We start from the raw sequence: 288,358 nt of genomic DNA, 5'->3' as shown, positions 1-288,358 counted from the left end.
GTCTCCATCCAATCCTATAGGTGTTGCAACTTTAACTCGCCTTGAAGAATAGGAGTCAAGACATAGCAGACACAAAGGTCTTGAAAGAAATAACTTTCATTTGGTTGGAATATGGCAGGTTTGAAAAGAATGTTTTTTAAAGAACTGGAGTTCTGTTTCATTGCTTTGGTTAAAAGAAATTACAGGAATAAGGTATTGCATTAAATCCTCTCAATTTTGTGGCCTCCAAATTGTAACCAAGCTAGGCAAAGTGAAAAGCTCAGATTAAAGCTGAATGCAGAGTGCTCTTTATCTGTATCTTCCACCATAGCTGCTATCCAGAGCACATCTCTATTTTGTTTCCTTTTTGACATTGAATGTAATATGGCTTATGCTCCCTAATAGAGCTGGCACAATTTCAGGCTGATATGGCTGTCCTGGCAGTGTCAAGTCTATCTTGAGCCATCAAGGCACAGTCGCTCGTTACATACTCATTTTTATCATCTCCTGCTTGATTCTATTGGAAGCTTACAGCAGAGGTTAAAAACATCATCTGCACTGGGGCTCCTCTCCAGCTGCTGAGGGCTCGTTTTATCCCTGACCCTTTAAGACACTAAAGCCAGCCTGCTTCATCTGTCACTGGCATGAAAGGAAGCCTGATCCCTAGACATGCTACACCATTTATTCCTGTTTTCCGATCCTGTGGACTTGAAATCCATTCGATCTGCCATTAAAAAAGGTTCCACCAGATGCACAGAAAGAGCAGAGACCTGTTGACACCAGCAAAACATCTGACCTCTGCTGGGCTATCAGATTTTTTTTCCCCCCACATTATGACACTGGTGATTTGAAAATAATCTGCAGCTTTGTAAAGAAGAAATGTACTGTTAACCATTTTCAACAACTAAGTTGGTTGGTTATTAGCTCTGCTGGGTTGGCTTTTTAAAGGGCTGTACTGTGAGCATTTTGTATTTAGGGCTGTTCACAGCTAGCAGTATTCTGTGTGTACTTTTTTTGGCCAAAGCCGTACTTATTTCTGTAATAAATTCCCTGTTTGAAGTTGATACGAAGAGAGCCCTGAGGCTCAGGCAATAGAGCAAGCTTAGACATTACAATAAGAATGGCAATAAAAGTAGCCATAAAAGGGATTTTAAATCAGCAGTCACTTTTTTTTTTTTTTTCCTGCCCTGGAAACATTTTAAGTGTTTCCTCAGTCTTCTGCCAGTACTGCTGTTCAGGTGCAGTTAAGGACTTCACCTCTTCCGCAGCTTGTCCGTTTAAAATCTTAAATTTTGTCTGAGAGGTCTGTTGGAGCTCGTTGCTTCACCATAAGGACTTCTATTTGCAAGAGCAGTTAGAGTTCTCTTGAGGATCACAAGAAGCTTTTTTAAAATAGGAAAATTAGCCCAAATCATTTGAGGTTGCTTCAGAAACTGCACCTGGTTTTCTGTGTTAGCTTAAGTATCTTCTCTCATTGTCCATCACATAATCTAGTTTCACATGAGGTGAAGCTGAGCGCAACTTCCTGAATTTCATGTGCGTTGTACTCACTGGAGCCAACAGCATACAGCTGTGCATCAGTTTTAGAAACGCAAGTATGTTTTGAAGTATTATTTATTGTCAAGAATAGAGTTTTTATCTGAAGCTAAATAAGATACAAATTTCCACAGAAAGACAATCGGATTAAACTTCCTTAATGGATAACCTTGGCGAAAAGCTGGTCTGCTTCCAAACTCTTACTCTCCAGAAGGTGACCCCCAGCAGAGGATGGGCTCCCCCTTGTGTCCCGTGGTCTGGACCACACTCCTGCCGAGTGGTTTTTATTTGAGTGTAGAGTGAAGTTGAGGAAAAATGGAGCTCTCTGCAGAAGCCATTAGCCCTTCCATGTGTGAAACTGATCCCCCAGAAGACTGCAAAATGGAGCTTTTCAACCAGTTTGCTGAAGTCTGGCAACCTGGCAACGTCGCCTGTGCCTGGCTCTTCCCTCATGGACTTGCAATTGCTTCACTGCTCAAAAGGCTCCACCTTCGGCAGCTGCAGAAGTGCTTTCTGAATTTTTCCAAAATAATATTTCTCCGAATGTGTGTAGAAAGCATGCATCCCTTAAGCAATAGGTGTTAAAAGTCCAAAAGAGAAAGCTATTGTATTGGCTTCTGGTGCTTGGACTCCTTCCCCAAGCATCCAGGAGGAATCCATAATCACTTGGCTATAAATACTGAAGCTCGTGTTATAAATGTATGGAGCCTGTTCAGAAGGTGATATGCCAGCTTTGCTGGGGGACAAATACAGACTGGGGATGGGTTAAGTTGTGTTGGCAGCCTGTTCCAGGCTGGAGACGTTTGCTTGTTGGCAGAACTGTAGCCCTGCACCGTAGGAATACTATTTACGTGCATCAGCTGCCATCTTGCCTGCTGCTTTTCTGTTTTGTATAAATGCCGTTTGATGTTTGGACACTTAAGGAAGAGTTTGTTGTGTTGCCTGACGGATGGAACTTTCCCAGCATAATGTGAGGGGGGGAAAAAAAAGGCACGCCTTTCAAGGGTATGCTTCTTACCTACGTTTAGTCATAGGTACTCCACAGAGGTGGAGTCAAAGTGAGTTAGCTGTAGGGAATGGCAGCTGGAAGGCAGTTTCAGGTCAGATCAAGGTGTGACGTACAATGGGACATGGTTCATCCTCAAAGCAAAAAACAGCACCTCATAAACCCCTGCTCACATCAGGCAAAGAAGAGAGAGAGCCCAGAAACTCAGCATGATTGATACTAGATTGGCTCTTTGAACGACTTGCAAATGAGAGAGGTCAGAGGCAAGGCTGACTCTACTGACTGACCTGCAAGAGCATTTGTGTAGGCAAATATGACCACGGGCTGGGTACCTTACTGCAGTAAGCTGTGACATCTCTAGCATGCCAAAACAGTTATGCTTAGGTCAAGTATTTTTTGTAGCTCAGGATGCTTTTGTCTGCGTAAATGCAATTACATAAGACTTAAATTCCTTGCCCCTGTTCACTAGTAAGGAAGATGGTCATAAAAAGTGTCCAGGCAAACAGGGTCTAGTGTCCTCATTAACCCCTGAACCGCATTTCTTCTTCATCCTACCCAACAAAAAATGTCTTCAGAGCATTTTCAACACTGAAATCTTAAAATTAGGAAACAGGATATCACAAACAGTCTCAGTTTAAATAATATTGTACTGTAGCAACTTTATGAATTAAGTAAGAAAGAATAATAGAATGTTAGTTTGTATAATACTGATGAGAATACGGGCTTTGCTTTTTGGTAATGTGTTGCTTATGTTTTCAATTTTCTAAGACTTTAAAACTCTCCTTACTGCAAGAAAGGTCTTTAAGCATTTCCTAGTGTTATACTATATGTTATCTATTTCACTTCCTTTCCGTGCTAGAGGATAATGACTTCGATCTTTGATTCCATAAATTGCAGGGAGGATCCTCAGGTACACAGAGCTGAAATGTTATACTGGCTACTGATATGAGTACAATTTTTTTTTTTAATCAGTCTTTATAATTCTAAAACTGAAGACAGTTGTGTTCTGTGAAATACTACTTATGTCTGTCTGGACAGCTCAACCAAATCTCAGACTCCAGAAAGTGCCTTTATATGTTTTGTTACAGCTTTAGGTCTTTAGGTTGTGGCCTAGCTCTGTCTAGGTATTGGGCTACCTCTTGAGACGTTTCCCTGCCTCAGCATAAACTGCAGCCAGAACTTGAGTCCAGAGGAGGATTTTTTTAGTTGTTTTAGCTTTGTGTAAAAATCCAAATGTCTCATGATTTAAAATAAAAGTAAGTTTATGGGCTGATTGGACAGCCTGATTAGGTTTTTACTGTGGTTTTGTTCTCAGAATAAAATATTTTCCAGTGCATCAGGTTATATTGTCCTGAGGATGTCAATCCGTGTAGATATATCTTGGAAGTGAGCTGTTATGATTGTGGCATATCCGTGAATCCTAGGAAAGCATGGTTTTCTTGAGTGTTATCTAGCATATGGTAAATGGAGATGCTGTGATTATCTTACAGTCTGAATGCTGGATACACGAAACTGTCTGTCAAAGTTGCCCTGTGACTATCAGTGGAAGTAAATGGGAGCTGGGTTGTTTTGTTTCTAGACTTTGCTGTAATATTGTAAATTCAGAGCAATCTTGTTGGTTTCTAAGAGGAAAAACTAACTCTTCAAGGTAATATTTCAACAACTGTGACTGAAAACTTTAATATTACTGAATATTAATATATATTTCTAAGTCACAACTTCTTCCTCCAGCAATTCAGAATTTAGTTATGCTGGGATGATGAAACTAAGTGCTCTGCATTATTGTAACACTGTCAAATAACACACGTGGAGTGTAGGTGATGTTTTAGAGATTAATGGCATAATGTGTACAGAAAGATATGGAAGAGGAATGGAAGGTCAGACTTGATATCACGGAGAGAATTCATTTACAGCGAATGAAGCCTTCAGTGCAGCTCTCATGAAATATGAAAAATTGCAAAGTTTCAGCAGATTCTGTTTTAAAATCTGAGTAATGTTATTTGACAATTACATTGTTGTAGGCAATTTAGTACCGGTCACCTCTGCCATGCTGGTGCAGGTCCAACACTTTTCTATATGTGTGCGTATCAGTCAGGGTTACACATCTTCATAATATTTCCTCCTGTCACCAATGACCTTACTTGAAGCAGTGCTTGATTTAGGATTTGAACCTTTTGCAGTAATTCCTTCTAGTACCAGCATATACCACAATTTGAACAAAATTAATATGACTTTAGCCTGCAGTCATAAAATAAATCCATGTGGTTTTTTCTTGGCTAAGGAATCAGCCTTCTTGTAATTTCTTTCTTTCTTTCATTTCTTCTTTTTTTTTTCCCCTTCCTTTTAACAAATGTGGTTAAATCAGATCATGCCAAGACTGAAGGATATATTTAGATAGCTTTACCTATTCCCGTACTACCTGGAGGAACCATCTCAGTGGTATTAAAAGAATTATTGTTTTATTTAAAGGGTCAAGGTTGAAGCAGCAAATGTCAAATAATCTCCAACAGCTATACATCAGCTGCTAAACTGATGGGCTCTCCTAGCGAAAGGGATTTAAAATGACAACCAGTGACAATGACTATTATGTGGGATCCCCACTGCAGTAAAATGGATATTGATGCTTCTGGTCAGAAGCAATAAATTTTAATGCTGCTTTTTTTCTTGGTTTGGATCTTTTTAGAACTGTTTATTTCAAAATAATAGTTAGAGAAAGTATACAACTGAAGTGATACAACTTCTAACTAAGATCAGATCAGAGAAGATCATCTAGTCGAGGCACTGGGCTGGGTAGACTCAAACTTGCTCGTTTTTTTTTCAATGACCTTGAACATGTCATTTAAACTAGTGGTACATTACCTGGTCTTCTGCAAGATGGGGATAGCACTTTCTCTTCCTGAAGAAATGAGTGTTACGTTATATCTGTCAGTACCTAGGAAACACTATTGCTATTTTTACACTGATAGCGGGTAGCAAGCTCAGGACTTGGTGCAATAACTCAACTTTAAAAAAAGGCAGCAGGCAGTCACAGAAATGAACTTAACTGAACAGAGGGGAAGGAGTCTGGGACTGCATTGCTTTACCTTCCTCGGCAGTTAAGCTGATTGCAGTGGTGAGAGTCTAGCAGCGCTTGCTGTTTTTACTAAAATCCAAGCTCCTGGAACCATGGGAATCTCAGTTTTAAATAAAAGAGGAAGAAAAGTAATCTAATCTTCCTGGCTTTGCTCATGGTTTATAAATGTGTGGAGTTGGCTGTATTGAATTTGGTGTAGCAATGTGTTCTGCTCTTGTGAAAATGTATTAAACAAAATTTGCTTATGTCTTGCTAACTCTTCTATGTTGTCATAGCATTAGGATTTTTTTTTTCAGTGTGCATGGGATTAAAGTTATTTTGGGACCCTAAACTGTGAATTCCTTCTTAAAAACTGTCAGAAAAATGTAGGCGGCCTTTCTTTCTGTGCTGATAGCTGAGAAGAACTATTTTTTTGGACAGTTTTGATATTTTCATGGAAAGCAGCCTCTTCCTGTCTTGATGGTATTGGCTGGCTTCTCTCAGGGGTGTGGTGGTGGCAGAGCAAGGATTTCAAATACCATCAATTTGATCAGTCAAACTGTATTTTTCCCCAGTGGTGGATGTGTGCTGGGAGCAGAGGTTGTTTCCTTTGCATATCCCATAAATTAAAGAGTAGTAACTCTTTCCTTATTAGCACAGATTTCCTAAGGACTTTTGCACACACAGTTAGCTCTACCTCTCCCACTCCTAACCCTCAGCCACATGGAAAAGAAGGAAGGAAAATAGCTCAGGAGCTTGGACACCTGTGATGGTGGAGAATGAGCCTGCTGGAGGAGTACTCTAGGTCTGTTCTCCTTCAGACACTTGATTGGTACAAAGCCGGGACAGGCTGGTTGATCAGCATGACGGGATGCTTGCAGGTTGGAAAATGCTGCTGAACTAGACTAGCTCGTAATGCTCTTTATTGTTTTGTCAAGATACAAGTCAAACTTTGTGGGGTTTGAGTGCTCCTGAGTTTTAGAGAAAACTCAGAAATAACAAGTGTTGTGTGTTTGAAAAAAAACCAAAACTAAACACGGAACAGCATTAGACTGCACAGCTCTCCCCCATCCTGAAGATAACATTTTAGGTGTTTGTGTCTTTATACAGGAAATATTTGTTCTCTCTCTCCAAATAGAAAATTATATCGTAAGAAACAAAATGGTCGGCTACCTTTTTAGATTTAAAGGTGGCTGAGTTTATCGGTCTGGCATTCTCTCACTGACACTACTTATTTTTTTTTTTTGAGGGTGTTTTTATAGAAGGCACATCAAACTTCCTGAATGTTTCCATTACGAGAGTGGCTTCGCAAAGCCAAAGTAGAGCTTGCAGTGTAAACAGGTGGTATCGCTCCAGAAGGGTCATGGTATTTCTACTCTAGCTGCTTCTTGATCAAGATCAGAATGGTGTCATTATATAATGGGAGAAGTTACTGTTTTCATATCAGGCTTTCGTTTGCCAATTTAACAATAGTCTCTAAGCTAAACCGGTACAGGAGGTTTTTTATGCTTTTATTTTTTTATGTACCTATCACAGTGCAATCTCGCATTCAGAGGTTTGTGCATTTGCGTTCATAATCTGTGACTCTTCTGAAGAAGCTTATAAAATTTAGAAGCATGTTGATTCAGGTGGTTTGATTTAAAACAAAGAAATAGAATTTGCTTGATTGAAAAAGTGTGCGTCGTGCAAGGCTTTCTCAAAGTTGACTGAAATTCAGTTGTGCACCAGAAGCACCAGAACTCTGCCAAAACAAGACACATGAGGTATGTTTTCAGCTGGGGAATTACACACAAATCCTGTGATGGGGACCTGTGACTAATTTCTGTTGCTCTGCACCAAAAATATACCACTTCATTGCTGAGATCAGGCAAGTCACCACTATGAAGCCTGTCAGTGTCTAGGTGACTTTAGAGCTCTAAAAGCCTGAACCTGTGAGGTCAGATTCCTAACGGACATCAGTAATGACACTAAATGCTGAGGACTGTGATGCCATTAGACACCTAATCATATACTTTGCATTTCCTCTGAGTGCCTTAATTACGGTTTACCCCATTGTAGTAAGGGTTATCAACCCTATTATACAAGTAAGCGAGGCCCAAAGTGGTTAAGAGATTTGACCAGTGGTGCACAGCAAATCCACTGAGCCATGAAAAGGACTCTTCGGTTCTTGATCCCATTTCTGTCTTCTAATCGAAAGACCACATTTGACATTGGGCTGCAAAAATAACTCCAGAAACTTGAAAGCACAGAGATATGCAGCTCTTTATACTTGTTTGTGTTGCTGCTCAGTTCTGCAGATAAATGTGGTTAGAAAAATATTTTTCTTAACTCCAATAAAGGTGCATTTTATTGATGAAATTAATGTGGCTTTTTATTGTGACCATCTGTTAAAAAAAGTTAAAGGGAGAATGGTGCATGAAATCCGAATCTGGTAAGCTTTTAACTGAGGATGGGGGTAACTTTCTGTGAATTAACACATATGCTGGGAGAAGCAGTGAAACTCTCTTCTCTCGCCATATCTCAGAATCTTTCTCAGTGTAGGTCTGTTTGTTCTCCTTAATGAATTGTGGATGAGGCAGGTCAGATAATTTCTATGTGAGCAAGTTCTTCTGCAGGAGATGCTTCTGATGAGCTTTAGAAGCATAGTTCCCCATCTTCCTTTCTGTATGCTGTGGCATCCCTGATTCTCCTTGCATTTCTTCCCCCTTCACCCCTTTTTTTTTTAACCAAACGGATTACCCAAAGCCACACTATTTTTATTTTCATAGATATATATGTATGTATTTATTTTTTTAATATATATATGTGACCTGTAACCAATTTCTTGAAGCAGTTAGGGACTATTAGTAGTGGTGGTCTCAGCTTTTTTCTGGTTTTGTGTGCTGTGCTGCTAATGTCCCCTGAGCACAACAAGTATCAATATGAAAAATGAAAACTATCCAGCTGAGAATCATCTGCATGACTTCACTCATGAGAGGAATTTATCCTTCACAGTTTGGAAGCATCTTAATGTGTCCAATTCTGTCAGTGCTGGGCTAACCATAAAGAAAAACTCGATAATAGCTGAACCTTTTCTGTTTGTAATTAATTTACTTAATTGATGGGGTTTGATGAATATGGCAATAATTATAAACCTTTTTGCTAGACGTAGATTTGAGCTTCTCCTAAGGGGTTGTTTTAGCAGCTACTGTTGTTTTGCTAAGCTTTTATAAAAGTATCTTCACATAATAATAACTGAGCATTTCATAAGCTTTTATAATAGTGGGAAGTGAGTTGGCTGGATTTTCACCTAATGGTTTTTCATTGGAAGTCTGGAATAGAAACACAAAACTATTTCAAGGATTCATATACATTGGTAAGCTCTTGGACTACTTGAGCATTAAGATTACCTAATGCTATGGCCGCTGGGAACCTACTCTTAATTAAGTGGTTTTCTTGCTTTCCTAAACGAGCTTTCCGGGGTGGGGGTGGCTGAGGGAGCTGCTTGGCAGGGCTGTGGGACAGCAAGCTGCGCAAGTTCCCTCTGTGTTCCACAAACTCCAAGTCTTCAGGAGGTGGAGGAAATGGTGTCCCTTTGAATTAGAGGAGGTAACTGGTAATGAAGCTATGCATATCCCGAAACACAGGGTTTTTTTCTGTTCAAAATTTATAGGCGCTGATGCAAAATCCATTCATTTTACATTTCCAAGTACTTAATTTTTTGCTATAACATGAGTACACAAGAACATGAGGAAACAGCACAGGTGTAGCTGAGCTCTAGGCAATCCCCTCTATTAACAAGGCAGAAATATGGATGTTGTAACACACACATTGTGCTGTCCTAACCTTCATGACAGAGTTCTGAAGTGTACACCCAGGGCTCACAAATAAAAATCATTGACATCTGTCTCCGCCATGGAGAAGATATATGACACTTTGAATAGCCTTTTTTTTTTTTTTTCTGTCTGATCAGCCCCTTACATCTACTCCATACTGCTCTGTGGAGTTGTCTGCACCCCAGGGGTGGTGTTTTTCATCATCTCCCATTTGAAATCGCAACCCCTTTGACTCTTTTTTTTTTTCTTTTTTTTTTTTAGTCATCCTACTCACAAGCTTTTGTTTAACAATTCTTGGTATTAAGAAGATACTTTGAATTTATCTATCTTGTTGCCCTCTGCACCCCTCCTCTTATGGTTAGTATCAACAGCCTAGACACATCTGATCTTCTGTGAACTCTGCTTCTTGCGTGATTTTTTTTTTTTAAACTTAAATTCTTTCAATTCTCATCACACTGTTTTGCACTAGACGTTACTGTGTATTGACATGTGATATGCTTTAATATAGAGAGTTGATTCATAGGAGGGTAAATGTTTTTGGTTTGTTTTGCTAGTCATTGGTTTTTGATCAAAAGTTTCATCTAAAGTGAAAGCAGAAAGGGCTTTTATACTCAAATTGAAAGGCAGGAAATAAAGGATGCTTAAATGAGAATACAGCTCTGGAAATGTGTGCAAAGAACTTGTCTTCTGCATTCATAACCTGCAGTGGCCCTGAAGGGATTTATTAAAATTCAAAGCAAGCTGATCTCAGACTGTTTGATTTCAAACATGAAATTGGGGACTGACTTTGATTTTATTTATAGAAAAAAAATATATTAATATATATGTGTATGTATATATACAGATACAAAACCTAGGCATCAAAATGCAGATTGGTCCATAAAGATGCATTGATTTACACTGCACCCAGTAGAATAACAGACTTGCATTGATACAAAATCATAAATCTGGAGAACAAAAAAGGACCAACCACTACTTTAATTTTGCTTGTCTTTGTAGTTTTAGAGTTTATGAAAAATAAGCAATTTATTTTCAGTAGATGTAATTGATTATGATTTAGTGGAGCCCTCTTCCTCCTGATAGTTGCAAATGTGCCATGAATTGATGGAGTATAAATATTTATCCCATTTCAGGTAAAAACAGGCTCAGGAGATATGTTGGCTAGAAATCCAGACTTCCAGAATTCAACAGTTGTCAGTGGTGCTGATAAAGTAATGTTACCACCCATCTGTAAATCCAAGAGCTAGACTAACTTCAAACCTTGAACATAGTCTTCTGTTACTTTTCTATACAAAATTCTTTCAAATGTGTTCAGACATGTCACAGGAAGATATTTAATCTGAATCTGTTTCTACTATTAAATGCTGTGTTGAAAAAAAAAGGTGTTTTAAAGACCCCATGTATTCACCAAATTGGCGAATATTAAATAACATTGGCAATATCCATTCTATTTCTTGCTGCTGCAAAAGTTACCATGCTTGTTTAATAAATCCCAATCATGTACTAAACACATTCTAAAAATTGTGGTTCCCATCTCAGTGAAAATGGGGTTGAAGAGAGCTGAGAGTTAATTTCATTCATTTACATTTGGGTCTTAATGCATTTCAGTCTCACTCTTTTCATTTTCCATTTGAAACTTACTGTGTTCAAGGATAGCAGGAAAAAAGCTTTAATGGAATTATGCATTTAAAGAGGTGCTGCTAATAAAAAGTAAGGAAGACAAACAAGTCTTCTTTCATAAATTCATGAGGGCTTAACTAGCAAAGTTCTGTTCACTTTTATTACATATTTCTTCCTGAGTGGGTTGGCCAGAACTGGAGAATCTGTGGTATTTAAACTTTTCAGTGCACGGGAGAAGTTCATGCCACATCTCTTGTGGCAGAGGTACGTAAAACTCAACCAGAGTGAGTCAAGAACTTCTTTATGCTCAGGATAATGGCATTTTGTGCTATAACTTTTTTTTTTTTTTTTTACCTGATGTTAAAATATAGCTGACTCTTAAGTCTTGACTCTGAACAAGAAACTGTGAAATGGACTACAGTTTTTTCGCTATAGATTAAAAGGTATCTATAGTCGGGAAAACGGAAGGGCAAAAATTTAGGTCACCTGGTTTGCGTGCGTGTATTTACGGATATGTTATTTACCCCCCCTTAAACATGACTATTTCCAAAAAGTCTTGGAAGGCATCCAGTTCTTCTGGTCCTAATCTAGCATCTGGTTTTGTTTTCTGCTCTTTTTAAATTAAACTCGCGAAGAATCTTTTTGAGATGGGGTCATACAGACCCCTTTTATGATAATTGCAAAATATTAGTGAAAAGTACTTTGCGCCAGAGGGATCTGCTCTTTGCAATAGGCTGTACAGATCAAACAAGTTGTTATTAAAAACAGATTCCTGACTGATAATATCCACCATCTGGGAGCAGTGATTGCAGATACAAAATTGGATTCACCAGGGGAGGTGGTTGTGCTGCTTGATGTTGAAATAGCCTTTGATAGAATAGGAAGAAGAGCTGTTTACTGCGGATAGAATTCCACGAATTTCTTGCATGAATCCATTAAAACTCTCCATTATATCTTGGGGGCAGTGGGTGATAACTGAGTATTTTCCAATATCTTTTCACATGGCAAATGGGGGAGGGAATTTAGATAAACATGTATTTCCCTTTCTTATCACATTTCTTTGTTTATTATTGTCAAGTCCTGGCAGAGTAGACTAAAACAACCACAGATTAATGACATTTGAACGGATCTTTCTTTATAGATAGAATCTGCTATTTTCTTTTTTTTCTTTTAAGTGCTGAGTACTTAGAGGTATCAGCAGATGCTGAGCAAATCTTTGTGTGACTTATCCTTGTTTACTAAGGCTGCAGAAAGATTTTTGTAAAAGAGGATGAGAACTGAGGATTTTAGCATTCCTGTGCTCACACTGCTAGCCCTGAAACCATTATATTTTTCCACTGGGGGCTATGTTGAACTGTCCTTATGTGTTTTCTTTGTGTTTGAATCACAAACCCCATGGCTGGAAAGACTGAATACTTGGTTTGTGTTCCTTAAACTGTATTTTTATAACTTGCGTAGTTTTGGTGAAGTCAAGCTTTTACAGAGACAAAAGGTTAATGAAGGTTCCCCTGGGAGAGCTGGAATAGAGCCACTGAGCACAAGCATGTTCTCTGGATTAAATCCCTTTGCATGTAGAACTTTATTTGGTGAAAGTGTTCAGCAGGCTCTTCTTCACACACCCTGATGGAAAATAAACTTTTTGGAATTTTTGTAGAAATTGAGCACATCATCATTCCCTAGTCCGCATCATGATCATATTATGGTGGCAGGTCACCTCCTCAAAGGCAAAAGGACAGAGCAGCACTCCCAGTAAAAGACTCATGGATTTGTTCCAGCCTTGCCCAGCTCCTGTTGAAGAGCAAGAGGATGAATAGCTGAAGACCTGAGTAACGTGTACTGTTAAACTGTAGTCTCAGCATTTGGCACACAGGACATAAAATATGGTGCAAACAAATGTAGACAAAACGAATTTGTCAAAACCTATGCTGTGGCAGCATTAGTACCGCAGATAATTTTGCCAAATTCTGCTGGAAATAGCTATACAGGATGATAATCCTATAACTGCCTATATGATACGGGTAGAAAATACATCCTATACTAGATGTTAGCATTTCTACTGAAAAGCGCTCAGCTATAACTATGATAAATGCTTTGTCAAAAACAAAACTTCATAAAATAGCTTCTGGTGGAATGGTCTTATAAGTGAACAGTCAAAATGAAGTTAGAGAAGCCAATATGAAACTGTTTTGTCTGGATGATCATACTAAAACCAGCAGCACCCATGTTGGGAATTCCGAGAAGTGCTGTGTGACACAATACAGTGTACATCTGTATGCTGGGTTTTGCAACACTTCTGTCAGGTCCACCTCCCTGAGGTGGCAAGACTTGCTGTAAGTATCACAAATATTTTTAAAAAAAAAAAAAAAAAAAAAGTTTGTGAAAGAATACCAGTGCCTAACTTGATCACTGTCTCGCGTTTATCTGTTGATACTATAGTGTTTGTATAAACTCACATGTTACCAAAACATCTCTTGACTCAGAATATGATGATTTTGAGTGAACTGTTAGAAATCTGAAGCTGTTCAGGACGGAAGAAGAAAGTGGGGGTGTGCACAAAAACAAGGAGATACTGTTTAAAGACGATTCAGCTTTCTTAAGAGTTCAGAACTCCTATATAGGACTTCTGCAGGAGAGATGTAATGCAGAAATATCAAAGTATGCACTACATGTCAATGGAAAAAAAGAATTTATAATCACTATTTCATCTGCAGATTGGATGATAGCTGTCACCTCACATAGAATAGCTGTCTTCTCACAATTCAGGCCTGTTCAAGAATGAAGTTTTCTTTATTAAGAGATTTATAAAGAAATTGCTATTTCCAGTGGGGGATTTTTGTTTTCATTTTATTCCTTTCTTTCATAACTATAACTACATATATATGTATATTGCTTTTTCTTCATAACTGTTATAGTATTAAAGGAAAGGAAAGAGCCCACTGTCTGAGGCACACTAACCTGGGAGTTGAAATACCTGGATTTGACTGTTGGGCCGCAGATCTCTTGAGTCTCCTTAAGGAAATCAGCAGGATCAGATCACAGAGGAAGTGAAATGGATGTTCCACAGTAAAATCCAACATCTAGGCATCCTTCTCCCTCTGCCTGGGGTCTGCCTCCTGACTGGGGTGTCCTGGCTCTTTTGTGCAATGCATGGGAGTGTTAACTACTTTAGGATGAGATGCCATCCTCTACTGCTTTGCTTTTCATAATAGCAGGCTTGGATGGTGTACATAAAAGAAAGTGGGGACAATGCCCTTTTTGAGGATTGGAGTGAAATGGAGGTTTAACATCAAAACTGGTAGGTAGAGACACTTCCTATTAAAAGCACAATAGTTTAAGAAGGATGTTTTTGTTAACTGCACAATTAGTAGCATATCTGCAGTGTACCAGATTTCCTGTTCCATGTTAGTTTGAGAAATCACTGTGTAGTTCTTCACCCCATTAAAAGCAGTCTTTGCTGAGCTCGTATCATGATGATGATTTGAAGCTATGTGGGGAAAACAAATCAATCACAGTTTACTATTCATGAGTTGCAACTTGTGAAGTCCCAAACTATCATATAATGTTCTAGAGCAAAATGTGTTGCAATAATAATTCATGTTTTATTGCTTCTTCATGCTAGCAAGGTGCCTACGTCTCCCTTCAACATATAAACCTTTGATCTTGTGAAAATGGAGTTCATTTGTTTTGCCTCCCACTGCAGAAGCAATCTGCCAAATGCTCCTTGCCCAAATTCTGATTAACTGTCAGCTCAGCTGTGCACAGTAAGTCTGGGAGGAAGGCAGATTTAAGAGAAAATGCTAGGACTAGGTTCTCTCCAGTCTAGGTCCAGCAGCCTTCTATGGTCACTGCAATTTTAGATGTCATTTATGTCATTTACAGATGACTCTGGAGACCGAGCATGCAAAAATGCAAAAAGACAGTGATGTGAAATGCATGCTTTTTTTTTCTTTCTTTTTTTTTTTGCTAGTCGTGGTATATCAGGCCATGCAACTTCTTGCTTCCTTGCCTAGCAGCATTTATACTTTTTTTTCCCTACTCCCAGTTACTCTTTTGAATAATAATACATGTTTAGTATGTCACATTGACTTTTTTCTTTTAAAGACTTCTAGCATGTAGAATATCTAGATAGATTAGCCTTGTACATGCTTTTAATGAGTAGATCACATAGTGTTGTTGAGTTGTATGAGTTATGTAAAGCTGGATTTGAAGCGTATAACTATGATAAATATTTGCAATAATAACAGGTGATGTAACAAACACTAGAGGACTGAAGTGAAGGGGGAGTATCCTTGAACTTCCCCTCCTTTACTCTGATCCTAGCTAAAACTCTTGTAGGAATGTTGTATGTTCTAAAGATCTGAGTATTCTGCATGCAGGACCAGCGTTTAGTTTGAAAAGAATGTGGCAGAGGAGCTACGCATTCCTTGAACATACACTATTTCAAAATCATCACATAGGTGCAAAGTCAAAAGCAGTTTCATGTTTTGCTTTTTGCCATAATGCTATGCAAGAGCATAACCCTTTTTAAAAAAAAAACTTGTTAAAAATTTAAACAATTACTGAAAATGAAAGACTAGTTTATAAAATGTGAAAAATTAAACTTGTACACACAAAAAACCCCTCCCAACAGTTACTAAGGCTAACACTCTGTAGATATTCACCTGAGAAGGCCCCTGTTAAAAGACTGGAATTTATATGCCTTTATAGGGAGCTGTAACTATGCAGTGATGACAAGGACCTCAGCAGACAGCTTCGCTAACAGTAACTATATTCAGACAGGAAAATAAATGCTGATAACTAAGTAAAACTGTGTCCTATCTTCTGTTGAAATACTTTGAAGGATTTGCAAAGGAAGAACAGGCTTGTAACTGAAATGGAGTTATCCATTATTTCATTAAACCTGTGGGAAGTTATTATCTTCGTGACTGCTACCCTTTTGCTGACTTTATTAAGGCTAGCCAATAGGTTAAGTCATTATTACAAGGACTGATAGACACGCAGGTACAGTAATTGCTTAAGCCTCATTTCGTTAGTAAATTAGGCCAAAAATAGAATGGAGAAACCTCTGACTGGTAAGACTTGCAGAGCCCGTAGTTTTAATTTTCCACAACAAGGCCCATTAGAAACAAATTGCATGCATCAGTGACTGTCCTTTCCTCAGCACATAATGGTAAAATGCACATGTTTCTAACCCTATTATCTTTGTACTTCCTAGCTCCAATAAATATACAGAATTTATGAGCAAAAAAGGATGTAATATTCAGAGCTTGAGCTGTTCTGCTCTTTCCTATTAAAAGCAATATAGAAGCAGGTACGCTGGAACTTCCCACGGATGTTCAGACCTTCACTGTATCTGCTCCTTTGTGGGAAGGTTTCACATAGTAATGTGATAAATCTCTAGAGGGGAAAAATATTTAGCATCTGCATGCAATTAGTTATTTTCACAGATCAGCATCTGCAGTCTGCTTTTCATCCCTCACCTCTGTTATCATTAAAAATGGTAATAGTCAAGGACTGTGCTTGTCAAAACATTCATATAAACAAAGGTGAAGTTATAGAAATACAGATGTATGGTTTTAGAGCATTTCTTATCCAAACATTATGTATGACTGAAGGTAAAAAAAAAAAAAAAAAAAATCTTGTGATTGCTTTCTATCTTTGCTCTCTTTTGGAATGACTTGTCAAGGCCATAAAGCTCCACTTAAAATGAAGTTATTTGCTTAAAATTCTAGGGTGGGTATAAATGAAGCAACTGAAATTAGCAGCGTGCTTCTATACAGACTGAACTATTTGTTGTTGCACTGGAAAAGTAGTTGATGGTATTCTAATCAACATTATTACGTAAATACTGGAAACGGCAGCTAAGTCGGAATAACGCTTTGTTTTAAAGAAAGTTGGGCAGGTTTAGAAACCCTCTTATTTAAAGTTTCAACTTTCTGTGGCTGTTTTATCAAAATCTGTCCTTTTCTAAATCATATGGGGGGTGGAGTGACAGGGAACGGTTTTTAGTCGGAATTTTGATTCTGAACCAGCTATAATAAATAAGCTGAAAGATTTGCAGCCCACCTTTCTGGAATTTCTAGTAATCCTTCCTATTGAGTGAGCTGGAAACACTGCTTGTGGTTTGCTTGAGGCTAAAGCGGTCTAGATCTGTCTAAACATGGTGAGAGAGAGGTGAATTTCTTTAATGGCAGCAGTATCAATTTACAGATTTATGTTTTGTGTACAGGCTGTTTCTTTGTTTATGGTCTCCTATTGCACGAAAATAACTGATTAAATTGGTACAATAAAGTAAGGCCTTTGATTTAAAAAAATTAAAATAAAATAAAATTCTTAGCTTTCAACAAGATGACCAGTAATAAAAAAAAGCATCAGACAGGGGCTGTCAAATTGTGGTACAGGTATATCTTAACTCTCATTAGACTCTTAATATTCCCTCATTGTCCCTGAGTAACAGTAAAATCCCATATCAGTTCTTTACCAATACCAATGTCTGGAGACTGTAGTAACTTTTGGTTTCAGATATTTTTCTCCCTCTGGTTCCCTGTGTACTCTTATTTCTCTTAGTAGGTAAATGAGGAAAAATATCTGACACCAAAACAATATGAGGCAAGAAAAACATGTCATTAAACGTCACATTTGAAAGTATTTGTAGATAGAATAGAACAACAATTTAAAAATAACTGGGGTGTAGCAGGTATAAAATATTTGGAGGCTTCCTGAAGATGTGATTTTTAAGAGAAAAATAAAATTATATTTATGCGAATGCTGCCAGCAAAGCACAAGTTCATATCCTGTCCCGTGCTAGATATATAATAGCAGTGACTTTTAGGCTGATTCACGTGGATGTTTGGGATGCTTAATTACAAAACCCCGTGTTGTTTTCTGAGCAAACCCCTCTCTGCCCCAGGCTGTGGGGTTTGCCCCCAGTTACCTTGACGCCATGAGGAAGCTCCATCCATCCCGCCCAGCCATGGCACCGGCGTGAGCCCTGAGCACTGTCTCTAAAATGGGTTCCTCATGTCCAAGCCTGTCTGTCGTGTTGCGGCCTGTTGTAGCAGAAAACACCAAGAAGAAAGGTGGGAGATTTCTTCTGGCTTTTTTATTTTTCTTCTCTGCAGGTCACACAAACATGGCTGCTTGTTTCAAACATAAAATACAGAAATGGTTTGGGGACTTACATTCTGCTGGGCTTGTCCATAGCAGAAATGTGCAGGTGTTACACACATTTATTTTTTAGATGTTCATTGCAGTGCCATCCCCTTCCTTGTTATGAGAAAACTATGTGAAATTATGTGACTTCAGTGTAGGCCTATAACCTCTCCCTGTCACTGCAAGAACTGTGTTTACTCGCTTGTGTTTAACTCAAAAGCTAAATTGTGATTAACTCCAGATGAATATGGCCCTACAGTCCAATTTTCATGATGTATTTATAAAACCTACTCCCCTGTGGCGTGTGGGTGAAATTGTCCCACACCAGCTCAGACTGGCTGGGGAAGGAGGGAGAGGGGCCGTTAGCGGCCTGCCTCTCTCTGTTTAGCTTTGAAATGGAGAAGCTTAAACCTCAAGTGCTTTACGGTAGGAAGTTTGAAGGTTTTGGGGGGATTTTTTTGGTGTTTTTGTTAGTTTGTTTGGTTTTTTTTTTTAATGCTTTCTGACGCTTCCCACATAGTTCATTTGAATAAGTCTCTTATAGGGGCATGGGGCCGAATTTCTTTGCCGCCACAAAGCGCCCGTGGCAGTGCCCACACCGCGACCTGTCAGCCTCAGTGCTCCCTGGGGAAGGGTTTGTCCCCTCATGGCAGAACAAAACCTGCCCTCAGCCTCTCCTCCAAAACATCGTTTAGAAGGAGGGGAGGCCTCTTAGGATGGCGTGGCTGTTTTTCACCAAAAATGGTTTTAAGGAGAGAGGCTTCCACGGTTTTACCCGGGGAGCGGGGCAAGGCAGACACTGTGGGCTCCTCTTGCCCCATCTGGCCCAGCTGCCCGCTTCTCTGTGGTGGGAAGTCATGTTGTGCATATCTATTTAGATATACACATAGCTACACTTTTTTTGTTGTTGTTTTCTTTTTGTTTTAATATATGGGCAAAAAACCCATGTGGCGGTTGCCTGGCAACTGGCGAAGCTCCGGTGGAGGCTGTGAGGAGCCTGTGTGGGGGGTATTGCCTAGCAATGGCAGTCCCCTCATGCCGGACCTGCTGCAGCCATTGGGGCCTCCGGGAGCATGGCTCTCTGGAGAGCCTGCGGATGAGGCTTTTAAAGATGTAAATTAAAGATCTTTGTACGTATTCTGGCCTCCACTATCCTGCAGAAAGTGCTTATTATTCCCTTCCTCCAAAGGAAGCAAAATACTGCTTTGCAAGCTCCCTTCCTTTTATGCAAAAACACGTCTCAATGGAGGGCAGCTCCTTCTGTCGGGTGCCCATTGACATGCGGAGGTCTGGCTTTACAGATTGTATTGATATTTTGCACCAGCCTCTGCAGCTGGGCTTGCTAAAAATATCTTTGGAGACAATTCAGTGAGGAAAAACATCCAACTGTATAGAAGGATTTTATTTATTTTTAAGGTCTGAATTGCTGGTAAATTTCATTCTTCTCTCTCAATAATATGCACTATTGAATGCTCTGTGTAGTGCTGTCAGGCATCTGGGTGCTATCGGCTAATGAGTCCTATCCAACCGTGTGTCAGTCTCTTCAGACTAGGTGGGATGGTGTATTTATTGAAGTGGAAGAGAAAAAATCCAAGAAAATATATAAAATTGCCATGACAAGGATCATCGCTGTCTCATTAAGAGTTGTACAGTTAGACCTTTCCACACTTGAGATTTCCTTTGTCTCCCAGGCAGCTACTTTCACTGGTCTCCTGATCCTGCTCTGCTGTACTGGTGTGAGCTCCGCTCCTGGGCGTGTAATTACTAGTAATACCGTTCTTGTCAGGAACCACCCCTCCTCAGTGCGCTCTCATTTCCAGCTGTTAAATGTAGGATTTTTCTACTTCATAAGAAACCTGTGCAGAAATGCAGTATCCACTGTGGGAACAGTTAAAGTGGGGGGCAAGAGGAAGCTTTGACTGAAATGTCCCAGTTCATCTGGGACCAACTGTGACAGATCGTTAGAGAAGGCAATGATGGAAATAGGAGCTCATGGTGGAGAATGCCCTTTCGCTGGCTGAGTGGTATAGTGATAACTTTAGCGACCTCTCTGTTTTTCTTAAACGAGAACCACCTGGAAGATGAGTAGATTGGATCTAAACTATTCAAAAAATTTTTCTTTTTGTTGCTTGACAGCTTTTCCTCAACTGTTGATGGTGGGATTCAGGTATTTTCAAAGTCTAATAAATTACTTTATTTGGTAAGTGTGAGATACAACAGTAACTCCATGCCCAAGATCTGGGTACTCGCAACTTCTTCCAATGTGATGTATCACCACATACCAAGACATACTGCCTGTAATTTGGAGGGAAAGGGTTTTTCCACTCCACAATATCTGTGGTATTTCTAAGTGTGCCAATCCTACTGCTTTCTGTATATGGGAGATCCACATTCCAGTCCTAATTCTATGTAAAACAAGCTGTGGACACAGCTCAAACTCCTTAATTCCAAGGAAATGCCCAAGTATCAGACTACAAACAACACATGACTGGGTCTTTCACGCTAAATCCTCTCTTGGTCTGTTGCATTGATTTAATGAAACAGTAAGTCTGCCTGTTCAGTACAATATCTATTTGATTATGTGTTTTGATGTTGCAGTTGTAGCAAATATTCAAACATTTCATCAAAAGACAACGTCTGTCCTCATCTGCTGTTTGCTACAAATTACTGAAGTAGGTGAATTATAATTGGATAAAAGCTTCAGTATGATTGCTTTACCTCAAGATGCATCATAAGTCATGAGTAGCCAGTTACTTATTTCCTTTTGTGTTTTGATGAAATACCCAAATAAACAAATTGCTATCTGAGGGATTGATTTAGAAGTAGCAAGCAAACAAGAGAACATATATTTACCTCCTGACTTTTAAGCAGGGTTGGTGGTAAATGAATAAGTCGGGGAGGTCTCTCAGGGTATATTGCACTGGTGGAATGCAAACACACAGTGTACTGTGCATTGAGCAGAAGGAAGGCTGTATGTTCATTATATGAGAAATGCATTACAGTACAAAGCACAAATTTTGGCTATAATGTGGTTCTTGCTCTTGATTACGTTGCACGGATATTGTGGCCAACAGGACTCTTGATTTCAGTGGGAGCAGAACTTGACACATGAATCGCTTTTTCAGCTTTAAGGAACTAATTCTTCAGAGTTTAAAAACTGAGGTGAGAGCAGACATTCATTACAAAGGTCTGTTTTTGTGGAGTCCATTAACACAGTTGGAAGACAATGATAATGCTATTAAATGAGTACACTTGACAAATGCTTAGGAAAATTGTCTTGTTAACCGGAACCAATGAGCTGGTAACCTGAAATTAGACCAGTGGGACTTACTACACGTTACAGATATTTGGAGCTAGAGGCAGAAGGATCAAGATTTTTAGCTCAGAAGAATACACGTTTTTAAATTCCAGGTTAGATTGAGAAAATATGATTACATATGTCTTTTAGTGTTTTAACTTGCAAAAATTATCCCTAGTTCTGGAAGAGCTTTCACTATGCCATAATGAAGATAACAGTCTTGACATCAAACATTTTGCAGCCAAGTGTGGAGCTTTGACACTGGGTGGAGTTTATGAGAGTATTGCAGGAACAGGCTGATTTTTGTTTGTCCTTTTAACTGTTGAACAAAGGCTTTGCAGAAATGGTACCTCTATAGATGCTATTTCAAGGAAAGGTCTGCCAGTAGAACATTCTGAAAGTTTGTTTGTTTAAAAAATAAAATAAAATCACAAGCATATGGGATCTAAAAGTTGTCACTAAAACTGCACTTTAGGGCAATTTAGTGCTTTACCAATGCACAGAAATACTGAGATGTACTGATTTTATACCAGTAATAAATAAATTATCATTATACCGTTTGCAGGGTTAGTGGTGTTTCAGCATTGGTTTTGTGAGAAAAATAAACAATTCTTTTAATTACAGAAAGTTTTGATCTTAAATAAGAATTTCAAAGACGCAGAGCCTGGATAATCTTTATGGTTACGTTGGTATGACTTGTTTGAATAATGAAGTTGTGATGCAAAATGCTAGCAGCTAATTAATATTCTTATTGGTTTAATGAGACTTGCTCTTAAATAGATAAAACCTCAACATAATTTAAATTATAGATTTTATTTAGATTTAAATTATTATGGGGGAAGAGAAGTTATAAATTGTGATATTTTAGGAATGACAAAAAGTAGACAAGAAGTGAGGTTGGGTGGATTAACTCTGATTCATTAAACTCTGAATGCCCGGCTGCTCACGTGAACCACAAAAGCGATTCTGACTACCTGACAAACCCCCTTGGTTTTCCTTCCTCTCCATGCTGAAGACAAAACCCACATAGCGAGCTCACTAGTACAACCAATGTCTTTTGTAGCAGCTTGGCACAATATTGCGCTTACTGGGACTTTGGGAAAATGAACATTATTTTTGGACTTGGGGAAAGGAGTTACCCCTTGAAAGGAGACATGAATGTCATTTCTTCTCATGTGGTTGTCTCATGCCCTACTGTTTTAGGAATTATGCTGTATTTTTCCTTAATCTCTTCAGGTAAAGCTGTAGCTCAGTTCCAAGCACAACTCCAGCCTTCTGTTTAATAACACACACAGCAAATCATAATTTAATTTATATACCTGTGAAGGCTGTTAAGCAAAATAAACCCCCCACATATTAAAGTCATAATAGAATTTATGCAAATCCTATTTCCCACATGAAATACTGGGCACTGTTTGTCAAAACTCTTTTTTTTTTTTTTTTCTTAATATGAGCTCTGTGCTGCTTCTGTTTTTCATTTTGTTCTCTTAAACTAAAGTGGGAATCAAAAATAACTTCAAACTAATTTGATGCTGAATTTTTCATTTAAATAAAAAAAAAAACCACAAACCCAACCAACAAAAAACCCCTGAAGGTATGAATACAGCAGATTGAGCCCCTGCCTGAATTTTCGAACTTGAAATCTTGTCTGCGTGCTCTGGTCAAGTTCTAGTTTTAAATTTTGTGTCTGCATTATAGTAAGTAGAGGAACAATGATGTTTTGGCTGGGGAAATGCTATGTGGCCTATCAGACTTTGCATCTTTCCCCTTCTATTTTATTATGTATGTTTTAAAACCTTTTTTTTCTTCCTTTTTTTGAGGGGGGTGTGTGTGGAATCTTTCTCTGAAGTTGTTTCCTTGGATATTTTAGTAAGAATGACTTCTAAATGACCTTCTTTCCACGCCAAAGGGAAAATTCAGATAGTGAGCTCAATGGTGTGGCTCAAGGCCTTTTCAGCGCCACGTTGTGCTAAGATACCATAACGTTCATTCTCCTGAGGTCCCAGACCCCAGTAGTTTTTGACACATGGGAAGAAATAGCTGGTGGAAAGGGGCTTTTGTTGACCCTTTGTGTAACTGGGGATGCATGGAAGTACTTTATTTTCTGTTTACTTGTTATTACTTCAGCTGTGCTCTGTTAGTTACGCTGCGTGGTGGTTAGCAGTCATAGCTTGCATGAAAGCAATTTTTCACATTTGATTCTCGAGCTGATGTCTCCTTAATCTTGGCTAATGTCAAATGTTTCCTCTTTTGTAGCATGATCTATAAAGCTAAAACATTCCTATTGTTTTAGAGATTATCTAATTAATTGCAAATTAATTCTTTTCTCTGTGGCCAGTATGTTGTGGGAGCTTGCTTTGAGCAGTATCCTTCAACAGTTCTGCACTAAATTGGCTGAGGCGCAAAGCTATGATATGCGATTGTGCCCTCTAAGCTGTTTACCTCTTCCTTCAGATTTGGAAGAACTGAGACTCTGATGGAGTCGTATCTTGGTTTAAAAAGGCACACTTACCCACTTCAGTTCTTTCTCAGCAGACGCTCTCAATGTTAAAGTGAAAACTTCCTTGTGATTCTTTGTGTGTTCTGTCACTGCATCTACTTTACAGTCTCTTGTGCGTGGCCATGAGCTTATTTTTTTTCCCCTGCGTTTATAACTTGCAGTCTTTGACAACTGTTCAGTTAGATTTACCAAACTTTGGAGGACTCAGTTTTGTGTGTGAAGGTAGAGGGATGAGTTAAGCTAATCTTTGATGTATGTAAAGCAGTTTAAAACTGAGAAGTGCCCTCTGGAGTGCTGTTCTGCCTGCTTTGTTCTTGGAAAAAGTGTCTTGGAAAAATCTTTAGGGATTCTGTGAGCTTCTGATTTTATTCCTGAATTTTCATTGTAAGTGAGGGATGACCAAAACAAAAAATAGGTTAAACTTTGGGAAAATTCAAACCTAGATTTGCAAAAGAAAATTCTGCTTTGTTATGTACATAATTCCTGCTGATCCGGCACAGGATGTATGCCCATGTGAAGAGTGGGGCAGAACTGAAGCTCTGAAGCTTTTGAGGTTTCCCTTTACTTCAATAACCATTTCTGGTGCTCAGCCCACCTTAGTCAGGCCTTAAATGTCAGATTTTTTTGATCACATTTAAAAAAAGGTGACTCACTGTGAAGGCTTTATTGTATGTTGGCCTAGGAAGGACAGATAATGGAGTTTTGATAACAAAATATCAGAAAGTAGAAGAGATCTCATTATTGCAAGAGTCAGAAAGTTAACGTATTTATCAAAGTTCTGACAATTGTGACAGTCATCCTTGCCTGTAAATGTCAGTGCATTATAAACTTCCATAGCTTGCTGCTTGTTTCTCACTCTTGTCAATCACTGCAATTATCTCATAAATCAAAAGTCAGAACATAAACTTTCTTTACTTGGCTGTTGCATCCTTTTTAAGCTTAACATGGGATGGAAGCTGTGATTTGTTTTTCAGAAATATTTGACGACCACTTGCTATTCAGTAGGATGCTAGTGAAAGTACTGACTATAAACCCTACACGCTCGTCTAAATGCCCAGCCACAGTAGGTTAACACTTTGCCTAGCTTTATGGCTTTTATTACACATGGATTTTAATAAAATATTGCAAACAGGAGAGTACACAATCTTACATAACTGACCAAAAAATCAAGATGTAAAAGGGAAAAACTATGCATGAAAGGTAGCAGTTATATGATGAAAGTTAAAAAATGGGAGAGGGGGAGGAAGCAAGGGAGAAAAGTTTAATGATCGCATTTTTCTAATCCATATGCAAAGTGCCTGACCACAACTCTGTTTTAATTAGCCACTTCTGCAGCAGCGTGTTCCAAAATAAATCCTTTTGCCAGCTGAGTTGAGACGCTAAGGACAAAATATACTGGGGCTTCCCCAGCAGCTTACAGCTGTGAAAACAGATAGGGGCCTTAAGTTCTTCAATGAAATATGTTCCCACTGAACAGATTACTAGTTTGATTTTTTTTTTTCTTGCTTCTAAACTGTCTTTAATGTCTGTGCTGAATAGTGCATCTAGAAATCTAAAATGAAGAAGTTGAAATAGTTTAGTTTCTGAATCCCTGGTGCTGCACAATTGAAATCGGTGAGGACGTAGCTATTTACTTCAATGAATGTTAAAATCAAACCCTAAAGGAGGCTGTTCTATTGCTGTTGAAACAATTCGGTATGTCATATCTATCTTTCAAAAGTACATAGATATATATATATATGTAGACAACAGCTGCTCAACTGTGTTTTTCATGGTTTCTCTGTTTAACACAATCTATGATGTGTTTGCACCAATAGCTCTCGGATTAATTCTTTTCAGTTCTTTGTTTGTTTATGATTTCTAAGCTTCAAAACAGAAATAAACCTTCAGGACAATAATTATCAAGTCATTAAGTTACAATTTCATTTTAATATTTGTTTAGAATATGAAAGGTTTTATGCTTTTCATAAATCAGCTTCTCAGGAAATCAGTCCTTTAGTATTTCTGGCAAAATCCAGCTGGCAAGGATTTCTTGAATTGGCACTGTATCCTTCTGTTCGGAGCTCTAGCTATATTTATAGCCAAAAGGGCAATATTAGACAGTCTTGTTATAAATTACTTGACTAAAGTCTTAACAGACAAATCCTGTCCACTGCTTAGGTGTCTTGTGATCTTAGTTGTGTGGAGTTTCTTGGAGCAGTTTCCTTCTTTGTCTTCATGGAATGTTTGTTTCAGTCTGGCTGCATGAAGTAAAGAAGTGGTGGGGTTTTGTGTGTGTGTGTGTTTGTTTTTTGTTTTTTTTTTTTCATTTCAAACTTCTGTAGTTTATAATCTTCCAAATTTAACTGTGTGTAACACAGACTAATTTTCATGTTAACAGTCTTCTAAAGTAATTAATCATTTGATTAGATGTACAACTTGATTAAGGAAAGTTTTTTTTTTTATCAAGAACATTAATTATAAAATACTTTGTCCAAAGTAATGGAATGCATTTTCCTAAAAAAAAAAAAAAAATATATATATATAGGTAGCATGAATAGCTGATACATCATTCTGCTGGCTCTCTCCTTTCTAAGAAGGGCAATCTCCTGGAAGATGGTCTTTTCTTATTAGCAGGAAAATCTGACTATCCCTGCTTCCTCATTGTTCAGGTGTTCAACATCTTGTTCTGGATGGGATGGATGCTTCCCATTGCTTCTCTACAATATGGTAGCCTTTCAATTTCTGATTTGATTGTTTTGAATTTTCCCATTTCAGAAAATGGGCTAAGGAAGTTTTAGAGGAGAACATCCTACTTTACCAACTGTGAAGTCATGCTTTTACTGAAGCCAGTAGCAAAGATTTCTTGGTTGTATGCAGGGTAAGAATTTCACCCTTGAGTGTTAATCCTGAGGAGCTGTTTTCTTAGCAGACCGTAGTGTGATGAGAAATAATCAGATAATTCATTCCTGAAGACAACTTCAAGTTCTCCTTGTGTTCTTAGGATTCAGCCGTACATTAATGTGTAAATATAGGGTATCTTTGCATACTTTTACAGAGAATGACTGTATATACTTAGGTACTTATGAGAGAAGAATTATGTTAATTATTGTATCTCTATCTGAATTGCTCACTGGCAGCTCATGGTTGGGATGGATGTGTGAGACACAGGCACCAGACCCTCTAGCGCGTCTTTAGGTAATAGTGGAAGTAGGGTTTGGAGCTCTGTGTGTTCCCTGTCTCTTCATGCCTGAGAAGTCACAGTACTGAGCTGCGTTGTAGAGGTACCTAGGTGTACGCCAGAACTACATCTAGAAAGGCAAGCATTTTTTAATAGTTAATGCTATACTGTAAATATCTCATTCCCAATATGCTCTACTTCATTCCCCAGGCACCCATCCTGAGTGGGTCAGAGCAATGACACTGAGAGTGTCGCATTCCACTAGCAATGAGTGTATATTTATTCATTCTTTGGTATAAGGCTGCTCAATCTTGGAGTAGGCAAATCCAGACGCCAATTAGCTAAATTATCTCTGCAGTGAAATATATGCCCCAACAACAAGACATGCTTTTCATGCATGATTAGGTAATTGAGTCTGTTCTATTCCTGTAAATTAAAAGGAGACCATATTTAAGTTAGCTTGAGAGAAAGTGAGATATAAGGTGGGATATCTGTTGTTTAAAAATCCTTTTTTTGCTATTTGTCTTGCTACAGTTTCTAAAGATAAATGTTTTGTCTTGAGAAGGTTCTCGTTCAGTGTCACTGGTCACAGTTTCCAAAGGCAACAAAGAAAAGTTGTCCTAGCCCCACAAGTTTGTGTGCAGGATAAATATTTATCAAAATGCAGATCACTAAAACGTTAAGTATATTCTGTGTCATGTTGTGTAACTAAAATAAACAATACAGTTTAACAGTGAATTATTATTTTGCCAACAACTTGTGCTTTTTAAAGTGCAACTGCATTTTATTTGTCTGTCTCAATGCAACAAGCAGCCAGATTCATTGCTCTGTCGTTCACCTGTAAAATAAAAAGGATGAAGACTGACAGCTTTTCATGTCCAGTAAATGATAATTAACTTAAATCCTTTGTTGATGACTTTGCAGTCAAAGTCACTCTTATAATACAATTTAATCTTGTACAAATCAAGAAAATACTGGGTGAAGACTTTGACTTACTAATGACAAAATTAGGCAATTAATGTATTCTGTGAAAAGGTCTGAATTGTACAGGTATTACAGGTAGTATGTGACAGACATCACAGCAGCACTGATACATCGTGGTCAGGATGTCACCATGGTGAAACATGGTATGACTACAATATACTGTGGCTGATAAGGCTATAATTAATGCCACCTGAATACCGATACAGTGTCACAATAAATCTGCCAATGAGTAGGTTCCTCCAAAAGGGTGTCTGCCTTACTCTTCATGCCAAGCTTCACTAATCATCTTTACTGGTTCCCCAGTGTATTGTTTTCTTGCACATGGTAATTTCCTGTATTAAAGTAGCACATCTGAGGGCTGCTATAGTCTAGGCTGCGCTGGCATTTTCATTACAGAGCCCATTTCTCACAGGCTTGTAACTCTTCTGTAAAAAGGAAAATGCCGTAGGCAGACACCTGGCCACTGACGCCTTCAGTCTGTCTGTTCTCAGCCCGGTCCCGCACATGGTTAGAGCCTTTGACTGTCTGTGTACCAGTGAAGGTTTGCAGTACCTTTAAAGAATTGGCCCCTGTGTCTGTCTGGTGGGTTTCTGTGATTTTTAGAAAAAAACTAGAATCAAGAGTAACTTCAGACATAATGCCTTTCCTTTAGGTACATACCTGTTTATATTTTTCTGGCTGTGTGGAGAAATAACATGGAGTGAATCAAAGTCACCTACCAGTTACAGAAAGTTGTATTTTCACAGTGTAGCCATGCACATCCTCACAGGTGGTTCTTTTCTCACATGGGCAAATGTATAGTTGATGGAAATAAATAGTAAGTGCCATCCAAAGAAATTATCATCTTTGCTTGGTGAACAGTTATGGACACAAGTGGCAGCAGTGTGCAAAACTGACTTGGTTAACTTTGTGTTGTAAAATGTGGTTGGAGATTTCTGGGTTTTGCTTGAAATTCTGAAACATTGGAGTAATAATATCAGTGACTGTTGAAAGATCTAGGTTTGCTTTATCAAATTCTGCTTGCGCTCCCCTGCTTTGCTCGCTGTTCTTCTAGTCTGTCCTCAAGCCTGAGTAGATCTGTGACGTCTGTGTCCTTGATGAACCATCTGGAAACTGCAAAACTTTGAGAATCGGGAAGCGTTGGAAGAATTCATTGTCAGTAATCGATCATTCTGCCAAGCTTTATGCCATGGTGCAACTGATTAATAATTCTTTGAATCAGGTTGTTACTATGTAATTCTGGATTATTTATACCTAAAATAACAAAATGATGTTTTGTGAGGCTGAGGTTGATTCTCAGGAAGTGGCATCGCCCAACTCATGGTGGCTGACTCACCAGAAACGTATATCCTACTGATGCACCAAACAGGCTAAGGGGACACAGATATTCTGAAATGCTGCTGAAATGAGGACTTAAATATGTCTTTCATGTTTTCTTTCATGTACTCTTATGGATAGAATTTTTAATTCTTTGGTTTCTGTATTCAGCTCTATGAATTGAAGTCAGATTTCTTAATTAGAGAGTATCAAGCAGTTCTGTTCACAGTCAGTCTCTTCTAAGCCAATACAAAACATATTTTTTTTTCTCTCCCTGGGTTATTTTTTTTTTCTTCTGTAAATTAAATAAAATGTTAAGGGCTTTGCGAGGATGATTAAACAGTCTGTTTTGGTAAATGATTCTGACCTCATCATTTACTTTAAAAACAGGCTGTACATCCAGACCACGCTCTTGTTCCATTTCACTGAGGATGTTCTCAATCTGCAGGCTGTGCATACGTTTGTTTTAAGATTTTTCCAGAAAACTGAAAGCTGTATGTAAATAGCTGCCTGTGGAGGAAAAAGATTTAAAAAGAGTAAGAAAAAAAGGTGGCAATGAGTACTTTTGTGCTCGTGAGTGCCACAGATGCTTATAGGAACAGCAGTAGCTTTTTTCCTGACTTACTGGTACTTGCAAATGGTGTATTAAATGGTTCTGTTGTAAAATTGCATAAATATATATACATACCTTCTCATAGTCTATATACACACGTGTGCAGTGATTTGCAGCTTCAGTGCTGAATTTAGAGCAAGACAAGTCTTCCTGAAAGTTGATTTCTCAATCTTGAATGTAACTGGTCAAACAACCCCCCTAACCAACCCCCGCCAAACCACAAAGCCCCCACAATGCACCACCACCCAATAACACGTTCCACTACAAAAACAGTTCTGTGCTTATGTCGTCCTGTCTTCCCTCACAATTTCTTTTTTTTTTTTAATTCCCAAACCAGAATTGTTTCTGTAGAGATAAAGAAATGTGCTCATCACATACTTCTTGCAAACTATTCATAATCTGAATGTTAAACTCATTTTCTTTAAAAACAGCTACAACATAACTTTAAATTTACTAATTGTATTTTGGCTATATGCCTTGAAGTAAAATGACACACTTCCAAAATACATGGTTTCCATAACTGCACAAACAAGTTGTTTTTATAGTCCATTTCCAATGTGATTTACCATCCAATACATCAATGTCAATGTGGCAGTGACAGCATTTAATGAAGAATGTCAAAGGGGTAAAATTTTGGGCATTCCAGACTTTCCCAGAGTTACCTTTTTTTAATTTTTATTTTTTCCTTTTTATTTTCTTCTTGAACTTACCAAAAAATAATAGATAATTTTGTGCTGAAGGGTTTGCTTGGTTCTCTGTGCTCTAGTCTTTCTCGTTATCATCATGTTGACCTCAGCACATTTTATTTATTTTCTTCAGACTTGGTGAACTACTATATGTGCTATTCGATAGCTGTCAAATACAATAAGATCTGATTGATGAAGAACTGCCTGTGAGATCCTAGTCCTAAAGAGTGTCTTCAGTGATTTAAAGGGCACTTAAAACTAGAAACGAGTCTTAAATATGTGTTCTGGGGCCTTAAGCAATTGATAAGAACAAGCCGTTGTGCTTGGTAAAGAGGTAACATCATATTAAGCTTCGTCATTTATGATTTTCTTTCAGACTACACCTGCCCTCATCTCTGCATCCCAAAACTTGGATTTCAAGGCAAAACAGATTGCCAGCCTAACCAAAAGAATGTGATATAGCTGTTCTTTTGAGTGCGGTTTTTTTCCTTTTTTTCTGTAATTCCTACTACTGCTCTACGAAAAGACTTGGTTCTATCTGTAAACCGAGTGGAGCTGGAATGGGAGTAGTTCACTTTGTCTGCAACCATTGCAATATTCCAATAATAAGAATAATAAATAAATAAATATATATTAAAAAAAACCTACTTTGACCCTGTAACGCTTTTGATACCTAAAACATTTGAAATCACGTGGAGGTCACTGTGTGTAGACAAATCTAAGAGGAAGGCTTTAAAATAATGTGAAAAGGAGTACTGTATCTTCATCAAGACTTTTCTTTTTCTGAAATTTATATGTTCAAAATGTGCTTTCTGAGATACATTGTTGTTGTTAATGTAGTCTTTATTAGGCTGGCAGTGTATTTTACCTTAAAACTAATCTACAGTGCAGGTAGATTTTGTATGTACAGCAAGTGTAAAGATAATTATCTGTTGGTGTATGCATATAGGCTAAGCAGAAGTCTGGGGGAATTACCATGTTCAGAATAGTTAGCAGAGCCTGTAAGAAGCCAAAGGGTGATTCGACAAATATTAACTTGTACCTGTTCTCAATTAATCAGTGCAGGGTCAGAAGGGGTTGAGAGGTACTATTTAAGAGTGCTTCTTTTAAAGATGTCTACAATGCTGTCTTTATCTCCTCTTATTGGGAAGATTGTCAGTTTTGAGTAAAATTTATACTACTTAAGAAGCTTTTTTGTTAAGGAGCTTAAAGCACATGTTTTATGACTCTTCAGCAGTGTGTAAGAATACTAGTATTGCTACCACTTGCAAGTAAAATGACAAATATCTTAAAGTTAGTTTTGTTTGGGTGTTGCAATAATTGTCCTTTGTCCTGTCTATATTTTTATTCACAGTTGTAAAACTGACTAGAATGTTAGATAGGAGTCCTCCTCATCTGAATGAACAAATGTTGATTTTAATTCATTTCTCTGTTTGGAAAGTATTAATTGTGATTAAGGCCATTCCAAACAACTTTGAATTGAGTTTCCTGGCTAGAAATTTGGAGGCAATTGGCACCAGTATTCATTATTTTTCAAGCTTCCTTTTTCAATTTCTGAAGAAGTAATTAAATCTGTCTTTTTTTTTTTTTTTTTGGCGGTGGTGGTGTCAGATTTCTTCAATAAGTAAACATATTATGAATTTTGAGAGCCTTATGAATAGAGATAGCTTAAGATTTTAAACTCTGCGGCTGTTTTTCGTGTTGCTTGCTGACCAGAACCTCAGTTAAAATGAGGGAGAATTTCTTCCCAAGTCTAGAAATTTATAGTGTCTTTCTGTATGCAGTTTTTGGTAACATTTTGTTCTACAGCTAAATTATAATTTAAGTCCCTATTATAATTAGTGTAATTTGATTTTAAGAATGTTGAACCATTAGAAATGCTCTAACAGCTCAGAAGATTATGTAGTGTATAAGCCAGCTGGCAAAAACTAAAAATGGAATATCTGTTTTGATGGTCTTGGAAACAGCCAAGTTCCTCTCTTGTATTTGGGTCATTTCTTAGGATTCTAATTCCTTCACAACAAAGTACACAAACCATTTTAATTGAAACGCTTTTACATTGGGAAATGTTTTTATTTTCCATCTTGACATTTTGAATATTTGAGATGAGGAAAACTTTCAAGAAGTGGGCTGCATTCCCCTTGTATTTTTTTTTTCTCTTTTTCTGAAGATGCCTTTGCATGTACTACACTGAGTTGTTTGGTGTGCTGTTATCTATTCAGTTTTTTTTCTGTTGGACAGACCTGGCAGAACCAGCATGAATGAGACTCACTTAAATTTGTGAATGAAAGAAAATCGTATATCACAAAAATGAAGCCAAGCTGGGTAGTCATATTCAGCTCAGTGGAGGCATTTGGCAAGTAGACTTTGTTCAGTAGTTCAGATTGTTGAGGTTTTATTCATGGCCCCGGCTCCTTATTCATAGAAGCAATTCCTCTGAAGTCAGGAATGTTACTAGTGTGTATTTCCTTATTTTGTGAAGAGGTAAATTCTCAGTTCATTCCAGTGCAAGAATAAAACCTTTGCTTATTTGTTTGAATATGTGGGAGGGCTGGTATTGTTGCTGCTGTGCATTTATTTTATCCACTTGAATTCCTCTGTAAATTATATGTGTGAGTCTGGTTATTTGTCAGTTGTAATCCAGGCAGGTCACGAGTTGCTTTTGTATTATGGTCATGCACGATCAATAATAGAGCGAGCGACTCCTGACAATTATTAAATGAATTTTGGCATCTTTCTGTTGGCAAATTGCTTGTGAACAGATGGCAAAGCTTTAAGATTTAGTCAAACATCAAAGTTTTTCCTATTCTGCCACCTGAAACAATCGGATCTGAAGCCAGAGTAAGTGTAAATTTACTGCCAATGTGTGGTGGAATAATTTATACTCTTCAGTCTTCTAGATGACTTGAATGCCTAAATAATACCATCTTTTCAGCAAAGGAAGATTTTATGAGAGTTGGAGTTTTCTAGCAGTTAACTTTGTGGCTGTGTGTTGGTTAGTTCAATCTGTATTTCATGAACTTTGATTCCCGTGATTTTCAGTTATAGTCTGATCTAACTCCCTCTGAATTGAAAGTCAAACTTTAATGATAAATGCATTTATTCAAGTTCTTTACTGTATATACCATTTTGTGATGGCATTGAGTCTCTAAGGGGCACCTCACAGATTGAGTGTCACAGACAGCAAGAGAAGGGTAAAGCACCCTGTGGCCTAGAAGTCCTGTCGTGAGCTGAGATATACTTTAATTAAAAAAAAAATAAAATTATTGAAGTGAAATATACATTAAAGTAATTAAGAAACACTTCATGAACAGGATTAACTCTACAAATATCTTAAAATAAAACTAAATAAATATTTTACCTTAGTTCTTCTGGAAATCATTGCATGTTAACCCTATTCTTTTTCAGTGTGTTTATAGGGCATTGTTTCAGACATTCATTTCTTCGTACGCAAAGTCTCGTTCTTAGGGATACAAATGATGCAGAGAGAGGTCCTCTGCTATGTGCTATTTGAAATGAGAAGAGGAAGAGTTCAGGTTGAGAAGCAAACCAAGCACTGGCAGAGGTGGGGGTGTTGCGTAGCAGCGTTGCAAGGTGTTGTGGGTAAACTGACAGCAGGACCTGAGTTTACCCCAGCTCTTTCACTTGCAGCTTTGCCCAAGACAATACTCAGCAAAATCCTTCAGTGAGATAATTTTAATTGCTAAGTGTCTTTGTGTGTTTTTTGGTGGGTGGGGTTTTTTGTTTATTTGGGTGGTTTTTTTTTTTTAATTAGTGAAGAGAGTAGAAAACTTCTGAGAAAAAAAAGTGCTGCTGTATAGTCATGGGAGAAATCAAATTTAAAAACCAAACTGCTTTTTGTATGTTGTGTAGACTCTTGCATTTACATGGAATTTTATCAAAGACCATTGTCTCCATTGCTGATTTATCACTGAGTATGGAGCCATCTATAATATAATGACAAATTATGTGTAATCATTAAGGCAAAAGTAATATGTGTGACAGGTGGATTTAGATGAGACTGGACTTGAACCTAGAGGCTGGTTCAAGCCAACTAGGTACCATGGTACCTAGGTAAACCAACTAGGACAATGTTTCAGTGCTGAAGGGAAAACCAACATGGACATGTCAAGTGAGAATTACACAAAGAAACTAATGATGTATCTTTTCATTCTCTCTTGTTCTTCTTTGGACTTGAAGAATCTTAGCCTTTTAAAATTCGAAGATACATCTCTGACTGCATGATAAATTTGTGATTATCTAATCCAATTTATATGGTAAAAGGGTAATTTCTTTATCCTCTGCATTAGAATTCTTGTCTGTAATTTGGTAATTCCCTGTGGAGGACATCTTCTTTTATAGGGTGCTTAAATCTGATTCTAATCTAATGTGAAATCTAAACGAACTAGGAAGCTTATAAGATAATGCTTGAACACTAGCAATAGCCATATGGATTATTTTAAAGCAAACTGTAAACAAATTGTTTTCTGCAACAACATAATATAATAAACCTAGCACTAATGATTTTGATAAATTGCAATTTATCAAGCCTTCATCGTTGTATTTCAGATGATCTGCACTGTGCAAAGGAACATTGTGAGAGAGTGGATTAGCTGACTGCATGGTCCGCAACAGCCAGAAAAACAGTCCCGGGATCTGATTTTTCTAAGTAAAACTATGAAATAAGGACAGAGAATTGGGAGGCTGAGGAAATGGAGACGTGACCTGGCCTCATGGATCATCCAAGGCTGGCGGATCTGCGTTTGGGGAGAGAGAGAGGCAATATGGAGGAGTAAGACAGCACGAATGAGAGGCCCATGTTGAAAAGATCAAGTGCTTCCAGGGAAGGTTGTGGAAGTGGTCTTGCAGAACTGAAGCTGGGCGTTTTGGGGAGCTTGAGATGGGTTGATTTTTTCTTTTTTTTCTTTTTTTTTTTTTTTTTTTTTGAATTAACTGTTTTCAGGATAATTCGGAACCCTGTGTTCAAGTCTTGCTTGGAGCGCTACCCTCTTTCGTAGGTCACGAGTACAGTCATAAGCCAGTGTGCTTCCAGAGTGGTATTTAAGAACCTCTAGCGATGACACCAGTACAGCTTCTCTGCCTAGCAGTGCTCATTTTCCTTATGAGCGCATAGATGTTTTCAGCGACGAGCTCCAACTTACTTCCTCCCCTGTCTCTCTTCTAATTGCCACTTGTAGATCATACAGCATTTACCTACTGGTTCTATACTGTAGGACAAAGGCACCTTCAGCTCTGCTGCTGATAACGCTGAGGCAGCTGACAAAATTTCTGTCAATTTCATTCTGCCATGAAAATACATGTGTGTATCCTTGGAGGGGGAGGGAGAGAGAAAATGATAGGGAATAAAGTGATAAAATTAATCTATTTTTCTGTGAGCTCTAGATGGTGACAGACACGGTCATAGGGAACTACATATACCTGATATATCTTGTGTGCAAGGAGTTTTATAAGGTTCTGATTATGTGCACGTTAAATATAATTACATAAAATAATTTATATATTTTATATATAATAATAGAACACACTATTCAATTCTCAACAGAAATTCAATGTTTGTGTTGAAAATGGCAATCATTTTTTGAAACTCCCCATCTAGCTCACTGCTGTGATTATAACATATGATGGAAGAAAGAGCCATTCTAGCATTTAATATTTTAGACAAGGTCATGCTTTCAAGTGTTTAGAAATGCTTCTGCAAGAATAGTGGGGCAGGAAGGCAACTAGATTCTAATAATGTTGTAGATCTTTCTGCGCCTACAACTAACGCTTTTTCTGCCCTGCTGTAACTCCTCATGCCTTTCTATTCCTCAGTTGTGCATCCAGTATACGCATACCTATCTCTTAAAGCAGGCTGAATATAGTGGCAAAGTAAGCTTGCTAGTCTGTAACCTAAACGTGTTCCGCACATACATCTCTGTTGTCATTCTATTACTAGGCGTATGCTGTAGGCGAGTGAAACAGTGGAAAAAGAGCTTAAATACAAAGCTATTTAAATTTCAAAACGAAATTTGTAATTTCAGGGAAAGACCTTTAACTGCACAGCAGGGACTAAACTTTTGCTGGAAAAGATGTGGCTCTGTCTTAGGCACTGCTTTGAAATGCTACAAAAGGTCATGACTTCTTGTAGTAAAGTCAAGAAAAAACAGGTGCCTTTCTGTCTGTGACTTAGCACTTACGTGAAGTCTTTGATTTGAGAAGCTTAAAGCCCCTGACAGATATTAATAAAATCTTATGACCCTACTGTGATACAGCTCTATGGCAGTCTCCTCATCTAAAAGATGAATGTTCCCCACTGTAACAAACCTCAGTACTTGATGCAGTGGCCTTCTGAGGACAACAGTATAGAGAAACTTCCAAAATGGGAAATTCTTCAGAAGTTTTGACATTTTCCAAGAAGTATCTTGATATTTTTTTTTCTTTTTATCTATTTTTACCTTGCACCCCCCACCCTCCCCCAATATGTTTTAGATGTAATCTAGTTTGCCTTTGACTTGCCTTTGGCCAAGTCTTTGGTTAGCAGGGAAAGGGGTCGGGGAAGAATCACGTAATGTTTAAAATATGATATCACTTCAGTTTGTTTCAGCTCTGATACCAGGGTGCCAAGAAGCACTAAATTGCCCCTGAAATGGCACTTGAAGGGTCTTTAGGATTTGCTGAAGGAAACGTAATGACGCTCTGAAGAATGTAATAGATCAGGACTTAACAGATTTTTTTTTTTTTTCCCCCCCTTTTCCTAGTGTTTTTTGATCTAAAGGATTCAATCATTGGGGATTCCTTAGAGGTCTTAAGTATCTTATATTTTATTTAAGTCACATTGCTCAGCCTTTATTATGTCCGTTTATGTCAATGCAAATGCTGCTGTTATTTCAGTCCGAATACTTGAGGAAGAACTAAATTCTTAGCAGCAGTCCAAAATGAGTACTCTGTTCCATTTAACCCCATAACACAGCCATCACAATTGAACAAACGAGGGTATGTATTGTTTCTCTCAAATTGCTAAAGCTATAGTTTCACTAATGGTTTATGGTACTGAAGGTGGGACTTCTGCTATTTGCTTCTGTGCTCATTTTGCCCCATCCTTGGCGCCAGCAGAGGCATTTACTGAGGGAGCCAGGTTAAAACTAAATACATATTTTTGTTGGACGTATTTTAATTAGGGTCCTCAGTCTTACTCGCGTATCTCACAACTGCCTCTTCAGATACAAGGTTCTGGGGCAAGACTGAACAGTTTGGGGAGGAGGTAACTGGAAAAAGGCTGTGATCAAAGTTAAAAGCTGCTTTTAACTTCAGTGTTGGCTTATGCAGTTTAAGGTGTTTCCAAAATCATTGCCTTGAAAACAGAGGAGCTCAAATGGGCCAGGTCTGTCCTGTAGCTACAGTGATACTTGCATATAGAAACAGAGTGAAAATGGTTTAAGTGAATAAAAAGGGAGAAGAGGAAAAAAAAGTCAAAGGTCCTCTATGCATAGAGCTACAAAGTGCTCTAAAAGGATACCATGATGTCTGACACTAGAGCATGATCAGTTCCTCCTTCCTCAAAGATTTTTTGCTGTGGTAAGAAAGCATAAGTAAGAAAGCATTTTTGAACTACCAAATCAATGCTTATGTATATTGACTTGAAACCTAATCTGAATGTTCTTTGTAAAACAAAACCTCTGAAAATTCTTACTGTATACAATAGAAAACTAGACTTTGAATTATTCCTAAACATTTAAATTTCTCTTGCATCAGTATATCTTTACTTCCCTTGTTGTATAAGCTCCTTTATAAATTAATTGCCTTATTAAAGTATGCAGATTTATGTAAGTTTATTGTCTTGTTGTACCTGGTTTTGCTCATAAACAACACTAAGCACGCTGATTTAGAAAGGCTGTAGATAACTTATCAAGTATGAACGCAGCTCTGTGTTTTTGTGGGACCTGTTTGAGTTGTAGCAGTGCAGCAGTTCATTTGAATACGCTGTTATAGTGCTGTCAAATTCATACAGTGTTTGTGGGGTTTTCTTGCAGCTCACGCCTTCCCCCCCCCCCATATGTGCTAAATGTAACCTCTGGCTGTTTAGGATGAACTGAAAACAAGACTGGAAATGTGTAAGCATATGTTCCTTAAATGATGATTACAGACAATAGTTTGGCAATGAATTTTCAGTACCAATGCAACTGTTTCGAAGCCAGATGGCTATCAAAAATTCTAGGAAACAACACTTACTGGTTTGCAGGATTTATTTTCTAGAAAATGATCATGCTGCATATTTAAAAACAGAAAGATGTTGTAGAAAATATCTACATTTGTTCAGTTGGAGACATGTCATCTATTTCTGTGTGAAGAGTCTAATGTGGCAGTATTGAGACAGATGTAGGTGCAGCCACGCCATCCACCTGGGTATGGTGATTTATGCAGACTGTGTTGCACTGCTTGGTGTTCTCTGCTCATTTAAGGTGCACTGTGGGCTCCAGTATCACACACTGGTTTTGCTTTGCTGAAAGGAGCTTTTGTCGATCTTAGGACACCTAAGTTTTCATTCTTCTATTCTCCCGTGATTCTAGATACAATCACATTTGTATAAATAACTATGTATAAAAGAGATGGTACAATAAGTTAGTAAAAAAGGTACTTCATTAGCTTTTGGAACAGCTGAATGTCAGATTGGTATGTGCTAAGCTGTTATTGCCTTACAGCAAACTAGAGAAAACTTGATATAGTCAATTGCTCTAGCTACTGCATGGGGCTTTCTGTTTAGTTAAAAAAACATGTTGATATTTTCACCTGCATTTTGTAAATGCTAAAGCAATGTAATCTACTCTTAGAAAAGAATATATCTTAAGGATGTTGCAGAGTGAGACTTAATTCACCAATATTTTGGTGTTTGAGAACCCTGTACAACACATTTTATGAGCGTCGAGTGAAAGAGGATTACAATGTTGAAATAAAGCAGGGTTCAAAAGTAAAATTTATTGTGGTAGTGTCTAGATGTGTCTGTGAAATTTAAGAGCTGTTTGCCTTTTTGTTTAGGGACCAGAAGTTTTCCATTCTTGTTAAGTAGCAGTTTCTTGCTATGAAGAATTCCGTTCTGAAGTAACCGATGAAGTAATATCGCATAGTAGGAATCACAGTTTATCTCCTACAATTACTTATTTTGAATACTAGATACATATATTTTCTACTTAGGATGTCTTGGGTTTGACCTTGTTGGCCAGTATGAGTTCTATAAAATCAGTGTGATGTAAAGTGATGCCCCATGTCAAATTTAAATTTCTGAGAACGCTTGCTCAGTGGCTCATTTTTTCTTTGTATACAAATATAGCCAAATACTATGATGATAGGAAGAGTGATGATATATGCACTGGGCACATTAATTCAAGGGCATAGTTCGATGTTTTCAATAAAAAAAAGGGGTTTCTTAAGCCCCTGCCATACTGAACATAATTATGGTTACTATTGACTCATACAAAATTCAGAATTGTTAAAGCTGTCACCAAGTAATAGTCAGTTTTGACTGCGGTAGGAAAAATATTTATACTTATTGCTTACACAGTAAGCATTGTTTATATGGATTCCAAAACAACAGCCACCTTCTGTCTCTCTCAGGTCACCACGCACCTACGCATTATGTGAAAGTAGTGGGGTTTTTTCCTAGAGTTGTAAGTACTTGAAAGAACTGCTGTGTATTTTTCCCCCTGCATTCTCCTTTAGTAACTGATAAACACTTACATTTTAGTTACAACAAAGTGAAGATTTTATCTTTAGTGGAAGCTTTGAGACCTTCCCTATTTTAATTCAAAGGAATTAGGATTGCAGGTTCTTGGTATAGCATAGGCTCCATGCCCTTAAAAAAATAAAAGGAGGCTATTTCTACGCTCATGGAAGAAATCTGATGTTTTATGCTGGGGAGAGTAAAGGTGCTTAGCTCTAATCTGAGAGAGAAGAGAGTAAGCACTAGGGAAGCTCTGGGTAGCACTGTGTGCAGCAGAATGCTTGATGGTTTAATGTCATCCAGGTGCGTGCCTGTGTGCATGCAGAGGGGCATAAAGTAGCTGCTGGGGGGCAGGGGCGGCTTGGTACTTCCAGCTTTACTGTGGGTTTCCTGGCTAATATAAATGAAGTGATAAACCATGTTGAGCAAGTGATTTACAGCAGGTTGGAGTCCAGCAAGGTGATTATATCTAGCACTTGAGGGAAGCAGAGAGTATGGAAATAAATGTGTCAGAAATATAATTAAATGTTTTGTGCTGCTGCTGATAGATGTGTAATTACAAACACCACCAACATCACATACCTACAGGGAGGGAACAATGAACAAGGCTACATTTGTGAACTTACTTCTTGCTCTATGGGAATTCCCCAGCTTTTCTTTTACCTCACAATCCTGCTGTTTTTCTTTTTAATTGAAAGGGAATAATAAAAGGTTTTTCTCTGCTACAAATTCAAAGTAGATTCATTCAAGCCTATAGGATTTTTTTCATAAAAGAGTAAACAATAAATGAACACACCACCAACCTGAAGACAAGCTGTCAGCTGTGGTGAAGATGTAACCTAGCGTCTGTTATTTGCTTTGGGATTATTTGCCTTGGCTTTAAACTGAGCAGTGAATTTGGATACTAAACTTGAAAACCTATCCTTGCTGAATGCAAATAAGAAGTGATACTGCCCTTTTGAATACTGAATTAGATGACAAGCTGAACAGTGACTTGAAAGTAACGTGTACCTGGAAGTCCAGTTCTTCAGCTCACAAATACTTGAATGATCTTATTCCAAGGTCTTTGCTGTGAATACAAATTTTCTTTAGTAGTTTAGTGGTTCAGGCAGAGGCAGCCACAGTTGATATTCTAAGTGAAGACAAGATTTAGGCTTTTGGGAATGTCTTTCTCTTCACTGTTCATCATCTATGCTTGTTTCAGCAATTCTCTTTTGCAGATTTTTTTTCTGTTCTTGTGAGTTTCTAGACGTGCTGGAATGAATGATACTCATCTGGAATTCTGGCCAATGAAAATGTAGCTCAAGCCTTTGTGTAACCTAAGCCCATCCATACCCAGGATCCATCAGACTTTTTTTTTTTTAATTTTTTGGGGGGTGACAGTTGATGAGCATAAACACCAGGGTTTGGGAGTAGCCTTTTGATTAATCAGAGTTGGGATCTTGATAAACTAGCCATAGCCACCCACGCCTCTGGTATTCCAAATATCTGTCTGAATCTTCTGTGAATCTGACTCTTCCACTGTCCTTGAAACAAATAGCTGTGATTATATATTGCAAATATGCTTGATCAAAATATATGTTTTACACTTCTTTCTATTTAGCTGAATGAGGACTTCAGTAAAATTGGGATCTCGTCAATGCTTGTGAAGTTTTAGAAAGCAGTGTTATTTTTACTGTTCATGATTGCTGAAGCAGCTACTACTTTAGGGAAAGCGGGAAAAATCTTTCAAGTATTGTTAAATCCAAAGTGAAACAAAAATGCAGCACACAAACCCTTGCTATTGGAATAGCAATTTATGCTTCCCACTGGCATGGTACCTTGAGTTCTGCATGAACAATGATTGATTATATTTTAGATTATGGTTAGTTACCCTAAAGTTAAGGAGGTGTGTGTGTGTATAGATTCTATGTTAAGTGTTTTAATGCCATATAAGTAGAGGATTTAAACTGAAGATTGAAAGTGAACAGGTCATGAATCCTGTGCTTAAATTCCTCAGTGCTTTGAGATACAACAGGAGGGTTCGTGTGTTTCTCTAGCATGGGCATTTTTTTTGAAAACTGTTTGCCATGTTCTGTTTTGAACGAGAGGATGGGTGGAATAATAATGTATTTTAGCTAGCAGTACGTTGGTCACGATACTTATGGTTCATCTGCTGGCTTGCCTTTTAGGACACATCATTATTTTACTTCTTAGAGGGAGTCTAAAAGGGTGCATAGACACGCTAAACTCTTCTCTTTCATCATCTTCCCTTTGAAAAGAAGAACTAGATCCTTGCAAACTGTGTTTTATTTTCTCCAGTAATCATTTGTAGTAATACTTAGCGCTTTCAAAATATGCTTTTAAGGTGTCACTTCTCCTACAGAACCTTTTGATTCACTTTGCAGCTGTATTTACTGGCTCTTTCAGCGACCAAGAAATGCGTTGGCTTCAGTATTAATTGTGTTATTGAGGATTATGCTGTGTACTTACTGGTATCTTAAGCATAACTTCAGTATATCATACAGTTGGATAGACATATTGTACTATTAAAAAAATACATTGAAGTTATGGCATGCTTCAGATCCTTTAATCACAAGAGACATTGCATTCAGAATGTGAAAATTAATATCCAGTCATCATGCTTTATTTATAACCTATGTTGTTCAGGTATTAATACTTAATCATGAGTTTTTGCTAATGTAAACACCAGTAGAATTGATTTGGTAGGACACAACATTCCCATTGCCTTCCCTATAATGAAAATATTTCTACAACGTGTAAAATACCCTACAGATGTAGGCTAGGTGGCTAAATGTGCCATCTGTACTCAGCGGATCTGCTTGATGAATAGGAATGTGGAATCTGTAATGTTTGGGTTTCGTCCTTTCTTAATGAAATATCAAAACTGGCTGGATTAAATCACTCCTTTTTGACATTCATTAAAATGAGTCTGTGACAGGAATTGTGTAGCTGCTGAATTAAGGCAACACAATTAGCTGCTGCTTAATGCCTAAGAACTTAACCCTCCATTAGAAAAACAAGTGCGAAACGTGTGTCCCACAGCACGTTTCTGTGTTTAAAAGAGGTAATATAAATCGTCTTCTACAGCAATTCCCCCCCTGCCCCATTTTCTCCCGAAGTGTCTTTATACTTTTGTGGTGGTTATATTTGGTCCTATAATGAAAGAGTGATTGTAGCTCAGTAATATGAAATTAATTGATAAACTCTGCTTCTCAGAAAAATTATATGACCCGCTCTTTAAAAACAAACAAAACTGAGTAAATATTTACCTCGAAACAAATTGAGGAATGCTATTCTTGATCCTCCAGACTTTTTTTCCAGGGAATCAAGGTTGCATCCCATGGGGCTCAGATGTTAACACGAAAAGGTTACGGGCATCAAATCTGGGGGGGAAATTTGAGGACATGAACTATTCTGAAAGGGAATATATACAGAATCACAAGGAGGAAAAGGAGATAAGTGCAGAAAGCAAAGAAGATTGAAGGTCGGACTGACCGGGCTTTCAGAATATGTAAAGAAAAAGATATTAGTGGCAGAGATTTGAACTTTTCTGGAGACATAAGAATTAAAAGCCTTAATTGGAACATCAGTTCTTTCCTCTACACTGAGAGCATGGAAATCCTTCTCATAGATATGCGTCATGTCATCAAGAAAGGAGAGATTTAGACAACAACAGCTGTAACTTTAAAGGAACCTTTTAACTTACTTTTAAAAGACACGTTGGGGTTAGTTTAGACTACAGGGATTTTTAATCAAAAAGACGAGATTCAGGCAGATGTTGATCCTAGCAAAGTGCCCAGCCTGGACCCTGTTCCCTCCCATAAGGGGATCAATCGCTGCTACTTTACCTTAAGGCAACCCACAACATGCTCCTATGTATGTCACAGCTGGCTCGAGATGGAGGCCTTTAGGATGTTTTGTTGTTGTTGCTTGAGGATAAATTTCTTGGCTTTAAACAACGCGTTCATCATCTTTTGATTAAAATGCATGCTTGCTATAATTTGGGGACCTCTAGCCATTTTAGGCCTTGTACATCCTGTTTAGCTTAAGCTGTCTAGGTTATTAATAGTAATGTAATCAACCTGAAGTGGTTTTTCCGGTAACGCTAACAAGAAACACATTTTCCAAGCTGAAAAATAAGGCCTTTAGGGGTGTTCAGAGGTGACATTTCAATGTTGGGCTTGGGACAGTGTGTGGATGGAATCATTCCCATTAAATTTAATGTGTTTAATCTAAAGGAACCTGCAAGAAGGTGTCCGCTGTCATTTCTTCTAAAAAGAAAAAAAACAACAAACCATGTTCACCATAGGGGTATGATGGATTGGAAGTTTCTTCATAAATATCAGCAGCTGTTTATTACAAACATAGCCATCTGTGGTAGAATCTGCCTTGCCTATGTGTACAAGGCTACAGTGGTTGCTTGTTAAATGGTCAGAAATGATCCACAGTAACACTCAGATTTTCCTTTTCACAGGGAACAATGGTGACTACTGAAGCCACCAATAAGTGGTAAATGTTCTCTAGAGCTGGCATTTTTTAACGTGGTCACTGAAAATAAAAATCAAATTTCAAGAAGCATTTCTTCTAGTAGGTTTATTCTCAGGTTGAGAAAAGCCTATTCCATGGAAATTACTTTCACGTCTGAACAAATTCTACGCCGCTCCTTTGTACATAAATGAAAGGCAAATGGGAAGATTTGATTACGTGAGAAGAGATCAAGTGAGATTGATCTCAAGTGAGATTTTTAATATTGCTAAATAATCAATTTTATTAGATGCTTAGATTATTAACAAATTATGAGTGTTTTGTGGTTGTGACGACCAGTTCGGTCTCAACTAAAAAGCTATTTTGTTATCAAGCTATTGCTGTTTTTCTTGAGGACTAGCCTGCCTCCCTCCCAACTGACCATCTTACTCTATCACCTCCTTCTGCTACCTGAGCATCCTACTGAGATATGTTTTCCAGCTCTTAAATCTGATATTTAGACTCTGGTTACATGTTGCAGTGATTCTTAGTCTGAAGAATTGTCTGGGGGAAATATCACATAAATTTCTGTTTATTGACTGTTGAAGGAGGAATGAATATTTCTTTTATCTAGAAATTGACCCATAGTATTTTTCATTTTGGTGGTATCTATGATGGAGAGTAGAAAACTAAGAGTGCTAAGATACGGTATTTATAATACAGAATTTTGCTATAGCATGGAACTGCATAGAATGTTATCTAATAAAATCATCCATTGAGTTCTTTTCTTCCTAAGTCCTGGACTTAGTTGATAGCTGGATATTAGTTGAATGCCAATGGGTCATATAAAAATAAAGTTTCAATGGAAAGGAACAGCTAATTGTACTGTAACAGAAATAAATCTAAATGCGTTGTCTCCATTGAATTTATTTACACCTTAAAGGATAAATCATCTTTCTCACAATTTGAAAAGTGTTGAATTAACTGAGGGAGAGAAAATAAATGCACAAAAGGCAACTTCTTGACAGTCTTGTCAATACACATTTGGAACTGACAACATGAGAAATTATGGCATCAACCTAAAAAATGAAAATCCTCAGGGCTCTGAAAACATGAGACAAAGATAGTAGCATCTGTATGCCAGAGTTGTTTCATATGAACGCCCATAACCATTATAGAATAATTGGTGACTGCCACATGTATGGCACTTCTTGTGTGCGTATAAAAATACATATAAATAAAAGTTACAATGTTTTGAGCAGTAGGGGAGAGAAGAATTGGTATCTTTTTATTAACACTGGTTCCTTAGCAAACGAGCACACAGGTGGATACAACAGTGTCTCACAGGTTTAAGGGAAAGCTGTAGTCAATTTTAACTTGCCATAATACTGTAAAGCACAAGGTAGTAATTTAATGAGCCTTTTACAAACATGTTCATCTTGTACTTTAGAATGGTATGCAAAATCGTGCAAAGGAACTTTAGTTTGATGGAATTAAGAAACAAAATGGAATATACAAGGAGAAGAAAATTTGCTATTAAAGAAATGAATAAATGTAACTGCCTACAGTGCCCGGCTGAACTTCAAATGTGCTGGCTAAAGGGATTTTAAGTGAGGACACAATACCGATCAGACTCTGTTTGTTTTAAAAATTGAACTGTTGTTGGGTTTATGTACTATAGTATCGGCATACTGTGTGGGTTTATATGGGAACATTCTGTTGCACCAAGGTTCTAAGCCTTCACACAGATTCTGCAAAGTTTGTAGGTGCCTGGGGTTTGCCATCCAGGAGAGTTTCTTTAAACAAGTTTTGGCTGACTCAATGAAGGTGGATAAAAAAGGTTCTTCTCAAGCGTGGGTGATGTAACTTCATCTCAGGCTGTGTTTCTGTTTTGGTTGCTGCCTTTAGGTCTTGAACTTCTACTCATCTGCTCCGCATGACAAAGTTTCAGAAAATGGAAGAGATTCTGCTGTGTGTCCAGGCAGTACGGAGTTGAGGACATAATGCTGATTCGTCAGATTTCAACTCCCTGCAGGTAACGATGCTTCTTTCAGCAGTTTTAAAATTGGGATTCATGAGACTCTGTGGTCAAATCAGGACTGCTGCTGTACCCTTTTGGTAGGAACAGGAGAGTGCTCTGTGAGGGGTAATGATTAGGTTACGATGTCTTTGCTCTTTGGCCTCTTCTAAAGGAAAGGCCAGGCCCAGGATTTGACTGTCTTACAGGAGCGGGACCACAGATATCCCATGAAAATGAGGGAAGAAAGCAACATCAGGTTTGAGGCATTCTTGTCTGTAACTGTGAACACTGGGCAGTCCTAGCTCGACACACTTTTTATAATTTCCTCCTAGACTAGGCAAGCTCCTTCATTAATCTGTTCATCCATGATACTTTATAAATAAATACAAGCAGTGTGCTGGCTCTGGCTCCAGTTTCCAATGTCAAATGAATGAACTTGAATGAAGGTCTTATTGAGTCCTCTTCCTTGTGTTTGATATCAGTAGAGAAGATGAGTACAGTGCTTCTGTGTCCCTTTCCAGGGCAGTGAATGTACTGGGGTATGTGAGGGAAGGGATGGGGCAGGGCAATGCCCCAGGTATCAGCTGGCAAGGTTTCAGTGATACCGGCTACGTCAGTATCAGTGATAAGGTTCTGGGTTATTTTTTGTTTATTAACAAGAGTGATAGTGGTGTATGTGATGATGCATTAATTTTAGCTTGTTGTTTCTCGTGCATTTGTGTGCAGTATCTGGGGTCTTAGTGCCAGTTTTTCCCATTACCGTATCCAGGTGGGCTGGGAGTCTCCTCTCGTAGCCTCTACATCTTGTACTTCTGTATCACCTTCCGTTCTTAAGAAACACAAAATGGTTTACCAATTAGAGGATTTTTCCCAGTGTAATCAAATGCAAATACTTCTGGAGTGCTGAAACGCATCTGGGAGAAAGGAGTACTTCATCTACTGCCACGAGAAGAAGGGGAAGCAAAATGCTAGGATGTGAATTTCAGCCTTGAACTGCAGTAGTCATCGTGCAGCTGCTGACAGAAAATAAAAACAAAAGCAATTATGACAGTTCATGAGAGAAGGCCGCCTCAGTCATCTTCTACCTACCTCTTCTCAGTAGGTAAAGGATACAGTTAATGAAGAAAATAAAAATAATGCTTAGAGATTTGGGAGGGTGTTTCTAGATACAGTAGGATAGTTCAGTTTTAGAATTACATCATGCACATGCTGTGGAGTGGTAACTAAGCAATTGTTCACAGTGAGGCATTTTAATGAGTGCGGTACTTCATACTTTTCATTCTTCAGTAGGTATTGTTCTGTAATTTGTATGTCATTGCACTTGCACATTGTGTTGTCTCTGTAAAGTCACCATCAAAAATCGATCATTGCTGAACTTGGGCCTTCAAATACATGAAAAAAAAATTTGGCAACGTTTGTCTCATGGCAACGGCTCTTCAGCACAGTGAAAGATGATACAGAGGTCTGAAGAAGAGATTTCTTTGTTTCACAAAACAGGACATTCTTGTGTATGTGTTTTTGTATTCTAGTTCCCCTCAAGAAAGCATCCCCCACCTCTAAAAATTGTGTAGACATTAATATTTCTTAAAAGTGTTGCTAATTAAGTTGAATCGTATCACTTATACTGGTCTTCTCGTTAAGCACTGAATTTATGTACTTTTTCTATTTGCTGTCAGACATTGTTAGTTCTTCTGTCCTCCCTGTATTTTGCCGGTATTAAACAGCATCCTGAAAGGACAGTGTTCAATATTAGTAGAAGCTTCTCTTACTATCTTACTTGAGTTATTCTGAGCGACATGACGCAAGAATAGTTGCTACTGGTTTTGTTTTACGTTTGTTTCATTTTACTATCCTCTTTTTTTAGCCTTAACCTTACGTTTCTGCTTTTAAAGTAACATTTTCCTTTTCTCGTAATATTTAGTTTATCTTGCTGTTTGTGGATTTTATGAAAGCCTGTTCTAAGCTTTGATGAAACAGACTTTAGTATACTTTGATTTTATTTATTTATTTTTTAACACTATCTGATCTTGCTCAGCAAGCTTTTCAGTATGCTTATCTTCATGCTCGCTATGGGGAGGGAGAAGATGCAGAGAAAAAATACACAAGCAGTGAAATGGACTGGAAATGGAAAATGACTATTTGAAATTGCAGTCTGGGCACAGAACTTGGCATTTGGGTGGATTTACTTTTTTTTTTTAGGAGCCCTGAACTAGCTACTGAAGTCTACTTTGGTTACCTCGTCTAGAAAGGGTGGTATGTCATTCTCAAGGCATCTGGAAAATTAACATCGTTATCTAAATGCTAAATATAGTTATCTAAACATTGCTGGCTGTAGTTTGACGGCTCTATTCTTGCTGGTCAGGCAGATCTAAGAATTCTTCGTGGCATTGGATGGGGATTAGGTTTCTCTCTCTGTGTCCCTGGAGGTTTCATTAAAAAAAAAAAAGTGATGGGAAATATTGCACGGTTCTGGCTGTGTCTGCGCTGTGAATATATCCAAAACTTTATAAGGGCTTCCATTACTGCAGTATCTGAATTGTTTATGTGGCTGTTCTTATATCAATCCTTCCCTATTGTGCTAAGGTTTTACTGCATTTTTTTAGGTGCGAACAGAGACATAAGAGGGGGCAGTGATTCGTCACAGATTGCAAGTACAGCCTCTGGTGGAACAAACATCTCGCAGGCCCCAGGCTGCGGGGAAGTCCCAGAAAGCTGATTACTTCTTCTCTTGAATGACCATATTTCCTATTGCAGCGCTTGTCAGCTTCTCATTCTGCTCAGTTCACGTTATAAATAACATTACAAATGTGGAATATTTTAAAAGATGGCTTCTCTTGCTGAGCTCTATTCCCATGAATAATACTGATGGCTATTGAGACAAGTCAGTCCTTTCAGTTCATTTTTTTGCATGGTATATACCCTGGCTGCTTTTTTTTTTTTCCCCTGGATTTTTCTTTCATCAATGCTTCTTTTTAAAAAATATTAACCACGCTTGGTCTTTCCATAGCTTGTAGGTTACCTAAAAGTTAAGAGGAAAATTGTCAGTATTTTCATGAGTGAATGTCTCGAATTAATGTTCTCCTCACCATTAAAAAGGGTAAGAGAAGTTTATGTTAGTGTGTTTATCTGTGTTTAGTATAACTCCAACACTTATTTTGTCTGTCAGTGTTTCTAAATATCAATTAGAAAATACATTCAAAATGAGCTTGATTTCCAGTGACTGTGCATAATAAATGGCCATATGCTAAAGCTAATTACATATTTTAATGCATTAAAATGCAAGAATGATTTGGGATATTTAAGCAAAGCTCAGTGAAGAACTATGGTAACTATCTACACTAATTGCTCCAGATTTAATTGTACCATTAAAGGCATGGGTGTTTATATTGTTACAACATAATCTGTTTTAGGAAGAACTTGCAAAAAGATGGCAAGTAATTGTAAGCTTTCTATAATCAGTATTATTTCTGTATGTATTTGTGCAGCAGCATGGTGATATTCCTATTCTTGTGGCAAGCAGAGAAGTTCCAATAAGATATCATTTATAGGCATAAAGAACTCATTTTGTGGAGACATAACGTGTTTGACGTAGAATGGGTCAGAGTTTTAGATCTTCACATAAGTAAAATACCCTTGGAGCTTCTGTTAAAATCATGTGGGGGAAGCTGTTCACAGAAGAAAAGCTCTATCTAAGTATCGCCAGATAATCCTTGTGTGAAGTTAGTGCTTTCAAAAGGAAAAAATACGGAGGAAAAGGGTTTCTTTTCTTTCCTGAATTAGCCAGTTGTAGGGCCTAAATAATAGCCCTAGAACGAGACTCTTTTTCTGTTCTTTGTGTTGATTGAGGTGGAAAGACTTATGTTCAGAAATGATACAAAGCAGGCAGCTGCAGTGAGGAAAACCTGGTCAGTGTGAGCCTCTTGCACATCTGGGTTATGAGGCTATCACAACGTAAAGAGAAATTTGAGCTTCAGGCTGCGTAGGATACAGAGAGCTTCAATGTTAACCTTCTGAATAGAGATACTTTAAACCAAATCCAGCCAATGGCTAGTTAATGTGTGCCAAAATGCTCTTTTCTATGTACATGCTGCATTTAATGTGCAAACAGACTTAGGAAATAGATGTCGCCACCACTACTTTATTAAAAAATAAGCTTCCATAAGTTTCTTAAATTTAGAAAACAACAGAAAGAAAAATAAACAAAAAGCCAGTTTGACATAACTCTGAATTTCAGTAGTATGCCACTAAGCCATAAAATAAGCAAAAGGAGCTTTGTTTCTGTGTTCTTTCTTCTTTTAAAAGCCTATTCAAGGTCATGGTTTGAATAGAAAAGTAATTGGATTTGAGACACCATATGTTGTGGGATGATTATGACATCCCTAATGAATGTTACAGGGTACTACTTCTTCCAAAAAAATGTTGACATTAGCATTGAAATGACTGTTAACGTGAAAAATTTCCTTAAGAGAAAAATCTTGAATCAATCTTGTCTGATTTTTTTTTTCCCCCTTTCTTCTCCCCTGTCATGATAAGATGCCCACTCCTGAAACGCAAAGGGGTTGCTTACCTTGCTGAGCTCCAGCCTGTCACAATCACTCACCAAACTTTACTACCCTTTCACAATACCTTCTGATTCACAGTGACAAATCCTAGACTATAAAAGCAACTAGATTCCGTTGCTGAGTGCCTCTTGTTAGTCATTTCACAATATTTATGGAGCTGCTTGCAGAAAAACATTATTTCTGTGCTCTGTTTTGTAAATCAAATAAGGGTAAATTCTATTAAAAGAAAATATATTTTAAGGCTGTAAAGTTTGGGGAAGTTTTTGTTTTGTGTTTGTCTCTTTCGATGTTTTTTGACTTTGGGAAGCATGAAGGTGATATCAAATATGTCACCTTCTTCCTGTACAGTCTAACTTTGAAGAATCCTTTACGTAAGGAACCTTAACATCATTTTCATAGGTCATATTCTCCCCCTAAATGCCCCAAACAAGCAACTTTCTCATTACCTTGATAAAATTTATTATAAAACTGCAAATAAATAAATATGAGGAAAAAGAACTTGATACTATTATTCTGAGATATTAAAATTGAAGAGGTAATAAAACATTAAAAAGAATAATCACAGTAGCCATGCGAACAAATATCATAAAAAAGCAAGCTGTTACAGCCTAAAAAATCTAACCTCATTCCTGCCTTTAAGATTGCGGTTCCCTTTCTCATCCATTTGATGTGGGTAGCAAGCTCACAGTCCTTTCCAAATCAGTGCAGCATCAAGTAGATGTAAACAGAGTACAAACAGTTTTGTTATTCCTTGGTACAGTTTCTTGAAGCTTGAACTAGGCCCACATTTCCCATGTCTCTTGTTTACCCAGTTGCGTGCACTGCTTCTGAATGAAAAGGTGTATCATAATAGAATATGTGGTCTGTAGTTTTGTGGAAACACTTCTGTGTTGGAAACCAAAACTGATACGTGTATATAAAGACTATGATAGAGATAAGGAATGCCAAACTAATTTGCTTGCTCCTAATGCCTACTTTGCTTGTCCCCAGCACCTATTTATGTGTGGGCATCATAACAAGCGAGTAGTAACTACCTTATGTACTTTGCTCTCTGATCTACCTGATACTGAAACTTGTGTGATTAAAAACTAGCGTGGACGTATCAAGGCTGGGAAGCAAAAGGCATGGCATGTATTCCTAGCATTGTGCCCTCATAAATAGTGGTCGATGTGATGTCTGTTGTTTTGTTTGATTTGTAGTGTAGCAACATGGTGAATCACAACGGCATAGCCGTATATCAGCTTTTTGATGTGTTTCTGTGGGCCGTGCAGTGGGGCTGCTGGAGACTTGCTTGCTTTCAGGCTTGCAGCCTCGGGCACTGGTGTGTGCAGATGAGCCTCCTGTGAAATGTAACTCATACAAAAGCATAACAATCCTGAGTGCCAGTCACAAGAGTCGCCTGGTAGCTTGCCATGTAATGATATGAATCCTTGCTCAGGGAATTGAGCTTTCAATTTGCCCTTAGCTTGTAGGTAGCCACTGTTCGCATGTGCAGTGAAAATCTAGGCAGTGCTGTAACTGCTTTATGAGCCAACCTCTTTTATCTAGTTTGGAATTTTTATTTTTAAAAGATAGGGCTAATTACTCTTTAAACAGAGGGTGAGAAAACAGGGCTCTAAATGATTTGTGGGAAAATATATCCCTGCCCTGTGAATAATTATCTTGCTGTGCATGGGAAGTTCATGGGAATAGGAGAATCTGAGAGACACTAATACACTGAAGAGCTGGCTGAGCTGCCAGAGCAAGAATGACGTGGGGGGAGGAAGGAGGCAGGTGGGCTCTGAGCTGAAAGCCAGCACCAGGGCTGTACGTCCACAGTGAAGCTGTACCCCAAGTGCCGTTGAAACGTCATACGTTGCCTCCCTGGAACAGTGTGGTGACAAAACAGAGTTGAATGGCAGATGTTCAGTAGAAATAATGTTGTTGTTAGAAGACTAGGTGAATGTCACCTGCTTTATTTTTTTTTCCTTGGCTGTATCAGCCCACCAAAAAGCCGAGCTGTATTAATGTTTCAGTTCAGATCATTTAGAGTCCCTACAGAAATCTCACCTAGGGTAACAACTATGTCCGCTGGCATTTCTTGTGCTTACAGGAAAGTATGTTCCCTATGAAGATGTTCTCTCTATTTGCACGTAAGGCAAGTGACGTATAAGGAGGTGGGGGAAGAGACAATTCCCAAAACTTGAAGGCTGGAATTATTTTGTACCCGCTTCATAATTTGTTATTTTGAATTATGCTGGGATTCATCAAGACTTTTCAGAGCCAAAGTCCTGTTGTCCTGTAATTTGGGCTAGATGATTTCAGATCTCAAAAAGGGATACTTACATTAGTTAGTTCATGTGCTTTAAGGAGAGGCCACATAGAACGGTCTGTTCTCTTGCCACTGCTTATGGTATGGCAGAGTTTCAGTGATTTAGTTTTTAACGCAAGCATTTCAGCTGGCCATCTGTGTTGAAGGAATGCAGGCAGCATTTGGGTGAAATGTTTGTCAATGGAGTTCCATTTCGGTAAATCTGTAGCTCATAGACCACAGATATAAATAAATGTTTAATGAACGAAGCCTCCAGCGTGGCAAAACTTTGGCATGAATGTCTGAAAATGTCACTATTATTTGTATTGCTGTCAAATTTTAAATTATGCCTGAAAGAAGGCAGAAAGCTGAAATCATCTTGCTGCTGTATGATTGTATCATCAAGGGAAAAATGCAGGACAGAGGGAAAAGATCAATCTTTTGCCCTTGTGATTTCCCTGAATTCTGTTTTCTGCTCTTATGCTTGTGACTTTCTATGTTGTCTTAACATAACCTTCATAAGATTTTTATCACATATTTGAATGTTAACATGGTGTTTCCTCATCATGTTGACATATTCCCACCTCTTTACCATGTGTAGTTTACAATCACCTACTCATCTTGCAAGTTAAATCTGGCAGTTATCTAAGAGTTTCTTAGGCTACAAGTCTGAAGTGCTAATGTTAAGGACGAGTTATCTTTCCCTGTCAAATGGTCAACTGCATTACAAAAAAAAAAAATATTAAAAAATTGAAAAGTGTCATGTGTAGATATATACAATAAACATCACCCCCTTGCTCTTTTAGTTTTGGTCTTTTTATCAACTTGAATTTACTAGTGCTGTTGGTAGGACTTCATGCTTGTTCCTTGCCATTATTTATACTTTGGGGAGGAAAAAACCCAACTTTTTTTTTTTTTATAGTTTTTCCAGTGTTATCTTTGTCTCTTCCCAGGGACCTAATCATTGTATAACCAGGTATCGCAGATTTCCCGTGTGGGTTGTTTGTGGTTGTGGGTGGAGGGTTTTTTTGGTTGTGTTCCCCCCGCCCCCCGTCAGTCAGTTAATCTTTTCATCCAGTTCCTGGCTCCACCCTCTGCTCTCCTTTTCCTTCTCTTTCCACCATCTCATAGTTTAGCATATCAGCAGCTTTCCATGTAAAGGATTTTGTTCAACTTATACCGTGTGACTGCTACCAAAGGACCCTTAGCCAAAGCAACAAAAACCAGTGTAAACAAATCTTTGTGTTTGACTCAAAACTTGCGTACAGAGCTGAATTTTTCAGGTGATCTTTACTTTCCCCTTCTCACTCCCCCTTCCCCAGGGAGAAACACTACTAAGGCGTAACAAAAATAGGAGGAATAAACCTTGAACCATCTAAAAAAAAGTGGAGTGTTCTGAATCCTGGCACTTGGGAGAAGTTTGGAGATGAGGTGCTGCCCTTGTAAGACATAACCCTGACGCAGGTGAGTCAGGGTGCAACAATCATATTTACAGTGGCTCATAATTAAATCCTTCTTTGTGTTTTGATTGCGCTCTCTTTTCCTCAGCTAATCCTACCGTCATTGTTACAAAAGAGTGAGTTCTGCTTTGCTCTTTGGACATTAGCTTTGCGTATATTAAGTTCCAAGTAGTCTCAACTAAAGCATAGGTGTGCAGCAGGACAGCAGGCGAAGCAAAGCATGAGGTGTTTCTGGCAGACGGTGATTTCTTTGTGCAGCCCTAGAGATAGGTTCACAACATCACCCAATACAGCATTGAGGAGGCACATCCAGAATGGAGACAAGGAATCAGGAAATGCATTCTAAATGTGACTCAGCATTGCTTTTCCCTTGATCAGTTTCTGCATTTGAACATATGCCCTGGATGCAAATACCTGAATGTCTCAGGGATCTCTTTGCTAGATGTTGACTGTCTCCTCGTGCTGCGAATAGCTACCCAAGGCTGAAGTTCATTGCCTTAACCTTCGTTCTGGGGCGACTGTAGTCTTTTGCAGCTGTAACTTTGTTCCGCTTGGATTTACTTTTGACTCTCTAGATCTTTCTTCCCCTACAGGGTGAGAGCATATGCCTAAATTCATAAACTGTGTTGATTTTTTTTTTCTTTCTATTTTTCTAATACGTCTTCTAAGGATTTTTTTTCCTCTACTTAAATACTAAGGGTTATTTTCCCATCCTTAGAAGATTTATTATCCTGTTTTTCATTTTCTGCTCTGAGTATGTGTTTGACACATCTTTACTTATTAGACTGGAAGCCTGACACTTTAGGAAACAGAAAATGTTTGCCTGCATTTCGTTTTGTATTATAAATGGTTCTTGTTCTTTACTGTGCAAACAGGCTCCTTGAATAATTTTACGGTATGCTGTTGAGAACTGTGGTAAGCCATTTGCTAGTAAATCAGCATTTCTTACAGCAAACTCTCTATGCTTTGTCAGCCATTACATCTAGGGAATAAAATCTAATAAAAAAAAAAAAATCAAAACATGGAGCAGTTATGGCTGATCTCCCTGAAAAATTTATACTGTTTTGAGTATAGGAACTAAACACCTGGGATTTTTTGGGTAGTGTCAAGTACTAAAGTGTGGAGGTGTACAGCAGAACATGCAAAACATCTGCCTCTTGGTTGCATTTCTGGTATTTGCAATGAAATATACTGACCTGTTAGTTTTCCCTTCAGTTCTTGACTTTTGGGGAAGGTTCAGCTCCTGAAAGCAGCGGCCTAGGAAAGTTTCGGCTTTATTTTCAGATCGAGATGGAATTTCAGTATTGTTAACCCTGCTTACTTTAAAAAATAAAAAAAACCCCAAGCCACCCCTCCTCCTTAATATTAAAGATCATAAGGAATACCTTAAATGTTGGAGGGGTTTTATTTGCTTTCAGGTCTTGGCCTTTTGAGTGCAATCATATCCAGCTTTCCAACTCCTCTTCATCAATCAATAGATGTAGCAGCTCTTTTTATATTAAGTTTTTTAATGGCAGCTGAAATATATTGATTCCAGAAACAGTTAATATCAAGAGACTTCCAACTCTTGTATTTTTGTGGCAGTATTGTGATTCTGTGGGGTAAACCTTTATTGCGTTGCTCAGATCTGCTTATAACATTGAAAGGGAACGCTAGTTTTGGAAGTAGGAAGGTGTGAACCTCCCTGAAAACCAAAATGGGGAGAATAAAGGCAGGGTCAGTACGAAGCAGGAAGGATTCTGAAGTATTATCCTAAGGGTTTTTTCTCCTTTGTTCTATAACAAATGTTTTGAAAAGTCTTACGAATTGAAACACCATTGCATGCGAAGTACTTACAACGATGTTGGCTGCTGGCACCCCATTCCCACCAGGCCCCCAGTGTCTCAGGTGCCTGACAAACTAATACCACATGAGCAGCAGTTATTGTTGACATTTCTTAAGGTCAAGATGTGGAACAGTGTAGGGACCCTCGGAGCAAGCAACGCTATTCATAAAAACATGAATTCGGATGATTTTTAAGTTCTTTCTTTTTTGCTGGCCGATTTACCTTTTTGATTGAGTGGCTTGTCGCAGTTGGAGTTTGTGGATCCGTGTAGGGGAGTGCAGCCCTGCGCTGCTTCGCGTGTAACCGTTCCCAGCCCTGCTGGAGGCTGCCAGTGCCTTGATCTCAGGTTTCTCAGCACCATTTGCCTCACCCCCTCTTCTCTCAGAGTATATATTTTATAGAGAAGCAAAAGGTTTAAATGGTGAGAAAGGATATTTTCTGATTCATAGAAGTTTGTTTTATTATAAAATCTCCAAGCTTCCAGGCAGATCCTTGAGATGTTTGCTTGCTGGTTCAGTTTTCAGGGCCGGAATAGTGTAAGGACAAATGTACGCCGTCTATAGGTACAATTATGCTGAAGGTCTTTGTTTTCAACCCACAGATTCTATTTAGTTCTTATTTTTTTGTATGGAAGTCGCTTTTCCTTTTGATTAAAGGAAACATGGAGCTTATAAAATTTGGCTAAGTATTACACTTTTTTGAATACTACTTGAAACAGAGGCTTTTACAGTACTGTAAACTTGAATTTTCTCATGCTTTTTGCCATGAAATTAGCTTGATAAGTTTGGTACCTGGTTTGATACCACATTCTTAACTGTGATAGCAGAAGATCAAATCTGAGTGTTTCCTCCCAGGATTAGGTTGTTAATGTCTGTTATCATCATGGCATGGCGACCTGGTCCTGCCTGTGGTGTTGACTGTTCCTCGAGGACCGCTGCCAGGTTTATGTTCCCTGCAAGGTACCTCATGCCTGTACTGAGCCTTATCACAAGCAAAGAATCTCACTCGTAATCTGAATCATGTCAGCAGGGATGGTATCGAGGCCACAAATTCAGCACTTACTACAAAGTACTGAGCTCTGTGTGCAGCCAGGCTTCTGGTGAGCATCGTGGACAGAAAGCACTCAAGTTGGAGGGATTACTGTATGCACATGTTGCCATGCTGTGTAGACTCCAAACACTGGAAGATTGTCTTTGTGCCAGCTGTTTGATACTGAAATTTTATCTTTTTGCTTAAAGGCTTCATGATAAGGTGTGGCTTTCTTTGGATGCTCAGTGTCTCTTGACACAGAGGAATGTGCCTGATCTGAAAATCCTGGAGCTAGATGTCTAGATTTGAGTACTTCTGAAATGTGAGAAATACACAAGATATTTAATTCTAAGCTTTGGTTTGGTCTATTTCTACTGCAATCTATGATTAAAACAAAAACCTATACAAATCATGGCAAGATGGAGTTCATTAGCTCACAAAATGGAGCTGGAAATGTTGACAAATATATTTTTGGTGTCCCAGTATGATTGCTCCGTTTCTCTATTTGCAGGGCTTCTATATCGCAGTCTCACCTAATCCAAAGCACAGCATGACTCCTTCCTAGGACTAGTCCCTTCTATCATATCTCTTCCTCCTCTTAAATCCCTTCAATCAGCTTTCAGTAAAATAGAAAATAGGTTTTATTACTTATTAAAAGTTTTATAATGGAGGCCTGGCTTATCTTCCCTACCTTCTGTCACTGACAAACCTGGATCCACAACTGCTAGATATTTGTCCAAAAGTATAGATGGAAGCATTGTATAGCTTGTGCTCTCAGTAACTCTATTCTACAACCTTAGCAATCCTAGGAGAAGCTTCAAAAAACCCAAACCACCCAAAAAAGTAGTGGAAACAATCCCAACACCACAAGTTTAAAAGTTACAGATCACTATGGCAACTCAAAAATATTAAATGGTGCTTTTTATTTTTTATTAGCTAGGTAAATCTGAGGTGAAAATTTTTGTTTTATTTCAGTTGCAAAAGTTGACAATATTAATCTACAGTGTAATAGTCACTGTGTGACGTTTCTGTAGCTGTGTTGTGGATTTTTCAGATCACTGCACAGCGTTAAACTGGCATATGGAAGTAATTTGAAATGCTTGAAATGAAATAACTCAAGGATCAGGTACTATATATGTGCTAATAGCACCCTGGGTCGGGGTCATTGGCCCAGACCCCTCCTACAAATACAGCATCACTGTGCCACAGCCTATCTAGGCCAACCTCTTCTCTTTCACTAGTGACTTCTTTGCACCTTTCGATGAGAAACTGAATTGTTGACGACTTTGGGTTCCTTACAGGTTTCCATCTACATCCATGTACCTGCTTTAAGGGTCCCCCGAAGGCCAGCCCATGCATGTTTTCACCTCCTGATAACCTTGCCTTTCATGTCATAAATGAAGTCACACAAAAGTTGCAATCATTCCAAACCACTGTCTGCAACACAGACTCAGGAGCTTCCTATCTGATGCTACCTGCACTGTTCTCTTCAGCCAAATTGAAATAATGTGGTTGTCATGTTAAAGCTAGTTGGCCTGCAATATTTACAACTTCTTTATAGTGGTTCAGTTCCCTCATGCTTCTTGTAGTGCCTGTTTTTCCATTTGGTATAAATAATTCATTGATCAGGCATGGTACTTTTTAGCTTCATTTTATTTTTTGTGAACTTCAACATGTTATAAAGTGAGTGTTAGGAATGGAATAGCATGAGGTCTGTCCTCTCTCCAGATTTAAAGAAAAAAGAAATTTAAAAAAATCCCTTAGTGTGCAAGAAGGTCAAACGTGTGCTACGTGAACTTGTTAAACACATTTATTGAGTTCTTGACAGTAACCAAACACAGTGAATGACCATTATAAACAAGAAAAAAGGCATTCGCTTTTACTTGGTCAGCTCCTGCTTTATCTGTAAAGAAAAGATATCCCTTTCCATTACCAATTTACAGGATCTGAATTTGTTTGTCCAATAATGGATTCAGCAGAGAAAATGGCAATTTTGTTTTTTTTCAACTGCTGTGTGCTTCTGAGCGCAGCTCCTATTAATGATGGACCATAAAGTGGAGTTAGTTATACTAGTTTTAAGTGCGTTCCCAATTGCCATTAACTCACTTAAAGTGGCTGCAAACAAAGAAATGTAGTAAAAAAAAAAAGGGAAAAAAAGGAAAAAAGAAAAACACAAATAATGCAGCCACAAGTAGTAGAGGCTTCCTATTTCAGAAAGGAAAAAATAAATCAAAGCAAGTTTGCTAAATTAATTTGTTAAACACATTTATTGAGTTGTTAATAGTAACCAACACAACATATGACCTGTTGTAAAACAAGAAACAGAAAATGGATCAATTCTGATTTTGGCAATTCCTACTACAGATATGTGACAAAGAGGGAAATATTTCAATTTCCTTTATATTCTGCAGTGATATATTTACAATACTTATCTCTCAAAGTCTGTCCCTTTTTTAATTAAATGAACAGAAAGATCATAACCTAGAAATAAGTTTCCTCTACAGTCGTCTTGTTCTGTCTTGTCAGTATCCATTAATGATAGTGAAATAATGAGAGCTTTCCAAGGATTACTTGGCACACAGAACACAACTCCACTTTGATGCTGTACCGAGCCACCTTTTTTCTTTTTTTTTTTTTTTTTTTTTTAAATTTGAGGGAGGGGGTAAAAGAGGAAGAATTTCATATGTACAAAGGCTGAAAAGTCTTTCTCTGTGAAGCTAAATTAGTTCAGGAAAACTGTATCAAAATTGTAATCACATTTACTGTAATACTGTCTTTTTACTTTTTTTTTTTGATTACCACCGATCATATGAATGAATTTTTAGTTGAGTTTCCAACATGGCAGCTCTTTTCCTACAGCACGTTTGCACGTGCTACGGCGAACCCAAAGAGAGTGAGGTTGGGTGCATTCTAGATTATGTCAATTCACAGTAGTAGCATTCCACTGAGGTTATGGGTTCTGCCTGCTCTGTCTTACTTACTTGAGGAGCCATTCATTTACTGAAAGGAAAGAGAAACAAAACAAAAACAATTATGCTTTAATAAACTCCAAATATGAAACTGCCTGGATTTAACACTGTATTAGGCACTCAAACTGTCTTTTAAAAGCCAGGAGGCTCAATTTCCTCCTCTTTCTGGAAAAGCATTAAATTGGAATGACTGTTTCTTTGAAGTATTGCAACTCAAGTAATCAGCCTTGTTCCTGAAAACATGCTTTCTTTTCCACCCTTCAATAGTACTCCTTCATAACCATAATATTATTGGTAAGAAGGCACTTTTATGCTATTATTGCAGCTAATATAACCGTGTGTGTATAAGATACATAAGATGTATAAGACACATTACAGCTCAGTTGTAAGCCCCCAGCTTTGGCAGCCTTAGACTCCACCAGCAGGAGACTGGGTTGGTTCGTTTGTTTAATATCCATTGCGTAATACAAAACTTTCCGATTTGGGTGTTTGTTATGGTGGTGCACCTCCAAGTGAAATTTATTCTTTTGTTTGAGATCAGCTGTCATCAAGGCAGCTCATCCCCCTTTTTCTTTCCAAGGTGGGTAAAAAAAGAGCAAAATGCACTTTGTAAGGTGAGAAGACTTTAAAATGAGGCTAGAAAACTTGAAGGCCTGTCCTATCTGCTTTAAAAAAAAAATATATATTGGATGTCCCAGACTGGTGGGTTTTTTGTCATGCTTTTCCTGCATGTTTCTGGGCAAGTTTTCTCATCCATTTCCAATATGTAATGTTTGACTCGTACCATTAGTTCCCCCAAACCTGGAGTTTCATCTGTTTTTATTTGTATGCTTTATTATGCACTTGGATTTCTCAAAGAAAAGAGCTCAGTGTAAGCATAGAAAGGATTATTCTGGAGGTAGAACGTACCTCTATACTGTAGTTTCTGTGCTCTATTGTTTGGACAATCTTTTCCCTGTAAACTAAAGTTGATATTAGTTCGGATACATCGATTGTTGAGAGGCTGGACTGGTCTGAAATTGTCGCTCATGCTCAGAAATATCTGTGATGGCTGATTCTGGCTTAGCAGTCGTAAAGAATGCATCTATACAAAATACAAAACAAAGGGTTTTAGTACTGGTCTTTCCTGTAAGCAAACAACATACAACCCTATTAAACAGACTACTTAATAAATGAAAGTTACACAGAATTTCAGTGATTTTTAGTCAGAGGTGGGTTGAAAGAGTTAATGCGAGGTAAAACCGTTCCTTCCGTGGTCCTCTGTTTCTGAGCCCCATTTTAAACGAAAGTAACTAGTTTTGTGTGGAGTAAGTGAAAATGGTGTTGAGGTGTCCTTGGCTGCTCAGGAAACAAATGGAATCCAGAGTACCAGCTAGCAGCAGCTGGTGCAGAGAAAATGAACCTGATGAATGACATGAGCTAATTTCCTAAGTTTTGTAGCTATTAGTGTAGCTTCCAGTTGAGAAGACGCAGTTTTGGATGATGGTACTCAAGAACCAGGTATGGCCAGTCAGGACGGAAAGGATAACTGACAGTCATGCTGCTGAAGTCATGAGACTAATGATGTTAAAAAGTGAAATCCTTTCTCCATTGTCAGGTCTGTCTTGATATTGTCTGTGCTGCGTCTAAAGTGTTCTTATGGTAGACTCTTGTCTGCTTTTGAGCTGTTTTTACGGATCAGCAGAGGGAATTACTGTTTCATCCAGGATTTTCAGTGTGCCCAGCAGTGGTTGGATGCAAACTACAAGCAGACAGGAATGGTTCTTATAATGACTGTGCAACTGTGCTAAAAGCATGTTAATTGGTTCAAGTCAACCAAAACCTTTCAAACTTTGTGTAGGAAACTGGTGAGAGAGGAAAGGAACCCTGCAATTTGTAAATCAGAAGCCTTTAAAATATTTTGGTTTAAAATCATGAAAAAAATGTTTTCCGTGTCAGAGTACAATTTAAGAGGTTTGGTTGTGACTTTTAATGTTTAAATGGGGAAATTCAGTAGCTGGTTTTACGTAGTAAAAATCTTTAACAGCTTTCAGGGAAAACTTGAGCCGTGCATTCCTTTATCAGTCTGAGTACACAATGTCATTAGTAAGTATTCCATGAAATCAATTTGCAGCACTAATAATGGAGGATGTAACTAACCAGTAAAGCATAACGAGGAGTAAGTATCGTGAAATTATAACCCATAGGTACTAGCATAGACTCAAGGAATATTCTAATCTTTGTTTTGTACGTTAACGTTGTAAGTAAAAACATTGCTTGTAGGAAAACGTTTGGGTCCCCTGCTTGGAAAGTTCAGAATGTACAGCATGCTCGCCTGTGCTCAGCTGTGTCGTTCTCCCAAATTACCCATTTAGAAAAGAAACAAAGTGCTTTGGCTGCATCTAGATAAAATTGGACAGAAGGAATATCACAAAGATAAAACATCTCTCAGGCTTTTTAAAGTCATCTTATTTACAATGTTAATATGATTTTAAATCCCAAAGTAATATTTAGGGTTGTTTTATCATTCCTCGTTTCATTTCTCAGGCCAGATTGCGTCTGCTGCGTGCTTGGGACAGGCAGATGGTGGTTCAAGTATTCCTTTGGGATTCTAGTACGCGAGAGAATAGGTTTTAGTTCAGCTCACAGCTCTGTAGGCAACTTGCTGATGGAAGCTCTGGAGAAGGCTGCAATTGGTGTTAAATTTGTTGTTTTCTGATGTTAGGCCTTGGATTGTGAGTGAGTCATACAGAAATGTAGTCTTTTCGATTTTTTCCACTGGAGTCTTTCCTCAACAGCATAATTTTACTATGAAATTAATTTAATTGTGTTTTCTTTTGCATAATTTATCATACTTCTTTCTAATAGGGGCTTCAGTTTGCCAATCTGATTTTTCTGAAGATACTTGCAATATCTATCCTGTCATCTTATTCTATATCAGAAGGCACTTGCTGCTCTATTTTCAAGAAGGCCCAGTATATTGGATCTCTGTCACACTAACGTGCTATCCAGATGTATTTAAATGGCCACAAGTGTCGCTCACGATTTGTCCGTTTCTTTCTGACCCAAGAATGGCCTATGTTATACTATGTTATATCTCAGTTATTTTTGTACAACACTGCTATACTTGTTTTAGAATCCCCATATATCTATTCACAGAATCATAGAATAATTTAGTTTGGAAGAGACCACTGGAAACCGTTTGGTTCAAACCCTCACTGCAAGCAGGGCCCACCTCAAAGTATGTGTGTGTCCGTATAGATAATTAGGGAGCTCTAAATAGTTAATATTTTTAATTTAGCAAAAAACTCTTAAATGCTTTTGCAAATGGTATAAATTGCAGGCAGAGATCCCTACAGCAAAAGGTTGAATCTAATTTTGTATGTAAAGCTACAAATACATATGTTTAAAATATTCTTTTGTACAGATACTAGATCGAGTAATTTTTTAATTATTTTTACCTGCATCCTTGTTATGTAGACAGGTTTGTTCATTATTATCCAGCTTGCTGTTTCATAGCAGGGTGGAATTGTCATTGACCCATCATACGTAATGAAACTAGACGTCTCTGGATAAAGTTCCTCAATATTAAGCCCCTGTAGTAAGTATGCATCATCTAGAGAATAAAGAAGGAAAACAATTAAGATAAAACAATAGCTTCACAAAAAAACCCATGTAAAAATATCCCACCCTTTGTATGTACAATCCTTATTCCAGAACATCATCAGTTTTACTGAAATACGAAGTATAATGAACATACATCTCTCAATGCTCCAGCAGTTTGGACAAGAACAAGTAACATGAATTCACTAAACCTTCTTGGATTGAGTTCTGCTCTTAGATGCCCGTGCACGCCTTCTGTGAGTTTAGCACAAGCATTCACAGTGAAACCCCGAATCACGTTTAATAACGGGAGGTAAAAGATTTTTGAAGTTGCAGTTATTGATTTAGATGCAGCAGTCTTTGGAAAATGTTGACTTACCGTATTTTGGAGTGATTAACAATTTTTGCTCAACAAAGCCTTGGGAACGCCAAGAGTGTTAAAACTTAACTGCCCTTCTACCACAGGAGGAAGTTAAGGTTAATGCATGATAATGAAGCTGCTCAATGAAGCCTGCTGGCCTTTCGTGTGCACAGTGGGGGTGGATGCAGTGCAAGCTCACTCAGAATGCTAAAATCGGGGTGGAAAAGTACGTCCGGAAAGCAGCTTACTAGGGTCCCTGCTTTTATTGTAAGCCTCCCTGGGAATTAATGAGGTATCCCTCTGCAACAGAATTCAGTCTCTGCATATGTACCAAAATATAATGAGAGATGGTTATATCTTTCAAAATTCATCAAAGTTCCTCAGCCTTTTCTGTACTACGTGCACTATTTCCCTTGTGTAATGCTGGCCCTACAATATTTTTGGCAGTGCTGTCAAAACTGGAGCTCAGATTTTCCTGCCAAATCTTAGGCTGTAGGAGTTCCTTAATAGAAAATACTCAGGGATATACACACTTCACTTGTTATACACTACTGACACTGTGTATCTAGGAGAAAGCCGGGCTGGTTACGAGCCATAATGTTGTGAAATTTCTTTGCATGCTTTCACTTGCATGTAGTGTGTTCAATATGGTTCATTTACAGAGTGGGTGCTGAAACACTGGCACTGAAACCTGCATATTTAAGCGTGTTTCCACTTTCAATATACAAGATGAACTGGCAAAGAAGATAGCATAAATAAAATAGAAGATACTGCTCAGACTAAAGAAAAATGCTGAAAGTGCGTCTTTTAGGTCAATGTCAATAATTTAGGCATTTCTGTTGGATTCTCTGATGTGTTTCATGTACCATTCACTGTAAGTTTAAATGGGTTTTGGGTTTGTGTATGGCTTTTTTTTGTGTGTTTTTCTTTTTTTAAAGCTGATAAACAGTTCCTTGCCATTGGGAAAAGATTTTTAAATGGAACCAAGGACAGAAATATAAGCGATCAAGGAAGCATATAAGAACTAAAAAAAAGAGGAGAGTAATTTAACTTGAATTTAACATCTTATAGCTGAAGGACAAAACTTAGATGAGCAAAATGCTTGTCTCATACTATCTAATGGAAAAAACAAGGACTGCAGACTACTGTCTTGGGCAACAGAAAATCAAACAACACAGGCAAAGCAAATCTGACTTTTTTTTATTATTTTTGATATAGTGCAGTCAACACGCTACAGGCTTCTGGGGTAGCAATATTAGTGGCTACAGCATCAGTTAAAGTGTTGAGGTGAGAGTGTAACACTTATACCATGTTGACCAGTGCCCTACAGTTATTTCATATTTTAAATGTGTTTGTTATAATCTTGGCAGGCCCTTTCAGGTTTGTCAGAAATATGTCTTTCTGCCATGCTCTTGCAGCTCGAGCCAGGGTAGTTGCCATACCGTGTAGCTAGATCCTCAAGTAGAGGGGAAAATACTGGTTGCGTCTTGTAGGTGTCTGACTGTCACCTTTTTTAACATGCTCAGCCTTCACTGGCCCATGGCCTGGGATACGCAGTCTTTTTAAATCCAAAATTTTCCAGACAAAAGTGCAAAACTGTTGCTATATTCTTAGAGTCAAAACACTGTCAAACTTTAACAGCTAGAGATGACTGACTACACCTGTGTCCTATTCATTAAAACATTATTTGCAGCGCAGCGGTAATTTTGCCAGAATTACACGAGAAGAGAATGAATGCATCTTTTCAAGCCCAGTGCCTGTTTTCAATGAGTCATCGCATATTTCTCCCTTTCCCGCATGAACATCCTGTTCATTATTTATGAACCATGGGGAGCGGTGTGTTAGCTCCGAATGGCATGGAGTCAGTCAAACTCTAAGGACCAAATCTGCTTTGTCTCATCCATACTGACTTTGGCTGGGCTAAAATGATTTAAACAAGGTAGAATATGCTGAAATATTTGCTACGAGATGGAAAGCTAACTAAAGATTAATACAGATGAGGGATATTGATGATACGTATATATGTATTTTGTGTGTGCCACGTTCTAGTTGACTAATTTGTATTCGGAGCAGTGCACAGATTATTAGCAATAGGACTACCTGTCAAATGGAAGATACAGAAACAGATTTACTGCTGGTATTAGTTCAGGTAATCATGGGGGTTTTGGAGTTGCCTCACACTGCTTTAATAGAGAAAGTAATTCATTACTTTGATATGGGCTTTTAACTTTTGTCTGTGGATTTACAGTGTTTAGTCATTCTCAGAATATAATAATGCTCCGGTGGTGGAATGTGGCATGTAAGAGTGGGAGAGCAGTGTGGGGCATGGTTCTCCTACTCATTCAGGTAAGCCCGACGTATGCCAGTGCTCTCAAAATCAGGAGAGATGTTCTCCTTAGCCTTTCTGAGCTTCGATCAACTGCTTAGGTTATCTTGTTTGCATACTGAGGACCTACAAAATATGTGGCCATCTCCCGCACCAGCACCCAGCAGTGAAGTGGCTCCAAACCTAGTTCATTGCCTCTGTCTTCACTTGGGATATGTTTAAGGAGAGACAGTGAATTATGCTAAGTGTCAAAATCCATCAGTTGTGATTAATGGGAAAGTGGAGGAAAATATCATTGAGGAAAAGGGGAAGATAGGGGTGAATGAAAAAAATAAATAAAAGAGTTTGGCCAAGTAAAAGCAGTATTTATTCCTGCCTGTATATGGGTTCTATTCCCATGGGAAGTCAGATGACTCCACGAGAATGCCCTGAGAAAAGATTACAGAATAAGCATTTGGTTATCAACATTTTTCCCATGAACAGCTCTGCTGTTTCCCTTTCTCCACATCTTGATAAAAGTTTCCCATTCTGGAACTGAAACAGAACTGGTGGGTTTGCACTAGTACTCGATGTAACACTTTAATGTCTTGTCTGATGTTTATTGTAAGTATGTAGTTCAAAATAGGTAGTTCAGTGTAGGTCAAAGTCACCACGTGTGATCTCTTGCCAGTAATAAACTTCCTTTAATAAACCCATCAGCCTTTACTAGATTCTCAGCATCGTTCCTATCTACAGCACATGTTCTGTTTATCTTGATCTGCTTGTGCCTTAGGGTGGTTTCTGAACTCATGAACTTTTCTCTATACGGATTAGATTTCATATTCATTTACATAAAGGCATTGACTCTGACAATTTTCTTAGCAAATAATGGAAATCCTCTTTTATCCCCAGGTTTGTAACGGGCGTGTAAGGTCTGCTTTCACAGCAAATTCTATGTATGTTCTCTTCAAAACAATACTACTTACAAGGAATATATTATTTACTGAACGAAGGAAGGTCCATTTGATTTTGAAGTTCATATCATGATAATTTGAAAAGGGCAGGTGCAGCTCTAACTAGATTAGATTTACAGGGTCAGGAATGTAGACATCCTCAGTTTTTTAATCCTGAAACAGAGTTTCTCCATTTACCAGCCTTCACAAGTCCCTTTGACCCAGGCTGACAGAGGCCCATTTTGAGCACCTGCGGTCAGTCCCTGCGGCCTGGTTGGAGACTGCTGAGCTTTTACTGCTTGGGACAGGAGCTGCAAGAGCTCAGTCCTTCAGAGAGCAAACCGAAACATGAACCTTGAGAAACTAAGTCTCTTATTTCCAGAAATCTTTAAGATTGAGCATTTTCAGGATAATCTCTTAATAATCGGAACATTTTATTCACTTGCACCCTATCTATAAAGTTAAAGATTCCATTTGAGGAAATTCAGAATTTTACAGCTCTTCTGCCCTGCTGAAAATGGGGCAGTATCTTGGTGAGGAATGGCAAGCCTAAATTTTCATATGGAATTTTGGGGATCTAAAATGTTACTACTTTCCAATGTTAAGCAAACACTGAGTAAAAGCTAATGTAGCATAACTGTTCTGAAAGAAAGCTAACTTATCCCCTGAAATGTCGTACTTAAAGAGCAATATGAAAGCAGTTTTTCTTTAGAGGTATTCACATAGCTTCTGACTAAAGCCTGTTTGAAAGAACATTTGTTTCAACTAGTTCACAGTAGATTCTTTGGGCTGTGATAACGGAATAAAATAAGCATTTAAAATCTGCTTAAAAATTCCATGGGGTCCACTTTACTTCACTGTAGCCGTTAATATCTAAGAGTAGAAATTCTCCTTTTAACGCGTTTTGCTCATGGAAATTTCATGCAGCAGCATAGATAGCTCTTAATTTTGTTGCTGTTCTTTAAAAAAAAAAAAAAGAAAAAAGTACTTTAGTTATTTTACTAACTGTCCTGACTCGGAACCTATGCTCCACTTCTCATTCGCTCCAGACTCCTATGGAGCACACTGGGACTGGTCATTTTGTCAGCAGCCTGCTGAGTATTGACTTCAGGAGTGGACCCCTAAAGCACAAGCTAAAAAACTCCAGCGGCTAAAGGCAGAATAGAAATCCTCGTAACGTAAGAGGTAAAATTAGTTTTCAGCAATGATGCTATAATCCATCACACAAGACAACTGCAAAATTACTTTCAATAACACTTTCACATTCCCAATTTACACTAAAAAATTCCCAGTCAATACTTGTTACTACAGTAAGTAACCCAGTGCCCTGCAGAATATTATATGCATTGTATCTGCCAAGGATTTCATTTTAACACATGAACTTGTTAGTGATAACGGTGGTTAACAATTAAAGCAGGTCTGTTAATCATGATTCTGCAGCCTATGTTATGTGTTCATCTTCATGCGAAATTTCATTTAGTAAACGCAAATTATGTGTGATTGGAATTGCATTTTCCTTCTAAAGAGGCAAAACAACCGATGAAAGGTTGTAGGCTGCTGCCAGCTCCAGAGAAGAGGGGTGCCCACTTATACCTGCGGTGCACAAAGGAAGTATTTTGTATTGGGAGGGTATGCTTGCTTCCTGGTGGGGGCGATGGTTGCATGCCGAAAGATGCAACAAGGGAGAGATGCTGCAGGTGCCTTCCTGCCCCTGTGGACCCGCATATGCTTAGTCATGGCCTCTCCTCTGCTCTCAGCCACCACAAGTTGTCCAGTCTTTGCTCTGCTGGCCAGCCATTGTAGCATGTGGGGCCAAGGAGCGCAAAAAAGGCTGTGACACTCATGTAAATGCATGAGATAGAGCTGCTGTGATGGGAAAAATGAGGCAGGAGTCTTCTCTCATTCAGTGTGCGAGACCTGACAGGTCTGTGTGTGTGTACGTGGGGAAAAGCAGCTTCCTCAGTGGTGCAGCCAGAGATCTTCTGGCTGGTCCCCAGACAGCAGCCAGGAATATGTAATTTGGGAGTGAAAGAGCCTGAAAAAGCACGTACAGCCTTAATGATAATGGCCGATCTCCAGGATGCTGCAGCAGCACTGGTAGGCAGGAAGCTCTTACAGAACGGTGTTGCTGTTTTTGCAAGGAATCAAGACAGGCAGTTTACAAACTGGGCTGATCTCCTGCTTTCATACTGATGTTTCGTACTGATAGAACAATCTGGAAAAAATGTTCTGAGGGGAATCCTCTGTCACTTTCCTTTCTACAGGTATCATGGAGAATAGAGTTTTATCATAATAGAGGCCTCTTATTTGGACCAAAGATGTAAGAAAATTTGTTAACTGTAAGGTAAAATTAGAGAAACATCAGTGGGAAGAAAGGTGCGTGTTCTAGGAGAGGACAAGGAACTATCTATTTCAGAATGGGGTTGGATTGGCTCCATTCTTCAAATTCTGTATGGGGTGGCAAGACTTGAAGTCTTTCTAGTGCTCTCTTGTTCAGGAATTAGTGGTTAAATTCTGTGTTTTCGTTTCATACTGATCGCAAATCTACACTTTTTCTTTTTACGATCCTGGCTTTGCAGGGAGGGCGAGAAGATGGATTCCATGGAAAGAAATGAGACTGTAGTTTAGTGACGTGTAGAGAAACCTCTCCAAGCCTTTCCATCATAAACCTCAAGTTCAGTGATTTCTGTTGAAGTTAAATGGGTATTTGAGATCTCTGGAGCTTCAGATGCAAAGTTGTTGTAGAGTATATAGTACAATATATTTAATTTACAGAAAGGTAAACTGAGACAAATGCTATCAGAATTGTGAACCAAATCCTGGAGTCCTGAAAACCAGTCTCATTCCCGTTAGTGTGAACAACTCTCTCCCAGCTTTCATAATCAAAAGAAAAATTGATGAAGTTTATAAAAAAATTGTAAGTCGTTGTTTACAGAATAACAAATGGAGGCTGAGTTTTACAATACTTTTCCTATTTTTTCAGTTTGATGTGTACTTTCTGGAATTTAAACTCTGGTATCGTTTAATTTGTTTTATTAACTCAATGGTTGCTTGGAATTCAAGTGAATATTTGACAAAGAGAATAAGGTTTTCAGGAGAAGAGGTTTAATTTGTTCCATTGAGATATATGTATTTTTCATGACTTTCTCTAAAGTAGCCTAATTTTCACTGACATTTAAGCTCCAGTTTTCCACAAGTTCAATACGCTAACGTGGAATTATTGAGCATTATCAATTAAAGGCTTTCCAAATTTGAATACAGCAAATACACATGCTATGTTAATGACCTCTTTTTACATCCATTAAGTACAGCAATAGTTGAATAGAAATGGCATAACTTTTCTGTACAAAAATAAGGTATTAATGAATACTAAATCCACAGTTAATGATGCAGATCTTGACATAACTTGATCTGATACAATCCAGGCTGCTGTGCACGTTACTTTTATTGCTAACAGTAGGCAGTTTCTCCTGAGTATTCTGTGTGAACACAGCACATGTATTTAAGTATAATTTCATTAATTTATTGCTTGTTCAAACATAAAATAGACTTTGAAGTTCAAAATTCATTTGAAGAAGTGATGACCTTACTAGATTTCTCAGGTTCCCAAGTTTATCATGCAGAGTTGCTGGCAATGCAAACTTCGTAATTTTTGCCCATAATGAAGTGCTTTTTTTTTTTCAGTGGATTGCTAAATACATTATTTGATACTAAAATCATACAACTGTTAGCCATAGTAAATAAAAAAAAAAACCAACTTACTTTTATATGTTATTCTTGTTATGGTGTCTCTGTTAAGCATACGATTTAGAAACGGATTTGATGATTCAGATACCTACAGAAGAGAAAGTGTACAACGTCAAAATCTTCTCACAAATGTTTCCTTTCTGGAAATGTAGCTGTTCCACGTAGGTGTGCGCCCACACACACACTCTCTGTCTCTCCCTCTCTCTCTCCTTCTCTCTCCCTCCTTCTCTTTCTCCTGCCACTCCTCCAAATTGTTTCTGCCTTTTTTTCATTGTTGTGGGAAAAGGAAATAATTACTTGGATATTTTTCTAATAGAACTTGTTAGAAAGTTGGTATCTAAAAAGAAATTTAAAAAAACCCAGGGATGGGATAACAGGATGAATAGAAATTAGTGCCCGAATAAAAGCGTGAGTACGAGTTTCTTCTCCAACAGCTTTGATGGGGTTTGCAGGTGGTTAATGTAATTAGGCAGGATTTTCATACAGTATTCCATTATTTTTCTATTTATTGAAAAGTACACTTTTGTTGCAGCAGACTATTTAGATTGTAAATAAAATCTGTCTTCCCTTTGTTTTACATACAGGTATGAAATGCTTACATTTCACCCCCATGAACTCACAATTATGTATACATATATACATACACGTCTATGTACACAGAAAACATTCAGTCTGCATTAACATAAGCATCCCGAAGAGGACTTATAGGAAAAATGATAGAGGGCATAGAGGCATTGTTGCTTTGTTGTGTTTTTTCTTTGGGGTGGAAATTTTCTGTTTGGTGGAAATTCAGATGGTTACTTCTCCACTTAGAAGTTTTTCTAAGTGCTTTGGACATTTAAAATGGAACACATCTTTTCATGCCAGTGAGAGAGGCCTAGAGAAAAATATGGTGAGGCAGATACTAAATTTTGTTGCTCGTTATAACAAGTGTGCAACTCAGCGAGTACGAGTGATGCGTTACTTAGACAAAATTGGAATGCTGGGCAGTTGGAAGGCTTGCTTCAATTTTATCCTTTTGCGCTAATTCAAGTAAGATCGTTGGTCGTAATACAATACATTTTGGATGAAAAAAGGTAACCCAAATATCTTTCTTAATTATTAGACCTGTATAAAAGGGCAATTTTCATATCTAATTATTCAACATACTCTGTGAAAAGCATATTTTTAACTCTAAGGTTAATGCTTTGTCAGGAACTTCGCCTTATGAAATGGGATTAGAGAGTACTAAAGGGAATTAATAGATATCCAATACGTAAGGTCTGATGATGAAAGCTATATATTTTGGTGTGAAGCACTTATTCAAATATATATGCTCTTTTAGACTGATGAAACAGAGATTAAAAAATGGCAGAATATGAACAACATTTTTTTTGGGAAATGCATTCTTCACATAAAATGAGTGAAAGGTTTCTTCAATGTAATTAGGGAGGTTTGAGTAAACTATTAAGTCTTGAGTTCAGTGCTAGATCACTGTAATGTATAGACCTAACTATGCATCAGGATGGAGACCGAAAGATGACAAAATACTCATGTCTTTCTAGCTCTGTGAAATGGAATATATTAAGAGTTACACTTCCAATGTTCTTTTGGTTTTAATAGTTTAAGATGTTTTAAATTATATTGTGAGAAAAACTTATTGTGCTGACTTTGAAACATCAGCATGTCTCCAAAGAGCAAACATGCCCTCTTTCCCAGGGCCTCAACCTACTGGGAGAGATTTACTTTTAATTGAATGAATAACATTTCATGAAGAATTATCAAATCTGCAAGATTAGCAACTTTTGTCACAGTCACTAAAGTCTTATGAGTGATGTTTATGATGCAAGGATTCCTCTCCCCCCTCCTCCCCATACCTTTTCATTTTCCTTACATTACATTGTAAGTGCTTTGGAGTAGAGATTGTGTGTTCGGTTCCTGGGATGATGCTGTCTCTGGATTCCAGATCAGAGCCTCCAGGCATTGCTATAGTATAATGATATAGTCTAATTCCTAGATTTATAGCTCATGGGAAAAGAAGTCCATTGTCTATATATTAGGTATTGATAATAGTGAATACTTACTTTCATAAATATGGAAACTACCACCAAACCATTAGGACTCTTTGCAGCTTCTGTGACGTTTGTGTACAGCTCATGGTTATAATGGATTAGTTGAACCTAGAAAAGAGGGAAGGGAAATGTTACAATTAAACAGTAGCAAATCGTACAATACACTGTTTGCAAATACTCTCTATGCACCAATTGGTTTGTATTAGGATCCCATCTACGCTTAGGATATTTTATAACAGTGCATTTTTTTCAGACGTTTGTGGCATGCATGATTTTAATAATTTCAGTCACCATCTGGCTCCCACTGGCACAGCACCAGCATGTTTTCTTTTAAATTGCCAGTAAGTGAATTTACCCACATCAAGTTATGAATTGCATTGCAGGGGTTGACATCATTTCCCTGTTGCAACAGCATTTGCCATGGGCATCAAGTAATCTGTACTTTTCAGCCGCGAGCCAAACACAGAGGAGTCAGGGGTTGAAATATTTGAAGAAACATATGGGATATGGGTTTGGAACTGTTTAAACTGGCACTCACAGAATTCAAAATACTAATATTCATTGGCCCCAGATTTTACAAACTCTGTTACAGAAGCTCCTACAGTTAGGCACTTACCGTATTATTGTTAACCAGGTTCTCCTTAGCTCCTACAGCTTTCCTTCTGCTTTTTAGTTTTATGATTTGATGGAACTTTTAAATTGTGAAGGCGCAGTTCATCTCTTTCCCTGCACATGTAAATGTCTTACCCAGAACAATGGCATTTGATTTGTCTGGGATCACTGGACACTGTTACCATTTATATTGCAATTTTTAGCCTCACTTTTTAAAAAAAGATGAACAACCCCAATGAACTTGTGAGGCGGTTAAGTACTTTTAAGAATTTCAAAGGCTAGTTAACTTTATTTAGCCTAAAGATATCTATCTTAATTTTCAGATGTCAACTAAAAAAGTAAGGTCGTTGTTCTGGCCTTTTCAGAATTGCAGCAGCCTGATGTTTGTATTTAAAAATCTGGTGTGCCTTCCATGTGTTAGCATAAATCTAAAGGCTGTCCCCTGACATTTCTGGACTTGCATACTGTGAACAAGACCAGTACTAAGTTGATCTATGCCTGGCAGTCTTTTTAACTGTACAAATGGCCAAAGACTAATAGTGCCAGTAAAGCAATTTCATCATAGTGTGCTTTCTGTGTTTATAATGAGGAAAAAAAAACCCACCCACCTCAAAACCACTGAAATGGGGTTTAGTGCCTGCATTGGTGACTCTGTCTTCTGGATGCATGCAATGTCTGGGGCTTCGTCAGTGACACACAATTGCAAGGATTTCTCTGCAAGAATGGCCTCCCTACGGAATCTGCTGTGCACAATCAAGTTACAAAGACAAAGCGCTGCTTTGCCGTCCAGAAATGTATGTCCACCAACACGGGTACTGGTAGTGATCTGAATTATAACAGCATCCCAATATATGTGTAACCCATACCATTATTATCTCAGTCTATGATAAATTGAGAAATAAACGATGCCTCCCAACTCTGCAAGTGTTCAGACAGTTGCATTTCCTACACTCTGCCCTCACTGCACAAATGTATTCAAATAATTCAGAATCAGATCTTATGAGCTTTCCTAATATAAAAATTCACCAAGCATTGTCCTCCATTCCTGTCCCCGCGCCCCCCCACCCCCCAAATCCCTTAGTGATGCTGTTTCAGTGCTTGGACATTGATGTAAAAAGGAGTAGTGGAAATTCTGAAAGAGAATATTTGCATTAGTAACATTAGAAGATCTTTGGCACGTAGCTTTACTAGTTACAGCTAACGGTTCACAGACCAAAAAAAATTAGGTAAGGGTCAAAATTACTGCTACAATGTGTTAATTTCAGTTACTTTTTTCCTGTCTGGATTGGGAAGTATTGGTTGACCTTTTTGCAATTTGCAGGGTAGGTATTTTTTAAGGCAAACAAACAAACCAAACTTGAACTAAAAAGTAAAAATGTCAAAGTAGCCAATGAAGTCATCTACTAAATTCTGACAGCTAGGTAGCGGGATGAATGCAGTATGTTTTCTAAAGGTCTTGTAAAGAATTAATGAGAGCATTTACTCTACAGCACATAGAGGTTCTAGGCTTATTAGTCATCACTTTGGGTACTACTGAACTTTGATAACATCAAGGTTCTGGCGACTGTGCAGTCACTGAAATTTTTAGGCTTAGTAACATATTTTTATGTACAATTATTCACTCTGTCAGCCAAACTAACTTTTGAGTTATCAAGGAAATAAGTGATGAAATCCGCTTTAGACTAGAATTCCTTCTGTACAAAATCCCAGAAAAACAATGAATTATATAAACTAAATTAATCTAACAAACCAAAATGTCTAGTGCAGGAATGGGTAAAAGTAAGGACCAAATTCTCCATGGAGGCTCTGAGTCAATGTTGAACTCTCATTTCTACTGATGGGACTTATGGTAATAAAACTCCTGATGTTATCTATGACCACGTGTAGAATATTTGTCCCAGACTCACTGGAAGGACCCTACTGTCCAGTGCAGTTCTAGCCTTGTGTAACACTTTGTAGTGCGATGAGCGATGTGGGCCTCAGCACATCACAGTGTCCCGTCTCTGCTGGAGACCTCTCTTGATGTCAGAAAGAGACACAATTCACTCGGTGAAAAACTTACACCCAGACTGCAGGCAGTCAAAAGGTTATCTGTGGGAATGAGTTAATGTACTTGAATTCATTAGAAATTAGAATAGTTATTTCCTTTGCTGATCTGTAAATGATCTGTGCCCCATATTGTGCTGTCTTTACATGTCTAAAAACTTTGGCATTCTTTACCAGCGCTTCTAGCGGTTTTCATTTCAAGTTTCCCATTCCTGCAGGTTTGTATGCCTCTGCCCCATGCTGCTTCTCCTTATCATATCTCAGTTTGGTAATGAACCTTTCTGGAGAGCGTGCTTGAGAAATCTCGCTTTGCTATAGTTTAAAAAGATCCCCCTGCCTTGCTATGTGTTATTGTTTCTCAAAGATCCCACTGCTGAATGAAGACAGACTTTTTTTTCTTATGAAACCTGTCACTTTCTCTGTGTTAGAGTTGTATCCTTCCTCCCTGCACCCAATTTAATTTTAAAGTTGTTTCCATGGCACCATGGTTAAATTCATTAGGTTTTTCTTTTTTTTTAAAAAAGATTGACCATGTAAGGAGACATATTTTTCAAAGTTTCTCATAGGGAACAGACTAATTTAGAAAGGTACAAATGAATAAAGATGTCTTAGATAAAGAATATTACATGCAGGATAAAAAAATAAAGTCCCTATTAAATTCCTTCTTTCGAGAATAATTTCTTTAAAGTTCCCTGAAATACCTGTAATCTTAAAGTCTGTATTAAATATTAGTAGAGTCTTCCATGAAGGTGAAGCCATACATAACTAAAATTGCTTCTATGTGAAAATCTCACTTTTTCAAATGATGACATTATATTAACAACAAAGCACAACAAGAGCAAACCTGAAATGCTGAAAGTACCTTTTGCTTCTAGTTTGCGTTTCAGGGCTCAAACACAATACAGAATCTTGTTATAAGCTATTGATTTTCTTTGGAAGATTCCCCCTTTAAGATTAATTTGCCACAGAACAACTGATCGCTCTTTGTTTTCCTCAAGCTATAGAAGTTCTATTTTTCAGGGAGAAGAAAGGAATTAAGATTAATTACTCTCTTTTAGCCCATGAAAATCCAGAACGTGCCCCTGTTCCATCACCCCAGAATGTGCGTTGGACGAGGAGCAGACATAGCACTTTTTAGACACCTGAGGCTGTTGGGAATGTCAGCGGGAGCTGACAACAGCACGTTCGGGGTAATCTACTCAGAGCACGCTCTCTTCAGCCTGGTAGCATGTGCTTTGGGGCAAAATAATATAGATAGGCTGATATTATGGCTCATGTTTTGGCCACTACGGGGAAAACATCTAATTCCCTTTCCCAACACATTTGCGTGTGTGTTTATAATGGTAATAACCCATGCTTTGATGAAGTTCAGCATTGTAGTCGTATTGTTTGTACTGTTTTTCCTCTGCAATGTGTTTTGCTGCTTTTCTTGATCCTTCACCCAGGTGAAATGTGCATCTTTGGTCAGAGCAAACAGCAGGATATTTTCTGTGTGGCATTTGACCAAGGCTCTTTGGCCAAGCAAAAGGAGGCAGTTTGCTGCGTTGATGGTTGTGGGTGCCAAATATTCCAGGGACTCTTTTCAGCAATCTTTTAGCAATTTTTTAACTTGGACAAAGACCTTCTGTGACAGAGGTCTGATCTGGTGTCTGTGTGTAACCCTTTTATAACTGTTAGACCAATGTGAAATACTCTGCTGCAGTGAGACATGGAGAAATACGAAACTGGTTATCGCAGTATTTTACCCACAAATGTTTCCGTAGTCCTCCTGGGGAGTAATGGAATACCCATTATTCTGACTTGGAAGTGTTACAGTTGAGTGCATAAGCATTTTGATTTGTAAATGGCAAGGGATCTAAACCTTGAAGTGAATGGCAGCAAGGAACAGCTAATCTGTAACTATAATATTTGTATTATGCTGTGCTACCTGATAAACTGTTGGGATACCTGATTGAGAGCAAGCACAAAGCATGTTTCTAGCACAGCAGGGAACAAAAGCAAACGAAATTGCTCCAGAAGACAAGTTAAATGTTTGTTTTGATTCAGAGTCCTTGTAAAAAGTGGATAAGATCTCATTAAGGTAAAAAAATCATACATTTTTGTTTATCCAGAGTTTAATAAAAACAGCGAAAGAAATGTAATTTCTGCGTGGCAGGTGTCCAGTGAGGAAAATCATTTTAATGAGTTAAAACCTATTAATAACAACAGTTGATATTCCAGTGTTAAAATATAGTTGCTCTTACAGGTCTTGTAAAACCCTTTGGAAAGAGCAGTAATGTCATATCATCTAAGAGTTACTTACAGTATTAATTTTGTGGATCTGAACAGGTTTTAGATCTGAGGTTCTCACCTTGTGAAAGAAATGATTTTTTTTTTAAATGTCCCCTGGTTCTAGGATGTGCAATTTGTGTGGCTGACAAAAATATTTTTAGATTTCTTTTAAATTAAATTAAACGTATCTCCTGCTTCATGGAAAGGTATAGCATCACCTGTGAGAAGATGCCTCGGGCTCCTCAGAACCCGTGGTCCTGATTTGTCTTGTTTTGTTGGACTGACACCTGGCAGCGATACAGTGGAAATTTTCCTATCTTTGGCAAGTGATGAAGGATTTTTATGGTGTGTCACTTAATAATAGGCCTAAATATCACATGGACTATTCAAGGAAGAAAAAAAAGTTAACTGCAGTTTTTTCATAATTGGTTGGGATTTGGAGCTGGATGTTAATGTTGTCTTTTCCTGAATTCTTATAACGATGAAAACCTGTTTGTCCACACACACAGTCACCCATATGTGAGAAGAATGCACTAAGATTGTACGTATTTAGTTGTCACATCTTGGTGGATACTCCTGGCCTGCTCAAGGCACAAGTCATTACAATTCAAGTGGGGTAAGAACTTTAACTCTCTGGTCCAGGTCTCAGTCCTTTTTTTGCTTTCAGTGAGCCGATTCAAACTAGCAGCTGGAGAACTGGGCTGTTAGCAGGCTCAGAAGAATGCTGTTTAAGAAAATAGAAATTGTGATTCACAGTAATTGTCTTTGAAAACCAAACCCATCTTTTTGTCATGCACAGGGTACTCTACCATGCAATGTTAGGATCTGCCAAGGTGGTATTACCCACATACTTATTAATTAATCCATAGATCTACTTGGCAGTTATTTTTTATGTATAAGTCCCCAGCAGGGAGGTAGTCTTATGTTGTTGGTAAATTGGTAAAATAAATTTTATGCGACCACCTATACTTCCAGCCGTTTACTAAGCATTTTAGCAACTACTGTGGTTTTAAGATTAAAATTAGTTATAAAGATTAACTTAGTTTAATATAAAGAAGGAGAAATGCAAAAACCATTTGTTTGAAATAATTGTATATCCCTAACTCTATTTGAGAGATTCTCTCTACTAAAACTGAGGTTCCTTAGGCTGTTGCTGACAAATGTCGTTTGTGTTGGTTTGGGGTTTTTTTTACTGCTTTTGTCAGTTATTTTGTGATTTAAAATAAATGCCTATACAATACTGATTTAATAGAAAGGCTTGTCATCCACATCTATAGCAATATGCCAGCAGTTGTATCCTTGATAAATAAAAAATATTATAATTCTTTTTTACTTAAAAGACTAAGAATGCAAGGAAGGAACTCAGTTTTCTCCTGCTTCTGAGCAGCCAGCTGTATAAAAGCACGTGCAGAGAAATGCACAAATGCATCATGCAGTAAAGTGGAAACACAGTCAAGGGTTAACTATACTTGGCTGCAAAATCTTCTGTACTAGAAATAATGATATGCTAGGAATTAGCACTTCAACTGCAAATGGTCTCTAACAGTTAATTAGACCAGTTGGTAACGAGAACTAACTCGCAATAGCTCTATTCAACAAATGGTGTTCAAGAGTGAGTTTTATCCAGGCTTCCCCAGTAAGCAGTTAACACTCTGTGTTATTTTCAGCATATATTATGACTAAAAAAGTATCGTCGCCCACTTTAGGTTTAAAGTAGTTATCTCTAGATGCTGACATATGAATGAAAGGTGCGAGAGAGTCTTCAGCTTTCTGGGGCATCTGTTCTAAGATACTCTAGCTGGGTGTTTAGCAGTGCTTTGAGAAGAGATCGGTGAGAATCGGATCTGAAGCAGGAGAGCCATTTTGGCTGCTGACCTTCTATCTTACACTGATGAGGCTATTAACGAAGCAAAACATTTATCCTTGGTTATGTGCAACCATTGCAGCTAGAAAATATGAAAAATATGACCTGGATGAAGTGTAGAAGATTTTAAACTATTTCTCTCTAATATTTTGTAAGTCTTACTTTAATTCATTTGCTAGTAGGAAAAAAGGGTATTTTAGACAGTATTTAAAACTCTATGTTTCTTTTAAGCATCCACAGGACTACAGTAAAAAGTACAAATTACTAGCTTAAGAGGTTAGATTGGCTGTGCATGTCTCAGAATTTGTTATTGGGACGTTTCACCTTTGTGCTAACACCAAAAAATTAAGTAAGTGATAGCCTGAATAAATAAATCCGAAAGGTGATGGATTCCTGCCATCCAAATGCTGCCAAAACTGTTGCCAGTGTCACAATTGCTTGTACTCTCTTCCAGATAGCAGGAAACACAATGAAGGAAAAATCCAAATTGAGCCCCAGAGGTACATAGATGTGTCTGTGATGCTGGTTGCTGTGTGACTTGAGGAGCATTTTTGACAGGGCAGTCATTGCTGAAGCCTTGCGCTGCCGATTACTCTAAACGCGGGGTATTTCTGGCTGACCTGCCCGTCAACTGCTCTTGTCATTCGTTGTTAGCAGATGAGCAAGAGCTGGATAAACATAAATAAATGACACTGTTCTGCAATTCACTTTGTGTGAGGATCAAAATGAAGTCTTAGACTCAAATGTTTAATGTTGATTATGTCTTGGCTGATGCAAAATTTTACTGCAAGCTGTAATTTGGCACTGACCCAATCCATCATCTACGAAAGTTACATCTTAAGAGAGAATAGGGGTAATGTAGGAAAACGGGCTATTAGATGAGCCTATCATCATTTCTGGATTCGTGCAGGATTTTCTGACTAAACACTACATTTAAATTGTTTTCTCATTTTAAATACAACAGATGCTCAGACACCATGATGATGAATTCAGTATAAACGCTCCATTTGGGAGATTCAGTTATATAATGGTGCTCTGAATTTCTGGGAGAATTTTCTATTTCTTTAGCAACTAGTCCAGAAAGCAGCAGAAAATGGTTCCTGCAAGTCAAAAGTGTGGTGAAGTAGTGATGGACGCTATTTTTGTTGTTCACTGTGTTACCCTGAGACGTTGAATCAAAAGGACACGTGCAAGGTCACCCAGCGGTGTGGCAGGGATGCATTAACAGTTGAAGCCTTCTCTAACAACACGTGACGCCACTACAGCTCTCGCTCCACCTTGCCAAAGTACCATCTGTAGCTACGCTTCTGTTCAAAGGGTGGGCATGATGGGTAAGAGCAGACAGAGAAATATCACAGACTGATGAATAAAAGAATGAGCAAAAAAGTTAATAGAATTTGGGCTAGTGAAAATCTAGTGGTTGATCTGGGCCTTATCCCTTTTGTCCTCATTTTATAATCTAGTAGGGAAAAAACAGTCAAGCTTAACATACCCAAAGTTAACTGGCAAGCAAAGAAAAGGTTAATGTCAGTGTTTCAAACCAGAAGTAGAAAAAAGGCAATTATCAGTTTTACCTGCTCTCTTGAGTATAGAAATATATTGTTAAATTAAGAATATAATTTTCCCGTGGCAAAAAAGACACATGGGATTTCATATTCTTAAAATTACAATAAGGCGTGTATATGAGGAAAGCATGGGATAACGTCGAGGATGTATTTTAAGAAGCTATTGGTGTGGTCCGTCTGGGGCTCGTGGGAGCCCTTGACCAGCCCGTTTGGGCAGCAGCTCCTGCCTGCCTTCCCGGGTGCTCTGGTCTTCTGTTGCCTGAGCTCAGCCTGGCACAGGCATCCACATCCAGTCTGTCGTTATGGCTCCTGCCATGGTGCATGGCTTGGTGACCTCTCCTTCCCCACTCCCTGCTGGCAGGTGTAGGATGGGAGAAGAACTCAGCACAGGATCTGTGAAACTTGGCTGCTCTTGCAGGGAGGAGGGGAAGAAAGGGAGATGGCTGCTTGCCCTTTGGGGAAGGAAAGTGGCACGTAAGTATGGAGGATGGACATGCGCACTTGGTGAGATGAGACTTTCTGTTTTAAACTAATGGAATTGCAAAATATTAGTAGTATATCCGTTAAAAGTTAAATGTGAAAACACACAGGGTCTCATGTGATCTTGCTGAATGTTTTATTGATGCATTTTTTACTCTGGAGTCTCCTTCCCCTTTAGTGATTGGGTTGCTCATCTATGACTTAAGAAAATTATGTTCAGCTCCTTCTCTGTTCTTAAGCAAATCTTCCTGCTGTTTCCGCCCAGCTCGCCATCTCTGCCGTGGGAAGAGCTGTACTTCTCCAGTAACAATGTTGTGAGATGCTCAGATATAACATTAATGGTGTTGTGGAAAGCACCTAGATAATGGATGTCACGTTACGAAGTTCAATTTGGGTTATCGATCCACGCCAATTTGTGACACATCACCCATAAAAGGTGCAAAAAGAAGCTCAGAACACAAATAGTTTTGTCAGGAGACTGTGGGACACTTGGATTTTCCAGCACCTTAAAGAGTGATAACAGGGAAACATTTAAACCCTGATAAAAGAGGAAAGGAATTTAAAATGGGTAAACTTGCTAGTGATCGTAGCAATAAATATTTGAATGTAAGTTGAGGGCTCAAACGCAGCAAAGTTTGAGGAAACCCAGCTGGACTCAAAATAGCCAAAAGCATTTCTGGAATGAATGTTTTATTGAATTATTGAAGATCCTTTAGGATATTAATGCTGTGATAGATGAGATGATATATTACAGTCAAATTTTTAGAAATTATTTGAAGAAAATTCACACCAGGATTTCCTGTTTAAGGTGCAGAGTCAGAGATTGAGAGGAAAGAAGGCACAGATCTACCCTGACAGGAGAAAATAAGGGGTTTTTTGTTTTGTTTTGGGTTTTTTTGTTGTTTAAGATTATCCTGGGAGCTTTTTTTAAAGCTAAGGGATGTACAACTGTCTCTTGTTGTTTATGTAAATTGCATGAGAGACAGTTTCACGTTTGTAGTTTAAAAGGTAAGTTTGAAGTTGAGAAATAATGAGCACAGACAAAACAAGAGGACATGAATTATCTAAGACTATGAGATAGTACAGCTTAAGGCAGACAACTGTAAAATTATCTTGTTTCTAAGTGAAGTGAGTGACATTATACTCAGTAGGAAAGATAACTGACACTTAGAAGTCATAACTAAGCCCGTTATCTTTTATAAAGTAAGCCTTTAAGCTCTATCTGCAGATTTTGTGAAAGAAAGTAGGATATTGGCAAACATTACTCAACAAATGCAGTACAGCATAAATTAAAAGGGCATGAAAGTACACACACCAGCATTTGTTTATCATAAGAACACATTCTTCTGGGTACCTTGTAAAGGGCACTGAAAATTGCCACATGTTAAGAGCAGTTCAACTGCAGATTAGGGCCATTTACAAACAAACAGAAGATGATGATCACAGAAGCCTTTCCAGTAGCCTTAATTATACCGTGGTTGGTTGAACTTCAAGAATCTAATAGTGGTTTTCTTTGTTAAAGGTATTTTCTGCCATTTCCTGTCTTACATCATCCCTCAAAGCTGCTTCCCTACATTCACAACAAATAAATGTCTCAGCTTCATGTAGGCAGAAAAGAATCGCTCCTCTTTCATTTGTTTTGGAAACTTTCTAGTTGTATATTTCAGGACAGTAGCAACCTTTTCCTAACTCATTGGTAATTGTTGCCCAGAATAGCAAAACACCAATGACCTCTACTTCATGGTTTGTCTTCGCTGTGTAACACGAAGGCTTAGAAACAACAAACCATCTGAAAATAACACCTAAATATTAAGAAGTAAAGCTGAGAGTCACCTTTGTGAATATGCCCCAAAATTGCACTTATTCACGAGTTTTTAAAGGTAATAAGTGAAGGTCAGTGAAATGGAAACCAATTGCAGCTCCCAACAGAAACATGGTAGCTGCCATGTCTCTGTGGGCTGTTTGAGGTGTGAATATTAAATGGACAAAAGGGCGAAGAAAATCAGTTATGCAGACAGCCTTGTTGTACAAAAGTGAACAGCACTTCAGTTAGGAATTGGACCGAGGGATGAATGAAGAGAAGGTGAAGCCATAGTGCATCGTCTCTAACCTTAAAAGCAGATCTGCCTAATGGGATCTGAGGTCTGTGGAATGGAGGTTTCTGTGCAGAGAGTGCTTTGGGATCCTGTGTGTGACTGTTCATGGTATAATCTGGCTTGTTATGAATCTGGAATCTTTTAACTGGTACTTCAGCTCTTGACTGGAAAGGGTGGCGAGTGTAGCAGCAGCAGTTCAGATCAGCAACACAAGTGTTTCATGGGTTTGTCTTTAAAACACAGATGAGGCCAGAGGCCCTTTGTACTCAAAGTTTGCCTCTTGGACGTGGTGGTGGTGAAATAGGCAGCAGTAAAGTTGCACTTGCAATTCGTATCAGCAGGCTTTCTACATTGCACAAGAGAGGTCAAAGCTTTTTTTCTCATTAGAAAACACAGTCTGTATTCATTTGTAGGTTAATTTACGTAGCTAAAATGCTGAAAATACTGGCATGGAAATACCTGAAATGCCAAACGGGTAATTTTCCCTTAATGAAAGAAAACCAGGGAGTGCTCCAAAATGCTGAACTCCTGAAGAAATCTGTAGTCTGTTGGACTTTCTGCACTTAGAAGAGGTGAATTTGGGTAATGATCCAATTAAAAGTCTTTGAAATCCATTTTGTCCGTGTAGTAAACTTTTCTGCTGGCAGAAAGCCTGGCCTCAGTCAGGCTGTGAATGCAGCTCCTTATTCTCGCTGACAAAGGGCCTGGCCTTCCAAAACGTTTGTGACTGCCATGCAAATACCACACACTATTTATTTCTTGCTGCTTCCAGTTCCCACTGGAAGAGCTATAGACCCCTGAAATACCAACTGAATGAGGATCTGTAGTGTCACTTCCATGAGGGACTAACGTCTGAACGAAGTGAGGGATTGTGAAAGGTACAGCTGCAGCTCTGCAACACCCGGCTTTCAACTTGCCTCATCGCAGCACTATTTCCTTGAGCGGCGGTGCTGATCAGAAGTCAGGAGGGGAAGCAAAGGGCGGCGGGTGGTGCGTGCGCCTCTCCCATCCCTGACAGCAGCCACCTCCACCTGCCGGAACACCCCTGGGAAGGTGGTTCTTCTAAAGAGCGAATGGGGGGTCCTGCTTTCCCCATGTAGTTAGGGAGCTGCGTGCTCAACAGTGTGACTGGCCTGCTGGGCAGTGGCAAATACTGTGGCTAGCTCTGTATTCATGCCAATCTCATAAAATCATGCAAATATTTATGAATGTTGGTGCACAGTGACTGGAATGGTATTGCTCTTTGTTAGATGTGCAAGAAGAGATCATTAAATACAAGCAGTGTCTCTTGTGGGTTTTTAATTCTTTTTCTCCCATGAAATTACTATTCACAAATTCGACCAGCTGTAGTTTCTTCAGTTAGTCCTAATGTTGTGCCTGCCACCTCTTCCTTTATTTAATTTCTTTGTTATGTACATTATCCTGTGGTATGGCTCTTGCGCAGTGAAAGAGAACCTTTCTCCTAGTGCACAGATGAAATGGAGCTGAAAATTACAGCAGATAAAAATCCAACTCTCTGAACTGTAACGTTCAGCACTCTTCAACCCAAGTAGACATCTAATTGAATATGATGTTGACTCTCTATATTACTATATTACTTGGTCAAGCTTACATCATTAAGCACGTATTTGATACACTGCAGTAAACAATTTGTTGCTGTGGTAAGACAGGCTGGTTTGTACTGTCTGGAGGCAAAGTTGCATTATACTTTAAATGCAGGTAGTGCTGTCTTTAGTTTTGAGTTATGGAGCAACACTGTAATCATCCTATTACCTTGCTAAAACATCTAATTATTTGTCAATGATGCGAAAACCTGAGAACTTAAATGTGAGAAATTATAATACAAATGTACCTATTGTTTATTTCATTGACACTTTAACAATACCAATTTGCTAGGCTCTTGTGAGGAAAGGATCCCATATAAAATTTCAGCAATGGGGACTGCATATCACTAAAATGATATCTAATAGAAGACTGATTTCTGATTTTAATAAGAGTAGTATATATGCAAAGTATGTGTTTAGCTTTATAATTCATTTGAATATGTATAATTACATTTTACCACATAACAAATAGTGTGCTACTATTACTCTAGCCTTTGCAAAGCCCATTATTGCAAGTTTAAAGGGAGACACGTAGATAGAAAAAAGGTAAAAACCTTGTTCTTCCTACTTTTCAAAAAAATGTCATTGAACTGTGAGCCCCAGTTTAAAGCCAGAATTCTGTCTCCAGTGTTCTCTGCTCTCCTCAAGAAAAGAAGTTCCTGAATTCTATTAAAAATTGCTAGTTTCTTAGCAAACAGCATGAAGAGTTTTTCCTGGGAGAAAGGTTTTAATAATTAAAATTAGTCAATACTGAAGCGCAGGAGATTATTTGATCTTGTTCAGAAACTGACACTTTCCAGAAGGGAAAAAAAATGCAATCTCTCTAATAAATGACTTTGTGCAGAACTGGGAGTCAAGGAGAAGAAATTTACTGCAGAAGAAAAGAGGGCAACTCACCAGGGAAATAGGTTTGCTCAAAATAATTGTGAGTTTGAACATCAAGGTTGAGATTTTTAGGACATTTCCAGAAAAAAATCTGTAAGACTCAGGATGAGATGTAAAATTGCATTTGTTAGTACTTCAGGGCATTACATCTCTCAAACACATTATATAAAGTTGCTCTTGGCTCTTGTGCTCCAGTCCGAATTTCAATTTGTCTACTTTTCCCCCTGTAATTTCAACTAAACTCAGCTGTTTTATCAAGTCAGTCCATATTTTTGCGAAAAACTGGGGATACCCACTTTCATTTAATAGACTTGAATTTTGCTCCAATAGCCCGAGTCAACTTTGGTTACTGCCAGCAGATGAAAAGATGAAACCAAAAACATGCGAGTGGATGGATGTGCCCAGCATGGACTGGATTCTTTTTGAGCCATGCTCTTTTTCAGACTTTTCTCTAATGATGCCTGTGTCACCTAAGTCCATGACGTTTTCCTTGCCCATACTCAGACCCATATATTCCCCTGCTTTTATGAACACCAAACCTCTCCCCTGCCCTTTTCTCTCCTGTTTCTTCCTGTCACTTAAAATCTGTCATCCTTCTAATGTTAGCACTGCTTTCCAGCTGTGCCGTTCCTCACTGTGCATTTCCTAGAGAAGCAAAATGGTCCTTAAATATACTCTAGTTTCCTTTCGCAGTGGTGTTCAGAGGTTAGTGAACATATGTCTGAAACCAGACTGCTGCTTTTTCAAGGGGCTATCGCAGTGGGAAAGGGCAGCGCTGCTGCTCTGCTGTCTACACCGTTCTGAGGACGTCACGGGTTGCTCTTGCAAGTATTTCTGAAAGCACAGAAAAATAAGTTCAGATGCTCTGGCAGGTTACAGTATTGCACCTTTCCTTTGTACTGCAACCTGTGTCTTTGTTTTTTAGCTTTGATGCTGCATGATTAGAATCGCTAAATTTCAGAAATGCAGAAGATCCAAAATGTCACATTAACTTAACTGTGTTTAAAAATATTATTCTATAGCTTTTTACCATACAAGGATGGCAACGTTAATGTACAACCTAAATGTACAGAGTGATGCTGCAATCCAGCAGAATTGATGTTGTGGCTGAAAAACCCCAACCTTCTGAATTTTGACTTGTTTGATTCACCCCGTTTGATCTCTTTTTGTGGCAGATCAGACGAGAAAGTGGAGGAGGCAAGAAAAGACTGTATGGGCAAGCAAACTAACGGCAGCACAACCAGCTTTTCTGTTCCCATTTCCCAACTTTGGAGCAATGAACTTTTACATTTTGTAATTTTTTAGCAAAGTTTATTCTGTGTTATCTGAAGCACTACAAAGTGCATGTGCTGTTTTTATAAAAAAGACAGCAGAAGAATTGCCTTTAACATAGAACGTAGCTGGGAGAACAGATATAGGCTAAATCTGTCGTGTTCTGGGTAGTGATGTGTAAGTACTGTATTTATACTTCTGATTGATGATTTGATGTCCTTATTATCTTTGCTAGAACTTCTAAGTTTTTAGTAAGGAACAATAGAACAGAACTTTTTTTAGCATCTTTCCTGTTCCTGCTATCCTTTTCAAGGGAAGTATTCAATACTCAGTAGTAGAGGAACACCTTGGAGCTAGGGCCTGGCATTTGGCAACCATCACAAATCCTCCTGACATCAAGGGAAGCTTCATGGGTGGACCAGTGACAAGGCGTTATGCAGGCCTAGCAGATCAGCAGTAGGTTGCTCACGCTCTGTGCAGTTTTATTCACTCACCATGCTTACACCATTCTCAGCTAACTGCAAGTCTGGTGTATAAACAATTTCATAATGCATAAAAATAGATCTACTTTGACAAGGTAATTTCTACTACTTAAAAAGATCTGCATAAAACACTATGGTCCCTTTGGCTGAGGTTAAATTACAGGCCACTGTTGCAGAGTAGAGGAGACAATGTTATGTCAGTGATGCTATTGAATTACTCAATGGCCAATGACTTCTGCAGTATCTGCTTGTATTTTCCAGGAACCCTCTTTCAGCAAAGTATGTTTGAGCATACAGATCCATCTATATTACAAAAGCAAGCTCTAATCTCAGTACAGAGAAAACTTTAAGAGCAAACAAAAGTAAGAATGAGGATGCTGCTGCCGTGACAAACATCTGCCGTCCATAAGCCAAACAGGTCCAAGATGGTGCACCAGCAGCTGGGCTTCTGGCAGCTCCTCAGACACTTGTTTCCTTCTGGTTCCTCCACTGCTAATAACAAAAGTGGAGAAGGGTTAAACTACTAGCAGTGCTAAAAGCAAAAAGACCTTAGCAATTCCACAGTACAACCCACCTAAAGCAGGAGCTGAGCTGCTCACATTGCTTCAGAATAGGAGGAGGAGGAGAATTTTCCGTGAATCAAAATGCCAAAGATGGCTTCTTAAGCAACAAAGGAAAATATTTTCACCTAGTCAACTATTAATAGTGGATCATCCATTGAAAACAGCTCAGCGTGCAATTGCTGCTGTTTTTATCTTATACACACACACACACATACATATAGGTATGCGTGTATATATATAGTTTGTCACTCTCACTGGGCTGACCGCTCTGGAAAAGTTGGCCAAAAAACTTGAGAGCTGATGCATTGCAGCAGGTCACAGACTTCAAAGTACAAAGGCTATGCCGTTCTCTCTCAAGTTATGGGCAATAGTTTTACTGTCTGCAGCTGGAGTTGTTCCCACAGTCATACATGGCTTTTTTATTTTTGCAGATAGTGCCACTGCTGCAAATTAGATTTCCAATATGAATTAAAATCACGAGGGAAGCCTATTGTCATTTTGCTGTTGTTACCATAGTGCAGTTTGTTTTGTAGAAACTGGTAAGGCTCCACTTTCCACACAAATGAGTGGTGTAAGTAATGTATACAAATGAATGTTGTGTGCATGTTAAGGATAAATTGTTTTATTTGCTTCATTAACAGCAATTTGATAAACAGTATTCAGTTACAGATCTACTGATTAGAATCAATCAACACCTCAAAGTTTGAAGACTGTCAAAATAATTAAATGGTTCAATAAATCTAAGACTACACACCCAAAGAAAAATTACTATATATTTAGAGACATTTTTTAAGATATTTACTATATCAGCATTCCACAAACTTTGAGGATACATCTTGTAAATTATTTTCACTGCTTCATTGACTTTTAATATTGTCAATGCTTACAGCCCTACTGCAATTCAGAAGAAAGTATTTTGATATTTACTTAGCTGGGCATATTGATTGTACTACAGTCTTCTCTATTGGGTATTGTTTTTATCTACCTCTTTTGCTATGTTTACAAGTTTGGAACTTTAAAAAGTAGCTGGTAAGATACAGGTTCAGGTAGATGATAAAAGATTCTCTGGATGTCAGAATATCATGCATATCCGATGGGAAATTCATGACTGTCCTTTAATATCGTTGGATGTTGTAGTCTGCACAGTGCAGTGTGTACTGCAGTGATTAACTTTCGCTATAGAAATAACAATGACAAGACCTGCCTATTTAAGATATCCGTCTACCACCATGAATGAATCTTGAGAAATCAGGTGGACAAAATTTCTAGGACTTTGAAAACACCGTGAAATCTCGTGTTCTGGTTTTCACTGCGCCATGGTCTGTTGTCACGACCGCGGTGGACTCAGCCTCTCTGTCTCAGTCTACCCATTTGTAAAATTGGCAAAATAATTACACTGCAAGGTAATTGATAGTTAATGGGGAACGTGTTAATGACTGTAAAGCATTTGACAAAAAAGCATTACAAGGGCTACCATTAGTGTCTGTTGTGAGCAGCTATCAGCAGTTCTGAATATCCGAGGGGACCACGATGTAACCGCTTCCAAACGCCGGACACGTCTGAATTAGGTTTTTGGTTCAGGCCCAACTCTAAACAAGACAACAAACTAAAAGGAGACAGATGGTCTCTTCCAGCTCTTCACTGCACTTTTATTTTCCTCTTTACAAACATGAAAGGACAGATTTTTCAGCTGATACAATATGATACGGCTCAGTAAGTCTGTTGGTTTTCTAGAATTCCCCATATTTTTTTTTTATTTTAAACGATGTACGTCTTTAGATTTAATAATGGTCATTCACTTTGAGTTATAAGCTGCCACTTACAGAGCACAAAATAAGGAATACCATCGAGCACTAAACAGGTAAAATCGATCTACTTCAAGCTGTCCAAAGACTGTTTGATGATCACAACCAAAATATTGATGAGTTTACAAGATAATTTGAAAGACCAATGGCATCACAAAACTGATGTGTTCTTCTGTGCTAGTAAAGAAGTCTGTGTCTTTTTAAAAATTCTATTTTCACTCTAATCACTTGGTAATTTCTACAGCATTAGCAATTTCTAGATACTTTATTATTTGGTAATACCTTATGTATATCAAATAAGAAAAAAATCAACGTGAAGTTCATATATAAGATCACCATGGACCCAAAAAATTTTAAATTAAGATGGATTTAAATATCTTAAATCCTTGGGATTGCATCCTGCTTTCCTTGTATCGTGACCCACTGTATTGTGCTCCCAACGGTAACAGCTGCATTGTAAACACACATCCTACCTTACTTTACATTTGCTGCCCGTGGTTTCACCTGTGCCAATGGGTTGTTAATCTATGTGAAGATTTGTGGGGACACACCCCAAACGTGCTGCCTGACAGCTCAGAATGCTAACAAAAGATTTCCAGCTTTCTTTGAAGTATTAATCTCCAGTACTGAGTATATATAAAAAGTAGGTATGTATTTTCAAATAGGCCACAGGAAAAAGGCTTTTGGAACTTCAGATACGGATTTTTTTTTTTAATTTTTTTTTTACCTTGTCATTTTTCCTTTCATCATTTTCCTGGATTTCTAAAAGAAAGTCCTATGAGAATGAAACAGACATTCATTAGAATCTGGAAGAATAAGGGTGATTTTTTTTTTTTCCTAATTAACTGCCCCAGGGAATAGCTCTACCAGTTACGAGGAAGAACAGTTCCTCTATTGTGCCTTTTGTGACTTAGGAACAGTAGATAGGGACGCTCTAAGCTACAAATCAAACAGTTGAAAATCCTCTTAACTGAACACACCCTTGGGCTTCACACAGAATAAGGCCTTACACTGATCATAGGCAGAACTAGTTTGGATTTTTTTTTGCTGAAACAGGGTTTTGCTGGAAAATGCTTACATGTCAAAACCAACGTACCTTGCTGAGGGAACTTGATTTCAAAGAAATTTTGCTGAAACATAAGCAGAGGCGATCAGAAGTCTCCCTGATTTCCTGCCGTTTGTCTCGTGATTTAGCCAAGAGGCTGGAGACCCGATGCCTTCATCACTGTAGCTTACTTTACAGTATTTGTTGGTTTTCTTGTGATATCCCTCCCCTCAGCAGGGCTGTAAGTGTGTAGGAAGTTTTGTTTGTGGGTAGAGGCAGATTGTCAAAGGGACAATCTGGGTACATAGAGCACGGGAGCTTTAAGACTCCTATAGAGGACTCTGTCTTAACCCACATCTCCTAGGGTTAGGCTGTAACTTGCAGCCTTGGATGTGCACGGAAATATTCCTGTCTGGTGCTTCTTTTATGGTGCTAATCACTCCTAAAGGAGGAATGGTCAGGGATGGCTCATACTGTTCAAAACCACAGCAGCACGACTCTCCAGAGCTTGTCTATTAGCCACCTCACTGGAAATTTCTCACTGTGACCACTGCTCTGAAGGTAAACATGTGCCAAAATCTAGCTTAACTAGAGCAATCCTGGTGGAGTAATTTGTATTTCGGGTAAAACTGGCTATGCAGGTCAATGCCACAACAGTCTTTGGAAACAAACCACAAACCGCAAAGCCACAAAGTAATTTTACAATATACAGAATTGGTACCAGAACTCCGACTGTCTCTTTTCTTTATTAGTTTCTGTCTTTGAAGCATAGGCGTGTCCTGCTAAAGGAACGTGTGGTAAAGAGGGCTTTAGGTTCACCCATGATGGATTGTTCTGCAAATACTTTATGTATTTTTAATTACGCTTTCATTGGTAGCATATTTTTATGATATTTTATTGACCCTGTTTTTTTATGTGAAGAGAGCAAGTAATGAACACTAACCTGTCCTTTCTCAAAGCATTTGACAGTAGTACACTTAGTACTAAGAAGTCTTTTACCCTTTTCTGAATCAGAATTCCTTATTTCAGACATGTATGCTAGTTCATCATTTATGCATATTACCATAAGCTTTTTTTGTTCTCTCATAAAAAGAAAAAAAAAAAAAAGGATAAAAGTTTGTTTCTTGCTTCTGAAGAATCTTAGCAGAACCACAGTTTGAAAACCATGCCCCTCTATTGTTTTACGTAATGGATTTTAGTGCAGTGAAAGGTACTGCGGGGATAGTTTGGTGGATTGGAGCAGGAGGAAGAAACTTCTGTCTCCACAACCTCACCAGGGTATTTCAAACTTACGTGGTATGAAGGAAAAGAGCAGCAGGTAACAAGAATTGGGTGCTGAGCTCCCGCAGCCATGGAGGCTGGAAGATCAAGTCCTGTATGAGCATGACAAATGATGGGCCTGTCGGCACCATACCTACATGCTCTGCTTTGGACGTAGACTTCGAAGTATCAGACTGGGTTGGAGATAACAGTATAGGATTGATACGTCAGTCCTTGATCACTTTGTGCTTAGATTGTCTGAGGAAATGGGAAAAAAATTGCTAAAGACGAAAAGAGCAACAGTTCACATAACAAAATATGCTAAATGTATACTGTTCATGATGAACGCACCTTGAAAAATGAAAAAATACCTATTTTTTATTCACAGGAATTATGTATTTGAGAGAATGTGACAGCTGTTTCTGACCAGTCCTATACTGAAGGTTAAGCAGATTAAGACTGTGTTACCAGCTGATTCTGTTATTCGCAGAATTTCTAGGGACTAGATGGCAGTAGCATGTTTATGTTTTGATAAGAAAGAGTAAATAAAATTGGAGATGATGGGAAGAGATGGATAGTAATGGACTTGCCCTTTCTAGCTAAAATCCAGAACTGTCTTTGCCTTTGACAGAACTTGCAGAGTAATAACTTGTATATGGTGCGTTTCTAATGTGCCTCCGGCAAATCGTCAGTTAGAAAAAGTTTTCGTGGCAGTTAGATTAAAAAAACAACCAAACTACTGAAAAGTAACTGAATAGAATGAATTAATTTTTACTGAGTTTTAATCCAGCAAATCTTGGCAGGTGTGTGCAGTAATGTCCAGTTAGTTTATACGGAGATAAGAGTGCAGACAGATAAAGGTGAGACGTTAAAAGATAAACAGAAAGAAAATGGACTTTGAAGAAATGGGTTTAAGCTTGTCAATTCTAATTCTCCACAGTGTTAACGCTGATGCTATATCAGTTTCTGATGCCTGAGAAACTGATCGAATTGTAATAATTTTCGAATGACACACTTATCAAATGATAACAATAACTTGCTTCCCTTTATTGTTTGTAAAATGTCCTAATCCATTATCTATCACAATTTTGACTAAAGAAAGCATAATTTAGAAGTATTTACTTCTCAGTCTTTATTGAAAGTATCAATTACCTAGATGGTTAAATTAAAATACCTCAAATTTAAAGTATTTTGACTTTCTGGGAGGCAGTGTATGCCTGTGTGCTTTTAATTAAGGACAGGGCTACGGTGATGGTAGAAGGTGAAGTCAATATGTTAAATGAAAACTGTAACTCTGCCACCCCACAGTGTCCCCTGAAAATGTAACAAAGAGGCAGCTGGTATTGACATGATTTTGTTGGCTTTTTACTAAGACACTAAAATGCCTTGTAAGAAACTATTAAACATAAGGTAAGGGACAAAGACCTAACAAAGGAGTAGCTGAAGCTACAGAAATAAACTGAAGGTTAGAGAGCTAATGGTAAGGGTTCACAGCTGCCACTGTATATTAGAAAGCAGTCATTATTATCAGGGAGGAGAGAGACTTCTGCGCTGGAGCTCCTCCTGGGCTAAGTCGTCCTAGGAGGATGTGGTCCCCCCCCACCATTCAGGTCACGAGTCACAGAGACTAGAGCATCCCCATAGGATACAGAAGACCTTTCGTGCCATCTTGGCTGCCTCCTTTGCCCGATTTGGACATGGGTTTTTATGGGCCAGGAACTCCCACCTCCCACAAAAGAGCCTTACCAACAAGTTTAGACTGTTCAAAATCAGGGTCACATTCGCTGTCTGAAGCTCTTCCATTTTGTACAGAGTAACATGAAAATTACTGAATAAAACAGCTTCCAAAGTGAATCCCCACTCTCTGGGCTGTACAGGCCATGCTTGGTCACAGAACTATTGGGTTTTGACCCCACTTAGGCATTAAAGAAGTTGTTACAATCAAGACACATGTGGCTATGTGAGTGCTCAGCACCAAACATCCAAGTGCCTGAGGAACTTCACTGTGTTTGATGGTGATGGATGAGTATCTTGAAAGTGTTGTGTCTCATCTGTTATTAACTCTGGATCCATTTATGATCTGATTGCCAGCATCCATCCTCCAGTGCACAGGCAGTATCAGTTAAGAGTGACTGGGCTAAAAGGGTATTATGGTTTCTTACAGTCTGACGTCCACGGTTAGTATATAAATAACAAATCATACAGTTTTACCTCAGCAAAAGTTCATTGCCTTCATGAGAGTTTTGTCCAGGGTAATGTTTACAGTAATTGCTCACTGTTTTTTTATTGTTTTGGTAGATTGTAAAGATCATAAAAATTCACATATGCTTGCTTTTTATTTCTTTTGTGGTTGTCCATAATAGCTGCAGGAGCTTTTGCATAAGAAGTTAGTCTGATTCCTCCTTTCTCTGATAAAACCCATTTCAAAATGGGTGTAGTTTTTTGGCTGCAGAGGTAAATTAGGCTTTAATTAAAAAGAAGAATCATGCTGTAGCAAGTAAAGTCACCCCAAGCAAATGACAATAATTTGGAATAAGGCAAAATGAATACTTCAGAAGTGCCACTGGAGGTTTAGAGTGCTGAATGTTTTAATGTCCCAGTGGTTTAAAAGAACAAATCCTACAGCTGCTACTCTAAGCAGAAAAACTCCACCTGATTGCTTTATGATGCTGGATTTTAAAATTGAGGCACCGAAGGGATTTAGATTTTAGTCTGTGACAGACTGTGCTCTCAGTACACTGACACTCTCTTCCATTTCTCCCTCCCGCCCAAAAAAAGAGAACAGTTGGTAACTGAAAAGTAAACATGTGAAAAAATATATTTATTACTAAAGGGATCTGTTTCACTTAGTATCTAAGAAATCCAATATTATTTATTCCATGCAGCAGATATTTTGCTGTGTTACATGCTACCTTAATATAAGCTGACATTGTCAAAGAGCTTGCAACTTCTTTGGACACCTCCTACAATTCTGCTAATGGATGGATAGTCCGTAAGATTCAGAAAAGTAGTGTCCAATGAAGGAAAGTTTTCTGGCAAGGAACACCCACATATGTGTAGATAATGAAAAAGAAGAAAAAAACCCCAACTCTTAAAATCCGCCTGTACAGTTTCTGAAATTTCAGCATATAGCAGACGGTATCTATGGAGCTTGTATCATACGTTCTCCAGAAGGTAATATACAGAAGCAAAAAATACCAGGCCCCAGAAATGAAGCTCCTTGTATCAAGTGCCTAGAATTTCCTATGCGGAATCCAGAAAGAATAACGTGCTTTGGTAAAACATTGAGGAATCTAGGGAATTTGGATGCTTCCAGGCTTAGGTGACAGATAAGCAACTGTTTGCACCAACATTTCTGATTCTTGCTATAACTGACTTGAGAGTAGAAGTCCTATTGCACGTCAGTGGAAAGAATGAAGAGAACTTCAAAGCAACGTAGCAGCTGCTACCCCAACTTCAAGAACCTTTCATTCATTGCTTTAAGAATAACTCAAACATTATATACAAAATTTTCAAATACTAAAATATTTAACAATGCTTTCTAGAAATCAATTAATAATCTACAGCAATCAGGTGATCTCTGTACCTTTTGTTGTCTGAAATGTTAACGTATTTAATTATTCCAGAATGACTTAATGCAATTTGTTTTGGGCAATGTTACAAGGTCTAAATAATCAAAATGGCAATATATTAAAATACTTCTGAAAAGGTCCTTCATTTATTTGACGTGACAGTGAACTGTAATTTTGCACCTGCAATGACTGTACAAATACCTCTGTAATCTGACAAAATGAAAAAGTGCAAGCCTAAAAGAAAGATCAAAATCCTGCTCAGATACCTGAAATTTAGTCTCAAATTTTATAAGTGGTTAAACACTTGTTCTGAAGCATCATTCAAGCTCCAGGTGGTACCTAATGATTGTTTGGGATTATAAAATTAAATGACTGCTCCTTTCAATTATATGTTATTTTCTGCTAACAGAAGTAAATACGTAACTCTCGCCCCTATCTTTTTCTTAGTTTGTATTCTACGAAGAGCCAGAGTTGTGCCTACGTCCAGTCCTGATTCCCTGTTCATGCAATAACTGAACTTCTGCGGTTTATGCACCAAGAGAAACATCCTATTACAGCTTGCTTCAAATAAAACCATTAAACCTTTCCAGTTTTATCTGGGCTATCGTAAAATGCAAGCTTAGACCTACAGCATGAACGGTAAATTCTTCCCCTTGCAAAAAAAATAAGTCAAAACCCTCATTTGTATTTCCTCTGCTAATCAAGTTTTGGAAAGCTGGAATAATAGCATGAATGGTATTTATGATATGAGAAGCTGATTATACATGAAGTAAAATTCTTTATTGCTGATATAAAGTTTGGACATTATATAACTTGATTTGTGTAATTAAGGTTTCTTCCTAAGGGAAAGATAAAACAAGCTACTTCTAGAATCTAATTTCCTTTAAAAATGGCAGTATGACAAAAGTACTAAGTGTAAGACAGTGACTGCAAGAGTACACTGGCGCTGTCTAGCAACGCAGCCATTCATACAAATCTGAGTTTTACTTGCTGTGTTTTTTCTATTATATATTTAGGATGAACGATTTATAGTTGCTACACCTTCACTTGATTCTGTAACTTCTCCTGGCTATTGAGTTTTGGGATTTGTTATTTAACAAGTGTATAGTACCCCCAACTTGAAGATGACTGTCTAGCCAAAAAAATAAAGGAAGGAACATAAGTTAAAAGTCAACCATTCTACTTCAAAAGTGTTGAAGATGAAACTGCTTTTGAAGGTCACTAAGGATTAAGATGCATTTTTAGCACATAGCCAGTGTAGGAAGTTCACTGCATTTTGATGTAAAATATACCACAAAAATTTCTGTGCCATATTCCTGGAAAGTCATCTTTCTCGTGCTTTCCAACAGAGCAGTTCAAAGGGAGAAGCTTCCTCGATAAGAAACACCAACTGCATTTTAAATATTGCCTATTTGCTGCTTACAAAATATCTGGATGTCAACACATAATTCTGACTGGTACTTTACAATTGTTATTACTGCCACGTAGCCATGGATGTTTAGACGGCTCAGTTACTGCCTGGCTTTCCACCCATTTTCAGCATCTGGTTTCAAGGAATCACTCTCTGCCATCTCCTCTCCCCACAGTTCTGTCCATAAGTAAGTGTATATATAACGCTGCAAACCTCCCACAAAAAACCTCTAATGGAACATGAAATCAAGTAAATGGAATTGGGTACAGCAATTAGTTTGCATTTTTAGCTGCAAACCTGTTTCTCATCCATCAACAAAGTAACAGTTAAATGTGTGTAACTCAGATACATGGTTGTGCAAACAGACTACAATTAATTATTGTATATTACTTCGTGCACTGGCTCTGGAACAACATGATCCATATCTGACAGAAAAATACACAGTAAATTAAAGCATTAACTTTTACCTTCCTATTCCATTTATACTGTTCTATGGTCACCTACTATTTTTATTGCTGGTTTCAGGTACGGTAAGTGCATTAGCCTTAGCACTTTATGGCTCTTTAGTCAACAAAACTTTTGCTTAGTGTCTTGATTTATCATCTCGTTTTTCTTTGGAAAGTATTTTGGGAACGCTTAAAGATTTTTTGATAATTTTCACTTTATAAAATAACATAGGTTTCTAGTATGCCTCCCAGCAAGCTTTGCTGCCTAGATTATCTTGGTAGAGTTCTTCCTTGGACCGTACCTTTTTTTTTCCTATGGGCCGTGCTTTTAAATCCGAAGGCCTCGTCTGTCCAGAGGGAGAGGGAGCCATTTCGTGTCCGTGTAGTTTTAGAGAGGAGACGGACCTAGCAGCCTGCTACTAAAACACATCCCTGTTAAAGAGCCTAATTTCCTTATAAAGTCATCAGAGGGTGGAAAGGAATTTCCATTGGATGATTCAGAGCTCTCAAATCAGCAGACCACAGTCAGTTGTGAATATGCCTCAATTTGTGCTAATATATTGTTCAGTCCTATTTTCTTTTATATTTACCAGCAATAAAAACCCATTTAACTTAAAATATAAAATTGATTTTGGTTTAGAAAAGCACAATAAGCATGTGTTGATGAATAAGTGTCTTTTGGACTTTAACTCTGCTTTTTATGGATATGAATATTTTATAAAATTTTGTGTGAAACCACCTGTATTATTTAGGGTGGGCAGAGGTGCATTCTTGCAACTAGCGCGCGTGTTCATCTCCCGCTGATTTTGATTTACTTACGTGAATAGTCTCCTTATACTGTCGTGATGACAATACCACCACCTCTTCCTGATTTATATTCTGTTCCTATAGCAATTTAATTCATTATCTTATTGACTTTCTCCTCTGAAGCCGAACATTAATCTGAAGGTTATAGAGATTTTACTAAACCACCCTTCCATTAAACATGTGTTCCCTCATCTGGTACTTTCCTCAGAGGCTTATTTTTCAACATTAATAAGCACTGGAGTACAGTAAACTTATCTTCCGGCTGAAATACTTAAAAACGACCTGCATCATTTCCAATAAAGTCTCCAAAATGTAATACAGATGGCCTGTGGCAACCAACAGATCTGAATTTCAGACTTCCTTCTGCAAGCCGTTGGCAGGAGTGCCAGCCTGGCCGGGGGTGGCAGGGGCAGGCTTACGGCCAGCTCTGCTTCCGCGCTGGAACTGCCTCTGGGGACGCGGTTATGGAGAAGCAGGACATTCCTGTCCTCTCTTCTAGGGACATCACTAGCTGATGTAATGCTCCTTGCTTGAGGAAGAGGAAGCATAGTCTAAATATTGTGTGAGTGTAGGGAACTGCGTGGAGAAAACAGGGGCTTTTGCGCATAAGTGACCCATAGGTTAGAAAAGGAGGCAGAGTCCTGAACCAAACGTCACACAAATGGCTTCTAACAAGCAATGCAACCTGGAGTTGGCCTGTACCTGCCGGTTCTTCTGACATGCTAATCGGCCATGATTTGCTCTCTTTTGCCAACATAACTAAAGTCATAGCACATATACAGTACTTTATTCCAGAAAAGGTTTTTTGGTTGTTTTTTTAGACTTTTTGTTTTGTGTGGGTTTTTTTTTTTTTTTCTATAAACAATACCAACATTAGGATTTTTGGGGAGGCTATTTTGAACCACACGGGCAAGTCAAAGGTGTACAGGTCTCAGTGACAGAGCCACTGTTTCTGATTTAACAATTCAGAGTACTCTAACTCTGGAGCAGGCTGGATTAAATTATTCCAGCTGGCCGGACGCTTCTCATAGGCTGTCTATCTGGCAGTCCTGCTTCTAAAAATATCAGAAGTTGGATTTGCAACACTGATCTCTCTGATAAGTAATCCTTTACTATAAGTTCCACACTCACATAGAATATGCCTGCAGTTAAGGAAATTGCAGTAGGAAAAGGCTGGTATTTCAGAAGTTCCAGCCTCCCCCTTTGATTCCCATATTCTTTTATTTTATTCTGTTTTCTTAGTGGCTTTTAGCAGCAGCAAAAGTGAATCTCAGTTCCAAACTGTGTGTATAGCTTGCAATATGTATTCATTAATCTAGATAGCATTCTGGCTTTCATTTTACTTACATAGCGGATGAAATTGTTGTGTGTTTATAACCCCTGTCAATGGATTTAAAAGGGTGACTTGGTGAGCAGAGAAGAAGAAATCTACTTTTTTCATGTGTTGTGGACTGTGGTCTCTTGTTTGAAAGTCTCCAGCTACTGAGTTTGTGAAAAGTGCATAACCCCAAGTAATTAAGCCCCCTGACTTTCTGCCTTTTCATTGCTAAGGCTACTACAATATACAGCTGTAAAGCGGTCGGAGGTCTTATGCACCACATTTATTTCCTGTGTAGGAAATAAAATTGGTATGGGTTTTTATGACTTTGCCACATGGTAAAGTTAAAGGGTCCCATTTTCACCACGAACCTGTTGGGCTTGTTACCTTTTTATTTTAACAAGGTAGACAGTGCCTGAACAACAGCACTCTGGTAACTTCTGCTGTATTTTGTACTGCTGCTGTCTGAAAAGAAGATGGTCTTTCTCATTAAATGATACGGACTCTGAAGCATTAAAAATTGTTTTGCATAGAGACATTAGGCAGCAGACACTAATGACTGGTGTTTTACTTGGGGACTTTGCTTGAGCCAAGATTTTATTTTAATCATTATAATACAGTAAGATGCTTATGCGAAGAGTAGGGAATCAAACACAGTCAAGTATGTGTCAAAGGGACAAGTAAATGCTCGATTTCATATTATTTAAGCATACCAAAGCCTGCCTTTCTTTCCACGTTAGCAGTGCCAAACATATTGATGATAATCTGATACACAGTTTTAAAGCTCTTACACTCAAACTATTTAAGCATTACTTCAGTTATTCTGCCTACTAAAATGATAATTAGTGGCTAAAAGGTAACCAGATTATTGTAGAGATCCCTCTTGACAGCCTTTAACACTTAGTTAAATGTTAAAGCCTGGAAATTACAAGCCTCTCAGTATCATTCAAACCACAGTATATTTTGAAGCAATTTGCTATTTCTAGATTGTTTTTCATGCCGTGGTACCACTCTCGTGCTCTCTAGCTTGCTCTCAGTGCCTGCCCACCTGCAGAACATCGTCACTAGGCAAAAACAAGTCCCTAAGAACAAACTTCTTGCTTCGTATGGGTGCTGGGTGGGATTTCCAGATGTGTATAGAACATTGTGGCTGATTCAAGATATATTGGGGCTGTTTAAAAGCTTCTGCCTTGTCTGCACTTGGATTTAATTTAGGTCTGTTTGAGCCAATCTACTGGTTTGCCCGTGCCGTGGGGGAGAGGTACTGCTCTCACCCCGACCTCTCCCCAGCTTCCCCTTCTCTCTCAGCAGCGTGATGACTTTAACTGCATTGGAGACCTCAGTGAAAATGAGGGGACAGGGATGGATGGGAGTGGAGGGAAAGGAGGAGCAGGAATGAGCTCATTGTCATCTACTTGGGATGGATCCCACTTCTTGGGTAACTTCTTCCGTGTTAATTGTTTCCACAGCAAAACATAGGTTTCAGTAAAACCCAGAGTGGGTTTGTCCAACAGCGATGAGAACAGCAGTAACGAGGGAGTGTCATGGGAGTTAGAGTGCAATTAGCAGTCAGTGTGATCCTGCAATGGTTTTTCTCTGGTTGCCTACACCTGCTAAAGCCTAAGCCAGCAAATATTCATTGCTATTCTTACCTGCACTAGCTAAATTAAACCAACGCACTTACGCAGTTATTTTTCTTTATCCCATCTCCTCTGACAGCATTATCCAATGCAGAAGTGAGAGTAATTAGCAGCAACAGTCTTGAAAGCATATGTTACATTATAAAGACGTGTACTCTGTCATAAAGTCAGCTAGCTTGTCTACAGCTTTCTTACTGTGGTTGCTGGGAACTGTAGACATTACATCTTCCAGTGCTGAGAGATTATCGAAAATCACTTATTTATACAGACAGCACTTGTATGGGTGGACGTATATTCTAAGAACACCGTCAGCTGCTGTCCTTCACTGAAAATTTGCAGCCATGCCATTCAGCATGATTGATTTGAATCTCTGCTTGTACTTTGGAAACAGTATGTGTTCTATAAATAAGACTTAACTGTGGAGATGCAGGTTCAAATTAGCAATTAATACTTGACCTTATTGGAACTTTCCTGTCCAGCCAACCAAAATGTCTATCTGAAAGTTTGAAAAACACATCCTCAAAGTTTGTCTCTGCTCTGTTGTCAAGGGAGATGCATCTCCACACAGTGATTTGTCCTGTCCGAAGAGACGTGTCTCTGGCTATCAGGAATGATAATCCTCTGAAGATGCTAATCTCTTTCCATTCACTGCAGGAGGAATTCAGATAACTAGATGGATCCTGCGTATACTATGGATCCAGCTGTGCACGACTCACTGACTGACAGTGGTTTCCACTTAGCTTGGTTGTCTGCTTTTGTTAAGAAAAACTTGAGGTCTCTCATAGCAAATAATACCAAATGTTACTTTCAAAACCAGAAGAGTCTATGACTGATAAATTTATTAACTTAAAAACTCTATTAAAAATATCTGAAATTATGCTGATATATCAAGTGCAATGGTATCTTTCAACCAGATTTTTGCTTTCTTCTTTAGTCAGCCTGCTTTCGCTTGAATATTGCTCTTCTGTAAATCTGATTAGCAAAGCAAAGCCCTTATTTGCTAGAGCATACTTAACTTTCGGCTCTTGAAGGAATAATACATTATATGTTCATCTATAGAATTTAAGGAAGGCGACCAGACGTCAGTTGTGCAAGACATGAATAATTTCATGAAAAAGCTGCCACTGGCTAGATTATACATCTGTGTAGCTTATAAAACAAAGCAAATGATTACCATCAATTATGATACCATCATTTGACAACTCTGCAATTAATTTCCTGCTCTTAAATAACTGCTGTTGCACAGTGCCAAAGAAAATGCCATGCGTTAACTGACTCATCGCCAGAGTCTCTGATAGAGAGTACAGACGGTTGTTTGATTATTCATCTCCAAGAAAATAGGGGCTTTATTATGAAAAACTATTTATTTTGGTCTTCTGAAAGAATGACAGAAGGATAGCTAGAGTATCTTTAAAGATAATCCCTACAGTAATATGCAGTTATTCTGAAGCATTATTTTATTTGCTCAGCTTTGTGGAGTAGAGTTGTCTGCAAGATAGTTCACAGACATGGCACAGGCTGCTGAAGGATGGGGTACTACAAAGCCCATGCATTTCTTCTATGTAAAAATGCTCCTGCATAAGAAGAATGGAAATATTTTGCTTTGTCTACCAGAAAGTCTGCAAACTTTACTATACATATTATGGTCTTTTCTGGTATACTTACAGATATGTACTTAAAATACAAAGCAAGTACCAGTTCTGCCAGGGTTTACTTGTGAGTTAGCTTTATTTCTTGAGCAGGCCAACAGACTTCTGTGGAACCATCTCTAAAATTAAGTATCACCTTATTTTTACATGAATCAAAGGCAGAATGATACTCAATGTAAAGTGTTGCACATCAGTGAGCAGCAAAAGCAGCAATTTTATAAGAACTTGAGGCACTTTCAGTATTATTTTGTGGTTAATCTTGTATTTGCGTTTACTAGGGATATAAAGGACCCATCAAAAGATACTTGATTACTTTGTAAGTAGCGCATATGAGAATAGAGGGTGCCTATGCATACGATAAATACAACAGTTTCATTTTTAGATATGAGTCACACAATTCGCAGTGCATGGGCAAAAAAAAAAAAAGTCAGTCCCTGATTTCCAGAATGGCTAAAGGGAAGCAATTTTTATGAGTACAAATTAGTTTGCAAATACCTTGAGGCAGAAATGGAAAGCGAGTAATTCACACTGGTTCATTTGTAACTCCAAATACGTTGACGTACCTCCCCAGAGAACGCCTGTCCATTGAGTAGGTGCTCTGATCCCTGGCTGTCTTCACTTCCAAAGTGTAACCGTATTTCCTCTAAGCGGTGACTGTACGTCATCGGTCCTCCAGAGATGTTGACCAAATGCTCTTTGTCTAATCGTAGAGATACGTGTCTCCCTGTATTATACATCGTCCCACTCACCTAAACAAAATGAGGGGGGGGGAAAAAAGCATTTTTTCAAAATAATGTGTAAATCCTAGAAACTTAGTGATATGTACTCCAAGAATTTTCTCTTCTCACACCTTAATTTAAATTACATCTTATTGTTGTGAGATGAAATACACAACCTGAGGTTATACTTCAACTTCTGCTTTGAATCTTATACTGTATATTAAATATTTTGCTAAATCCATATGTACATATTTTAGCCAGGGGCACATGGTTAACACAGTGAATAGGATTATTATACTTCTAAATAAGTAGGCTTTTAGAATATTTTTTATGCAAGGTCTGAATAATGGCTTCATTACAAAATTTCTCCACTGAAAATGGGAACATTTCAGCTGACATAAATTATTTAAGTACACTTGAACAAATCTGAAATTTAACTCATTTTTTCCTTCGTTTAATATTTATAACAAGGTTACCCAAAAGTAAAGGTGCTGCAAAAAGCAGAAATGTAATTATTCATAAATAGGGAGCCCTACTCCTACTGGAGCTGCAGGTAAAAACTTTCACTGTCCTCCTCTGCAAGTCTCTCTGTTTTGTTTCGAGTATTTTATGTTTACAATTGCCAGATATTGTAGCCATAGCGGTACAGAATTAGTTACACTTTGATCCTACATCTCTAGTTCCTAGTACACCTCAAATAGCTGTAATGCTCATCAAGATTCATCTTTATTTTTAAAAAGACTGAATGTTGTGCTTCGTTTGCAAACTGATTTACAGCCGCTGTAATGAAAACGCAAACAATTGTGGAAATTTTTCATGTGGAATATAATTCTGTCATAATTTCCACTGTCATAGGAAAAGTTCCTATAGCAAGAGGTTCCTTAATTTATGCCATTAGAAAGTGAAATATGACAGTTTGAGTTAAAGTAGAATTGTGATTTATTTAAAAGCATTCTGCATGGATACAAATGATACACTTGAATAACATTCATTTACTTTAAGAAGAGGAAGTGTAGCAATAATATGCTTTGTTGCACTTGAGTTTAAAATTAAAGACATGACTATTATGTATTATATTCTATACTACGTCAGTACTATAGTAATTAACATTGCTGCAGTGTCATTTTATCTGTAATACTAATTACTGAGTTTAAATGACCTGTTTTCTTGCACAGTACGTTGTAAAAAGTTACACTGAACAGACTGTGCAGTAGAACTAAATGGATGAGATTAAACAGCTTTTGATTGTTGTGTTTTTTAAACTTTGATACAGATGTTCTGTTTTGTGTTTATTCCAATTCAAAATAAGCAGTAATAAATTCCTTGTGAAAAGTAATAAACACAAATACTCCTACTCATTGCAAATAAAACACAATGATCTTATTTATAAATGCTCCTTAGCTTTTCTGCTTGACTTTGCCTGCATAATAATTAAATACCACGTTTAGTTTAATAGGTGGAAGAAGGTCACTTTATTGAATTCAGTTTCAGTACGCCGCATATGAATGACATAAAATTGCTAATCATAAGTAACAAATGTAGTTTCAAAACAAATAGGAGAAAATGGTTTAAAGCCTCTTATTTACATTTGGAAACTCATGCTTCACTGAATGCTCAGTTAAATTTAGCAACTACGTAAAATATTCAGAATCCATTTTCTTACTTAAATTGGTACAAATCTCAAATTAGGTTACCATTATTTTCTCTCTCAAGGTAAAAGTGACCCGAATAACCCCTAATATGAATCAAATAATTCTCTGTAGAGCAGAGAGGGAAAATGATAAGAGGCAAATTCATGAACGCATTTGTCTTTCCCGTTTCCTCCCTCATAAAAATGCAGTTCTTGTAATGAGATTGCATTGACTATTTTAAAACAGAATTTCCCTACATAACTGCAGATAAAGAATATCAGTGAATCTGAAGTACCTGACATGCCTCATTTCTGACCCGCAGGGAGGGAGAAACACTTGAAGTGAGACTATAAAAATCTCCTGCATGGGCACGCAGACCTGGCACCAGGAAGGACAAAATCCACCATCTTCAATATCAAAAATGCAAGGTCTTGCCCTTTTAGCTGCCTCCTTAGGTTTAAGCGAAGCACTAGTTTTCTTCTCGTGAGTTTGTGCCCAGGGAGGAGTAGCCACATACACCAGTCACGAGTCAGGACCAAACTGCACCTGACATGCCCGTGCCCGTTTCTTTTGAGTGTCAACATATACCACCATTACCAGCAACTTTTCATGGGTACTTCTTTTATGGGCATTTGCTTACTACAAAATTAGAAATGTTTTATATTTGTCATCTACCCAGATTGCATCTGAATGAAAGACTGAAATATTTAGGAACCCTTTTTTTTTTTTTAATTTCTGGAGACTTTCTGACTTGCCAAGATTGTGTAGTAGGCTGTTCTTGATTATGGGAAGTACCACCGTAAAGCTATGTGAAATTCTTTATTGCGGTTCAGGATACTGTCTGTTTTGTATACAAACCCAATATCTTATCACCTTTAAAAGTGTACCTTTCAAGTATAACCATTTACAGTTGTAGGACATAGTATCACGTAAGTGCAATCACCTTGTTTGCAAGATCAAAGTGCTCCACAAATGCATTATACTCGGTAGGAAAGTGTCATGCAAAAAACAATGCAAGGAAAAAAGTTGCCTTCCATTGTTTTCAGCAGAAAAACAATGCATTGTGTTTTCACTATGTGCAGTTTCAACTGCTACTGGAGAAAAAGAAGGGTCTGATCCTGTTCAGTATTTGAATCTTCTGATTTTATATTTTATGGTACTGAACCTGTAAAGTGATGGTGCAATCTCATTTTAGAACATCAAACTGAGTTGGTTTTGTGGAAAGCAAAGTTGCATGTGGTCTTGTAAAAGGCCGCAGGCACAGAAGTTAACGAGGAGGGATTTTCCGTATCTTGTACATTCTCCTACAAGATAAACAGTAGGAAAACAGGAGCTCCTTCTGGGAAAAATGTTGATTCTGCCTAGTACAGTCAACTCCAGAAAGCATAGTGTTTATTTCTTATACCATTTTGTGGATTGGATAAATTGTTATAGGGTAGTTCAAAAGGATAATATAAAAGATCTGTTAAGATCTATGTAACTATTTCCTTAATGTGTTGGAGTAACCTTTGGTGCTAAGTCCTTCATAGTGATGGCTTTTGTGTTGCTTCTTGCTCTGCTATTAAGTAACCCTTTTGTTCTGTGTTTCTGTTTGCCTTGAACGTCATATAAAGATGAAAACAACACAAACAAGCTTGGGGAAAATAAGAGCCCTATATCTTGCTCTCCTGTTTTTCAAAAGGATCGATATTCACATTTATCTTATGCACTGGAAATGAGACTGCAGTGAAGAAAACATATATTAAAATGTCAGTAAAAGCCTGTCTGAGAAAACAGCCAAGTCCAACATTGTCAAAGTTAACGATCACACCACACTTTTAGTTGACCCCATTTTCCTCATGCAGTAAGGAATGTTTCCAAACAGGTAATTCTACCTGTGGCAAAATCCCCAACAGAACAGAGTATGTTGATGGGCTTCAACTTTAACTGTGGAATAGTTCAACTTTGGTAGACTTTAATTAAATTATTAACATATTCCTGATGTAGTTATTTTCTGTTTAATCTCATTCATTTTAATTCTTGCTTCACAGAGCTTTGTGCACATAATTCCCCAGCAGCATTATTCTCTCTCTTCATCTTGATGCAAGACAGCCACGCAGGCACACGCTGCTAATACATCCTGTACTATGTTTCCAACTAGGATCTGAATACTCGTGTGGTATCTGTGTGTAACTTGCCAGTCCTGTGATCACAAAAAAAGTCCCAATTCTGCTCTTTGAAAGGTGGAACAGGAGCAAAGTCAATAAAAATGCATACCTAATAAACACAAACTTGTTGATGCATGTTTATCCTGAAACTCTACAGACCTTTATGACCATTAGGAAAAAAACTCAAACAAAAAACAACCCCGAAATATTTTTTCCTAATGATGTTCTTTAACGTTTGTGGAAGCATTTTTGTTGTGTCCTAGTTAACTGTGTATCTTGTTCACTTCTCTTCTTCCACAACTACTCCTGAACTAAGTATTTTTCAGAATTTCTTTTGTGGCCTACATCTTTACATTACAGTCTGTGTTAAAATAGCCTTCAAAACCCTGAGCAGGAGAAGTGACAGAAAAAGCAGCCTGTTTAAGGGCTGTGCTAGACACGTAAGCAGGGAATGCAAGAGGAAAGGAGAAGGAGCTGAGATGGATTCTTTGCCTTTCAATCCCATGCTACGTTAGCAGTTTGCCGCTTTTCTTCAAGGGCAGCACGGGCTCTCTGCTTCCTAGGGGCCTTTACAAAACAGTGAAATAGTGCATTTTGGATTTATTCAGGTAAGAGAGGTCTGAAGATTAGTTCCAAGAACATTTTTAAACTTGTATCAGTATCTGCCAGTGGAGCAGCACTGAATGTAAGGAAGCAAGAAAATCAATTGTGTATGGCTGCCTGCTGTGCTGCCCTTGGATCTTATCTGCAATATTAGATGTTCCTTTCTTCAGGATGAAAATAGATACAGTCCAAAGAAGGCCTAGTACTCTGTAGGGAAGCAAATCACCAAGAACTGAAGAGTGTTTTGAAGGCATTGTAGTGCCCCAGTTTTATATCCTGCAATAATCAAGTTTCTATCACCTGGCTTCCATATTTTCCTCTTGGAGTCCTATATTCCAGCGGAACAGGAAAGCAGCTCTGCAAGCTCAGGGGCTTTCCTCCCCAGTTACCAGCACCTGAGCTACTAATGCCACCTACTTTGCCGTTACCTTTGGATTCTGCCATTCAGTATCCATGTAGCTACAGCAGCGGTTGGCCTATAGAGAGTGCAGCCCGGATCCCATGGAACTGTAACGTGCCATTGGTTTTCTGCTCAACTCCTCTCCCTAGCAGGTTCCTGGAGGCCCAAGTGCTCCATGGAAACGTTAAAACATAAATGCTAATATTAAACTGTTCCTAGCACCTGCCATCTAGGGGTGCTTAAATTGCTCAAAGTGCTTAAAAAAATGCAAAAATAAACCTGCAATTGTCTTTTGACTCACTGAGGTAAATCAAAATTAATGCCAGGTTGCTTTATTTTCTTCTTGACACTGAGACGGGATCATCCTTTGCAAAATTTCTCCCTGTAGCTCAGGTCACCTGAACTTGAGTTTCTAAGTACACTGATAAACTGAATCATGTTGTTCCGAGTCCCTCAAGCAAGTTCCTTTCTTTTCATATTTTTTGATTGTTGTTCCCAGTATCCTGATCAGACCATATTCTGTGATACAAAGTCCTGTCCTCATTGATTCGAACGGATTGTACTGTAGCAAGTACCTTATATCTCTCTTGTGCACAGCTGAGGCTGCTTCAGGGTCTGAAAACAGAGTTTACATAGACTTCAGGGCAAGTCTGTGATTTGAAATCTGACTTTAGGGATAGTGACGCATTATCGCACCAAATTATAATTTCAAATGTAACCTACTAAGGCCCACTGCTTAGTTCTCTGCAGCAGAATTACATTCCATTGTTTCAAAGGAATGGCTATACAAGAACATTTATTTTCTTAATATTGTGCTTATGGCATCCAGTTAGTTTTAGTAGGTTTATGCTGCTGTCTTGATTTTCTAGCTGTTGTTAGAGGGGACCTAAGCTTGAAAATAAAACGATTTTAGAGAGTTTTTCTTCAAAGTTATTTAACTGTTGTTTAAAAAACATATTCTTGTTTTTTAATGTCTTCTTTTAAAGAGAGATTGATATAATCAGAGGAGACAATTGTTCTATAGATTTTGCAGACTTCTGAGCTCTATCCTTGTCCTGCAGTATTCTCCGTGTACGTACATATGTAGACACATGCCCACCCATAAGAATTTTTTAATTGTTTTTAAAAAGTTGTTTTCTACAGAGCATTCAGTTTTATCTAAGCGCACTTGATAAATATTTGTACATTTGAATAGTTATTTTTCATAATACTTTTTCCTTGCCTTCGTCTTTATGCTTAATCGTCGTATGCAACAGTATGTAAAGAAATTGTGGAAACGCTGCTCGGATAACATCATTTTCAAAATCATGTTTGCGATAAAGAGTGTGCTTATTGACCTTGTAAATCGTCATCTCCTATACATTTGTCTATAAATGTCTCGGGGCTTTAGACATAGGTACATATTCAAAGTATTTCGTGCTTTATTTGTGAAGGTAATTTTAAGGCAAATTCCAGCTGTTTCCTGCAAGCTTTCCTTGCTGCCGGCAGAGAGCACTGTTGACCCATCCCCTATAGCTTTCGCCTATATACCACGGGGACTTCCACAGCCAGGAAGAAAATTAAAACCAATCTCTTTTGTGTGTGACACGACTGTAATCCGTGGCTTTAGTTTCAGAAGTGGTGGTTTCAGCTGGGGGACAGAATTGTGGGGTCTGTTGCATCAGTCAAGCAGGTTTCTAGTCTATAACTGAGTGTTTGGAGATTGCTGGCTCAGCAGGTGGCTTGAAGGCCATCAGGTAAGTAAAGTGCCTTTTCTGGCAAGAATCCAATAGATCTTATGCTGTGCTTATTTAAAAAAAAAAGAAAAGTGGAGGAGGGGGAGTTAAAGATAAGGAAATACCAGAGTTTTGATACAGTGCCACTTACTGGGAGGGAGCTGCAATATAATTGCTGAGCTTTGAAGAACAACAGGCATCGTCATCAATATTTGATTAAAAAAGGCCCGCGTGAAAAATGTAAGAGAGAAGTGTAAAGCTTAAAATAATCTTTTCATCTTCTTAGTTGAAAAGTTTTTAAAAGGAAATGGTGTTAATGAGTCCAACTAACCCATTTACCTGCCTCATTTAATATGTCATGTATGAGCATATGGCATGACACCCTTTTTTTTCTTGCTTTTTAAAGCACCGTTTTCAGTAAGAATCTTTCCCGTTCACTGCTCTGCAGTTTTGCCTCTCTAGTTCCCTTAAGTGACTGATCTGTAAAAAACCTGGAGCAAACCTCATAAATTAAATATTCAGGCTTACTGGCTAATGAGCACAATATGTCAATATTCAGCGATCAAAATAATGTGCTTCAATAATGTATACGCCACTCTGTAACAAAAATATAATTTTAATAGAGGACCCGCAGGGTCATGGTTAGTCTGAGATAATTCTATGCCACAGGATGTGAACGAATGAAACCGTTCCTAGGACACGGGTAACACCCCACAGAGTCCATTTGCCACATGCTGCCTTTTAGGGATAATAAAGTGCTTTATTGTATTTCCACTACTCCATTAATGCAATGATTTTTGCTTGTTAGTAACTATGAAGCCTAAAGCAGATGCAGCCAAATTTATGTTGTCTAGCATTAATGATTGTTGTGCCTGTTGATGCTAGCTTCACGGTGAAATTGTGCTCTCCTTAATCTAAAATATTTCAACTACATTTAAACCATATGTAGAGAGTGAATTTCATCCCAGAGATTTCATTGGCTTTTTTAAAATTAAAATCAAATTATTGAAATAGGCAAGCAGAAAAACCGGCCTCTGTACTTGGACAAGGGATCTGCTTCCACCAATGCTGGCTGAAGGCCTGAGGGACCACTAAGGATTTTAAGTGGACGCTAAGTCTTGCTGCTGAGAGCTTCCTGCATGGAGGGGTCGATTACATGCTGTTTGGAGAGAAAAAAGAAACAATGAAGAATGTTTTGCTGTAGGAAGGCAGACTGGATCTCAGTCTTCACCATCTTCTGCAGTGTAGCATCTTGAAACCTACAGCCTGAATATTTGTAGACAAACTGAAGCCACGGAAGAGGAATGTGTGAAAACAAGTGATGCTGCAATGTGCCCTTAAGAGACTTGTTTGCACGCAGCAAGAACCGTGGTGCGTGCAGTGACCTAGCAGATAAGGCAACAATAACCACAGGTATCTTCAGCCAGGTAAAATGGTGTAGGGATTATGTCAAGTTCCCAGTTGTTTGTGATGGTGTGTAGAGTGGGGCACAGTCCATGCTCAGACCACTGTCAGGTTTTTTAAAATAAATACTATTAGTGCTTTAACAGCAGGCACAGATGTCTTTACTGCGGTAGATGCTGGAGTGACTTTAGTGTATTAGCAGAGAACTCAAGTTTGTTTTGAAGTGCTGTGTGCCCGTGTCATGCTCTCGTGTTTAAAAAGGATGTTCTGGGGCATTCTAAGCTAGAACTAACGCTGTGTGATTGTAGAACTAGACTCAGCCATTCACAATCCTGTGTTTCTATAGACACCTTTTTACCACCGATGACAAGTTTCATCCTGTGCTGTGACACAGTGAGAAGCATTACATGAGAGAGGGAAAAATTACATTTGCATGTTCCTTTTGGTTCATTAACCTTAGTTTAGAATTAGGCTAAGTCAATAAGTAATTGAGAGAATAACTGGGGCTTGGAGAACTCATTACCCTAATTTAGTCTAGCAATCTGTAACGTGATTTTAGTTTGAAGAATCTGCATTAAAAACTGCGTTAAGGATAATTTTTGTCTCTGATAAAGGGATATCAAAAGAGCTGCCTTTTTAAACTCTGAAGGCTTACATAAATTTTCATAAAGTTGCAAATGGTACAGAAACCTACAAACTTGTGAGAAATCGAGATAAATGCAAAATTACTCTTTCCATTTTTTATGTGGGTTTAAAATGTAAAATTGAGTACGTCAAAATCCTGAGGTTCTAATTGAGTCCTTTTTTAGTGAGTGATATTGAGATGCACTGACCTTTGGTAGCTGACTGGATTTCAGAGCTCTTCTTTCAGAAAGCTCTTTGGTTGAAATGCCAGTGGTTTTCCAGTGGAATCCAGATCAGATGGAAATTTGTAGGACGTATATTGAAATTAGTGTGTTTCGCTTTCCTTATGTGTTCCGTAGAGCAAGACAGAATTTAGACTTTAGACGCCTAATATCTCATTTGATCAACTGCATATTAAGAAATGTATTCAGACTTTCTAATGTCCTTATTTTGCTTGTACATTTTCTTCAGTACTTCTGTTCCTAACACAACTTTTAAAAGAAAATTCCCTGTTGAACAGATGAGATACAGCTAGTAAAACTGTTGGTATATCTTCTACTTTACTATTTGTATATAGTATTAAAAAAAAAGGCTGCGCTAAATTAATCTGGGAAGTATCTTTCAAGCTAAGTTGTCAAATAACCCTGTAGTGTTGTGTAGATTATTAATACACTCAGCACTTTATTTACTTGCATCTGTGTGTATATATATATATACACACACATATACAGAAATTAAATCTTTTCTTTCTTACTAACTTCTGTGCATAGGAAGAAAAATGTCTGTCCTCACACACAAGCCTAGATTAATAAATTGGCAAAACCTTCCTGCTGTTTGCATCCAGAGCAGTAGTTTGCTGTCGGGATGACTGAGAAGCGTAGAGCGTTCCGAGCAGGGTAAAGCATGTGCATTCAAAGTTCATCTGTTTTACACCGCAATCAAAACATACCATTACTAAGGTTAATGATACAATTTTACAAGAGCCAGAAAACCTCATTTGTTGTAGTTCTTTATTTCTCTTTTTTTTTTTTTTTTTTTGCTGCCAGGAAGTTCTAAATTTCTATGCCTATTAAGTTTTCATAAACCCTCTCGCATAATGAAGTGACCGCTGCTGCTTTTTGAAATCCCCTGCCCACTCTAGCCATGAAGTTCCAAGAACGCACAATGTACTGAACCCCGTATCAGGGAAATGGCAGCGTCTCAGTCCTGGCGGAGCCAGAGAAGCATGGCAATGCTTTACTGAAATTATAATTCAGTGGAAATGAAAAGAAGAATCTAAAAAACTCAGCTTTTTAGCCATGAAAGGGACAAAAAGTTTTATCAGCTTTTTTAGCAGAACTGTAACAAGTTTTTGAAAGCAGCATATTCACAATATCAAGCTGCTTCCCAAATCTCTGCCAAGGAAAAAATGCATAGTTATTGCAAAATAATTTCCTGAGTCCTGTATCTCTGGAGGTAAACTAGTATTTAGATAACTTGAAATTTGACCTCAATAAAATTCATTATGTGTCAAGGCAAATCCTTTGTGGCATGCAAAAATCATGAGCTATTCTGCCTAGTAGCATATTTCACTGGGTTTTTTTGAGCAGCAGAAGAGAGCTGTTTTGTCCTGGCCTGCTTTTTGTAGTTCTTTAAAGAAGGTGAATGAATTAGCCCTTCCAGTTACTAATACTACTGTTCTTGTTTAACAGAGCACTGTTTTACTTTTCTCATTTTATCTGCCTCAAAAGCATTTGTGTACTTTTTTATGTTGAGAAAACAGTGGAAGTGCAGTAGAGGTAGAAATAAAAGAAAAACAAACAAACAAATCCTATCCTGAACCTCTCTTTGCTTTTCCTGACATTCCACTCTATTCCAAAACTCTTCAGTTTTTTTTCCCTGACAATGCACTTCAAAAAACCACAAAGCCACATTTTTTGAAATAGAGCTCCCTAAAGAATTATCAATTCTAGCTTAACTAGTAGAATCTTCTCCATGTTCCAATATGCCTCTAATTCAAACCTGCCTGAGAGTCAATGTGCAGGTTGGATGGGACACTGGGGAACGTGGGCTGCAGCGTGAACTGGAGCTCCGGGTGGAAGGAGAGCCCAGAGGCAGCTCTCGCCTCCTCTCGCGTTCCCAGACTTGTTACGTGTGTACATCGTACATCCCCGTCCCAGTGGGTGCACATACAAACCCCTTTCAATCAGAAAGCTTCCTAAGACCACGCATGAGCACTCTTCTGCTAAAACTTGATCGAGAGATTTTGGTTTTATTCTGTTGGGCTGTTTTTTTGGTTCGTTGGCTGTTTTTTTCCCCATTCCACATTACCTGCTGTGTTTATAGATTGCATGGCTATGGGGGAAGAGCTGTGTCTTTGTTCGGTATTTCTGATCTTCTGTAGAGCTCCATGTATACTGGAGTTGTGTAAATTAGTATTTTTACAAGTCATCAAAATGACACAAAGCCCTGAATACCAAGAAGCCATTTTTTCCTCTTGCATCATTCCCAAGCATGTTTTATTGCATGCAGAGTGAAAGACACTTTTCCGCTAGCTCAAATCATAAAGAAATGGTGAGAAACTAGTCTGAAAAAGGCTATTAGAAAAACAATTTTTGAACCATGCCAATTTACCATCAGTCTTCCTCTGTTTTTCTTGGTCACTGTGCTTACCAAAATACAGATTTATCTGGCTTTGCAGAAGAGTCCATAGGGAAAAGAGAAAGGGGTTATGGGATAAACTTAGCTAGGAATCAGCATATGATTCAGCATTTCTATTAGGGATACAATTTAGCCTAGGTAGGATCTTAGCTTTCCAGACATAAAAGACACGGTCATTTTTAAGAAGTGTTTCATCATATATATTCTAAGGAGTTTCAGGAATGTTTAATCTGTTGAAACAATAACGTTGACAAGTTCACCTTTATTATCGTCCCAGGAAGACTCTTTTAAAATAGTAGTTCATATTCAGTTATGGATCAACATTCCCATTTATTAGCAATTGCTTTTCCTCCTGTTTTTATATTTTTTCCTTCTCTGTAGCATGCGAACCGGAGGCTTAATGCTCCCAAGTGCCTGTGAATAAGTATCTTTCCCAACTCCGTGCGTTTGCACATGCACTTGTGTGCTCATTCACATGCCTATTTGTGATGAATTATAGCTAAGAAGTTGAAAGGTACTGAATATCTTATTTAAAGTGTAAAGGCAGCCTTGCTCTCTTTATCCTAGATGAGTTTTAGAGTCCATTCTCACACTCATTTGTTCTCGCCTTTAGTAGGGGAAAATACTTTAGATGTGCTTACGTTCTTACTCACTAGGCAGGGCTTCAGCAAAAGTTGAACCTGAGCTTTCAAAAATTTACTCTTGCAGATCAGAATAAGTATTTCTTAAAAGATGTTAATGAAAATTTCAGCACACTTCGTATTCTTAACAATTTTAAATGCACAGCTTCTGTATATTGGGTCTGCCCCTGAGCTACTGAAATCTATAAGCAATACCAGTTTTTAGTATGTAATTGGTGACTGGTAATAGTCTAAAGTAAAGATAGGAAATGCTTCCAGGCCTTCACTTACAGAATAATATCCACTCCCTGATGTAATTGAAAGATTTGTAAGTCTATTGTGGCTTATGCCTTATTATTTTCATACCAACTACTTCTAAAGTCTAGATGATGCCTAATAAACAAGTCCTTTAATCATCTTTAAAATGACAAACCTGTTGATAAATTGAATTTTCTCCAAAAAGATATTGCTATATTGATTTCAGTACTCCATTTTTAATAAGCAGAGACTGTTCAGAATTGCTTGCTATGACAGGCTTGAAAGTAGGGCATCAATTGACTTGGCAAATGGCTGAATTTATAAGGGAAGTTTTTGATAGAACTCTAATCCATTATCCTTCTGCTGTTGACATTCATTTGCAATAAGGACACTGGGCCAAATCTGCTGCACATCAAACCAGACAGGCATGGCTACCTAAAAGTTTCTGTGGTAGATTTCCTCTTTTCAGAGGTGATTTCGGTCACCAAATTGAATTATGCATACAGCTTTAATGACAACTTCCTTCCCAAAGTACAGGCATGTCACTGAGCAAAGGGCTGAGGCTGTTTAACGGGAGCTTTGGTTAGCAGGAGCAGTGAACATGCAGGAGTTCCTAGAGAAAGGCAATGCTTTCTTTCCTAAGTTGGAGATGACCCACCACGATGAGGGAAGAAGGATGCTCGTTTTCTTAATTGCAAAGGGTTTCCAACAACTGATTTCTTCAGGTATAGAAGAATAACTTAAGTACCATCAGCATTTAACAGGCAGACACATTCTTATCTCTAGTCTAGATCATTTTGCTAGAGAGATATGGTACACACAATACTTCAAGAGAACATTATGGCTAATCACATTACTCGGAGAGGAAAGGTCATGGAAACCCAGTGGCTAGGTCAACATGTAGCATTTTAAAAGTTGCCTGTAATTGCATACATTTTTTTCATCACTGTTGGAATTTATGTTATTTTTGTCTGAACCCATGAAAGCTTTGCACATGGTAAGGTATATCACAGTGTCTTCAAACTCCGTCTGCTCAGTCTACCTACATAAAAGGGCTTACACACCCGAATGACTATTTAGAGTGGTCTTGGTTAAATGGGCAGAAGGCTTACATGATGATAGCATATCTGTTACTAAAGAAAGCAAATAAAATGGAAATAATACAAAATTATTGCACACAGACTGTAACGAAATACATGTAAGGGCAAATGTCCTAAGATGTTTCAGTTTGAAATAGAAAAATGTTTTTGATATTCTAACTTCCACCTTAAGAGCGAGCGTAGCTCATGTATTAAAACTGTGCTTTTGTATATATACAAATCCATTCTGGGGCTAAAAGCATATATATAATTATCCCAGTACCCAGGTGTCTATTTGCATGTCTTGTCAGGGATATGTATTCAGGGTGTAACACCAGCTCTTTTACAAAACCATTCTTTTTTTTCTTTTTTCCTACCGGCTTATTCTTTCCTAGCACAAAAAAAAGACTTGCAACATAAATTTATAGAGGATAAAGCATAACAGAACCACTAAGGGATTACTGAACAAAATGTGATATACACAAGCTGACAACTGACAACACAGTAATAGGTATTGAGTAAAAACCTGAATAAAAATGTTATGGCCAAATCACCCTTTAGGGATTTCAGGTTTAAATATTGTTGCTTGTTGTCTTTTTCTTTTATATATTAAAAAAAATAAAATTAATACTCCTAAATCCCTGCCTTTCATTCCTTGTATGTCCTGCCACACAAAAGCAAAACAAAATCAAACCAACAGCTTCTAAGAAAAAAATTCTGCACTCTAGGCCAAACAGTGTTCCTCAAACTTTTTCCACATCTAGGCACCTTAGCAGACATGACCTCATCCTCAGAAGTGCTGAGTAAGCAGAATTCTCTAAGTCATAACATTTCAATGGAGAGGGCTGCTTTTAATAATCCTAAGAAACTCCTAAATATGTCCCTTAGGCTATTAGGAAAATGTTAACCCTAACATTTTCCTCTGTAATTGTACAAATCGATATTTTTCCCTTCATCTTTCAGTGATTTGGTTAGTTTGGTCTCTTCTTTACTGTCCTATATATATGGGTAGTCAGCACAGTTATAGTTGTAAGTCTGCTTTTCCTATAGCACCTGTTCCCATCTACCTCTGCAGTAAGTTAAATTCATGTGGGAAGGCCCCTAGGGTCTCCTGCTTTTCTGGGAAAAACCATCATCTGTTCCGTGTCTCTGTTCTTTGTGATGTTTGCAGAATTTCTAAACGCTTTCTGCAATTTGCTGTCTGAAAGATACCTAAACCCTGCCAAAAGCCTGTAGCACAGGAATGTGTGTGTTCTACCCAACTAAAAATGCTCAGTGAACGTTCAGCCTTTCATTTCCATAGGGCAGTGCTTCATCCCAGCTAGTGAATACATTTTCCTCCTGATCAAGGCTGTGGGACAGATTATAAATTCTTATCTGAATGTGGATCTGGTAGTGCTGTAAGAGCATATGACACAGGGACAATTCAAAACACATTGTCAGCGCTGACCTACCTTCATTTCTGAGTTTGAAAGGATGAACATGCCGTTCTGTATCTCTACTCTAGATACAGCCTGATATTCTCCTGTTGGAATCAGCAGAAGCAAGTTCAGGCGATAGTTGTCCAGATAGTTGTAAATTTGACTAACTCCTTATTTAAAAAACTCCCTATCTTTATGGAAAATTCCTGTTTAACCATAGGGAAATCTAGAAACTTCTCTAGAAAGCACCGAGAAAAGTCCATTATGACCCTTCTATAGGATCCTGAAATTTATAGGGACAGAGTTTCATAGGGACAGAATTCTCTAACATACATGTTCCAAATGTCCCGAACTGGGAGACTCCAGACTGTGCTACAGGATATCTGTGGAGGAGGGTGTTAGGAAGTTCAGTAGAAGAGATTGATACTTGTCTTGTTAAGACCACAGGGCTTCACCGTTCAGCATGTCTTGCTGACAGTCTTGCATCTATATTTTTTATGTCAGTAGAAGAGGCCTATCCATTTATTTTCTGTATTAATTAAATAAATTAGAAGACACTATGCCATTAACTAGTAAGGAAACCCCCCACCTTCTGATTATGATTGGATAACCAGTATGTATTCAAGTATTAATCTGCAGTATTTTTGTTCTTATTCCTGAAATGTGTCCCCTACCCTAGCCACAGGTATTCAGAAGTCCTGCTGCCCCCCACCCCAGCTATATGCAAATTCTAATTCTGGAATAAATGCACAAATAAAACAGCACCAGCTACAGCAAAGATTGAACAAACCCTTGTGAAGCACAGAACAAAGCATGAATTAAAATTGTAGACGACTGGACTAACTTCACATGCTTTTAATTAATATTTTAGCTCAATATATCAGCCCAGACAGAATAATCCCGCGGTGTTCCCATACACGGCTGCACTAACAGCTACCCGACCGACATGCTGTTTCTAGCAAATCAGAGACCTAAGACTTAATCTACATCATCTAGAAAGCATGTGTGCAGAAAATGTGTAATGCCAGATCTTACTATGAAAAAGAAGATTAGAGCTGAAAAAGGATTAGAAATTAATTAAGGAGCTTCTTCATGTTTCCTGATATCCTTCTGATCTGTGACCAGCCTATCTTCAGGGTCTCCGCTACCAATGCAGTTGTTAGTGCTAGTTCAAACCACAAACACTACAAAGGATTATCGTTACGCTTTAGGAAGAGCTGTGGCTTGGGGTTTAGTTTTCAGTTCCACACTTTCAGATCTATTGCAGGGATCAGTGGGATAGCTGCAGACGAGAAGGTCAACTTTCAGGGCTCACGCTACTGTGAGCAAGCAGTCCTTGGGTGGTGGGCAGCCGTGGGGTGCTGCACCACTGCAGGACAACAGGGAGTCGCTAAAGCACCTCTCAGAGGTAGCAGCAGAGCTCTGAAATAGCCCCAGCTCTGAGGGAAAAGGAAGTGGTCGGACCCATGACTAATGAAAGCATGGGGACACACAAGCTCCTCTCTGACCAATCTCTTCCATTTTCCGAAGTTAAGCAAAACTAATCCTGGGCTCAGTTTAGTGAGTGTGACAGCTATGGGACGGTTTAGCAGCTGACAGTATGGATACACCATACAACAACAAGAGGTTCGACACTATCATGAAAAACACTGCGTCTTAGGAAGTTTCATTCAAGCTTTGCCGTGTGCTCACGGAAAGTTTTAAATCATATGTGCTCCACTTACGGGTTAAGAGTATGCAGCAGAGAAAAATTAATTCTGATTGATATTAATTAATTCTAGTGAGTATGAATAATTTTTTAATTAATTATGGTATTTACTATGCAGACAGTTTCTCGTTTATGACATGGGGTGTTTCCATTTTCTGGAACTTGATTATACTCTAAAATTCAGCCTTCACCCCACTGAGGAAGAATGATTATTGTTTTGTTTGGAATTCAGAGGTTAACTTGCACACAAATGGAATTAATACTGCATGACTGTATGAGATATCCTATAAACAGGGCCCTCAAGCTTGTTTCAGTGAAAATCAAATGTATTTTATCACCTTTGTGAATAATATACAGCTATGAGCAGGTTCTGAAGTAGAGAGGGTATCATATGCACTGACAGCATTTATGAAAGCAAGTGGTGATAAAAGAGCAGTAGACAATTTTTTGAGAAAGATTAGACAGTTTGGTTTCAAAGGAAAACTCTAGAAATGAGCAGGGAAAAGCTGACTTGTCAAGCAGAAAGATTTTTACTGATTGTGTGTATTCTAGCACGAACAAACAACATCCCTCCGAAGCCCCCCTGAACTCCTGAGATTGATAAATTAGACAAAAAGAAGCCCTGAATATTAAATAGTTGCTTCTAAAAATGTTAATGGTGCCTGAAAATTACTATTGATTATTATTATGAGATACAACATGATTCGACATGAATTGAGACAAAATCAAAGCATTCATTTCTTCTTACAAAATTTTAATACATGAGTAATTCCATACAGCTGTCATGCTCTGCTCTGTCGTATTTAGTACATTCCCTTTTCCAGGACAAATTCACAAGAGGAGCCTACCCTCTCTTATATACATCTCAGGAGTTGCTTACATTTCCATTTTCAGCTGCAGGTTACCACATTTCCATATCGCTGTGGGCAGAGCTGAAAATTTCTTCTATTCTAACTTGTCTGTCGCAGTGTTTGGGGGCTAAAGCAGGACCCTTCTTTGCACCCACACTGGCACATCCATCAGACCCCACAAGGCCTTCAGCCTCTGTTCCTTCTGCTTCGCTCACCGGCACTAACACGTGCAGACCACCAGCTCCAGCTCTGAAGCTCAGCACTGATGCCTTCAGGCTGCCTTTTCACGAGGTGTCGGTAGCAGACTTCCTCTGCTTCCACTGAAACAGCGGCATTCCAGTGAAACGCGATTAGATCGGTGGTGAGCATGTCCACGCTGCCTGATGTTCTCAAACAGAAAACACGGAGCTGCCGCTGACAGAGGCAGCCCCAGAGCCAGAAACAATATGATCCCACTGGCAGGTAATTGGCCCTCGCGAGCTAATACCAGCAAGTTGTTTAAAAACTGTCTTTGCTGAAATCTGTGCAGCCGTGGATTCATACTGCCTCTGACATGCTAGAGGTCTGTTTTCAAACTACTGTCAAATGATGTTATTTTTGCTGAGAGCCCCAATATACAAGGTATTTGTAATCTGTGCAATATGCTGGATTGATAACTAGTGAATTTCCTCTTTATTGTTTTAAAGCAAAATCCTATTTGCAGCAAAACCTGTCATTTCACAGAATCCACATACTTTTAAAAAGAAAAACTTTTTCTTACTACTAAAAATAACGGAAAAGGATAACTTCAGGGAGTATTTAATAATACCTGCAAAATACAGGCAGGGATTCAAATCTGGTACCAGCACCACATTTAAATTCATATAAACTTTTTATTATGGAAAATACAGCTAGCAGCTGTTCCTCTTTGTCTTCTGACATTAAATTAGTAATTATTGTGTGGCATGTGCCTGCAAATATTTATTTATCATTAGCTTTATGATTCTCTCTCTTTTTTTTTTTACCACCACAGCTATTCAGCTTCTCTCCGTCTTCTAAGAATTATGTAAAGATGCCATTTGGGAACCCTGAATTGTACATTTTCTCCATATGTGGCACACCCAACCTCCTGTTCTCACATATACATATAGATACTGCATCAAAGTATCTGATATTTCATGCAGTAAACCAGTTTCTAAGAATTACCATACAAACATCAGGTGAAATATAACACAGCTTAAATGGGCCTCATTAAAATGTATTTATCAAATAGCTTTTGCCAACTGGAATGGACTCAAGGAAGCTTCTTGCCATTAATTTAGATGGAGCCTGGTGTTCTTTTTATCGATGTCAATGTGAAACTGAATGATTCTTCTCTCATGCTGGATTTACTGTAGTATAAATCCACTGGCTTCAGTATAGTTCCTTCTGATTTACACTGTTGTGAGAGGAGAATCAGATCTAGAGTTTATAGCAGAGAATGTGTAAGTGACCATTGAAAAGATGAAGCGTTCAATATGCACAGGGAAGGATGCCTTGCAAAGATAAGCAGTCATTCTTTATGTATAGTTCACTTGGTTTTCTGCTTTGAATACTCAGTCAATGATCATTTATAGCAGAGTGCATATAAATCAGTCTTATGAGATATTAAATCAGGTTTAAGGTAAATTTTCAACTTGTCCTAACTAACACGGCTGAAAAATGGTCGGTGCATTTACTTGTACAAGTCAAGTGGCTACTCACCCCATGACAGCATATGTGCACACAAGATACGAATTTAAGCAAATGCATTTGCCTAAAATCTAGGGAGATCACCTGGCAATTTGGTCCACATACCTAGAGTTTAATTTGAAATAAAATACTTAATTGTGTCTAAGTATTCTGTTTTTCTTTAAGATTCAAAATTCCTTGGTGATTTCTTTTAGATGAAATGACAAACTGTCTCCTGGCAGATCTGAGCATTATTGGCAAATACAGATCTATGCAACGTTTAAGAATTCACCAGCTAATTCACATGCAGGTTAACATGTAAAAAAAATCCAGGTTGTGAACTCAAAACCCTAGCAAGGTCAGCTGGGAGACAGACACCAGACTACCCCAGCTGCTTGTGAAATTTTTGGCTCCAAGCAAAGCTTAAGATCTTGTTTGGTTTTGACAGAAAGACCTCTTCAGTCAGATTGAAATGACACCACGTCATCTCCGTAACAAAAGGCCAGATACAGCAAGTAGCAGTGACTCTTCTTGTGCCATCCAATTTGTGGGTAATGTGAATATCAGCAAAGGTCCGGATAAACTGCTCTTTGCAGGACATCACAAAATGCACAACTTAATGACCTGAACGTACCCCTTTGTGGGTCTCGAGGAGGATGACAGGCCTTGATTTGTTGCCTGGTTGATGAGGTCCTGATGTGAATTATGTTCAAATACTAGATCTGTATGTTTAGAGCTTCAGAAAGTACTATACATCCGAATAAATTTATATGTGAGTTAAGATATAACGCAGCTATTGTTCATCGCTTAAGATGTGTAATTTTACATAACCATACGTATGTGGTTAAGTTAGCTTCGTGTTGGGAGAAATCTGTAAGGAGTGGGCAGGCTGCACCAGGTTGGGTAAGGTATTCACGGGAAACAACTCCGTCAGGCATCACTTAATCAAAACTCTTGGCACAGCAATCTTATTCACAGTTTGATTTCCCTTTGCCTAATGCTCCTCTGCCTTCTGCGCCCTGCCAAATTTAGAGCTTTTAAAAACACTTCCTCTTTCTGTGTTTTTTCTTGTGGGCTCCCACCACCATTTTTGTATTCCTAATATATAACTTACAAACATATGTGTGTGTGTATATATATAAAAGACTCATTTACTTTTAGATCAGTTTAATTAAATTGCTTCAAGTTTTTATCTGGAAACTGAATAGGGAAACTAAATGCAAGGCAGATAGATGGTGGTTTAAGAGGGGTTGTATCTGTGTAATGGAACTGATTTACTGTTAAATAAACCGGTACAAAACAGCAGCATAGACAGGACCCTCAGATCTGGAGTTCTGCTAGCATCAGCGGGAGCTGGGGAAGTTCCAAGCCAGGTCTTTTTCACTCAAACGATGACAGCAGAAGCACATATCATTTATTTTATTTATCAAGGGAGATTTTAAGAGGCCTGATCACTCAGAAAATGCAGGCCCTTGTCCTCAGCTGTACTGAATAAAATGAGCCTTCGCTGAGCTCCTGGAGCGTCGTAGCATAGATGGCTGACGATTCCCCCCAGATGACCACAAACCTTTCAAAAGCTGGCAGCTAACAACACACTGCTCTCTAAGGCAGAACATTTGTGTTTGGATTCCCTCACGGTCCTTTCCTACCCGTTCTCTTATTCAGTGTATATTTTGAACTGCTAGGGACTTAAATGCCAGCAATATTCACAAGACAGCTATCTCTGCGTCAACAGAGATAGTGCTACTGGGCTATCTTTTCAAGTCCTGAGAGACATCATAACAGCCTCTCTGTCTTGCCTTGTTCCAGGCAGCTGAATAGATGAATACAGCTGAAAACAAAAGTCAAAGAACCAGAATGTTACTAGGAAGTGAATGGCATTAGCCATCCAGTGTCGCACGGTGTGCATTCTCAGAGACCTTACGGATACTACCTCTGTTCCTAAACATTCATATGTCAGTAACCAGAACGTGTAATAAGCTATTGGATCTTCAAGCATATTAGTAAGTTAAGGTGACGTGTTCCATATTTGGAAGACTCCCCTCCAGCTAACGTGGGGGAATAATTCACTAATGATCTGAGCAGTTGCAATTCTGTGATTTTAACAAGGTTCATATGGCTAAAAACTTAAATAAACACATGCTTGAAACAGCCAAGTAGAAATGCACGTAATATCAATGGTGTGGGGCAGAACGAAAGGATTTTAAGAAAACACGCTGCTTTTTCTCACAGTGCAGAGGGGAGGCCTGTAAGATCACCCTGTGCGCCAACATGTAGCTTTTGGGGCACGTGTGTGCTGGAGCCTCCGTGCGCAAGTCCAGCACCCAGCCCCCTGCAGGGCAGAGAGGTGTTCCTGGAGGAATGCTTCCCTTCCTGCCCAGCTCCAGCCTCTGCAGAGCATCCTGATAACATGTGCTGGCCTGACAGCGATAGTTAAGACTGTGAATCATGCCAACTATTTGGATTTCTTCTCCAATGGTAAAATTATATTGTAGAAGAAAAGACATTTGGTAGATTATTTAAAATTAAAAGGAATCTAATGCCTTTTATGATAGAGAACTTGTATAGAATAGTAAGGTGTACATCTGTCAGTTTATAAAGATATCATTTTTTGCTTATGTACTCCGTAGGCAATAAATTAAAATAATCTAGAAAATACTCTGGAAGTGTCTAAGCAACAGAAGAGAACTGAAAACGTTTACTATACAAGTAACCACATTAGGGTAACTGAATTTCCGAAAATCAAGAGGAAGAATTAAATTAATGGAGCAATAGCTTGACAAGTTTGGCTTCAGTTAGTAGACATAAGCAAAATCATTACTTAAGCATATTGTTAATTATGTTTAAATCAAGAATAAATTGAATGATAGCTGTTAATTAGGCTTGCGTGCACAAGAAAATGAAACAAGCAATGACATTACAGCAGGCTATAAATATGTAAGTGTGTTTGCACGATACTGTTACACATGCGAGATGTGGGTGAGGGAAGAGGGAGTGCACGTGCGTGCATGGAGACTGGGAAGCAGGCGCCTCCCCTGCTTTGTTTCAGGTCAAAGTTTTTTTATTGTTTAATATAGATGAATGAACAAAGTTCCAATTCTGTCCTCAGTTCACTGTGGGCCACGGATTTACCCATTTTTCAATTAGGCATGCCAGTGAGCACACACAGAGAAGACTCGTGATCTTTATGAAGTGCAGTCCTCACACACAGTGTTCTAGCCTGAGTCAAGGGTCTCAGTTCCACAAGGAGATGATGGCTCAGGAGCTGGGGGAAGGGGTGGGTCATGAGAGGGCAGAACCTGCTAAATATGCTGGACCCTTAAATATGTTGTAGGCTGTAGGTAAAGGCCAGGTAGGTGTTCAGAAGGTATTAAAGTTCTTGATAAAGGAAAAATATTTGGGTCTGAAGAAAAACAGATCAACTTGTATGAAGTATCTTTGTACCCCTGGCTGATTTTCTAACCTCTAAGTTATGAGCTTGTGTCCACATACATACATGTTCATCAACAGTCTAGGAAATGAAAGATGAACTTATATTAACTGATTGATTCTGTGAACCAAGTTGAATCATACTGCTATTTCTGTATACAGACTTCTTAATTCAGCAGTTTAGCTAAAAGGACGGAACCGTAGATGTGAGCTTGGTGTGCTGTGAGAACAGTGAACACAACATCAGCGTAATCAGGTAGACATCAGTTGACCTAAATCTGCACGTCAGCATCTCTGTACTCCCAGCAATGCGAACAGGACAGCTCTGTAGCTAACATCATCTGTGAAAAAGGTCTTAAGAATTTTTCATTTGAATTGTTAAAATTTCAGCCTGGGCTGGCCTGTAGTCTATGAAATTTTAGTAAAACTAAGGAAACTTTATAACTTTCTTGGGGGAAGGAGGAGGAAATCAGAAAGTTATACACTTCCGTGCCTTCCTGTGCCCTTGTACTGAATCGTGCTCAGTGGAATTTCACTCACTGTAAGGGACCATAGTCTTTCCATTGCCAGTTACTGATGCTTCCTGAAAAACATTTCTCCAGTAAGTTATACTTGGGAAAGTTGAGGTACGATTTGACTCCGCAAAATAAAACAAGCTTAAATAGATAAATGGACTGGTATTAGCCTTGGCAATGCAGACGTGGTAAAAAATATCTCCTTTGTCAGAGAGAGTGTTCATTCAGCCAAACCTCAGCATTACACCTGAAAAACCAAACTTTCATCGCGGTGAACCCCCCTGCTTGGGAAAGGTAATGCAGAAGTACAAATTAAAACTCATGGGTAACTTTTTATCATTGCACCTTGACTGCCAGCTCCTTCCTATCTTTTCATGAGACATAACTCAGAACGGGAGACAGCACTACCCGCATAAATTGGAAAGCAGCGCTATTTAGTTTTTGTAAGTTTGTGCTTGAAATTATTTCCAAAGTCACAGGTTCCTGTGATGCTCTGATATCACAGCTGTCACACTCAAACCGCACATAAAAATCAGACCAAGGGGAAAAAAAAAAAGAAAGATATGGGAAGTACTGGGTCCCCACATTAAAGAATGATTTGTTTTTCAAACATGCGAACAGTTTAAAAGAAATGGGCTCTAAAGCACTACACTAGTACAGTATTTCAAGTGGATATTTAATCAATTCTGCAGAATACTTTCTGCGCTATACTATTAAACAAAGAGACCCAAAAGCCTCAGGTCATCAAGCATATTGATTGAAATGACCCAGACTTCTTTGCTGTGCCATAGGAAATTACTACACAGAGAACCTTTTGTGTGTGTGTGGATAGACAAAATGGGTAAACAGGCTACTCGTAAACAAGTTTGGTCTTCCAAAAAAAAGGTCAAAAAATTTAGTTCCCACTAAGTCAGTGGGACATGAAAATTCTTTAATGTTTCTAAAAAGTAGGTCATCAGTCTAGGGTAGAAGAGATCTCACTCCATACGATAATGAAAATATTAATCACGCATAAGCTAGTGCCAAAGAGCAGTTATTGCAGGAAAACAGAATGCTGAAAGCCATCACGCATTAAAATTCTCAAGCATTACAGTGCACAAATACATTTTACGTTCTTCTGATAAAAAGTATTTCTTATGTCTGCAATTTAGTCCGTACTATTTTTGTTGCTTCCCATTACAAGGGTAGAAGAAAATTAAAGGTTATCATTAAATTGCATGAGTTACAATTTAAAGAAAATGTCAGTCAGTATTAAAGTAGTTTAAAAACTGAACAGACTTTGATAGCTAAATTATTACATGGAAACAGTGTGTCTGTGGAGAAAAGACAGTTTCCTCCTCCCTAGTGTCATCAGGCACGCACTCTGTTATCTGTGACTTCTTTTCTTGCCATCTCATTTCTGACCTTCCTTTGTCAAGTGCTCGTTCAAGGTGAGGTTTGCATTTATCTCCCTGCTGGGCTCCCACCTGCTTCTCCATAAGTTCAGACCTAGACATCCTTCTAGTCACAAACCTGACAGACACGGTCAGCTTTTGCATGCACTTTGTTATTTATTGCAATCAGTGGCAGCCTGCAACTTTTTAATAAGTTGGGAAAAGTGAGCAGATTTGAGATATAACCCTCAAACTCTTTCATGTGATGGAGTTCAGATGCTGGAACTGTAACTTGGCATTATTGTCTGCTTCTCTGTTCAGCTGACAGCATAGCAGGTTCCAGCTAATGTTCGTGTCTTTTCCAGTATGTGGACATAACCTGTACGCTGATCAGTCTGAGACATATCCAACGAGGGCCGTATTTTCAGAAGTGTTTTGAACCCAGGAACCCAACCTGAGAACAACAGAAGCTACTGGGGGTTCGAAAAGAGTGATGGTTCCTGTATTCCTTAACCGGGAACTGAGCTACTTTGAAAATCTGATCAAAAACCAAATGCATCCAAAATATCTGTTATTATCTGTTTAGGGTATCACTGCTAAAGATAAGAAACACTCAAAAATTCCAAGGGCTCACCTACACATTAACTTAAGGAAAAATAAGATGCATTTAAGCAGCTATCACCGATTCTATTCATTTTTTGGCCACTCTAAAGTATTCAAAACTCCTGAGAAACACACAGAAACAATGAGTGACTTAAGAAATATATGGAACAAGAAGAACCAAGCTCAGCAAAACTAAATTAACTACACAGGAGAAAAGAAAGTAATGCAAAGATTGAAGGAAAAAGTAGTAATAAACTATAACATATATAAAGTCAAACATGAGGAAACAAAATTTTGTTTTGAAAGTATTCAGTGTAAATGTGAATGTCTCTTTAAAAACATCAGAAGGAAAGCAAAATCTTGATTAAATAGTGTTAATTAATGATAATGAGTATCTCTCTTCAGGAGGAAAACAACCTACAGTTAAACAATGAAGTTCAATTAGTAGTTACTATCCAAGGTTTATAAATACCATGCTGTCTTGGAAATGCAGATTCATGGATCCCGATCCCTGTTACCCTCAGGTAAATACACAGTAACTGCAGCAAAATTATGTGGACTCAGACAGCCATAACTGAAAGTAGAATTTGGCTGTAATCTGTTACTGGTAATTCCCACTGAGTTGATTATGCTATTTCAAGCTCAATCAATGATGTGCTAAAAGGAAAGTCCCTATAAAAATGTCAGTGCAAACAAAAGGAAAGATTAGGATGATTTTCCCAACACTGATGGAGTTCCTGATGCTCCAGATGCTACTCTGCTAAGCAGCTAAAGACTTCCCTCTGTTACCTATAAAGGCATTTCTGAAGAACAAATATTTTGCCACAAAATTCACTAAATTGCACAAGATCTCTCAACCTGGAAAGTCTGGAAAGTCTCTGTTTTCCTCCAATTTGTTTCAAATCGCACAACGCCTAGGTATAATGCTAGTACTTGGAGGACTGTTTCCAATAGATGTGCTAACTGCATGCCGCTTCTTTGTGCGGCTGCACGCTGCCTGCTGGAAGCGCTGACCTCAAGCTCCAAGGGAAAGTGGTTGAAATAACAGGAGACCGAACCTGAGGGCGCATCTGCAAACTGCAGCATCGTGCTCAGCCGTCACTGAAGATGGCTGGTGAAAACTGTTCAGCCACAGGAGCAAGGATCTCCATGTGGGGGTTATTTTTTAATTTTGTTTCAGTTTATATTTTACCCATGAGATAAAGTTAAACTCCAAGGCAAGGCAGCAACCTGAGCAACCCAGATAAAACGTCAGCAATAGATTTATGATGGCTAAAAATGGGAAATCTGAATACTTAAAAAATTATTCTGCTCTCTTCCTCAGAATGTCTCTGAAAGTTATCTCTAGCTATAAAGCACCTTTTCTGAACCGCAAGACCTTGGGTGAGAAGATGCACTCTCCCAAGTATCCAAAGTTTTGGATCGCTGGAGGGAGGAGCTTACTGTGAGAAGTGTGTGTTCAGATGTCTCTGGAATCCCCTCATACCCCCCACACCCTCAGCCATGCTGCTGCCCCCCCAGGGATGTCAGATTTTTTTACTTCTGCTATCAGGTTAACTGGTTCCCCAGCTGTGAACTGAATCTCAGTAAGTAGAGATGAGGAGAAGATTTGCTTCAAAAGCACATTCCTGAGCTGAACTGAAACTCTGAAGTAGGTGCATATTTTAAAAACTCCAGATGATTTTTATAGGACTGGGCTGTGAAAAGAGATTACTTGTTTTTGCTGAAAATATTGACCTGCCGCTTATAGCTAGTAGAAAGTCTGGCCAATGCTAGCATGGCAGCTACAGGTGATTATACAGTTACCAATGGGTTATTAAATCTCCTCCAAATCAATGCCTCATCTCCCGGAAATGGATTTAAAAAGCTGGGGAGGTACGGAAACACCCAAGGGAATTATAGAAAAACCATCCTATATTTTTTAAAAATCTAATTAACTGTAAAGTAATTTCATTCCACTGAGACCACAATAGCAGAGACATAAGAGAAGGAGCAGTAATTTGCTTTCCTGCCTATTGATTTCTGTAAGGTAACTGGAAGAGGCAGATATTTTTAGTCTATCTTAAAAAAATAGTTTATAAGTAAAGCTTTTTCAGTGCTTAGGGAGAAAATCTAAACAACATTTAAATGTCTTGTTTTGCTGCACACTCTTACTCACACTTCGGAGATTCACCAGTAAGTAGGAGTACATAGTTAATAGCTGTAAAAATGGGCTGGTCTGTGCTTTGGAGTCTTCTTTCTGATCCATCAGGAATATTGACTTTACATCCCGCCCACCTTCCCAGTATTATATTGATGGGAGGTAGCTCTGCAGGCCTAGCAGGTCACCTGCAGAGGGGTTCAGGAGTGCGTTTTGCTGCTCATTGCGCCGTCTTTTCTTTTCAGTTAAACTGTCACTATTTTGCAAGGAACACTGAAAACATCTGCCAGCGTTAGTACCGGTGGGAAGGCCTTTCCACCCTGAGCAGCCGCCTGTCTGTTTGACAGGGATGTTACAGCACCCACACAGCAACCTGTTAGAGAGGAAATTCCAGGAGCACTGAGGCACGTCGTGCGCTGGCCACTGCCGCTGCTGCGGAGGGCTGACACATCCAGTCTCGCAGAGAACGGCTGCCAAGGGGTAGCAGGCTGTTCTGAATTTTACATGAACCTGTCAGTATAGTACATAACGTTACAATTTTGATGCTCCTCAGAGACTTAAATCAGCAGCACATCACCTCATAATTTACTGCAACAATAATATCTTGTCTAATATTAACTAAATTCTGCTCTTATTTATGCCCTGTTGGTTTTGCTTTCAGAACATTTCATACGCATACAACAGGAACATTGTAGCTGTACCCAATTCTGCTCTCAGCAACAGAGCAGCAGCATTGATTTAAACAGTGGTGGTCTGGCTTTCTCCATGCCTAAGGACACGTGTAGAGACAGAAAGTTCAAAAAAGAGAATCCTAGTCTCAAAATAATTACAAAATCCCTATTGATTTCATTCTGGAATTTTAAAGCCAGAAAGAAGATGTGATAATAAAGTGTTAACACAAAAAAGGGTTTAACTTTGGCCAGGGCATCTTTTTCAAGACTTGAACCAGAAACCTGCTGTAGTTTAGGTTTCTTTGTGAAGGCAATGAAAGAATGGGAGCGGGTGCTGAACTACTTAAAAGTTAGAGGTGGCTTGACTTTGTGAGGAATGTGGCGTTTCTGAAACACCATGTAATGATGCTTCTAAGAAGGTATTTCATTGAAAATCTATTTTGCAGAAACTAGGGAAGTTACTTCTCATTTTACCTGAATTGGGATTACAAACACAATTAAATTAGAAGATTTCACCAAGTTTTAACCATCTTTCTTTTGGTTTGACCACATCTAGTAGCATATCAGGTCAGCATTTTCTCTTTAAACAAAATGAGCTTTCCAACTCAGTGTCGCAGTATCCTTGGTTGTGCAGTAGCCATGATTCCAGAAGAAAAATTCTGGTTTGGTATTTTAAAAGTCACCTTCTCTCCATTAAATTAATCTGCCAAAGTCTGACTGCTGCAGTTAAACTCACTCCCACAATTTATCACACACACAGCCCCCAAACACACAGAAAGTCTCTCTCACATCCACACTACTCCAGCTGGCTTATTTCTGGCAAGTAAGAGGTTTTCCTTTGCACTTAACTCAGTGTTTTAATTTTAGTTCACTCTCTTTCAAAACCAGAAGTCTACAGTCTCCCTAACCCTAATTTTTGTTCCATCTGCATCTAAACTGCAGGGTAGATATTCAGCATTATGATGAAGTGAAGCACTTAAGGAAAAATTCATATCAAAGGTCTTGTTTCTCAGAAGTAAAAGCTAATATGCAGTTTTGGGAGAAACATTACAGTTGCAATCCTGTGCACATAATGCGACTGTTTATCATTGTTGGGCACTTTTGACTGTATGATTCAAGATTTACTTCATAGTTTCAAGACATTTACAAGAAGATAAAGGAGAAAACATTTGGTAAAAGATGATCCCATACGTTATAAATAACGACTTCTGTGGTGTCACCATAAAATATCTTATAATAATGAACCAAGGTGAATAATTCACACAGTTTTCTACTGGCTTGAAAAATTAGATTATTTTTTAGGAGCTAAGTGAACAATAAATTTCACTTCCAGATGAGCAGCATTGCAGATAGTCTCCAACCCTTATGCAAATATCCACGTGAGTAAGGGAAATAATGGCCAAGCAAAGTGAACATTGCTATACTCTGCTCATGTATACCATGTCAAAACAATATGACCGTATAAGTTACCGGTAGGGTATGCTTCACCAGTTTAATAATTTTTAAAGGCTTTTTAAATAATTTTCAACTACCCCTAAAACGGTCTGTCAGTTCTGTTAGAATTATAATTACTATTCCAATGACAACTAAAGTGTTAGAGCACTGCAGGCAACTGGTTTGCTCATGTGTTCTAAACTTGTGCTTTAGTTTTCCATAGAGGGTTGTTTTCCTCACGGAGTGGCTGCTGCTCTACGTTGTTCAGTAAATTTGAAGATTTGTTACTGCATTCAGTAGCAAATACATTCTTGCAAAATACACTGTAGGTGCAACTAAATAAAGCAAAAGGCTGAAACTCTCCCTTTTTATTGTCAGCAAGAATGACACGGTATATGGAAAGCTCAGAGGTTAATACACTCATAAAAGTAAAGTCGGCCCCGGTGATTTGGTCTGATGCATTGTCTGCTGGGTCTGTGTAACTCTGTCCAGAAATAAATGCCCTGTTTGCTGGAATAATGACTATTCATATCAGTGTCCTTCTTGTGAATTGTTACATACAGACATCAAGCTGCATATGAATGACAAACTAGGAATCTAAAGAAGGAAAATTCCTGTTTATTTAAATAGCCTTCGTATTTGCCGGATTAAACCCCAGATATGGAAAAGTAGTCTATTTACAATAAAATGAAAGTCTACAAAATTAAAAGAAATCTTTTTTTGAGTAATATCCGTTCATCGTTCAGGAAACTTAATTTCAGCCTGCTGCATTCTAGAATTTTGAGCTTCAGTCTTTAATGCTGGAGAAAACCTAATAGTCACTAAGGCAGCCTAAAGTATTTATTAACTTTGGTTCCCTGTCATGCACCCTCCACCCCCTCAGTGTATTCAAAAATTTCCCGTGCACAGGGATGCAGGCTTAGTCCCCATGGGGTATTAAAAATTAGTTATGGGTTAAGCAGATAAAATGCTTTCTAGTAGTGAATAGTTGTTTCAGTCACTACATACTGGGATACAAGGACTAAATCAACACACAAAAGCTGATCTGGGAAGATCAGTTCTTCTGATGCCTCCAAATATCTTGTGCTTGGGTTAGCGCTCAGATCTAACGTGCACCATCCGGCCTGTATTTTAGACATAAAACATATGCCAAACTTTGGTGAAAAGGTGTCGTTTACTACTGAATGATACGGTTAATACGGACATGCAAAGCGAGGCTGCTTTGGGCATTCTGGGATGGGAAATCCATGCAATTCTGCTTTATATATGTCGACCTTTAATCTTTCCTTCAACTGTAGGAGTGATTAGAGCTTGTGTATATCCTCCAGGTAAAGAATCGTACTTCTAGTTTCAGCACTTGATTTCATAGATTTCACCTACCCGCACTGATCGTATCAAAACAACTGTAATGTGTTTTTCAAAGTACAGAACTTGTTTCTAAAACATGCTGGTACAAACATGTGTCCTGTGCTATAGGATTTACAGCAGAATTCCTTTGTCTGTGATGTTACTCTACATCACAGGCGCTGCTTTCATGGACTCAATTTATACCACAGCACTGTGAAGAATTAAGAGACAGGCGTCAACACATTTATTACTCTTTTAACCTCTTCCAATATCATAGGGATTACTCTGTGTCCAATTGAAACAACTAAAAAATGGAATTACAGAAAATCACTCAGAGTTTAAACTTGCGTGACAACTATACAACTATTCTGTCATGACAGAAAACCCTTTAATACCACTGAGGAAGGGACGTGGAAGATGATTATGGCTAAATCACCAACTGTGGTAGTTTACGTTGGTGGTGCAAAAGCAGGTCTTGGTCACCAACTCTGCATGCCAATTCCATTTTGACATGTAAAAGGGGCTTTTCTATCAGGGAATAAAGGTATTCAATGCTAAATTATTTCAAAGGGTCCTTAGGAATGTGATTCCTCCTTATGGCTTTGGAACATCTCTGCTGTAATCTGGCTGGAGCTGCAGCTGCTCCCAGTGCCCAGGGAGCCAGGTGCAAGACTGCCATCTGCTACAGTGGGGGACAATAGGCTCCTTTGCCTTCTCTTCTCACTAGCACAGAAAACAGGATTTTATTCTTAATACTGAGCTGTTTCCTATGTAGCTGCAAAATATACCTACCTGCCTCTTCATGTTTGAGGTCTGCTTATCTTTGCCTCACAGATTGGCTGGAGGAGGGACAGAGACAATCAGAATTTCACTTGTGCAACCAAGACGCTCATCTCGGTGCATGTAAATCCAGGGCAGCAGCTGAGCTGAGCACAACCCAGGAGGTGTACCACGTGCACGGCAGCCTCCAGCAACAGTGAAGCTGTTTAATGACCAACACGTAAAGCTGCACACTATGAGCTCTCAAATTCTGATGTTGCATCAATAACTCTGTCAGTTAAGTAGTATTTGTGTTAATAAGAATACGAGGTAACTGACCGCTGACTTCTCTGAGCTTTGGATGCAAACCCTTTCCATAGGGCCTGCTCAGCATACAACTTTATAAATTCTCCCACTATTGAAGCCCCCATTACTAACGTTTGACTTATAAAATTGTATCCAAGTTTTATTTTGTCTGCTAAAAAAGAAGTCTCATTTCCTTGGCACTAGGCAAGAAAAGTTTCCAAGTTTCCTCTGAAAATTAACAGTAAAAGTGGTTTGCTTGAGATAAATTCTCTAGGTCTTGGCTCAGCTACATAAATAATTCCAGGAGAAACAGCTCCCTCCCCCCCGAATCTAACAACATTTGACAGCAGGAAAACAATTCAGTACAAACAGAAGCTTTGCAACTGCCAGGAATGAAATCCTGGCTTCACTGAAGATAAAGAGACTTCTGCCATCGATTTCAGTGAAGCCAAATTTTCTTTCCAGGTCATTTGAATCCATGTCTCACAGCTGGTTGCCCAGGTCTAGAAGCAACACAGAATGGGTTTTGGCAGTCGGATGCTACTAGAACACCCAGCGTCTGCCTGCTACTTTGGCCCGTGCATTTCAGCAAGTCAGAGCCGGTATCACACGGCACCAGGCTGCAGCCTGCCAATGCCGAGAATGTTCCTGTTCAGATGAGGGCTTCTTCAGGTTTACGTGCAGTGCCAATCTGTAGCCGTGGCTGTTTGTGTCTGGAGTCCCAGTACAGTGGCAGCTCATTCTGTTGATGAACGTAGCATCTGGGTGCTGCACAGCTTCTCTAAGGAACCACCCGTTTCCATTATTTAAATAATAGTAAAGGTAAGCATGACTGTTCACAACTTAGGCATAAGAGTGTTCTCTGTGAACACAGTAGGAGATTATAGCCGGCTTTATGTTGAATATTTCTATAATCAGTAAGTGATTTTTCATTATTTTTTTCAGGAGAGAAGTGGTTAGTGTGAACCTAATAAAGTCAGTAATCTATCACTTTTAGCTCTTTATGATATTAGAACTGTTAACTAGTTTTACAGATATTAAAACTAAGCTTTTCAGAGGAGCCTGAGGAAGTCAGACATCATTGAACTTCAGGAGGTATTTGACACCCAATTTTTAAAAAAATTAGCTAAAACATGTGAATTTTTGTGACTCAAACATCTTGAGAAATAAGGGCATCTCTCTTATCCTAAAAATAGAATTTTATGATACACTAGAAGCATCCGATTATGAAGCATTAGTGCAGACCCGACAACTTCAGTGGATGTTCTACAAACTGTAAAGGCTATTTCCAACATCGTTGTTTCTCCTGCAATATTTTCTCCTTTTGGACTTCTTTACATCTTATTCACAAGCCTTTTTTTCTTACTGATATATTATCCTTCTTCAGCTGAGAAAAACCCACCCTGACCTGTGTGCAGCAAATAACACTAGACCTTTCCAGTCGCTTACAGATGTTCATTGGTTTTCTTTCCCTTGTCATCTTTGCTTGGCATTAAAAACACTCTCCTATTGTTCTGCAACAAAAAGTACATTCAGGATATTCATGCGCACATTGATACTATTTGCCGGAATGTTCGCCTTGTGATTTCCCTATGTAGAATACTATGAGGAATAAAAATAGTTTCAATAGTCTGTAGCCCAAAACCTTAAAAGAGATTTAAGGAAATGTGGGTGGGTACTCAAGCTACTAATGCAAGAGTTGGGAATGACTACGTGTTTTGGATTTTTATGGATTTTTTGTTGCTACCTCTTAAGTTCAGAAGCTGTTTCACATTGTAAAGTGTTCTCTTTTAATTAAGTTAGGACAGGTTTTGTATTTTTTTGAAAACTCTCAGAAAACAGGATTTGGAAAGATTTCTTGAGTTTTCATGTTAGGGAGTTTTATCAAATTATTTTTTTCTTTATATTCCATTTTTTCGATAAGCTATTGTGGATGATCTTGCTGAATCACATATTTTCTGGTCCATAGTTTGCAACAAAACCAGCCATTTATTGTAGAAAGAATTTCACGTTTGATATAGTCAGATTCAGTGCTTCTGTGGTCCTTCTTCTTCTCATTCACTCTTTTGCCTACAATTTCTCTTTCAACCTGTTTAGATCTGAATTAATAAGCATAAAAAGAAAGAAAACAGAAAAGCACCTTGTCCATATCTGCAGTTACTGCTTACAGCTTAGCTTTGGCTGCCAAAAACATCAGATGCTGCTGGAGAGTCCTTGAAATCCATTAGGATTTCTGCAACTGTTACTGAGTTTAGATGAGTTTAGACACTGGAGCGAGAGGTGGCTGCAGAGCTACAAATAGAGTACTGTGCCACGAGAATTGCTTCTGTTCGTTTAGCCATCATTGACTCCAGATTCGGACATGCAAGGGAGCAAGCTATTCAGCTGCCATTGAATTTTGACTAGAAAATGGTACCCAGCTCCACTAGGGACTTCTGACCTAACTCAGCCTAAATTGTTAGGACCAAGGCCAATGAGTGGTCAACGATGTGTCAGCTGCTCTGGAATCTCTAAGCTCCTCTCGGAATCCTCAAGTACATTTTAATGTACTCTTTAACATGGATCTGGAATCAGCTGCCTTTATTTACTGAGCTCCCTGAAGGAATTTGTGAATGAACTACATTAAGAAGCTGCTGATGCCTTGTGGGAAATCTCTGAAACACATTTTGTTTGGAATCGATTCTTTATGTGCCCTGTAGCATATTTTCTCTGTCTCTTTTCTTTTGCACTGGAATCCTTATGAGAAAAGTTGTTGCCTTTTCTGGGGCAAGATTTCCATTACCATCTCATCTCAGACTGAATTTCCATGTTTAAGTGTATGCTGTTTGAAGCAGCAATTAATGCAAACTCTATTCCCCAGAAAGAAGAGGTTGGGATTTTTTCTCAGGGAGGATGAACAGAAAATGAGAGAGAGGTTTGCATTTGCTCAAAAGTTCTGTTAGCTTGTCTGATGAGGGTGCAAGAAAGGCATAAGAGAACGAGGAGAAACCTGTTGCCTGACTTGTAGATCCAAGCTAAGAAATATCTAAACAGGTCTTTTGGTACTACTCGGGATGACCTGACAGCGTTTGAAAATAAGGCTGGATACTGCAATATTGAAGTATGACAATTAAAGTGGCATAACTTTATTTTAGTTTTTTACAAGACGGATAGCATAGCACAGTAAGTGCATTAGACATTTTGGGATTCTACCATCTCACTGTCATCTCAGTTTGTCAGCAAAACAGTACCTTAATAAGAATGTGCCAAGAATATTGAATGGGATCCAGGACTACAACTGCATTTTTCCTCTTTCATGTAACTAGAAATGCTACAGATATGACCAGAAAAGCTACGTCTTCAATTACACATAAGCAAGCGTATTTTCTTGTGATTATATTTTGAATTACTGCCAGAAAATATTAGTCCTCCTCAGTGTAAGGTGGCAGAGGAATCCAGCGCACACAGCGGTGTTTATGCGTTGTTGTAAGAGAGAAGAAGCTGGTTTGACAGTCCCAGGCCTGGCCAGCTCTCCAGAAGCGCTGCTCAGGAAAACTAAATCGTTCATGTTGTAATTAAAGTTGGTACAGAGCCAGTAAGATACACTTAAATCTGGGCTAAACCCTTACCACTTAAAATTGCATTTTCAGAGGTGGAAAGGCATTATAATGAGTATAAAGTGACATAGAGGACTATGACTTCTTAAATTTTTGTTTTTAAGGGTAACAGAGACCATTGAATAAAATAATAGCAACTGCATTACAAAGTTAGACATGCGCATATATTTCTGAAAATGAAATTTTAAAGCTGAAAGAGAATCTTCCCTCGCACAAAATACACAAAAGAATAATGATAATTTTTTAATGACGGAAATTATATTTTAGGATTAAATTCCACTCTTAAATAAAGCTAGATAATGCCAGTGATTTGGGACTGTGTGTAATTAAAAGGAAAAAGATCTTCTTCGCCTTCACTGATGGTTATTAGAGCAAATCCCAGGCGGTAGCAAGAGTAACAGCATTTGTCTCTCTGTAACTGAGAAGTCTAATAAAGAACCGGTTTATCCTGTATTTACTACAGGGTTTCATAAAGCTGAAATGCAATCTCTAGTAGCTTTATGTTTGTTCCAAAAAACCCACATGATATTTAAAGGTGTGTTACTAGGCCTAAGCTGCTTCTGTTGCCTAATGCTGTACAATAGCTCCCATTGGAGCTACTATTGAAATAAGATGATTTTCTAAAATAAAGGAAGAAAAAATGCATAAAGAACATGAAAGCATATGAAGCTAAACAGTTCCTATTGTTGGAGTAATACCTGTATAGGTGATTACGCAAGCAGTTAAAGATTTATGCCTTCATTTTGAAGTTGCTCAGTACCTTAAGTGTTACTTTGTGTTTAATAATGAACGACTAAAGCCATTGGGGGACCTATTTGCACAGCTACTGTAGTGATTTTTACCCCATCCTGGTTTTATAAGGAACTTCAGTGTTGGGAGCGCATGCTGTTCAGACAGACTGGAGTATAGCAGTGCCAAGTTCAGAAAATTATTTTCCAAAAGCTACATACAATCCCTTTTTAACCAGTGATTTCAGTTTTCACTGAGCACTTATGCTGAAAATATTTACCGTTTTCAAACCGTTACATTGCAAAAGTGTAAATGACAATTTTGAATCATTCATTTGCAATTAATTCAAGCAAAGGTTAATAGGCTCCAGTGACCATAAATATTAATTTTATTTATACATATATGTCAGAGCCTTTCCAGAACATGGCAAGTGCAAGCACCTCATCACCTATAATCAACATTCAAGAATAAAATCAAGCACTCCACTGGTACCGAGAATGTACTAACAACTTAATCTTTAAAAATATTTTTTTCAAAGAATCACAGAATGGTTTGGATTGGAAGGGACCTTAAAGATGACCTAGTTCCAACCCCCCTGCCCTGGGCAGGGACACCTCCCACTAGGGTTGCTTAAAGCCCCATCCAGCCTGTCCTTAATTTTTCATTAATAGAAAGCCAGATTGCAGAAACAAAAATACAGATGCAAAATTTGTGTAACAAAAAAGATTGTAAAGAAGACAGATTAAATACCACCTTTGGTTTAAGTGCACAAAGGGAATGAAGAGTGCGAGAGAGGGAAGAGTGGAAGCAGGATGAACTGAGTTGCAGTTCCAGCCACCCGAGGATTGCTCTGCACTGCCTGTGGCTGCCCCTGTATCTTTAGAATCATGGAATAGTTTGGGTTGGAAGGGACCTTTAAAGGTCATCTAGTCCAACCCCCCCTGCAATGACCCAGGAACATCTTCAACTAGGGCAGGTTGCTCAAAGCCCCATCCCACCTGACCTGGAATGTCTCTAGGGATGGAGCATTCACCACCTCTCTGGGCAACCTTTTCCAGTGTTTCACCCCTCTCAGCGTAAAAAAATTCTTCCTTATATCTAGTCTAAATCTTCCCTCTTTAAAGCCATTACCCCATGTCATATCGCAACAAGCCCTGCTAAAAAGTTTGTCCCCAACCTTCTTGTAGGCCTCCTTGAAGTACTGGAAGGCTGCTATAAGGTCTCCCTGGAGACTTCTCTTCTCCAGGATGAACAATCCCAACTGTCTCAGCTCCAGCCCTCTGGTCATCTTTGTGGCCTCCTCTGGACCTGCTCCAACAGGCCTGTGCTGTGACTGGTATGCTCAAATTTTGTCCCGCTTTCACCAGTATGAGTTAGCTGAAGCTTCTCTGTCTGAGCTGAGAATGTCTCTCCGTTTCCTATGTGACTACTACCACACAGCTGAGAACCAGAAGTGCTGCCTGGTTCAGTGGCTAACTGAACAAACTTTATAACTCTGGACAAGCCCAAACGTCAGGCAAATCCAAAAATTATATTACATTTTGATACCTTCCTCCCCTCTCTGGAAGTTGCAGTTAACAAGATAAACTGGTGAAGATCTCCCTTTGCGTGAACAGCGGTTGCTTCATACTGCTTATAATTATTTTGAAACAAATTAAAACTTTGGCAGCGCTGTCCTACAATGTGGGCGTTTCCTTTTCTCCATTGACATTACTCCAGATTTTCAGAATTGAAGTGTAAAAGTTTTTAGAAATGTTTTAATGATTTTGAAAAAAAGCTTCTTTCTCAAAAATACCTGGGAGGTACACGCAGCCAGGGCTGATGAGCTTCCCAAAAATTGCTAAGTACCTGTTTGTGTTTTTATTACTTATGTCTTACTTCGATAAGCACATCAGACTGTTATCAGGCAAATCCTCCAGTATCCTGACTTTCTGGTGGCTCCAAACTGCACATACAGTGGAACACACTCAAGATCGACAGAAGTGCACTAAACTGAGAAAAATTACACCCGCAATTATTTCTGTCCATTCAGTCTGCTGTTTACTACCTTTTGATGTGATTCATGCTTTTATTTTGGTTTTACATCTTTGGCTATATTCTTTTTCATGACTGATTTAGTCTTCTGTTTTAGAAAACTATAATGGCAACATGAAGTTTATACAAAACTACACACAATGAGAAGCCAGAAACGTGAGGCTAGAAAGAAAACAAATTACTATCTCAGTTTTGATTCCTGAATATTACCTTCAGTTAGAAGCACTAAGGCAAGATATGATTGGCTTATATTTTTTAAGTAACTGTCTTGGAGAAGGTCTTTGCAGAAGAATAGTTTGCAATTTTTTTACTGATTATTTATGATAAATGTTTAGCGACTTTTATCTCAGCAGGAAACTCACTCTAACAGTTATTGTAGCACAATGTAAAATAATATTACAGTTGGCTGACATTAATTTATCTTGATTATTCTAATGATTTTATATTTTTATTGGTGCACTGGCTTGCAAAAAAATGCAGTATAATTTAATTTTTACCATCATACGTGGAGAAATCACTGGAGGCATTAAAATGATGAAAGAAGAGTTATGCTAATACCACAAAAAAGGATGCAAAAATGATTTATGTTACTTTCTTCTCCTATTTGCAGTTCATTAAGTCACTGTCTTCTTGTAATGGCCAAGTGAAAATTAAAGTACTTCAGAGAAGAACTTTAGGTTCAAGCATCATTAGAGGAAGAGAAATAGGTTCTTTGATGAACTTGACTGCAGAAATCTATAGAGCACAACTTAATCAGACTGCACATTGATCTTTGATGCTAGAAGGCAGACCTGAGATTGAACAAATCTTTTTAATGCATATTTTTCCTTTAAAAAGTAGCATATGATGCATTAAAATGATTTATATTTAATATACTTCAAGTTTATAAGGTATAAGGGTACACTACGCTTTCTATTTTACTCACTGCAAACTGAAATATAGAAAAAACAGGTACCTATAAGGTTATATATTTCCTTACGCATTCTATATTACGTAGGATCTATGACTCTGGGAAATGGCATATTGTTTCTTAACTAATGAACGCCCAATTCACTCAAAATGTGTAATTTACGTTCCTTTGAAACTCGAACCATGAGTTACAGTTAGTAGATCACTGTAGATGGTAAAAAATATCTTGAACCTATTTGCTGTCTCTCCCCTAAGAAGATTTTTTTTAACAAATTAATTAGATAGTAGATTGAATCCAACTCAGATATTTGGAATGCCTCTGACTTTGTAAGGTTACTGCAAGGCTGTGATCCACAGAATTTGGTCCACTGGAACGCAACACTGCAGTGGAGTGTAGTAGTGATTCTGCTCCAGCAACTCCTATTAGTGTTCAGGAGAAAAATGCCTAACTCCTAAATTCCAAAAGGAATACAGAAGGTTAGAATGGGAATCTAAAAGGTTTAAAGGTTTTTTCCCTTATTGAAATAACCAAGATTAATATCTCTTCTCTTTCTAAAATGATCATAAAACTTTTTGTGATAAGGTCATAGCATATGCCCTATACTTAACACTTGATAGTAACTCACAGGTTTATATATGCTTTCTTCCAGAAAGACCCCGTAGTGCTATTCGTATCTAAAGAAGTGATATTCTAGGGCCGTATTTCACATCTTCCGCTTGTTTGTTCCACTTATAAAAATAAGATGTGCTAACCCAGCAATAACCAATTTTAACATGTTTAAATGTCTTTTCAAGTTCAGGGGTTAACCCACATTGAAAATCTTGTCGCTATTCCAGTTCACTATATTTTTTTGATATTTGGTTTCAGTGCAGATATGGAAGTTGGAGCCAAATGCGTTGCTCCTGTGCATCACTATGAAACTGCTGTATCAGGACAGGATGGAGCTTTCTGAGACTCCAGAAGTTTGTTCCAATTATGTGTCACGCTCAAGAATCTTCCTTGAGTTGTCATCTCAGAGGAAAAACCCTCCAGTACTTCAAGTAATTTTTAAAGGATATTCTTCCTTTCCTCCCATGAAAGTGTTATTGCTGGCCAGACAAAAACACAGGAAATTAAATAACTGCTTCTAAAATTACCAACTCCTTTTTCACTTTCAGCTGCTCCAGTTCCCCCTACTTTATTTGCTGCTGAACATGTCTATTTGACGGAGCAATCCCTTCTCAGCGTAAACCAATACTGTCTCGGCAACAAAGCTGTCAGGTATTAAATATAGGATGATGGAGATAATTTTTAATCAGGCTAATGTGCTTTAATTACTATAAATTAGATTTTATTTCTCTAAGTAAGCAAACGATATTATTTGGGCTATATAAACATGAACTCTTTATACAGTCCAAGTAATTTAGAAAACAGATATATATTTTCAATGTGCCAGTAATTTATGCACTGAGTAGCATTTTTCTGAGAAAATCAGTCTTACAAACTCCATAAAATTGAATTTAATGCTCATCAATACCAAGCCTCCTAAAATCATAAAGAAATAAAGATCAAGCGTGAAAAAATAGCAAAAGTGACCTACTCTCATATGAAAAGTTCAGTTCTTAAACCAGTAAGTACTGCCTGGGAACCACCCCTCTCGTGTGCTTGCGGTGGATTAGGTACCCGTAGCAGCACCCTACCAGCACGTACTGCACTTCCATTCCCTTGGCTGGATCTTTGCACCAGTGCAACCTCTTTAATTTTATCTGAGTTCAGAAAATGCACTCCACAGGACACATTTTTCTGCCAGTGAAGCCACGTTTAATGAGCAAAGTGGTTTTATCTAGAATCATCTCAACAGCTGCAATTTCAGACAACGTGAAAACACTTTGCAAATGGCATTACTGACCCGCCAGTGACACATTTTACCCAGAAATATCTACACTGAGTCTTTTTTCCCAAATTAGATGTTGAAAATAGATTTTTTTTTTCAATATGGGTATCCAGAGCTTTCCCAAATATAAATGTAACTAAGTCTGCCCTTAATTTCAAGCTACGGGGCACATAATAGACACAAAACACAAATCCCATGCGTGATGGGTTTGTGTGACAAGAGGCATAAAACCCCCACCTTATCACAGTTTAATACAGAAATCAAATTGAAAGGTTTCATATCTAGATAATGTGAAATCTTGACCTGTGGCAAGCAAGATTTTGTTTCCTAGCTAAAGTAATGATAAGTCTAGGTTTCAGACACTCTGTTTCATTTTGTATATGAAAAGAACAGATAAGCACTCTGAAGGTATAGAAAAAAGGATGCCCCAGCAGCTTTCCTAACTGTTCAAGACTGTTCTGGACATACATATATTTGGCATTGTATATTGTTAACCCAACCTTTGGAATACAAGTAGGATAGGAGCAGAGAAGACTTTAAAGCTCTTACATCATTTAAAAACAAACGTGTATAATAAAAGTGGAGAGATGGACACAAAATGATTTATAAACTGAGAAATGACCCTTAAGTTGCTTAATTTTTGCCTGGATTGTGCTAATCAGTAGTGCTGTCCTTGACTCCCATCTCTCCCTTACCTCCCCTCTTGGCTTGTGGGAATAAAATAGAAGATTATATGAAAACCACTCCATTTACAGCAAGTCTAAGGAAAACTTTTCCTATTTGCTTCGTAAGTTTCCCAGATTTAGTGAGTTTCCAAGAGGCAGCACCAGTTAGCTGAGACACTGAAGTATAGCAGGTTTAGGAGCGCTACTATTAAGAGATTGTATGGATGGTCTTTGCCTTTGGTGGGTGTTGGCATCCTTGGTACTATTGTTGGTAGCTGGACTAGAGAAACTGAGTTAGCTGCCATCACCCTGCTACTGAGGCGAACGCAAAAAGGAAATATTCAGGAGGCCCAAAAAGAAAACCTGGTAAACTGAATGTACTTTCTTATTTTTACTTTTGCAAAGATGCATGGAGGAGTATCTAGAGTATTTAATATTCAGGCAGAAGAGCATATGAAATCAACAGATAGATTGTATATCATGGACCTCTTGTATGCTCTCTATCAAGTATGTTCAAATATTAAACCCTTCACTATCTTGGGAGAACTATATCTCTGCCTTACAAGCCCTCTCTATGACTCTATTTCACTGCTCTCAGGGACAATGACAAAGCTTTCTGCTATCCTTCTCCCTCCTTCCATCACGGTCTGTTGGTATCTTTCTGTAACATTGACTACTGTTTTGTTAACAGATTTTCTGCCTATTATTCACGATCAACTGAATTTGAAAGAATACAATATTTGTATTGCATAATAAAAGAGAGGATAATTTTTTATAGGTTTTATATGTTAGGTAATCAGCTTCACAGATGATCAAAGATTAACTTTAAATGGATGCTGCTAAGCAAGATCTTCAGTCTTAAATCAGCTTTTCTGCTTTAAACCTTTCTCTTTAATCCTCAGCTTCAAGTAATTTTATAAATAGATAAAATTGGAAAATCTTTTAAACTACAGAAGTATAATATAATCAGATGAGCCTCAATGCTATCTTTTCTTTACCTGAGATAACTATAAGAAAACATAGGTTTTCTTCTTACAAGCTGCAGTGTATATCAGCAATCATATGGAATTATTAATAAAACCTGGATCATTTTAAAAAACAAACTAAATCAACATAAGTCCTTTCCCCCAGTTACATAATATTTCAGAGCTGTTTCTATGTCAGGATTTAAAACCAGGCTCTATAGTAAGACCAGCACCTACCAGCAGACGTGTGTGGCTCAGGGAGTCATTTCAGCCCCCGCGCCGGGCTGCACGGAGCACGACTCCTGGGTTTGTAACCGCTCGGGCCCTTTGGGGGACCCTCGGGCTGGAGGGTGGCACAGCAAAGAGAACCAGCTCCAACAACTCTCTCGCATGCAGCCTAGATCTTCTGTGGTTGCAGAAATATCAGCCAAATGAAGGCAAAAAGATCTTTTTTTTTCTGAGAAAACAGTTCATCTCGTTTGTTTATTTCAGTTTATTCAGATATTAGGGCCCAGAGTCATCTCGTCTTATTTTTGCTATTTAATACCTAATTATCTTGTTTTAAACTAATAGTCTTGTCTACCGGTATACTCAGGGGAGAGCGAAGGGTGCCTACAGAGCATAATTCATTCACCTCTTTGATGGCTATGTTAGAGTAGGATGAAATCCTTCTGGAAAGGCCCATCTCTCTGCACTGATGTAGCCTAACTGAAACTCGATGGTTACAGTTACAGGAGATGAATCCCACTTTAGCAGTCAGATCACTAACTCAGTTGTACTAGCATAAACCTGGAGTACTTTGAACTGTGTTGCTCAGTTTATGCTGTGTGACCCAAGACAATCCAAACCTTAGTACGCTTCAATCAACTTGAAATATACAGCTTACTAAGAAAATTTAAGACCACTTTTGATATGAAAACATTTCCTGAGATTCTTGCCAAGTTGTGCAGTTTCGTATTCACAATAATGAATAATAACAGCAATAATAGTAAAATGCTATCACTACTGCAAAAAACCCCCAACATATAAAATGAGAGAAACTGTAAGAAGTGTTGTTAAGTAAAAAAAAGTAAGCAGGATTTGGAAAATATTTTATGCAAGTTTTAATAACTTTTAGCTTTGCTGACAGCAGGGTAAGTAATAGGTAAACAGTTTTCACAATAAAATGTGGTCTTTAAAACTACAGTATTCTTGTATATTGCACTAGTAGACCTGATTTTACTGATATTTAAATTGGGTTTGCAGTGATATCAGTCCACTAGTTTCAATGCAGTTACTCCTGATTTGTATGAGTGTAAGTGAGAATACAATCCTACGCTCTTCTTTGTTTTGACAGTATGCATATATTTCCATGCAATTTAAATAATCGTATCCCCTTTCCTGCTTATGTATTGGTCACATCTCATGAAGTCGGTGAATACTTCACAACTCCAGTAAACACTAGAAAAGGCATTTAGAAGAAAAACTACACATAATCATGAAAAAGACAGAGCATAAAAAACCGCCAGAGCTGCAGGGCAGCAGTAATATTCACACACAAACTCTACATCTGTATTCAGCAATAAAAATAAAACCAGATAGAAACTGTCACATCCTGTGCTATATAAGCTAGACCTGCAAAAAGCAGACTTGAAAGAAATGCAGATAGATGGTAATAAACTGGTTTTGGAATGTCATTAATAAAACCAAAAATTGCTCTGAAAAATGCTATAGAGCCCACTTAAATATTTTAGGTTAAAGCATTCAAGATGGATGTTACAAGACTTATGTTACTAGGAAGAATGAATAAAGTAGGGTTGAGAGAAATTTCTGGTGAAAAATAACTGCATTCTGTTGTGTGTAACGGACACTGACATGTACCAGCACATTTATGAAGACTGCTCCTCTTGCAGCAACCATTGGTTGGTACAGTGAGAGAGCAACTGATTATTTTAACTGGATATTTTCAGTTACAGCAACAAGGACAAGGAAAGCAAAGGAACAGGGGCTTCCTGTCAAGGCCATAGTGACTTTCGTATTCTCTCCAAGTGCTTTGGGAACATTAGGAAAAAAGATCAGTTTGCAAGGCTTCTTCGGGATGGTTCCTCATAGAACACTTTGTCCAGCTCAGTTTTGAGACTCACAAGTAAGAAGAGCACGTACTGTTTCACATGGGAGACTCCTTCACAGTCTAGTAGCTCTCACTGTTGGAAAGTTTTTCCTCGTATTCAGCTTCAATTTTCTATTAATTTCTTCCCATAACTCTAGTTATATGGTACTTATGGCTCAGCAGTGTAATCCAGGATCACAGTCTTGGTCTTTCCTTTTACAATTTTACTGCCTTTTTATAATTAACAACCTGCAAAATTCTCTAAGGACACACTCAAGTTACCTATCGGAAAAGCAAAGACATTTCAATGCCTTGGGATTGTTACCTGAGGCAAGATAACCTCTTATATATTACTCCTCTGAGTAAGGATACACTGATAGTCACAGGATCTGCTACCCTGCCTCTGTAACTCTGCCCATGGGCAGCATGAATTTTTTGTAATAATACACCTCCAGGGCTAAATTGGACCCTGGTTCCCTTTTTCAGAATTGTGGGTGAATATCACAGAAACAAAGCCACTGAGCAGCAGTACTGGGAGCTATTGGGATGGTTCAGAGCAGGCAAGTAACATTTAATTTGACTTAAACCCTAATCGGCATTTGAATCAAACTCGGGTGCTCAGAAAGTTTTAAGTCCTCCCTTCGTGGCTTTTAATGTGGGCGTTTTTCTTTACCTTGTAGCACCCATCTAGTGTCAACAGATGCAATCCACAGAAACAATAAAGGTGCTACGGCAGCCAGTTTAATTTATTACTGGTGTTTGAATCTCATCTTGATGGTGCAGAATAGGTCGGACTGTAAGGAAATATCAACAAAAGCAGAGTGGTGGTAATTATTCATTCTGCTGGCAAGGTATAGAAGTCAGCCATTAAAAATGAACAAAGCTGTGAAGATTCTTTTGCAAAACTAATAAGTTTTTCTGAAGTTCTGCATTATCAGGAATAAATTTACACCAGCTGGTTTCTCTGGTGACTAAGCAATTCTACGCCATGTCACATTTGTCTTGCTGACCCTTTACACACCGCTCCCATTCTTATCCTTTCCTTGAACAACAAAGTATTCCTTAATAGACTCCTAGATTAATTATTAATGCTAGTGTTTATATTAGTAAATAAGAATGGAAATCTGGTTTCCTCTTTTCAGACCTAATATTTTTAGCCTAACACTAAACCTGTGGTACTCTAGCACTTTATGCATTAAAGTTTAATATGGTTCCAATGCATGTTTCAAGCATTCTTTACTCAGCCATACTAAAAAGCAAATAAGACAACTAAGTTAAAAAAAAGCCACATAAAAATCCAGTTCTTTTTAAACTAAAAGCAGAGGAAAACATCAGCGAAGATGAGCTACACTGTTTGCTTATTAAAGCTAGACAGAGTTTCATTTTAATCCACTTAGACTTTGGCCCATTTGATTCGGATTATTTAGTTTGGGGCCAATTTCTAACTCATGGTAGAAGCCTGAAAGAGAAAACTCTACAGATCCATCCAGACAAAATATTGTCACTCCACTTTCCAAACTCCTAACCCGTGTGCTTCATCAGCAGTTTATTTCCTACTGAATCTTCTCAGCACTGCAGTTATTCTCCACTGTAAACCTTTATTGCCAGGTTTGAGGATATCAGCCCATCAAGCCGAAGTCCCAAGCAGGGCTCCCTTCCCAGCCTGCGCTCGCTCCTACTGAGGCATCTCCTTCCCTTTCCCATTCCCTCCCAGAAAAGCACTGGCATCAACGCTCTTCAAGGCAATAAACAGTATTATTGCTTTGATGCTTATATTTTACAACTCAGTGGAGCAGGTGCAACCTAGAAACAATGCTGCTTTATCTTGGGAAGTTATAGTGCTTGCTGGTTTTCAGTTTTGTTATCTCAACTAATTTGCTTCAAAGATGCAGGATGAAACAGAAGGAGCAGGCAGAGCTGAGAAATGTTTGACTCTATTTTAACCCTCCTAAGAAGGTAGATTACCCCAGTTTAGGAATTTCTGAGACAGATCCAAGATGAGTATCTCAAAAGGTCCTACTATCAAAAATCCAATCATTCATAAAGTTTCAGGTTCAAAAGAGATTAAACGACAGGCCCTGAGTTCATTACTTCTGAGAGGGAATTGGGGAAAATCATGTGAAAACAGTTTGGGATGGCTTTTTCTCACGTATTTCCCTCTTTTAGCCATGACTCCAGAAGAGACAATGTGACCCTTAGCTTTTATTCAGCCTTCCCAGCATACGTTTGGGTTGTTTCCAGGGGAGAACCCTCCCAGAAGATCAAGCTGAAACTTCTAGGTGTTCCTTTTCTTTATCTTAAGAGAAGTTACGGAATTAAATTAGGACAAGAAACAGCATATCTAAGGAGCCTGACTGAATGAGTACTTGCAAAGACTGCCCAAACATTGCTGTCCTTCTGTAAATCTCCATTACACAATCCTCGAACCTTTTTTTAATTTTTGATGATGTGTCTGTGGTCTCCACAAAGCAGCTGCTCACTATTTGTGTTTCTCTTGTGTCTAGGGACTGCTAACATAGATTGGGCATCACCGCTATTGAGCCAGGTGCTATGAAATATGTAAAGCTATTTCCCAAAGAGACTGCTTCCATTATCTTTTTTTTTTTTTTAAACGACTGTTAAAATCCTTCCTGTAGCTGTCTGCCATCTCAGCTTACTCTGGAAATGCATTTCTCAAACTGATGCTTGAGAGTGCTTTAAGGAATGCTGGCAGCGTACAGATGAGCACAAAGCACACAGTAGACAAAGGCCACAGAATTGAAAATTGTACTTTTACTTCTAGTAGTATAAATCTGGAGTAATCTTAATGTTTTTACTGGATGCACCAACGTGTATATGATTTGACCCTCTAGTGCTTTTGCTCTGCTCCCTTTTCCTTCATCAGCCCAGACTCTGGTATCAGCAATACTGCTAATGAGACTATTGTATTTCAGCACTGCAAAAACTGATATCACAATTAAGTTCAACTTTTTTTTTTTTTAATGGCTTTTTATTTTGGGTAGTCTGTTTTTATTTTGGATGGGTTTTTATTTTGGATACTTATTTTGGATATTTTCTATATATTTTGTATGTATACAGAAGCTATACCTACACGAATGCACAGGAGACCATCCCAACATAAACATAAAATGAAAAATAACCTTGGTAAGAACAGACTAGCTTTTTGAGGAAGCAGTGATAAAGAAAATACATATAAATAATGCTATGGGCAAATACATGGCTAAATATATGCAGCTTTTCAAACCAATTATTAGAAATGCAGGCTTCCTTTGTAAATACCTGCTTGCATATTTGAAGAACATATTACAAAGAGTCTGATGCAAGTTTAGATGAAACTGGAAGGGCTACAAGGGAATGAGAGTTCACGCAGGCAACATATATCCAACTCCATTGAGGAAAAAATTATTTGCATAGCAGGCCACTGGATAAATCAGACTGTTGACATTTTTGTGTGCAGAATTCCAATTAATTCTGCTCTTCGTGGAGGAAATAGTTGTTTTTAAAAGAGGCCAAAATAAGAATATTCAGCTGATGCCTAAGTGCCAAGAGCATGGCAAAACCAAGGATGGTACACCCATGGCTTCAGCTCAACCGTACCCCTCCAGACCAAGGCAGCTGGGAAGTTTTGTGGTGCTAAACTTTTATCGTGGTGTTTTTTCTTTTTTCAACTCACCTCTGAAAAGTTCCCGGCAATTTTGATTTCTCTCCGTTCTTTCTCTTTGGTTTTTTTTTTGGTGGGTTTTTTTCCCCCCTCCCATCATCACTTGTAATGTGGCAGCTGCGTAACATGTAAAGTCATGGGTTTACTTCTCTTGATTTTTCCATAGGTCTGTGAGGACAAATCTGCTCAAGAAGGCAGTGATTTGCCACTGCTGTCTCAGTGGCATGCCCTTGGCTTTTGGGCTATTACAGTGGTGTCTCTCTTTTCCCACATAAATATGAGAAACTGTATTGGCTTGCTTGGATTATGAGGAGCTGATCATGCAGGTAAAAAAGGATCCTTTCATGAGGATGGTTCTTATAGTTGATTACAATGGGCTCAGCTGCTCTGGCAAGATGTCTGAAGAAGTACTTGAGAAGAGAGTGGTAGTAAGAAATTTATCTTCAGTGGCTCTCTATTCAGGTGGGAAATGTGCTATTAGCACTAGACTCTTCTGTATTGCATTACATTCTCAGATGTGAGACCAGGTAATTTCCGATGTGAACACAGGGACTGAGAACTGGATGCAAGGTTTACAATGGATTATTCTTACTAACTTATTTACCAGTACCTGTGGTGGTCTCGTCTGGCAGTAGGAAGTTACATGCCCCTTAGGTGGCTGAACATGATTACAGATCAGCAGTTGTCTTCCTATTCTCAAAACGAACGGAGACAAGGGTGAGCCTCTTACTTGTAAACTGTTGGTGCTGGGTCTGTAAACTTCACTGAAAATGGATGAAATGAAGGAAAAAAAGGACAACCGTTTGGCAGATGGGTTTTCCCTTGAGCTTCTCCTGATGTTTCTTCACAGAGCAGATGAAGATGCAGCCCCAATGAAGCCTGAATGATGGGTAAAGGGCAGATAACAGTCCCCTTTTCCCAAATCCATCTGTCTACTGCTGCTTTTCCATGATTTCCCCTCTATTTTTCACAAGACTTCCTTTATATTTTCCTGCTTTCAAGGCCAGAATTCTAAAAACTGAATTGCTGATTCAGGAATAGTTTGCCTTTTGCAGATTTGTATCGTGTCTTTAACTTTGATCCAAGACAAAGACAGCAGAAACAGCCCCCGCAGTGAATGTTTCATGTGTATTTCACTGCACCTGGCAAAGGGGCAACGCTTTTAAGCGCTGAAGTGATTTTGGATTTCATAATGACAGCTTCCTGCAAAGGCTGCAAACAAGCGCAGGTGGAGCAGGGTACATATACAAACGTTGTACAGAAGACTACTCTGCTAGTCAAACTTCTGCCTTGAGAGATGGCTGCAAATGCTCAGAGTACAGATCTCCACACAGGCAGCAGACCCCTTCCACCAGGCACTCGTTCTTCTGTCAGTGTGCGTGGCCACTTAAAAAAGCTTTCTCTGTATTTATCTGAAAACCCATTCTGTGTTTCCTGTTTGTCTGCATTTCCCTGCACTAGATCTGTTCTTTATATTTCTTTATAACCATCTCATATGAAATATAAACGCTACCTTGACATTCTCCTCTTTCTTTTATGGTTCCACTTTCTCTAGTCTGGAACATGTCCCTTCTTGAACAACGTATTTATTACTGACATAGCTTTCACTGGATTTAATACAGAAAACTTCATATCTGTCTTGTTATGAGATCACAGTAACAGCATGGCTATTTTTAAAATGGGATGAAGTGGATACGTGGGAACGTGCATCAGGTTCACCAATTTTAAACTGGAATATTAGGGAAAAGTATGAAAAGGACAGAATATACTGTTCTAGAAATGCCTGTAGTTCCAAGAAGGCACATCTGCAACTATCTCTCTGATTAGCTAATCAGTCAATTGTCTACCAAAAAGAAGTTGAGCATAGAACAATCTAGTCAGTGGTAGGCTGAACAGAGAAGTGGAACAGGTTCTTATGGGAATACTCTAAAAACACAGATTTCTGGCATTCAAGACAGCTGCGAGAAAATAGGTTTGGTTTGTGAATGTTCAACAAAGCTGAAGTCTGTCAGCTCAGTGATACGGCACGTTTAGCCCAAGCCCTTCTAAACGTACCTGCACTGGGAATTTTTTAGTATTGTATTAATTCAATGAACAATGTAAACTTACAGTGTCAGAGTAAAACTGTAGCTATATACCCCTGGATTTGCATCAGTAAATCTCTATACATTAGGGATTTCAAATAGGCTTAACTCATGTAATGTTTTTTGGTTTTTTTTTTTCTAATTAGACATGTATGGACTGTATTTTAAACAGTTTTTCCCTCAATTTTAGAGATGTGAAATGGTTCCAACTCATTATGAGCCTGAAGTACGGTCAGCATACTTTTCATTTCTGAATGAAGTACTGTCCAGAAATATCCCACAGTGTCTTTTGAAATATTTACACTCTCTTGACAGCACAACTATTGATTTCTTAATCCTGCTAAAAAGAGGGTAGTGGCACAAAAGGCATGATGGCATGATATGTGGAAACGCAAGTCAGCAAAGCTGCTTAGTTTGTGTCAAACTATCTGTGGATATATTGCAGGAAAATTTCAGTTCTACTGAAAGTCTGTGATACTGACAAATAATTCATTTGACTGAACTGTATTCATAGCTAACTAACCATAGCTAACTGGGTCATGTCCTGGTATTTCATTACTCATTTGCAAAATTCATTGAAATAAACACAATAATCTGTATAAGGAAGAAAAAGGTGGTTTGGACCTTATATACATCCATTAATCTTCCGCAAATCAAAATGTGCTAGAGTTAATTGAGTTTATATTAACATTGGAACCACCCTTTCAAAGCAGGGAAGTAGCTCGAACACATATTACCAGCAATGCCAAGTGTGTGTATGGGAACCTTAAGTAAACCAAAACAGAATATACAAATTTTTTCCAGAAATTTCAAGAGCACGCAGTAATTGTTGCCCTGACCATCAAAAGCTGATAGTTCCTTTTATTTCCTAGACATGTAAACAAATTACCATTTTCAGATGTGCTTACATTTCAGCAACTTTCATTGTTCTGAAATCACAGGTGTTTAAAAAAGAGTATTTATCAGTTGTTTTCCAAATATAAGGCCCAATCCCAAAACACTCATGCAGGAAGAAAGGCTTGTGGGATGATTTATCACACCTGCAAATTTGAAACAACAAGCCTCTTCTCCATTGTACAACTGATTATTTTTCATAGCATGAAACAAGCACATTTTGACAGGTGTAAACGTCTACCTCATCCAGGTGGGAGTGGAAGACAAGGCCCATCAGAGAAAAGCTACCTTACAGGGAATACATAATAACCCTATATGGAAGTAATATGTCCCTGTCCTGATAGAATAAGGAGTGACAAGATTTCCTTGCAAAACTTCCAACAGTCAGCTCTAATGCATTAATGTAAGAAATACTTTCTGCCATTTACCTTCTGCAGGATGCAAATTAACTTGAAATCCACTGCCAGGTATTTAGATGTGAAGTGAAGAAGGGAGGGAAGATAAAATAAAATAGAAGAGTGGCCTTGACTCCCACAGTGAAGCGCAAACACCCTCCAATTAGGCTATACGTGCTGAATTTCTGTAACAATCCATACAGCTGCTCTGGGCTTCAGAAAAATTTCTCTGCATCCTCTCAAAACCCTTCTGTACTCTTCAGAGGCACCTCTCAGTCCCTGGCACTTAGAGAATGCTATGAACATGCACGTACAAAAAAACCCGAACGACAGTATTTTCTATAAAGTATTAGAATCTCCTCCATCTTAAACTCTTGCTGTGGGATGCTGGGTTTTGTGTACAAGCCCCTTCTTACCTACTGCTCCATCTGTGGCGCAGGTTTCATCCCTCTGCTGACGCACCCCGCTGCAGCGAGGTTTCAGTGCGGATAACCCTACAGCCACCTCTCTTTTAGTTCAAGTCCCCAGCACCGATCCAGGCACGCTGCCTGCGATGTCAGCTGTCACACCAGCATTTGGCAACATTTTGACGGTGACAATTGTTCTGCTAAGATGGGGTCTGACATTTATCCGTTGAGGAGGCTTCACAGGAAAGCTGTGAAGCCCTCTGTTGAGTTTTAAAATCTACCCACCTACACTGCAAGCAATTAGTACTTAATCATCATAATCCGCTCATAAAATAAGTAAGTACTGATATTCGTACTGTTATTCGCACTTCCCATAATCTAGCCTAAACCACTTCCAGTGCTTTTAGATGCCAACCAAGCAGCTCTGAAAAAGCTATGCTGAGTTTGGGAGACAGAATTCCCTCCTAGGCAAGCAGAGGGGTTCCTTTACACCTTCAAGCTGCTGGCTGCAAAGCACTTAGAAATTTATGCTCTCAGGTCAGGGCAGGTACCGACTGCAGACTCTGATGTCTGCTGTGCTTGTTCCCTTTGTTTTCCAAATATGGCATAGGAGAATCTGGGTCAAACTAGATGTAAAATGCACTTTTCCAAATTACACACCACATGAACAAGTGAAACTCCCACTTGCATCAAAAGGAGTTATGCTCACCTAAGCAAAGCCATAATTTGTTTCTCCGTTCCCAGATATTCATCTCTTAAGCAGCATCTTTTTAGAAAAAAATACCGGTTTGGAAATCTAACAAAATAATAAAAATGCACGGGGAACTCTCAGTCAATATCAAACATATTTGAAAATATTAATTTCTCTTTAGTTCATAATCAGGCAGTTTACTTACATAAAAAGTCTAAAATGAGCAATGGACAAATACATGTTAAATAAAAAACAGAATAAAAACCAATTTAAACCATACAGCATATTCCTAACCACTTCAAAATCATATAAAGTAGAACTGCATGATGAATCACCACAAAATTCCCATTTAAAAGAATGGATTTTTTCCCTATCTTCCCATGAAATTCTCACTTTATTCGTCTGAAAGTGCTTTAATGAACTCTATAAACTATTTGCTTGGCAGAAAACTATATAAAATGAATGACCAATGATACAGAAAGGGGAAAAGAAAATCGTAACATATGCAAAATACCACAATGAATAGCCTTGCTGCTGCTCGAGTAGAATATACACAAATGGGACAAGGGTTGCTGGCACCAGACCACTGCTGACGGTGTGGTGGCTCTGGGAAGCTTTACAAGTATCTCCCATGGTGTCACCAATCTGTCTTAAAGGAGGACAGAGCGGCTTTGGTGACACTGGAATACACTTCTGAGAGACACTACTGGAACAATCAGTTATTGGGGATATCTCTCGTTACAATTAACATGGAGGAGCAGCAACAGTCTGAGCAAAGAAGTGCAGTGAATGTAAATAGAAAAAAAAACCCCAACCCATCAAGTGCTATACTGACCAAAATATGTTGTTTTAAAGGGATTTATTTTAAGATGCAAGTTTCTGAGAAAGTGGAAAATATTCATGAGAAAAAGGCTTGCTTTTCATCGATGACCTTGACTGTCACTGCTGGTTACCCCTGGCAACAGCCAAAGAACAGCTGGGTTTCAATAAAAGGAAAATGCAAGGGAGAGCAAGGACCAATGTTGCCAGTGAGTTTAATTATCCACTTTCATGTTTGTATTAGTAATTGGTTTCTGGGGTGTTGGGTTTTTTTAATGTTTAATCCATATGGATGGTAATACCCTGTGCTACTGCTGTTCCTACGCATGGGTGAGTGTTTTTTTTAAGAACAAACATGGAACTCTGCAGCCAGCGAGCGAGGCTTTGGCAATACCTGCCCCTGTACGAGGCAGCTGCCCCCCTCCCCGGCCTGCGGCGTGTCTGTCTACCAGAGGCTGCTGACCCCACCACGCTACGACTTGCCTCGTCTCAGATACCGGCGCCTGTGTGTTGTCCATCACGCTTAAGAACAAAGCAAAACATCTTTTATTTCAGGGAAGACATGCCTGTATACCAGGAAACCCAGGCAGGGACCGATACCTGGCTGGGTAAGCACAGTGCATGTTTCAAGGTCACTGTAATTGCCTGTTGTGCTTTCCTTTTTTCCCCCTCAAGAAATAGTCAAATTAATGATCCCATTTCCTGGCAAACCCAGAAACTCTATTAATTTTACTGATTCATCCTAATACAGAGATCAGTGCCAAGAATTTATTTCAGTGTTTGTTGCGCGGTGAAGCTAATGTAATTTGAAAATTATAACATTGTAAGATATGTAGTGACATAGGATTGATTAAAAATGCAATTTAAATGAATCACATCCTTGCTCCCCTGGAAAGATTAGTTATGGCCAGTAGAAAAAAATGAGATGAGACTGAAAACAACAGGGGCGTGGGTTTGAAGCAACTGAGTTTCCCCACGTTGTCTCGTCACTGCTAATCCAGCCTGTAGCACATGCTATGATGCCTTTAAATCACTGTGCACGTTTGGGTGAAGACATTTTAATCGGATACGAGCAGAATAACATCTAAAAAAGGTGTTCAACTGATTTGTAATAAAATCTAACTCTTCCCATCACTAATTCTACGTAGTTACAAGCCCACAAACATCTTGGTGATCTGCAATCTTAAAATCAATCAGCTTTAAGGAAAGCTGGAATTGTTTGTCCTAAACAATTCAGTCATGTGATTAAAAGGAAACAGGTGTAAGATGCAAGAGTCAGGGAAGAGATTCTACTTTGGGTTTTTGTTTTATCTGAAAAGCCAGCCATCTCATCTGTTGCGTTCATTCTCCTTTAGGAAACATTAATCTGCACAGATGGTGAAACCTAGTAATCTCTGCTACCAGCTGCAGAGTGGAATTTTTAATGAAATGGGAATTTGAAGGTTTTCACAGAAAGCACTAGAATCACTCCTATTATTTCCCGTGATGCACAAATTACTTTGACTGTTATTTGACATCTACTGTACTGTAAATATAACAGCCGCGTAGCTTCGGTCATACATTTCAGAATACAATCATTTCAGAACGGCCTTTGTCGTTTGCAAAAGCCAGATGCTGAAAGCATTTCAGTCAAAGAGGAATAAGTCATCCACCCTCAGCACATCTACTACAAAAAGGCTGAGAACTTATACCCTCTTATTTGGAAACTTTATTTTACCTTTCTCTGAGATTTAAAGTAGTTTTAACATGTTTTTAAACTAAAGTGAAGCCAAAGATTAAACATAAAATAAGATTTGTACAGAAAGGTGCCACCTAGAAAATACTGTCATCACAGTTTTTCATCCTTGTGATGTAAAGGTTTTGGCTGAAGAATGCACTCCAGGAATTAGATATTTGAAGAAGAAAAAAAAAAGAGGCCTCATCTAGAAAGAGAATTGTAAAGTAACAGTTTGGAGTCGCAATCCTAATCTATGCTAACTAAATCAACCCAGAACTACGTATATGAATTAACAGTCTGAAAGTCATAACAACATAGAGAGATGAATTTTATCTTTAAATTAAGGTTAATTGTGTGATTTCTTTATAAGCTTATGATACCTTTGAGAATAGCAGTAATTTCTATTACAGAATTCCTCTAGTACTTATTTTTCTAATATACTGGTATTACAGTGCCATTAATCAGGTTCACTGAAGCGAACAGGATTTTACACGTGTATGCCGGACAGGTGTTAGTCTTTACAAGGAAAGCTTATGAATTCTGATGTGCATTTCACCACAACTTCCCCATTAAGCAAGTTCCACTTCAAGGACTGCAGTACTATGGCCTACTCTAGTAATATTTAATATAGTTAAGACAGGGGTTTGCGTTTGTATTGGAAATAGCACGCACAAAGTGTATGTATGAGAGCAACCATAAACACCAGATTATTCTTGTGTAAAATAATTTGAGAAAGCTCTGAATGAGCCGTAATTCCAATAAGAGAAACATTCACAACTGTGAAAAGCAGTAGGAAGTTTATTGCCAGAAGGACCAAATCCTCTGATAACACTCAGGTAAGACAAAACTCTCTTCATTTGTGAGATTGTAGGAGCACAGAGAAAAGAAAAAACAGATAAAGGAAAAGAAATCATAAAATATACTCAGACTTACTTTGTAATTTTTTCTAAAAATAATTTAAGCACTTTTTTTGGTAAGAATATATATCTAGGTTCCATTTCTGAGTTGTTTATTAAGGGCTTCTAAATGATCAGTGTATGTTTGCAGTACAGGAGAGTTCTAAATTGTTTCATATTGATGAAGGATAATGCAGCATGTCTGCGTGGGGGAGCAGACATCCAGGCTCTTCCTTCAAATCACTGAGCTTTGGGTTAAGCTTTTGGCAAACTTACCTTGCCTTTCTGCATCACAAAATGGGCAGGTTCAGACACTGGTGAGAGCCAATACCGCTCATCTGACTTCAGTGAAGATGAAACCATTTATGCCTGATCTGGTTTGTTCCTAGCAGTCCAGAGAGAGAAAAAAAAGCACCAAGAAGTGCTTTGGAAATCAGACAAATTCAGGCCTAAACGCTGAAGTCTTTGCTGTGTTGGTATGAATACAATCATACTGTACAGCACTGTAAATATGATGATGTGAGATAGTGAAAAAGGCATTTACCCCTGGGGACTAGGGACTTGTGTTTTACCTGCATTTGCCTGGTTAATCTGGTCAGAACCAAAAGGGCAGAAGTTCACAAAATAACCCAAGGGTAAGGTAAATAGTTTTGAAATGAATCAAGTAAATGATTTGTGTTATATGTATGCAGCCTCCGTGGCAAAGGTGCCATCAAAGTGTTGGGTCAAATCAAATCAATCAGTTAAAGTGCTATAAAATATAAATGCAGAGGGAATAGATGAGATCTTGATGTGAATAATAAAATAGTCTATAAACTACCTGAAATAAATCAATCTTCCTTTCATGCAGCAAATCCAAAATGCAGTATATTTCATATTAACTGTGGCTGAAGTGAAAATATATTCAGATGAAGTTACAATATGAGAAGTCTGTTTAATCTAGTGGAGGACAACACTGCTTTAAGTGATCATTTACTTCACAGAAGTCTAGGGGTCAGAGTTTTAAAACTAATTTAGCCCTTAAGATGCAAATAGACACTTGAAGTGATTTTGAAAGACACAGGCTCATTCAGGCACTAAGTTCTGTTGATGAAAATGGGGTTCAGAATATTTGGAAATCTTCATTAGGTACGTAACTATGTTAAAAACACAGAACTCCTACAAAGTTTCCTCTGAAACTTCTGTAATGGAAATGGCTTTATGTTTCAGAAAAAAAGTTTTAATGGAATAGCTTAATTTCTCTTGAACCATTCTTTACTGTGATATTTATCCCTATAGTGCAGAAAATAACAGCATCCACATTTTTAATTAAAATGAGCAACAAACATTTTGATGGAAAGTGCAATAAGGGGGAAAAGCTCTACCAAATCTATTTCAACCAAAAACCTCCCACTAAAAGCATCTGGCTTTTCTGACGACTCATCAGGAAAGCATTCTTTTAGTTATATATAATCCACTAGTCAAATTCATCCATGAAAAATGTTACATCTTTGGCAAAATGAGAAAATCCATTTACAAAACCAGTCTCGGTTAACTCAAAATTATTTAAAAATTACAAAATATAAGCATCCTATTCTATTTCCTTCAAACCAGTTCTCCATATTATTCAGAGTATATTTGGAAGTATACAACAAATATAAAAAGCTTCCTGAGTATGTTTACTTCATAATCATTATAGAGATTGACAAGACAACAGTAAATGGAGAACAGAGTTTGAGGATTAACCTTTGCGAGAGGCAACGCAACTCAGTCTGTGAGAGCTTCTTTCCTGACCCGAAACGGGACAAACAACTCATGTTCCTTTTAAGAGGGAAACGAGATTTCTAAAAGAAAGTCAATATGTTTATTGTCATTAGCCTTAATTCCTGTTCCAAATGCTACAGTTGAAATCCTCAGCGCGTCTTCACATGACACCTGTGTTCCCAGAGAATCCACACACATACTGTCAGTTATAGTTTTTCACATTCAGGGTCTGACATCTCTTTCTGCACTTCATCTCTTCTGCCCTGCGCAGACACAATATGTGCATGTTTTCCCGAAATGGTACAGCACAATCTGTGGATGAGCAGTTACCTTTGAATGTATTCCAGCGACTGTAGATGAAACACGTTTTTCCTATGTGTGTCTTTCCTTATGATACCAGCGTCTGCTCTGAGTTTGCCTTCTCAAGGAGTCACCACAAAACAGCGTATTCATCGGCATGCAGTTCTTACACATTCCCCACGGGGCTGCCGCGATGTGAACGCTCCTGCTGGCTCTCGGTGAGGCTGAGGAATTCCACCTCTCCTTATTTAGCCATCATTTTAGTGATTTGGGATTTGGCCTAGATAAACTTAACAGGGCACAATGGATAAAGATATTCAAGGATAGATTTGTGTCTCAGTAATACTGGTACAAATCCAGAATTATACGGGATTTATATTTATCTGAGACAAGAATGTAATGTACACAGGGGTTTTTTTACAACACTATTGGAATGTTTTTGCATGCATAAATGAGTAAATATTAGTTTCCCTAAAACACATTGCTCTTCTAGAAGTGATTCAAGGACAAGATGAAAGAAAAAAAACCCTCAGTCAACAACTACTTGGAATTGCTAACCAGATTTTTTCCCAACTATCCCTTTATCTGATGAATTCTGTTTTACAGCATATGCCTTCAATCTAATCTAGTTACCAAACTTCTATTATTCCTTTCATATTTTCCTTTCATAGAAGATACTGCCTCAAGGACTAATTTATAAATGAGAAAGACTATGCTGTAATTCTCAGGAATAAACAGCAAAAATGTTGTCTTTGTGAACCACTGCAAAATATTAAATATTCTTTCCTTAGATTGTAAGTTTCCTTCCATTCATACTCATAGAAAATTACAGTCTTCTGTGAGGGTTATTGACCTATAACTTATTTTTCTGTCATACAGTTTGTGCCAGCAGTTAACTATAGTATCACTTAAGCATCTAACTTGCACAGATAGCCATGAAGATATCTAACTACTGTTACGTGTGCCAGTAAGTTGAGGCTGGAAAATTGCAAGTGCAGTTTTATTCACTGCATTTGGTAGGAAGCCCCACAGAAATCTGCAAGAGTTTATCAAATGGTCCTCTGTTGGAATAAAAAAAAAGAGACTTGCCACATTTTAAAGAAAATACCCTTAATGATCATATGGTTTAGTACATTATAATTGCTAAAAAAGGCTGTTCAGTTGTAGATAATTTATCATTACAAAAGCAGTACTATTTGCGTAATAGAGATTCCCTAGCATTAAAAATGTGACTCGTAATACTCCTGCTTCTAACCTCCTCCTTAAATTGGCTAAATGTTTCAGCCTCAAGTGTTCGTGTTAGCAAAACTTTGAAGTGTTGGGGAAAAGAGGGGTGAAGATACATTGAAAAAACCCCAACAAAACAACCAAAAGCCCAAATCATGAAACAGACATAGGGAGTAGTAAAGCGAAAAAAGGAGCTGGGAATAAAGGGGGCCTCTTGTGGGGTGGGAAGAGGAGGAAAGGACTATCATCAACAACCTCCATAGCAATTTGAAGACACTTTGCTGCTTTTATCCCAAGCAATTATACTGGAACTATCTCCTGTTACACCGTATGTGACACAATGAAAGCCACCCACACTATTGGAAATGAGAAGGAAAGATCTATTCAGTGAAACGAAGGCAGCACTACAAAACTTCCCAGTCCTTGCGAGACAAGGCAAAGAAAAGCTTTTATTTAATGTTGTGGCTTGTTGAGCACAGCTTCTCTTTTTGACGTGTTGCTGTGCTTACAATAAACAGCTTTTGGGGTTTTCAAATGCCTCAGCTTTGCTTCAGTGTGCTTAATCACCTGCGAAAGCTGTTTATTGCCTTGTATACTTTCCCCATCATGAACATTATCCTTTAAGTATAAGGCTTTATGGTGAGTCTAAGCAGGCCAAATGATGCAAAGGTACAAGGCATATCAAAGCTGTGCGAAAGCACAGACGAAATAAATCCATGAGGACTACAGACCATGAGAGTCGGAAGATAAGCTATAGTAATGCAGTGCGATGATTTCACAGGCACTCTGCTTATCCTTTAAAATGCACCCTTGTTTGTTCAGAGCCACGCTGGCAATCTCATATGCAACTATCAAAGAAAGATGTATGCATTCAAAGAAAATTATGAGGGATCACGATAGACAAAGCCAGAAAGGCTACTAAAGGGCATCTGTGTGTACTTTACTTCTGGAGGCTTCAGCTAAAGTGCTTTAAAACAGCTGCAAACATAATAAAAAAAGCAGAACACTGAGAAAGTATTTAAATGAGAAAATGTGGTATTACATAGAGCACTTCCTTTATCAATGAGAAGGGACTACATACGCTTGTAAAGAACCTTTTCTAAAAAGGTATGAAGACCGGGAACAATTAATCAAAGGCTTTTTAATATAAAAGAGTAGCTTTTCCTCCTTAGCTAGGGAGAGACAGAAAGATGGCTGAATTCAATTCAGATATCTTTAAAGTTTTTTTGCAGGTATTTTTACTTTGGTTAAGAACATGATAATATCAAGCATGCAGCAACTGGGTTGCTCCTGGGTTTGGTAACAAAGACAGAAAATGGTGGCCAGGATAACATCAAACCAAGCATTGACAGTGACACACCTCTCTGTTTCAAAAAAAGTCTAGTCTCACTGGAATTCCTGACTCGTGTGTGGCCATTTTTTACAGAGAAGATGGAAAAAACCTAGTGGATTAAAAAATGGAAAGGTAAAGCTGACATAAATTGTATATTGTCCTTTGCCCAGTCAATGACCCATCTGTGTCCTGAAGCCACCAAAAAGCAGGACCAGTGGCATTTCTATTTTGCCAAAACTAACTGGGATTGTAATGTACCCACAAGACTCAACTGATGTATTACAACTAAGTGACAACTAAGCAAGTCAGAACTGACCTGCTTTAGATGGAATTTTTTTTCCCTGCACTTTTAAATCCATCAGCAGTAAATGGCGAAAAGCTAACCAACAAGCGCTTAGCTCATTTATACTTGTTGGCTAGCTATACAGAACCTCCTCTCCTTTCTTGGAAGCAATACTGGTAATGTCGTATTTGTTACTGTATCTTGCTAGCAAATGAATTAAATTTACCACTTAACCAAGCATGAAATTATGTTTTCAATAATAATTCAATAAAAGCTGCATAAGCTGGGAATAATTACATATTTCACTGAAGAAGCCAGTATCACCAAAGGTGTCCATTTTAGTCATTAAATAAAGTGTGATTGCTCATCTATAGTGCACCAAGACAGAAAGCTGAGAGCCCAGTTAGCTTCAATGAGCCAACAGAGGATGCAGGTAGTAAAGCTTATTGATTGGGCTCCAAATACCATAAAAAGTTAATGAAATGTAACTTTCATTTTGCAAAAAAATTGCAAAATGTATCTCTCTAATACTTTGTGGACTCTTGCTATCATGGCTGATCTTGAGATGAGAACTATCCTGCTCATTCTGGAATTGCTTTTCCAGCTTCCTTCCTGTTTTTAGCTAGCTTCTGTCTGCTCTAATTGGGTGTTGCTCCTTGTGCTTTCTACAGTCGTATCATTCTTTTTCATAACATCTGAGGTGCAGAACTCCCCTCTCTTTCTGTCTTCTCATGCTATTAAAAATGATTGCAGTCAGACTAGCAGTAATATTTATAAAGTTTGTTGTAATAATTTGACATACTCAATATTTCATCTAGTACAGCTGGTTTATTCTCCCATTACATATACCAGATGCTGTAATATTGTTCCTAATTTATGCGTGGAGTGTTCAGTTAAAGGCTGCTACACACTTCCACACCATGCAGCACCGGCTTACAGCTCAACAGCACAGCTCCCTCTCCAGTAATCACCTCTATGCTGCCCACAGGAAACTGGTAGTCTCAAACCTGTTAAAGATAACAGATGGTATCTGGCAGAGGCAGGAAGAAAAGTTAAAGTGTTGGCATGCATTTTGCTCCTCCCAGTAATTCCCGTTTTTAGGAATCTCTAATATATAGTTCATTGTGCTTCCCTTTACACATATGCAGGGCACAACGGTGCACTAAAAAAGGACAAACATTACTAGACAAAAGATTTCAGATGTTGAAATGGATACGTGGTTTTACAGCTTAAGGGCTTTCAGGAAAAGAAAAGTCTAAGCGGAAGAGAAGATATGGCCAAAATCCAATGGTCAAAATAATATTTCATCCTTTCAATGAGATAATCAGAGAGCCCAGAACTAGCTGAGGAAAGAGAATGGGTTGAGAATACCTCATATTAACAGCACTAGCAGAGATCCGGAAATGAAAAATATCCCATTATTTGGTTTTACCCAAAGAATGAGGGAGATCTAAGTGAAATACTCCCTTGACTTGTGCAGACTTCTGGGATCTTATCTAGTGCCTTGTAGAGGTTTTCATTAGCATAGCCTTCAATGAACAAACATATTATGGTGTTTGTGGTGAATAACATATTCACAACTGTGTTTCTCATTTTATGTTTTTTGCTTAGTTTGTAAGGCACGAGGGGTTACTGTTAGCAGTCCAGGCAGTGATACGTACAACATGATAGTCACTGAGAATGAAGTACTGGTCCTTTCATGAGGATATTATGCCTTCACTTGCAGAGGTGAGCATTCATCATGAAACTGATCTAAGACTTCTTCCTGATAAATAATTTCCTCTCTTCCCTTGCACTGTTTTGGGAGTGTAGGAACAGGAGGTGATAAAGCAGCTGGACACATATAAACATCTTGGTGATATTTGCAGTGGTATTCTAAGGGGAACTGAGTAAACCTTCAACTTCAAACAGCATTTAAAGAACATGACATTTGGAAAAATACCAGTCCATTCAAATATCCTGAGCTGTTTAGGCAGAAGTTTCCCCCAAACCACGGAGACGAATGCAGAGATGCCCACCATGGCTGCCTGAGCTCCAGCCCAGCTGTGCAGTGCCAACTCAGATACCTTGTTCGCATAATTTAAGCTGATACCTGTGCTTGTTCCTTCTCTGAGCTAGCTTTGGTACTTTTGAGCAGATTATTTGTGGCGCACCTTTGGCCTGTGAGACTTAACGTATAGTCGTAAGAGGATTTTAGCTGTGACCTTGCTCTGTATAATTATAGTAGTCCTTACACGCGTCCTTGCATTGTAGTTTGCAATGGTTCCCAGAAGGGCTTCATGATGCTTACATCCCTAACTTAAATCTATCACAACAGTAAGAAAATAGCATACCATTTCTGTTCAAATGCTGCTGGATCCTCTAAACAAAGTTTTTCTAAAACAAAAACTCCTTGAGTGAGACACTCTTTGGGTACATTGTTAGGATTTTTATCCAAGCAATGCTACATTCTTATTAGTTTATTAACTTTATTTTGCTTATGATGTTGAGTTCTCAGTGCTGTACTCCCTGAAAGATATTGAAAATTATGCATTTCTGATGGAGAAAATAGCAGCCTGATGTGCTGATGTGCAAAATGGTGATGTTAACAACACTGATGTGCAAAATGGTGATGTTAACCGTGGCAGTCTACAGGATATGCAATTTCTTTCTTCAATATACTTCAACCCGTGAAATTCCCTGTTTGTTACACAAGCCTTAGCTTTGATAGCTCCTGCCTTCACAGACACACACTCCTTGCAATAAGATGCCTAGGACAAAAGATACTGCAAATAATTCATTATAATAGTAGCAAACTGGTTGTTGACCTGTTTCATACTTTCCTGCACCAACTCCAGTATCTGCTGGCCAGTTTCATCCAACTTTGACAACGAAGAAGATACCCCAGTGTTATGTGAAAATTGGGTAGGAGAAAGGACCAAACCAATTTTGTACTGAGGAACAGTCAGGTAAAACTCAGGTATTAGAGACTGCCGTTAGCAGTAGTCAATTGGGCAATCAGCAGGTTTGTTTGCAAGCAAGCTGGCACAAAGGAACTGGGAAATAGCCACGGCATTTTCTGCCTTTGCCTTCTAGCGGAGGGGATCTGTAGAGTAGTGGAGAAGTGATAACGGGACAGAGGCTATAAAGAAGCTAAAGTGAGGTTCTGTAGGAAACTGGGCTGCATTATTTCTTCTGTTCATGGAACACTTTGTGTTAACAGAAGATTTGTCACAAAGAGGGCTCCCAAAAGGTCAAACAAGATACAAAAAATCATTTACAACCAATATGTAGCTACCTCAAGGACTGAGGTCATTTGGGTAATGACAAATGGGTAAGTAGAGCCACAAAACTTTGCAAGATAATAGAGGACCATTCCATCTGAAATTTGCTCACAGATGCTGTCATACATCCTTGTGCTTCCAAACAATATCCTTCTGTAAATACATAAAAGGAGTATGGTGTAAGCACCATAAAAAGCCTAGATACAACATCCATGGGTAGACAGTGGTTTACTTGCATTGAGAAGATTCCAAATAGGTAAGATAATGTGCTGAAGTTTTAAGCCTGAAGTTGAGATTTAGAGGCATGGATTTACTGTTGGGTGGCTAACAAATCGGAGAGTCTCTCCAATGTCACTGCCTTCTGTCCACGCCAAATCCATCTTGGTAGTGAGGTTCTGGGTGCAGTTTCTCTCTCCAGCATTCAAATCTGTCCCTGGGCTACATCAAACCAAAAGACCTGTTTAACGCAGTTTCTGTGCTTCTAATTGAGCAACACCTAGTAAATAGCTCCATAGGTGTCAAATAGGGAGTTACATTCCAATCGATCTTCAGGCTATTGAAACCATGGCAGCCTGTCGGTTTTTAGTAACACACTGAAGGAAAAGACCATGAACGTATATTTGCATCAAAAGCTTAAGTCATTCAAAAGTAGCTATTAATGTCCATCATATAAATAATGTTTTACAAAACTAAACACAAAAATACATTTATTTGGAAGGGCTGTGATGATATCCAAAGTACATTTGTGTGATTACAAAATATTCACATTTTAATTCTTTTTTTTTCCCCCAAAGGCTTCCTTGCGCAGTACATTTGAACACTATTTTGGGTACAGGTCTTAAGTAGTCCTAGATAAAATAGTACTAGATAAAATACTTAGTTAAGTGTAAATACTTAGTTAAGGCAAAGTATCTTCAAAGGAGCTTTTAAGTGCCACCTCAGCACAGCTGTGCTGCCCTTGGCATAGCCCTGGCACATGCTGTGATTTAAAGTAATATCTGCAATATATTTCTTTGCACTGTTTGTGTGGCAGGGAATGAAGGACTGCAGAACATGAATGCAGGGGTTTAACCCTATCAGTATCAAATTATGATGTTGATATGCTGCCTCCAGCTGCTGGCTGAGGCAAGAAGAAAGGATCAGGGAGTAAAGGGTATACTGATTCCTTCTTACTACACATCCAAAGAAAGTAAAGAAACACAATTTGTCCTTATTAACCCTTGTCTGCTCTTTTCCTTCCCCTTCCTCCTCATCCCTGATATATACCTGATGTACCTCTGTGGCAACATCCCGTGGAAGTTAGTGTATTCCATGCAATACCCTCTTCTGCTGAATAGCTTCCCTGTGACAGGTGGCACTGAGTTGTTAAAATAAATAGGAATGCAGTATGCAATACATTTTTTTTTCCTGAGCAGTATGTCAGCGGTTAGAGATTAGCACTACTTATATTTACATGATGTACATTTTCATCTTGATCCCCAAAGCAGTTTTGAGGTAGTCAGACCTTGTGAATTCATAACTGAAACGAAGAGTCAACTTTCTTGAAAAAACAGAATTATCTTTTCATAGTCACTTCAGATGCTCCAACTGCCTTTCTGAAACAATCCCCTCAGGGTATATCAACACCCATATGAACTTCCTTCAGTTCGTTTTAGGCTGTGATGCAAGTTATACACATTTAAGTTCAAGATAACTTTACTGAAGTCATCCCTTTCCCTGTTCACAGCATTATTCAAACCTAGAGCTGATGCAACAGGGACAATAAGTAAATTTAAAAAATCAGCAGTTTATTGACTTTCTTTACAAATGATGCTGTTTCTTCAGACTGATGCTTTAATCAAATGTCTTACAGTGAGTTTTTGGATTCTGAAAAATTCTGGAAAATAGACTGCAGAAGAAACCTTAGATGTTCATTCACCTTTATTTGACTGCTGGAATGATGAATGACAGGATACAGTTTTAGAAAAAGGAGGTAAGCTAAGAGTCTCATACACATACACACAAAGGCATACATACAAACACACTTATTTTTCCTATAAGACAAATGTTCTACACTGAGACACAAAAGGTGAACTGGATCCTAGAGAAGACTCATGAAAATGGGACTGTTATGTATTTGGCATTTTCTACTGAGTTTACACGTTTACAAACGGAAATGTTTCTTTATTTTAATCATCTTTTCACATTTGCCAGTTAAAACAGACTTCCCAATGATTTTTTGTAGTCAAATTTAATTTCCTTCTATTTTTTCGATTTAAAAGCTAAAATTTCCACTGCCAGACCTACATTGATAGTTTGGGACTGTTTATTGTTCAGGGACACAAGCAATAACTTGATAAAGAAGCTGGAGGTAAAACTCTTCAGTTATAATTGCTTTCAATTGAAAGGTACATAAAACAAACATTAGTTAGAGATTCAAATACTTACCTACGTGACACAGAGGGCTACCACACAGCTAAGCAATACTACTATGAGCTATGATTTTCTGTCACTTTCTGCACAGCAACAACATATCCCAAATTAAAAAAGGGTAAATACAAAAGGATTCTTTTTGCTTTCCAGTTTTCTTGCAAGGTCTACCACCCCTGTAATATACACTGTCCCTTACATTAAGAACAGTTTCTTACCCCCAATTTATGTACATTTTCCTCCTCTGCTCCAGAATCATCTACTGATGGTTTTCCTCAGCCTGTTGAGTGACACACAGCTTAAATACCCCCACTGCTTTACCATGCAGATCCCAGTTTGATGAGGAGCTGCTGATCCACAGATTTGTTTTTGATTATTAGATACAGTTCATTGACCACTGCTTCAGTTTTTTCCCTTAAGCTCCTTTCTAGCATCTAATCCTAAAATACATAGTTTAATTCTCCTATCTATAAGCAAACAGTGCCTGCTTCCATCTTCAACAGTCAGCGATTAACAGTACCAGGAGGAAGAACAATGAACTTGCACTTCTCTCTTAAACCAAACTGCTACTCAAAATTCTAAATGGCACATTTGACTGCCACAGCAATTTGTATTTCACCCTGGCAGCAGTGTTATTTATCCCCGTCTTTTGTAGCTTACAGCAGAACTGACATGTGTCTATTATAAAGTACCTACTCCAGCTGCAACACAGGCAGAAATCCCTGACAAACGTGGTGATTTCTTGATTGTATTCAGTGTAAAACAACACAGGGACATGTAAAACCAAGAAAAGTTTCACAAACACCAGACTTGCAATTATTTCGTGCTTAATGCTCCAGCCACAAAGCAGGTTTGCTTAACCTTAACTTTTACGTAAATAAACTGACGATAAGTCAGTGTGGATCTTAGTTTATTTCCTGATTGTCTTCACTTATTTGGGGTTGCTGCAACCCAACAACAAACAGTCTCCAGTCCATAGCTTTAACCATTTTTGATGAAAGCCAGAGTTACGTAAAAAATGGAAGAGAACCTTTTCCTCAGGTTCCTCAATGGCTGCATCTGATTCCAGTTTGTTGGGAACGGAGTCTCTTACAACTCACACTTCACAGCTGCCACCAGCAGACCACAAGTAATCACTATGCCTGCTGTCTGCATACCTGTTCGAAAGCTGACTTGCTACCTTTCTCCTGCAAACCCATCCTCAGCCAAAATGTATCTCCTGCCTAGGTGGGCAGCAGACACCTCACATACATTATAAAGTCTCCTCTCTTGTATAACCATGTATAAACCGGTTTCCTAATCTACATACAATCTGTTATAGAATTCCAGAGCAATTTGTAAATCATCTTCAGGAAAAATAGCCTGGATATAAATACATACTCGACAGATGTCGGATATAAAGGCTGATGGGCTAACAGTCAGTCTTGCTACCAACTATAATTGGTGAAGAACCAAAACCGCAGTCAACATACTAGTAGAAGCGGTTAGATTAATATACCCACCTGCCAGCTAGGAAGCTGCAAAACTCAAATGTTTGAACTCAGATAGGAGAATAAACTAATACTGAAATAAAAAGAACTGAAGAAGAATTATTCTGAACTGTTGATAAATAATTATTTACTTACCAGTTCAAAATAATTTCAAGGTGGGCTTATATTGATTACAAAGGGAAAAAAGAAAATCTGTTTTGGATGCTGTGTAAATTGTTCTTAAATGTTTAAGAAACTGTTGCAATGATGTTTTTAAACACAGGCAATGTTAGCTACTGTAGCTACGTAGCTATTTAAAGTTCTGAATATGTCACCTTCCTAGAGGACTGATAACTGAACATAGCAGGTACCTAACATTTGCTTTCTGAGAAGAAAAAGAAAAGAAGTCTCCAATATACACAACCAGTGATCATAAAAACTGCTTTACAAATTGCAGCCTTTTGCCATTGAACTGAGAGCGCAAAATTGCAAAATGTCGATGCTGGGATTTACCAGGAGGAGAAATACGTGGATTCTCATTAGTTCTGGTTGGCAAGCGTTTTGCCTCAAATGAACTGGTGGCAGCTGAACAATAACCTTATATATGCTAGCATCTTCCCCAGATCTTGACTTTGATACTATGATTCAATTTCTGTGTACAGAATGACATGGAACATCCCCATCCGTTACAGCAGGCCCTCAGTAAAAAACATTTCTTGGATATTGTGCCAAAAATACCCGCTTTCAAGAAAATATTATCTTATTTTACTAAGTTTCAATATGTCATACATTTATTATTTTATGTTCCTAACAAAAAAAAGCAAAGAATGAATCATCCTTCTAAGACCAGGACATGTGTTTTAACAATGCTAAAATACCAAATTATATTCCATTTAAAGCATACAGTATTAGGAGACTTGTACACTTTTACTACGACCGCAGGATCAGTGTGAGAAAAAAAAATCGTCAGCCTTTTCGTATCAGTGATTATAGCCCCAAGTACAGAATCAAGTACAAAGACAAGATCTATTTTACTTTTACTTCTGCAAGGCTTGAAATAAATATCTAGGTTTATAAATAGACCTGAGTGCAGGATGAAATAAATCCAAAAAAGATACTATCAAAACAATGCACAACATATATTAGAAGACACAAAAAGGGCATTAAGAACAAAGTTGGTACTTTTGAAAACTCCTTTGAATATGTCAAACTATTATGTAATTGGAGGCCAGCTGCTGCTCCAATCTTTTTCTGAAGCTACATCATTAGGAACTGAAAATAGGAAAGCAACTTATTAAAATAAACAATTGAGGAGGGAAAAAAGAAAGCAATGGACAAGACCTTTGGCTAGAATCAGTTAGCCCAGCTACGATAATATCACAGACTCTTTAACTTTCTAATGGATCTACTGCCCAATGTCCGTAACAGCAGATCCCCCTGATGTTTCAAACAACATCCCACTGAATGCATTTCTAGGGTTAGCATACCCACCTTTGCAAGGACACCATGGGTTGCTTTTAATTACTACACAACTGCAGCCGAGATACAGTTTAACATATAATTTGAAAGGTACTGCTGCGAAAATAAGAGCATATCCTGAGCTCTAAAACAGGGTACAATATAGCTTGTGGAGTAATCCTGCTGAATCACTCCTTGCTAAATCTAAGATCTCCTAGGAAGTTTCCTACGGCAGATAAGTGACCTTGTTTTATGACACTAGGCAAGATTAAATGTCAAGCAGAGTAGTTATACCGGAGCAAGATAACCTTGATACTATGACGAAACCGTAGAAATGCTTTCTTTCTTGTTCAGGACTCCTTTACCAGTGGTGCTCCAGTACCACAGACAACCAGAAATTTAGAAGATACCAAGATGCATATCTGAGTCCCCACATATTCCAAATTGATTCAGTCTCAAGAAAGGATCACTGAAGTGATACGGAAACAAAAGTCCTAGTATAGAGATAGATCTAGACCCTGAATATACGTTTTTTCCCTATATATTTTCTACTAACAGCAAAGTTTGCAAGTACCTCTGAAATAATTTTTCCTGTTCTAAAGTCAACGATGAGGATGAATAAACAAGTTACTTTAACCTGCTGTTTTCATTTTATGTTCACTTACTAGCACTTCTGAGAACATGCAATATTGTAGAAGTGTTAGAAATGTTAAACAATTATTTAAGCAGCAATACTATATTTCATTTTTTATTCATTAAAGTTTTTGATGTTTGTATCAGACTTCTGACTTTCCAAAGCCACACTAAATCAAAACATCATATTATTAAGCCCTCTAAAAATTCATCACAAATCAGTTTACAGATGACATTGATGTCTTATTGCTATCCATTCCTCCTGGACCATTTCTAACAATTCATTTTTTATATTCCTGCAGTGCTGAAATATGGTTCACACCAGTATCTGTCCTTTTAGTAATCACCAACCAAAGCTTGGCAGTTGTCATATATTGCACTCTTGAGAAAAATGCTAGTAATACTCTGAATTGATTGAACAGCATGGAATCAGAACTAGCTGGCAGAGAAACCATTTAACTGATTTCAATTCATAAATCTCTTTTCTCCTATCCTATTTTAGCTTAGAAACTGCTAAATATCACCATTATCTTGTGATGTATAGAATGAACCAATTATTTATAAAGATATTAACTTAAATAATACGTGATTGCATTCATTAATGTCTCATAGGAGAAAACAGACTTACAGATCATACTGAGTAACTTTCATTTATGCACACTGAGCTAGAGAATGTATATAACACTCCTTGGCCAGCAAACATTGATTTGTTTATTTCCCCAGAGGTCAACATCAGGTACAATGGCCTTCCTTGTCTTAAAAATAAAGTGATTTTAAACAGAACTTTATCCGCTTTAAACCAAAATTTAAGTCCTTGAGCATGACCTAAAATGATTAGTAACGCATGGCATCGCTTACATGACAAGGTTTAACTAATTGGCAGGGATGCATTTATTGTCTAAAGGAAACGCTGTTACTTAACAAGTTTATATGGGGGAAAAATAAGTATGGCCAAGAACTGTAGTTCAATCTTAAAGAATCTTGGAAATAGGGCTCTTGAAATTAAGTCCACAGAGAATGAGGAGATCAAAGGCAGATGGGCTACAGGTAAGTCGGGAAAAATCTGGGGAGACCAAAGGTAGAGCTCTTGGAGAAGGAGGCTGCCAGCACTGGTGAATGGAGGAAGAATTCCTAGCAGAGGACTAGCTTAGTGGGAAGTGAGGTGGTTTGTTCATCCACCACTATCATCCATGACAGTCTGGAAATCCCTGCTTTGGAGACTGAAACCCATACTGGTGGCTGCCTAAATGTCACTAGACCACACTGCCTTGTCAGTAAAGTTATTCTCTTGTCTGGTTGCTGATTGCCTTGGTGCTTATGTGAATCCAAAGGAAAAAAAAAATCAGAGAAAGGAAAATGGTGTTTTTCTTTGTGACAGAGTGCAGGAGGGTGATTTGCATATTAATAAGGGTTTGTATTGTTTATTAAAAAGGGCTGTTTATCTGAAATGGGCTGCATGTTAAATTCACTAAAATGCATAATCAAGAGACAAAGCTGGGCCTGAGAGAGAGCTAAAACTTGGGGAGTTTCCTCAAAAGCAGCATTTCTTCTGGGGAATTTATCTTCAAGTAAACTCATTAAATATCTTGTGCTGAGATTCTAGATCTTGAAATCCAATTATCTGTATCAAAGATACTCAGCCTTCAGGACCTGAAAAGCCACTTTCTCAGGAAATGGAGAAGCACAAACATACCAAGTAACACGGCACAATTCAGAATAACATCTGATGATGCTTGAATTGTAAATCGCATGACTCGATACCACGCTGCTGGACAGCACATAAAGCAATATATTATTGCTCACTGGAATTTTATTGTGAAAACTGGGATCAAAGAGGTATAAATATTTGGTAAATTGCATTGCCATTCGTTTTGCGCCTGGATGGAATGGGAAGAATTTTCTTCTCAACCTCAGATCAGAAGTACCTATTAAGTCACCTGCCATGTAACACGCCACAGACTGTCCTTTTCTCCCCTGGTAGGCTGCAGCATAGGAAGACAGTGATGTTGTCCTTCATACTTTCCTTTCAGACCATTCCTTTTCTTTAGAAACAAGAAAAGTATTATTTTATTCCCAAGTGGTCTAAAAAATTGTAGGAGAGTCTCAATCTGGCTTACTAAAATGCCTTCCATTACCAATACTGAAAAAAACCCAAAAACTCTCTAATGGAATTGGCTAGAAAACTATGCACTTAAGGTTTTAGTCATAGATTCTGTAATGGAAGGGTTTGGAACAGTTTTGGTCTGCTGAGGTAGAAATTGAGAACTAAAGAGGTAGCTGGTTTACAGAAATTAAGCAATGCTCCCCACCCTCAAAAAAGTAAAGGCCTGAGAGAAACAAGTGGCCAGGAATGAAAGTGTTAAGAGGAAGTATTAAGTCAGTAATCATATCACCCAGGTATGTCTTGAATTTCTCTAGACTGGTCTTGGATTCTGTTCCTGTGGGTGAACCACTTCTGTTCCTTCTTAAGTTAATTTCAAAAGTGAAGCACACAGAGTAGAAATGTTGTTTTCAAACTCAAATAAATATTTGAGTTTTCAAACTCAAATAAAACTGATTTCTACCTTAATAGCAAAAAATTTTGTAAGAAATTTGAAGTTACTGTTCCAAGACTAACTGTACTGAATGTCTCCTTCCATCTAGCGCTCTCTTAAGGCTTGACTCTCCTCCCATCTCCCTTTTCAAATGAGGCACATAATTTTGACCCTGTGCAACTAGCTGTCTCTCTTGTTCACTATACGTGTAAGCTTGCTTATTATAACTTTGAGTTGAAACCATATCAAATCCCTTTTTTATTTATTCACCATTTTTCTTAGTATCAGTTCCATAAAATCCTTTCATGTACAGCATAATCACAGTCAAGTCTTGTCTCAGAAATTCCCTGGCTGCTATACCAATTGGTTCACTGCCCTGAAAACTGAAGTGCTTCAGCCCATATGAAACACACCTCCATTTTTAACATACGAAAAACATTACCAAAAAAGTGAACACAAATATGCTACCTGCCAAAGCAAATCCTCACTGAAGCCTTAACTATGAGCAAAGAATTTTTTTTAAGGCATTAAAATTGCAATCTTTTCCTCAAAGGAGAAATTTGATTCAACCATTTTAGAAACCTCTCTAAAAGAAACTAACCACAACTAGAACAAATTCTGTTCTTGTAACATGACAGAAGGCCACCACTGTTTGCCAGCAGCAAGCTCATATTTGTGAGTGTAGAAAGAACACCTCATTCCCAACACAGCATCTCCCAGGTTATCTGTGCCTACGATATTTTATTAATAATCAAACATTTGCTTCACCCTGAGCTGGTACAAAAAACCAGCTGAATTCCTGGAGTTGCTAGAGACATTAAATATTCTGAAACTCCTGGCTTCAACTCACTGACAACTTCCACGTAATTTTTTTCTTGATTTTCATATTATGTCATTCCGTAATTCATAAATAATCTGAACTATGTCAGCCTTTATGTAAATAGCAGAGTCAATAAAACTCTTTCTTGTATCAAAATGAAAAACCTCAATGCATTTCTGCTTAAAAAGCAAAATGTACATATTACCCTGAAATTTGGGCCATAGTTAGAAGCATTACTGTCCTTCAGGAAGTGATAATACCACCATTTTATCATTTCTGTGATGAAGCTTACATCGATTCTGATGTGTGTGCACATGTACCACCAGAACCTCAACGTGAAGTACAGAGCAAATTCCTAACATCTCCTGCTGTTTGCAGCAGAAATCTCATTTGTCAAGGCAACAGGAGAAGATAAATCATTTTGGAATAACCTTTTGTTGGAGTTTCTGCTTCTTCTGATATTGTAAGTCACAATGCCTTTCCATCTGCATTGTTCTGTATTACAGATTGAATAAAAGAGAACTGCCTGCATGGTATGAGCAACAAAATCTTTAAAACACCCTTTTAAGCACCCCCACATCGGGAAGTAACACAAAAACATTATGAACTAGTGACTATTTCCAAGAGTGTTAACAGGTTCAAGATGTTTCATTTATAAAAAAAATTTAGAATTGAAAAGTATCATCCCTTCGGCTGGATAAATGGAATTGATAACTTCATTATTTTAGGACTGTCCTTAAACTTCCATACTGTGCATACATTCCTTAGTGAAAGAAAAATCATTAAGCATAATCATTAGGATCAGTTTGTTTTTTGAAGTGCTTTCAAATGACTGCCTCTCTTTGAATGGTAATTTAGGAGCCAAGTAGATTTGGTGCTGCACTCTAAAATTTCTCTATACTCCTAATTTTTAGTAAGTGTAATTATTTTAGTAAACATAAATGGAAAGAATGAGTTAGCACCTAACCTTGGCAATGCAGTAAATACTTTTAAGAACCATGTATGTAAAACGTCCCTAACTATGCTATTGATGTGAGCATGAGATTATTAAAAGTGAAACATGCTTGGGATCCAAATCTGCTTTCATTGTTTACATTTGTTAACTTTCTGTATTTTTTCACTGTATACACTGATATATAACAGTTTCAATTCTGCTTGTGAGCACTGGGTCTGCAAGCACAAAAGGGATGACATGATCACTGATTAGCACCTATCACCAGTATTTCTATATGTCCATATACCTCCGACAACAATCTCCACCCATTTGCAGAGCATCATTTTGTCACGATCACTTCCCGCCTCCACCTTTAATCTACATGGACTAGCCTAGAAGTCTAAGTGCCTGAGCCACGGGTGTGCACATTATCTAACCCAGAATGATGCTGGTTTCCTACCTCGGTTTATTAAGATATACTTTTCAAATCTGGTTAAACAAGGTAAGGTTAATAAACTAGTTAGAAAAAGAGAAATAGAGGTTAATAAACTAGTCAGCTGTGGCAGTCACTTTTCAGTAAGAAATCACCATGCTGATTTTATATAAGTAAGACAGTCTTTGCTAACCTATCATTTCCATCTGATCCAACATCCTTGGAGATTTACTTATGATCTATTAAAATAAATGTTGCCATTTTGTTTTCTAATTAATATATGTGAGGAGATGTCCAATAAAAAAATAATCTTGTTATGAGTGCCAATATGCTGTAGATAACATAGAAACTAGATTACTTTTTGAACACATCTGTCAGCCTGTCCCATGCTGAGATATGTTCTTTTATTTCATAACATAAAGAAGCTCATTCATCCTTTCCTACCCCTTGACGTGATGGCACTGCAATGTTATCCTCATTTAGATGAATAGAAGAAGGTCCTGGCTATCTAAAACATTTTTAGAATAGCACTTTTAAAATGCCACCCAGGATGAACACCAAATGTAATTATAAACGTGGAGTTTCTAAGTGAGATGCTATTCTTCCAGATAGCACAGTTTCAAGTATCAGTTAATACGAAAATATAAATATGTGCTAGAAGACACCTAAAACATATGGTTGTTCTCTCTCCAGCAGTGATGAAATTGTGTGATTTGCAAAGCGCTATGTTGTTGTTATTCTGTCTGAGCTGACTGAGATAGAAATGTAAATCCTTTAGAAATGTAAAATATAGCAAATGTTCATAAGCCTACTAACTTCTTGTTTTTATAGCAGAACAAGATAGAACACATACCTTTCTTCCCCCTGTATTTATGCGAAGTGGAGTTAAGAAGGGATCAAAAATCATATGGCTGGTTTCAATATTGACAGGTGACTGTCTTTTCCCAACAGAGCAAAGATTCCAAGCTGAGTTGACCAAACCCCAAAAGGAGGGAACTGCAAAATATAAGAGTGCAAGTTTAAGAGAAGTCTAGAACGACTAGAGAAATACATGCAAGAGAGATAGCCAGATAATTAAAATTGTCATACTGTCTACATGCATACACTGAAACTGAAAACAGGCAAATTCATCTAGTACTTGAAATTTAAAACTTCATACACAAAGACCAAAACATACTGTCTCATTGTTTCATTTTGTATCAGGAAAGAAGGGTTGGTTTTTTTCCTTTTTTGAATGTACCTAGATATAATCCCAGATTCAATTATAAATAGCTTCTTTGCTGTTAGTATTATAGAATATTTATTGAGCAATAGGAATGTGACTCATTAGTCCTTACATGAATTTTGCACACATACAATGTGTCCTTGGACTGGAACTGTTCCATTCTACTCAGCTTTTCAAAAGTGTTCATATTCAGTAGAATTCTTTAAAAACCCCCAGCATTATTATAAGAGAAGCTCACACATTGTGATCACAGAGTATAAAGTATATAAGGCAACTTTGACTTTTTCAGAACTATTCTGTAGTTTTATTTAGCAGGTGAAAAACTTCACAAGTGTGAATGCTCAGGTGTTTCTCCCAGAGGGTGGAGTTGAAAACAAGCCACCAGCTGCTTATAAAAAGCTTTTCAGCTGCTGTGGCTAATTGTATGCAGGGTTTTGCCATGTGAAAGCTTGTTTCTGCTTCCGGTTTTTGGCTACTCTGATGGGGGCCACATAGTGTTGCTTGGATTTGAACCTCACATTTGTAGTAGACTTAATCCATTGGGAAGATACTCCGTGGAGGGTGGACAGGTGGAAAATATCTTCTGAGTAGCATAGCCTCAGGAAAATGACTGATCTTGGTGAGTGTTTTCCTATCATGTTTTATAAAACAACTTAGTTCTTTTTGCCCTCAAAGTTTAAGTGTACTTACGTGTAAAACTTTGGTTGGGTTAATACATAGCTTCATGCAACTTTGATACAAAAGTAGATAAACTTCAGGGTTCTTTTTAGGCTATTGCTTGCATTGTAAAACTTCAGCACAAGTACCTACGCAGAAGTGATGGGAAGTGTTTTGCAGTTGTTGAGTATCTGCCTGTTCTAGTAGTTCATAAGCCATTGTCCAGAGATGCTACTTTTATTACAAAAGATCTGAAACCTCAATTTTTAGGTGAAGCTGCTGCTTCTTTTTGCTAGTCTGTCTGTACATCTACAGGTGCAGGTGAGCTCAAACAGCCCTGAAGGGATCCAAGTGGTACAGCCATAATTGACACGTTATGCCTAGCAAAGCTTAGTTTCCTTGTGTTCCCCAGCTGAAGTTTTTAAGTGAATGTGCACTACTAATACCTTAAATTCAGTGGTGAAATATCTGTTCTTAACCCCTGGCACGGACAATAAAATCAGCTCACATGCAAAGCCCAAAATGAGTAATTACTCTTAGTATGTATTGCATTAAATCTGTAAGGAGGGATGATAGTGTAATGCTCTATGGTTCTAGGAAAGCCAAGACCAGGGAATAGCACACAAAATGGCTGGAATTGCAGATACCCACATCAAATTATGTTCAAGAGGGAAAATATTAAAAGGGAAATCTATTGCTTGAGTGGTTTCTAGTATTACTAAAAAAAAAAATCTTCTGTGCAGAAATACTCTTGGTATCACTAAAACCAATTCTTTAGCAAGCTTTTAAAAATAAATAAACAAACTAGACACGGTAAGTGCAATAAAATGGCAAGCCAAACAGGGCAGTCCATTATCTTCAGGTTCATATTACTTAAAGAATTTATGATGTAACTGGGATTGTCCCAGAAAAGCTGCACTGGAAAATAGCTGCTATGAGGGGATGTTTTATAATGTTATTTCTGTTTTTGACAGGGAAACCTTGCATTCTGTGCAATGCCTGTCACACCAGCCCACCACCGGGAAGTCAAGAAGGTGGACCAGGTCCCATATTGTGATGCTGCACTGCAAAGGTTAGATTTGTCACCCAGACACGTAAGTCTGTGTTGCAGTCTTTGACTTCTTTCTAAACGCCTGGGAAGCTCATGCTTAAGAATGTCTCCAATACATGCTCGTTGCTGCCTGTTATGTATGGTTAGACAGAAAGTGTAGCAATGGTAAACACCCCAGTGATCAGAACGACTTTGCTTATACTTCAGCTGAAGGCTAATTAAGGATGACTAACCTGAGACTGCACACTTAAGTTAACTAGTGGGCAGGGATATTATGCAATATTAGTGTCTGATTACATTTAATTAAAGTAATTAGTGCTGCTGCTTAGATGCTCGAAGTAACAGAAAAGTATTCAGAACCATAATGGAAAAATCTAAGGAGGCTTCATGTAGGAAACTAAGGCCTAAACTAAATACAAAGTGCTGAATACAAGTGCTGAATTAAACTGCTTAGTCTAAAGAAATTGAGTATTTTTGTTTTCCTAGATTCATACACTATTGTTTCACTATTCCAGCTTAGCTAACAGACAAAGTTCTCCTAGGGGTTAAGTCATTAATGAAATGTATCTCCTTCCCCACAATTATGTTGCATTTCCATGAAAAATCTAGTCATGTATGAGTGGGAATATGCTGCATCTTTGTGTGTGGACCCCTGAAGCATTTTAGGCAGCAGCCCGGCTCCTGCGCTGCGCAGGAGTTGCTCTTACAAGCTAGTTTGCATGCAGCCCACATACTAGCTTACGATCTCATTTAACACGGTTCTCTAGCTACTGGTTATTCTACCAAAAGTTTCTGTATACTGATCATATCATCTCTGCCTTCATCTATAAATCCCCCTAAATTTATACTGCTTGAGACCTGATTTGTTGCAAACATAGACATAAGGTGATAAGTTTTTGTCTGACTGATGTCATGACTTCAACCTTCTCATAACAGAAAGAAAATTGGATAAATTCAAAGTTTATTTCCTCTGTATGTTAGCACACTATGGACAACAGACTTTTTTCCATGTGTGTGTTATATGGGGAGAAAGCAAGGGGGATTACTTATATTTTATACCTATGCAAAAATCTGACATCCTTATTCAGTCTGTATCTTATTGCAGCTGCTAGTTTTTTCAATTTACTGGGAACAATTTATATAGAGATATATGAAGATGCTCTAGTATCAGCATGACACAACAGAATGAGGTATTCTGATGGCTTTTACCAAACCTATGCATAACAACACTGAAATAATAGCAGCTAGAACAATAAAGCAACGATTGAATGCTATTCTGCTAGTGATGAGTACCAAGGATTTGCCTAAATAAATACAAGCCTCCTCTCTCCAGAGAAAAGCAATGCGTGAACAGTGTTCCATAAAGATGCCTTTCTGTAGGTATAGCAAACTTGCAGATCAGCATAATGTACTGTCTACAGTGTGTGTTGATGGACATGTAACAGTCTGCATCCATGTTGTGAGAGGAGGCAGTGGTTTTCGCAGTATGGGATCAGAGGGGCAAGCTGTGTACGACATCTTAAACATTACTTCATCTTAGAAAAAAAAAAAATTATGCTGGTCTAGGCCATGAACGGGTTGTGGACACTTAAGCACTGTCTTCTAATTACTTGTCTGGCTGTTGAGGCTCAGGTATAAAGAAGTTTCTCAGCTCTACCCCATGCTCTGTTTCTGCATCTTGCTCTTAGCAAAGCCATAATGAGTTCGTAGCTAGAATTTCTCTGCGACACTTTCTTGAAGAGTCCTCGTGATGCACTGACTGATATAGTTCGGCCTAGCTTAGAAGGGAACAGATGCATCACTTGGGGTGGGGCGAGATGACTCGGTGCTCCCCAGCACAGCTGGCTCTGGGGACAGAGCGTTGCTGGGGGTTCATCTGGTAGCAAAGCTGCCCTGGTCTGTGTCTGCTGCATTCAGGTCCTGGCTGTGCTTTCCAGTCTGAAATGACTGAGAAAGACGAGAAGGCCATGCCACACCTGATGAAGTGTCACCCCACCATCTCTCAACTTCACAATCTAGGGAGTCCTTAAAGATGCTTGCGTTTACTTTGAACCGTGCCTGCAATTGCAGAGAGCCGCTTTGCAAGGTTTCTACACCAAAATCATAATCTTTGTTTCTAAGCCATAGAACATATGAGAATTTATTTAGGATAAAATGCCATCTCTCTCCCTGCTTGTCTCATGATGTGAGGCTCTGATCTCTATTCTGTGCTATGATGAATCACTGGCAGGAGCCGTTCTTAGCTGTTCAAAGTTTTCAGAGAATCCTAAATTTCCCCCTCTCCCTGCTCCATCCTCCTCCTCATACATTTGCATTGGCTTCCTGGGTTTTTATCCTTAGATCAACAGATTTACTTTTGTTAAGCTAACTTTTGTTAAAAGTGCCTAACCTTGGCAACACACATGATTTATTACTGCTCTGGGAACAAAAGCAATGGGCAGGCATGGTAGGGAAATGGTTTCTATCATTGCAAAGTTTTGTAATATCCAGGAAATATCCTCATATTTCTCAGTACAGCTTCCAAGTTCAGGGAAAAACCTATGTTCCTTGTGTTACCTCATATAAGTAAATGAGATAGTACAGTAGCAAATCAAACAGAGTGAGATATGTGGGAGAAAAGTATGTTTTAAAAAACAGCCATCCTCAGAACTAGATATAAGCGGACTGTTCTGCCACCAATCCTCTGTCCACCTTGTGTCTGTCTCACTGATCTGATGATGATGCTTTTTGCACTGGGTACTTGGAATAAGTAGGACATTAAAATAGTGTTAACTGTGCAAACCTTTCACTGAGGAGACAACCTCTGATTTAGGTCTGAGCAATGCAGGAACTCTGGTTTAGGAAGTAAGTATAGAAGCCACACTTTGCATAATAGAATTCATTGCATTTAGCATCTTCATATGAATTAAATCCCTTATGTAGTCAATTTTTGTGTAACCCAATCGAAAACCACAAAAAAATGAGGGAGCTTGTTGAAAAAGAACCACAAAATGCTAAAATGGACACTGGGACTGCCAGAATATAAACTAAGTTTTAAGGTGTTACGTGTTTATTCTGAGCCTTTGTTTAAAAGGGGCCAAGAAGCTAGCAACCTTCAACAGGAAAATAAAGGGAGTGGCTTGAAGTAAGAGAGCATCCTTCAAAAAATGGTGTCCGAAGAATAAGAATGGATGATAAACCCTGACAAGTTAAATATAAAACTAAAGTAAGACAAGCCAAAAGAAGATACTGAAGAACAATTTGCTAAAGTCATAAAAACCGCTATCAAGTGTATGAGAGGCAAGGATCCTGTTTGAGTCTGTAGGGCCAGCTGATGATCAAGTTGTAAGAGGAGCACACGAAAGATTATGCAGCAGCAAAGCTCTACCAGTTCTTTTCCTTATTGCTTGCAAAGGTGCCTAGGGAGGTTCCCACACAGGAGATTCTTTATGGGGAATTAATCCGAGAAACTGCCTCAAAATCAAGTATCAGAAAAATGACTTCTAGTATAAATTGATGAAGTGAACAAATTCATTAGGGTCAGGCAGAACTCTAGGATGAATACCACAGTCACTTGAATTGCCAAAATCCTCACTTAAAATCTGCATCAGCCTCAGAGAAATAAAAAGTAGCAAATGTGATCTGATTTTTATGGTGCTTGTTTTTATAGATGATTATTTTTCCCAAGGTATCTTCTACTGGGCACTGCCAATAATAGGAGATGGAGTCTAGTTGAGACAGTAAAGTTATTTCTGTGTTGCACTGCACTAAAACTATAACTTCCTCTTTGAAGTTTGCTCAACTTTCAAGAGCACAGATTTTCTCAATTTAAGTTACTTTAGAGTTCATGAGTTTAAATAAAAGGGGTCAACTTATTCATGCAGCAGATCCTTGTTTATATATTTAAGCTTTAACATCAGCCCTGGCAATAGCATAAAACACAATCAGATTGTATTTGTGCAGCAATTATTCTTGCCCTGTGTAATTACTGGTCCCTCAGATAAAATCTCAAGCTACTTTATTGAAGCTGGGAATTGAAACCACAGAGAGAATCAGCTATCTATGTACATCAATAAAGCAGTCCATTAATTATTTCCACCTACTCAACTTGAAGAAAATTACCATACTAATGCCTCTGGATAACCACATGACCTGCTTTGCTTCTACATAAAAGCCAAACGTAAAGTCATAAAGGCTTTGAGAGATAAATCAGAAACACCAAAGAAATGACAGAGTATAGAATGGTATTCATGTAATTGGTCACAGAAATCTCTAGACTGCAGTAATATTAGACATTATCACAATGGTTTCAAATTTGAGAACTGAAAGTATTCTGGTTTCTTTTTAGAAGCAGAAAGTTGATAGCTGAAATACATCCTCGAGAGTAAGACAGCATTACCATTATTCAAAAAATGGTAAAAAATATTCAATTTTTTTTCATCAATAAATCTTGAAACATATAAAAAAAAAGAAAATTGTGAAGAACTCTAACAGTATCACATTACGTACTATTTTCATACCGGTCTGTTCAAATCTCATCTTCCCTCTGTATGAAGGATTATCAATGACAGGAACAGTTCAATAACTGCACTAGCTGAATGAGAAAGAACAGAAAACTGGTAGGGCGAAATGAGGAGTTAAAAGGAAGTACCTTTCCAGAATCTTAGTGTTAATTTTCTGCTATGCCTTTAATAAAGACATCCTGCAATACCCTCTCCGATTTAACTTTTAAATTATAGCTGCTTATTTCTGCCTAATTAAACATTTCCTTCAATTAAGACTATTACCTGGAAAAAAGTATTTAGCAATCGCAATTAGTGACCTCTACCTTTGCAAAGCTCTTGCTTATTTTCACCTACACATTTGGGATACCAGTGTAGAAAATGCTACCACTCTTTCACTACACTGGTTAAACCAGACTAATTCACTTTTATAAATTATGTTAATCTCGGGGTAAAGAGCAGTTCTACAACAGTATGTAATTAGGTATTTTTCTTCTGCCACTGTGATGAGCTAACACATATACTAAAACAATACAATTAAATACTACTTTAATGTTTCCTAAAAATATAGTTGCTAAAAAGATGCTTTTCATATTATCTCTTCTTTTTGCATTATTAATATGGCAGGAGTAGGAAGGGGTGTATCTATAGGCAGAGGTATATCCAGGTCCAAAACTAAGCAGTTTAGGTAACAATCTTCTAGGGCCATTGTTACTATTGTTCTGAAAATGTAATGTACTTCTCTCTCTCATTCCACTCATAATGATATACAGTCTTGGGGAAAACTGTCTTTCTGTGTAATGCTGTGTAATGTAATGTCCCCACTGCTGAAAGATTTAGCATAACTATGTCAAGAAACGGAAACGAAAACAGATTAAAGGACAGTTTGGTTTAAAGGTTAAAAAGAAATGGTAAAGGTTAGTGGAGCTGGCACAGATTGATCATTAGAATGTCAGTCTTGGGTAAAGGAAATCCTTCTTGGTAAAACAGCTAAAAATGAGAAAGGGGATAGGAGGAAAGCAACACCCTCTCGCCCTCTTCTCGACACAAGACACTGAGCATACACATGGACCAGATCAGTGCCCATGTCTGCTGTTCAGCCACACATTGGGCTCTCTTATTATGTCTGCCAGTGCCTGAGATGCTTGCATGAATAACTAGCTGCTTCAATTACTTACCACTCAGCTGGCTGTTTCTAATCAAGTCTGGTCAGTCCCTCAGTCATCAGTCACTGCTGGGTTCAACAGATACCCCTTGAAACAGGCAAAGAACGAGCTGGCAATCACAACTAAGTTTGCCTGACACCCATTGTACTTTGGGGGTGGCATGGAAATGAGGGAGAGTTTGGCCCAGATTTAATCATAGACCGAAAGTGAAAAAGATGAAATGCAAAAAAAACCTGCGATTGTTGTTCTACCCTTTAAATAAGGCTTTTCACTGAAATGCGGGAAACCCAGCTTTTGAGCTATTGTATGATCTTTAAAAGTAACCTTTCCTCTTCATATTTCTTCATGTTTTGTTTTTCTGTTTGTGCTGTGGTTCATGCTGTAAAACTGGGGGCTTTGGCTGTTGAGATTAAAATGAATGACTGTTCTGAGGCAGGGTGAGTGAGATCTTAGGTTTTAAAGAAGATCCAGAAAAAAAGCGAAGAAAGCTTCACATAGATGAAATTGGAACACAGGAGAAAGTTGCTCAGAGAAAAGTAATTTGGAACTTATTGTTTTAAGGAACGGGGAAAGACTGCTTATCCAGCAGATAACTTGAGCTCTGTTCTGTAGATTCAGCTTTATTTTAATGTCTTTGGGATACTATCGATCCTTTTGCTGAAAAATATAAATGAAAGAAGGAACACAAAAAATTATAAAAGACAGCTTATTTAGTCTATCAAAAGTGGTCTTTCCGGATATCCCAGTGCTTCACAGCATAATGTTACTAAAACATAACTCTCAGGTAGTAAGTTGGAATTTTAACTATTTTTGACAAATTCAGTATATGTCTGCATCAGTTAGCCCTTCCTTTGTTCAGATGAATCTAATGAGCATCACGTTCTGAAACTGAAGGGCATTAAGGGATTCAGTTTGGAGAAAGCAGGCACTGAGGTATAAGGGTTATGTGTAAGGAACATCCAGTAAGGATTAACTGGTCCCATTCTCCAAAACATTTGTGTGTGTGACAGTAGCCTCTTGAGAATTACTTGTAGCTATGCACTACTTTGGCTTCCCACAAGACTCTTAGTGCTAATGACAGCATGTAATGCAGAAATGTCCTGGCTCTGCTGACTTGCGAAGACAAGTAAGGAGCAAGCACAAGAATTCACCACTGAGAGCTGCAGTTCATATCTGTAATGACAGTTCAAGACAGAAACACTGATGTTCTGTGTTCTGGTATTTTCTAGAGTAATCAGATTTCTCTGACCCCATTCCACAGGGCTCTGGCCCTGCCTGGGGATGCTGTTTCCACAGTGAGATTACCAAAACTCTGTAACTTTGACGGTTCTTGGAAAGGCCAGAAGTCCTTGGGACAGCTGACTAGATGCACTTACTCACAGGCTGAAAAAAGAGTTGTCTGGGTAATACTGGTTTCTTAGAAGTCCAACACAGTACTGCCAAGCCACAACTCTAAACAGAGGCATTACTACAAAACATTTTGGAATGGAAAGAAACCTTGGCCTCTCCTCTGCTGTTACATCACACTATTCAGCTAATTGCTGTCCAGTGGTTGATCTTTCACCAAGTGATCTACTGCTTTTCCTAACTGCACTTACACTCTGAAGATCTGATATGTCTGTTAAGGAAGAAACTGGTCACTTCTAGCTTAATATGTTGTACATATAGCACGTGGCACACAGCCTCTGCAGAGCAGCTGCTGCTATGCACAGAAGCTGGCGTAATCGTTACCTAGGAAAACCTGCCTGTTTAGGGAGAATCTAGCTCTCTTGTACCAAGTGATTCATTTGAAGTACTCCCGGGATATTTCTGCTGCCCTGTGTGTGCAACAGGCAGAAGCAGAAAAGGTGTAGTGGTCCCTCTGACTGAAGATGAACCTGCCTGCATGTGAGTCCCAGGAACTAAGGAGCTTCTAGATAAGCCTCACTTGTTTTCTCTCTTCTGAATAACAGTGTTTGTACCTTACTGGTCTCTACAACATTTGACAAACTCTTTACACAGGAATTACTGTCTGAGATGTAAGGGGATAGCTGAGTGCAAGGCTATTCTTTTTATTGAGGCCACATTATCTGATTGCTGTATTGTATGCACACTACGGGACAAATGCACTCCATAGGAAATATAACTGTTTCCTACCCAACACATCCCTGCATCATCCATCAGCTGAGTGTCAGGTGGTAACTAGTATAATGAGTGTAGGCTGGCCATTATTGGCCTAATTTTCAGAAATGCTGAAACGCGTTCTCTGAAATTGGGTGAAAATAAGGGACGATGGGAAAGGATTCACTTTTTCTTCAAAAACTGGGCCGCTTATATAATCTGAAAATTCTATCAGTGTGATGTCTGTACAAACAACATAAATACTAAATAACTTCTTAAAGAGGAAAGAAACTGCACTGTGACAAGACTATCTGTAAATCCCCTCCAAACTACAGAAAAAATGAAATTATTCATCTTTACCAAATAGCTAAAATGTAACAAATACCAGGAGAGACATTTGGTCTTATACACATCCTCCTCCTTCAAACTCCAAACCTGCTTCTGCTTGTTCGAGCTATTCAAGAGGGTTTGTCCGTGGTCCTATTGGCTTTTGTAGCAAATGCAAGGCACACACTATGTGCTTACTCAAGTTTTAGCATAATTATTATTCAAATAAGTTTTCTGGTTTTAATATCCTGTATGAACTTGCCATTACTAGGAACTCTACCATTGGATTAACTGCCATACGTGTTGCTCAAATATACTGCAATTTTTTAATGACAAGGTCATATTTCAAAACTTTTGGTCCATTAATGCATTCAGTTTTGAATTCTGCTGTGAATCTGAGCTTCCAAACAACCTTGCTGATCTTGCTGAGGCTGCTTTTGGACAGATACAGCAAATGAAACTGCTGAGTTCTGCTGTCAGCAAGGAAACATTTTGCAAATATATTGGTTTTCACAAGGCTGTGAAGGTTCTTAAATACTCACCTAAATGTGTATTTAATGATACCTGTGAGTGTTTTCCCATTTACTTTGAAGTTTCTGTATTTGCAGTCAAATGCTGAGGAATGTGCTGCAGCACTCCCATCAGACAGGCTAACTGGGAAGGTTCTCAAGCTGGTTTTGTCTGCAAACAAACAAATCCCCCAACCCCGCTCTAACCTCCCAAAAAACAGAAGGGGAAAAAAAGGCAAACAGGTACTCTAGGCATTGCCTGGGAGTGGAAAAAGGGAGGAGAGAGTGCTGGATGTGGCAGGAATAGATATGGTCAGAAATCTACAACTCGGTGCAGGGAGGGCAGTATGGAGTGTGGGCGCAGTGTGCAGGGGAGGCAGGATGCACACTGATCCACTGCCATTTTACATACTTCGTAAAAAATGAAGATAGCCTACAAGTTTCAGTAGTTACAGATTCAGCTTGTAAGGCTGAAATTTATGTTGAACTTAGCATAAAATACAAATTTTGATCTCTACACTCAGATGCTTTTTTTTAGATCAACTCTGCAAAAAATAGGTACATATATATATCTTATTTAGTTACATTACAGGTACTAGATCTTTGGTCTTAAGAAATCAAAGTATGTAAGACCAGGACATGCATGATTTTTTTAATGCTTGAATTTCTTTAAGAAAAGGCCTTCTCAAGTGCTTCAATATATTACTAAATCAGAAGTGGCAATTAAATCTTGCCAAGGTATTGTCATAATTATTCCATTTAAAATTAGCCACCAGAGGGCAGATCATGTGTTCTTAAAAGGTTTGCATATTGTGCCAAGGATCTGAAATGGGCAGGACCTGATTAGTCCTGCCCCTGAGTTCTGCGTCTTCAGTCTCCTTGTAAATGGCTCCTTGATGGATGCGGGAGAAGAGGCCAGGGATTACACAAACAAGGAGCCAGAGAAGGACGAGCATGGAGGCTGTGCAATAAAGCAGGGCCGTGCATCACGGCAGTCTCCCAGCTGCTGGCTGGAGGCCCGTAGCTACAGGACTGAGCATCAGGTCAGAGAACAGACCCACAGGACAGGCTGTTCAGAGAGGATTACTTGAAAACAGCTCAAGGAGACTGTCAGTGTAAGCCAAAGTGCCAGAACAGTATGGCTGCTCTAAAGATGAGGGCTAAAGGAACTATCTCCCCTCAGTGTTGTAGGGTGGACACCATTCTGCTCTTGCGTGACCCTCATATACTGCTATTGCTGTTTCTAGTCTGATCGTGCCTGATTTCACTGCTAACACATACAGGCGCAGGTACAGAGTGACTCTCTGTACCAAATTGCTTTGGGAGCTTCTGACTGCAGGCAAACACACAACTCAATCTAGCAACTGAATCATAGGATCAAATTTGCCCTGAATGCATCATCAAGAATTGATGCAGGTAACAGGCAAGGAGTGCACGCTGCCTCTTGATGTAAGATAGGGTTGGAAACGCGCTGCTGTGCTGGCATCAGTGCATGAAAATGGAAGTGTACCGCCTTGATGTGGAAAGCCAATAGGAGTAACTGAGTTGTGAATGTCAGGTATGTGCTCAAGGTTAGATCAATCAGTCACTGCAAGGAGAGCCCTCTATTATTTCCAACTAGCAACTCCACAAACTATGACTGAAAAGCTGTTTAGCACAGCAGTAATCTTCTAGAACCCTTCCTTAGCTAACTGTTTTCTTAAGCTGTGGGTGTGTATGCACATCTCATACTAGTGTCAATCACAGAGCACTACAAAAAATGCTGCTCATCTGACCAGTGCTGGCAGGTGGCATAAGTTTGTAAGGCAATAACCATGTGACACTTTCTTTCTGTGGCTTGTAATGCTTTATTTCAGCTTGTGAAAAATGACAGTAGCAAGCACACTATTTATGTGAGAAATACAGCAGTGCATGAGCATCATCCAATCTGCAAGGGAACTATTCCACCTTGAAGAGCATCACAGCAGCGCCCAACCGTTTTAGCAAACCAGTGGAGACGCTAGTCAGAGGCACAATACACAGAATGCAGAATTGTAAAATCTCTCACAGGCCCAAAGACCATAATCTCCTTCCCAATGTGTCATGGGGAGAACAGAAGGCCCGTAGCTCTGAAACACTCCCGACAGCCTATTTCTCTCTGCCAGAGACTGTAAGAGCTCAGAAGGAATGAGCATCAATTGCTTCCAAGGGAGACATGTAAAAGATAATGTATGTTGCCTTTTTGGCAGCAAAGATTCACTGGAAGATAGTGCCTTGGAGGCTTTATTACTTGTGACCTTCACACAGAACCGAATACATCTTATTTTCTGAATAATTTCAGCCTGTGGATACAGCATTTGATGTAGCAGCATTCTTCCATAAGTAGAAGAATAAAATTGCAACTTCCTTGAGAAAAAGAGGTTTAGGAAGAAAAGTGTTAAATGGTTACATCCAGATGGCTTAGAAAATTTATGGCCACACGCATGGAGAAGGCTGCAAAGATGACTAATGTCAGATGCAGCTTCTTATTGATCCAAGCTCCTAAATCACTCCAAAATGTATTATGAATATGATTATCAAATACTGAGGTAATCTAAAAAAAGCTACTGGCAAAATCTGTACCTTCATAATCACTGAAAACATAAGTTTAAGTTGACCTCTGTGTCACAGGCTTGCTATTATTTTTAGAAATCAAAATATGAACTCAGTAGTCCTGAAAATAGGCCTAACTGAACTAGCTAATTGTAATTCCTTAGGTTTTGGAACTACCAGCTCTTAACCCTTTCTACCTAATTTTTTTTAATAAAAAATTCTGACTTAAGTTCCCACTTGATTTTTTTTTTTTTTCAGTTTTAATTTGAATTAGTTGAAGAAACATACTGAAATAAACCCTGACCCAACAGAGAAACTGCACCTGTCAAAAGGTCATTTAGAACCGTAACAAACTGGTTCCGTATATTGGCCAGTATCTTCTATCAGTGCACCAGTCTGGCTTTAACACTAATGAAAAATGAAGTACTTCTTTAAAACACAAATTACATTAGCTGATACATTTAGTAGTAGTTGACATAATTTCAATTTGTGCTCTCAGCTTGTGAAAAAGTGAATACAAATTGTGTTATTCATGAGCATAACACTTATTTTTCTATAACAGCCTTATGTGTTTTAGGTACTTTAGCATTACTTAGGCACTTCTAGTAGAAGTAATATCCAGAAGGCTTAGTAAGTACAGATTAGCTGTCTTTAATGTTCTTGTTTCTGTTTAAACTTCCTCTAACACAAAGCTACCAAAGCTAAGTCAGTAATCATAAATCCTATTAAACTTGCCATGTACAAATACCCATTCTCTATAGATGTTCACTCTCAAGTTTTTCCAGTATGATCTGACCAAATAAAGAAAAGTAAACACCAGGCTAACAATGAAAATTGTATTTCTTTCTGGTTTCCTTAACCGAGTTTCCTCACTGTCCCAGACAGACAGGAAATGGAATGATTTTTTGAGACAGGACAAATAGATTTTTTTTTTTTTAAGAACAGCATTCTATCTTGATCTCTCACAACAATACGTACAATGAATTTTTTATCTGAGCTGTAAGAAAGGTATTTAAAGAATCAAGACAATTCAGTTCCCACCCTACTTCTCAAACAGCTGTAGAAATCTTGAACTGTAGTGGTACACACTGAAATAAAAATCCCTCTTGGTTTGCATTCATCTTGGCATAAGAGCAACAGTGGTTTAGCAACTATAAAGTACGTGCATTGACTAAACTTATTCTAGTCTGCCTGCCTTTCTTTTTTAACAGAAAAGACTGAATATGTTACATGGAAAATGGAAAGTGCTTACTTCAGAAATATTTTCTGTTTAAGTAGAAAGCTGAACGTGAGTCACAAGACCTTAGCAAAATAAAAAAAAAAATATAATAAATTCTCATGGCTAGTGTTAGCAACCACTGTCTTCCTAAATTCTTATGTGAACTACCCAGAATTACCTTGGCTATTTAATTGTGGTACAAGAGAACAGGGCAAAGTCCGAGTCCCCGTCGGGCAACTGTCATTGGAAGCTTCGCCTACATCAGTAGTGATGCCTTTTCTTTGTTCTGCACTATTAGCTGTTGTCAGCTAGGGTAACAGATATATCTGTTATGCTGCCAAAGGAAATCAGCAGAGCAATATAATGACAATTCCTGGACCACTTATAACCAGCTTCCTACCTAATGTACGAGAGGAGTACTTATTTTCTATAGCATTAACTGGCCGATTTAGTAAGAAAATGGTCTCTATACATCATTTCTTGGGACTTGGCCCAGTGATTTGCTCCTCACTCTTAGGATGTGAAGTAATACTTTTTGCTGTATTTGTGTGTGAGATGTCTGGTGTTCTTGTTACTCCACCAATTTGCTATGATTATGATTTTTAGTAATAATCAGTCTTTCGAAACCTTATTGTGATGATTTCAGTGGCAACACATCCTAAGTTTAAAAATCATAACAGCTTCAAAAGGAAACAATTTCAGCACTGAATATTTCCTAACAAGAAAGTAGTAGCTAACAATAGCAAGTTATCTGGCTTTACAGGAAACACTTTTACTCTTGGTGAGCCAAAATGGATGTCTTGCTGGTCTTTTGGTGGAAAATCACATGGTTTTCGAGTTTCTAAAGTTCCATCTTGTTTCTTCTTTTGTACTTGTTTCAAAAAATTCTAATAATTTCTTCAGCAAAACATTCTTCAACATTTTGTTTCCTCAGAAAAGCCATAGCTATTAAGTTAGTCTTTTCTGGCCAAAATACTTTTATTAAAATACAATTAGTGCTTGCAGTTAAGTACTTCCCTGAATTACAGATACATCCTGAATACAAATCACTTGTCAAAAGATGATAAACAAATTATCCACATCTAATTCCAAATTTACGCTTACTGTCTTTTACAATCCCTCCAATTCCCCATTTAACTTCTACTTTTTGACATGTTTCATGCGTGTTCTATTTTTGCTGTGTAGCAAAATCAAAGTGGACACAAACCTTTTAAACAGAGGGGATATTTGCAGGTGGCTGAGGAAGAATCTCTTTTTGTTTACGCAATTGAGTTTGCCCATTTTCAGTTTCTCTTCCTTCAAAAAATACACTCCAATTTGCAGAACAAAAAACTCCATAAACTCTAATCTCTGTGAAATTTCTTCTCTGATACCATCTGAAGCTTTTTGCAGCCATCATTGGTGGAAGGATTTTGTGATGCATTTTAAATCAAAAGTGCTTATCAAATGTTGCCTGGATAAAGCAGTTCAGATGGACTGCCTAATGTACAAGTCCACAGCAGTCATCATGGACCTGCCTGGGTATCTCCAAAGATGCCATTGATTATGAAGTCTCCAGTTATAGACATTTCTTTGAAAAACAAGGAAGCACAGTTTTTTGCAGCCTAGTAAGGTTTCTTTAAGATCTGTTTTCCCTGAGGTAACAGTTCTTATAACTCCTTAAAAGTCTGAAAACAGTCTATAACTCATTAAGCAGATGAACCTTATTTTCTGCAGTCAAAACAAACATATTACTTCCAAGGCAACCACTACTCTCCATAGGCTGAAGATGCATTATGCTCACATTTAAAACAGGTGTTAACAGTACTAAAACCCAAAACATTTTGATGGACTCAAGATTCTTCCTGGGAACTATTCATTCTGTGTATGTTAGAGGTAGTTCTCTAACACATGCATTACTCAGCTACCTCTAATGTAGAGTTGCCCTTCCTGCTAAAATCATGGTTGGTCCCTCTGTAACTGAGGAGAAGGTGCCTGTCCTCAAACTTTCTGCAGGAAATTTCATTTATACTCATGTAAAACCAGCTGGATGTTAAATCCTAGACCTTAAGATCCCTGAAAACTCATTTGGGCATTGCAAAGCAAATGGAGAACCAACCAATGTGAAAACCACCCAACAAGGACACCCAAACCTAGGAGAAGATAATTTCTGTTTCAGAGATCTGATATGCACTAACACTAGATCCCTGATACAATGTGCTTTTAAGTAACATATAAGGTTTAGGATGATTCCTGCAACTCAGTAACCTGTATACAAAAAAAAAAAAAAAAAAAAAAAAACCCACAAAAAAACCAAAACAAAACAAAAAAAACCCACAAAAACCCACGCACCCTTAATTTGCGCTACACTAGGTATTCTTATTTATTTTATTTTTAAGCTGATTCTTTGATATTTAACCTGCATTTGTAGTCTAGGTTTCATGAAAATTTGATTATAACAAACCATCTATTAGGCTAGTTTTGGTGTATTACCTTGATGACAGCTGAATGCAGATAGCATGTCTACTCCTGTCTGCTCTCATACTATATACCCATGTCTTTCCTAACTCAGCTGTGCTATCTAAACTCCCTTAAAAAGATCTTTGAATGTTTTTCTTTAAACTTAAGCAGTATCTGACAGGATGCTCCATAACTAACATTTAATAATACGTGGCTAATATTTAATAATTCTCAAGATGGGAGTGTGGAAACTCATAAATACATTTAGCTTCTCGTTCTGTAAACGTATTTCCACATCTTGTCATGAATAAGGTTTCATTAAATAAACTGATACTCCTGAGTTTGTCAAAGGAATTTTTAAATTCTTTCTTCTTTTTCCTAGTTCTTGTTATCCCTTGTACGTTGGCATTTTTTAAATTGTAAAGAAACCCTATTAAATTTTGCATTAAAAACCAAATTCTACAGATCCTGAATTTGGGAATGCCTATTCTGGCCACTGACTGTACAGGAGCAGATGGCACTGGGCACAATGAATAGATTTAAAATTAAGTAAACTTCTTTTCACTCCTTAAACAAGACCATGTCAACATCATGGACTTAGGCTCAATATTAAACAAGACATAAAATTAAGGCAGCTTCCCTAAAATTTTGCTGTAAGAGAAAAGCACCTTAGAGCCAAATACCTGCCACAGTTCTTAAGAAAGCAAAAGAAGCCAACCTTCACAAGCATATTTCTAATTACCATTTTTACCATTTGCCTTGACTTTTCCAGTGCAAAAATAAATTGTGATCTCGAATTCCTCTATTTTGAATCTCTGAATCTGGGTATCTCTGAATTTGGGCAACTGCATAAGCTAGGCAGACTTCTTCAAATGTTCTCTTCGTTACCAGAATGATCATCCCCTCTTAAATGTTGACAGAATCTGTCATTTTCATCTGCCCATTATTCCCCATATACATAATGCCAGTTAAAATTAACATGAACACTGGCTTGCAGCTTGTCCTTTAACATTTACACGCAAACCTGTCAGTTCTTCACATTAAGATACATTTACTCTTTTCAAAACACATTCAAGCTGACTACTAATTCTACAGTCCTTGACTTCATAGGCAGTATAAACTTTTAAATGGTAATTGAGTCATCTTTTGATGAGCTGAAAGGGAGAGCAAAGTATGATGTTGCCAGCAACGTGCTGTTTGCTCAGCAGTAAAGTTTATGGAGTAGTGCTTTATTCAGACAAATTATTAGGTTCAGTACAGGTGGTAGGTGGATGACACACAGTCATGATGTACAGAAAATCCATACCTATTATCTAGCAGCATCTTCTAGCCTTGAGATCTGTGAATTTACAGCTGACTTTGGAGCTATGGCTGACAGTGACATTCAGCATGGAGTCTATGTCCCTCCTCTGTGGAGGGCATAAAACTCACAAGTAGAAAAGGCTGGCAGGCAGATCTATTTATTTTTTTTTTTATATAACTGTTAAAACTTCTGACACACTGGAGGTTTTTTGACAATGTTACTATTAAGAGTACAGAGTACACATCCCATCATGGCAAGCGCCATGTTCTCTTTTGCTACGCTGAATTGCGTGAGCTACTTATTTTCTAGTTTTTAAATGGAGTATGTCCAGTCAATAGTGCTGTATTTGCTGCCAGCTTTTAATATCATTGACAAATGCTGAAAAACATCTTGGTGCAGTCCATCCATACCAAGTCTTCTGTTTCCATTTGGAAATACTACTTGCATGAGCACTTTTCACATCATGTATTGTTCGCTGATCTTTCTGAACAATCTTGTTTTGAATGTCACCATTTTATGTTCCTTTAAGGGGTTAACTTTTACCACATGTGAGGCACTTGCGCAGTGCTGAAACCCTGACGTTCTGCCACCGGATCATTCTGATAATGACTTGGATCAGGAAATACTTGCTGTTAACTTAGCATTCCATTTTCCACTGTTAAAACTCCCACCAAAAACATGGTAAAGGAGAAATACTAACTGTATGGAAAAGGTTTCAAACTGGTGAGGCTTTGTTTAAATTAATACAGTTGTGCTGACTTTAATAAAAAGTGAGGGTTCTGTTCTGCACTATTTTCTGTTTTTAAAATATATCCAACTTAGCCTTAACCATCTAATATTTTTTGGATGAATTGTCAAATCCTCAGATGCCACTACTTGGTGAACACATAGAATAAATATTGTTCCTCCTTACATAGCACTTAATAGACCCTGTTTCTCTGATCTTCTGAGAAATTCTGGTTGCTGTCTCATGCTTTTATTTATTGTGCTTCCCTTTATAATCCTCATTTGTCCTTAAGAGACTTGATGCCAAATTCAGTGCTAGAGATCCCAACAGAATGACACCACTTCAAATTCAGACTCAGCTGGTTTCACCTCATGAATCGAGGAACTGCATAGTTATGACACCTTTTATTTCCTCGGATTTTATGTACTCCAGACAACAGGAACAATTTTCAAAAGGCAAACTAAAGGGTAGGAACTATTCAAGTAGAATCCAGTCAAGGGTGACTTGCACATGCCTTTCTGTCCTGCAAAGCATGCTTCTGAATGATCTACAGTTCTAAATTCCTTTTCAACAAAATTTCCCTTAAACTTGCATTGTATACAAAACCTGTAGTCCTTTGACACTTAATTTCTCTTCTTCTGTTAAGATTAAATAGATGTATTTAAAAAAGCATGCTCTTCTGTGTTTTCTCTATAATGTCATTTCCCTTATTCTGATTCTTCTGACAGCTTGTAATACTTCCAGAGCTTATATTTCAAAGAACTTTTCAGCAGTTTGGGTGCCTCTGTCTGGCCTCAATTCACCCAGGTGAACCATGGCCAAGCATTTTGAGGAGCAGCAGAGATTGATTTCAGAAGAGTTAAAGGTGGAATAAGCAGCAATAGGGTGCCTCCCCTTTCAGCAGTTCTGTAAGGTTGGGCTTAGCTCTTCTGAATTTTCCTAGATGAGGTTAGCCACAGGTTGTATTGCATGTGATATAATACCAAAGCATCATGTTCTCAGCTTCTGCTGAGGCAGCCTCATCAGCTTCTGAGAATCAAATCCCTTAATGGCAGAAAGGAAAGTATTTTGGAAACCTTCATTGTCCCTTCTCTCTTCCTGGAGTGAGAGAAAGCACAAGGAGTATTAGCAGCAGCAAATGGCACAATCAGGGTTGTTCATTGTAACTGAAGGGGAGATCCTTGTGCCTAGAAAAGCACAGACCACAATAGAAACGTTCTTCAGAACCAAAGCAGAAATTAATTTAGCATCCTTATTTTTCTGACTAACAGGAATCCCTCTATGGCAACCTATGCATCTGATTCAAGTTAATATCTAAGAAATTATGTGTTTGAAAGCACATGGATACACCATTTATAGTTATTGCTGAACAACTTGAATAATTCTAAAGACATCATCAAGAAAGTGATAAGAAATTTAACTTGTTCTACCACTGTACACTAATTAATCTGTTTAGTGCAGAGATCAGCATAAATATGAATTAGCAAACAATGATGTGAGCACAGGATGATTTGTAATATCAGCACGTTGATGCGCTGGGCTCAGATACTGTAATTTGATTGGCAGTGCTTTATTAAGTTTTGGCAGCATTTAAGTAGACTGGGAGTGCTGTTATGAAGCTCAAGCACATTAATCCAAGCTCCAGCTCTCGTTAATACTGATGAGTGAAGGCAGTTAATTGAATTATGTATGAAGTACTGCTGATTAAATAATATTTCACTCCTTGCTATAGAATTAACTCTGCTTTATTAACAGCCACTGTTGTCTCTAATAGTGAATGTCAGAGGGACCTTTTCTCAGCCACCCCTTTTTTTTTTTTTTTTTTAACCATCTGTTCAGGTTGCTTATGTATTTTAATCTATTCCTACATGTACTGGCCTTTGAAATAAATACTTCTGGTTTCCCCAAATGTTGATGTGATACTGGAAAACTTTTATTCCCTTATAGGAAAGGCTTCAATGGAACTTTTCATTGATTCTTCTCACTGACAATCGAAAAAGATTCTACAGATTACATAAAAATTTTGATGCCATTTTAAGAATGAAATACAACATTAACTATTTTCATTTTACGCTGTTGATGTTCTACTTTCTACCTTTTTCTACTGTTTTTGAAGTATTGCACGTAAAACCAGGGACGCACTGTTAATGAAGGAGAGAAAGGAAAAATCCAGACACAGAATCTAAGGTCTTAAAGAAATTGTAAAGCAGGGCTTTAGAAAATAAACTAATATGCTTTCAGGAACTCTACTGAACAACTACAAGAATTACTATCCTCACCAGCTGGCAGATGTTTACAATTAATCTCAAAGACAACACACCTGAAAGGGATCTCAGTTATTTAGCTGTTCAAACACAACATGACAAAAGCTAATTAGGAAAGTGGCAATGATTTAAAAACAGCAACAACAAAAGCCTCAACATTGTCAAGACACAAGGGTTAGTTCTGGACCATGTTGTCAGAAGGCCAGATCTTAGTGTTCTTTCATCCTTTGCTAAAACATGAGTTGGCAAAACATACTGAAATTACTTTCACTGAAATTTAATATTAACATATGTATTAAAAAATATGGAATACAGTATGCAAAGTGTATAAAATCACAAGCTTGTGTAGTTACACATAATAAGCGTTTTTAAAATATGCAATGTTGGAGGTCTGACAAAGAAATACTATTTTATATTCAATGCAGAAGACACATAGCCCTTTCACTATCAGCCTTGAAACATGCTAAGAATAACCTTTCTGATGATGGTCCTATTCCTGGCCACATGTAAAAGGTTTTCAGTGAAATGAAATGAAACACTGTACTGTACAAGTGATACTAACAGAATCCAGAAAATATATTTGAATAGTAGCAGAGATCAAGGATCGTAAACTTTAATGCATATCAAAACACAGAAATGCAACGTTTTCACTATTCCATATTACTTCATAATCCATTTATTTCAAAAAGACAACTGAGGAACAGTCTTTTTTAAGTGTCTTTGGAGAATAGAAAGCCCAGAGCAAGTACCTTTGCATAGATGTGTTACAGTTATTATTTTTTCCCTTGCTTATGCTTGTGTGTCCCCAGGAAAATAATTTTTTATAATTAAGTTGATGTTATAACCAGAAACAGTAAAGGAAATGCTTACAAAACATTGTTTAATGAAAGTGAATCAGATATTTCGTAATTCAAACTGCAAGAATACCATCAGTTAGGATCAGAGGGTATAGCAAGGCCTCTAATTAAGGTTATTCATTGCTTTGACATTATTTTTCCCTTGGTATTCTTCTAATTATGGTGTTCTAAAACAAAATTTCAAGAATGCAAATACTTTAATTGAAACTCTGTTTCATGATACAAGTTTATATTTTGATATTGAGATGCCTCTTCCAAAAGAACTATAATGATAACAGTGATCTGCACATACAGTTAAGAATAATGGAAACGGTCTGTGGATGGAGCACTGAATTCCCAGAACCAGAAAATCTGAATTCCTTCCTATTTACCTATGAACTCTTGTATAAATTGTATCATAGATGCACACAATTGATATGCTAGTTTTAAGCAAGTCCTTTCTCCTGTGGGGATAAGACTTAGCCTTGTGTCAGGACCGTTGGAAAGATTGAGGGGCGGGAGGTAAAACCAGCTGAATCTGATCTGAGCTAGGGGTAAATTTCTCTTAACTCAGTGGAACCCAGATAACAATCTCAATGACTATTATGCAAGTCTTTCAAAAACCAGAGGGGCGTCCATAACATTAGCTAGTTACAAGACAAGATTAATCTTGATTTTTCTTCTACTCAAGTATGATGCTGCCATAGCCAGACTAAAATGAAAATTCGTCTTTCACAGCACTGTGAAAGGCAAAGTATCTTATTTAACAGACAATAGGAGGTCCCCCTCTCAAACCATTGATTCTTTCTGTATTTTGAAGTATGGATTCAAGGAACACAGAACAAGGACCAAAGGCAAAGATACAGAAACTACAGCTGGAAAATTATTTGTTCTTCAAGTTAGAATCCGAGTCACTTTGCCCTTGCAAAGTTTATTTTTTTTGCTTTGGGTAGGTATTTTGAGGAGAGCAAAAGAGGCTGGCTGATGTAATAACTTCACCTTGGAAAGTGCAATCCCTGTTGCTTGGGGGTGAAGACTTTCAACACTAAGAACCATTAGCTAAGCCCATGTAAAAATGGAAGAAATGGTTACCAACAGAGGCTGGAAGAGTGCATGTCCATAGAAGGTCCAGCTGGAATTTTGAACTGCCTATAAAAATATTGATTTCAGAGTCACAGACTGAGGAACGGATGAGGAGGCGGCTGATAGCCATCTGTGGAGGAAGTTTTGCTTGTTTCTCATGGGTTCCAAAGATCATGAAGTGCTGTTGAGGATGCCAGCTGGCCTGCTGCCAGGAGGCTTCTCTGTTCCATCAAACAATCTCTGGGAAGCTTGCCCATGGAATCATAGCATATATCCCAAACCAAGTAGCACTTGATATTTCTTCACTCTGAAAGCTGATGAGAAACAGATTTTCCTTCCAAAGAAGTTCCAACTTCTAGGGCTTCTCTTGACTGGTTATGTTGGAGGCATGGCAGGGTGAGTCTCAGGAGAATTGTTGACAGTAGTACTAGATGTGTTTGCTTATGACTTAGTGGCTTTTTTCCAATCTTTTTGGCTTGCCTACATGAATGCTTCTACATGACCCATTCCAAAGACTAGGGCTGAAGAATATCTACTGATGCACATAGTTTTCCAGATCCTGGAATCTCTCCAGTACTCTGAGGACAGGTCATGGTTTCTCGCGTTGACTTTTACTTTTCTGTTCTCTCAGTCAAATAGGACTGTTTCTCCAGTATAGAGAAATGGAACCCTTTTCTTTCTTGACGAGAGATCTGAACCTTAAGGCTCACTATCTATTGTTTACTCTTATAGTCACATTTACCACTGCGAATTCTCACTGAACTAACCAGGTATGAACTTGCTCATAACTAAGCTGAATGTATTTTTTTCTCCTTTCTCTACTTTGGAGAAAGTTACTGGAAAAGTCTCATTAGCGTAAACTAGCTGAGAGCCCTGGTGTAGGCGGCTAGGCTTTAATCAGTTGATTAGGTGCAGTATCTACAAATTAGTAACAACAAAACCAAGTGTCAAGAAAACAGGCATTAAGAACTGTAGTATCTTGTGATGAGGCCACGGCAGTGCAAAAACACTACTGAGAATATGATTGCAGTGACAGGAAATGCATACAGGCTTCCATCACTGGTGCCTTAAATACCTGAACACGCCTTAAGTACTTCCACTGCTCTGTCTTTTCATTATGTGCACTGAATGGCAATACCATGCAGAGCTGAGAAACAAAGAGGTATCTGACAACATCAAACATGCAGGAAGCTAGTTAGTGCTTTTAGATAGAGATGCTTCGGGATGCTTTTACAACAAGAAATTCTTATTTCATTTTATTTAGATATTTATGATCAGCTTTAAAATGGAGATTGGAACGGGAGCTACAAATGACTTATATATAATGTGCACCTAGAAACAAAAAGGTAGTCATTTTTACTGATCAATTTTTATTTTTATACCTCATATTACTATTATTTTGGTTGTCGTAGAATCCAAAAACAATGCCCTGCACCCAGATTATTCTCTACATCCTTTATACTAGGGAAAATCCAAAGTAAAAATTGTGAGAAGAGACTTAGTCCCACAGACTCTAAATTTAGAACGAGAAATACCTACAGAACACGGTGAACTCAGTAGGTGATTCATTTCCTGTTGAAGATGATTCCTAAAAGCTCAAGTATCTCCAGAAGGTCACTCCCACCTTCTGAAAACATACACAACAACTTATTTTTAGAGTTCTGTAGAAATGCCTTGCCCACACAGTAAATTGGACATATGTTCTTGGATTTAGCTGCCAGTTTTGTGAAAGTTAAAAAATTCTGGGCTTAATGTTTTTACTAAATAAAATTTTCCATTTATTTCAGTCAAAGCAAGAACCAGTTTTGCATAAAAATGTTGCTCATGGACTTAGCAATCAGAGCTAAGTGTGCTGCTGACATTCTTACACTTCATTGTGGGTTGCTGGTCCTCCTACAAGTACATTCCTAACTTTAGATACAGCAGCTGGAAAGGATGTTGGATTTAAGTGCATGCTAACTTGCATTGCTAAATCAGAGTGAAAATGGTAACTCCCTTCCTTTCTGTCGCTATCCTTTGCACAATATGGACATGCTGTTCCTCTGTCCAAAACATCCCTTTGCTGATTAGCCCTCATAGCTTTCTTTTGTGTTTGCACAGGAACACTGCAATGCCTGCAATGTTAAGTTATAAATTAGATAATCAAATACCCAAACTCCTATGATCTCTTATCGTCTGAATTACATGCAGTAGATTCAATACTAGAAATACGTACAAAATTTCTCATAGTGCACAACTCTAAAGTTGTAGGTGGCAGTAGAATCGGGTTGGTTTGTTGTTGGAGGGTTCAGTGATTCATGTTGTGTTTGAAATTTTAAATCAGCTCAAATCCTTAATTCAACTATCACTGAAAACACTGTTTTGGATACAATACTCTAGATGATTTGCAAATGGCAATGTCAAGCTATTTTAAAATAATAAGAAGAGTATTCTGAAGGTACATGAACATAACTGGAGCTGTGCATCACATACAGCCTGGTACCCAAATGCGATGACATTATGAAAAAGAGCAGAGTAATAATTCTTTGGAAATAATGAGAAACAGGGTAAAAGTGACAGAGACATATTAGAAGTTTCCAAGATGACCCATCTTTTTGCAACTAAGACAATAGGCTTTTCCCAATATTGGTTGGCTGATACTAGTGTAGAATTATGTACTATCATCCTGATTTCCTGTGGCTTACTTCCAGAAAAACGATTTTTAAAAGCTAAAATCCTTTCAGAATAATATTCACATAAAAATGTAAAATGCTAAAAGCCATAAAAGAATGCATAAATAAGGTAACTGCCTCTTGACAAGACAGTGCTGGAAAGGTTGTGCATTCCAACGGTTGTTTCAATTCTTAAAAGAAATTAAAAAAAAAACCAAAACAACAATAAACCCTTGAAATTATTTATATAACTTCATGCAAAGATGTCACTTAGCATTCAAGGAACAATTTATTCATTGCCACACATCATAAAAATTCACTGAATCATGCTTTGTCTTGTAGTATCAGTTACATCTGCTGTTCTTCAACTACTATTTCTACCATAGATATATTATTTTCTGCTATTGTTACACAGCTGTAGGTCTTACATAAGAAATGCTATAGATAAACATTTTATACATCAAACATTTGAGTGTTAAAATGTTAAAACTCTCAATAGATATAGGTGTATGTACACACATGCACGTGTCTGTATGCACCCCAACTGGAGAGCCATGTAGGAAAGAAGGTGGTTCTGAAAAACCTATTTGAGAAAACCCACAAACCTAATATTAGCATGAATAGAACAATTAATGTAAGATGTTAGAGGCTACTGAAATTTCATATTGTGATCATCTTCTTTGGTCTTCAGTATTTTGGTTTGCACTACACAGTAGCTGGGTCTGTTTGGAGGTTTTGGTTTTTTTAGAGGAAGGAAATCCAAGAAGCAGAATTTGATTGCTTATTAGTGCAATGCCTAAAGATACAGCTATTTCTGCTTATTCTTTGGACCAGGTAGGTTTGCAAGCTCCAGCAGGTGTCTGAATGTCTCTGCTGAAGCAATGGGGCTCCTCAGGATGAAAAAATCCAACTGAGCTCATAAAAAGGCTAGACTAAAATTTAATCATTTCTGTTCGTCTTATAGTGAATTCAGACTCCAAAAAAGACTAAATTAGGGCATTAGCTCAGACAGCCAATGAGGAGATGTAAATATATTTGGAATTATTTCCATTCATTATATGAACTCCTCTATGTATTTAACAGTTACTTTCATGCAAAGTATGGCAGGGGAATATATGGAATATAAAATAAATATGGAATATAAAATAAAGTTGTACTGTGAGAACATTACCCATAGACTTCAGAGGGTGAGGCACAGTATCATCTTGGTGTCACTGAAAATATCTATCACGAAGTGAAGAGGCAAGTTAGGGAGTGAAAACATATACCAAATTTAGAGATTCTCTGAATAAGGACACTTGAATTCAGTTCTGTTTGTTAAACTTTTGCTCTAAAAGGAACATACTTCACTAAAATATGAATTTGCCTGCATGTTTAACACTGCAGTATGGAGGACCCCTGTGCAATTCAAGACAGTCTTAAAAGTCACATCAGTAAAAACTTTATCTCATAATGAGAGAAGAATATGTCCTGGGCTTTACTGTCCAATGCACTGTTTCTGACAGCAGATTCTGGCTATAAAAGCAAATATATCAAGCCACAGAACAGGCCATTTGGAGGGAAAGTGGAGCTTTCCTTTACTGATACAAAACACAACAGAAGTTTTTGTGCCATTCCTTTTGCACAGAAAAGCATGACAAAAATGTTCATTTGCTCTCTCTATCTAGGGATAGAAAATGGCAGGGCTTCTGACAACTATTCTGTCTATAAAGGCACCAGAATCACACAGAATCAAAGAAGAACCCGGCACCCCCCTTCTACACCCCAATGCCACTAACCTAATGTTTGCAGACAGGGCACGTTACAAGATTTAGTGCACTATTTCTCTGCAGAGGTAGATGTAATGCAGAGGATGATATTCTGTACTTTAATACAGGTTGGGAAATGTGACTGTAAGGTGTGTGACTGGTAAGCAAAAATACACCTTTAAAACGCTTGCAAAAATATTTTTTTATTAAAGCCAGCTGACATTATTCTAACAGCTTTGTATTTAAGAGCCTGCAACTAAGAATCCCCTCTTCTCCAATTATGAACAGCATGGTCCACAAAATTCTTGCTGTAAATATACGGCCCAGCAACAGTACTATGCACTAAATAGCTGAAGGTGTCTTTATGTACATTATGCATGAAAACCAGTGCAAACTCATGTTGCAGAACAAGGTCAAGCAGGAAATTGAAAATTAAATGCCAGTATCTCACTAACAGCTTCCTGAAGGGCACATTAGAAACAGCTTACCAGAAATCTTCCCAGGAGGAGGCAAGAAACAAGGATATCTTTCACCTGAACCCGTTTCTTCTGCCTATACTGCTTTAACATCATTTAACTTTCTCTGGACTTCCATCTAATACGTGGCAGGATTTGGGAGGCCGGGGGGTTCAACCCTTAAGAGAATAGAGGACACTCTTCCAGGAACTAAAGTTCTTATTTAAAGATGATTTAGATACTTTGTAACTTTACAGTCAGAATTACGATGGTCTTCGGGCACTAAATAATACAGTAGGTGCCTCCTGGGTTCTTCTTATCTTCTTGGCTAAGTAAGTTGGATGCCCAATTCCCAGAGCCTTTGGGGAGAAACTGTGTATTTTAGGTACTTAGCTCCTTTTCCTTGGCCAGTCGTTTGCATTTTAAAGCACTTAAATAGAGTTCTTATATCTGGCCATCAATCTTAAAAAGCCACTGGGACTCTACACTACTAAACCAGTTCTGAAAGTGAAAATGGTTAGAAAAAATATTCTGTATTTCAAATTGGACTCTCTAAAACAAGAAGCATTTATGAAACTAAGTAACTCTTTTTTTCCTTCAGTGTTTTATAATATTCATATTCTGGAGCTTCTTCATGTCTTTATCTTTACAATCTAGTCATGTTTTAGGTGGAGTTTTGATGCAAAACTATGCAAATGTGAAGTGCTTGTTATAATTAATGGATACAAATAAACAAATACTCGTGACTTGATGTAATAAGCTGGAAGAATTTCTATGTTATCTTCTACAAATATTACTTGTAGCTCTGTACCCTTCCTCAAGCGTGTATCTCTGCCTGCCCAAATGTACTATTAATTCAAAAAAGGCTGTGAAAAGAGTAGTTACAGAATCGGCAACAAAGGAGAAAGAATGGTAAGACAGACGGAAACCGGAGCATCATTAATACAGGAGAAGAGCTTCTTGTCTTTCAATTCAATGCAATTTTCCCACTTTAATTAGTACTTTTTCTTTGGTCCTCTCCAGAATTCCACTGCGGTTACACTGTTTTAGAGGTGTAGGAAAAGAGTAATATCTCTGTGCACAACTCTTATCTCATTTCACGTCTCAGTAAATACATAATTTTATTTTTCATCTTTTTTCCCTCTTAATTATTTTTTTTACTTAAACTAGGCGTCGGAGTTGCATGAAAAATAATGTAAAATAAGTTGGGATACACTATTTAAAATTCTTTCTATAAATGAATTTGCACTGGGCAGCACTCTTAACTGGGAAACTAAAGCCAAGCAGTCAACAGTGAGAATAATGTGACTGTGTCCCTGAGGCAGAGCGTGTTCAAATCAAGCGGAAGGACTTCCATTGATTTCACCAGGCTCTGAGCGAGGTACTGTCTTCTTACTACTATACTCTCTAGAACTAAAAGCCACAAGTCCTGCCACAAAGAAATAAGCCCATAAACGTGAAATTACAATGAGCAATAAAATCTTGAGAGACTAGTTTCTCTATTGCTTTAATTTATACTCCTGTTAACCAATTTTAAATGCACATTAAAATACCGGGTAATTCTAAAGATGTCAGTATGTGGATAATAGAGCCTGCCAAGGCTATCCAATGTGTTTCAGCCATATCCTATTAGACTTCAGTCCTTTATTTCTTCTTTATTTTAAGAAAGCCTAATTTAAGACTAGGAAGAAAAGCCATTTGAAGATACCCAACTGCTGGATAGGAAAAGCAAAATGGAATCAAAACTCACTCCTGAGAAATGGCCTGACATGCAATAGAGAATGGTATTCTGTAGCCATGGCCTATGTAGCCTAGTTTGAAAATACAGAAAGGTTGACTACATTATCTGAAATGATTTCTCCAATGTCATATGGTGTATTCTGAGTCATACAGAACAGCTAAATCCTGCAGTTCTAAATTGGGACTAAAGCTGGGAATTAGCCATCATTTCTATCTGCATGTTGTAGAAGGGCAGCTGGCCCGTGATATGGCTTGAACTGCATCTGAGAGAGATTTGAAGGAGCAGCAACTCTCAGAACTGAGCATCCTATTCATCCTATACCTTTTAGTGCTGTGGTAACACTAGCATGATCCCAGGTACAAAGGTTTATTCCTTCTATCCAGGCCCTCCCCTCTCCATGAGAAACAAAGGATACAGTATTAAAACATTATATTCTCAAAACGCTCATTATTAATGCAATTGCAGTGTAAACACTCTAGAAGAAAAGAGACGGAGGCTACTCTGCGCGGCTGTGTAAATAAATAATTTCACTCCAGTTAAAGAATTTGCAAAGAGATGGTTTCAAATAAAATCATTGTAAAAGGAATAATACAGTCTTCTAAATATTGATTTATTTTTTTTTTTAAAGAATCAGCTTCTGACATCCTTATTCAATGGATGCAGCACTTGTCTCAGCACGCAAATCCCACTGTTTTCAGTGGGACCTATTGTCAGGCAAAAATACTAACCTAGGATTTTTGAAACTGGCAGTGGTTGGTTTTTATAGGGACTACTTCAATCAGACTTGCCTTCCAATTATTCTAGCATAGAAACAAAGCAATGCCTGGATTTCAGAGACATTACTAAACCCAACATAACCAAAGTATTTCTTGTAAGCAAGGAAGAAAAATTCCATCTCCTCATCATTTGATTGAAATGTCATTGTTTAAATGCTAGCGCTTTTCAATCTTTCGGTTTGTTTTTAAACTGAAACACAGTGGCTGTGCAATTGGCTGTTACTTGGCCTGCATACGCCCACCCTTCTTCCTTCCTCACTTCTGAAGTTATAATATAGTATGAGATAATGCCAAAATTTCACTGCAAATAATCATGTAACATTCTTCAACTCTATTAAAATGAGCTTCTGAAATGGACAATCTGGTAATGCACATGAAGGAGGTATGCCAAGTCCATGGTGCCCATCCTGGTGCCTACTGTTGCTTCTCTGTTGGGGCAGCTGTACCACTTCATTTTAGTCAGCCAAAAGACATGGGTTTCTCCAAAGGATGTGCAGGAACATCTTTTTTCTTTTTCAATTAACAGCATAGGGATGCTAGGCTGACTAGTCTGGCGACACAGGCATCTAAAATGGTTGTTTAATTCTCTCACAGCTTCCATACTGCTGCCTTGAACTAACCTTATCCATCTTTCTTTATGTACATCTCACTTAACATTTGTAAAATGATCGCACTGTGTGAAGACCTTCATTCTTCACCTAAGCCCCCATAACTGAAGCTCCTAGATATTAAAGACACAGAAAAAATAAATTATAGGGAGGTCATAAAAAGGTCCTAAAGAACCACCTCTGTGTTGGGGTGGAACACCTATCAGCTATGTACTTTGGTGTCAAGTCAACAACTGCCAGTGTGACCTGGTTATTTTGTGCTACATACTTCAGTATTTTTCTCTTTCGACCAGATACTGAAAGGCTGTAGGCTGTGATGTTGTCTACAAGCACTTGTGAATTATAGCAGTGCCATTTGCACAGCTGTAGTTAACGACCTGTCAGGTTTCCCATTATGATGTTATGCTGTTATTTTCAGGGTTTATATCCTGACTATAAAGTTGGTGACTGCTTGGTCTGGAAATTCAAATGCATTTTTGTACATTTTATAAATACAAAATGAAAAAGTGCCCTAATATAAAACCACACTCTATTCAGAAAGGAAAAAGTGACAATTTTAAGTAGTATTTTCAGTAGTAGAAAAAAACAATCAATAACATTCAGGAAGCTTCCTCCTTTGGCCAGAGTCATTAACTATAATGCGATTTACAGCTCTGAGCAGGGTCAGCAGGTAGCCGGAAATGCATTAAGTAGGTGACTGTATTTTATGGTGAGTTTCTTCGTAAGAGATAGTAAATCTCTCGATGACCACAAATAGCATGTGCCCAGAAATACCATGGTGGGGTGATGTTATATGATAGCTGTATTTTAATGTAAGTAAGTAACAGCAGTAAAACTTCTCCAAATAATTCCAAATACTCGTAGGCAGGCAGACGTGGTAAATGATGAGCATGGATTTAGCTCCTGAGTCTGTTCAATGGATTTATGGTTCAGTGAATTCACAACTGACCTTTTTAGAGAGGTGCTACAAGAGGAGGAGGAAATTTTCACTGAGTACGAATTGAGTGGTTTCAGACTATCAAGTCAATAGTAATCTCCTAATTGAAGAGCCTAAGTAACCCTACACGTACGCACACATGGTACTTTCAGAATTAAAGTTCTTACAGGCTACTGGATAAATACTATGATATAACAATCCTCTGATTCCATATTTACAATTTAAATCATAGCAATCTATGAGGAAAGTACTTGCATTCTATACGATGCATCTACCTTTAGGTAACAGCCTCATTTCCTTTTCTCTTTGACCTCTTCCTCCGTTAGGCAGGGGACAAGATTTGACAGGGAACTTTTTTGTGAGTAACAGTAAAGCTTTCATTGACAATGAACAACAAGCACAGTTACTCTGTGTAACCATACACAGTAGTGGTGTGATCTCATTTCACAGGTGTTTATTTTAACCACAGATAAGGGTGTAGCTGCAGTGACCGTGCTTTCTTCTGTATGAAGTGGCAAATTCTACCCTAATGACACTAAACTGTGCTAATGAGATGTAGGGATCGAAAACTGCATGTGGTATCAATATAAAGTCCTCAGTGGTGCTGTGTTCATCAGCAATGTAACAGTTAGGAATAATCTCCCTGAAGTCAATAAAATAACCTGATATAAATAGTCTCAGTGAAATAAGAGGTGGATTCCTAACTGATAATTGCAAACTGTAATTGTAGTACTCTTAAAATATAATTCTCTTCATAGCATTTTGCAAGAGTATTTTTTGTAAGTGAGATAATGACAGGAGGAGCAGTGAGGCTACCTCTTAGTGTCACTCTATTTCCATGCTATTCTGTGATCCCTTCCAGTTCTATCTCATCCCATTCAGATTTATGACAGAAATACCTAAGCAAGCATAAGCTAAAGCACTGTAACCCTTCTCTGATTAAGCTCAATTACATGTCACTACAGAAGAACATTATTAGCACAGAAAAATACTATTCCTTGTTATTCTCAGTGACTTCTTTCTCCCTGAGACACTAACTTACTCACCCTATACAACGAAAATCTATTAAAAAAGGGGTTTTTTTTTAATGTAGGGAGTGCTGACTGCTACTATCTGTCTTGTACAAAAACACATGCACACGCACACAAAAAGACTACTACAACAAGGTAATTATTAGCCAAAGCTCGAAGTCCCCTCCTTACATAATCAACCATGGCATATGTCATTCTCACTTTCATTTTGGATTATTAGCTCAGGAAAGTTCCTTGGGTGTCTGAGCAGCCACTAATTCTTCTATCAGATTTTTTTGTGCTTCAGTTCTACTCCTCTAAGACATGTACACCATCAAAATGTTTACTGCTAAAGGGTTACAAGAACCACTCGGATATTGTGTGAAAAGTAGCCTGTCAAGGCATAAGATAAGATAACCTTGAACGTACCAATACATATACTCAGCAGCACCAACATGCAGGAGCCTTGGTGTCTGGCACTTAGAACTATCCTGAATAATCCTTCAAAGTAAGGATTCACAAGCCTTCAGTTACTAATGACTTAGTCACAGACCACTGTTTCAACTGGTTTTATACTTAGCTTGTCAAGAATACTATCAACCCTTTCCTGCATATACCAGTATCTATATTGGAATTCCTTCCTTTGCTTTTAGGTCACAGTGAAGAACCTAAGAAAAAAAAAGATTCCTAATATTAGCCTTAACTTTTTATTCCAACCCCCAAACTTTTGATGATATATCTAAGGTCCTGCACAGGAACGATCCTTCTCTTTTTAAGCAAAAGCTTAAGAGGATGTGCTCATCACGGAATGATGAACCCTGGAAAGATCACAGAGGTGGGCTTTCTGGCTTTTCACTTTTAACAAATTCAAAGTGGGCTGGAATAATATTTAAAAAAAATAAATTGCATTGCATTTGCAGAAAGAGCAGTTACTTAACCAACAGTAACTGTAGGTCTTCAAGAATCTGTAATGACTGTAGGCTCCACAGTGTGTACAACAGCAGATGTTCTGGATATTGCTCCCTGTTTGCCAATTTGAGGATATAAATGCCCAAATGGTAACCACCATCTCTTAAACTTCCTCCCAGCTAGAAGTCATCATCCATGCAGATTGTGGTAGCCCTACCAATTACAGCTGTCTCAAAAAATTAGTGTTAGCTAATTGTTCTTTCTTCTTATGACCCATACTAGTGTCACTACAAGGTAAACAGAGACCACTTCAGGGTAGTGGGAAAGAGGATTTTCAATTTCATAAAAAAGTAACTGCGGTACTGCTATCTCTAAAATTGGCATCTAACTTAACAGCAAAGTATACGGTACAATAATTGTCAAGGATCTGCAGATCACTGCCTTGAAGGTCTTCCATATTAGAACATTCCTGAAGTAGAAGAGGGTTACTGCTTGTGTCTTCGCAGGAGGAACCTGCAGGTTCAGCAGGAGAGGTACTAGCCAGCTGGCTACACAGCCAGATACAACATGCTATCCAATGCAGTATTTGTTACAAAGGAAAGGCTTGACCTTTCCGGTGCCTGACTGTGGCTAGAAATAGACAGGAAGACGACTTGAATCATTTGGTCCTGTCAGTATAATAACGCAAAATCTGAGATACACCTGTTACATGCAGTTTTTCTTCCACGGATATTAATCATAACTTAGGAGGAAAAAACACATCCAAGAAAGATAATTAGGCTGTGAAGGGAAAAAGGGGTATGAGACCACTTTAGCAAAGAACTGTGGTGCAACCACAAGTCTGGCAAGGTTTAAAATCTTAGATTTTCAGAGTTCTTTACTGTGGTTAGTTCACATTGCTTGCCCTCTAAAATTTATTTATTTGTTTTGTTGAAGGAGTGAAAGAAGCTTAGGGGGGGAAAAACAGCATTCAGAGATCTCTTTGCAAAATGGTTGCAGCTACAGGCCATATGTAAGACAGTAATTTACTCTCTTCAAAAGGCTCTTGTGAAAAGGACTGCATAGCTGGGTATTCAAAGGAGTGGGAAGGACCTGAAGGCAGTAACTTTTTGAGTTCTATGTTGGCAACAAAAGCACCTGTAAAGGATAATCCCCAGTCCTGGGGTTTGTTAGTCAAGTGAGAAGGAAGGGCTGTGGGAGCCAGATCATGGTGCCTCCAGGTGTTGTGAAAGGGAGAAGGCCCGTGTTGCAGGTAGGCAGAGCTGCTCTCTTCTAAGTGTACTCCCTGGAGGCCTTCTGCCAGGACGCCCTTCTACAGTCAGACTGCCCTGGAGAACCACACCGTGTAGTGTCCTGTGGTCCTGTACATCTTCCTCTGCATCGATTCGCAGTTTTGTTATAGTCTTCTTTCATTGCTAAACAGAACTAATGGAGAAAGCAATAAAAAGCTGGAGCTACTTCCTTCTGATTAAGAAATATTCTACCTATTGTTATCAAGCATAGGGCATCTACAGACAGGAGGTTCTCTTTGAACAGTGAGCTTAGACTACCCACCACAGGAACATTAAAAGTACACAGGCCATAAGTAGGGGAAGGAAACTGATATGACTAGGCCTAACATAGTGTATCACGGCTTTTTATAATGCAGTATGGAATTGTACTTCCTTGTGACGGTACAGTATTATGTAGAACCATAACCAGATCCTAATATGCAAAATTTCACTTTTTTTCATATTTAATTTCAGGGATAAATCAAACTTTGAGGTGTGAGTCACTCTCTAGCCAGCCTCTTTACATTTTTATGGAAGGTTCAAAATTACATACTCACTCTGATAGTCTTATTAAGTACAGCACTACTACTAATGTGAGTGTGTCTCAAACTCAATGCTGTAATTTGGTTGCAATTCATATGAAGATGAGTTGCCATATTTGTGCTAGAACTCAGGCCATAAAATGTCTGCCCTCAACAGTGTTCCTTTCTTCTTCCAAATTTAAAGCAGTCAACTCATCTGTTCCTTGCTATTGTAAAATAATGAATTGTATCAACAATTCGCTGAAAAGTGAGACAATGGGGTTACATTTTAATTATATTTAACTTCCATGCAAAAATACAGAAAAATCTAGTTTCCTTTACAGTTACATGATTTGTAAACAGTCAGTTTTTGCAGAATCACCAAAGGAGGTAAGAAACCAAGAAAATATTTGGTACAAAATATATTTCCTTCAAGCTACCTTTAACTGACAACCAAAGCTGAAATATTATACATACTAACCTAAGTTCCAATCAATAAGTGAATGATTTCCAGAATCTACGCTCTATCACCCTGAAGAAATGAAGTGTTCCAATATATTGCTTTCTAAAAGAAAAACTGCTGTTATTGTTCCAATAAATAATTATATATGGCTGGTTAATTCTTCAGAGTTGGCACCAGACTGAATGATTTTGAAGAGTGTGTGCAGACTGTTTAAAACACTACTGTAGCTCAGACAGCAACACTGTTTTCACTGACAAGCAAAATGCACCAGACGGTGAGTGATGCTGCAGCCTCCTGAAGTCCCAAAATAAGACTAGAAGAAATTTTATAGCTAGTACAAAAAGGGAGCAATGCAGGAGTAGCAATCAAGAGGTTTGTGTTTTCTATTATTTAGGCAGACAAACTAAGAGATCCCAATCTCAATGTATGAAATAGACCCCTATGTGATTGGATGATGGCATAATACACGAGCTTTACAGAAAGTTTAAGATGTGTTTGGGTTTGAAGTTTCATACCTCTGAGTTTCAGGCATGGACAAAGAGATTACGGTTCTTACAGTGACCTGTTCTGTCAAAGGTTATTTTTGGACAGGTACATACAGAAATTTACAGTTTAAAATAAATCTTAAAGCTGTAATAAAAATAAATTTTAAAGCCCACACAGGAGAAACTAGGGACACTTGCACTGCTGGCATGGGCCATAACAAAAGCACAGGGCGATAGCAGGAATTTTAAAATCAGGTTTTGGCACTCATGACCAAGACTGTCAGTTGTTTCAGGACTCTTTTTCCTTGTAAATCATTACCAAATTCATGCATTTCCTGCTTGGAGGGAGTTTCTCAGTGCTTCACAAACACTGCACCTGTGTTCCTTTTGAGTCAGTGTAGTTTTGCCAGCTGGTCTATGTTAGGGCGTAATCCCATCAATATGAGCCTTGCAAAAGGCAGGAGCAGCATTATCAATCTCTAGCAGTCTTTTCCCTTTTATAGTAAAATAAGTTGTCAAAGGAACTATGAACAGAGATCTCAGGGAAACAGCCAGCCTTTGGTGATCTGTAGCCAACTGTGAGTCACGGTGGATGTAGATCTTCATCTGGAACTAAAGTTGTTTACAACCTTTATAAGGAAGGAGAAGAACATTATCTGCTCCTTCAGCAAAGTTCACTCGTTATTTGGTAGAGATGGACTTCCTCCTCTGAGCTAAGATAAGCACCTTCTCCTCGTAAAATAACTTTAGACTTGGTATAATTCAGTAAGGGTCACAAAGACAGTGTCTTCCCAGGGCGAGAAACACTTATGGCCTTGTATTAACATGTAGTTCAATGTTTCAGTAACAGGGTGGAGTTTTGGCAAGTGAATTCCATGATCATAAATTGGATTTAACCACCTTTATGCTTACCAAAAGCCCACTTTTATGATGCTATGAAATAAGCAGGAGCAGTATAGAGAGAATCAATACAATAAGACACACATGAGTATCAAAGGTTATGTGCATCTATTTAAAGTAAAAAAAAGGGTATAGAATAGTTTGAAATATTATTGCCTTTGCCACCCTGAAAATGCTTGATCTACTTCAGTGACATAAAATATTCATAGTCACAGCAAAACTCAGCCAAACTAAAGGTTATTTTAAAAAGGTTATTTAAATGTATTTTAACCCATCATGAACTACTTTGATATTCCACACCAGAGAAAGTCTACATAGTGAAAATATGTAATAATATAGATTATTTGATTATTATGCAGATCACCATGCATAAAGAAAAGTATTCATTCTTCATCCTTGAATATTTCCTGAAGTTTAATTTGGAACCTAATTTGCATTCAATTAACATTTTAAAGTACTACTTACTTTCTATTTTGTTTGCCTCCATCACTTAAATCATAAGAGCAATTTTTCGCTTTGAGAAAAAGTGTGAGATGGGAGAGTGCTTTTTTAATCACTAGTATACACACAAATCCAGCCACTGATGCACCTTCCTTCCTGCACTTGACAACTCTGTACTCTCACTTGTAAGGCCTGGCACTAAGAAAGACCTGAACCACAGTTATCGTAGTGAGAGAACCTGTCGGTTGCTACTGCTGTCTGCTCTGTTGAGGAGTGCAAGAAGGGAAGTTGGGAAAGACAGTGTGATGGGTCTTGCACCTCATCTCTGCTTATATCCTCTCCTACCTGTGAGATACACATCAGTGATTATAAGACACTGGTTTACAACGTATCATTTAAGTTGTGAATCCCAGAATCTGGGGAAAAAATGTTTTTCGTATTACATTAGAAAGGGATTTAAAATATTTTTTCTAAAATCCATCTGAGAGTATAACGAGTCTGGGATGTGGGGAATGTAGTAAAGTATGGTTTAATTTTTATGAACTGTTCAAAGACAAATTTGTGCAGGATCCAGAGCATTCGTTAGGACTTGATTTAAATGCATTCAATACAGAGTATTAAGCAGAAAAACTTATGAATGGCATATTCTAACCTAGGCATATTGTGATACACTCCTGAATGCATTCTTACACAACTATACAGGAAAGAAGTGATAGTTCAAAGAAAGACAATGACTTTGCTTTGAAGTAGGCAAAAAGTATTCACACAGCCAAAGCTGTGACAGACAAACTCTAGCAACTCATCCTGGAGTGTTTTACAATGCTGTTACCCCCAGTTAGTCATCCCCATACTTGTGGTTGCTCCCCCAAGCAGCTAAAGAGCTGTATTCATGCCAGTCATATTAGCTTAGATGCCAGTTTTGAACTGCAGTGACAGTCTTGCACAAATATTGCTTTCTAATGTCTTTGGGAGTGGCAACTTCCAGCCCTGGGACAGGACAAACAGCTGTGGGAAGGCAATGTCTTAGCAGATGGCTATAGCTGTTTGCTTCAGTGCACATCAGTCAGCAACTTCAGCTATAGCTCCTCAGACTGCCTTGCAGCTATCACCTCTCAGGTGCTAATTAGCGTCTCATGCAAGATCTGGTACGTGACTGCTAACATTATGGATAAACTTAATATGCACTAACATATCCTTCGTGATGTGTTAGTCTGAGATCATAAACATAAAATGCATTCTTGAAATGCTTTAAATATGGTTTTCAAAGACTCCAAAATCTAGGTGCTGCTGAAAAAAATTAGTTGTTTGTTTTGTAAAAATTCGTGGGATTTCTCTCTTCTGCTGAGGCTTACAGGTCGCAGAGTTGAATTTCAAAGAAACATGACAGTCTGCAAGAAAGGTGCCCCCAAGTTACCCTTGCTTTCTCCATTGCTGCTTCAGTGAGCTGTTCATAAATGTCCTTCTGGACCAATTTTTGAGGATGTGTGCTAGATTAGTCCGATATTCAACATGTATGGGTAATTCAAAGTTCTCTCAGAAAGGAGGTGTCTCTCCCCACTAGACTAAAAGGTATTCCTTCTTGAAAGTTTGGGTCATGACTGTTTTTTCCTTAATCATCTAAGGATTTTCCCAAGCCCAAATTTCTCATGGTATTAAGACTAGAATACCACAAGCATTACCTGATCACATTATGTTTCTTTATACGCTGAAAATTAAATTATTTTTCTTGATAACTTTAAGCTGAAATAATTAGAAAGTCCGTTAAGCAAATATGTTTTTCATTCACCTTCTACTGGGCATTTACCTGGGTCGTGCAAACCAGGAAGGCTGAAATTTCTTGAAAGCAGGTGATTATGTTCTCCAGGTTTCTTCCCCCGCTATCAACATTAGGAACTAAACATGCATAACAATATGCTGCAGCATCTCTGACAGTCCAAACCAATCTCAAGAAAATCCGAAAAGCTACTTTATGCTACATCAATATATAATTAAGCTTCAGGCTTGCAGATCATGTTTTTTTCATGTGTGCTTTTCACAAGAATTTCAGTGCCAGAAACTTGTGGGTTGAAATAGTTCATCTCATTTTCACTAGTATTCCTATCAAGATGATCAGCATTTTGGATACTTCATATGACTGTCAGATTTTAATTGTTTTCACAACAGTGAAAATACCTGATGGTAGATCAAAGCTACAGATTGTTAGGAACAGATCACACAATGGGCAAGTAATATTTTCTAGTACTTGGAGGAAATAAAGATCATGCGCCAATTTTCATGGTGCATTCATTGTAGAACTTGAAGCACTATTTTACCTTATAATGTGTAGCTAATATACATAAATTAATGCATAGTCATCTCAACTGCACTGAAAACATACTGAACAAAATAATCACGGAATGTTTCTGTGTATACTGAATGAACAATGTACTGTAAAATCATCTCCACAACTGAACAGAAAACGGAGGTTGCTAAAGTTTCCTAAGTGGAAACATGTAGTCATATGGAACAGGGAAGACCCAACAAAGTAATTTTGTTTGAAAGAAACAATGAAATAATTTACAGAAAGGGAACACAAAAAGATCAGGTGTCAAATGTAGCTCAAAAACAAAATAAAAAATTGTCAGTCTAAGAACTACTAGTGCCTCAGGCAGCATGAATCCTGAAATGTGTTAGAGAGATCCAGAGCTAAAAAGGACAAGCTAAGGCCTACTCAGACCACATGACACTTAAGGAGCATACAGCATTAGGACAACCAATACATGTGTTTTGGAGGAGTTCTACCAATACTGACCAATGCCAGGCTAGTGCTAGCCTGAATTTCACTTTTACTTATCAAATTCAGGTGGTGTTGCTTATTTAGATCCTTTTAGCTGCCTGCTGGTTATTTACCATTTACTAAATCTTACTGACGTCAAGTTAGGTTTTCATCTTTTTTCACTCACTGTTTCTTGCTTCCAAAGCAAAAATCACTGAAACTTGCATGTTAGGTTCCTGTTTCAATTAGGTTCCTTTCCTACTATACTCTTAAATTTGTCGAAATGGGATTATTTCCAAGTGCTGCATCAGGTAAATAAATTCATCCAGTTAATAATACTGCTTTTCAGTTCTCCCTTTCTCTTTTCTATACAAAGGACACACACATTTACAAAGTAGCATCATGTTAGTTTTACTGAGAGAAAAGAGGAATGTCATCAAAGCGATTTCTTTCCCAGAAAACAGCCACGCTCTTTGGACGATGTATTGACAAAAAACTTTCCACGCTTCACTATAATGTGATGTTGAGTACTTGTGTGCTTCAAATCTTTGCAATGGATAAAAAAAAACAAAACCAAAAAATCCTCCCCCAAGCCCAGCTGTCTTAATTCCAGTGAAAAAATATTTAATAATACTAAGATTTTAAAATTATGCTTACCTGGAACAAAGCTTCCCTGGACCACCTCCTTATAAGCCCACCAGCCTTCATGGATTTTTGGTGAATTTTGTTGAGCTAGAAAGAAATAATCAAAGAAACCATAAAATTAAGGCAAGGCATAGGAAATATTTAATTACATGAACTTTGGAAACTCTAAACAGGGTATCATCTTCTACAGAAAAGCCATTCCTCAAGTTCCCAAGTGATGTTTATTCAATTTATTGAATTATGCTAAGCATTTGTACCTTATAGGACTTTGACCCTGTTTCTCATACAGTAAAACATACTCAGCTTCTGAAGAACTGATCACTGAACTTAAAAATTCAGTTATAAATGAGGATCTATAGCCCACAAATTCAGTATGGGATAAAAATGTGGAGAAAAAGAGTGTGCTAATATACAGTAGTCAATATCTGAGTCCAAGTTGGTGGACTGAAAAGCAGTTTCTCCCCTTCCTTTCCCAAGCTCTCCAATAATCTCTCACTTTGAATGGGAAGAAGTGACAGAGTCAACCACAGGCAACAGCTTTGTCTATAACTGCTTCTCCTCTCATCCCATGTGCTCTGAGTTCCAAAACCAGAACAGAAACATATAGCTTCTGTAGCTTCCCAAATATTGGCTTATGCTATAATGCTGAGGCAGGAATTTAAGTTTTTTCTGCTTTTAATTTTTAAATTTATTTTATTTTATTTTTAATTTTAATTTAATTTAAGTTTTGTCTGCAATGTAGCACCCAGTACTTATCCCCCACCACAGTCATCTTCGTGGTTGCTAGGCAAGACACTTGCGTTCGTTAGGCGTATGTGACATGCAGCTCTATTACAGCTGCATTTGACAGTACAGTGCAGTTACACAATGAAGGGTTTCTTTGACCAGTGTTCTGAAGGCTGTAACAGTAAATGTCTAAGCTTTGGATACGGTTTGCCTCGATGAGACTGTTGCTTAAATGACTTCTCTAAATTCCTGAAAAGCCAAGAGCGGAAAGGTCTTGATCAGTCAGTTTGCTACTCATAAGGTCATTACTTCTCCTTGTCTTCAAGGAAATCAGAACTGGAGCAAATTTTGTGGTCAAAATGTAAAATCTCTGTTAATTGGAAATACTTATAAAGGCCATACAGACACACAGCAAGACAAACGTGCAGTTGATTTCCATAAGATAGCAGATCAGGCCTGATATGCAAATATGTTCTGCCTTCACTTGTATTTTGCTTGATATTTTCATATTTAGAGCAACTCTCTTTCACGGAGCTACAGAAAGCTCTGCTACCTTGTGTATCATTAACTTAAATTTTGGGTTGGTTTGGTTTTATAAGATAATTTAACTCTCTTTCACTAGTGCCAAGAATTTTTTAACATAAATACACAGCTACAGAAGATGCTGGATTTAGCAGCTTTCTGCTGCAGTTTCATTTCTAGTTCACATATTATACACAAAAGAAACAATTACCCTGGGAAAAGTTCCAGCAATATAATAAAAATTGTTGTTGTCATTAAAAATTACAAAGAGGATGTGACATTCGGACTAAAAAGGATACAAGATGAGGACTGCTACATACTTTCTATCAGTAACAAAACAATATTTATGATTTAACTGACTGTAAATTACAGAAGCAAAAGTAAAGCTGAAGCTAATTAAACATACTGACAGAAGGATCAGCACTGCTTTACCAGAAATCCAGACACACATGTGTAGATGGAGATTTCTCCTTGCAGCAATGATGCTCATTCCATTAATTGAACAGTGACATGTTAAACTGAAAGGACTATTCCACAGTTTGCAGATGACATTATCGTCATTATTTTAGCTTTTATAACATTGCCTAGAGAACTCAAACTGTGTATGGCTTTGTTGTGCTGGACTGCCCTATACAAATATTTGGAAAACGGCAAATCCCAGTCCACAATGAAAATATCTGAGCAGCAAAATATTCACATCCAGTCTGAACAGAAATTTTTTTTGATCTCAACACTAGTTTATGCAGGTTGCTTTTTTGTCTGTATGCTCTGTAAGAGAAGTTCTTAAAGATTTCAGGATGCTTCAGCAATAGGAGAGGATACTAGTAAGTCAATCCCAACAAAGCACAGCAATCATTCTTTTACATAAAATTTCCCAGAAAATTACATTGTATTAAAGCGCATCTTGTAGTAATATACACAGCTAAAGCTGGTTCAGCCAATCAGAGGCAGCTGCATTTTAAAAGTGAGTGAAAAAAGTATGTATGTAGATAGAGGCAATTAAGACTTCAGCAAGGTTGGGTGCTTTCAAATGCAACTGCTTACTGTCAGCATTCATAGAATATACAGATGAAAAATGTATTGCTTTTTCCCATTCTGTGGACAATCTAAATGATACATGCCAGGTCCAGAAGAAAAATACAATGAAGAAAAATATAATCCATTATTCACAGTTTAAATCAAAACCAATAGAGGCCAGCTCCGCGGCTCTGCTTCAGTGTGTTGCCCAAACACTTAGTAAGGCTAATTCCAAAAGGAGTATCAGGAAAACTAAGATTTTTGTTATAGTTTTTCAAATCTGCTGCATTAGGATGGAACAGACTGCATGAGATGAGCAAGAAAATTAGATTATCAAAGCTTTGTACTAAATAATTGGATGCCTGTGCAATTCCTTCAGCTATCACAGAAGAGTATGACCTGTCATCACTCTGCACATTCCACAGATACCAGATCATTAGCTCTTCAATACACATGAAAACAAAACACATAAAAAGGAGTACAATACGTAAAATAAGATGTTGTACCATAGCCATATAAAATATCTCAGACAGGGCAAGAGCAATGCTGGGAGTCCTGCTGATTTACAGAAAACTGAGGGCCCTGAGGAAATCAAGAGGAAAGGCTGGTGGTTGTTGTGAGACAATCATCTAGACTAGGGAGACAATCCCCAGTGCCATGCTCTTTCTTGAACCCTGAAACTTCAATGTTTTATACCAGTTCAGACAAAACATTCTGCAAAGTAGTGCAGAGAGTGACTGAACACAGATTTCCACTCTACTGTACATACGAAATCTAGCTTGGTGCCAAAGATTTACTCTGATGGATCCTACAGGGACTTTGCTTAGAAAGGAAAAAGATTTATAAAGCTCTCATTTCTCTGAATGCAAAAGGAGGGCGTCTGGTAAGGCCAGGGAAGAAAGTTTGTCCTCCAAAAAAGTTTTCCTAAACCATTACTCCATTCTGTTTACATAAGTGGGCAAGGGGTCTTATTAAAGGAGAAAAAAGCTGTTCTCTATTTTTGAAACATAATCAGACCCATACCTGGATTAATAATGGAACAAGGGGATATAAAATTAGAATGAACAGACATATGGACAATCCTTGCTGAGAATCCTATCTGGGACACTTACACCTGATGCACACACAACACAGGGTCTCTGCAATTGGTGTATCAATGCCCATCTGACAAAATGGCACTGTTCCTGGGTAAACAGGTCCAACCTTATGGCTCAGGAATTGTTGCCAAGGAAAAGGATTCTTCATATGTGCCACCTCATGACACTGAAAATAGCAAAATTCTCTCAGCATCCTTGTTATTTCAGTTAAAGTAAAACTGTTGTACCTCTCATTGCAATTCTCCCACTTGAGGACCATAAAGAGAGGCATGCATACTTGCTTTGGGGATTCCGATACTCCTGTGTTCCTACCAGAGCACTGCAGATTCTCCATGGCAGCTCCTTTCTTTGGCGTGACCTGTCACATAAGGTACTGAGGAGGCAAAACATCTAGAAAGCAATTCTGTATTCCTGAAGAGGGTTGAATAGCTAAAAAAATTAATTAATTTCTGGTATGTCTGCTTTTACCACTAGTAATTAGAGTATGCCTTTAACTTCCAAGAAATACTCTTGCTTCTGCAAGGCACCAAAATAAACAGGCCCGTATGAACAGAAACTTTGCCGTTACGAGCATATTACCGGCACAAGTAGCTCTGCAACAGCAATATGAGCATCAGCACTGTATTCTGCTATTAGTAAGGACAGTCCAAACTGCCACGTTTGTCCAAAGTGCTAGAGGATATTGAATGACCTCCATTTGCTACAGCATTCTCTCTCTCAGTACTGAAATCACTAGTATCTGAGATTAGTGCCTCTGCTGATAAAACACCATTATGTCAGATCTCTTTCAATACAGCTGCTGTAGAGGAGACAGGATATTTATTTGGAGCTGATATGACACATGTTGCTTTCATTTTGTCAGATTATTGTAGCTATGTCTTATTGCGGAGCATAAAATTACAGGCTAAGTACAGCAAGATGTGCATTTTTGTTTCCTAGTGATTTCCATGTACAGGGAAACAGCATTGCACAGGATCATAAAAATGTACAGTAAATGGAACTAGCAAAAGATGCTAATGCCCCATAAAGTCATCTGTTAACTATATCTATCTTAGAGGTTAAAATGAGTAGGCTTATGTTTCAAAGAGTTGTTGCTCAGTCAGTAAAACTATTTTAAAATCATCAGATAACATTTTATCCGATACCAGGTACCATGATGCAGATGCTCAAATATCTGCATATAACTTGCAGCACAAAGAGGTCTTCATCTTATCGGAATGCTAATGCTGACATAATATAAAATGCTGTAATTAATACAAAATACCCCTCAGTAAATATGCTTATTTGCAAGATACAAACAAGTCATTCTACAATTACTTATTTACTTTCTATACTTAAATAAAAGATAAAAAGGCTTGCATCTGATGCCATCGTTTGTCATTCACATCTGAGCATAAGCCAAGGGTAGAATCCTGCCTGAGCAGAACTCTCCATTCACTTTACTGGCATTTCACACAGATGGAAAATGCTAGACTGTAGAGAATCAGGGTCACAGCAGTTAGTAAAGAAAATCTTTTTTCATCCAAATTTTATTGATCTGAGTTCTTCTGATTACTGTATTAATCACTGTGCATGCTTATCCCTACTCATCTTACATCCTAAGGGTCTTGCTTGTGATAACCTGGCTAGTATAGCCCTGCCATTAAATACATGATAACATTTTTATCACTGTTACCTCTTCTGCAGAGTTATGACAGTAAAAAAAACCAACAAAACAGCCACAACTATGAGCCATATAGTTTCATAATGAACTTAGTGCAAAGCATTAATTCATTGCAAATACTTTCATAGGAAGTTCACAGAAAAGTGGCATAGTGCTTACTACAAGAAAAATAAATCCTCAAATGTACTATTACAATGGTGAACACTGAAAATGGAAAATATATTTATGAAGTATTAGATGCTGGTGTGATCTTCACTGATATCCACCCTTTGTGTCCCACAGACTGTTCACTTTATAGGCCTCATCCTGTTTCTCTCCAAGCTAGCAGAAGCTATTGCTTAGCTATGTGATGCTATTTGACTTTCCATTGAGTTCCATAGTTGACTCCGAGTAGCTTCATCACTCTCAAGGTATCTTCTTCAGTCATTGACAAGTAATCCGAGATGGCTGTGCCTGATTGCAGAAGTTAAAATTAGAGGAATTTTGCTGTAGTGTTTCAGAAGATCATGGGTTCTAACAGAAAGTTAGCCCTAGAGAGAACAGTGCAGGATGGTTTAAAAAAAAAAAAATTAAGAAAAAGTTTAATCTTTTTTGCTAAATTCCATTTCCAGAATCTTAGGTAACATTCATACTTTGTAATTATTTTAAATAGTTTTAATTACTATATTTTATATGGATATTTTGCACACTGTTAAACCCAAGGATGGGTTGCCTAAACTTTAGAGGGAACACAGACTTATTCAATCTAAAAAATGACATTCAACATCTTCAGTCATACAAGTACCAGCTTTTGGCTCACACCAACAAATGCCTCTTAAAGCAAATGGAATACACATGTATGAAGTGAACCTGACAGCTGGGGAACTAAGCAGATGCAATTAGCTGAAGATCCAGCCCTCCATAATTAATGTTCAGTTTGTTTAAAACAAGTCTGTACGTAATTGTAGCTATTATTTAAGATGTTTTTATAAAGCCTTTTTATATAAAAAGAACCTAACAACACACACTTCAGGCACTATATAAAGCATCATTTATAAATGGTTACAGGACAAGGAAGGTTAGCCTGCTTATGAATATTACAGCCTACATTGTATGCATCACCATACGACAAGGGAGGAAAAAGAAAACAAAGGATTATAAAGGGATCAATAAATAAAATGCTTTCATCAACTATGCCAGATTTTTTTTTTTTGTAACATTTTGCTCAGAAAACATGCAAATGCTCTTTCATTAAGTTAATACTTTCCAATTCCGTAAATCCTTCTTCCACCATCCCCATGTGTAAAAACTCTCACTGCTGCTCTGAATTCCAAACAGTATTCAACACAAGCAGAACAGACATGACCTGTTTTTATTGTGTCTGAGGGCAAAAGTAAGGCACTATCATTGGAACTCTGCTATGGCACAGAGACTTGATTATTCTGTGTATTTTCTATTTATTCTACTTTGTTTCCTGATAAGATTCCAATTAAAAAACCTAGGCCAAAGAGTGAGATTTCATACAAGCAGACTCACACTTAGGCTGGTAGTAGCGACAAACAATGTGACGTAACATTACAAGATAGCTAACAGCTAGCTGCATCTACTGTCCCTGTGTAGTTGGCTTTTGATGACAGCCATTGAGTGTCCAGAGTCACTAAATGCTGCTTGAAGAACCATAAACTAAGATGTTTACAAGTACTTAAACCCACATTAGGACACACATTCTACTTACAGCACTCTCACCAGAACTCTGCAAGACTTTGGTAGTATCTAGCAATAGCTCAGTTTGCAGGAAGTAAGAACTATGTATAAGGCTCAGCTCTGGGCAGCAGAGGGATGCATCTTGTGCAGGTATTGTTCTCATCCCTTCCAGTCAAATATATTTGTGAAGGTTTTCACTAAAGAATTGGCTTTGCTCCACCCCAAACCAGGACAAAATCTTAAAGGCAAGGAAAGGAGCAAAGTCAATTTAAAGACCACTGTACATAACTGGCAGGCAGGACTTCCTCTGTTATTAATCTTGCAGGTGACTGTGCACTTTCATTTATCTATCTGTAAAAACAGGCTTGTAGTACCAGTTATCATCCCATTGTTCAAGAAAGGAAAGAGCAAGATTTAGTAGAAGGGATCCCATGAAACTGTGCTTATTTAGGTGCTTATAGGTTGTGCTTCACTCAGCTGTAGAAATACAAATAGTTAACAACTTCCTTGCTTTCTAACCTCTGAATACTATCAAAACAGTTTAAATGTGTAAGCAGGAATCATTCCCAATAATGTTTATAAAGAACATGAGATTAACATGTTAGGTAACTACATGCTATATCATGCTGTTAAAGGAAGCTGTATAAATATGGTTTTGGGTGGTGGGTCCCAACTTCTAATAAGCACTTTTCCATAGAGCATACATGCCCAATCATGCAACTGTTACTTAAGTTCTAATATAAATGAACAAAACCATGGGTTGTATCTAAAGACTTTACTCAGAAAAAGTTAAAACCACTTTGACTTACTCTTCCCAGAGCATATCAGTACACCAATATAAATGATGGACTGCTCTGCAGGGTGAGTTATTTTATGTCACTGCACCCAATTTAAGATGAAACTCTGCATATTGTTCCTAACTCAATTTATAGAATATCAAACATCCCTATAAATCTGCTTTCCTTTTAATGTGAATAACACGTGTGCAAGAGTTAGATCACATAATGTAAAAGATACTATGTTCACCCTCTCCAAGTAGTTTTTGGCTGGAACATAGCTGAAATAGCAAGGCAGTGTTACACCTAATGTTATTTGCTTAAATTTTTAAAATAATGCTTTTTTCATAATTTCTTCTTTGGCAAAATTTAATTCCTGAAACAACTCAGAGACAGGGAACTTCTATATAGCTCTCTATGCTGTGTGGGAAAGCTGAGCAGCTTTGATATGAAAGAATGCTGAAGGTTCTACCTACAAATTACTATCACCTAGGGATGCGAGCCTCTGTTTCCTCAGACCCCAAACATATGTATGTGATTCATGTTACTTTTGAATGAAGTACAGTTCTTTTACTTCTCTGGCACAAGAGTTGAAATTGCATCAAAGCTGAACTACTGCAAGAAATCAAAGCAATTAAATTAATGCAAGAGAAAAATACATAGCTATATTGCAGCAATTAGAACATAATACTGATTGCAAGCACTGTGGGAAATTCAAAGGGTAATGCCAGAAACTCTGCACCCTTCATCTCAGTCATTGATGGCATGCTTAGGATTTCATGGGTCCTAAACCACATTAATACAATTTGGCTGCTTCAGTGTTTTCCAGAGTCTTTGATAGGAGTGTCAGCATACACTATTGCCTACTCTGTGTTGTGTCAGATGGGGTAGTTCTCCCCAAAGGTTGTTTAATCATGTCTAGTTATAAAGTGTGAAGAGCTCTATAAAATAATGCAGTAAGAAGAAGCAAGATATCTTGTGATATTAACTTTGCACTGCATGCCCTCCGTTCCCATTAATTTCAATGCAGTTTGGGGACACACAGCAACTTCAAAGAAATGGCCTCAATATCCTTGAGCCTTTAAAGTTCAATACATTTTTAATGCTAAATTAATAGGGCTTCCTTTAAAAGGAAACCACTAAGTTCCTTCCTCAGAAGCATATATGATATTGATGTGTCATCGGGTTTCTGAACCTCGTTGCTCTCTGTACTCTCTGAACAGAAAGCTACCAATCAATAATAGTATAGTCAGGGAGTGTTAGCCACCACAGGCAGATCTTTTTCTCTTTTCCCAAATCTTTGGCTCCAGGAAAGAGAAATTATTTCTCAGCAGTCTTCCCATGAGGTAACAGTGCCAGAATTTAAGTATTCATCACTGCTTAGGCAAACTCAAGGGGAAAAAATAAAGGTCTTCCAATTAACCTCAAGACTAATGGCACGGCACTAATATTAGGTGCTTGATCCTACAAAATACACAGCAGCCTCAAATCCCACAGAATTCTACAGCACGCAAAAACTTGCGGTCCTGAACGTGCTATGGAAACATTCTAAAGAGCTTACATCATATGCAGAGAATTCATAATGCTTAAGCAATACTATTGGGAACATTTTCCACAATCTTAACAAAGGGACATACCTGGAAAAGAAGAAAGAAGGCTGCCTTCAATCTCCCTTGAAAACTCAGCAGAGCTATGAATGGCAATCTGTAGGTCTTGTACATATATTACTCTAACTTCAGTCAACACAAAATGAAGCACGTTCCTGAGACAGGAAGAGTCACTTTCTCCTGGCTAACATAGCTATATATAAACAAAACCAATCACAACAAACACCACAGTCATTCAAAAGCTAATGGCAAAGGGGAGGCAAAATTATTTTGATTTTACTGAATTGGATTCTGAGACGTAGATTTCTAGTCATCCTGGGGTTGACCGGTCAGGGCACTAATCCAGATCATCTCACAGCTCACTGGACTACCTAAATCCTCAGCACTTAAACCTTATGTCCTGGCACTTTCTGAGATCACAAAGTCAAAAAACGTTTTTCTGGCCATATAATAACAGCTTTGCTAGCATCAAGAAGAAATCTAATGTCAGAGGATAAGCCAAGATATGGATCCATTTCAGGCAGTGGCATCATGCCAGAAAATTGAAGCCATCATAATGTGGCTTTATTGCAACCGCTCTTCACCATCACCAGTGCAGTTTACCAGTTTCTTAGCAATAGCTGGTTCTTGGTTAGTAGACATTTCTTAACAGAATGGCGAGGGGGGGGGACTTTGTAGCCAATTTTTCTGAATTGGTGACAGCCTTTCTTCCAGTATGTAGCAGTACTTTCAGTGGTGTTAACAAGATTGTGATGTATTTTTCAACATAAAGTATTGTTTCAGATGAAAGCAGATCTTGATTAGCTCAAAATAATGTTTCTACATCATGCAGATTTTCAAAAGAGCACAGTTAATGCGTATTCCCATTACTATACATGGCAAGTATAGAAGAATCTTAAATTGCAACGAACTCATTAAATTCCCTTTAAACTGCAAAAAACAGTTAGGATCAACGATTTGTTTCTGTGTGCTACTAAACAATGAGATGCCACGGGCTATCAAAAAATCCAAGGTCCACATTAACAATACAGGATTTTTATATACGTTTCCCTCACATTCCTGGGGAAAATGTGGAAAATAACTGTATATTACTGCAGGCAAGAAAAAAGACTAAAAGATATTTGCTTCTGAGATAGTTGGGGCAAGTTAGAGCAACTCCCAACAAGAAATGATTCTTTAGAGTCCCCAAAAAGTAAGCAGAGACTCTGGCCCTGCATCATAAAAAACTATCCAAGGTTGCAAAATGCCTTTATACTTACTCATTACGTCATTAATAAACCCCAAATAATTTAATAAAACAAAGTGCATAGCTCAGAATCCCATTAGTATTAAACTGGCCATGAGACAAACATGAATGTTGTGCATCACCAGCATTAACTTACTTTGCATAAATTTAATTTACAATACAAGAGACAGTCTAGGAGAGTAGAGAAGAAAACGAAGTAGGCTTCTTGACACCTCAATCCACTTACGTCCCTGTAACCCAAATGATGAAAAGTCAACCCCTGTTAATAAAACAGAGTATATATATTTCACTACCACCATCCTACCACTACAATTACCCTAAGTAACCACCAATATTAAAGTGAAAGTTTATCCAAACCTGGAAAAAGTGAAGAAAAGCAGATTTTTTCCAGATTTCTAAAATCAGAGATGGGAAATAATTGTGGAAAAGTTGAACCGCAGAGGAGGAACTGTGGAGCAGCAAGAGGGAAAAATCATTGTAGTTAGATCAGCTTCCAGGATAAGACAAGACAGATAAGAAAAGAACATGTCTTATTCATCTCAGTGGCCAGCCATGTTGTACTCTATCGACATTCCAATTCATTAATTACTGTTTAGATATTACAGTGATGACAGCCATATAAATACCTGAATGTAGAGCTTTTACTGGTTTATTTTGGACTATTTTCAAGAGAAACCCCTAAAAAATGTACTTATTTAGAACCATTGTTTGTTTATCCCACTTGTCAGGTGAAGATAGGGAAGAACTTTTTTTTTTTTTTTTTAATACTTTCTCATGCTCTTAGTCTTGACAACAGACAAATCACTCAAATCACTCTCCATGCCTCCCACTACCATTTTTGCTTCCCTGCAGTTCTGTGGAATATCCCTGAGAGATTACTTCTATCATCCATCTGTCTATAGTTATGTTTATCCACTGATCCTGGAAGAAGTCATACCCTTCCCCCTCTCTGGACTGATTCCTGAGACAGCACTGTTATTCTGGCACTCTGATGCTATTCTGTTATTCCTATCAACCAACCAACAATTTTCTTGGCTAGAAATGATGCAGCTCTCTCTACTCTGGGTGACTGTAGAGAGCAGCTTATCCTTCTGAACCCTACTAAACTTCTTGGCTTCTTGGTCCTTGCAAAGGTGTCCTCTATTCATCCTTCTCAGACACTTTAGCCATTAGTCAAAAGCAGTGATGTGCTGCTTTCCCCGCTCTTGTTTAGTCTTGAAGTTAAGATGGAAGATATTTCACACCAGTTGTGATGCCTGTACGTGCTTCATTTTGCTGATCTAGAATTTTAATCACTTTCTAAATTATTGATGCAAAAATCCTAGGTAGAAAAAACCTCACACTTTCACTTGGGTATCTGTTGTTCATAGCTTCCTCTCCTTGTCTTTGAGATATGAGACTTTGCACAACAGATAAAAGAAATATAACAAATCCACCAAAGGTAAGAATTTAAAAAAATGTATTTAGTTCAAGGGAACTGTATGGAGAAATATGTCACTGCAAAGATTTCATCAGGGATTTCCTAGTTTTCCTTCTTTTCATCTGTGTGATCCTGTTTCTTCCAAGTCAAAATGCACAGAAGTTTCAGACAGACTTTAACTGTTGCCTTCTGCAAGAGGAAAGAATTTATTTTTCATGAGGGCAAAACCAACTCAGGACTGGAAAATGAAGTTGTAGATTTTAAATGTATATGTTTCCCTCCTTATCAGCCTGGCATATCTAAAGCAGAGACACCTGGTAGTTTCCAGTGTCCTTTGAAAACCAGAGAGCACTGCACCTGTTACCCAGTTTTCTTCCATATTTTATTTAGATTTACCTCTATTCTAAAGACTTCTAAAGGTCTACTTCTCTTCTAACCTTTTTTATTGTTCAACGTTCTATCTTTGGCCAAGACATTGACTGAAAAAAATAAAAGAAATCTTAGGAGTTGTGACAGCCCTGCCTCCTGCACACTCTGTGGCACAGAACTTCTGAAGACAAGCTGCAGACAGGCTCATTCCAGCTTAGCCATAAAGACTAGCTGCCTACCAGCTATTGTGTGAACTACTGAATATGACAGCAGTACAGAAAAACATGTCCATCAATAACGCCCATTGCCTCTATCATTTAATTTATGTAAAATGCTAAACAGTTGTCCATCTATTGATATGTATGGATATGCAACTTTAAAAAGACCACCACAGTGCAATAGTACAAAGTAATATACTCCAACAGCAGTATGACCAAGAGCCCCAGGGCAGAAGCTTTCGGAATATCAGAAATAGGGGGAAACGTCCTTGAATTCAGGCCAATTCAGATAAGCTTTATTTCTTTCAGTTAAGATTGCTATTGTATTCAATTTCCATCAGCGAATGCTTCAAAGAACGATTCAGGGTAACTGGCAAATTCATTCCTGTGCAGCTGCCTGAAGAACACATTACATACCCTGGAGACACAGATATCCCATAACCTGAATATCCACAAATAAATGCCTATTGAGTCATCTACATATGCTGAGCACTGTAGACGGGAACAGAGAACAGTGGGATATGCAGACCTACAGATCTATTCCATCAACACAGCATCTAACAAAAATCATGTCCTATACCCGCCTCTTTCCCTGTATTTCAACCTTTGCCACTTAAGACTTCGATTTGTGTATGCAGAAAGGGCTGCAGGTACAGATGAAAAAGGCATGGCCAACCAGACTGCCTCCTTCAAAGCACCTGCCATCCTGAAAGGAAAGTTTCAACCGCATTCTGATGACAACTGACTTGTCACTTCCTTTACTGTGATTTGCCTGAAGTCACGCATGGCACATATATTCAAGCAGATATAGACTGCTCTGTCTCCCAGCAGGTCATACTAGCTACAGTACACAGTACCAAACTAACCTGGCTCTATGGCTGCAGGATTAGACCTGAGTGGTGAGGAGCACAAGTAGATAAGGAATGGGTGGAAAGGTATGCAGAAGTCAGTGACAATGCTGATGGGAGAGGTCAGACTCTATAGGCTGTAAGTTACTTCCAGTCCTTTGATCTTTCCACTGGAACACACTGAATTTTATGCGTAACATCTCAGCTACTCTATAAACTCTTAAGTCCACTTGAAATAACCTCCAAAATGTTAGGCAAACTAGTCAGGACATAAGCAGATTTAAAAAATATTCAGAATACTGAAATTAATCTAAAGCAAACAAAATTTTGTTTGTGTCCAAAAAAAAATTAAGACAGTTTGACATTAGTCTCATAGACATTAAGATTGTCACAGTAGTACCAGGAGAAATGGACTGAATTCTGCACATTTTAGTTCTCCCCTTCATATAAATGCCTGCCTTAGCTGTTTGTGAAACTATATGCTAACCACCAGGGAAACCCAGTGAGGGCTGATGAATAACGCACACAAATCAAAGTTCCACTATATCTGGCTGGGTGACCATACAGTTATGCAATGATCAATATACTGACTCTGTAAACTTGATTTGGAGCCCTGTTAGACAGATGCTTAGGGTCAAAACTGGATGACAAAACTGGATGCATGGAAAGGATCTTACACCAGGGTCCTTTACCCAGCTTTCAACTTCATACCAGGCCAGGTTTACAACAACTGACATGCTACAATGCCAGGTTTTCACTCATGTTTTTCAGTCATACAGGAAATTAAGCTCAGATGCCAACTTATTTAACGTTAGTTAGACGGATCCCCACCCTTCCACACATGGTTGGAGTTTATCCAGCCACATACCTAAAAGGAATCATGTGTTTTCTTAAATCCTTATGGTACTGCGTATGTGGCATCTGTTTGTTTTTTCCCCACCAAAACTTCGTGCAGCAATATGTTGATAAGACTGCTCTTATTTATTTTTTGTACTTTTTGCAGCACCAAAAAGTTGTAGAGGTCATATGCTAGAAACAGTACAAAATGCAGATCATCAGCTGCATTCAAGAACTTGAGAGACTCCATTATGTAGCTGGAGAACAAACAGTTTAACCATGACTGCACCTGCTTCAAACTATTCTACTGGCCTTCAGACCTTAGGCCAAATCCTTTCTGTCTATGTCTCCATTGTGCCATGTTTGACCATGGCCTGCCTTCACCTCCTGGTTCTCAAATTCACGCATGTTTATGGTCTTCTTATTGGTACATCATCATACATAAGGAGCTTGAGTCTATAACTCTTAGTAAGGCAAGCAGTCCATGTAACTCAATGAGTTTTCCTGTATGAGTAAAGATTAATAAGATTTAACAAGACTGACGCAGCACTCTGCAGAACATGTTTTGATAAATGGTTCTCTCATAGCAGCTTACACTAGGCATGTTCTAAAACATGGAAACTGATAGGAATTATTCTGATGACTTCAAATATGCACTGCATATGGTTCCAGAACAAACACACGTGTTTTTGTGACCCATCTGTATCACAAAATTTCTTTTCAGTAGGGATTTCTTTAACTGTGATTTCCACAACTGCAACGCAAGGTAGATATGAATAAAGTGGCACTGGACTTATACTACTGCTGCACAGCTCAGCTGGTTAGATATGGTTCTATGCCACCAGCAGGTTCACCCAACGGGGATAATATTTACTTTACAAACACTCACCATTTATTTTCATTATTTTCTGCCATTAGAAAGCAGCCTGAGTGTGTGTGAGATGTCAGGATAGCAAACAAAACAACAACCTCTCATATTAAGGAAGCAATTAAGGTCTGTTTACTCCCCAAAAACCAGAACAGTATTCAAACAAAAATAATCAATTTTGGGGTTCATGCTTTCTTAAAATACGCTTTTCTTCAAAGAAAATCCAGTAATTCTCAATATTTATCCTAGCAGTCATAGGGCAAGATTTATTCTAACAGTCTGTAGGGATAACAGTGGATTGGATTTGAGTTGAAAGGAGATCTATACCCTTCCCTCTCCCCTATCTGAGAAATAGCTCATAGTAAAAGAACAAATTTTCTCCTTTGGGTGGTATTTAATTACTACCATTGCAAAACTTTTCAGTGAATTTGACATGAGTAAACACTTTGGCATGACTGACATTTAGCAAACTACATATTTATATCTTTACCACATAAGGACGTCAACACTTTCTTTCCTTTAATTCTTTTGGTAACTAGTCTACATCAAAGAGTAAAAAAACCATGTACCATTGTGTGGCCCATCAAACTATATTACTGAGTATTAAAACAAAGAAAACCCCAAAAGGCTAGGCATTCCATTTTGGAAATTAAGTCAATAATCTAAATGTGATCACTAATCGCTTTTCATCATATATCTTCAAAGAATTATCCACAATGATAGACTTGTCACAGATCAGAGGCTAAGCACACATTAAAATTTTAGGCAATAGCAAAATGTTGCTATTAAACACAGCAGTAATCCACAGATAACACTGCCGTAATTTGAGTAAGTGTCAAGGTGTTTGAGAAGCTTAGCAAATTTCAACTGTGTCAAAAAGTACAAAAATTCTGAAATCATGTCACCTCTGATCTCAAGTGCCAATCTTTCTTTTCTCCCCTGAACTTTTCATTCATCCCAGGTTTAAAGAAAAAAAAGGACAAAGAAATGCTAAAGACAGACTAACTAAGGAAAATATTAAACCCTAAACTCCAAATGCCTGCTTAAACAATAGCAGCACTTTCCTTCCATCTGCATTCAGCCACGTTCTTGAATTTAGTGTGGCATCATGCACAACTGCTGTGGTGAAATGGGGTTGACAGTATTGGGTGACATGAGGGACATACACTGGCCTATTTCCTTAGGACAACTATCACCCTGAACAAGAATTTTGTATTAAAGCTGCTGATTCATTGTCTAACACCCTCTACCCTTTTCCCTGGCACTGTTTCCCAAAGATGACAAAGTCTTGTCTGCAAACCCAGAGGCTCCATCAGTTCATGTGAAGTCAGTCAACAGGAACTAGTACAGTAGTGTTCGGGTTATTGTCACAACTTTGAATACAATTTCAACCATAAATCAACATAAATGAGGTCAGAATCCACTTAAAGTGCTAACACAGACATTTGCATTAGGTTTAACCAATGTAATAAAAAACTGGCATCATTTATACTATTTCAAGTTTGAGTATCAACTATCTGTAAGACACCCTGCCTCACATAAATCTGCATTAAAAACGATACAATATTTGGACCTGAAAGCCTCAAGACCTCAGGGCAGTTTCTTCATTGCTTCATAGTCTGTCTGGGCAATTATCTCTGTGAAATGCAGTGCAAAGCCCCCAAACCATTCTGATTTGGCAGTGAGCAGTGAGTCAAGCATCTTTTACCTACCCAAAGAGGGTTCTACACAGAGCAGCAGCATCTCTTTATTTCTGTATAACAATTAGTGGAAAACATTTTGAGATATTTGAGTAAAAGGTACTATAGAAATAGGAAGTACTGTTTAAATAAATTACTGTTCTCTAGGCTTTGAATTAAGACCACAGTCACTCCTAATGGATTCAAACATGGTTTTACTTACCTCCTACGCATTGTTATATCCTTCTATAAAAGGCTAATATAGAAATTCTTTAATAGTCTTCCATGCATTAGAAGAGCTAGATGGTCTATTATCATCAATACGCAGATTAAGAAGCACTTTAGGGGCTGGATGAAGCCAGCTACCTCATTACATGTGGCCCACAGTCACATTAGCGTTATCCTATAGTAACACGACAAAAATAAGATTAATTTTAATGTTTGCTATTTCGCCTCAAAAAGATATCAAAAAGACCTGTCTGGACTTCAGGAAGGAAAAGGTTTCCAAACTTCAGTCTAAGCCACAGACTTAGACAAAAGGACTGTTGTCATTACATAGCTATGGTATCTCTGGGCATTGCTTCCTTCTGTACAGAAAGCAAAAGCTGTCTTTTTAAGGGTCTGATCTTTCTCCTCCACTGCAGTCCTGTCAAATTGCACAATGACTTCAACAGAACATTATCTGAACCCAGACCTGCACCTAACAGTTATGTAAGAACCAATGGTTCTTAGGTTAGACAGGTTAGTCAAAATTCAGGTGGGGCCAACACTTGGAAGTAGAAAGGAGGGGACTGGTTTTGCTTTATGCTTTCCTTAAGATGACTATTTGAGTATTTTTTTTCAACCTAACACTTGGGATGGAGACAAAGGGCTGCTGCTTAGACCCTCAGTGCAGAAGAAAACCCTGCACAGGCTCATTAATTGAAGCCAACCACGCAGTGCCATAGAAGGCCACTTCAGTCAGTCTTCCTAGAACTTCAAAGCAAAGTGTCGTGGATTTTTAGCGCACAATTCAACCTCCCAAAATGTTTGATTCCTGAGCGTTCCTGAAGAGGTGGTGTTCCTTTTCTACAAATGTGCAAATGAATGACAGAGTCAGAGGAAGATATTCTCTACCTTTTATTAGTCAATTTGCAGCCCCAGCATACAATTTTTACAGAACTTAGGCTTGCAGAGCATTTGATACATACAAACATTTCTCTCATTGACCTGTTTTAGCTCTAACTGCTCAGCACTTCTGCACATCAGGCCACAGGAAAAACAAGCAATGTACAATTAGTGACCACCCTTGAAAAGTTTGATTAAAGTGTGTTGCCAAGCAACACAAATTCTGGCAGAGACAGCGATAAAATTCTATTCTCTAGAGAAGCCTTAAATTCCTGTGTGACTGTCTTTTCCTTTTCCTGCAATCCCCTCCTTTATTCACTGTGTCCCACAACCTCTGCAATAAAACGAGAATGTGCTAAATTAGTCTTTTCCCACATAACCCTTGCACAGGCAATCATACTTCTGGTATTTCTGAAGTGTTAAGGTAACTTTAGATTGTGAGTGTGTATGAAGTCCTCACTTGCCTCTCCCCTGCTCTTATTTTTTAATAAAACTAAAAATATTTCTACCAAATGGTGTAATTCTTGTACCTACCAAAGTGATTATGAGGTTAGGTCTTTCCTTCCCATATCTAACTGGCTGTCCGACCTAATTTTCTCCTCTCTTTCTCTCTTTGCCTCCCCCATTTTACAGCACCTCATTTGGGTGCACTCTCCTCCGCACCAACTGTCTGCTTGTCTTCCCACCCCAGCACTAGCACAGCTGTCCTCACCCAGCCAGCCAGTCCCAGTTATAGCAGATATCAAAATCCAGCCCAAACCTCTTCATTTGATAAAAGATGCAGGCTTTGTAACTTATTTCAAGCTTATCAAGGAAATCTGTTTCTCTTAGATGCTGACTCCATTCTTATCATACTTATATACGCAAATATATGTATGTGTGTGATGTGGTATACATCTGTGTAAAAATGTGCATAATATTTTGCAACCATAATAAATGTGAATGTAATTTATATGAAAGAACAACAGCAGAACTGATCAAACAACACTGGAAGACGCCGGTAGATGAGATACGAGCGCTTCCTTTCAGAGTGGGTTACTGAAGAGCTTCTGGGAGTAGGAGAGGGGATATGCCTGGGGAAATGAGTACCTGGACCAGCAGTTACAGCAGTAAAAAGAAACTTGAGGAAAGGGGCAGGCACTGCACTCATCAAGGACAGAACGAGGGGTCAGAGCTATTGAGCTGAGCCCCAGCTTTGTAGTAAAGGTCCTGAAAGAAAGTAATCGCAATGGGGGAAGACTGTGAAGCAGCAGTTAAATTCTAAGCCTCTACCACCCGTGGACACTTCTTGTTCCAAATGTTTCATGTTCTCCTCCCTTCTCTGGCAAAGGATTCTCAGAGCTGCTCTGTCCCACATTATCCCATACCCTGGATGCGGGGGCAAACAAATTCAGGAACCGTTGATCTGCAGCAATAGTCAGAAGCAAAAGTATTGGGAAAAAGAATATAAAAGTCGGGCGCAAAGAGAGATCCTTCATCTAAAACCTTCCAGCCATTACAGCTAGAGGTTTAGGGATCTCCTGAGCCCAAGGTTCCACTGTATTAACCTGGGAAAAACTGAGAATAATAATAATACCTTCTCACACTTGCTTCAAGTTCCCTTATTATCTGCAGGGCAAAGTAAGGAGCACAGCTCTCATCTCTAGAAAGAGACAGCCTACAGCCAGTGCAAGTCAGATGTATATTTAGCAAGATCAGTGGAGCTGTGCTGACTTACTGTGCACAATATCATTTAGGTTGGAGTAGCATCCAGAAGCTCCAATTAGGAGGAGAGTCCATCCTGGCAGGCACTAGATGAATACCTATGGTCATGCGTGCCCTATCCCAGCGAGACAGGCCAGGCTGCCTTCATATGGTTCTAATTGGGCTCTCCTTGAAACTGATCCTGAATCTGCAACATTTGCAGAACATAGCTGTTTGTTTACTCCACTGGATTGGAACATAAGAATTACTTTAGTCTATCCCTTGTGAAATGCAGCCCTTGCCAATATACCAAGGGATAGAACTCAAAGTCTAATGATAAGGTATAAAACATACCTTCATCCTCCAGGCTCTAAGTATTTGACAGGCTCATCAATTTCTGTCTATCATAAAAAATTTGATCTCAGCCCTGTAGGCTCAATAAATAGAACATTCATAGCTCAGACATCTTTAACTGCCCATATAAAGTTGCTAGCTGTATCCAGCTTTTTCAGGTGACATTTTGACCTTCCTCTCCTTTGGGGGAGGAAACTAGGGGAAGAGGAGGAAAAAAAAAAGAGATAGTGTACATCCATCTTCCTCCTTTTTTATACTGCATCAGAAAGAAATTGACGTTTTCCTGGTGGCCACTGGTAGTTAATCTGCTCTCAAGACAGCCCTTCCTGATACAGCCTTTCCTTTTGCTTTTTTCATTATGATATTTACATGTCATTTTAGATAGCTTGTACAAGTGTCTTCTACAATGCAGAAATGCTGAGCACCTATCCATATTGTCATTTACATCATAACTAATCAACTCTATGAGAGGGATCACTAATCTCATCATAAACATCTTTTTAAAAAATGTTTTGAGGCTGATAAAACAATGAAAGCGAAGTCCAAGTCCAAAGTTCAAACAATGTATAAATTCCATCCTGTAAATAACAAGTCAAACATTCTCTTGGGGTCAGTGGGAACTAAAACTAACTGTTGCCCTTCTTCAGAACAGCTATGTTCGGTAAGGCACAAGGGAAAGGAGGCCACATAAAACACTTGTAATATTTCAGCATCACCAGAGTTTAACCTGGGCAGGCTTTTACTGGAGAACTTCCAACTCTGACAGCTCTCTGTTACATACTGGATTTTATTCCACAGCTGAAGACCTTCAAAATAACAAAACCATGCAAAGGAAAAGCAGATTGACTTTTTGGCAGGAAGTCAATGTGCAAATACTAATGAAATAATCTCAGTAAGCAGTGAGACTCCTCAAAGGTCAACAGCTACATAGTGAAGAACTTTGGAGCATTTAAGTTATTAACAATTTTGTCTTTAAGGATTCTGACAGCTTGTGTGCTATAAGTTAAGGTTTTTAAAACAAATAATCAAGATTTGATGACTGAACAGTCAAGCTCTCTATACCTATCTCTGTGATTCTTCAGACAAAAAGATTACCTCATTCCCATGGAAGCCACCAACCGGATTCCTATCCATTTAGGACCAGACCCAAAAGCAATTAGTAAAGGGGACTGTCATCAATGCTCTTTCTCATTTGTTTGTGATGAAGTGAACTACAAAACACCCAGTCTCAGTGCTGTCTTCCATGGCCCTGTTAGTCTATATCCCCATTCTTTTAGCCATTCCTTTGTCTTCTTTTCTTCAAACCCTTACAACTCCCTCACAACCAACCTTACTCACCTGCGCCTGTCCTTTTGCTCTCCTAACTCAGAACTAGAGAATGGGTGCAAGCGATGACAGAGGTGAAAAGGAGAAGAAAAATACCCTCAGGAAAGAAAAGTGAATGACCCTAAGCTTTGAAATACCTTAGGCAAAAATCACTTGCTGTCCCTGTGGTCCAGTTTTGGTAGAGTGAAAGTTAGTGGTAAAACATTCACCAGTTTTAATAGGATCAGAAGCAAGACTCCTAGGAGAATTATGCACAGCTTAGGCCTTCCAGTTACTCAGTGAAGCAGCTTCAGTTCTCACTTGTACCACTAAATTATGGAGCACTGATAAATTTACTGCCTTGTACCTATATGGCTCTGGACCAATGCTACTGTGCTACTGACAAATATAGTATCAATGGCATGCTGATAATTAAAACAATGACATATTTTCATACTTAGGGACAACACTTCTATTAATTGTACATGAAAGAGCATTCTGTCCCACTCTTGATTGTATTACTTTTCATTTTCTAACGTTGGGAACTTAAAAAATTTTATTTTCTTGATGCTACTTTGGATGGCCCCTTCATTTTGCAAATCTCCCTGAGTATAACATTTGCTTCTTGTAAATCACAAGGAAAAAATGTGCATGTAAGATGGGCAATCTTCTTGTCTATGCTCAGAAATTGTATTGGATAAATTTAAACTGGTTTTACTATGTTCACTTCAGTCTCTTCCAAATAAACAATGTAAATTAATACAAGCCAGGTTAATTTCATCTTACCAGTACCTATACAGCTTTTTGTAGACCTTTATTGAAATTGATTTATTTAAAATCTCTTTTTATTTAGACATTGCTTTTAGAACATGAAATGTCCCTAGCCAACAGAAAATCATAAACACAAAGACAAAATACTAGGAGAGATTACTGAATTTCCACTCCTCACTGTGCCCAGTTAGACCAGCTCAAACACGAAGGGTAGAAGTGTTTTTTTCTGGAAATATGGTAGAGGTAGATCTCATTTTCACTTAATGTACTATCCACTCTTTAGCTTCCTTATCCCTAACACAGGTGAGCTATGAAAGAAATGTGAACTAAATCCTAACCTTCCACGAACCACGGAATCAACAACTTAACCTTTCTGATCCAACACTTTACTAAAGAAAAGAAAAGCTTAAGAGACATAAGATGGGAGCACCTTATTTATGGCTATAGCGATGTGTTTGGGATTGCTAGTCAGATCCCATCAGTTCCAAATCTGAGTAATAAAGAAACTGAAATGAGAACTCTTATCTGTTAGATTCCTGCATCTCTTACCACCAATCTCAAACATGCGGAAAGTGAATTCCACACTGGCGCAATGCCCTTTTGACTCACATACCAAAGCATTGCCTCTTCAGACAAAAATACGTTCAAGTTGAGAAAGCTTAAAAGTAACATCTATATACCTAGTCTATTTACAGAGTGTCATCACTGCAGACAGGACAAAAAGAAGAGCTAAGCCTTATAGAGAACATGATCTCAAGGAAAAGCAAAGGTACCACAGATGACACATGTAAATGGAGGTGGGAAATTAAGTGTTACGGATATATAGGTTTAATGTCCAGCATTAAGACATTTATATAAAAGGGAAGAGTTGTTGACTATGACACTACCAAGGTGCAAATACAGAATATGAAAGAAACACAGACATTTTACCCATTCTGTGCGGGAAGTGGCACATACCTTGACCTGGATAAATTAGACGTGTTTCACCAACGTATCTGTAACTCTCCTGCTATAGCACTCAGAACACATTGACAGTGAAAACTGCTCATGAATAGCACAGTAAGTTCCAAGCTTCTAAGCGATTACTGCAGTAACATGGTCTGTTTCCCAACATTTTTGCAGTCCTTGGAGAGGTGTAGATGCAGATTTAATGAGCAATGCATACCATCTGTTAATATTGCCTTTAAGAGCAACTGAGAAAAAAACAGCAATACCAAGAGTGCAAGAGATGGCAGAAGCTTTAAAAAAATGGACCATCAACAATAGGGTTGTCTGTGTATGATTGCTGTAAAAATAAATCCCCAAAAATGAGCAGACTACATGTTTATTTTGCAACTGTTAAAATATTTAAGTCGGTCTTAAACCTGGATTAGAACCACTCAATAAACATTCAGGTTAACAAAGCCAGTGGGCATATTACTTGTATTATAAAGCCAAACTCGCCAAAATGACACACCCCAGGCCCTGCAGTACCCCAGCTCTGGGCTAGCTCCTTTCTCTAAGAAACTAGAACAGATCTTTTGAGTTGCCCTGATTTACGTAAATACAGGATCTGTCTGCTTGTTAGTTTACACTCAAGCCAAGCGGGTAAAAACTGCTGTCATTCTAATAGAGTAGCATTTCCCACTTACTCAATGGGGTTATAAATAACTACTTTGGATGCCAGACAGCGGACAGTCAAGTCCTTGGTCCCTAAAGTGTCTAAACAGAGAAAGCTAAGTCTGACAGCACGATACATTTTCAGCTACTAGCTCTGGCAATTTAACTTAACCCTGTGAAGCCATTCAGTAGGCAGTCACAAATGCATTACAGGGATACAGAGAAACTACTTGGTGTCTCTTCACTGAACAAATCCTTCATCTGTTTGCAATGTGAACCTGATTAGGCAGGAAGAGCTGCTCAGTGGTTGGCCTAAGTGCTAGCCAAAGATCACGCTACTGTCTTCCACCCTACCATGGACCTAGAATTTAGACCCAGGTCTAAATCACTTGCAACATGCAGCTGAAGCTTCAAAGCCTGTCTACGAAGCTGCAAACATTAACTCCCTTATGTTGCGAATTTAATTAGTGTCTAGTTCTCAAATTAGCCTTCAATAGAACATGACCTGAGGACAGGCCTCGTGTTTAGCTGGTATCAGGTATTTTGATCCTAAATAAGAAAGATGTCACTTTTTCCTCTCAGTTTCACAATAACTATTCTTACGGATCTATTTACCTCAGAAAGCCTGACTGTTGTTTTCACTTAGATGGTGAACTCCGATTTCCTATATGACAAGGACTGTACTTCCTAATATGTGGCAGGACAATAACTTCATCTTTTTCATCCAGTTATATATATTTCAGTCTTACATTAATATTTTCTTCTTCCTCAAAAGAGCTTTGAGAAATTGCCAAAAATCCATTTAAATGCTTTGGGTTTACTTCCATAGTTCCAGTTTTATTTGAACACAATATTAAATCTGGAGGAAAAGAACTAACTGGAGGTCCATAGCTTGCATGATGAGTTATCTTTGACTTACTTTGTCCTACATAGCTTTGTGACAAGAGAAGATGTAGAAGCCCTTTGCAGTCCTTAATCAAGACACGCTATTACTGAGATAACCAGAATGCAAAAGAATAAGCCAAGTCACCAGGGTTCAGAAACAGAGACGGTTGCATGAAATATTTTAATCACTAGAATTGCCTGACAAAGTTGAAAGTCAATTGCACAGTTAAAGCCACGTTACCTTGCTGTATGTTAGTATAAACATGTAGAATACCTTTGTAGTAATTTAGTATGTCAAAAAAATTTATGACGTACTGACCCTTTAAATCAGAAATGCGCTATTTTTCAATTATTTTAATGGGTTATTAATTTATACAAATTACAAATACAGATTAGTCCCCTTGCAGATTAATGCAAGTGCAGTTAAAATGCAAAAGTATACTCTCCTATGACTTTTCTGCATCTTCTGTAGAGAACACAAACGCAAAAAATTTCTGCTTGTTTTCAGCATATAATGATAGGAATCAAAAACACATTCAGAGGAAGACATAATAGATGATAATTTAAGAATGCTTCCTACAAAAGAGGTAGTCACATTGCAGTTTAAACAAGCACCAAAACCTAGTTCTTTATAGCTAAACTGTTGTCCTTATTTACTCAATCAAAACCAATTTCTTCTTCTGTATGTCATGTAGACATTGCATGTGTTCACACCAGTCTGGCAGGCACCAGGTACTCAACTTCTTTCATCAAAGAAAATAATTTTTAAAATAATATATTTTCATTCTTCTGGAACTAAAAATCAAACTCTTCCTTTTTTAATTACACTTTTAGAATGGAGTATTTCACAAAATTACTAACACCTGAAAGCTAGGTTCCAATTTGCAATCTTAAGCACAGATGTGGTAAATAGTGCCCAAAATACATATGTGAGGGGCTCCATCCCTCTCCTTGCCGAATGTAAAGCTATCCACTCAGATTAAATGCCCCCAGAACTCTCCCAGTCATATTCAGAGTCTGATTTCTTCCATATGCTATTTCCTTTCCCCTAACTCCTGTCTCTCCCGTACTGTTAAAACTCTCTTCATGCATCTTGTTTACAGATCCCTGCTGAAACCCAAATCACTACACTGTTCTGCCCAAAGCTTCCTCATGTCTTGCTAGATGGATGAACTGTTTCCTCATTTCTTCTCTCTTTTTTTTTTTGTACATTGTTTTTCACCTGGGGAAAACTACTTACACCTGCACAGAAAATAACTACTGAAATTAAGTACAGAAATTATGTCTAACTGTTCTAGATCCCTGGGAATAGCCCTGAGCCCTCATACTCCAAATACTGCTCTAGTTTAGAAAACATCATTTCCCAAAAGCTTGAACAGCCATTTCGCACTTGGCTACGTCTTCAAATGTCAGTAAAACCCACTTAAGGGGACAAGCACCACTGTTAATGGCAGACAGACTGAAGGAGATAGTGGCTATTTTGACAGTTAGGGACAGCAGCCACCATTTGTTACAATGAAGTAAAAATAAGATTTAGTTTCTGTTGTTCTTATTTGAGTTTCTCCTAATGCCAGCTCATATCTAAACATAGTAAAGCTTTCTTCATCCACATTAATTTAAAATGATACATACTTTTACTGTGCTATAGAATAGTATAAATAAAAAAGCATAAAGTTCACTTCCATTCAAGAACAGACAAGATCACCGTCTCAAAGAACAATAAATAATAGGATACTGCTAACACCAAACATCAAGAAAGATAGTTAAAACCATTACAAATCCATATCTCTCAGTAACATTACAATCTATAGGTTCAGTCAATTTAAAAGATCTAGGAACAGGGGTTTAGTGGATTAGTAACAACAGACCATTAATCTCTGCAGCCTCAATTTTAATCCAGCAATGACCAAAGTGATTGAAAATCATTCTGACCACATGACTAGTAAAGCTCCTAAGCACAGTTCTCTCACATACCTGAATCCCAGCAGCAGAGGTCACAGTATGTTTCTAATGGGACTATTTACCAAGAGGCCTCTGCTTAACACTTAACGAAACTCAATGCCAACATTTTTGGCAGAGTAATTCCAGTGCACGCTACCTCTGTGAACTAAGAGCTGATTTGGAGATTTTATTTTACACTTTACTTCAGCCTCTATTAGCAAAGCTTCCTTTTTTTCCCTGGCAAAATATCCAAAACAAACTTGTATAAATCAAACAGGTTTTTTTGTTTCTACACAAGATTCTAAATAAACGTGTAGGAATTGATGACTGTCATTCCAAGCAAATGCCAGGAGATTATTTCTGTACAGTTTATATAATATCAGTGGAAGTTATATCCAAAACACTTAAGAGTTTTAAAAATAATGCAACAGTATTGTCATACACTCTGGTTTTATATGTAAGAATGCTCTCTTTCAAAGATTTTAAGTTCGGGAGTATTCAGTGACTAGAATCAAATTCTTAGGTGTCCAGTAATGTGATGATACTGTGATCAAGACACACTTCTTCATCTGGTCTTCCACAACAGTTATCAGGATATCAGTAAAGAAGTCATTGAAAGGGAGACCTTCCAAAAAGAGTTTAAATTCAACTGTTATTTGCTGTGGTCTGAAATCTGAGTCACAGGTTCTTTTTCAGGAGCATCAAAAGGAAGATGCTGACTACCTTGCTAGATATGCTCTTTTATTACTGCAAAGTAAATAAGTATTTAAAAACATAAAAACACAGTAGACACAGGAGGTCTACCCTGGGAGAATTAAAAGCATGAGTTACAAGAGTTACTTGCTGCTGTTTGTGAAGCATCAAGTAGAGCCAAAGCAGTACAACGGCTGAAGGAGAGAAAGGAGAAAGTTTGCAGGCTCTGTGCCCTTTGGTAGATAAAGCCCAAATACATAAATGTGATACAAATGTATTGTAGAGCTTTGTCCAACATTTTCATAAATAGAGCAATACTTACATAAACTTTCTTGCCCACAGTAGACATTTATTCATAATACCATGTATGAAGCCTTACCTAATTTAAAATGTGAGGAATTTTTCTAGTGATACATACTGAATATGCTATCACCTTCTCTCAGCAGTAGAGAGGACGTTTGGCTTGTTTTGGTCCCAGAGAGAGGGACAGACAAAACCTCAAGTATTTTTACATATCTCCCACAAGAAGTTTCCTATATCGGTATGACTAAACTCTGCTTATGCAATCTGGACTGGGCCAGCTGCTTGCAGAAAACTGGCAGGAGGTTTCCCAAGCACCACTGTTGGCACCACCTGGTAGAGTGGGTCTTCCCTCATCACACAACACGGCTGTGCCACTGTCCCTCCGCCAGCCATACCACGCAGCCCCACAGCCCAGGTCTGTACACAGGATGTCCTCTTTATAGCAGGACTTGAGGTCTCATCAAAACAAACTTAAAATTTGTGCTGGTAAAAAAGTGGAACAGAAATTCACATATGAAAAGCACTCAACTCTTGTTATTTCACTTTTTAGTTTTTTGGGTTTGTTTACCGTAGTCCAGGGGAATTCTGTTTACTATTGTGAAAAACGGTGTCTGTTTCATTCAGGGCATCCGTGACGTGAGAATTAACACATTACAATCCTGATCAATTTAATTCTGATTGTACAGTTTCTCTTGCCATGTTAGTCATACCAGAAAAATCCATATCTTCGCTTTACCACACAAAGAACTGATATGCTTTTACCTGGATAAAAAACTATTTTCTACACAACTGTATAATTTAATCCGAGATTATGAAAATTTCTGCTTATTTTAGCTGGGCCTTTCCAAAGACTTTGTATTATTCATGCATTACACCACTGCTACTCCTTGCTTCAGCAAAGCACTTAAGCACATCCTTAATCTAAGTTGTTTTATACAATTACATATTAAGAGTCAGATACAGCAAAACATTTAAGCATGTCTTTTAAGTTTTGCATTTGGCTGAATCTGTGTATTAATGTATCACAATAAAATCTAAAGAGGATGACTAAGTTTTTAGCTTGCAAGTATGAAAACATACTTATGCTACCTAATAAAAATAAATCATATTATTTATTACTCTATTTTGCATCCTATTCCACAGTGAGCTAAATACCTGTGACTCTAGAGCAAAGGCACAATTACAGACTGGCAAAGATGAATTGTTAACAACTTGGAGAGAGTGCCAGGGGGGCTACTGAAGATAAAAATTATGCATCTGCAGATAACTTTAAATCCCACTTGCAATTACTAACTGCCACATAGTACCCTCAGGATCATCTGGGCAAACGAGAGGAGACTGTGGAGCCCTTGTAGATTACTTTGTTTACCAGCAGGCACAAAAACATACTATAACAATAACATACCGCTTATAAATACAAATGTGAACAAAAAAACCACGCAAATGGTGAGGCCAGGTGAACACACTAGAAAATAAAAGCTCAGAGTTACAAACATTGTGGGCAAAATTCCCTGGGGTGAGGATTTCACCCCCTAAAATAAATTCTCATATGTGTACACAGCACATCCAACAACCACATCAGTATGTAAAGGAACCTATTGGTCTGCTGAAGGAGCAAATTTCAAAGAGAAAATTTAGGGACAAAACGTCTGGTGCCCTTAACTTTCTGTTGTCACCTACATCCGCACCGAGTGGATGCTGCACTTTGAGGAACGTATTTGCTACTCAGAGTCACAATAAAAACAAAGAGGCCAAGTGAATGCATGTTAGTAATTTAAGCAGAATTTAAATAACATACGTTAATTGAAGAACTTTGTGTGGGTCTGATTTTTACCTTAATATCACACAAACTCCTTGAAACCAATTTAAATTAAACTCTAATTGATGTAATTCTTAAGTATATCATATTTATACCTCACGGTAACTTCACTGCTATTACTATGAAGAGAAAAAATACCTTGTGATACACAGGCAGAGAGAAGGAGGGATCAAGCCTCTGAGGGGACACACCAGGCGCCATTTTGTGACCCTTCACTCCCGGGGAAGCCACACAAGTTTAAACACTGAGGACAGATCTAGCTGAAGCAAACTGCACAAAGTCAAGAGGCAAGGGAGAAGAAATGGCCACAAACTCACTGCTCAGCTGGGCTTCATGTTCTAGAGGTTTAAAAATGGTTGGATTATGTTTCTTGGGGCCAGACTGCCACGTTTCATCCTTCACTGAGTTGATCGAGTGTGCCCAGCTGCAGCCGCCTCCCCTCCAGTCAGGAATTGAAGGCAATGTTAGCATAAAGCTCATAGAAACCATTTTCAGGAAGATGTTTCTAGGAGTTTGCAAGGGCAGGCAGTGCCCCAAGGGCAGTCACCTTGCTGTGGGGCACAGCCTCTCAGTCCCACGACAAGAGAAGGTGCAGGGAGAGCCACGCAGGTCAGCCACTCTTCTGCCATAGCCAGGCATGTCTGTGGTGAGGAAACACGTCCCCGGCGAGGAGGTAGGTCTGCGGTCAAGCTGGCTAGTCCAGTCAGCGAGGTGAGGCGAGGAACAGCAGGGCACAAGGCTGAGGGCTGGCGAGGGGCTGAGGTTAAAGGCAGCTCAGAGCTGCTGAGGCACCAGACATGGCTTCTCACAGTTCTCTCCACAGCCTGACCCAAGGCTACTTGGCTGTGCAGGGTCAGAGCTGACAAGGACAAAGCAGCCAGACCCTGGGGGTGGGGGACAAGGCTGCGGAGCCTATGGGCTCATCCCAGGGCCTGTCACTGCCTTCCCTCCTGACCCTGGCACCATGGAGGCCTCGTGCTCCCTCATTTCAGTGAGGTGATTCAGTGTCATACTCCGACCAGAAACAAGGTGTAAGAGTGCTGCAAGGCAGAAATGAGAGTGAAAATGAACTATAATTACTTAAATTGCTGCTAGGTGACATTTCACATGACATTTTACCTCAGTTTCTCCATCTGTGCAAGTGGGGCCGACACTATATGTTCACTGGAAACTGTTCCAAGCTCTGCCACTGAAATTCAGCTTTTTTTTTTCTTTTTGACTGAAATATAACACAGTTCTTCTCATTCACACCTTTCATTCTCAGAAAATCCAGACCGCACAATCCCATTCACAGAAATCTCCTGTCAATAGCTGTTCACACACTCCCAAGCAGGAGGATTAGGACCAGCATAGGGTCAATCAAACACTGTTTCTTTTCAGCAGCAGCCCTTCCCTTCCATAACTGCAGCTTCCCACATGGGAAATAACACAATTCAGCTGCAAATGGTACAGCTTTCCACCTATGTATGAACAAATAGCTCATACTCCATAAAATTTCAGGGGATATTACTAAAGTATTGTTATCCTTGTCTGCCAGAAAGCACAAATCTTCAGCACTACCTTTTTCCTAAAGAGAGAAAGTTTCCTTTCTCTGCCATGATGGCAAACACAAATTAATGCCCTTTCTAGTGGCCCAAGTATGTCACCTTGCCAAACAAAATTAAGCTGTGGCAGTAGCAACCCTTCCTGACCCGCTCCTTCGGTTACCCAACCATCATCCTACCGGACGTACAGCAATCAATAGGCAGGGTTTGATGGAGGACACGGTCATTCAAACATTGCTTCAAACAGTGCAGTCTTCCATAGTCACACATACCAAAAGACCTTTCTCTATTGCTCATCTTTTTCTTTTAGCATTAATAAGGCAAATTCTGTAGGAGTCCTGCTGTGCTAATCCTTCTACCCATGGCAGAACAGTAAGACACCATTCTGATGACTATTCTTGAAGCAGAACAGGGCACTATAGTAGTTAATGGTAGGGAAAAACTTAAATTGGAAACAACCCACAAAACTGACAAGAAGATGATTTTTCAAAAGCCATGTTTCCCTCTAAATACATCTACTCAAACACTACTTCCAAAAGCTAGAGATGTCAACACATTTAGAGAGGAAAAAAAAAGGATAACGTTGCTAAGCTTCCTCTTCCCTGGACGTGCTTAGAAGCCACTTTGGACCAGTCAGTACACAACTCTATCTGTTCCATACTTAAAAGCCAGATGACAAACATACAGTATCATGATCTTGATCAAGTTAAGCACTGATGATAAAGGGAGGAAGAAAGAACATTATGGATATTACCTTACCTCTATACTTATTTTAGTACCTTAGTATCTTAGTATCTTCAGTATTAAAAAGTACATTCTAATTAGTTATTTGTGAATTACAGCTGCTGTGATATTTTTCTGGCAATAATATTACAAAAGATAAAACTGTGGGGCATTTAAGTTTAATACTAATTTTACTACAGAAATACAAATGTTACAGATCCATGAATTTAAATCAGAAGTGTTTTCATATGGAAAAATACATCAAACAATGACAGCATTTATTTTCTTCAGTGCTGACCATTGCTTTCAGTATGCTATGTATGTGGGCAGTGATCACCTTCTGTTTACCAAGTTGAATAAAAGAAAATTAAATATTTCAGGGCTGTAATACTGGATAGCCTGTACCTGGCACTCCACAGGAGCATAGAGACCTGCCATCTAAAGCTTTTTTCATTATCAAGCTTTAAGTTTTTGCAATTTTTAAGGCCCAAATCTCATTAACACTAAAGCCATTTATAATATTTTCAGAGTTCCAAGGTCTTTTAAGATGGATGTAAATATAGGTTTCCTTATGCCTTCTTACCTCAACTGCCAACTGCTACACACTGCATGAAAATGTTTTACATATTGACAAATAGGAAGTTTATACTTTTGGCCACCCATGTGCCTATGAGGCACCCAGTACTTGTGTACACCACCAGAAAGGCTACTGTACTACACAGAATATATGTCTAAAATGTTTCACTCCTCTATTTTTATAACAATAATAACTTGATATTTCATCTTCAAGAAATTTCATTAAAAGACCCTTGACAGTTTTTTAACCATCAATGGTTAAACCAGCAATAAAATATTCACCTACTTTGAATTCAACTGTAAACACGCTGGGCTGCAAATTCTCCTAAATGTCATATTATTATCCTTCTTAAAAATTTATTTCCTATTTATTTACCATTAATGAATGTCTCGACTTATCTATCACAACTCTAATTAATAGTCTCCACTGTATGGACAGGCACTTTTGCACTTTCTGATTGTATTACAAATGGAAATGCAGTCACACTGTAGAGCGTTGCCTCTAAAAAAGTCATTTAAAGTTTGGTTCCTATTTTCTATTCCTTACAACATGACGTATAGTTAGGATAAAAACAAGATAGGAACAAAATAACACTTATCACAGTATGTCAGTGTTGTCCATAACTAACTGTCATCTAGTTTTGTCTGCTGCTTGAGCTGGTAATGAGATAATGACAAAACAGTTTTATATAGCCTTCTATTAACAGCCCAGATGGGCCAATCATCCACTTCAGTCTTTGCCATGTTAAGTTTAGCCACAAACAATCAGTAACGATGAAAACAGCAGCTCTCTCCTCAGCTAAATTACAACCTTTCAACCAAGAAAGAAAGCGATACTTTGACCAACAGCAACAAATATGCCAAACAGCCTTTTAGGGTAAGCAGGGATTTCCTTGTTCATTCCTATACAAAGAATATTCATAATGCAGATGGAAAGCCATTTCAATCCTTGCTGAATTTAAAACCTAGCTATTGTAGACTTAGAAACTGAAACCTTTTCAAGAATATCAAGGGCAAAATTTCTCTATAACATCAGTTGTATCTTAAAGACTTAAAGAATACCCTTAAATTAAGAGTGGTCATTTGAGTTGGGGTTTTATTCCTGTTTTTAATAATTTGGTCTTGGAGGCTTGGTGTCTGGCTCAATTGCCTCTAACAATGAGGCAACACAACAAGGCGAAGAGGTCCCTTTGAAAACTGGGTATCTTCATTGCTGACATTTGGAAAAGAATAGCAGCGATTACCAGTTTCTTTCCATCAGTTTACTGGATGGAAAATAGTTCAGCATAATATGTGCAAAACTATTCATAAATGTTCCCTTCTACTACCTTTACATAAGCTAAAAATATGTGTGTTATTTTGGCACTTTAGCGCCTATCTGGTCACGCTCTAGCTGTAAAACCAACAATAAAAATAGAATGATGAAAAATACAGGACACACAAAAAAAAGTAAAGCAGACATTTATAGGCGACTACAAGGCTATTTCCATGGAATTTTAAAGCAGAAACATCTTCACACCTTTTGAAAAGGCAGCAACATCTCTGAAGTGAGAAAGCATTCAAGCGCTAAGGAACTGAGAGTCTTTGGATCCAACATATGGCCTCCATCCTGTGTTTGAATGTGAGCAGGAGGATTGAATCCACGTGGATTTTCAGTAACATCAACAAACTCAATGCAGGCATGAAGGTTTGCCCACACACATGAAGCTGTGGAGATGGGACAAAGCAGAAAAGAATACTATAATGGATTGGATGCCAAAAGCTCTTCGTTACCAGATGCAGCAGGCTGCAATGTTATACCTTCCTATATGCCTAGAGATTACTTTCATATATATGTATATACATATGTATCTCTGTGCTATGAATAATTCCTTCCCCTAGGATATTACATTTCTTGCTTAACAAAAGTGCCAGAAAAAACTATTTCTTTGACACTATTTGAGAACAATTAACTTGTTTTCAACATTTTTGTTCAAACATAACAATGAACCATTCACTGTTACTTACTAATGGGCATTAGAGCCTTGACACTCTTCTCTTCTACAAGACTACTTTAGCTTGAATTACCTCAGGTTGTACAATGCTAAGAGAAGAAGAGTTATCAGACCTCACAGACCACCATTAAACAGATAATTCAAGCCCTGGCATAGAGTTCCTACAGAACAACTAACTCTGTGTTGTGTCAAGTGATAAGAGCTCAGAGACTGCAGAACCAGCAAGACAGAAAATGGAAGTGCAGCAGTGCTCCAAATACACCTCTAGCCCTCGATGCCTGGAGACGCTACATCAGACGCTCAATACACAGTGGAATTCCTTGATACACAGGATTTTTTTATACCATCTTAGTTGTTCATGATACATGATTTATGACCCCTGTATGCTGCCAAACAGACCAAAGAAGTTACAGCATAAAAGGGATCTGCCCCTATATGACTTGAAGACGATGGAAAAGGATGAAAATACTTCCAAATAATAAGAGAGCTGCAGGACTTGCATGAATTTCATCCATATTAGTTCCCGCAAGCCAAAACAATAAGAGGCAATACATCAATTCATAGGAAGCCACGAAGATGTTAAACATGCAGGTTCTATAAATCATTTTGTTGATGGATTAACAGAAAACGTTCATAGAAACCTTCTTAATCAGTGCCCACAACAGTAGCATTTCCTTATTTAAATGAAGTATCCTGTGAGGGTTTGAAAACAGCATCCTGATTTTTTTATTGAAATTGATTGTTAATAACTAGAATCAGAAAAAAATTGCTCACGGTTTATACAGATGACTATGCAAGCAAAGGTGGCAGCCATTATGGGATCAACATCCCACCTGAGAACACCGATGCTAATTAATCTTTGGCGGTATTCTTACTCAGTAAGGAAATTTTGACATCATAACAACAACTCTTATCCTCTTTCTACATAAACAGTATAATCCCCGTGCCATGATTATCTGCATCTTCAAAGAAACAACAACCAGAGAGGTCTTATTTCAGGATTCTATCTACAGGACATCTTCACTTCCACTACCCTGTGTTCCTTCTATGCTGTAGTATCATTAAAAGGAACAAAACCTCAAAACTCATAATACAAATCATGACTATTTTTCCTCAGAGACTACAACTCAAAGGAATAAATACGCATCATGACTTAGAAAGAAAGAGAGGGCTTTCATTTCTTTCTAAAGAACAGAAATTGTTTTCGTGGTCCTTCAATCTGTTCTTATTTCTCATTTGCATCAGCACAAAGAAACTAGATTCTCCCTTCAAACAAGCCATTTCAAGTAGCAAAAGCCTTAATTCAGTATGCCAAGAAAACAAAAATATTCAGTTTACGAAGTTCACAGATAAATTCTTTCCCAAACACAAGGGCCAGTAATTAAAAAAAAAATAAAAATTACTAAATCTCAGTATCATTTCTTCCAAACCAAGCAATCTATCATACACACAGGTAACTAACTGATAAAAAAAATGCTAGGTATAAAATATTTTGAAAAGATATATGCCTCTTTTTAATACATGGAATTACTTTATATATACTGTCTCACAAAAATTCATGCATGAGACACCAAAAAGCCAACTGTATAACTTCATTATTTAATTAAGAAACACAGCATAAGTGCTACATTCAGCATAATTTACATTTAAGCAGCAGGTAAGTACATAGCAAAAGACAATGTGACATAACATTGAACCTATGTTTAATAAACTAACTTAATAGTCCATTCAATTCAGTGACTGACATCATCCCTTTGAACCGCAGCCTTAATAGGCCCTAATCCAAATAACCACTGGAATCAGTAGGAGGGCCATCACAGGTTTAAATAGACAGTGAATGAAGCGTTTGCTAATGTTCAGAAAAGATCTATGCACGGAGGACCAGTCTTGTACCTTCATTGCTGAAACAAATGCCTTAGTAAGAAAGAAAAAAAAAAAATAATACCACATTCCTTAATTCACATCCCTGTGATTTGCAGCAGTGTGCTCAACTAGTGGGTTTTTTTTTTTAAGTAACATGTTGAATGAATGACCGGTGCTGAAGTGCTAAAAATACACCGTTTCTGGAATCCAGTGTTGAGGCAAACCTACAAAGAGAAGGCTTCATTACGCCTTCTCTTACTTACACTGTTATCCAGACATCCCAGCTAGATAATATGCTACAAAATCTAGTGTAAAAAGGATGACAGAGGAAAGATACAAAGCATTAGTGCCAGTCAGATATCTACAGATCTTAATCCTTTTTACCAAGATGTCAAATACTAAGGATTCCTGAAAAAAATAAAAAACCCTAGGAAGAAAAAAAAAAAAAGAAAAAAAAGCTACATGCATGCACACATCCTCTATGTGGTTAAAATTAATTATTTGAAACCACAGCTTTAACCATGCAGCAAAAGCATTCCACCATTCACTTTTTCACTTTATTCCCCCCAAAAAGAGAAAAAGAAAACAGAGATGGATATCAGTCTGTTCTTAGTGCTAGAGGGAGATGGAGAGCGAAGAGAGCCCCTGCGGGACTGATCACACTATCAGTTTCAGAAGCCTGGGTTCCCGTATCTGAAGATGAGGAAAGGACCGGGGTGGGGGGAGATTAGGAAACACTGGCAGCTAAATGTGTGGCATAAGGACCTGCACAGAATGGGACAGCTTCTTTCTGTCTCAGGATATTACTGTCAGAATGGCCAAGAAAGCGATGAGCTTCATTTTTCCATTCTCGCTGTGGTACTTTTAAAAGGAGCCTAATTTGAGAACTGGACAGGTGGCATATCACGCTGAGCTAAATAGATAAGTGTGAGATTTAAATGACAAGAGGCAGCAGGTTTTGCTGTTCTAAAGAGTGAGAGAGTGAATTATTCTGATGGTACCAATGGGCACAAGTGGAAGGTCAGCCTGGGGTGCTGCCAGTGTCACCCGGGTGCCTGGTAGCAGATGGTACTAGTCTGTAGGGATAAAAGAAGGGCTGACGTACGTCGTGGGCCGATAGCAATACTATTTGCTCAAGAATAAAAAAGTTTTGGGGCAGGTGCAGGCAATACAAATTAAAATAGATGCTGCCACCCCAAATGTTAGTATAGGTGTCACCAGTCCAAGGTCTGTAAGCATGCATCAGTCATGAGGTGCTGCAGAAAGCGCAGTGGGGGCAGGCACGGCCAGGGTGAGATGCTGCAGGGGCTGCCGGCTGGCTGGGGGCTAGGAGCTGGCCCAGGCCAATCTCTGCGTGGTCCCAAGGGAGCTCTGGAGGCCCCTCTCCCTACACACCTCCGGGCTGGACACTGAGATGTCCACCAGGACCCCCCACCTCCCCCCTGCAGTGCCTTGCCTGTGGTGTTGTGTTCCCATTTCCGGACTTATGCAATGACTTGAGGGCAGAAGCAGCCTGCAGAGAAGTGGAACAGCAGGAGACACAGGCAGCCTGGATCCCCATGGGGCTCCCTGAAGTGTCCCAAACTAGAAAACTGGCCACCTCCCCACTCCTGCCTCCTGCAACGTAATTATTCCAGCATGACTGACATGACAAATTAACAAGGCAGCCAGGACTTCTGCAGTAGAAGGGAGTGTTTTCCCCAAGAATAAATTGTTCCAATCCTTTACGCTAGACACCCGACCGTGCCTATTCATTAATTGGACAAGCTCTGGTGACAACTGAAATTACCCGACTTCTACATACTGGAAGGGAGAGAGAGCTTTGCAAGCCTAAAATGAGAAGGCTAAAGCTGGAATCCCAGCCAGCAAGGAGGTCTTTGGATAGGGCTATTTTTTTTTAGATTCATTTTCAGAGCACGGCCACACTAAAGCTCCATTTAAAAGCAGAGGCACGTTCTTGACTGTCATTCCTCCCTTTGCAGATCCTGAACTGTGTCACCAGAACATGACAACTCCATCAATGAAACGCAAACCTTTTAAGGTCTGCAGATCAGCTGAGTTTAAGAACTTCAGGAGCATGAAATTCTGGGATTACTGCAATGTTGCAAATAATTATCACAATCGGGTACATCAGAAGTTATAAGCATCTGCTTAATCAGTACACTGTGGTTATTTATTGCAACCAGTGTATCACAATTACTACACAGATACTGGAACTGGGGGGGGGGAGATTGATGGTTGTTGATTTCTGTCACAACCCACTCATAAGACATCATTCATGTATTTTTCAGATACTATTTTGATTTGGGTTTAACTGTACCTCTTGCCCCTTGCTAAGGGGAAGCCTGGGAACCCTGCACGGTATTTCTCCCTCCCACCCCCGCCCTTTCTGTGCTATCTGCGTACCTGAAATGCAGACGATGAAATTCGCTTGCAGAAGAAAAAGCACCTCCCAAACAATTTCCATCCTCCGATTCTCATGCCAAGTGCATCCCTCGGCGAAAAAAAATAACAAAGATCAATATCGCAGTTTGAACGATCCCAGTAAATTTCCTTTCGGACTTGCAGACTGTATTCCCCAGATGTGCTGACAACACATGTCCGAGCTCTCTCTCTGCACGGCTCAAGCGAGATCCCTTCCCTTCCTTCACCCTCCAAAAAAGACCACGAAGCCAACTGCCAGCACCGAGCTCTTCCTCCACGAGTGAGAAAAAAATCCACCAGATTTCCCAACAAGACATAGACAACAAACCCCAACCGGTGCGGTCCGGAGAGTCTCTATTCCAGGGCGCCAGGTGCAAGTTAACCCCAAACTCTGCAGGTCTCAGCGGGGCAGTGCCAGCATGCCGGGGGGGCGGCAGGCGGCGGAGGAAGGGGGTTTCCTCTCCTGCTGCTACAAAATGAGCGGAAAGAGATTAATACCCGCTGCAACGCGTTCTCCCCCCCGCCTCCCCGCCCCGCATGCTACCGCACCTCCACGGCGCGGAGCACGTAGCAGCCGGCTCCCTCCAGCCCTGCCGGGGTTTCTGCAATCCCCGACGAGCCGCGGCGGCTTTCCGCCAGGCGACTGCAGGGGTCGTTCTTGCCCCGCGCACGGAGCTGCCCTTCCCCGGCCGGGATGTCCCCGCCGCCGCCCCCCGCCACCGGCCCCGCGCCCCGCCGCCCCCCAGGCTCGGCGGCACGAAAATGCCCCGCGAAGGAGGGACTGGGTGACATTGGCGCTGGTTTGTCGTCGTCGTCGCCCCCCCCAAATCTGAATTGCAGAAGTCGAGAGTCTGGAAGGGGTTTGCGTGCATCGCCGGCCGGCTTCGCTAAGAATGCCGATATTTTAAAACTTATTTGAACAAGAAGGAAAAGAAAAAGAAACCCAAACTTCTGGCGGGTTTGGTGGTAGGAAAGGGCAAAAGAGGCTACAGCCAAGAGTTAGCCAAGTACTTGCGCTGCAACGCGTATCTAATCGCATTCCCCAATCCACAATACTTCTGCATAGATTCCCCCCCACACACACCCAAAGAAAAAAAAAAACACCACCAAAAACCAGTGATGCAGCGTCAGTTTCGGGGCAATCTCTTACTTACCCCCAAATCCTCCTGCTTTTTATTTTTTTCAGCTCATCGGATTTGCCACTCCTGCCTGCAGTCCCAAAAACAAATCGAGGTCAAGCTCCGAGCCGCTTGCTGCAGCCACCTACCACCACCTTAGCTGTAAGGAGGTACCATCGCTCGTTGGATTTCCCCCCTCCTCCCCCAATTCCGACTATTTCGCCATCTCCCCGAGCAGGAAGGAGCCTGTGCTGCGGGGTGCCGCGGGCCGGCGGGCGGCAGCGCCGGGCACAGCGGGGGCTCGGCGCGGCGGCGCGCACGGGCGCGGGCCGGCGGGCGAGCGCTCCGCCGCGGAGGCGGTGCCTGGGCGGGCGGCGGCGGGGCCGCACCGTGGCAGGGGGGTCTGCGGCTGGGACCGGGCCGGCCACAGCGCGGGGAGGGGGGGGGAGGCAGGAATAAAAACCTCCCTCCCCAGCGGCCGCCTCGGCTGTCTGTCTTCTCAGGCACATTCCAGAAGCTGCCGCTCACTTTTTTTAAAATGCGGGTCCAATTTTAATTCCCCCCCCCCCCCCCAAAAGAAGAGGCGCCCCTGGCGCGGGGAGAGGTTGGGTCTCCCTTTCTGCGGAAAGGGGAAGTGGGCGCGGAAGGGCAGCGCTGGCAGAGCCGGCAGAGCCGGCAGAGCCATGGGGCTGCGGGCTGGGGCGCTGCGCGGCGCGGGTGAGTGGGCACGGGGCTGTCCCGGGCCGTAGCGCCCTGCGGGGTGGCTCGGTCTGTCATAAGAGAAGGGAGGGGGCAGGGGCATTGTGCTGCAAACGAAAATCCCGGCTCAGGGCAGGTGTGAAAATGTGATCCTGCAACTGCTTCGACTGCGGATGCCTTCATTGATCACTGTAAGGCAGAGGGAAGGGGGAGGGAGAGAGATGTTTTGGGTTTCAAACTGATATCCCAGCTCTTGCCAGGTATGCAGAGGTCATATTACAAATACTCCAGCGGGGGATGCATGCATAATATAGGTTGGTTTATAAACACTTCTCCAGCTCAGGGCATACTTGTAAAATGCACCTTTGTCTGGATTCTAGCAAAATGAGGACGCCTGGATCTCTGAATGGGGAAGGAGAGGATCTTTAAGGGAAGAAACCACAGGCTAGGTTGTTATTTTCATCGTCTCTGAGAAATGTGTAGGAGTCGTAGGTTTCAAGTCATCCTGACAGTATTTAATTGCGATAGATCAGATTTATTGAGTGCTTCAAAGCAACTGAATGGGACATTTTGAAGAATGGAAGTATTTGAAAGGAAGAATTGGACTGCAGGCACTTAGCAGTCAATGTGATTCTTGTATTCATTTTGCTAGTTCTCAGGGTAGTACAAGTGTTCTTTGCACTGCAGCAGTCTCTGCTGACATTTACTCCATCTCTTCTCATGGATTATAAAGAGATTCAGGTTTTTAACAAACTAATTACCATCATCTGCCCACTCAGAACAGCAAGGCTGGACACAAGGCACAGTCATTCAAGGCTTTAGGGACAAATGACTTAAAGAATTCCCGTATTTTTTGATGGATTTTCATTAAACAGTGGGACTGTACAGCAAGAGGGACTTCTTTCCTTGATAGGATTGCAGAATGCTGAGTGTCATTTGAATACTTAAGTTTAGGCAATTGAGAATTATCCCTCTTGGGCAAAATAAAATGCATAGGATTTAGGGAACTAAGCCTGTGGGTGAGCAGGCATTTATCAGGTCTGCCATTACATAGATGTGCCTTTGGGCACTGAATGAGTTGTCTAGAAGCACCAAACTACTACAGATTTTTAAAGAGGTTGAAATATGATTTGCATCTGGTTCTTGAAAAGTTAATGACATAAGGACTGCAAGGAGTCCTTCTAAGTCATTCCTTTAAGATCATGTTATCAAATGAAGGCTCACATCAGCAGAAAAAACAATGATTATTGAACTTGAGACATTGTTTGTGAGTGTTCTGTGTTTTCAGTCATGCAAAATAGCATATGCAATGCCCTTTTTTATGCCTTTTTAAAATCCAAGTTAGTGTCTCCTACTCTGTTACTATAAAAGGCATGAGTGGCATCCTCTATCTGCAGTCTAGATGTATTTAAGCACGCTTTAGGAAATGCTCGGTAAATGTTTCCATTGATGTTTACTAAACTCCTTTACTCAAATAGATTAATATTTTCCATGGATTTGACTGTAAATTCTCTTTTGGGCTTTCCCAACTAATTTCTCACAATAACATCCCAATCCAGAACATAATAAACCCGCAAAGAGAACTTATCTTCTATGTTTACACAGACATCCTTGTTTCTAAACTAGTCTCCTTGAAATTATGGCATTACATGTGGGAAAATAAATACCTCAAGCAAGTGAGATGACCTGTCGTAAAAGGGTGTGTTGTCCATTAAGTCAGCAAAGAATTGAATTGGTGACAAGAGAGAATGCCAAATCCTAAGCGGAAAGCTCATGTTTAATTTCTGTTGATGTTAGCGGAACTTTAATATGAGTTTAATGGCAGGAAAAAATGAGGTAGTTTATGTTGGCTGCTAGCAGATAGCCAAAACTCCCAACTATATTAATTTATGTGCATCTTTTCAGTGTGGTATGTTTATTGTTCTCATGCAAACCTTTTGATAAATAAGTAGTTCGTGAGACAGATGGAAAAATCTATGAGGGATCAAAGGATGGAAATTTTCTTCATCTGTAAAATACAGTAGTGAGCTCTGAAACGTGCAATTTTTTTAAATCTATATAAATAATAATGAGTTCATTATGCCGTCATTTACTTGCTGTGATGTTATTTGACTGGCAGTGGCCTTAAAGCTTGTTTTTGAAGTCATTATGGCCATATTGGCTGCTGCAGCTCCACAAGAAAGCTCAGTTCAATAACATTGAATGGATGTCAATATGGGCCTATTCCAACACCCACTGAAATCAATTGGAATATTTCTGCAGACTTTGAGTTTTGGATCAGGCTTTCACTGTAGAATTTGGCACAGTATATTTGATCCCAAGGGAAATGGTTTAATATAGTAGGGTGTAGAAGGGGTAGAAGTTTTGGGTAGAAGCAGAACATAACTCTCCCGTGTACATTGGTGTAGTTTTAAGTTCGAAACAGACAAAAATGCTGGCTGCAGTGTCAATTTTCTATCATATGAGTTTCCATTCAAAATCCCTTATGTTACTCACTAAAATGAAGGGGTTTGATATTTGCTGCATTTATTTGACTTCTATTCATATTTATACAGTTGGCTAAACTTCTTAACCTTAATCTTGCCAACCTTTAAGGTTTACTGAAGTCATTGGACTACTTATGTGCCTAGAGGTAAAAATGACTGCAAAGTGGTTTTAGACAGGTCTTTGAAGCATGTTTGTATATTTTAATTGTGAGGATTTTACTATCTAGAAGCTGCGGCTGAGATTTCTGTCAGAGTTTAAGAGTACCTAATGTATTAATTACAAGCTGGACACCTAGATTCTTCAGGCCAGATTTACAGAGAAAGACTTTTTGATTTAGCTATGCGAACAGAGTTCAAAAAGTACTTACAAAATCCACATGCTTAAAGGTTTTTATACCAATATAACACATACCAATTCTGTAAAGCAGAATTAAGGTTTGTACCTTCTCAGAGGAGCCAGCATTTTGACTCATTTGACTCAAAATTAGCTTGGATCAGAAAAGATCAATTGTAGAAATTGTTTTGAACTGGGCAACTTCTGATCAAAATGGGTTGAACTGTGGCTTACCCTGTGTCGATGGAAGAGGTTGCTGCCATCCATCACTACTGCGCTGCTGAAGGTTCCCACTGATCTGGTACAGCAGCTTGCCTATGCGCTCCCTAGCTCATTTCTGTCAAAATAAGTCAGATCAGCAAAGGCCTGCTATTGAAGTTGTCTGAAGCTTCTGGCGTGTTTCCAGCAATTAAGCTGGCAGAGCTGGAATAGTTCCTGCTCTTACTTGTTTTCCCCTGTCCCAGAGGCTGCTGGCCCCATGGCAGGGATGATGGAAGAACTTGTGAGTCAGCTTCCGAATTGCCACTGGGAACAGTCTAGGATGTACGCATGAACCAAAATCAATGTTAACTCAAAATCAAAGAAAGGGCTAATGCTGCAGTTCACTCACGTGTAAGAAAGCTTAAGGGTCTCCAAATCCAAAAGGGGACTTGAAGATCATCCAAAACCAGCAGTCTATTAGTGTCCACCTCAGGGAACTTTACCAGTCTGTCTACCAGAACTGGACCCTAACCACTGCTGAAATGAAAGTGGTTGCTTGGAATAAATTATCATAATGATAGCCTTGAACCTTGCTGTCCTAAGTCACATAAATATGACACTGTTCCTTCTTGCCTCAAGTTTCTATTTACACTTATATTCCAGGTGGAACGTACACTAGTAGTTTTTTATTGCAATTAACTGAATCGTTTGTAGAAGACAAAAAGGACCTGTGCCTTTGAATGTCTTTCCATGCAAGTTCCAAGCCACTTCAGATGAGGCAGTAAAGTATCATAATAAATTGCAAAAACCTACCAGAAAAATTCTGTGTATTCCATGCAAACATTTGATGCTATGATAAAGAATTACATACATATTTCTTTTAAAATAAGAAGTAAACATTTTTCTACTCAAACCTTTGGTACTTATTTCCTGCATAAGGAACTCTAATCTCGGGGAATAAGTGTGGGATTAGGGAAGAATTCATAGTCCTGATTGTGCCAACATTGACCATGTGGCTTCTGACAAACTTGCATTTATAATATGGGCTACAATTCAGCAAGGAATTCAGTAAGACCAGGTTAATAATTTGCAGTAAGAAAGGCCATATCGACTTTTGCCACTTCAAGAGTAAGAATAACTCCTAAGTGCCCCAGTTCCTTTGAGGCTATGTAACACCACTGGCCAGCAGAACTCAGCCAGCTTCCAGTCCTCCTTTGGTCAGCTTTGTCAGTGCATGGGGCGTGCTGCAGTGGTGTTCCAAGTTAGCCAAGGAGGATGGGGCTCAAAGGCTCCACTTTAGTGTTGTTGGGATTTCATCTTTGTCAGAGTCTGCTGTCCATAACAATTTCCTATTTGTCTCTGCCTGAACTCAGTCCTCCTAGTCATGCGTCCCATTTTAAGCTTTTAGGTAGCCCCACTCAAATTACAAACACACTTCTAAGTACCTTCTTGGTTCAGAGGTTGAGCAAGTTAATACCAGAAAGCCACTAGGAACAGGTAATTTCCTGAGAAGATAACTATAAATACTGAGCAATAATATTGCCATTTAATTTCTAGTGTTCCTGTTCCATATATTGTTACTGCTATGCTTTCTTGTATTTTCTGAGAATATGTTAAGTGCTTACAAATAGTGCTGACCTCACTAAGGAAAGTGATAAAAAATTTAACGTATCATTGTAAAAATACAGCCTCTAAGAATCCATCAGTGCAATTGACATTAAGGTAATTCATTTCTTATATTGATGGTTTTTATCAAAACTGAAATGGAATTTACATTTTACTGGTAGAGATAATGATGCAATTTATTTGAAGTTAAAAACACCCCCAACAAAGGAACAAGGAAAATGACTGGCAGTTAACTATTAAGTCAATTAGGTGTTTTGTCCTGTGAGTCAGTCTATTCATTATCTTAAAGACTTATTTTCAGTCCAAATCCCTTTTTCATGTCTGAACTCCAGCAAACAGTGCTAAGACATCAAGTATTTGTGAAATAACATTCTTCTAATTCAAAAAGACATATGTAAACTGAAGTGATTTAGTTTTTCCGGAAGTGAGAAATTAGTCACAAAGGTGTTTAAAATGTAATACTATCCTTACAGTTCCTCAATAAACCTCAGTAGGTTCTTTGGGAGTCTTGGCAGCTTTGCACCCACAGAATTAGGTTTTTCTGAGTGGACATGTAGAGTGGCAAGACTGGTTTTTTTGCTAGTATCAAAGTCACCAGATAAACTTGACTTCAGGTGGTGCAGTGATTACAGTCCTTGTAATATTCTTATTTTCCACAGCCAGGGAGTATATTAGTGAACTTCCCTGTTAAAAATAATTAAAAAAGACAAAAGAACAGGATTTGAAGGGGGAGGTTGTTTTTGTAATAACCGCAGTGTAATCCAAGAGTGGTGGGTGATGAGAAGGGACATTCTTTTAATCCAGCTTTTGGCTTTGACTCAATTCAAAGACTCTATGGACTGATGTAAGTTGTGCCAAACTCCTAGTGTTCCAGCAGGGTCATTCTGGCAAACGGCGTATTTGGTCTGTACTGATGCCTCTTCTGTGTCCCCTTTCGTTTGCCTACACAGTTGGCCTAACAAGCACAGATGGGCTGGTTTAGCACGCTGCTTGCAATTAGCCCTTGCCCCAGAATCCCTGCAAGACCATTTCTGCCACGTTCAAGGCAACTTTACTCGCTGAAAGGGAGACAAAGTTGCTGTCACTCAGCATGTCACCCTATGTTTCTGACTATTTCTAAAGCCACCTGCAGTAGCTACAAAGCAAGAGAGAGAACTTCCTGGTTTCTGTTTTTCTGCCTCCATCCTTCGCTCTTGGAAGTTTGAATTAATTAAAAGATCAAAAGCAATACATATAGTTTTTGATATTGAGGATTCTTTGTCATCTCAATCTAAAAGAAAAGAACACACATCTTGAAAATTATTCTGATATGGATCTTACTGGTTCCTCATTACAGATTTTGACAGCTGGTTGTCACCTGGTGCCTGTTTAGTATAATTTCTTATGCCACATAGAGTAATGGTGATTGCAATATCGGATTAATATTATGTACATGTGAGTCAGGGCAGCTATGCTGTGACTTTTCAGGCTATGCTGCTGCCAGAGTGGATTGAGTTGGGAACTCATGTTCTCGCTAGGATGTAATAGGTATCTGCTTGCAGAGCACTTTTCCCATTGTGCTAAGATCTGCCACCAGGGCATTTGGTAGGAAAGAGCTAAACTCTGAGCATACATCGTTTGCTGTGTGACTGCCCAGTAAGAAGTGCAGGAACTCATTAGAAGTGCCCTCACCTGAGCTTTGTGCTTGAACATAAAGGATGTATGTCTAGGAAAAAAACTCATGTTCCCTGGCTGCTTTATGTGTGGCCATTGTTTAGGTTTGTGCACACGTGGACAATGAGGTACGCTCTTGTTAAAATTGTTGCCTGTTCCTATTCACTATTTTTCTGTTTTAATGCATGAACCATTTTGCTTTTTCTGGGAGATACATTGCTGTTTTTTTCTGCAATTATGAATAACAATTAAGAAGGAAAAGGAAGCACGCTTAGTAAGTAGTATTGTTCTTGTTTCACTCTAGATTTTTTACATTTTGTAATCAAGGTTTTCTTTAAACAGATCTTTATTCTGCAAGAAAATACCTCATTTCTCCAGGTTTTTTTTAGGCAAAATCTGTTAATATGAGTATTCTGAAACCAGAGATTAATATGATTAACTTAGCATTAGATGTTGTTCCCTGCAACTTTTCACATGTTGCAGATGACCATAAAGCATCAGTTATGGGCCTGAGCTTGTTCCCGTTAAAGTGAATGGGAGTTTCACCCTTTGATTTTTAACACATTTCCTTTGTAATTAAGCGTCAATTCAGCCTTTCGCCAGCTGGATAACTTTCCTCACAAAAATAATTGAGCAAATGGAATTATTCATGTGCTTAAAACAGACCATGCACTCAGGGTTTTTTGTAAGAGGCTTCCAGAGGCACAATGCCTCATACAGCACAACTACAGTTTATAGTCAACAGATGGGAATAACTGCAGTCGAACTGCGCTTCCTCAGCTACAGTGTGAACTGAATTTTTGGGGTCATTTGCAACAGTTCAGAAGAAAATAGCCCTCTTCTAACTCCTTCCTCTAAATCTTCCAAGTTGCAGGACGAATTACTTGTACTGATGCCTGGTTCTAAATTGTTTTCATCTCCCTCACTTTTCCTCTGTAAAATGGCAATACTCCTCCCAAGGATGCAAAAATATAACAGTTAATGCTTGCAGTAAGCTCTGAAGATAAATACCATGTAATTCCTAAGAAAAGCTGTTACTCAAAAAAAGTCCGCGATGGCTGATCTGCAAGTGCTATCAGTAGATTTATGGGACCTGTGATACTTATGCTTTGTGTTTTTCTAGAAAGAGAGTGGAGGAATTGGCATCTAACACAATTCAAAAGGACAAGAACAAGCCCTCAAAAAGAAAATAAGGCTCTTCTGACTTTTAGAAATCTTTATAAACGTCATTTAGTGTCATTTTCAAATACCTTGAAGGGATCATAAAACTTTGCTCTTCTCTGATAGTTGTACCACTTAGAAGAGGAAAGGTATGAACAGCCATAACCCTGGCACATTTTTAACAATACTCAGGACCAAAGGGGATTGTAAGATGGAAGCTTTGATAACAAAAACATAAAGATGTCATTGTCAACTATCTCAAGATATACACGCTTGTTGTAAATGTCACATAAGCCTACAGCTAAGTGATGGATCAGAATTTCCTGTGTTTTCAAAGTGCTCCTGTTGATGAATACTTTAACTCCTTCATGAACAAGTTATTTTATGTCCCACAATTTGCTTTCTGTCCTTGTGCTTTGTATCACTAAAACAAAACACCTCATTTAATATGAGTAAATTGCATATACAGGCTAGAATTTCAGTTATACTCTGCATCCGGAAAAAAAAATATTTGGAAAGCATTTGGAAAAAAACATGCATAATATTGTAAATCACTTTGTTAGCAATAGTATGAAATTTTTCCTCTGCATTAAAATAATAGAAATGGTAATAAGTGGTAAGCTAAACTAAATATTGGAGCTGTAAGGACTAACTTGTGTTCCAGGAGAAGTTTTCATTCAGCAAAGCATTTAAGCGTATGATTAAAATTAAGCATTCGATTGTAAATATTGTGGTTCAGCTCAGCATGCAATAGAGCACTTTCCTTAAAAAAAAAAAAAAGCATATGACACTGTTAAGAACATATTAAGAACATCAGGTACATCAGGATAGATTTTGATCTCTTAGGCCCTGGCCCTGTGATCGCTCATATTTGCTTGTGTCTGTCACCACTGCTTCTAACAGTGACATTCATGATTGTAGAGTCAGCCCCTTTTGGGGAGCTGGAGATCTCAAAGGTTTAAGTGCTTGAGGACTGACATCTTCTGGTACAACCAACCCCTGCTACGCTCAGTGTCTCCGTGTGACATGGAGGACATGCTGCTTGTTTTTCTACACGATTGGGTAAGTCAGGTCCCATGGGCTAGGGAGGGGAGAGGAAGTAATTTTTTTAAAGTTATCTATCCACACTATTTATGGACTTTGCTATTACTTTTTAATCTCCATCATCTCTTCTACACTTACCTTTACCAAAACCAAGAGCTACCAATCCAGTCTTCTTGTAAAGTTTGCTCAGATGAATTTGCATATTTTTTGGCAGAACCATTGAACTTTTATTTGAGTTTAGAAATGTTTATACTATTTAAGTGCCCCGCTACTGAGTAGAATCAAAATAATAATTTCTCAGTAGAGCTGCAGGTGCAGAATACAGGAACCGTGTATTGCCAAAATTCATTAAGTGCATTAGGTGTTTGGAAAGAAACTTCATCACATATTAAAATCTGTAATCCCAGTAAATTAAAAGATAATTTGAAAATTACAGGCTGGTGGGTAGCCTAACTCAACTGTTAAAAATCTGTTCTACAAATTGCAAGTCATTAATAATTAGTATTACAAAACCTGTTACATCTTTGATTGGGGAGAAATGGACTGGGGCTAGTATTACATTATTCAGTTAGATTTAATTCCATTTGGTATGGTTTTTACTGTATTTCAAATGCAGTCTGTAAAAGGATCATGGTAGTAACCATCCAAGATGTCAATTAATTTGTGTATAGAGCAAATAGCACACATAATAATTTCATTTTATAGTGCAGCTCTGTTGACTGACGGTGGAAGTGCTCTTAGACTCACTATGGTTAATTAGATTTCTTTATGCATTGTACAATAGCATTACAGACAATCATTTATAAGTGAGTTTATTAAAATTTCTATATTGATATAGCGAAAGCATGTTAAACCGGTTCTTGAATGTTTCTGTTGTCACCTTTGCATACTTTGCCTCTCCACTATGAAAATATAAAATGTCACTAGGAAAATGTAAAATGAAGTAAAATCCTAAGTCAAAGCAGTCTATGAGTTAACAGGTCAAGCCAAAAGACCTCAGGGATCAGAGTGGCCTGCTAACTGGTAAAGAGGTTACTACAAGCCTTGTCTTTTCTCGGATTTTATCTTCTGCTAGCTAACTAGAATTACATACATTCCCACTTTATAAATATTAGTCATATCTTTCTGAGCAGCTGAGAAGTTCAATATTTATTTCCCAATTTGTTGCATTTTCCACCACATTTCATTCAATCTGTTAGCACTGCAATAAATTTATTTTTGCATTTATTTCCTAGTTTTTCTCATCTGTTTCTTCTGTTTACTGTACTCTCATTAGGAATTCCTTGGTATTACAATCTTGCCTTTGTGTGGATTTCTTTCTTTCTTCCTGAAACACTGTTTGCCACCATGAAGAAAGCAGCTTCATAACGTGTATTTATATGACAGTATTGCTATACAGAACATACTCTGTATTACTTGCATACTATACAGAAATCATCCATTTTAGAACCATGATCACTAGACAAGTTCCTCTATTAATATAAACGTCAATGCAAAAATAAACATCAAGGTTAGGAGGCATATCTTTAAGATGTCGAGCAGAGAGTTCTCCTTGAAAATTCTGCCTGCAACTGCTGTCCTGTCTGAGCTGAACAGTTCAGACACATAAAACAAAAAGGAATTGACCAACAAGTTTAAGTTGCTTCTATTTGTTTCAGTCATTTTCCCATGCGCAAAGCATTGTTACGTAAACTCGCTGGTTAGTTCCCCCCAGAGATCCAGGAGCATGTGTAGTGGTTGGTAATTTATGGATGTAGTCAGGCATTGCTTTGAAATCACAGTATTATGAGGAAAGCTCTGTAACAATTGAACTGAGATGTAGTGACAAGAATTAGTAAAGAAGGGGACAATTGGAAGACTAAGGCAAGGTAGCCACGCATATTAATAGTGCTACAGTAAGGGAAACATTTCTATATTCAGTTTGTTAAAAAAAAAAAGCAGCAATAGAAGATTTAGGAACAAAATAGAAAAATTTTTCAGTATGATTCACGCATCCAAATCCTTTGGTTCCTTTTCAGCACTCCGGTCTTACTTTTGTCCCACATATTAAATGTTTCATGCTTGGTGTAGTTCATCAAACTGCGAAGTCATCTTTGTAGATAGCCTTCTGAGAGAGAATTGGTGACATATTTTTGTTACTTAATTTGTTTTAAGAGTTGAAACATGTAGCAAATCTTTTGAACTAAGTCCTCTCTTCTGCTAGCTGATAAATGTCTACAGTAGTATAGCACAGGAGCACCAGAGCCTTCAAGCTCAGAAGTCGTTCAAGATGACAGATCTAAGTGGAATAGGAAATTCTAGAATTAACGTGCTAATTCCTTACAAATTCCTATTAGCCTAAGAAGTAATGACTGGGAGTTCAAACTCCTGTTGAAATGTCTACAGTCAAGGCCATTGTTATTGATTTTTCTGCACTGAGAAACAGTCTACATGAGAGAACAGTGTTCATGACACACCGCAAACCAGATCCATCCAGACATTTAGGCACTTAAATCTTACTGGGTAATGAAGCTGGCTCACTGTGACTACTAAAGCTCACAGCCATTTTTCACTTAGCATCAAAATCCAGATTTCCATAAATACAAACATGAATCAAAGGTACTATCTTCCCGCCTTTGTCTAGATGGTCTAATAATGTTGCAGCACAGGTAAATAGATGGGTCTTTTATTTTTTTGCCTACACAAATGCAGCCTTGCACACACAAAATGGGCATGGAAAAGATGGTATTTTTTACTACCTAAGATATAGTTGTAAAATATATATACTCTGTGTACAGGCCATATTTACTTCAACTGAAATAAATCTGAATAGAATTTTTTAAATTTTGTTATTTATTTAGTGCCAGTTTCTCCCCAGATTACTTCGCAGACAAGTTTCCATGGATGGTGTATTATTAAAAGATGTACCTACAAAGTCATATAGCATTTGCGTACTTTAATGTACTGTGAGACCAAAGGCAAATCAGAATAAAAAACTACCAACATGTGAAAAACAGAGAGATTTCTGTGACGTTCCATGAGTTCAGATCTGATTGTTCCATAAAATGGAATATATATATACACGTTACCAGAAATCTCCCTTTAAAAGTATTGTGCCCTCTTAACTCTAGCTATGTGTTTTCGAAGCTGCATCTTAGAAAACAACTGCCATGTGTGGAGGAAATTCATTCCCAGAATGCAGCTAGCAAGCTTTGGAAAAGGGAACCTGTAGTGAACTGGGACACAGAAAAAAGATTTTTATCTCTTGACGCAGTACGAGGTTAACCTTAATACTCCATTTTACCCTGAAATCTCTTCTAAACAGTGACTTTTCAACCATACATTTCCATTCAGGTTTTAATTTTAATTTGAAATATTTATTTCTATTTGGGAGACCACTTTCAAAAAGTCAAATATTGCACAGGGATAACTGGAACAACTGGTGTGGAACTGCCCACATACAGACGCTGCAGAAGGGGCGCAGTGCTACAGTATTTTCTGCCATGATAATTAATTACCTTGTTCTTTAGCAGAATTGTCAGATACGAGCCCTTAGATGCTGCAGGGAGCAAAGCTTTCACATGCATTATATTTGCATCACAAAAACATGTTGCTATGAATATGCCTTGTAGAATTCACACCCTTCATTCTTGAATCTGAATCCTGTTTCCTACAGATATTTAAATCACAGTTGCTACGAATGGGCTTCTAGCACAGGGTCTTATTCTTTAGAAAGCAAGGGCAAATAGGACGGAAAAGAACTCTAATTTTTTTCATCAAATAACCCAGCTTTGCAGAACCAACCTGACTTTTACTACCATGGCATTTTTGGTCTGCTTGTTTGAGATAGTCCTTTCACCTATGCTTTATTTCTTCTGCCTGCATCAGAGTCTCTCTGGCTGATAGGCTCAGATGTACAAAGTCTAGCACTGTTAAGCCCCACTATCATTTGACACTACTTTAAGAAATACGACTTCCACTGCTGAAATCAGAAGTCCCATTGCTTTGACCTGCATTTCCCTGACAAATGCCTTGTGTACGTTCTGTCTTCTGGCAGCATTACCTCTTGCTCACAGGCTTTTCCTGTGAAAATAAAGGTAAGCTGTGTTCATATGGGCTTCTTTGTATGAACCTCCAGGAGAGGGTGTCATGTAGACTGGTGTACATTGAGGGGTGTGATAATAGGACCCACTCCAATTTGTGACTCATCTTTCTACCACCTGGTGGAGTTATGCTGGCCCCCAATTAGGGGAAATTTATTCCCTCCTGGAGATGCTTACCCTCAAATTGACCTCTGTTGTATGCCAGGAGTTATACTCCTTGTAATTACATAAATCTTCAGGGCATGTCATGCAGAGGGGCTGACTCATTAGCAGTCAGTATTCCAAAATTTTAAAGTCTGCATGGAGACATAGCCTGCCACAACTGAAGGCTCATCAAAAACACCTGCTTCTTCTAGATCCCTCTTGATCCTTTCTCCAAGATGCTTTTCTGTGACATGATTTTATTTTTAAAGTAGTTTATACTGCCAACTCAGATTCATCAAGTAGGGCCCTTCCTCACCTTTGAATTCACAATAGTCAGGTTTCTTTCATCAGCACAGTTCTCAAAAAAAGGTCTCTTTCTGGCCAAGCATTACCAAGACTGTTATAATATTTTACAAATCATGAAATATAGTAGTTATACAGCCCTTACACTGATATTCATCAAGAACTACACATGACACAGAGATGATGCAAATGAAGGACTTGGCAGTTAGAGCATTTCCAAGCCCCCTCCACTCTTTTGTCAGATTTAGGAATACATTACGCTGGGCTTCCACCAAGAGAGTGGAAAGCAGTATTAGGCTCAGCAACATAAAAAATGGGATTCTCTGGTGAGGAAAGATAAGGATCCTGGAAGGGCACCATGAAAATGATTGCAATTAATGGGTTTCTCTTACAATGGTGAAGAAGGCTAATAGGTGACTATTCTCTTTTCTTCATTTACCCTTCTGTCTATGCATAACCCATATATGGCCTTGTATGGTGCTCCAGAAGATAAAAAAGAGATTAATTCCCTGCTGCTTTCTTTGTTTTTCCCACGTTTTTTTTTTTCAGGAATTCCTTAATGTAGAATGTTTCCGGGAATCCCCCATGTTTCTAGGATTTTCCCAGTCCAAAACCTGCATTTCCCCAGAGCTTTCTAATAATTCCTAGCTGTAGACCTTTTCTAGGATTTTATTGATCTAGAATCTTTCTTGGAATTTTTGAAGACTTTTCAGATATTCCACAATGGCTTTCCAAGAACTCATGGATTTGGCATCCCTCTCATGTATACCTAGAACCCCCACTATGTTACCTAAAACCCCAAGGAGACAAAGAGCTCTACTGAGATGGCTACCTACAACCTGTCCCTTGATATCTAGATCCCTCGGTATGATTACCTACAGCTTTCCCCAGCACACTTACATTTTGTCTTACAGTTTTAGGGAGCTTTCCAAAATGCAATACGGTGGAATGAATGCTAAAAAAAAGTCCAAAAGATTACCCATCAAGTACAAGGATGATCCCTGAAACTGATTTATGGGAGAAAGATGATTAAATGAGAGAAATTAACTTTTTTCTTTAGTTTACTAGTTACTAAAACTGGGGAGAACAAAAACAAGGAATACTGCCAGAAAGGAGAATCAAATCAGTTCAAAACTATGAGATGTCACAGGAGCTGAGTTAAGAACGTCTCCACCATGCAGTGAGTACAGAGTTGCTGTTGATAAATAAAATACTGAGAACAGACCTGTAGTCAGAGCAGAACCACAAGCACATCTGAAAGGATGAAAATGGCATAAGTTCAAAACACATAGGCTTTCATTCCCCTGTCACTCAGTATGTGACTTGAATTAAAAGCTTATTCTTCACCCCTAACGTTCTCATATTTTATTGAAGATGCAATAGTCCAAGACTGAGTATAGTATCCAGCAAGAGAAATAACACACAAATGCACAGCAGAGGACTGAGATATATAGACAGAATTGAAGATAAAACACAACCATATTAAAGTCAATGTATTAAAAAATAAGTAGACCTGATTTTCTTCTGCATTGGAGCTTCCTTATGCCACTTTGTCAGAATAATGGGGCCATGAAGTGTGCATAACTGTAATTACTCGTACTCCAAAGGTCCTTTAAGCTGACAGACTGGTATAAATGGAGCATTGTATAAATGAGAATTGAGTTCAGTGTGGAGCAGATTGCATGTTCCTCTGAATTCCAAACACATTCCAAAATTTTAAGTAGAAAAGTGGCAGGGATATCTCCCTCTATGGAAAATCTGTGTATTTCAGCGTCAACATTTTGTGTGTAGGAGAATTTCATTGGGCTTCACTGTACATTTTTACCCTCATACGGGTATGGTCATCTATGCAAAGGTGGTGAAAATGCTGCAAAATCATACTGCTAAAATTTTGCACCAAATTTTTTCAGCTATGACTCAAAAGAGACTCAGACTGTGGTATCTTACATGGCATAAATCAGTTCAGAGGAATGTCCCAAGATGCTAAAGGAAACTGAGCAAAGAAAGGAGAAACACAGTCCCAAAACAGTGTTAACCCTTCTTATCTTGCAAAGGGTCTGTGGCTGCCATTCCAATTGGTTCGTCCAACAGCTGTACTGAGACCAAAGGATACTTTAAGGAGATATTCTCTCTACAATTCCTTGCTAGACTGAAAGGCTGGCCTTCTGTGTCAGCAGTTCTTAGGTATCAGAAGCATCAAATACTGTGTGGAGTATGTTCTCTGCTTACATAATAAATAGATGGCCGGTCTAGAAAGATGCATTTAAAATCATAAGATTTCTCTAGGAGTAGGATGAGGTCAGAGGAGCTGAAGATGTAATATAAGTTTCTAACAAGGAAATTGAAAAGCAGGTGAGAGAAACTGCCTTTCAAGGTTCTTCTTTATTATTTCCCTTTCTTCACTGCAATTCATATCAGGATGAGAACCACACAACACTTCGACAATCTCGTAAGTCTGCTTCAGTATAAAATGTACTGCTCTGCTCAGGTGAATTGTACCTACTATGTCTGTGTAGGTTAATGAAATCTAATCCTCCACTCTTGATAAAATCCATTAAGCAGTGACCAGCTGCTTTATTTGGAATCCCAGCTCTGCTGTATCTCCCCTTCTCTCCCATCTGTCAGTCAACAAGGTTTTTTGGGGAACGGTTTCCATTTATCAGGTTGATTTCTGCAGCCTTGCTGAAAAATGCAATAATAAGGAATATCTCTGGGGCCTGATTGTCTATTTGTTTTGGATTGTTTTATTCTGGGTGCAGGCTCCCTAGACTGTATTTGATAAATTTAAACAGGGTTATACCAATTATATGCTATGTTGTTGGGAAATATTTCCTGGCTAGCTAGAGTTCTTATAGCTTACTGTCTCTTGAGTCTAAATACGTGAATGGCTGTCCTAGAGTCTTTAATTGCAAACTTACCCTGGTAAATTATCATGATAAAAATATATTTGGGGTTTCCCTAGAATTCTGGCCAAATACAAACTTAGATGAGAAGAGTTAACTAGCTCTGATTAGTGCTTATGGAATTTTAGCTTGTGAAATGACTGCTGAGCCAAGATGCACCCACCAAAATGCTGGTTCTGCAGATCACTTAGTCATGATCTTAAGTTCTTTCCTGAACTGGAACATGAGGCTAAACAAGTTTTAAATGGAAAAATAACCTTGACCACCATATATAAATTGGTCAGTTATGTGGAGAAACTTTCACTTTTATATTTTCATTCAGAAAATTCAGTGGAATTAGTCAAGAGAAATAAACCTGCCATCATTGACAGGCCTAGAGGATAATCCCTGATTAGAAATGTCTTCCAAGGCATATCTTTTGGTATTAGCCTAATTTTAAAAAAGGAGGGTTTGTGCTACTGAGAAATTATGTTTTTAACAACAAAAGTGAAATTGAGTCTCATCCTGCAAAGTGAAATCTGTACAGTCCAATTCTATAGTAGTCCTACCTAGTTAGAAATATATTATGCAATTGTGCTGTCTCAAAAGGTAGCGCTCATCTGCAAAACACAGACAGTAGGAACAAGAACAGATACGTGAGAGTACTTCAGTGAGGAGAAAAAAAGAAGGAAGTGATAAAGAAAATCCAGCCACTGCTGCTCTTTCTGCTGGAGAAATAGGAGAAATAGTGATGCTATGATCTCTGACCTTTTATTAACAAGCTAGTCACTTCCAGAGGACAGTGATTCATTGCAGGCCACCTTATCTGCATTTGAACAGACTCACCCCCAAGGCATTCCTTTGTCATATACTGTAACTACAGATGGCAATAGATTCCGTGTACTAGCGGAAATAGATTTATAAAGTTTAAAGTGCTACTTTATCCTATCTGCAATATGAAAGAACCTTTAATGAGATTTAGAAAATTATGGATAAAGCCTAGTTTGACTTTTGTAATAAAACATACATTGACATCTCTAACTAATGTGTATTGTCGCAGGGTAAGCCTATAGAGAAGAAAGGGTGCCTTATTTGAATTATGAATTGATAAAAGGAATATAATACTGTATTTGAAGGCGGTACAAAGGCTGAAATTTTCCATAGGAATAAGAAAGAATAAAATGTCTTTCTTGATCTTGCCAATTGTATTTTGCAAATAAAATTGAGGAAGAATTCCTGCTTTAAATCAAACATTGGACAGTCAAAGCGAGCTAAGAAACATTTTTTTATATGGTATATCTTTACTAATCATGACTCTTTGAATTATCCCAGTGAGAAGTAATCAAGAGGCTGAGACATCATTTGTTTAAAAATCTTCTCAGGAAACATTCAGTATCGATATACAATCCTTTCAAATATAACCAAGACAAATAATTGTGTCTGTGTGGTTACAGTGTGAAGGGGAACTTTTAATCTTGTAAATAGAAGGTTGCTTTCTTTTATTTTTAGGACATTTATCTAGTTCCTTAAATTCTGGATGACTTTCATTCCCACCTATACCTATGTATATTGCTTCAGGATTAAGTGTTGGATATAAACACAAATGCCCAGTGATCCTATCCGGAGCTAATAGCTTTGCTATTTCCCTATCCTGATTTACAAATAATCAGAATGTGTGTAAATTATGTAAATGCCACTGCTGTTTCTTCCTTAGTAGGGGCTATTTTCCCTTTGTTCCTAGTCACAGCTGGTTAATTGTCACTATACAATCTGGACAGTTCACTTTAAACTCTCCACATGTAATTAGGGTTTCTAGTACAGTCATATTAAATATTTTATCAGACATAAGTTATACATGCATTGTTTTAATGCTTGTGGCCTATGATGCATTATGATTAGCTACAGCTAAACTGAAGGACCTGGCAATATCTCATAACTTGAAGGTCTAGGTGTGCTTCCACCCCAAATATACACCACTAAAATTCTTAAATTTACTAGGTAAATTTAATGTCCTGCAAGTGGCAATCACACAGTGCAAAGTCTGTTTAAAGTGGTCTAAGAAGTGTACTCAGGAATTCTCCTGAGTAAGAGAAAATCTCTGCCATCAGAACACTGCTGAAAGCAGCTGTTTTCACCCACCCTTACATGTACTTCTAATATGCGTGTGAGGAGATGGCTTATGTCTGGAGGACTTCTGCAGGGAATAAGGCATGAGAGCATGGGGTAGTCCTAATAGAGCAATAATCTGACTTCCTTACTAGAAGATAAAGCTGATTCCTTGTAGATAGCTGAGAATGTGGGAGGTGCAGTTTACTCTCTGTTACTACTCTTCTCTAGCTTCAAATGTCTGCCCTGTTTACTTTTCTCCTGTTCTTCTCATGACAATATATTCCTTTTTGGGGTTGAGTCTATGTTTTGATTTAGTGGTCTCCTTGGGCACCTCCTGCTCTTAGGAGTAATCCTTATTCATAAAGAGCTCAGTTACAGGCAATAGGGCCTTAAATCGAATTTTTTTGGCATCTCTACTTGTATTTATGAAGAACTATTCTTGTGAATAAAGTTTTAGCTTGTGGTAAACAATGTAAATAATGCCAACAGCTACAGTCTGGTTCCACTATACCAGCTCAAATGAGCTGAAAATTCAGCCCTCTGTCAGACACTGTCAGTTTTCTAATGTGGAAAACTAAATAATTCCATGATATTTGGAAACATTTTCCCCCCTGGCAGATTATGCATTTTGAAAGTGATGCTTAATTAGTCTTGTTATTTGTTAAGGAACTGCAGAAAGATATCATGGAACTGCTAAAGGATAAACCTGGATATCAGAAACTACCTGGTAGCTGGGAAGCAGATAAAACAAAACCTCCCTGCTTTACCTGTGTCTGGCAAAATGCTTTCATCCGATTTGCACTGCACACCCCACATCAATATAGAACTCTTCGGGTAACAGGGGACAGTGCAGCTAACAAAGAATGTGACTGGAAGATCATAAGGAGTACATATTTTCCTTATTGTTGTTTGAAAAATATTGATTAAAACTGGTGGTTATGGTAACTTTTGATGTGACATATTAACAGAAGCACATTGTCATTAGCCCGTAGCCCTTTTCTTTAACTACATATATATAGATATTTGATAATTTGTGTTTTCTACCTCTCCTACTAATAAGATAGTGGATTTGGTTCTGGTAATTACTGGCTGCCTTCTCTCCATTTTTGGCCTTCTGAAGTCTGCCAAGTTCAGGTGACAAGCAATTGAAGAATGGAACAAGCTATGTCATTATATTAACAATATAGATCATGAAGCTATATGATATGAAGCTATATGAAGAAAATATAACAGGCAGGTTTGGTTGGTTGTTTTTTTTTTTTTCTTTTGGTGTAGATTTTTCTCCCATTTCCAAGAAACAGACACAAGAATGAAGGCACCAAACCTGCCATTTCCTAATAACTTCCAGTGACCCTTCATTGCTGTTTGGCCATTAATATCACATTTTAAAAAGGAGTCTCACTAGCAGTGTAGTGTGACAGAAAATTAATATTGTCCAGAATTCTTATTTTTTGAAGGATTACCGGGTAGTGTGATACATCGTGTTTTAGTGCACTCATTTTCCTCTGGCCTACCCTTCTTTCCACGCTGAGTTTCTGGGCCAGAGCAAATGCTCACTTAGGTGCAAGAACGGGATGATGCAGCACTGTTGGACAACTGTTGAGCCCTTGCCTTCTCCTTAGTTCTGCATCCCACTTCAGGGGAATGTGACACGGTAATGGAGGGTCTCCTCTTCACAGTGATTTTAAAGATGTTCATAGACAGGGATTTGTACTTTAAGAGGAGCAGCATTACTTAAGTAGTATTTTTAAAAGTTTGTGGATGGGTGTCTTGCAAAAGAGAACTGATTTAATTCCTCACTCTGGTACAGCCTTGCTATGTGACCTTGGGCAAGCCACTTAACACCTGTGTTCCCCTATTCCCTGCTGTGTAAAATATTGCTGATGCTTATTTAGATTAAAGAAGAGCAGTGAGGCGATGTTCATTAATTATTGTTGGAGAGTGTTCTGTGATCCAGTCCAGTAAAAGTGTAGAATACAATGCTTTGCCCTTCTAGAATACATTCATTTGAGGAAGGTAAAGCATTATATCTTCCACTTTTATGTGAAAAGAAAGAAAACTAAAACACCACTTGGAAGCCCCATTTTAATTGCCTTTGGGTTTTTTTTTTCTCTACTATACCGAAGGCTACATTCACAGAGGTGTTTATAAAACACGAAAAGATGCAGACTGGCACCTTATGCAATTTGCATAAATAGTCTGGGAATCTGCTCCCAGTGGAGGCAGGCACCTAACATGCCTGGGTGGCTTCATCAGTCCCAAGGGAATGCCTACCTAGGAATGGGCATTACCCTCTTAGGTGGGTAATTTTCTCTGGCAAAGCTGCAAGTTCATTATTTGCAATGCTTAAAGATACAGAGCAAATTTTCAAAATATATTGTGAAGTCATTTTACAATATAGCCTGTGAATTATGTAAGATTTTTGAAATCTTTTGCAATATGAAGTTTCAGGGTAAGTCATTATTAAAATTTTGCCCTTATTTCCTTCTGCATATTAGTCCCATTTTATTTCTGAATTGAGTTACTATTAAAGGAGAAAGCCTTAACTGGCTCCACAGATGTAGATCCTTTCAGTGCTATGAATGCTGCACAGGTTGGAGAGCTCCTGGATTCCATGGAAGATGTAGAAATGGTTATTCCTGATGGAGGGGATTTGCACATCTCTCCAATTTAGAGAGAAGGATGTCGTGCAGGACAGCGTCAAATGCTTTGCACAAGTTCAGGTAGATGATATCAGTTGCTCTTCCCTTGTTCACCCATGCTGTAACGCCCTTGTAGAAAGCCACCAGTCTTGCATGGCTTTCCTTACTGTGGGAAATGAGGCACTTTTTAATAGAACAGAAGGTTTTAACAAAAGCTGGTACCACAGTCATTTCTAAGTAGTGTGGCAGTTACAGAGTTAATTTTCTGGGCCATTATTTCCCCAGGTGGAAACCATTGGAGAGTACTGGGAGAAAAGGCATTGGGTAGATGCCTAAAAGTTTTGATTGGATTCAGGTGGGTCCTGACTGCTACACGAAATCAGTGGGTAAAGCAGAAAGTGGAAACTTAGAGATGTTGGGCTCTGTATTTTTTTTTTTAAGGTCTATTGAAAACTTTCTCTATTATGTATATGGTACTTCTTTTTAAGTTTCTGTCTCTTGATGTCCTGGCATGAATTTCTACTGCTCTGCTTTTGAATTGCTCAATGGAGAAACAGAAATAATAAGTGAATTAATGGTTGAAGCTGTTAAGCAGGATGTTTTCACTTGTGGGGGGAGCAGCACTATCTAATGCAGGGTCTTCTTAACAGTTTACCAGTACAGACTGCTATTTTACAAGAAATCTATCTTAGTGGTTGCAGTGTCCTATTAAATGTAGTTTCTTCTGTAAATGTGTACTTTTACATCTTAAAAATGGTAAGCAAAATCTGAGAGTGCATGATTCAAATGGAGAACTCTGAATTCTGGTGTAGCATGTCCAAGGGCTGAGTATTTTCTTTGCATGCAGCCGCATACTGCCATATGGTTGATTCTGTGGGAAAGTCCTTGTTGATGCTTACGGAGGCTTTTGTAAGTGTGCAGTTCACTGTGATGCTCTCGGCTTGTTCTGCAGAGAGAGTGTCCTACTTGGAATAGGAAAATAAAAGGAAAGGAATCTTGGGGAGGGGACAGAGGTTAGATTATGAAGGCTGCAATGACTTGTGCAGGAGAGTAAGAGAGCTTTAATGCTTGTGTGCATATCTATACCCGCGCATATATAAAAAAAGGCTGTTGCGTCTTCAAACCTCACGAAGATAAGAGCTTAACAATAGTTGCATTGCTACTTTACATCTGTTTTTTCTTTGATGATTATGGGTTCCTGCTCTGATGTTACATTTTGGCAGTCAGTGTGTGCGTTTTCTCCCCTCCCACAACATGCACGCTTTTTTTTTTTCTTTGTGAGATGTGCTGGGAGTATAGTGATTGTTATCATCCGGAATACTTAGTACCAAATTAGATGCTTTTTTTCCGGTTGCTGCTCTGAGCAGTAGCTGTCTTGGTTGGATAATAGCTTACTTTGGTTGATAAAGTTGGAGGAAAATGAAACAAACCAGGGAAAAATCAATAATTCTCCCTGTAATGGAAGGGACGTGTATCCAGCATAGTTTTTATCACTATGCATACGGAATCATCTTGCATATGACCAAATATTAAGTAATTTTCTTCTATTCTTATTCAGTGGTGTAGTTCCAGGTATCCAGGAAGTATACACAGAAAACAGAGTTTAATTTTCCTTACTATGCTAGAGCTCCCCAAAATAAGTGCTGCTAAATCTTGTAACTGTCTGCAGGTGTTGGATACTTGGTCTAAAACAGGCTTTATTTTTCCTGAGAGTAGTACTACTCAAAATGGCATACTCTGGACACCTCTAAATTAATTTTGGAAATGTTAGGCATTAATAGATGAGGGTCATGTCTTAGATTCATTCCCAAAGAAATTATTGGGTACTTTTTTTTCTGCTGAATTAATGCTGTGTACCTACAGGAGATGTCTGACGTGTCAACCTAATGGGTCAACATGAGCGAATTTATGAATTCTAAAACCTTTAAAAAGAGACAGGAAAAATAATAAAAATATCTTGGCAAATACCAGGGAGGAAAAAGATAATTTAAAAATACACAGGAATCCAAGGGAGGCTTAATAACTTTATTAGGTACGTTAAACTACGGTGTTGCTTTTCCTTTCTAGAAGAGGTGTCCTGGCTCCTAGGATTAGGAGTGCACTGAACCATCCTGCTTTGACATGTAGATGGTTTGGATGAGCTGCCATAAATAGTCTTATGAAGTTTTTGCTTTGAGTAGTGAATTTTCCTTGTGTTAAAGAATTAATATGTAGGATCTTCAGCTCAAGTGAAACTTAGTTCTTCTGGATTCTTCAACATTGCTGCCCTCATTTGTCTGAGGACCATTCCCTGCAATCTTTTTCTTCCTTTTCCAGTTTATTTTATTTACAATTTATTTAAAAACGTGTTGAAGTGTCAACTTCTGTAACAAATCCTAGAGGCACATCACTTTTACAGAATCTGGTGCCTACACAATGATGTGGAGTAAGCACATTTTCTTTGTTCTTAGGTTTTTTTAAACCGAGGAGAAAAAAAAAAAAAAGAGAACCCTGAGATTAACAAGAGATCTTGAAAGAGAAGTGTAAAATCTTTCTCTTGTCCTTTAGTTTTCCTCCTCCATGCTGAGGCTAACCTAATCAAGAGCATGAGTCAACAAGACCAGTATGATGAGTGCCCACCAAGTTATTAAGGATAGTATGTTTTTTTCCAAGCCCTTTTTGCTGTGGGTGTACTTCTGTTTTAATGGTACAAATTTTAAGGACGGCTGTTTGCAAGAACTGCTTTTTTTTTTTTTCTTTTAGAAATCTGTTGCAGACTGACACCTTTAAATCGTGCTTAGAGGCTTCTGATCTCTGCAATATACACTACAGTGGCTTGTGACACTGCTTTCTATTGTAATATAGTAAGTCATTTAACACATGATCGTCCCTCCGGTGAGCTGGTGGAAAGTCTTCTTTAGCTTACAGTATTTGGGAACTTGAGGTCTTGACTCTAAATGCAGGGAGGATTCTAGTAGGCAGAAAGCAATTACCCGCCCTGGAACCTGTCCAGAACAGTGAGGCTAACAACGCTCCTCTTTTCGATAGTGTCCTGGTAATACTAATAACCAAAAGCTCACTCTTAATATATTTGCTGTGAGACATGCATTCTAATAGGCAGTCATGGTCATCTACTTACTTTTTCTCAGTTTTCATTTGAATATGTATGAATACATTTAGCATCAGACAGAGCAGGTCGAACAGTGAATTTGCAAACAGACATGCAGTATGGAGACTTATAGAATGCTTGCCTTGGTAAAATTGTAGCAGGTAAATTATGGGTGCTGTACTGTATAATCTGCACTATTATCATAATTGCTATCTGCATTATTTTTGAATGGAGATGAAAATATTTTATATAACAGAATTAAATACCAGTGTTGTTTGTACTATATTTAATACTTTGGTACCTTTTAAGTACATTATGCTGTAAAGAATAACTCAAGTGGAATTTAGATCAGTGATTGCTTGTAAAATGTCTGAGATGAAATGTCTGAATTCTGAGTGTAGCTGAGGCTTCTAGAATGCTTTGTGAATGTAAGACCTTGAAATTAAATACAAGTTCATCAAAGAATGCTGCTAATGAAATAGTAGGATTATTACTACTATCTTTTGCAAAACTGTTCCAAACTAAGACTCTGTTCTGCTGTATGGGTGTTTTCTGTGATTAAATGATTTATGGTCAGTTAGCTTCTAAGACTCTGTATGCCATCCTGCTATAGACCATTTCCTTGTTTGTGTACTGGAGTGGTTTTCAGCTCTATTGCACTTAGCAGTAGTCAAAGGAGGTGTCTTTCAGCTTTGTGCTCTTGAAGGCCTCTGTACCTTCAGCTTCACAACAGGCACTTGATGTTCATAGTTATGGGCTCTATAATAAAGAGTAGTGGGACATGCAGCTATAAGCGTGGATTTTGCAGCTGCTGACAAACAGCTGCATTTATCTGGCAATTTTTAGAAAGCCTTCTCTTGCAGTTATATTTGTTCTTTCTAATATCTAACCCAAATGTTAATGCATTTCAATGAAGGGCTTGATAACATCCCAAAGACTATATCTAGGGTTGTGGCCTTTCTGTGTGGAGAGACTGAGCCTCCTCTACTGATGTGTTTTCCCTGGAATTTCCACAGGGTGTGCTAACAGTACAGGGGTTCTTAGTGGGTTTGGAAGACTGAGGCAGGATAAAAATGGTAGTAAGTGATCATGTAAGCATAAATGGTTTTACTTGATCTGTAATACCTGGGGATAAGTTCTGTCTTTTGCCTTTGTTAGCAAGGTTCTCATGTTCATTTTGCATCAACTGCAAAAAAAATGGAGAGGTTAAGCATTTAATCAGCCACAACTGTCAGGAGATGTTCAATCAAGTTCTGATGTGCTTTGTGCTTCCTCTGACACCATAAATGTCACTGCCATGGGTTTTACTCTTTCATTTGATGCTGTTCAGATGACTACATTTCAAACTGGTCAGATACAGGATATGGGAAAGAAATGTCTTACCCTCCATGTAACCATTCAAAAAAAATAAGAAAACTTAGCACAGATTCATGGAAACAGATGATAGTGTTGAGATATCGTAGAAGAACACCAAAAACTCTCCTTTGTTCACAGCTGCTCTTCCAGTGCAATCCCAACAGTAAAAGCCAGAGTAGAGAGTTTCTTATGGAGCATTAAATACATCTTTTACCTTAAATTCAGACTGGAAAATATCCAGGCACATGAAATTTGTTTACACTTTATGGACTCAACTTTCTAAGCTTCTGTAGCTTGCAGGGCAAACTAAGCTCATACATTAAGGTCATGAAGCAAGCAAGAAGAATCTCATGCCTGGTTATCTCACCTGTCATGTACAGACCCAACTATCCCAGTCTGACTGAAACTGTGAATGGTGTTCTTTCATTAGAGCCACTGAATGGGTGAAGGAAGGGGAAATGTTGGTTAAAATATATACCCTGTCAGTTTGGTACTTCATAGAATCATAGAATCATTTAGGTTGGAAAAGACCCTTGGGATCATCGAGTCCAACCATTAACTCCACTCTACAAAGTTCTCCCCTACACCGTATCCCCTAACGCCACATCTAAATGACTCTTAAACACACTCAGGGATGGTGACTCCACCACCTCCCTCAGCAGCCTATTCCAGTGTCTGACCAGTACTTCAGGTTTTGTCTCTGGTTACTGAGATGGGGAAGTGGGAAAAGGCCTAAGAGGGTCAAAAGCAGAAGTCATGTTATGAGCAACAGAGAAAGGACATCCTGCTGTTATGGTCCAAGTCATCCCTTTTTTTTTCATATGCTATGACTACTTAGTAGTTGCTCCCTGCTGTCTGGAGCTCTTAGGACAAAGAGGTTTGTCTGTCTCGCTGTAGTT

At 38.4% G+C, this 288,358-nt stretch overlaps 1 protein-coding gene across 4 annotated transcripts; it reads right to left on the bottom strand.

Moving 5' to 3' along the window:
• Positions 1–59,881: 59,881 nt before the first annotated feature.
• On the bottom strand, positions 59,882–261,960 carry CA10 (carbonic anhydrase 10). 4 transcript variants are annotated; one of them, XM_063352306.1, is made up of 11 exons: positions 261,686–261,960; positions 260,860–261,000; positions 260,514–260,601; positions 222,384–222,458; positions 180,951–181,093; positions 105,311–105,496; positions 74,067–74,162; positions 72,019–72,091; positions 64,496–64,650; positions 61,965–62,139; positions 59,882–61,086 (listed from the first exon to the last, which is right to left on the bottom strand). In XM_063352306.1, the coding sequence occupies exons 3-11, from the start codon at positions 260,572–260,574 to the stop codon at positions 61,064–61,066; spliced, it is 987 nt and encodes a 328-aa protein (XP_063208376.1). In that variant the 5' UTR covers positions 260,575–260,601; positions 260,860–261,000; positions 261,686–261,960; the 3' UTR covers positions 59,882–61,063. The 4 variants fall into 4 exon arrangements, with proteins under 4 accessions (XP_063208376.1, XP_063208373.1, XP_063208375.1 ...); XM_063352303.1 differs by having other exon boundaries at positions 260,514–261,000; positions 261,686–261,959; XM_063352305.1 differs by having other exon boundaries at positions 260,514–260,997; positions 261,686–261,959.
• Between the last annotated feature and the right edge of the window lie 26,398 nt (positions 261,961–288,358).

The sequence above is a fragment of the Chroicocephalus ridibundus genome, chromosome 14, assembly GCF_963924245.1.
Source record: "Chroicocephalus ridibundus chromosome 14, bChrRid1.1, whole genome shotgun sequence".
Taxonomy (NCBI): domain Eukaryota; kingdom Metazoa; phylum Chordata; class Aves; order Charadriiformes; family Laridae; genus Chroicocephalus; species Chroicocephalus ridibundus.
The sequence above is the reverse complement of the archived record's forward strand: the minus strand, read 5'-3'. Positions and strand labels throughout refer to the sequence as shown.

Coding starts and splice junctions, on each gene's coding strand:
- CA10 (XM_063352306.1), bottom strand. CDS start 260,574: ATGGAAATTGTTTGGGAGGTGCTTTTTCTTCTGCAAGCGAATTTCATC. Junction 105,497..180,950: donor TAAATACAGGGGGAAGAAAG/GTATGTGTTCTA, acceptor CATTTTGTTTAG/GTGAGTGGGACGATGTATAA. Junction 64,651..72,018: donor AACAAGAATAACATATAAAA/GTAAGTTGGTTT, acceptor TTTATTCTCTAG/ATGATGCATACTTACTACAG.